Source organism: Nesoenas mayeri, assembly GCF_963082525.1.
Source record: "Nesoenas mayeri genome assembly, chromosome: 1".
NCBI classification, from domain to species: domain Eukaryota; kingdom Metazoa; phylum Chordata; class Aves; order Columbiformes; family Columbidae; genus Nesoenas; species Nesoenas mayeri.
In genome coordinates, this window is record NC_137541.1 from 213862685 (window position 1) to 214134194 (window position 271510).

Below are 271510 nucleotides of genomic sequence, written 5' to 3' on the forward strand. Positions count from 1 at the left end.
ACACCTCGACCTCTCTGGACAGCCCAACCTGTCAACCCAGCGGGCAACCAAGGTTCACCCATATTGTCATCAAAAACGTTAAGGAGTCAACATAGTTCTCCTTCATCTCCCAAAGCTCCCCAGACCCCAGGCGAGCAGCAGGTCCTGCACATCTGGACTGGCCACAGCGATTTGCGCAGCAGCGGCAGAAGTGTCCGCGGGGAGCAGAAGAATGCACATAAAAAGCTATCCCAGCGTGTTTTCATCAGTAGCGATATAAGCAGGGGAAGGCAGAGCACCGCCAGCCCCACACCTGCTCCGCCGTGACACATCTCAGCATCATCTCCGAGGATCCGTAGCTCCAGATCCTTGGCTTACAGTTATTTGGTGAGAAAGAGCAATACCACATTTTAGGGCTCCTGGAGCAGCACATAATCCTGCGTGAAACTACGAGACAAGACGAGTTACGTGTTGGAAACGAATGTCTGAGCTTTCCGTACAGCAGAAGCTGTTGATTCCCCTCACGCGTGCACTGGGGCTCGTCCCCGGCTCCTGCCCCTCCGTGCTGCCCCGACTGCGGTCGCCGGTCTGCCCGGGGGCCCCTCCATTAACGAACAATAAATGTGCAATATGTTGTCTCTGTGGTATTTGGTACCTGAGTTTGGGGTAAATGCAAACAACTTCTGAGCAAAGCTACATTTACGAACCTGAAATTGGATTGTTGGGCTGTTGGCACAAACAGCAGCGTCTTTTTTAAGAGCTTCAGGAACCTTCCAGGGAGACGCAATTTGTGGCTCTGAAGATCTCCAGACAGCCCCTCATTTCCTCAGCCTTCCGGAGCAGCGTCGCTGCCGCCGTGCCCGCGCTGACGTGAGGCGCAGCAGACAGACGGATGGCGGAGCCAAGGGCCGCGGGCAGCCTGCCCACGGCACGGCCATGGGAGACCCGCAGGTGCGCTGAAACGGGGCGCGTGAGAGGACAAACCGCAAGGACCGGCGGCAATGAACAGCGGACAACGGGAAAGGAGAAGGGGAGAGCAGAGCACGGCGCGGCTGGGCGTGCTGCTGGAGCCCGGGAGAGCACATCACCCACGGATCACAGAACCACAGACAGAACCAGAGACACAGACACACAGACACACAGACACACAGACACAGAGACACAGAGACACAGAGACACAGAGATAGACACACAGAGACACAGAGACACAGAGACACAGAGACAGACACACAGAGACACAGAGACACAGAGACAGAGACACAGAGACACAGAACCACAGAGACACAGAGAGACACAGAGACACAGACACAGAGACACAGACACACAGACACACAGAACCACAGAGACACAGACACACAGAGACACAGAGACACAGACACAGAACCACAGAGACACAGAACCACAGAGACACACAGACACAGAGACAGACACAGACACAGAGACACAGACACAGAGACACAGAACCACAGAGACAGAGACACAGAGACAGAGACACAGACACACAGACACAGAACCACAGAGACACAGACACACAGAGACACAGACACACACACACAGAACCACAGAGACACACAGACACAGACACAGACACACAGACACAGAACCTGCTGTGATTCTGTGACTTCAAGATGCCACCAAGGCCAACCCTGCACACTGGGAAAGGACCAACCTGCCCAAACGGGCCACGTTCCGTCGCTGCAAGTCTATGTTTTAAAACATCAGTGAAAGTAGCTCCATAATCCATGGTCACTTTAGTTTGGACAAGAGGACACTGAGGGGGGACTCATTGCTGGGGATCAATATGGAAAGGGGCAGTGTCAGGAGGATGGAGCCAGGCTCTGCTGGTGACAACCAGGGACAGGACAAGGGGCAATGGGTGCAAACTGGAACACAGGAGGTTCCACTGAAAGAGGAGAAGCAACTTGTTGGGGTGAGGGTGTCAGAGCCTGGCCCAGGCTGCCCAGGGGGGTTGTGGAGTCTCCTTCTGTGCAGACATTCCAACCCGCCTGGACACCTTCCTGTGTAACCTCATCTGGGTGTTCCTGCTCCATGGGGGGATTGCACTGGATGAGCTTTCCAGGGCCCTCCAACCCCTGACACTCTGGGATCTGTGATAATCCCTCATTGTAACCTCACCCTGCTGGTCGCAGAACAAGAGCACAGTTTTCTGGTTTCTTCCTGTATCATTTTGAAATAATTCAGCACTTTGCAGCTGCAGAAGAAACATCCTGACGGGTCGTCACCGTTTTCTGGGCTCAGCCTCTGAAGGTTCCTTGAGTCTCCTCTGGAACGCAATACGGATTGGGCGCATTTCCTCCCCACAAAGGCTCCGCGGTACCTGGTGCAGCCAGAACGCCCGGAGGAAACCCCCTCCCTGCAAACAGTGTGTGTGCTTCACCTCTGCTGCTTCCCCCCACACACACTGTTCTCAGGTGTTTCCTGCTGAGGCCACGGGCAGAAATGCCCATTTGGCCTCAGCAGCGGCTGCTGCGGGGTCAGGGGACGTGTCGTGGTGGGACCAGAGCACCAGCGACTCCTCACCCCCCGCCTGGATGGCGCCTAGCTATGGAAGAGCCTTCTTGGCTTCCAGCGCCCGCCGCGGCGCTGCGCTCTGCCCACCATCAACCAGGGGTTAACAGGGACCCCCGACTGAGCCACGGGCTGAACTCCCTTTTGCTCTGCTCACCAGGATGAAGCTCAGGGTCTGGCACCCTCCGTGGACCCTCGTTCCGCTCCCCAGCCAGACCTCTCCCCGGCCACGGCGCCAGCTGAGCGGCCACCAGCCGCCCACAGGCTCTGCCCACCCGAAGACACGGCTCTCACTCTCCATCCCCAGCTCATGAGAATGCCTGGCAAGTTAAAGGCCGCCGATGACTCAGTTTCATTTTCAGCGTCAAAGAGATGAGTAAAGAAATGGTTTTTTCTTTATTTATTCATGAGCGTGCGGATAACTTGGGCAGAAGGATGGTCATTTCCAAAATAACCTAGTTGTGCATCTCCATCTCGTGCTGCATCCCCTGAGAGTTCAAAAGGACTTTGAAGACAATCAATGTAAAAATCCTTGAGCTTTTCCTACCGACCACCTGCCCGCTCCCCCCTTTCTGCGCTGGAATCGCCCCCATGGTGTGCTCCACCGCCACGGTGTGCTCCGCCGCCACGGTGTGCTCCGCCGCCACGGTGTGCTCCACCGCCACGGCACCAGCCACGCTTCATGGACACACATTGCCTCCAGCTGCAGAACTTGCCCCTGGCGAGGAGGACAATGACTAAGAGAGAACACAACACCTTCCAGCACAAGAGCTCTAAGGAGCCCTTAATTCTCCCGTTAACCCCCAACGAATTGCTTAATGTTGTGACACGCAGTAAACAAGGCACCACACGCGGCTGGTTCGATGTGTGTTCACTTGCATGGCGGTAACGCTGGATTATACTGCTGCCTGTACGTAAGCCTGAGTGAAGATAAACGTGCCGCCTTTCCCGAGGCGCTCGCTGCGCGTGACGCGCTCGTCAAGACGCCAAAGTCACCGAAACCTCCCAACCCCGGTAACATCACCAACGGGCTCTGAAAAAGGCCTTGAAGGAACACACACTCCTGTCCGGGTGCGGAGGGACCACGCGGAGGGCGCCCCGTTTTCTGGAGGCCACGCAGCACAGGTACGGCCAGAGTCCCGTCAGTGACCCACAGCTGGGGCAGCCAGAAACACCCGCCTCAGGAAAGCTCGGCTCAGGAAATCCCAAAATCAAGAAAACAGAGATCAGAGATCAGGAAAACCCGGCTCAGCAAAACAGAGATCAAGAAAACCCGGCTCAGCAAAACCCAGCTCAGGAAAAGCCAGCCCAGCCAGGGCTGCTCTCCAGATCTCCCTCGCTGCAGAGCCCCACGGGAGCTGCTCTCCCATCCTGAAGAAGTCCATGTTCTCCTGGGCAGGAGATCCCGCCCGGGAGCTGCTCTCCCATGTTCTCCTGGGCAGGAGATCCCGCCCGTCAGCTCCCGAGTCCCTCGCCTGGCCGATGAACACGGGAACACCACCTGCGGCTGCCTTAGGAAGACCCGAACGTTTTTGGGTCACGGAATCACAGCATGAGTGGGTTGGAAAAGCCCTCAGAGATCACCCAGCCCAGCCCTTGGTCCAACTCCAGCCCATTGACCAGATCACGGCACTAAGTGCCATGTCCAATCTCAGTCTAAAACCCTCCAGGGCCGGTGAGTCCAGCACCTCCCTGGGCAGCCATTCCAATGCCTGACCACTCTCTGCAAAGAATTGCTTTCTTATCTCCAGTCTAAACTGAAGTTTAAGCCGCCTTGTCCTATTGCTGATGCCTGGAGAAGAGCCCAATCCCCTCCTGGCCAGAATTTCCTGTGAGAAATGCAGTTGTGATTCGTGCTGAGATGTTTAACGTTTACAGCTATAACCAAATGAGGCATGGACTCTGAACTTGGAAAAGGGAAAGGTGGTTCAGTTCTATGTAAAAAGTTAGGAAACTTGTTTAGGAAGTTATATTGATAGAGCAAACTAACATTTTAAGGGTCAAGCAACTATATAATAAGGGCCTACTAACAAGCTAACATTATAAACCACATTATTAATATCTAGTTTAGAGCTGTATGTAACTAATTGTGCTAAAAAAACCCAACAGGACTTCATTAAATGCCGAGATCAGAAGTTTTACAGCACCAGCTGCAACCTTGAGGAGACAGGACAGCCAAAATTTACAGCAAAAGGGGGGTCAGTCTGGTTCCAGTCGGTTTGGCAGCATAGAAAAAAAGTAAGTTATTTATTTCATTCCCTTCAGGCAGTTCTAGAGAGTGCTGAGCTCAGCTCTAAGCTCAGCTCAGCTCTAAGCCCCTTCTCCAGACTAAACAAGCCCAGCTCCCTCGGCCTCTCCACGTGTTGGCACAGGTGTCATTTTTTATCCCTCACAGCTTGGGACGAGGAGCAAATTCCCAGCAGAACCCCGTTGTGTCCACAGTGAGGTAAATAACTTACGCTTTTTCTATGGATAAACAACATTTAATCCAATTCCTTGTATTCCGTAAAAACGCGTTCATTAGAGCACAAGCAAAACAGCGCTGGGCGCGCGGGGGATTTGCTCTGCCCAACACGCACACTTTAAACAATAAGAAGTGTGCTTAAATATAGTATGGTATTACATATTCATAATGACCCCAGGAACGCTGTACATATTCATGACCTTCCCGCTTTTGATTAAAATGAGTCTCAGAGAACCATTCCCATAGCCCCTCCCCTGTTGGCCTGCGCAGTGCCACTTGGTGAATTTGGGGAGGGGTCTTTGGGGTCTTTGGATGAAGGCTCCTTCAGCTTCGTCACAGTGAACTTGTACCTTTGGCTCATTAGGAGGAACTGGCTGGAACCCGAGCTGCCAAACCGACTGCAACCAGACTGGTGCCCCTTTTTGCTGTAACTCTTGGCTATCTTGTCTCCTCAAGGTTGCAGCTGGGGCTGTAAAACTTCTGATCTCGGCATTTAATGAAGTCCTGTTGGGTTTTTTTAGCACAATTAGTTACATACAGCTCTAAACTAGATATTAATTATGTGGTTTAAAATGCTAGCTTGTTAGTAGGCCCTTATTATATAGCTATATTATATATACAGTTATATAACCCTTAAAGTGTTAGTTTGCTCTATCAATATAACTTCCTAAACAAGTTTCATAACTTTTTACACAGAACTTACCCACCTTTCCCTTTTCCAAGTTCAGAGTCCGTGCCCCATTTGGTTATAGCTGTAAACATTAAACACCTCAGCACGAATCACAGCTGCATTTTTCACAGTAGGCCCTTATTATATAGCTGCTTAACCCTTAAAATGTTAGTTTGCTCTATCAATATAACTTCCTAAACAAGTTTCATAACTTTTTACATAGAACTGAACCACCTTTCCCTTTTCCAAGTTCAGAGTCCGTGCCCCATTTGGTTATAGCTGTAAACATTAAACATCTCAGCACAAATCACAACTGCATTTCTCACAGTAGGCCCTTATTATATAGTTGCTTGACCCTTAAAGTGTTAGTTCTCTCTATCAATATAACTTCCTAAAACAGTCTCATAACTTTTTACATAGAACTGAACCACCTTTCCCTTTTCCAAGTTCAGAGTCTGTGCCTCATTTGGTTATACCTGTAAACATTAAACACCTCAGCACGAATCACAACTGCATTTTTCACAGTAGGCCCTTATTATATAGCTGCTTAACCCTTAAATGTTAGTTCCCTCTATCAATATAACTTCCTAAACAAGTTTCATAACTTTTTACATAGAGCTGAACCACCTTTCCCTTTTCCAAGTTCAGAGTCTGTGCCCCATTTGGCTATACCTGTAAACATTAAACATGTCATATTCTTTTCCTGGTTTATTTAGACAGATTTTTAAATGATTCTGCTTATGATTCTCATTTTCTGGGACATATTGGGTCACCACATTCATATGTGTTTATTTACATGTTTATGATCTTATATGCTCCTTCATTAGACTTGGTATAATCCCCTTGGTAGTGATATATTGCTCTATCTTTTAAATTGATGCAACCTTCTTCCCTTCTTTGTGCCTACATAGTCCTGTATCTCATTAAGATTTTTGCAGTTACTGTCTCCTCTCTCAAATGAGGTGGAATCAGCACGAATCAAGCTGCATTTCTCACAACAGCTTGTGCAGCCAAAGGTTGTGACAGACACCCAACAACCCCCAGGTCTATATATCAATAAATAACGCCCTTCTGTGGGCTCCCCTCCCCGCAAAGAACCAACAACCGACTGGAGCGCAGCTTCCCCAGCGCTTTACAACCCTCCACATCTCACATTAGACCCTGGATTAATAAAACGGCGCAACAATTAATCCCTATCTGAAGCTCTCAACGCCCGCCCGCCCGCCATCTTCCCTTCCCCTCAGCGCGCCGCCGGAAGTGACGCGCCGCCGAAGCCCCGCCCCTTGGCATAAGGGGAGCGGCGGGCGGGCTGCGCTTCCTTTTCCGGCAGGCGGTTCAAGATGGCGGACACGCAGGTGGGCGCTGCGCGGGGTTTAGGCCGCGACCACGGGGATGCCCCCAAAAAACCGCCCTCGCCGGGCCGGGCCGACCCCCCCGCGTCCCCCATCGCCCCGGAGGGGCGATGGGGGACGCGGGGGGGCCGGCCCGGCCCGGCGAGGGCGGCAACGAGCGACCTGTGGCGCGGCAGCGTGGCTGGGGCGGGGGGGGGGGGGGGGGGCGCCTCTATCTGAGGTACCAACTCCCGCGATTTCTGGTAATATTCCCTTCTCTTCCCCTCTACAGACCGAGCGGGCCTACCAGAAGCAGCCCACCATCTTCCAGAATAAGAAGCGGGTGCTGCTGGGGGAGGGCGGCAAGGAGAAGCTGCCCCGTTACTATAGGAATATTGGACTGGGATTCAAGACTCCCAAGGAGGTAAGAGGTTTAGATGGGGGGTGGTTGGAGGGGCCTCCCAGGGCTCTCACCACCCTCAGGGCAACAATTTCTTCCTCATGTCCAGCCTGAATCTCCCTCCTTTAGTTTAAACCATCACCCCTTGTCCTAACACAACAGGCGCTGCTCAAACTCTGTCCCCATCTTACGAGCCCCTATTGAGCGGAAAAAGACGCAGAATTTCGTGGGTGTTCACCCCGAGGTGTTTTTGTCAGTGCGCGCAAATCAAGAGGATTTTGAGCCCCTGTTAAGTACAGAAAGACCGTAATAATTTGCACTTGTAGCTGTGGGTCCTCTGAGCTTCGGTGCTGTTTGTCCGTCTGGATGCTGACAAATCGCAGAACGTCCTGAGGCCGTTTCCTCTGGTCCTGGCGCTTTGTAGGGAACGTTTAATGTTGTTGTTTTTACAAAACTGGGGAGGTGGTGCCTGATCCCAGTCGGGGAAGGGCCAAGAGACATCAGACTATGAATCCTTAATGGAAAACACAGTCTCTTTGAACTGATCCCAGAATACAGACGGATACCTACCTCTATTTTAAAATTGCGTCTACGGGGAAGATCAGCCAAAGAGCCAGGAACCCATATTTTCAATAAATCAATAAGGGGAGAGGGTTATTAGAACGAGACAGGTAAAGTGAGGCAGATTGGGTGAGCCCTGCAGCGCCCCAAACTGACCCCAGGATTCGGGTCATAGAGTCACAGAATATATAAGATGCAAAATGAACAGTAGCACATGTGGGAATGAGAATTAAAAAGGCAGCTTAAGAGGGCAAGTAGTGTAAATAAGCGTTTAGGCATATCTAATTTCCCGGATATACAAAGCGCAGGAGGTTAATAACTGTTGGAGAGGAACAGGAAAAAAATAATGGTTATACTGGTTTATTTATGAGGGTCTGCTCATGAGCAGTAGAACAAGGCAGGATAATTCCCTTTTAATGTCAGATGTGGAGGGTTGTAAAGTGCCGGACCAGCTGCACTCGAGTCGGTTGTTGGTTCTTTGCCTGGAGAGCAGGGAGAGGAATCCTCAGAAGGGCGTTACTTGTTGATATATAGACGTGGGGGTTGTAGCGTGTCTGCCGCAGCCTTGGGGTGCAGGAACCTGTGGACACAATGGGGTTCTGCTGGGAATTTGCTCCTGCACTGAGGGGCCCAAAACTGACCCCAGGATTTGAGTCACAGAATCACAGAGTGTCCTGAGCTGGAGGGACCCACAGATCACGGGGTCCAGCTCCTGTCCCCGCACAGGACACCCCGCAGGTCACCCCGTGTGTCTGAGGACGGTGTCCAGTCTCTTGTTGAACACTGTCAGGTTGGGCCGTGACACCTCCCTGGGAGCCTGTTCAGTGTCCAGCACCTCTGGGGAAGAACCTTTTCCCCATGTCCCACTGCCCCCCTGGCACATCTGCTGCCGCTCCCTGGGCTCTGATGTGGTTTGTCTCCGCAGGCGATCGAGGGCACGTACATCGACAAGAAATGTCCCTTCACCGGTAACGTCTCCATCCGGGGCCGCATCCTCTCGGGTGAGTCGTGGGGTGGTGGCGGAGCCACGAGCCCACGCGCCGCGCTGGTCCTGCAGCCGCAGATGATGGTTTGTCTCACGATGGTCTGCCGAGCCCGCGCTGACGGCTCTGACGACACTGCCACACGGCTTCGCTGATGCCCGGCGGCAGGACCAGCAGCTGGCAGCGCTCCCTCCAGATGTGCTGGGCGGGTGCAAATGTTGATGTGATACAGCAGCAGGTAGAGCAGGGAGCGTTGGTTCTAGGGAAGGGGGCACCGTGTGCTTAGAAACCTTCAAAAAATGGGAAAAATAATTTGTTTGGTAGCAGAAATTGGAGTGTTGTAGCCTGGCAGTAATAGAGCTCATTCGCCTGGTAGCACAGGGTCTCCCAGTGTCCCTCAGGGTGTGTTGGGGCTGATTTTGGGGGCAAAAAAGGAAAAATTAGTGGAACTGAAGGTGCTGCTGCCCTGATGTGTCAGGTGCCACTTGTCCCTGCCGATCCTCTTGGGTCACTCCGTCAAATCCCTGTTCTCTGTGGGTTAACCCCAAATCTCCAGCCTGGTTTGCCGCTGCTCAGTGTGTGTTTCCTCGTCCTCATGGCTGTCGCGTCCCCGCTTTGTCCCCAGGCGTGGTGACCAAGATGAAGATGCAGCGCACCATCGTCATCCGCCGCGACTACCTGCACTACATCCGCAAGTACAACCGCTTCGAGAAGCGCCACAAGAACATGTCCGTGCACCTCTCCCCGTGCTTCAGGTGCGTACCCTGCGGTGACAGGGACAGTGCTCCGAGTGCCTCGTGTGGTTATACAGGTATTGATACTGCTGAGCTCGGCCCGTCGCGGTGGTGATGTCCAGTCTCACGATGGTCTGCAGAGCCCCGGCTGCGCGGGGGCTGCTGACAGTGCCAACGGCACCTGCTGAACCGCGGCAGGGGCCACACAGCAGGGCAGGGCTGGAGAAACGGTACAAAAGGGCTGTTTCTGAGTCAGCTCTGAGGCGGAAGGCAGCAGGTTCGAAGGGCGGCGGGTTTTTGTTTCCTAAGCCTGCGTTTGCTGTGCATCTTAGCAGAAAAGCCAGGACTAGCACCGCAGCCCAGCAGATGTGCGTTGAGAAGCGCTTTGAGCCGGCGTGTGGCTGGAGCGGGCGCTCCCCGGTTCCCTTCACGCTCAGCTCACCCGCTCAAGAAGCTGCTGCTGAGCCTCGAGTCCGAGCTCAGTGCGGGTGACGGACCCCACAGCTCTGAAAATGAGACCTTGTGTGGCATTGGCACACGCGAGGTCGCTCTCGGTGGCACCAAGCGGCTGCGCCGCGACACACGCGGCTACAGGCGCAGAGACATTGCCGCGCGGGGGTGTCGTTGCAGGGATGTGCAGATCGGCGACATCGTCACGGTGGGAGAGTGCCGGCCCCTCAGCAAGACCGTCCGCTTCAACGTCCTCAAGGTCACCAAGGCCGCGGGCACCAAGAAGCAGTTCCAGAAGTTTTAGAAGCAACCAGCGCAAGATCCGCAGGACAAATAAAACTTTTGTAAAAAGGTGCCTGGCGTGTGTGAGCCGCAGTGATGCAGCGTGTGCACACACCACGGCACGGGGAGGGGCGGGAGCAGCGCCGCTCGGGGGAAAACGTGACATTTACACACCCGACCCCATCCGCCGGGTTTCTGTTCAGAAATGGGGAGTTTGGGTGCGGGCTAGGGGAGCGCGCGCTCAGGTCCTGTTCACGGAGCCCTTTTAATGTGGGAGCTGGGGCACAGCAGAATCACGGGAGGGGACACGCTCTGCTGGATTGGGTCACTTTGTGCGGTGTGACAAGTGCCCAGCACAGCACGGGGTCCTGGTTCGGTGTCTCGCCCTCCCGGCGCTGACGGGAGATCCCGGCACAGTTTGGGTCGGAACCTGAAGCCTCTTAGCGGTAACAGACACAGACAGAGGTGGTTTCAAAGATAATTCCTCTGGGAGCTTGAATCTGTATGTAACGAGGAATCCGCCCTGTGTTTTCACACACAAAGTGTCCAAGCGTGTTGTCACGGGCTGGTGACCCAGGACATGGGAATGAGTGCTGAACAAGTGGCCTTTTCTGCAGCATTTTATAGAGGTGCTGGTTCCAACACTGAGCTGCCGTGGGACGCAGTGGGAGGGACAGAGGGACAGAGGGACAGGGAGTGGGTGACGTGCTGGTCCAGAAGCAGCGGGGGGGGCTGTTGGGTGAGGAACACGGTCGGAACAACCCAAATCTGTGTTGTAAACCATCTGGCCCGGGCGGCAGCATCACCCCCCCCAGGTCGGCGCTGGCAGCGGGTCCCGGGGAGGATTCCGCACTAACGAGCGCCCAGCTCTGACGACTTGTGTGGGGTCAGAGCTGCTGGTTCCTGCTGCCACGGGCCGGGCTGTCGCGGTTCATCCGGGTGGAATTTGGTGGGATCTGGGCAAAGTGCTCACGCTCTGGAGGTGTCACCTGTACAGCCCCTTTCTGGTCGGTCCCAGAGTGAATCTCAGAACGGTTTGTGTTGAGGGACCTGTCCAGCCTGGCCTGGGATGTCTCGGGGATGGTTCATCCACCACCTCTCTGCCCAACCTGGGCCAGGCTCTCACCACCCTCAGGGCAACAATTCCTCATATCCAGCCTGAATCTCCCTCCTTTAGTTTAACCCATCACCCCTTGTCCTGTCACAACAGGCCCTGCTCAAAAGTCTGTCCCATCTTTCTTATGGGCCCTTTCTAAGCACCCAGGAGAGCCCAGGATCCTGTGGATCTTCCCACTGATCAGGAGGGTTCTGAGCCCCAGTTAGTTTGCACCGGGACACGGGTGAAGGTTCCTGACAGCAGCCGGGTCAGAGGTGTTTCCCCGCACAGGAGGGACCCTCAGCCCGGTGTTCCCGCTGCCACCTCTCACCGCCGGGCCCAGCCCGAGCCTGGCGGGGCTGTGACGGGGTGAACCGGCCTTTCTGGTGTCTGCGGGGGGTTGTGCTGGGGCTGTGGCCTGGGGGGCCCCGGGAAGAGGCTGCTGGGGGTGTCAGAATCACTTCGGTGGGAAAAGCCCCTCAAGGTCACCGAGTCCAACCACAACCCACCCTGTCCCTGCCCCATGTCCTGAGAACCTCATGTCCGTCTGTCCAACCCTCCAGGGCTGGTGACTCCAGCACTGCCCTGGGCAGCCTGTTCCAATCCCCCACAGCCCTTTGGGGAAGAAATTGTTCCCACATCCAACCTCAACCTCCCCTGGCGCAACTTGAGGCCGTTTCCTCTGCTCCTGGCGCTTGTTCCTGGGGAGCAGAGCCCGACCCCCCTGGCTCCAAGCTCCTTTCAGGCAGGTCAGAGATCAGAAGGTCTCCCCTCAGCTCCTGTTCTCCAGCTGAACCCCCAGGTCCCTCAGTCTCCATCACATTGTGCTCCAGCCCCTCACCAGCTCCGTTCCCTTCTCTCCACTCGCTCCAGCACCTCAAGGCCTTTCTTGGCGTGAGGGGCCCAGAGCTGCCCCAGGGTTGGCGGTTTGGCCCCAGTGTGCCCAGCACAGGAGGTTTGGTGCTGGAGGTGTCTCTGCTAAAACCCGATGGACAGTGGGGATTGGGGTCAGGACTGGGGAGGAGGAGCAGGATCCCTGATCTGGGGGTGCAGGGTCCCCAGGCTGGGGTGCAGGGTCCCAGCAGATCTCCAGAGCTGATGTTCCTGCCGGGGCTGCGTCTTCACGCAGGAGCCCCGTCCTGCCGGGACCTCAGCCCAGGACACCTCTGTCACCCCTTTGCACCCGGCAGAGCTGGGCCGAGCGCTGATTCTTCCCCCGGCAGAGCTGGGCAAAGCGCTGGTTATTCGTGACTTGGCCGAACAGCCAGACAACCTCCGGCGGGTCCCTGTCCAGCTGACGCAGGGTCCCCAGTGCTCTCGGGATCTGACGTTCATCGTAGATCCACTGCTGGATCCCACCTGAGCCCGTCAGGGTCTGCGGGAGGGTTCAGTCTGCCCGGAGCAGAGACATGGATCCAGCTGCTCCCGCTCGCTCAGGCGCTGCTGGAGGAGCCGCGACCGGAGCAGCGACCGGAGCAGCAACTGGAGCAGCGACCAGAGCAGCAACCAGAGCAGCGACCGGAGCAGCGACCGGAGCAGCAACCAGAGCAGCGACCAGAGCATCAACCAGAGCAGCGACCAGAGTGGTAACTGGAGCAGCAACTGGAGCAGCAACCAGAGCAGTGACTGGAGCAGCGACCAGAGCAGTGACTGGAGCAGTGACCAGAGCATCAACCGGAGCAGCGACCAGAGCAGCAACCGGAGCAGCAACTGGAGCAGCAACCAGAGCAGCAACCAGAGCAGTGACTGGAGCAGCGATCAGAGCAGCAACCGGAGCAGTGACCAGAGCATCAACCGGAGCAGCGACTGGAGCAGCGACCGGAGCAGTGACTGGAGCCGTGACCGGAGCAGCGACCGGAGCAGCAACTGGAGCTGTGACCGGAGCAGCATCCAGAGCGGCAACTGGAGCAGCAACCGAAGCAGCATCCAGAGCAGTGACCGGAGCAGCAACTGGAGCCATGACCAGAGCAGCATCCGGAGCAGCAACTGGAGCAGCAACCGGAGCATTGACCGGAGCAGCATCCAGAGCAGCGACCGGCGCAGCAGCAGGACGGTGGCCGAGCGGTGCCCAGCGGAGCGGGCGTCTCCCCGCCCTCCATCTCCCTCCCAGCAGGTTTGGGGGCAGAAAACGGCTTTTCTGCTCTCCAGGCCCTTTTCCAATGGTTCTGTGAGCTGAACCAGCTCCCAGAGCAGCGAGAGGAGAGGGAGGGGAACAAGTGGCCTCCCTGCTAATTAAACCCGGTCCTTCCCTTCGTTAGCATCACCGTGTTTGACGAGGCGGCAGCTTCGCCGCCCGACCAGCAGCTCCAGGATCCAGAAACCTGTTCCTCCTCCTTTCTGCCGGCCTGGGAGCCACGGGCCCCGGCACCGAGCCGGCCAGGGACAGAGCTGCTCTGCCGGCGTTCCCAAACCGCCCCTGGAAGTGCCGATGACACCGTGATCCCCATAGCCCTGCAGGGCGCCGGTTCTGAGCGCGGGCGCCGGTTCTGAGCGCCAGTGCCGGTTCTGAGCGTGGGTGCCGGTTCTGAGTGTGGATGCCGGTTCTGAGCACGGGCACCAGTTCTGAGCGTGGGTGCCGGTTCTGAGCATGGGTGCCAGTTCTGAGCACGGGCACCGGTTCTGAGCGTGGGCGCCGGTTCTGAGCGCGGGCGCCGGTTCTGAGCACAGGCACCAGTTCTGAGCGTGGGCGCCGGTTCTGAGCGCGGGTGCCGGTTCTGAGCGTGGGCGCCGGTTCTGAGCGCGGGTGCCGGTTCTGAGCGCCAGTGCCGGTTCTGAGCGCGGGCGCCAGTTCTGAGCGCGGGCGCCAGTTCTGAGCGTGGGCGCCGGTTCTGAGCGCGGGTGCCGGTTCTGAGCACGGGCACCAGTTCTGAGCGCGGGCGCCAGTTCTGAGCGTGGGCGCCGGTTCTGAGCGCCAGTGCCGGTTCTGAGCGCGGGCGCCGGTTCTGAGCGTGGGCGCCTGTTCTGAGGGCGGGCGCCGGTTCTGAGCACGGGCGCCGGTTCTGAGCGCGGGCACCAGTTCTGAGGGCGGGCGCCGGTTCTGAGGGTGGGCGCCGGTTCTGAGCGCCAGCGCCGCTTCTGAGCACGGGCGCCAGTTCTGAGGGTGGGTGCCGGTTCTGAGCGCCAGCGCCGGTTCTGAGCACGGGCGCCGGTTCTGAGCGTGGGTGCCGGTTCTGAGGGCGGGCGCCGGTTCTGAGCGCCAGCGCCGGTTCTGAGCACGGGCGCCGGTTCTGAGCGTGGGTGCCGGTTCTGAGGGCGGGCGCCGGTTCTGAGGGCGGGCGCCGGTTCTGAGCGCCAGCGCCGGTTCTGAGCACGGGCGCCGGTTCTGAGCGTGGGCGCCGGTTCTGAGGGCGGGCACCGGTTCTGAGCGCGGGCACTGGGCTGCGCTCGGCTCTGGGGGATCTTCAAACCAGCGGAGACACGAGGGCAAACTCCGCTGTGTTCGCTGTGCCGGACTGAGAGCCAAAGCTGCACCAGCGCGGACGGTTAAGGGCTCCAGGCGGGAGCTTGGCTGAGCGGCTCCAGGAGCCTCATCATCTCTGCTGCTTGGAGACAAACGGCCCCTTTTGCTTCCAGAAATCACGAATATTAGAAAACTGCATGGGCCGTGTCTCGTGTCACGTTCTCGTTCGCTGGACACGGCGCTGGGGATCAAACCCCGTTCACCGGACAGGCGCCGTTGGTGTTTGCCCCGGCGCCTCGGGGCCGTTCGGGCTCATTGGTGAGCTGGGTCTGTCCTGATCCCGCGGGGGCGCAGAAACCCCCCCGCGGGTCGGCAACGCGGCGCTGTCGGTCGGCGACGGGAACCGGCGCTCCAGCCCGTTTTAATGGGAAATAGACCCTGCCCAATTAACTTCTGAAGGCGTTTTATTCAGCCGTTGCATAACACTCTCATTAAAAATTTATCGGCAAATCATAAAGTAAGTAGGTTAGGAAGTGAATAGGTTTCCAAATATATCTGCTAATTGATTTACAATACTAAATAGGGCTGGACTGACCCTTAGTTCCAAACCAACAGGAGCCGCCCGGCTGGGGGAAGATCCCGGGCTGAACCCGCGCCAATGGGAGCCGCAGTTCCCAGACGGATGTCTGTGTGTCCGGCTGCTCCTCAGCCCGCTCGTGGCCGTGCTTTGCCATGGAGAGCTCGGGGAAACCTGCTGTGATTGTGGGAAACCAAGAGCGGGGAGAAAACACCGTCTGAGCAGCTTCCCGGGGCAGCCTCGCGCGGCACAAACTCCAGCGCCATTTCCAGTCCCAAAGCAGCGCCGGGGTCCCGCGCCGGGGCGCTGGGGGTGTCCCCGCCCGGGCACACGGGGGTGACGGGGTCCTGAGGTCACACCGTCCTGCACCCGCTCTGGTCACCGCCTGCGCCCCTGCTGCTCAAACCTCCCGGCAGCGCCCGCAGGACCGGGACCGGTCACTGCACAGTCACACAGCCAGGAGACGGGTCACAGTGCAGGGACCAGACGGCGTGCTGCTCCAAGATCACGGGGGTTGTGGTGAAAGGGTGGTCAGAGCCCATCCAGTGCCCCCCCTGCCATGAGCAGGGACATCGTCACAGCTCAGGTTGCTCAGACCCCGTCCAGCCTGGCCTGGGGTGTCTCAGGGATGGTTCATCCACCACCTCTCTGCCCAACCTGGGCCAGGCTCTCACCACCCTCAGGGCAACAATTCCTCATATCCAGCCTGAATCTCCCTCCTTTAGTTTAACCCATCACCCCTTGTCCTGTCACAACAGGCCCTGCTCAAAAGTCTGTCCCCATCTTTCTCATCAGCCCCTTTCAAGTCCGGAAAGGCCGCACTAAGGTCTCCTGGAGCTTCTGTTCCCCAGCTGAACAGCCCAGCTCTCTCCCCTGTCCCCAGCAGAGCTGTTCCAGCCTCGGGTCATTGCTGGGGCTCCTCTGGCCCCTCTCCAGCAGCTCCATGTGTGTCTGTGCTGAGGACCAGCACAAGCACTGTCCCCATGTTGCTCCTTCCCAGCACACACAGATGTGGACCCCGGGCTCTCTGCCGCTCCACTTTGTTACCGAACACGCTGCGAAATCCTTCCCATCTTCCCAAAAGCAGCTTTGAGATATTTGCAAACAGCCTGTTTTTGCAGCAGCTCCCACACACCCATGGGGCTGAGCCCTCGGCCGGGGTTATCGGCCTCGGTGCAGCTCCTGCTGAACCAGGATCTGCAGATTGGCAAAAGATGCTGTTCTGAGCACCGGGAGCTGGTGGGCTGGATGTGACTCGGCTGCAGGAGCCGGGCAGCGGCTTCCCCGGGGCGCTGGGAAGCGCTGGAGCCGCTGCGGGACGCGCCTGAACAGCACCCGCGGTGCCAGCACCCGGGACCGCGGCGGGTGACACAGACCCCAGCGGTCACAGGGACACCCCCACGGGGGATCCACGGCCGCCTCGGGGGCGGCGACTCCACGGCTCTGGGTCTCCGTGGCCACCGCGGAGGGAAACGGGGCGAGGAAGGGGGAACGGGAGCGCCCGGCGCCGCTCGGCTGGGGACGGTCGGTCACAAATCCAGCTCAGCTGCAAAGCAGAAATAAAGCCCTGGGATCAGGGGTGCGACATCGGCGGCGGGCACAGAACCCCCAGCATTCCAGCCCGGGCGGGATGGAGGTGGCAGGGAAACGGCCTCAAGTTGCCCAGGGCAGGTTGAGGTTGGATGTGGGAACAATTTCTTCCCCAAAGGGCTGTGGGGCATTGGAACAGGCTGCCCAGGGCAGTGCTGGAGTCACCAGCCCTGGAGGGCTGGACAGACGGACAGGAGGTTCTCAGGACACGGGGCAGGGACAGGGGTGGGGAATGGTTGCACTCGGTGATCTGGAGGGGCTTTTCCAACCAGAATGACTCTGTGGTTCTGTGACCCAGCGAAGGGCGATGCACTCGAGGTCACTGGTCTCCGCCGCGGTGACAGCACAGCTGGTGAACACCCGGGCTGGGGAGGTGACACCTCCGGCCGGAGCAGGAGGTGCAGGGCACATCCCCGGTGCTCCCGCAGTGCCCGCGGGACGGGGTTCCCGGGAAGCGGTGACGTCCCCGCGGAACGTCCTCGGTCCTGGGAGCCGTGGTGCAGCCAGACCCCGCCGGGCCCGGGCACGGCGCGGGGCGAAGAGCCGGTTCCGCGCCGGGATCTCATGGGGATGGGGCAGCAAAGGCTTCCCCAGGCGGTTCGGAGGAACGGGGAGCGAAGCGGTCCCGCAGTACGGGTGTGTCAACACTGCGATGGAAACGGCTGCTGGAGTCACAGCTGGATTGTGTGGCAGGGACCGTCCCACCCCCAGTGCCCCTGCCATGACAGGGACATCGTCACAGCTCAGGGTGCTCAGAGCCCGTCCAGCCTGGCCTGGGGTGTCTCAGGGATGGTTCAGCCGCCACTGCTCTGGGAACCTGCCCGGGCTCCCACCACCCTCAGCACTGGGTCCACAGCCCCAGAGCTTCCCCAGCGCTCCGGTTTGGTCTCTGGGCTCCGTCTCGGTGGAAAACCCGGGATAAGCCCATCTGAACATGTCCCGGGTGGAAATCCCGGTCTGCCCAGCGTGTCTCAAGACTAGCGCTGGAAGCCCGGGCTGGTGATCAATGGTTGTGCCGTGCCGGGCGCCCGGCGGAGCCGAGAGCACAGAGCAGTCAAACGGGGCTCAGCGCGCCCCATGGAGGGTTTGCCATGCTGTGTCTGTCTGTCTGTCCAGCCCCAGCGGACGGGAATTATTGGTGGGGATAGCTGGGGTAACACACTTTGTTATCTGCCTCTCGTGATCGTCACCAAATACCCCGGTACCATTGGAGACTGGGCAGGGGGAGAGGGACCCTGGACACAGAGCTGTCCCCACTGTCCCTTGGGCACAGGGCTGTCCCTGCTGTCCTCTGGGTGCAGGACTGTCCCCTCTGTCCCCTTGGTGTAGGTAGTTAAGGTCTGGCGACCGGAAGATCTTGCGCTGTACGAAAAGGTAGTAGCCCTCCCTAGACAGGTAGAAGTGTGATATAAGCAAACGGAAGTGACGTTGTAACCTCAAGGTATATAAACCTGTGTTACCTGCCAATAAAGGCCATTTGCCGTCCACCACATTGGTGTCTGTGTGCTGATGGACCGAGCGACCTGAGCGTGGTCGCCGTGCTGTCTCTGAACCAGGTCGTCACTACCTTCGTAGAAGGCAACACCTTGGGCAGAGCTGTTCTTGCTGTCCCCTGAGCATAGGACAGTCCAGTCCCTATTGTCCCCTGGGCACAGAGCTGTTCCCACTGTCCCCTGGGCACAGGACAGTCCCCACTGTCCCTTGGGGAGGACATTCCCCACTGTCCCCTGGGCACAGGGGGTGCTGGCTGCGGGGATCCCAGGGCAATGCGGAGGTTTGAACCCCCTCCCCTGTGAGCACACGCGGGTTCTGCAGCGTGTCCTGTTCTCGTGCCGCGTGTCCTCTTCTTGTGCCGCGTGTCCCCTTCTCATGCTGCGTGTCCCCTTCTTGTGCAGTGTGTACCCTTCTCGTGCCGTGTGTCCCCTTGTCATACCACATGTCCCCTTCTCATGCAGTGTGTCCCCTTCTCATGCTGCGTGTCCCCTTCTCGTGCTGCGTGTCCCCGCAGTCACTCGTCCCCACTGCCCATGTCCCCCCTGCCCGTGTGCACCGAGCTGCTCTGCTCTCGTTGGCTCTGCTCCCTGCGCCGTGGGGTCCCCACCCGCCCGTCCCACCGAGTCCCTCCCTTGGGACAGAGAAGAAGGAGAACCAGCTGTTCCCCGCAGCCCAGCGGCTCCGGTTCAACAGGGGCCGTTCCCGCGGTGCAGACCCCCCGCCCCGCGCCTAGCAGCCCCGCAGCCCCGCAGCCCCGCAGCCCCGCAGCCCCGCAGCCCCGCAGCCCCGCAGCCCCGCAGCCCCGCAGCCCCGCAGCCCCGCAGCCCCGCAGCCCCGCAGCCCCGCGCCGCTCGCGGCTGCAGCTGCCGCCTCCTCCTCCTCCTCTTCCTCCTCCTCCTCCTCGTCCCGGGCAGCGCTGGCCCAGCGGGGCCGCTCCCGCACCCGAGTGCGGGGCTGGGGCGGGGGGGCCGGGCGGGGGGCGGGAGCGGCGCTCGGAGTCTCTGCTCCAAACCCTGTCCCGAGCGGCCGCACCACGAACCGGGGGGGCCCTGAGCTGCGCGTTCCCCCCAGCGCGTCCCGCAGCCCCGGGGCGGCTCCCGGTGCAGCCCGGGCCTGTGCGGGCTGAGGGTCCCAGCCCCGCGCCCCGCCTCCCGCAGCCCCAGGAACCCGAGATGGGGCCGGGGTCTCCATGGGCCCCACCCACCCTGGGGGGGCAGCCCGGCCCCCACCGATCCACCCGCCGTCCCGGCGTGCACAGGGTCCCACAGCCCCCGGCACGGACACGCGTGGGCACACGTGGGCATGCACAGACACACATGAACACACATGTACGCACACAGGCATGCATGGACGCGTACAGGCACAGACACACATGGACACATGTATACACATGTATACATATGTATACACGTGTACATGGACGCACATGTATACATATGTATGCATGGACACACATGCACGGACACACATGCACATACATGTACATGCACATGCACAGACACACATGCACACTCGTACACACACATGTGCACGCACACACGCACACACGTGTACGCACACACGCACACACGTGTACATGGACACACATGCACACACATGTACATGCACATGCACAGACACACATGCACACTCGTACACAAACATGTGCACGCACACACGCACACACGTGTACATGGACACACATGCACACACATGTACATGCACATGCACAGACACACATGCACACACGTACACACACATGTGCACGCACACACACGTGTACATGGACACACATGCACACACATGCACATGGACACACACAGATGCACGGGGTCCTGGCCCAGCACCCGGGAGGGGTCTCAGGTGACCCCACGGCACAGGCACCCAGGGTAGAGGGGGGGCCGGGGGCGCGCACGGTGCAGGATGTGTCCCCAGCCCCTGAATGACGGGACACCCGCCCGGTACGGTGGGGACGAGCTGCCCCCACCCCGGGGACCCCCCAGGGCTGCCCCCCCGTGTCTGACACCGCGGCCGCGCAGCACCACGCACCCCCCGAACCGGCAGCGCAGGCGGATGCCGCCGGGCACACCGGGACCCCCCACACCCCGAACCCGCAGCGCAGGCGGATGCCGCCGGGCACACCGGGAACCCCCACACCCTGAACCGGCAGCGCAGGCGGACACTGCCGGGCTCACACCGGGACCCCTGCACCCCGAACCGGCAGCGCTGCCGGGCGCACACCGGGACCCCCCGCACCCCGAACCGGCAGCACAGGCGGATCCCTCGACCAGACCGTTTATTTGCGACGGGCGTTACACAGCACAGACACAGCCCCCCCGCCCCGGCCCCCCCGCCGCGCCGTTGCATAGAGAGGGGCCGGGACACAGCGGGACCCCCGCACCCCCCGGCGCGGCGGGGCCAAGGGGGGCAGAGCCAGCCCGCCCCGCAGCCCCGCCGGGCCGCGCAGGGTCCTGCCCTGCCGCCCCACGGACCGGGCGCCCCCGGCCCGTCCCCAATAAGTTAAAAAGGTCCGTGTCCCGGGGCTTGGGGGGGGGGGGGGGGTCACTCCTCGGGGGGCTCGCACAGGAAGGGCGACGTGACGGCGTGGGCCTGCGCGATGGCCGCCAGCTCCTTGAGGAACTCGCAGAAGATGACGGCGCAGTACACGGCGTTCTTGACGCGCAGCGCGGGCGGCGCGGGCGGCACCGGCCCGTCCCGGGACAGCGGCACCGGCACCGGCGCGGGGGGGCCCGCCCGCGCGCGCGTGGGGCTGTGCGCGTGCCGCAGCAGCAGCTCCCCCAGGGACGGCTTCCGGGGCCGCGCTGCAACGGGACCGCGGTCACGGAACGGAGCGGGAACCGGGACCCCACCGGGACCCCACCGGGACCCCACCGGGACCCGACCGGGAACCGACCGGGACCCGAACCGGAACCCGACCGGGAACCGAACCGGGACCCAGCCGGGACCCGACCGGGAACCGAACCGGGACCCAACCGGGAACCGAACCGGAACCGGGAACCGACCGGGACCCGAACCGAGACCCCAACTAGGAACTGAACCAGAACCGAACCGGGAACCGAACCGGAACCCAACTGGGACCCAACTTGGAACCGAACAGGGAACCGAACCGGGACCAAACCAGGGACCAAACCGGAACCCAACCAGAACCCAACCGGGAACTGAACCGGGAACCGAACTGGAACCCAACCGGAACCGAACCGGGACACAACTGGGAACCCAACCAGAACCCAACCGGGACCCAACCAGGAACCAAACCAGGACCCAACCGGGAACCGAACTGGAACCCAACCGGAACCCAACCGGGACACAACTGGGAACCAAACCAGAACCCAACCGGGACCCAACCAGGAACTGAACTGGAACCCAACCGGGAACTGAACCAGAACCCAACTGGGAACTGAACCAGAACCCAACCAGAACCCAACTGGGACCAAACCGGGAACCCAACCGGGAACCCAACCGCGACCCAACTGGGAACTGAATAGGGACCCCAACCGGGACCCCAACTGGGAACTGAACAGGAACCAAATAGGGACCCCAACTGGGACCGGGGGTCAGCGACTGGAACTGGGACCCCACCCAGGACCAGAACCAGGACCGGGACCCAAACTGGGAAGGGGGAACAGAGACCCGAACCGGGACCCAAAACACGACACGAACAGGGACAGGGGGTCAGGGACCAGGGGGCAGGGACTGGGACCCAAACCAGGACAAGGGGCAGGGACTGGGACAGGGGGTGAGGAACTGGTTTGGGGGATCTGGGACCTGCACCGGGATGGGGATACAGCCCCCCACCCCCTGCACAGCCCCCTCCCCAGGCCCTCTGCACAGCCCCCTCCCCAGGCCCTCTGCACAGCCCCCACTCCCTGCACAGCCCCCTCCCCAGGCCCTCTGCACAGCCCCCACCCCCTGCACAGCCCCCACCCCCTGCACAGCACCAAATGCAGCACCCCCACCCCCTGTGCAGCCCTCCATGCGACACAACCTGCAGCCCCCACCCCCTGCACAACCCCCTGCAGCCCCAGCCCTCTGCTCAGCACCACGTGCAGCCCCAGCCCTCTGCCCAGCACCACCTGCAGCCCCAGCCCTGTGCCCAGCACCACCTGCAGCCCCAGCCCTCTGCTCAGCACCACGTGCAGCCCCAGCCCTCTGCCCAGCACCACCTGCAGCCCCAGCCCTGTGCCCAGCACCACCTGCAGCCCCAGCCCTCTGCCCAGCACCACGTGCAGCCCCAGCCCTCTGCCCAGCACCACGTGCAGCCCCAGCCCTCTGCCCAGCACCACGTGCCGCCCCAGCCCTCTGCCCAGCACCACGTGCAGCCCCAGCCCTCTGCCCAGCACCACGTGCCGCCCCAGCCCTCTGCTCAGCACCACGTGCAGCCCCAGCCCTCTGCTCAGCACCACGTGCAGCCCCAGCCCTCTGCCCAGCACCACCTGCAGCCCCAGCCCTCTGCCCAGCACCACCTGCAGCCCCAGCCCTCTGCTCAGCACCACGTGCAGCCCCAGCCCTCTGCCCAGCACCACGTGCCGCCCCAGCCCTCTGCTCAGCACCATGTGCAGTCCCATCCCTCTGCTCAGCACCACGTGCAGCCCCAGCCCTCTGCCCAGCACCACGTGCCGCCCCAGCCCTCTGCTCAGCACCATGTGCAGCCCCAGCCCTCTGCCCAGCACCACGTGCAGCCCCAGCCCTCTGCCCAGCACCACATGCCGCCCCAGCCCCCTGTCCCCTCACCCAGCGAGTCGCTGCGGCGCAGCGCCGGCACCGCGCCCGGCACGTCCGCCCAGTCCAGCTTCCCCCGTGCGATCAGGTACTTCTTGGCCTTGAAGAGCAGCGCCGGGAAGTCCTCCTGGCTGGCCGCAAAGCTCTCGATCTTGTTCTTCACCGAGCCCAGCACCTGCGGGCGAGGGGACAGTGACAGCCGGGCAGCGCGGGGCCCCGAAACACAGCGGCGACGTTGGAAACACCCCCGAGATCATGGAGTCCAACCACAACCCGCCCGGCACTGCCCTGTGTCCTGAGAACCTCAGTCCGTCTGTCCAGCCCTCCAGGGCTGGTGACTCCAGCACTGCCCTGGGCAGCCTGTTCCAATGCCCCACAGCCCTTTGGGGAAGAAACTGTTCCCACATCCAACCTCAACCTCCCCTGGGCAACTTGAGGCCGTTTCCTCTGCTCCTGGCGCTTGTTCCTGGGGAGCAGAGCCCGACCCCCCTGGCTCCAAGCTCCTTTCAGGCAGGTCAGAGATCAGAAGGTCTCCCCTCAGCTCCTGTTCTCCAGCTGAACCCCCAGGTCCCTCAGTCTCCATCACATTGTGCTCCAGCCCCTCACCAGCTCCGTTCCCTTCTCTCCACTTGCTCCAGCACCTCAAGCCCTTTCTTGGCACGAGGGGCCAAAACTGCCCCCAGGGTTTGGGTTTGGCCTCCCCAGGTCCCAGCACAGGGACGGTCGCTGCCCTGGCCCCGCTGGCCACCCCAGTGCTGGTACCAGCCGGGATGCTGGTGGCCTCTCGGCCACAGGCCGGCCCGAGTGCCGCCGCCATCACCACCGCCCGTGCGCCGCGGTACCTGCAGCAGGGACTTGACGCTGGGCTGGAAGACCATGTTGGTGTTGAGCAGGAAGGAGCGCAGCAGCGGCTGCGGGTAACAGGCCAGCTGGGCCACCAGCCCGGTCAGCAGGAAGTTCACGTAGAGCGAGTTGTGCAGCATGTTCTCCAGCTTGCCGAACAGCGCCGACACGAAGGGGCCTGCGGGGGGAGCGCGTCAGCGGGCGGCGGGCGCGGGAGCCCCCAGCCCCGGCCGCGGCCCCACCTGTGAAGGGCTGGCCGTGCGGCGGCGCCAGGGCCCGCGGCGGGCTGGCCACCGCCTGCACCAGCGGGTCCGGCGCCCGCGCCATCGCCCGGCCCGCGGCGTCCCCCTCGGGCGGCGCGGCGAAGCTGGCGAAGGCCTCCTCCTCCTCCTCCTCGCGGGACGGCTCGGGGGGCTCCGGGGGGGCGGGCGGGGCGCCCCCGCCGCCGTTCCGCATCTCGGCCTCGATCTCCCGCAGCTCCTCGGTGAACGCCTCGATGCTGACGCCGGCGCCGTTGGGCTCGGCCGGCGCCCGGGCCAGCAGCTCCTCGATCAGCGAGTCCACCGAGGGCAGCGGCTCCCAGCCCGGGGGGGCCCCGTTCTGCGCCGGGACCGGCCGGTGCTCCCGCTCGGGGGGGGGCCCCGCGCCGCCGCCCTGGGGGCTGCGCCGAACCTTCTTCACCGCCACGTCCCCCTCGGGCCGCCCCGGCTCCGCCGGCCCGTGCGCCCCGTTCACCAGGCTCCCCGCGTCCTGCTCCCCGGGGCCGGCCCCCCCCACGCCGGGGTCAGCGCCCCGCGGGGGCCCCCCCGGCCCCTCCCCGGCCCCCTCCTCCGGCAGCCCCCGTTTCTTAGTCCGCGGGGTGGGGGGCCCCGGGGGGCCGCCGGGCTCCTCGCCGTCGTAGGGCGCGGACCAGACGCGGCAGGCCCAGGCGCAGCGGTCGATGCTGCGCCGCGCGTCCCGCAGGTACTCCAGGTAGTTCCTGTCCAGCTCCGACACCTCGTCCCAGCGGCCGCGGTGGCCGGGGCTGCCGGACGGCGTGCCGGGGGAGCGCGGCGCGGGGGCGGCCGCCTCGGGGGCCGCGCTGGCCTGTCGCATGAAGAAGGAGAGGCGGGACGGCGTGGAGGGCTTGGGCACCGTCACCACCGAGGAGGCGTCCACGCCGGGGCTGCCATGGCCTGCGGGACAGCGCGGGGTCAGAACCACAGTCACGGCCTGGAAAGCTCACCCAGTGCAATCCCCCCATGGAGCAGGAACACCCAGATGAGGTTACACAGGAAGGTGTCCAGGCGGGTTGGAATGTCTGCACAGAAGGAGACTCCACAACCCCCTGGGCAGCCTGGGCCAGGCTCTGACACCCTCACCCCAACAAGTTGCTTCTCCTCTTTCAGTGGAACCTCTTATGTTCCAGCTTAAACCCATTGCCCCTTGTCCTGTCCCTGGTTGTCACCAGCAGAGCCTGGCTCCATCCTCCTGACACTCCCCCTTTCCATATGGATCCCCAGGAATGAGTCCCCCCTCAGTGTCCTCTTGTCCAGCTCCAGAGCCCCAGCTCCCTCAGCCTTTCCTCACACGGGAGATGCTCCACTCCCTGCAGCATCTTGGTGGCTGCGCTGGACTCTCTGCAGCAGTTCCCTGTCCTGCTGGAACTGAGGGGCCACAGCTGGACACAAGATTCCAGGTGTGGTCTCCCCAGGGCAGAGCAGAGGGGCAGGAGAACCTCTCTGACCTACTGACCACCCCCTTCTAACCCACCCCAGGTCCCATTGGCTTCCTGGCCACAAGGGCCCAGTGCTGGCTCAGCCCACAGCACCCGCTATTCCCAGCTGGTCTCCCATCCAAGTACTGACCGGGCTCGACCCTGCTTAGCTTCCCAGATCAGCCATTCTCAGGGTGTTATGATTATATGTATTATATAAATGTAAATGTAAATGTAAATGTAAATGTAAATATAAATATAAATATAAATATAAATATAAATATAAATATAAATATAAATATAAATATAAATATAAATATAAATATAAATATATATGTGAGGGGCAGGAGAACCTCTCTGACCTACTGACCACCCCCTTCTAACCCCGCCAGGTACCACTGGCTTCCTGGCCACAAGGGCCAGTGCTGGCTCACGCTCACCCCGCTGTCCCCAGGACCCCAGGCCCCCAGCCCTGCTCCCGGGACACGTACCCCTGGACCAGGCCGCGTGCTCCTCCTCGCGCTCAGGGGGCCCCGGGCCCTCGGGGCGGCAGCAGCGCGGGACCAGGGACAGGAACTTGGCGGCCGTCTTGCCATAGATGTCCAGGTCCCGCACCGCCCGCTTCTGGCTCAGCATGACGTGGCTGCAGGGCAGCAGGTACCTGGGGGGCAGCGGCCGCAGGTGGGGACGCGGGACGGGGGACCCGTGGGACCCCAACGCCTTCGGCAGTGAGGCAGGAGACGCGGCTGCCCCCCGCGCTTGGCTGGGGTGACACCCCGGCCCGAAGGAGCCCCGGGCGTGGGGACCCCCAGCAGTGGCGCAGGGACCCCTCAGCGGCGCGTGGGGCCACTCACCTGAGCACCAGCTGCAGCATCACGTCCTCGCAGTTGAGGCTGAGCAGCGTCCGGAAGAGGCTCAGGGACACCATGCAGAGCTGGGGACGGGACGGGGGTCAGGGCGCCACGAGGCGGGAGGGCAGCGCCATGGGGCAGCAGTGGGGCAGGAGGGCAGTGCCGTGAGGCAGAACAGTGTGACAGCAAGGCAGCACCATGGGGCAGCAGGGGAGCAGGAGGGCAGCCCCTTGGGGCAGCAGGGGGGCAGGAGGGCAGTGCCATGGGGCAGCAGCGGGGCAGGAGGGCAGTGCCATGGAGCAGCAGGGGAGCAGGAGGGCAGCCCCTTGGGGCAGCAGGGGAGCAGGAGGGCAGTGCCATGGGGCAGCAGCGGGGCAGGAGGGCAGTGCCATGGGGCTGCAGTGGGGCAGGAGGACCACACCATGGCTGGGCAGTGGCTCAGGGATCCATGGGGGCCATGGGGCAGTGCCACAGCCAGACAGCATCTCAGGGGGCTGTGGAGGTCCATGGGGGTCTGGCGGGGGGGGGCCAGGGGGGTCCGTGGGGGGGTCTGTGGGGTCAGTGTGGGGATGTGGGGGTCAAGGGGGTCCATGGGCGTCAGGGTGTTCTGTGGGGGTCCGGTAGGGTCAGTGGGGGTCAGGGGGGTCCATGAGGGCCAGGAGGTTCTGGGGGATCCATGGGGGTCAGTGGGGTCCTGTGGGGCTCCGTGAGGTCAGTGGGGGTCTGTGGGGGGCGGGGGTTCTGTGGGGTCAGGGGGAGTCTGTGGGGGCCAGGGGGTTCTGGAGGGGTCCATGGGGGCCAGTGGGGGTCAGTGGGGGTCAGTGGGGGTCTGTGGGGGTCTGTGGGGGTTCTGTGGGGGTCCAGCAGGGGTCAGGGGGTCAGGGGGCCCGCGGGGTGGCTGTACGCGGTCCCCGCGCTCACCCGGGAGTTGCTGTTGATGCGCGCCACCAGCGTGTCCAGGATGGTGCTGTTGTCGTGGCGGTGCAGCAGCACGAAGCGCAGGAAGGTCTTGAGCAGCGCCGTCTCGCTCACGCTGCGCAGGAACAGGTCCAGGTAGGCCGTGCTGGCGATCATCTCCTCGATGGACGTCTGGGGGGGCAGAGCTGGGCAGGGGCCGGGGGGCACCCGGGGCCGCCCCGCGGGCGGGAGCGCGAGCCCGGGGGGACGCCCCTCACCTTGTGCAGCGCCGGCCCCATCACCGGCACCAGGAACCCGTTGTGCACGTAATCCACCAGCTGCTTCTGCACCAGCGGGTGGGCGACCTGCGGGGGGCGGCCATGGCGGTCAGGGTCACGGGGGGGCAGGGTCACGGGGGGTCAGGGTCATGGGGGGGTCAGGATCATGGGGAGGTCAGGGTCACGGGGGGTCAGGGTCATGGGGGGGGTCAGGGCTGTGAGGGGGTCAGGGCTGCAGAGGTGTCAGGGTCATGGGGGGTCAGGGTCACGGGGGGTCAGGGTCCCGGGGGTCAGGGTCCCGGGGGGTCAGGGCTGGGGTGACCTGTATGACGGCGTTGCAGAACTCCAGCGAGTTCATGAAGAGCACGAGGGAGGAGACGCCGATCCAGTCCTCGCGGCGCAGGCAGTGCCAGTCGTCCCCTCGCGCCTCGATCTTGCGCGGCAGCGACGAGTACAGCGCGCTCAGCCCCGTGGCCAGGACCTGACAAGCGGCACTCAGCGCCCGCGCACCGCACGGGGCCCCTCAGCACACCACCGTGTCCCCTCAGCACACCACTCCTGTCCCCTCAGCACACCGCCGTGTCCCCTCAGCACACCTGCCCACCCATGTTCCCTCATCACACCACCCGTGTCCCCTCATCACACCGCCCGTGTCCCCTCATCGCACCACCCATGTTCCGTCATCACACCACCCGTGTCCCCTCATCACACCACCTGTGTCCCCTCAGCACACCGCCCGTGTCTCCTCACAGCCCTGCCCATGTCCCCTCATCACACCGCCCATGTCCCCTCACACCCTGCCCGTGTCCCCTGTCCCCTCACCGCCCGCCCGTGTCCCCTGTCCCCCAGCGCTGCTCCTGCCTCCCAGACGCTGGAGTCTCCGTGCGTGCAGCCCCTGCCCCAGACCCCCTCCCAGCACCCGTCCCATGGGAGAGGCGCCCCCAGCCCAGTTCAGAGCCGGGGGGCGCTGTGTCCCTGTGTCCCCAACAAGCCCCCCGCCCCACCTTCCTCCTGCCCCCGGTCACACCCGGGGACACGGGGACACAGCGCAGGGACACGGGGGCGCAGTGCGGGGACACGGGGGCGCAGCGCGGGGACACGGGGACACAGCGCGGCCCCGGCTGCCCGCCGTACCGGGCAGAAGTAGGAGTTGTCGGTGATGGACTTGGCCACGGCCGGGTTGCCGGCGGACATGGCCATGATGAGCAGCAGCGCGTCGCGCGCCTGCTGGCCCAGGACGCCCTCGTGGTGGATGAAGGGGATGAGCAGGGAGAAGATGATGAGGTTGGCGGGGCCCTGGTCGGCGGGGCTGTGGAAGAACAGCTCCAGGACGGCGGGCTCCTGCGCCACGGAGGCGCAGAGCTGGCTGAGCAGCAGCACCAGGCTGTTCTCCAGCGCGGCCGAGCCGGGCTCGGCGCACAGGCCCAGCAGCCGCAGCAGCGGCGTCAGCACCGCGCGGTGCCGGAGCAGCGGCTGCCGCGCCTGGCTGATGAGCATCTCGTAGAGCTTGAGCTGCTCCACCTTGCGCTCCTCGCACGGCTCGCCCTGCAGCTGCCAGCCCAGCAGCCGCTCCAGCACGTCCTCGGCAGCCACCAGCTCCAGGATGGGGCCCCGCGGCGCCTCCCCCCGCGGCCGGTCCTGCGCCAGCAGGTTCAGCATCTGGTAGGTGTGGTTGCGCACGGCGCTCAGGTCGTCGGGGGCCGGGCTGCAGCCGCGGCGCTCCAGGATGCGCAGGACCTGGGGGACGCGCGGTGAGCGCCGGGGTGCCCAGCCGGGGTGCCCAGCCGGGGTGCCCAGCCAGGGTGCCCAGCCGGGGTGCCCAGCCAGGGTGCCCAGCCGAGGTGCCCAGCCGAGGTGCCCAGCCGGGGTGCCCAGCCACGCTCCCCGGCTTAGTTATAGACACGTTTGTCTCTTGGTGAATTTGCCTGTCAGCTAAAACCTTCTCATTAGCTGCACTTTCCTGAAAACCAGCTCCATGTTTGGCAGACACAGCCATGGGACATGAGGTGAGTGGTGAGGATGGACGGACGGACATCCCGCCAGAGGGGCAGTGAGAAACAGGGACCTAGAACTGGCCAACTGCCCATCCCACCCCACTCGTGTGAGACTTCATACAACAGCGGGAGATCACGAGGATCTCGGCCCTTTTCCTTATGGCGACATTAGGAGAGGACCTTGCGAGTCATCCCTGCGAACTGAGGCCAGTGCCAGACTGAATCCAGCTCCGCTGGCTGCAGAGTCCAGTCCAGGACTTCGGGTGCCGGCTCTGCAGCTGCCGGGACTTTCAACATTGGTTTTGTATGTTTTGTATTATTTTCTCTATTTTTATGGGCAGCATTAGTAAAACACCTTTGATTTTCCCAGCTCCCTTCTCCCCGACCCTCTGTCCCCCGGTGGCCTGTCCTGAGCGGGAAGGGGCAGGGCAGGGCTGAAGGGGGTCGGGGTGAACCACACGCCCGCGGTTTACTGCCACCCGCCCCACGGGCGTCCCGCGCCGCCTCACCTGCGCCCAGTGGTTCTTGAACACCATGAGGCAGGTCTCGGGGTCGGCGGTGACCGGGCTCTGCAGGCTGGCGCTGCGGGGGGCCCGCTGCCCGCCGCCCCGCGGGTTCAGCTTGCTCAGCCAGCTCATCCTGTCCATGGACACACGGTCACGGGCGGCGCGGGGTCCCGCGGGGGGGCGCGGCTCCCACTGCGGGCTGGCGGCGCCAGGGGGGCCGCGCGGCCCCTCTCTCCATCCTGCTGCCCGGCCGGGCTGCGGGAGAGCGGCGGCTCAGGGACCGGGCACTGGGCACTGGGCACCCAGACAGTCCCGGGGCCGCTCACACCGCGCTGGGCACGAGTCCCCATGGCGGGAACGGGTCACAGCGCCACTTGGGTGGGAAAAGCCCCCCAGGATCATGGAGACCAACCACAACCCACCCCTGTCCTGAGAACCTCCTGTCCGTCTGTCCAGCCCTCCAGGGCTGGTGACTCCAGCACTGCCCTGGGCAGCCTGTTCCAATGCCCCACAGCCCTTTGGGGAAGAAATTGTTCCCACATCCAACCTCAACCTCCCCTGGCGCAACTTGAGGCCGTTTCCTCTGCTCCTGGCGCTTGTTCCTGGGGAGCAGAGCCCGACCCCCCTGGCTCCAAGCTCCTTTCAGGCAGTTCAGAGATCAGAAGGTCTCCCCTCAGCTCCTGTTCTGCAGCTGAACCCCCAGGTCCCTCAGTCTCCATCACATTGTGCTCCAGCCCCTCACCAGCTCCGTTCCCTTCTCTCCACTCGCTCCAGCACCTCAAGACCTTTCCTGGCATGAGGGGCCCAGAGCTGCCCCCCCGGTGCCCGAGGCGGCGGCAGCGCCGGGAAGGCCGGGCTGCTGGGTGGCACAGCTCACGGCTCCAGCTGCCGGCGCCGCCCCCGCGCCCAGCGCCGCACTTTGTACCCGCGAGCCGCCACAGCCCAGGGTGTGGGGACACCCAGCAGGGACACCCGGGACAGCGGGGACACCCGGGACAGCGGGGACACCGAGCTGCCGGCCACACTAGCGCCGTGCTGGGACACCCAGCAGGCCGGGCCAGCCCCGGGCAGGGACAGGGACCAGAACGGAGCCCCTCGGGGAGCGGTGACCCCGGGGAACACGGGTGGGGACACGGGGGAGGCTGCAGGTCCTCAAACCCAAATCCTCGGTGTCAAAACCGCGAGCTCACCCGGCACGAGGGCCGCAGGACGGGGATACCAGCAGCACCGCTGCCATGGGGACGGAGACACCGGCAGCCCCAGCGCCGCGGGGACGGGGACACCGGCAGCACCGGCTGCGGAGCGGGGGGGACAGCCCAGCGCGGGGCTGCGGCAGCACCGGCGCCCACGGGCGCTGCGGCACGAATCCAGGGATATTTATAGGGCCCCGGCACCGCGGTGTGGGGACGGGCACGCGCTGCCCGGGGGGGCCACGCAGCCCCACGGCGCCCGGCCCAGAGCCCCCGGGGACCCGCCAGCCCCTCGGCAGCGTGTGCGGTGACGGCACCGGCAGCCCCCGCGCCACAGCCCCCGCCTGCCAGAAATAACCTCCCGGGCAGCGCGTGCCGCGGGACCGTGCCGCGGGGGCGGTGGAGCAGGGCCAGCCCGGGGGACAGCTGGAGCAGGGACAGCCGGCGCAGGGCCGGGTGCCGCGCGTGCCGAGCGCGGCAGGCATGCCGGAGCGCGCCGGCGTGGCGGGGCAGGCACGGGGCCCTCCGCGGGGACACAGCCGGGAGCAGCCGCTGTGCGCGGCCCGGCCCGCACCGGCCACGGCTCCGGCCTCCGCCGCGGTCCCGCCGGCAGCACGTGCACGGGGGGCTCGGCGAGGGGCCGGTACAGGCCACCTGCGGGGCCAGCGAGGGCCGGCGGGGACACGGCCCCGCGGCACTGGGGACACAGCAGCTGCCCCGGCCGGGGGAAACCGGAGGGGCCGTCACCGCGAAGCCACACACGCGGCCGGAGCGGGGCAGGCGGGACCCGGCGCCAAAGCCCCGGGCACGCGGCGCTGGCGGCAGGGACGGGCGCACCCTCCCGCGGCTCAGGGACATTTGTACCGCGGCACAGCCGGTGTCCCGTTCCAGCGCGGCGAGGGCTGACCGCGGTTCTAAACTTAGCCCCTGCCTAAGGCCGGCGTGCCAGGCCAGCCCCGCAGACCGGCCCGGGGGCAGCACCGGCGCAGCGGCACCACGGCCCACGTCGGCTGTGCCCTTGCCCCACACCGCGTCACCGTGTCACCGCACAAGGGGACAAGCCGGGCAGGGCGGGGCGGGCACCGAGGCAGGACGCGAAGGCCAAGGCCAAGGCGCTGGGGTGTCACACGCAGGTGCGAGGGCCGGCAGCCCCACGGCCGGGCTGGTGTGGGACCCGTGTGCCATGGGGACACCGGATGCCACTGAGACAGCCCCAAGAGCCGGGAGCTGCCAGCACCGGCTCCCTCCCGACCTGGCAGTTCCCGGAGGGACCCAGCGCCAGCCAAGAGCTGCCGGCGCACGGCACGGTGCCCCGAGCCCAGCCGTGCACCGGGAGCGCGTCCCTCCCCCGCCAGCACCGGCCTCCGGGCCGCTCTGCGGGGACACGTCCTGCCCGCGGGGACACGGGGACAGCCAGGGTGCCACCGCAGCCGGGGCAGGGTCACCGGGGCACAGCGCCCACCCGCGCCCCCGCCCGCACACCAGAGACCGAGCAGAGCGCGGGGAGCTGCCGGCACAGCGCCCGTGGGACAGGGACAGGGACACAGCCCAGCGCACGCACAGGGGGACAAGGGGGACAAGGGGCTCCCGGCAGCTGCTCCCGGGGTCCTGTTCTGCACCCGGTGGTCACTGGACCCTCCTTTGCACCCCGGAGCTGGGGACACGGCGCAGGGTCACCTGCTCACCGCAGGGAACCGTGTCACTGCTCACAGCCGTGCCTGCGGCTCCGGGCGTGCACCCAAACCAACCCCCTGGAGCCGCGGCGGGTGCCAAGCGCCAGGTGTCCCAGCGCCAGGTGTCCCATTTCCGGGTGTCCCAGCACGGGGTGTCCCAGTGCCGGGTGTCCTAGTGCCGGGTGTCCCAGTCCCGGGTGTCCCAGCGCCAGGTGTCCCAGTCCCGGGTGTCCCAGTCCCGGGTGTCCCAGTGCCAGGTGTCCCAGTCCCGGGTGTCCCAACACGGGGTGTCCCAGTGACGGGTGTCCCAGTGACGGGTGTCCCAGTCCCGGGTGTCCCAACACGGGGTGTCCCAGTCCTGGGTGTCCCGGTCCCGGTTCCCCAGTCCCGGGTGTCCCAGCGCTGGGTGTCCCAACATGGGGTGTCCCAGTCCCGGGTGTCCCGGTCCCGGTTCCCCAGTCCCGGGTGTCCCAGCGCTGGGTGTCCCAACATGGGGTGTCCCAGTGCCGGGTGTCCCGGTCCCGGGTGTCCCAGCGCTGGGTGCCCCGGGGGTCAGCGACAGCAGCCGTGCGGGGGCGCAGGGACACCCCAGGGTGGCACATCCCGCAGCTGGGGACACCGCACGTCGGCGCCCCCGGCAGCACCGGCGCCCCCCGGGCCCGAGGCCGAGCCGCCTACCCGGGGTCAAGGTCGCGGCGGGTCCCGTCCCATCAGCGCCGCACCTGCAGGGGACAGAGGGGACAGGACGCGTCGGGCGCGGGACCGACCCCGGGCAGGGCCGCCCCCGGCCCCGCCGGCCCCCGGCAGCGCGGCCCGGCCCAGGCCCGGCCCCGCCGCTCCGCGCCGCGGGCACCCCGGGGACAGCGCCCGGCCCGGCCCCGCGCGGGGACACCCGGGGCCGCGCAGCCCCGCTCGGCCAAGGGCAGCACAACGGCCCCGCGGCACCCAGCACAACGGCCCCGCCGGGCCCCGCCGAGCGAGCCCAGCGCGTCCCGCCGCCCCCGCCCGAGCCCCCGCCCCGCCCCGCCCCGCCCCGTCCCGTCCCGTCCCGTCCCGTCCCGTGCCGTGCCGTGCCGTGCCGTGCCGCCGCTCCCGTGCCGCCGCTCACCGGCCGCCCCCGCTGCGGGCCCCGCACGCCCGCCGCCATCTTCCCGCCGCCGCCCGACGCACCGGCCGCGGAAGCCCCGCCCACGGGCCCGCCCGCCGCGCCCGCGGCCCCGCCCCCCCGCCGCGGTAGGCGGGGCCGACAGAGGGGACTGGGCGGGGCCAGGACACCGGAGCGCTCATTGGCTGCTCTGCGCACAGGGCGGGGCTCGGGGCGGGGCCGCGCGGGAACCACGCAACCCCCACCGGGCACCACGTGTGCCGGGTGACCCCTGCACCGGCTGACCCCTGCACCGGGCACTCTGCACCGGGTGACCCCTGCACCGAGTGACCCCTGCACCGGGCACTCTGCACCGGGTGACCCCTGCACCGGGTAACCCCTGCACCGGGTGACCCCTGCACCGGGCACTCTGCACCGGGTGACCCCTGCACCGGGTGACCCCTGCACCAGGCACTCTGCACTGGGCACTCTGCACCGGGTAACCCCTGCACCGGGTGACCCCTGCACCGGCTGACCCCTGCACCGGGCACTCTGCACCGGTTGACCCCTGCACCTGGTGACCCCTGCACCGGGTGACCCCTGCACCGGGCACTCTGCACCGGGCACTCTGCACCGGGTGACCCCTGCACCGGCTGACCCCTGCACCGGGCACTCTGCACCGGGTGACCCCTGCACCGGCTGACCCCTGCACCGGCTGACCCCTGCACTGGGCACTCTGCACCGGGTGACCCCTGCACCTGGTGACCCCTGCACCGGCTGACCCCTGCACCGGGCACTCTGCACCGGGTGACCTCTGCACCGGGTGACCCCTGCACCTGGTGACCCCTGCACCGGGCACTCTGCACCGGGCACTCTGCACCGGGTGACCCCTGCACCGGGTGACCCCTGCACCGGGTGACCCCTGCACCGGGCACTCTGCACCGGGCACTCTGCACCGGGTAACCCCTGCACCGGGTAATCCCTGCACCGGGTAACCCCTGCACCGGGTGACCCCTGCACCGGCTGACCCCTGCACCGGGCACTCTGCACCGGGCACTCTGCACCGGGTGACCCCTGCACCGGGCACTCTGCACCGGGCACTCTGCACCGGGTGTTCCCTGCACCGGGCACACCGCATCGGGCACCACGCGTGCCGGGTGACCCCTGCACCGGCTGACCCCTGCACCGGGCACTCTGCACGGGCTGACCCCTGCACCGGGCACTCTGCACCGGCTGACCCCTGCACCGGGCACTCTGCACCGGGCACTCTGCACCGGGTAACCCCTGCACCGGGCACACCGCATCGGGCACCACGCGTGCCGGGTGACCCCTGCACTGGGTGACCCCTGCACCGGGCACTCTGCACCGGGCACTCTGCACCGGGTGACCCCTGCACCGGGCACACCGCATCGGGCACCACGCGTGCCGGGTGACCCCTGCACCGGCTGACCCCTGCACCGGGCACTCTGCACCGGGCACTCTGCACCGGGTGACCCCTGCACCGGGCACACCGCATCGGGCACCACGCGTGCCGGGTAACCCCTACACCCGGTAATGTCTGCACCGGGCACCACGTGTGCCGGGTGACCCCTGCACCGGGCACCACGCGTGCCGGGTAACCCCTGTACCGGGCACACCGCACCGGGCACCACGTGTGCCGGACGACCCCTGCACCGAGTAACCCCTGCACCGGGTAACCCCTGCACCGGGTGACCCCAGCACCGGGCACTCTGCACTGCGTAACCCCTGCACCGGGCACCCTGTGTACCGGGTAACCCCTCCACCGGAAACGTCTGCACCGGGCACACCGCACCGGGCACCCCATGTACCGAGTACACCTGCACCGGGCACCCCGGGTAACCCCCGCAGCGGGTACCCATGTATCGAGCCCACCTGCACCGGCTAACCCGTGTACCGGGTACTCCTGAACCGGGCACCCCGTGCACCGGGCACCCCGTGTACCGGGTACTCCTGAACCGGGCACCCCGTGCACCGGGCACCCCGTGTACCGGGTACTCCTGAACCGGGTGACCCCCAATTGCAGCGGGCACCGCCTGGCACCGGCCACCAGGCACGTACCTGCCCCCGGGCACCAGGGAGGTCCGCGGCTGTCCGGGTCCCTGCCCCGCACCGGCAACCGGGCACGGCCCCGGCAGCGGCCCCGGGCACCGCACCGGGGACCGGGCTCTGTCCTGCTCCCGAGCAACCGGGCTGCAAGGGGCAGCGTGACCCTGCTGTGCCACCCGCACCGAGAACCGGGACCCCCGCACCGGGCACCATCCGCGGCACCTGCACGGTGCCCCCGGCGCCGCTCCCACCTCCCCACGGCCGCAGTGACCCCGCCAGGCACCCGCGCCCGTGCGTGCCCCTGCCCCGCGGACCCGGCTCCCCCCGCGCCGCCCCGGGGGTGCCCCGGGGTCCCCCAGCAGCCCCCGGCCCGGCGCTGGCACTGAGCCCCCGGCGCTGCCCCCGCACACGCCCCCCGGCGCTGGCTGTTCCGGGGGGACCACACGTGCCCCGCCAGCAGCACGGCCGGGATCGGGCCCGCACCCGGCGCGGGGGCTCCCGCAGCGCCCGGAGCCGCGGCTGCCGCCGCCCCGCCGCCCCGGGGGGCCGGGGACTCCCCGGGGAGCCCCGCGTTGCCAGGACGCGCCCGGCGCTGGCGGAGCCGGGCGGCCATTCCCGCTGCGCGATGCTGGGAGCCGGCTCCAGGCTGGCCCGCCGCTGGGCTCGGCCCCGGGAACGCGGCTCCACCGGGGCCGCCGCCGCGCCCGGCACCGGGAGCGCCCGGGGGTGAGCGGGGAGCGCGGGGCGCGGCCCTCCCTCGGCGCCGCGGGGCCGGGCGGGGTCACAGCGCTGGGGTCCCTCCGTCCCCGCAGCGCCCCCCGGGACTGGACCCTGGACCCCTCCGGAGACTGGTACTACTGGTGGATCAGCATCGTGGCGCTGCCCGTGCTCTACAACTGCATCGTCCTGGTCTGCAGGTGCCGGGGGCGCTGAGGGGGCCTGGGGGGGGTATGGGGTGTCCTGGCGTCCCGGGCACCGTCCCCGGCACCGTCCCCGCCGCGGTGACGCCGCCCGCACCGCCAGGTCCTGCTTCCCCGCGCTGCAGGAGCGGCACGCGCGGCTGTGGCTGAGCCTGGACTGCGCCTGCGACGGCATCTACCTGCTGGACATCGGCGTGCGGCTGCACACCGGTCAGTGCCGCGCCGCGCGCCCTGCCACGCCCGCCATGCCCTGCCACGCCTGCCATGCCCTGCCACGCCCTGCCACGCCTGCCATGCCTGCCACGCCCTGCCACGCCTGCTATGCCCACCACGCCCTGCCACACCCTGCTATACCTGCCACGCCTGCCACGCCCTGCCAAGCCCTGCCACGCCCCCCGCGTGCCCACGCACACTCAGTGGTGTGCACAGCTGTGTTCCTGTGCACACAGGTGCACGTGTGCACTCGCAGCTACAGGGAAACAGCCCCACACCGTGTGCACATGCGTGTGCGTGCCCGTGTCTGCACACACACACAGACACACACCCACACAGACACAGAGACACACACAGACACACATACACACACAGACACACACACACACACAGACACACACACACACACACATACACACACAGACACACACACACACACAGACACACACACACACAGACACACACACACACACACAGACACACACATACACACACAGACACACACACACACACACAGACACACACACACACAGACACACACACACACACACACGCACACACACACACACAGACACACACACACACACACGCACACACACACACATACACACGCACACACACGTGTGGGCACAGCCGTCACCCACCAGCCAGCCCGGCACAGGGTGGGCACTCCAGGGTTCCAGCACCCACTGCCCAGCCCCTCCCCCAGCCCCATGGGCAGCCCAGGGGATCCCCAATAACACCCCACGGGACACCCGTAGGGTCCCTTCCAGGAGACCCAGGCCCGGGGACACCCCACACCCCGTCCCAGGGACCCCCGTCCTGCACCACCAACCTCCTCCCGGCACGGGGAAACCCGGGCACCCCGAGCCCCTCCCTTGGAGGCCCCTCTCGCTGGGACCCCCACGCTAGCGTGTCCCCACCCCTGCGCTGGCCCCCGGCTCCCCGCGGCGCGGGGCGGGTGCTGATGCGCTCCCCCAGCCTTTGTGGAGGACGGCATCCTGGTGCGGGACCGCGGCCGCATCCGGCGGCGCTACCTGCGCTCCTCGGCCTTCCCCTGGGACGTGGCTTCGGTGCTGCCCACCGACCTGCTGTGGCTGCGCCTGGGCGCGGCGGCGCCGGCGGTGCGCGCCAACCGCTGCCTTCGGGCACCGCGCCTCTTCGAGGCCTTCGACCGGCGGGAGACGCGCACGGCGCACCCCAATGCCTTCCGCGTGGCCAAGCTGATGCTCTACGTCTTCATCGCCATCCACTGGTACGGCTGCCTCTACTTCGCCCTCTCGTCGCGGCTGGGGCTCGGCGCCGACGCCTGGGTCTGCCCCAACGCCAGCCGCCCCGGCTTCGCCCGCCCGCTGCGCCAGTACCTGCACAGCTTCTACTTCTCCACGCTCATCCTGGCCACGGTGGGCGACACGCCGGAGCCGCGGCGCGAGGAGGAGTTCCTCTTCATCATCGCCGGCTTCCTCCTGGCCGTGCTGGGCTTCGCCACCATCACGGGCAGCATCAGCTCCGTCATCTCCAACGTGAACGCGGCCGACGCCGCCTTCTACCCCGACCCCGAGCCGGTGCGGCGCTACCTGCGGGCGCAGGGCGCGGGCGGGCGGCTGGCGCGCCGCGTGTCCCGCTGGCACCAGCACCTGCGGGCGCAGCGCAAGCTGCCGGCGGAGCGGGCGGTGCTGCGGCACCTGTCGCGGGGGCTGCGTGCCGAGGTGGCGGCCGCCGTGCACCTCCCGGCGCTGCGCCGCGTCGGCCTCTTCCAGAGCTGGGAGCCCGGCGTGCTGCGGCAGCTGGTGCTGCGCCTGCGCCCGCAGGTCTTCGGCCCCGGCGAGTTCGTGTGCCGCCGCGGGGACGTGGGCCACGAGATGTACTTCATCCGCGAGGGCCGCCTGGCCGTGGTGGCCGAGGACGGCGTCACGCAGCTCGCCGTGCTGGGCGAGGGGCTCTACTTCGGGGAGATCAGCCTCATCAACATCAAGGGTGAGCCCCCAGCCCATGGCAGCCCAGCGCAGCCCCCCGATCCTCAGCCTCACCCAGCCCCTCCATCCCCCAGCCCCACCGCAGCCCCTCCATCCCCAGCCTCACCCAGCCCCTCAATCCCCCATCCTCACCCAGCCCCTCCATCCCCATCCTCACCCAGCCCCTCCATCCTCAGCCTCACCCAGCCCCTCCATCCCCATCCTCACCCAGCCCCTCCATCCCCATCCTCACCCAGCCCCTCCATCCCCATCCTCACCCAGCCCCTCCATCCCCATCCTCACCCAGCCCCTCCATCCCCAGCCTCACCCAGCCCCTCCATCCCCATCCTCACCCAGCCCCTCCATCCCCCATCCTCACCCAGCCCCTCCATCCCCCATCCTCACCCAGCCCCTCCATCCCCATCCTCACCCAGCCCCTCCATCCCCAGCCCCACCGCAGCCCCTCGATCCCCCATCCTCACCCAGCCCCTCAATCCCCCATCCTCACCCAGCCCCTCCACCCCCATCCTCACCCAGCCCCTCCATCCCCATCCTCACCCAGCCCCTCCATCCCCCATCCTCACCCAGCCCCTCCATCCCCATCCTCACCCAGCCCCTCCATCCCCAGCCTCACCCAGCCCCTCCATCCCCAGCCTCACCCAGCCCCTCCATCCCCATCCTCACCCAGCCCCTCCATCCCCATCCTCACCCAGCCCCTCCATCCCCATCCTCACCCAGCCCCTCCATCCCCATCCTCACCCAGCCCCTCCATCCCCATCCTCACCCAGCCCCTCCATCCCCAGCCTCACCCAGCCCCTCCATCCCCATCCTCACCCAGCCCCTCCATCCCCATCCTCACCCAGCCCCTCCATCCCCATCCTCACCCAGCCCCTCCATCCCCAGCCTCACCCAGCCCCTCGATCCCCAGGGAATACCTCGGGGAACCGGCGCACGGCCAACATCATGAGCATCGGCTACTCCGACCTGTTCTGCCTGTCCAAGGAGGACCTGGCGGAGGTGCTGGTGGAGTTCCCCAGCGCCCGGGCCGCGCTGGAGGCCAAGGGCCGCGAGCTGCTGCTGCGCATGGGCAAGCTGGATGTGCGCGCCGAGGCGGCGGCGGCGGCGGCTGAGGAGGAGGCCGAGCGCCGCGTGCAGGCGCTGGAGACGGAGCTGGAGGGGCTGCAGACCCGGGCGGCCCGGCTGCTGGCCCAGCTGGAGTCCAGCGCCTTCAAACTGGCGCTGCGCGTCCAGCGCCTCGAGGGCCGGCTCCGGCGGCGGCGTGCCAGGGCAGAGGGTCCTGCCGGGGCACAAGGTCCTGCCATGCCGGAGCATCCTGCTGGGGCTCAGGGTCCTGCTGGGGAACCAAATCCCACCAGGGCACAGGGTCTCACAGGGGTGGAGGGTCCTAGTGGGGCTCAGGGTCTTCCCAGGTCACAGGGTCCCAGTGGGGCTCAGGGTCCCCCCATGTCACAGGGTACCAGTGGGGCTCAGGGTCCCACCAAGCCACAGGGTCCCAAAGGGGTGCAGGGTCCTCCCACATCACAGAGTCCTAAAGAGGTGCAGGGTCCCAACGAGGCACAGGGTTCCCCGAGGGCGCAGGGTCCCACTGGGGCTCAGGGTCCCCCCAGGGCTCAGGGGTCCCCCAGGGCTCAGGGTCCCCCCAGGGCTCAGGGCCCCAGTGGGGTACAGGGTCCCTTTAGGGCAAAGGGTCCCTCCAGGGCTCAGGGTCCCCCCGGGGCTCAGGGCCCCCCCGGGGTTCCAGATCCCCCGAGGCCACAGGGTCCCCCCAGGGCTCAGGGTCCCAGTGGGGTACAGGGTCCCCCGAGGTCACAGGGTCCCCCCAGGGCTCAGGGTCCCACGTGGGGCCGGGACACGAGGAGGACGGGCCCCCGTCGCTGAGTTACTCGGGGCTGGGACAGCAGCGACAACCGCTGCTGGGTGACCGTGACAACCGCTGCTGGGTAGCCGTGACAACCGTTGCTAGGTAACCGTGACAACTGTTGCTAGGTAACCGTGACAACTGTCGCTAGGTAACACTGATAACTGTTGCTAAGTAACGGTGAGTTGTTCGTGAACCGGGACAGCGCTGGAACCGCGGCGAGACGAGATAGGAACGGGAACAGGGACAGGGCAGGGACAGGGACAGGGACAGGGATGGGAACAGGGACAGGGATCGGGGTCAGGATGGGAACAGGGATCGGGATGGGAACAGGGACAGGACAGGGACAGGGATCGGGATGGGAACAGGGACAGGGATCGCAATCGGGAACAGGATGGGGACGGGGAAGGGATAGGGGCAGAACAGAAACAGGACAATGACAGCGACGAGGCAGGATAGGGCTAGAAACAGGCATAAGGACAGGAACAGTGATAGGGACTGGGATAGCACTGGGATGGGGATGGGGATAGGAACAGAAATGGGGTAGGGTAGGGACTGGAGAAGGAAGAGGACAAAGAAGAAGGAGAAGGGAAGGAGAAGAGAAGGAGAAGGATGCGGGCAGGACCCGGGCAGGGTGCGGGTAACAGGGGCGGGTGCCGGTGCGGGGTGCCCGGGGGCTCCCGGAAAAGCGGCGGCGGCGGCAGCCGAGCGAGGACCCGGAGCGGGGCGGTCCGGGGCGGGGGCGAGCGGGGGCCGGGGCTGGGGTCGGGGCAGCTCGGGTCCCCCAGCCCCGGGCGCACACACAGGGGCAGCGGCCAGGGCACCGGCACCGCCGCCCGGTGACCGCCGGTGGAGACACCACCACGGTGACCACCGCCCGGTGACAACCACCACGGCGGCCGCCGCCGCTGACAACCACCACGGTGAGCGCCGCCGGTGCCAGCCACCACGGTGACAGCCACCACGGTGACCACGGCCGCCGCCTCCCGGTGCCCCCGGAGCGCTCCAGAGGGCGCCGTGCGAGCGGTCCCGGCGACCACCGTGCGAGCCCCCCGAGCCCACCGTCCCAGGGCGCCGCCGCTCCCGCTGTCCGCTGTCCGCTGTCCCCTGCCCCCTGCCCAACCCCGCACCCCCCGCCCCGCCGCGTCCCCCCGCCAGCTCCCCGGCGTCCCCGCGCTCCCTGGGGCCGCCGCCGCCCCCGGGCTCCCCCCGCTCCCGCTGCCGCCCCCCGCCCCCGGCCCGCCCCGCGCCCCCGCCCCGGCCCGCGCCGGGCGCCGCCCCCGCTCACTCTCCCGGCGGCTCCGGAGCGGAGCGGAGCGTCCTCCCTCCCTCCCGGTGCCGGCGCGATGGGCGCGGGGCGGCTCTGAGGGCGCCATGGACCCGCGGCGCCTCAACGAGTCGCTGCAGGAGCTGCTCTGCCGGCCCGGGAACGGCTCCGGCTCCGGCTCCGCCACCGGCCCCGGGAACGGCTCCGCCGGGAACGGCTCCGCCTGCGACCTCCTCCGCAGGGGCCTCCGCGGGCCCCCGGCCCCCAAAGGTGAGACCGACTCGGGACGGGAGGGGACGGGAGGGAACCCCCATCCCGCCCTGCGCCTCCGTGCCCCCGCCCGCCCGCCCATCTCGGTGGGTCCCGCCGCACATCCCGGTGCTTCCCGGTGCTTCCCGGTGCATCCCGGTGCCTCCCGGTGCACGCCGCTGTCCCTCCCGGTGCATCTGCCTGTTCGGTGCAGCCCGGTGCCCGTCGTCCCCTGCCCGGTCCATCCCGGCGCACCCCGCGCCGTGCGCCCCATCGCCCCGGTTCATCCCGCTCTGCACCCCGGTGCTCCCTGTCTGCATCCCCGGTGCAGCCCCCGCCAGCCGCCGCGCCGGGCCCGCCCCGCCAGCCGCTCCCCCAGCCCCGGTCCCGGTCCCGGTCCCAGTCCCGGTCGGGATGCGCTCCCGGCTGGGGGCTCGGCGGGACGGGCGCTGCCCGGCGCTCCCGGTACCGGCTCCCGGGGCGGTTCGGCGGGGCTGCCCGGGCTCCGGGCGCCGCTCAGCCGGGGGCAGCAGGAAGGTGAAGGAGCCCCCGGCAGGGGCCTCACAGGGGGCACCCGCCGCCCTGCACCCCCACCAGGACCCCAACCCGCCCCCCCGCGCCGGCACCGGCTGCCGTTCCGCTCCCGGGGATGAGCAGCCCCGGTCACGTCCCCCGAGCCGGGCAGCGGGGGTTCGGTGCGGGACCCGCTGCGCTGCCAGAGGCCCAGGGTGGCCACGGGCAGACCCGTCCCGCGTGGCGCTGGGGCCGGGCAGGACACGGGCGGCACCGCGGCTGCCACCCGCCGGCTCGGGTGTCCCGGCGCTGGCACCTGGCCCGAGCAGCGGCGCCTGCAGAGCCAGCGCGGGGCGCGCGGGGCATCCCCCCGCACAACCGCTGCGGCCACAGCCGCCCGGCTCCCCACGGAGCCCACTGGCCGCGGCGGGAGCCAGCTGGAGCACAGGTGCCGGCACCGCGCTCGCCCCCGCCGCCCGCCGTGCCGGGTACCGCATGGCAGCCACGGCCCTGCCGCCCGCAGACCTGGACCTGACGGTGCGCGTCCTGCTCTACACGCTGATCTTCGTGCTGAGCGTCTGCGGGAACGCGCTGGTGGTGGCCGTGCTGCTCCTGAACCGCCGCCTGCGCACCGTCACCAACTCCTTCCTGCTGTCCCTGGCCGTCAGCGACCTGATGCTGGCCCTGTGCTGCATGCCCTTCACTCTCGTCCCCAACCTCATGGGCACCTTCATCTTCGGAGAGGCCATCTGCAAGCTCATGGCCTACCTCATGGGTACGAGGGGCGGCGGGCGCCGGGGCGGGCTGTGCCGCGGCGCCGCGGGCGCTGACCCCCGCTGCCCGCAGGCGTCTCCGTCTCGGTGTCCACGTTCAGCCTGGTGGCCATCGCCATCGAGCGGTACAGCGCCATCTGCAACCCGCTGCAGTCTCGCGTGTGGCAGACGCGCTCGCACGCCTGCCGGGTCATCGCCGGCACCTGGCTCTTCTCGGCGCTGCTCATGCTGCCCTACGCCGTGTACAGCACCACGCGCGCCGTGCCCGCCCGCGGCGCCCGCCCGCCCGTCAGCCAGTGCACCCACGACTGGCCCAGCGAGCACGTCCGGCAGGCCTGGTGAGCCCCGGCGCGCGGGGACACGGCGCGGCCGCCGGCCCCGCTGCCGCAGCCGGGCTGGCGAGGGGCTGGTGAGCGACGGAGCCTCGTTCTCCAGGTACGTCCTGCTGCTCCTCGTCCTCTTCTTCATCCCGGGCGTGGTGATGATCGTGGCTTACGGGCTCATCTCCCGCGAGCTCTACCGAGGGATCCGCTTCGAGCTGGACATCAAGGGGGACGGCGCAGGTGAGGGGCCGGGCTGGCACGGGGCGGGGGGCAGCGCTTCGCTCCGAGCCCCACACGGGCAGAGCCCCAGGGTGCTGCGGGTCCCCGTGGTGACACAGCCATGACCATGGCCTCAGGGTGACACGGGTCCCCGTGGTGACACAGCCATGACCATGGCCTCAGGGTGACACGGGTCCCCATGGTGACACGACCGTGACCACGGCCTCAGGGTGCTGCGGGTCCCCATGGTGACACAGCCGTGACCATGGCCTCAGGGTGACACGGGTCCCCATGGTGACACGACCGTGACCACGGCCTCAGGGTGACACGGGTCCCCATGGTGACACAGCCGTGACCACGGCCTCAGGGTGACACGGGTCCCCGTGGTGACACAGCCATGACCATGGCCTCAGGGTGACACGGGTCCCCATGGTGACACGACCGTGACCACGGCCTCAGGGTGCTGCGGGTCCCCATGGTGACACAGCCGTGACCATGGCCTCAGGGTGATGTGGGTCCTCATGGTGACACCACCATGCCCACGATCTCAGGGTGCTGTGGGTGCCCGCGGTGCCAGGGCCGTGACCGTGTCCCCTCCGCCCCACAGCGCAGCGCGGCCGGGACCCGGCGCCCGCGTGTGACGAGGGGGACGGGTGCTACCTGCAGCTGTCACGGCCGGGCGGCGCGCTGGAGCTGCGGGCGCTGGGCGCGGCGGGCGCGCAGCAGGAGCGCGCGCGCATCAACAGCTCGGAGGCGAAGCTGGTGGCCAAGCGGCGCGTGATCCGCATGCTGGTGGTCATCGTGGCCATGTTCTTCCTGTGCTGGCTGCCCATCTTCACCGCCAACACGTGGCGCGCGTTCGCCCCGCGCGCGGCGCAGCGGGCGCTCTCGGGGACGCCCATCTCCTTCATCCACCTGCTGTCCTACACGTCGGCCTGCGCCAACCCGCTCATCTACTGCTTCATGAACCGCCGCTTCCGCAAGGCCTTCCTGGCCACCTGCGCCGGCTGCCGCCGCGCCTGCCCGCGCCGCGCGCCTGACGACGAGGCGGCCGCCGCCACCGCCTCGCTCTCCAAGTTCAGCTACACCACCGTCAGCAGCCTCGGGCCCCCCTGAACCCGGCCTGTGGCCCCGAGCACCTCTGGCCCCGAGCACCTCCTGCCCTGGCACCCCCGTGCCCCCCTGCCCTGGCACCCCCGTGCCCCCCTGCCCTGGCACCCCCAAGCACCCCCTGCCCTGGCAACCCCATGTCCCCTTGCTCTGGTACCACCTGTGTCCCCCTGCCCTGGCACCCCCGTGTCCCCTGCCCTGGTACCACCTGTGCCCCCTCGTCCTGGCACCCCCATGTCCCCCTACCCTGGCACTGCCGGTGTCCCCCTGTCTTGGTACTGCAGTGTCCCCCTGCCCTGGTACCACCTTGTCCTGGCACCCCCGTGTCCCCCTGCCCTGGCACCCCCGTGTCCCCCTACCCTGGCACCCCCATGCCCCCCTGCCCTGGCACGCCCATGCCCCCCTGCCCTGGCACCACCTGTGTCCCCCTGCCATGGGACCCCCATGCCCCCCTGCCCTGGTACCACCTGTGCCCCCTCGTCCTGGCCCCCCCGTGTCCCCTGCCCCGGCCCCCATGCCCCCCTGCCCTGGCACAGCCCCCTGCACCCCCAGGCTCCAGGACGTCCGTGCCCCGGGGCGCCCCAGCCCGGGGCCCCGCAGCCGCAGCGCCCCCGGCACATAGCGGGTCAGCGGGGCCGGGCCGCAGGCAGGGCTCCCAGCGACCCCCGGGGGCGTGGGGAGCGGCGCCCCCAGCCCAGGGCTCCCAGCGACCCCCGGGGGCGTGGGGAGCGGCGCCCCCAGCCCAGGGCTCCCAGTGACCCCCGGGGGCGTGGGGAGCGGCACCCCCAGCCCAGGGCTCCCAGCGACCCCCGGGGGCGTGGGGAGCGGCGCCCCCAGCCCAGGGCTCCCAGCGACCCCCGGGGGTGTGGGGAGCGGCACCCCCAGCCCAGGGCTCCCAGTGACCCCCGGGGGCGTGGGGAGCGGCACCCCCAGCCCAGCGCTCCCAGCGCTCCCGCTCTGCCACAATAAACTCGCCCTCGCCCGCCTGCGCCGCTGCGTCCAGCGCTGCCGCCCGCCGGGACGGGGCACCGCCGGGTGACGGGGGCACCGCCGGGTGACAGAGCACCGCTGGGTGACGGGGGCACCGCCGGGTGACGGGTGACGGAGGTCGGGTCACAGGGGGCAGAGCCAGGTGACGGGTGACGGAGGTCAGGTGACGGGGGGCAGAGCGGGATGATGGGGGCAGAGCGGGGTGACGGGCTGATGGGGTCCGGGTGACAGGGGCCAGACCCCCCACTGCACAACCCCAGACCCCGGGCATGAGCCGGTGCAGCTGTTGGGAGCAGCGGGGACAGCCCAACAGGGACAGCCCAACAGGGACAGCCGGGACGGCACAGGAACACACGGACACGGGTGTGACACGGCCCGACATGGCACACACACACAGCTGCACATGCGGCTGACACCCGCGCATGGAGACACACACACACACAGCTGCACACGCGGGTGATACCTGCGCATGGAGACACACGCACATACAGCTGCACTCGGGTGACGCCCATGTGTGAAATCGCACACACAGCTGCACACGTGGGTGACAAGCATGCGTGGACACGCGCACACAGCTGCACACACAGGTGACAACCACGTGTGGAATCGCACACACAGCTGCATACATGGGTGACACCGGCGCGTGGACTCGCGCACACAGCTGCACACACAGGTGACACCGGCGTGTGGAATCGCACACACAGCTGCACACACAGGTGACAACCACGTGTGGAATCGCACACACAGCTGCACACACGGGTGACACCGGCATGTGGAATCGCACACACAGCTGCACACACGGGTGACAACCACGCATGGACACACACGCTCAGCTGCACACACGGGTGACACCCCCATGTGGACAAGCAAGCACAGCTACACAAGCGGGTGATGCCCACACATGGACATGCACACACAGCCGCACACACAGGTGACGCCCACGCATGGACACGCACACACAGCTGCACACACAGGTGACACCAGCATGTGGACATGCACATACAGCTGCACACACAGGTGACACCGGAGAGTGGACACGCACACACGGGTGACACCCACGCGTGAACAAGCACGCACAGCTACATAAGCGGGTGATGCCCACGCGTGGACACACACACACAGCCGCACACACGGGTGATGCCCACGCGTGGACACGCACATACAGCTGCACACACAGGTGACACCGGAGAGTGGACACGCACACACGGGTGACACCCACGCGTGGACACGCATGCACAGCCACACACACAGGTGACGCCCACGCATGGATACGCACACACAGCTGCACACACGGGTGACATCTGAGCGTGGAATCGTACACACGGCTGCACACACGGGTGACACCAGTGCATGGACACGCACGCACAGCTGCACAAGCAGGTGATACCCACGCATGGACACACACACACAGCTGCACACACGGGTGACTCCTCCAATGCGTGAGCAAGTGTCACACACGTGAGCACACACACACACCTGTGCACACACACAGACACGTGAACACACACAGACACAGGTGAATGCACACAGACAAGTGAACATGCACAGACACACGTGAACACGCACAGACACACGTGAACACAAACACGTGAACACACAGACACAAGTGAACACCCACAGACACACGTGAACACACAGACACACGTGAACACACAGACACACGTGAACACGCACAGACACACGTGAACGCGCACAGACACGTGAACACGCACACACGCACCCTGCACGCGCTCACCCCGCAGGTCCCGCACAGACACACGCGGCACCCGCAGCAGCTCCACACGGGCACAGCGTGCGGGGACACAACCGGGCAGGGACCGACAGGGCAGGAGCCGGGGACACGGCGTCCACAGCCAAGGACTGCATGTCCCACAGCAGAGACTGCATGTCCCACAGCCGAGACTGCATGTCCCACAGTCCAGAGACTGCATGTCCCACAGCAGAGACTGCATGTCCCACAGCCCCAGAGACTGCATGTCCCACAGCCCAGAGACTGCATGTCCCACAGCCCAGAGACTCCATGTCCCACAGCAGAGACTGCATGTCCCACAGCCCCAGAGACTGCATGTCCCACAGCAGAGACTGCATGTCCCACAGCCCCAGAGACTGCATGTCCCACAGCCCCAGAGACTGCATGTCCCACAGCCCAGAGACTGCATGTCCCACAGCAGAGACTGCATGTCCCACAGCAGAGACTCCATGTCCCACAGCCCCAGAGACTGCATGTCCCACAGCAGAGACTCCATGTCCCACAGCAGAGACTGCATGTCCCACAGCAGAGACTCCATGTCCCACAGCAGAGACTGCATGTCCCACAGCCCAGAGACTCCATGTCCCACAGCCCAGAGACTGCATGTCCCACAGCCCAGAGACTCCATGTCCCACAGCCCCAGAGACTGCATGTCCCACAGCCCCAGAGACTGCATGTCCCACAGCCCAGAGACTCCATGTCCCACAGCCCAGAGACTCCATGTCCCACAGCAGAGACTCCATGTCCCACAGCCCAGAGACTGCATGTCCCACAGCCCAGAGACTGCATGTCCCACAGCAGAGACTGCATGTCCCACAGCAGAGACTGCATGTCCCACAGCCCCAGAGACTGCATGTCCCACAGCCCAGAGACTGCATGTCCCACAGCAGAGACTGCATGTCCCACAGCCCCAGAGACTGCATGTCCCACAGCAGAGACTGCATGTCCCACAGCAGAGACTGCATGTCCCACAGCCCAGAGACTGCATGTCCCACAGCAGAGACTGCATGTCCCACAGCCCAGAGACTCCATGTCCCACAGCCCAGAGACTGCATGTCCCACAGCAGAGACTGCATGTCCCACAGCCCCAGAGACTGCATGTCCCACAGCAGAGACTGCATGTCCCACAGCAGAGACTGCATGTCCCACAGCCCAGAGACTCCATGTCCCACAGCCCCAGAGACTGCATGTCCCACAGCCCAGAGACTGCATGTCCCACAGCAGAGACTGCATGTCCCACAGCCCCAGAGACTGCATGTCCCACAGCAGAGACTGCATGTCCCACAGCCCAGAGACTGCATGTCCCACAGCCCCAGAGACTGCATGTCCCACAGCAGAGACTGCATGTCCCACAGCAGAGACTGCATGTCCCACAGCCCAGAGACTGCATGTCCCACAGCAGAGACTGCATGTCCCACAGCCCAGAGACTGCATGTCCCACAGCCCAGAGACTGCATGTCCCACAGCAGAGACTGCATGTCCCACAGCCCAGAGACTGCATGTCCCACAGCAGAGACTGCATGTCCCACAGCAGAGACTGCATGTCCCACAGCCCAGAGACTGCATGTCCCACAGCAGAGACTGCATGTCCCACAGCCCAGAGACTCCATGTCCCACACAAACTCAGCATCCTGGGCTGGTTGGTCCCTCTGTAGATCCCTAGCCCCACCTGCTCACACAGGGTCACAGAGCAGATCACACGGGGTCACAGAGCAGATCACACGGGGTCACAGGGCAGATCACACAGGGTCACAGAGCAGATCACGCAGGGTCACAGGGCAGATCACACAGGGTCACAGAGCAGATCACGCAGGGTCACAGGGCAGATCACGCAGGGTCACTGAGCAGATCACGCAGGGTCACAGGGCAGATCACACAGGGTCACAGAGCAGATCACGCAGGGTCACAGGGCAGATCACGCAGGGTCACTGAGCAGATCACGCAGGGTCACAGGGCAGATCACACAGGGTCACAGAGCAGATCACACAGGGTCACAGAATAGATCGCACAGGGTCACAGGGTAGATCACGCAGGGTCACAGGGCAGATCACGCAGGGTCACAGGGCAGATCACACAGGGTCACAGAACAGATCACACAGGGTCACAGAGCAGATCACACAGGGTCACAGAACAGATCGCACAGGGTCACAGGGCAGATCACACAGGGTCACAGAACAGATCGCACAGGGTCACAGGGCAGATCACACAGGGTCACAGGGCAGATCGCACAGGGTCACAGGGCAGATCACGCAGGGTCACAGAGCAGATCACGCAGGGTCACAGGGCAGATCACACAGGGTCACAGAACAGATCGCACAGGGTCACAGGGCAGATCACACAGGGTCACAGAGCAGATCACACAGGATCACAGAGCAGATCACGCAGGGTCACAGAGCAGATCACACAGGGTCACACAGCAGCTCACGCAGGGTCACAGAGCAGATCACGCAGGGTCACAGAGCAGATCACACAGGGTCACAGGGCAGATCACGCAGGGTCACAGAGCAGATCACACAGGGTCACAGAGCAGATCACGCAGGGTCACCGAGCAGATCACGCAGGGTCACAGGGCAGATCACACAGGGTCACAGGGCAGATCACACAGGGTCACAGGGCAGATCGCACAGGGTCACAGGGCAGATCACGCAGGGTCACAGAGCAGATCACGCAGGGTCACAGGGCAGATCACACAGGGTCACAGAACAGATCGCACAGGGTCACAGGGCAGATCACACAGGGTCACAGAGCAGATCACACAGGATCACAGAGCAGATCACGCAGGGTCACAGAGCAGATCACGCAGGATCACCGAGCAGATCACACAGGGTCACACAGCAGCTCACGCAGGGTCACAGAGCAGATCACGCAGGGTCACAGAGCAGATCACGCAGGGTCACCGAGCAGATCACGCGGGGTCACAGGGCAGATCACACGGGGTCACAGGGCAGATCACACGGGGTCACAGGGCAGATCACACAGGGTCACAGAGCAGATCACACAGGGTCACAGGGCAGATCACACAGGGTCACAGAACAGATCACACAGGGTCACAGGGCAGATCACACAGGGTCACAGAACAGATCGCACAGGGTCACAGAACAGATCACACAGGGTCACAGGGCAGATCACACAGGGTCACAGGGCAGATCACACAGGGTCACAGGGCAGATCACGCAGGATCACACAGAGCAGATCACACAGGGTCACAGAGCAGATCACACAGGGTCACAGAGCAGATCACGCAGGGTCACAGAGCAGATCACGCAGGGTCACAGAGCAGATCACGCAGGATCACCGAGCAGATCACACAGGGTCACACAGCAGCTCACGCAGGGTCACAGAGCAGATCACGCAGGGTCACAGAGCAGATCACGCAGGGTCACCGAGCAGATCACGCGGGGTCACAGGGCAGATCACACGGGGTCACAGGGCAGATCACACGGGGTCACAGGGCAGATCACACAGGGTCACAGAGCAGATCACACAGGGTCACAGGGCAGATCACACAGGGTCACAGAACAGATCACACAGGGTCACAGGGCAGATCACACAGGGTCACAGAACAGATCGCACAGGGTCACAGAACAGATCACACAGGGTCACAGGGCAGATCACACAGGGTCACAGGGCAGATCACACAGGGTCACAGGGCAGATCACGCAGGATCACACAGAGCAGATCACACAGGGTCACAGAGCAGATCACACAGGGTCACAGAGCAGATCACACGGCCACGGCTGCTGCGGGGACAGACCCCCCGCCCGGGATCGGGGACCCCGCCTGTGCCGCGGAGCCGCAGCCTCGCCGGGCGGCAGTGCCGGAGCAGCCGGAGCCGCGGGAGAGCCCCGAGCTGTGCGGGACCTGAACAGGAGCTGGAGCCGCGGGAGAGCCCCGAGCTGTGCGGGACCTGGAGCAGGATCTGGAGCCGCGGGAGAGCCCCGAGCTGTGCGGGACCTGAACAGGAGCCGGAGCCGCGGGAGAGCCCCGAGCTGTGCGGGACCTGAACAGGAGCCGGAGCCACAGGAGAGCCCCGAGCTGTGCGGGACCTGAACAGGAGCTGGAGCCGCGGGAGAGCCCCGAGCTGTGCGGGACCTGAACAGGAGCTGGAGCCGCGGGAGAGCCCCGAGCTGTGCGGGACCTGAACAGGAGCCGGAGCCACAGGAGAGCCTCGAGCTGTGCGGGACCTGAACAGGAGCTGGAGCCGCGGGAGAGCCCCGAGCTGTGCGGGACCTGAACAGGAGCTGGAGCCGCGGGAGAGCCCCGAGCTGTGCGGGACCTGAACAGGAGCTGGAGCCGCGGGAGAGCCCCGAGCTGTGCGGGACCTGAACAGGAGCTGGAGCCGCGGGAGAGCCCCGAGCTGTGCGGGACCTGAACAGGAGCTGGAGCCGCGGGAGAGTCCCGAGCTGTGCGGGACCTGAACAGGAGCTGGAGCCGCGGGAGAGCCCCGAGCTGTGCAGGACCTGAACAGGAGCTGGAGCCGCGGGAGAGCCCCGAGCTGTGCAGGACCTGAACAGGAGCTGGAGCCGCGGGAGAGCCTCGAGCTGTGCGGGACCTGAGCAGGAGCTGGAGCCGCGGGAGAGCCCCAAGCTGTGCGGGACCTGAACAGGAGCTGGAGCCGCGGGAGAGCCCCGAGCTGTGCGGGACCTGGAGCAGGAGCCGCCACCGTGGGGCCTTAAACGCCAGTGGACGTGTCTTTCATCCCCCGTGTTTCCAGTGGACGTGCCCATCAAGTCCCGCGCTCGCAGCGGCCGCCCCTCGCCCTCGCTGGCCGCCCGTGTCCCTCGGGTCACGCTGCCCCCCCTCCGCCAGCCCCACAGATGTGGGGCCGGGGCACAGCAGGGTTTGCGCTGTTCGGAAACACGAGCCGGCTTCTGAACGCAGTGCCAACCCAGGCTTCAGGTGAAACAGCTCGCACCTCTGCGGCCGCCGTGTCGGGGAGGAGACGGACGCCTGTCCCGGGAACGTCCTCGTGTCACCTACACACTCACCGTTGTTCCCCGTCTCCTGCGACGGCACAAAGCGGCTGCGCTGGTCTGGTCCCCTCTGGGCGCCCCCGTCCCGCAGCCCCCGCGGCCCGGCCGGCGGGGGTCACATCCGGCTCCGCTGCAGCACCCGCGGGTGGAATCCACACACTGCGAGTGATACGGACAGTGGGGATTGGGCTCTTCTCCCAGGCATCAGCAATAGGACAAGGGGCCATGGGCTTCAACTCTGCCAGGGGAAATTGAGGCTGGAGATGAGAAAGCAATTCTGTGCAGAGAGTGGTCAGGCACTGGAATGGCTGCCCAGGGAGGTGCTGGACCCACCGGCCATGGAGGTTTTTAAGCTGAGATTGGCCATGGCACTTAGTGCCATGATCTGGTCAATGGGCTGGAGTTGGACCAAGGGCTGGACTGGATGATCTCTGAGGGCTTTTCCAACCCAGTCCATTCTGTGATTCTGTGATTCTGTGACAGACGGCACCGCGCACACACAGCGTGTGAACAGCGACTGCTCACCACGCACATGTGTGCACACATACACACACACACACGTGCACACGCACGCACCCACACGCGCACCCGCGCACACGCACGCGCACAGGCACACAAACACGCACTCGTGCGCACACGCACACATGCGCGCTCGTGCACACCGCTTACGCCTCACGGGAGCTCCGAGCAGCCGCGGCGGCACAACATCCACCCCCAGGGAGCAAAGCGCCTTCTGGCCCCTTCACCGGTTCACTGGTTCACCCCGACTCACGTTCAGCGGGACGCTGCTGCGCTGCAGGTGTGAGCGTCGTGACAGGGAGCTGGTACCAAACCGGGGCAGCTCCCGGCAGAGCACCAGCACCAGCACTGGCACCGGCATTGACACAGGCACCGGCACAGGCATCAACACTGGCACAGGCACCAACACTGGCACAGGCACTGACACAGGCACCAACACTGGCATTGACACAGGCACCAACACTGGCATTGACACAGGCACCAAGAGCAATTCAGGCACCAGCACTGGCACAGGCACTGGCACAGGCAGCAGTACAGGCATTGAGAGCAAAACAGGCAGCAGCACCAGCACAGGCACCAGCACAGGCACTGGCAGCACCGACAGCGAGAAAGAACCAGAGCGGCAGCCTGTGCCGGGTGGTTGCACTGTCCTCAGCAGCGGTGACCGTGCCTGGCAGAGGTGACCGTGCCCGGCAGCGGTGACCGTCCCTGGCACTGCCCACACACCGTGTGCCGCCCAGGAACACACTCGGCCTCGGTATCTGGACCTGGTGAGTCCCGAGTGCTGTGAGCTGGTGTGTCATAGAGCCACGAGGAACCGGCCCCTCTCCAGAGCCCCCCGGGTGCGGAGCCCCCCAGGCCACCCTGTGCCCGGGCAGCCCCGGCCGCGCTGCCACAGGACGGATCTGCTGCCTCGGGGGGCGCTTGGACCCACAGAGTGGAACCCGGACCCCCAGAGCCGGGACCCGCGGAACCAGGACCTGTGGAACTGCGACCTGCGGAACCGGGACCTGTGGAACTGCGACCTGCGGAACCGGGACCCACGGCCGGTGCTGACGCCGACAGCCACAGCAGCGCAATCGCTCCCAGCAGGAGCGGCAGCCCCTGCCCGGTGGGCCGCGCGCTCCGCACGGCGCGTCAGCAGCGAGGCGTTAACCAAGATCTTTATTGGCACCGCGACACCGTCTGCCACAAGCAGGAGCAGCCCCGGCACGGAGCGGGAGCACCCAGCGCCGGAGCCGTCAGCACAGAGCGCGGGGGAACCGTCCCGGCGAGGGGCTGGCACAGCCGGTTCCCTCCGGTGTGCCGGCACCGCGGCACAGAACGGCTGCGGGGGCTCCCGGTGCCGCGGGAGGACGCGGATCCGCGGGGCGCACGGAGCCCGGACCGCGCCGAACGTCACCCCGCGCGGGGCCGTCCCGCAGCCCCGGCCGCGCCGCTGTCGGAACCACCGCCCGGGTGGCTGCTGCGCTACGTGCCCGGAGCTGCCTGCTGTGGTCCCGGAGCCTCCCGCTGCGGTCCCGGAGCCTCCTGCTGCGGTGCCGGAGCCTCCCGCTGCGGTGCCGGAGCCTCCCGCTGCGGTGCCGGAGCCGCCGCGCTGGCCTCGTAGTCGGCGGCGCGGCGCTGCAGCACGGCCGGGATCAGCGCCACGTAGGCGGCCATCAGGCGGTGGTTGGAGTGAACCAGCTTCCCCGCACAGCGGTCCAGGCACGACTCCTGCGGGACCCCGGGCCGCGGGGCAGGGCGGGGGGCGGGGGGAGCGGGACGGGGGTGAGACACGGGGGATGAGGGGGTGGGAACGACAGGCAAGAGACGTTGGGGTGAAGGGGACGGGGGACCTGCCGCCGGTACGGGCTCCCTGTCCCCAGTTTCCCCACCCCCGGTTCCCCGTCCCCGGTTCCCCCCATCCTCATTCCGCCCGTCCCCGGTTCCCCTGTCCCCGGTTCCCCCCGTCCCCGTTCCGCCGTCCCTGGTTCACCCCAACCCGGGTTCCCCCGTCCCCGGTTCCCCCATCCCCATTCCCCATCCCCATTCCCCTGTCCCCGGTTCCCCGTTCATCATCCTCCGTTCCCCCGTCCCCGGTTCCCCATCCTCCGTTCCCGGTCCCCGCCCCGCTGACCTCGCGGCCGGTGAGCAGCCGGTAGTTGAGGTTGCAGACGCAGTGGCGGAAGCAGAGCTCGGTCATGCGGTTGTACACCAGCAGGAAGTCCCGCAGCTGCGGGGGCGGCACCGCACGCTCAGCCCGCGCACCGGGACCCCCGGGCCCCGCCCCCGCCGCCCCGCCCCCCGCCCCGCTCACGCTGCGCAGCTGCTGCCGGTGCTCCCCTCCCGGGTCCATCGGGCCCGCCCGCGGCGCCGCTTCCGCCCGGGAAGGCGCTTCCGGGAAAGACGCCGCTTCCGCCCGGCGCCGCCGGTGACGCCACGTCCGGGACCCCGGCGGCCCTCGCTCGCGCCGCGCCGCGACTTCCGGCGTGTCCCGGGCCGAGCGGAGCGGGGGGGCCCGGCCGGGCCGCGCGGCGCAGGTGGGCGGGACCGGAACCGGAACCGGAACCGGAACCGGAGCGGAGAGCCGGGGGGCGGGGAACGGGAACGGGGGACGGGAGCGGCGGGGAACCGAGGCCGCCAGGAGCCGAGGCCGCCGGGGCAGCGGGGCCCGGCAGGTGAGTCCGCGGCGGCGCTGCCGGTGCGGCCGGTCCGGGTCCCCGTGCGGGGCGGCGGGCGGGACGGGCCGCGGGGAGCCCGCGGTGCGGGACCCGCTCCAGGGGCTTCCCCGGGAACGGGAGGGGCCGGGGAGCGGGGCTGGGGCGCAGCGGCCCCCCCGGGCTGTCCCGTGTGTGTGTGTGTGTGTGTGTGTGTGTGTGTGTGTGTCCCCCGGGCTGTCCCGTGTGTGTGTGTGTCCCCCGGGCTGTCCCGTGTGTGTATGTGTGTGTCCCCCCCGGGGCTGTCCCGTGTGTGTGTGTGTGTCCCGGGCTGTCCCGTGTGTGTGTGTGTGTGTCCCCGGGCTGTCCCGTGTGTGTGTGTGTGTCCCCCGGGGCTGTCCCGTGTGTGTGTGTGTGTCCCCGGGCTGTCCCGTGTGTGTGTGTGTGTCCCCGAGCTGTCCCGTGTGTGTGTGTGTCCCCGGGCTGTCCCGCGTGTGTGTGTGTGTCCCCGGGCTGTCCCGTGTGTGTGTGTCCCCGGGCTGTCCCGTGTGTGTGTGTCCCGGGCTGTCCCGTGTGTGTGTGTGTGTGTCCCCCGGGCTGTCCCGTGTGTGTCCCCCCCGGGCTGTCCCGTGTGTGTGTGTGTGTGTCCCCTGGGCTGTCCCGTGTGTGTGTGTGTGTCCCCCGGGCTGTCCCGTGTTTGTGTGTGTGTGTGTCCCGGGCTGTCCCGTGTTTGTGTGTGTGTGTGTCCCGGGCTGTCCCGTGTGTGTGTGTGTGTCCCGGGCTGTCCCGTGTGTGTCCCCCCCCCAGGCTGTCCCGTGTGTGTGTCCCCCGGGCTGTCCCGTGTGTGTCCCCCCGGGCTGTCCCGTGTGTGTGTGTGTGTGTGTGTGTCCCAGGCTGTCCCGTGTGTGTCCCCCCGGGCTGTCCCGGGTGCGGTCCCAGCCGTGTCCCTGCGGGGCCGGGGCCGCTAACGGAGCGGGAGGAGCAGCCACCTGCTCTGGAATGTGCCCGGGCCGGTCTGGGCACCGCGGGGCCGCTGCTACGTGGCGCTGAGTCCTGTGGCGCTGAGTCCCGTGGCGCTGGGTCCCGGCAGCGCGCCAGCTCCCGCCGTGCAGACAGACGGACGGACGCTGCGGGGCCCCGGGCTCACGAGGGACGGGGCAGCGCGGCCCCGCGCCCAAACGCGTGAGCTGAGGGGTGATGGGGCTGCGCCGGGGCCGGTGGGGGCAGCTGGGGACGGCCGCACCGCGGTGAACGGAGCGGGGCCGCCGCGGCTCCAGCCAGCTCTGGGAGCTGTGGCCGTGCCCGCTGTCCCCGGGGAACCCCCCTGTCCCCTGCCCCCCCGCTGTCCCCAGGGAGCCCCCGCTGTCCCCAGGGAACCCCGCTGTCCCCTGCCCCCCCGTTGTCCCCTCCCCCCCCTGCTGTCCCCTCCCCCCGCTGTCCCCTGCCCCCCCGCTGTCCCCTGTCCCCATCCTGCGCCATGGGGAGCCCAGCCGAGGCCTCGGCCCCTCGGTTCCCCGGCGCTGGAGCCGGTCCCGTGGGCGCCAGTCCCCAGCCGCGGTGACGGCTCCGTGTCCCCGCAGGCGCTGCCATGTCGGACGGGATGATGAGCAAGGCGGCCACCATGGAGATCCCCATCAGCAGCAACGGGGACACGGGCAGCCTGCCCGAGGACGACAGCCTGGAGCAGGTTGGTGCGCGGGTGCCGCCGTGCCCTCCGCGGCCGGGCTGCCCCGTCCCCCCGCGCCTCAGCTGCCGTGTCCCCCGCACCCAGGACCTGCAGCAGGTGATGGTGTCGGGGCCCAACCTCAACGAGACCAGCATCGTGTCCGGCGGCTACGGCGGCACGGCCGAGGGCATCATCCCCACCGGCGCCATCAAAGGTGGGACGGGCTGCGCCGTGCTGGGGCGCTGGGGGGCGCCCTCCCCTGCGCTCCCCGCGGGAGGTGACCCCCAGGGGCTGTGGGGCACCCCGGGCCCCGGTTGTGGTTGTGCCAGCCGGCTCCGCGCTGTGCGGAGGGGTGGCCGGAGAGACGCTGGTGCCACCGCTCCGCTCCAGGATGCGCCAGTGCCGCGGCTGTGCCGAGAGGAGCGGGCTGGGCTGCGCAGGGGACAGGGCAGGTGGCTGTGAGCCTCCTGGGAGCTGTGCTGGTCCCGGCGTTTCTCCCCGGGAGCTGTGCCGGTCCCAGTGTCCGTGGGAGCTGTGCCAGTCCCGGTGTGTCCCCCCACGGCAGCTCTGCCGGTCCCGGTGTGTCCCCGCACGGCAGCTCTGCCGGTCCCCGTGTCCCCAGGCGCTGTGCTGATCCCCGTGTCCCCGGCAGCTGTGGCGGGGCGCGGGGGCAGCCGTGGCTCTGCGGCGAGTGCCGCTGGTGCTGGGCTGGACGCCGCCAGCAGTGCCAGGGCAGGTGTGTCCCAGCCGTGTCACCCTCTGCCCCTCGGGGTCCTGTCACACGTTCGGTTCTGTCCGTCCCGTGGGTGCGCGGGTTTCCCGGCGCGGGGACGCTGCGTTCCCTCCCGTTCCCTGTGCCGAGGAGGAGCTGCGGCTGCCATCCAGTGTCCGTCTGTCCCGCTCCGTGGCTCGGTGACCGCGGCCGAGGCGCCGGGGGGCGCGGGAGGGAGTGGTGTCCGCCTGCAGCCCCCGTGGCCTCGGCTGTCACCTCACGCTCGTCTCCCCGCTGCTGTCCCGCTGCCGTCCCGCCCGCACGCTCGTCCCGCGTCCCGGCCATCCCCGTGCCCTGTGCGCACCCGTCCCCGGTCCCTCCGCTCCCCGCCCGCCGCCCCCCGTTTCCAGGGTGTCTTGTCCAACCTCACCCACCCCGAGGAGCACCCGTGTCCCCCAGCGCGGCTGCCGCCAGCAGGATGGCCCACCCGCCCGCTGCCTCAGGTACCGGGGACGGGAGCGTGGGGTCCCTCGGGCCCCTCGCAGCGACTGGGCTGCAGCCGCGGCAGCGCCACGGTGCCGGCAGCGAGGCCGCGGGGCAGAGCTTCCCAGCACCCACCGGCCTCGTGGCTGTGGCAGAGACCTGGTGCCGGGGCAGAGACGGGCTGCCGGAGCCGCGGCTGGCTCAGAGCTGGGACCTGGCAGTGCCGGCTGCACGAGAGGGTTCTGTGGTGCGGAGCCCACCCGTGTGCCAGGTCCTGCAGCATGGAGCCCACCCGTGTGCCCGTTCCCATGGCACAGAGCCCACCCGTGTGCCCGTTCCCATGGCACAGAGCCCACCCATGTGCCAGTTCCTGTGGCACGGAGCCCACCCGTGTGCCCATTCCCGTGGCACGGAGCCCACCTGTGTGCCCATTCCCATGACGTGGAGCCCACCCGTGTGCCGGCTCCCGTGGCACGGAGCCCACCCGTGTGCCCGTTCCCGTGGCGCGGAGCCCACCCGTGTGCCTGTTCCCATGGCACAGAGCCCACCCGTGCGCTGCCCAGGCACTGCCGGTGGGGCAGGACGCAGCTGGGGCTGCCGGGATCACGGTGCAGCACGGGAGGTGCCGGGGTCACCTGGCGAGGGGCAGCCCTGGCGCTGCGGCGCCTTCTGCGGTGCCACCGCTTGGCCCCGCCAGGACCCCAAAGGGCTGGCGAGCAGCTTTCCCACAGCGCGCGCCGGGCGTCGGGTCCCAGTGCCCACCGGCCGGGCAGTGTGTGCACAGCACCCGAGAGCGGCCCGAGCACCGTAACGCCTGGCTTGTGCGCTCGCCGCTGGTGCGGAACGTCTGCTCCGGCGCGGGGCCACGCGGGGCCGGTAGCCGGCGAGGGGCGGCTCCCACAGCGCCGGCGCTGCCGGACCCCGCTCTGCCGTGTCGGGTGTTTTGGCGCTCCCGGCAGTCCCCACGCGGCGCCCCCAGCCCCCCCGCCCCACACGTGTGGGTGGGTTTGGCGCCGGTGCCAGGCGCTGTGTCTGCCCCAGGCTCCGCGCTGCACCAGCCCCACGCCGGCCCCGCCGCGGGAGAGGAGATCGTGCGCGGCATCGCCGTGGAGAAGTTTGACATCGTCAAGAAGTGGGGGATCAACACGTACAAGGTGAGCGGGCGCCGGGGAGCGCGGGGGCGGGGGCCCGCGTGGCTCTGCTGACGCGCCCGGCCCGCAGTGCACCAAGCAGCTGATCTCGGAGCGGTTCGGCCGCGGCTCGCGCACCGTGGACCTGGAGCTGGAGACGCAGATCGAGCTGCTGCGCGAGACCAAGCGCAAGTACGAGTGCGTGCTGCAGCTGGCGCGCGCGCTCACCAACCACTTCTACAGCCTGGTGCAGACGCAGCACGCGCTGGGCGACGCCTTCGCCGACCTCAGCCAGAAGTCCCCGGAGCTGCAGGTTTGACCGGGGGGTGTCCACAGCCCCTCACGCCGGGAGGGCACCCGGGGACCCAGCCTGGTCCTGCAGCACCTGCAAGGCTGCGAGAGCACGAGGAGCTCGGGGGCACCTGGGGAGGAGCTCGGGGGCACCTGGGGAGGAGCTCGGGGGCACCTGGGGAGGAGTGAGGAGCTCAGGGACACCTGGGGAGGAGCTCAGGGACACCTGGGGAGGAGCGAGGAGGTTGGGGACACCTGGGGAGGAGCAGGAGGAGCTCGGGGACACCTGGGGAGGAGTGAGGAGCTCGGGGACACCTGGGCATGAGTGAGGAGGTTGGGGACACCTGGGGAGGAGCAAGGACGAGGTCGGGGACACCTGGGGAGGAGCAGGAGGAGCTTGGGGACACCTGGGGAGGAGCAGGAGGAGGTTGGGGACACCTGGGGATGAGTGAGGAGCTCGGGGACATGTGGGAAGGAGCTCAAGGGTATCTGGGGAGGAGCAGGAGGAGCTCAAGGACATCTGTGGAGGAGCAGGAGGAGGTTGGGGACACCTGGGGAGGAGCTCGGGGACAACCGTGCTCAGCAGCGGCCAGGGGCCATGGGGCCGTGTCCCCGCACCCGGCTGGCCCCGGGGGCCGGCACGGAGCCTGACCCGTCCTGCCCTCCCAGGAGGAGTTCGGTTACAACGCGGAGACGCAGAAGCTGCTGTGCAAGAACGGGGAGACGCTGCTGGGCGCCGTCAACTTCTTCGTCTCCAGCATCAACACGCTGGTGAACAAGACCATGGAGGACACGCTCATGACGGTCAAGCAGTACGAGACGGCCAGGTAGGGCCGCGGGCGGGCGCGCGCGGCGGCTGTGCCGGCGCCGCGGGGCTGAGACGCCGTCCCCGCAGGCTGGAGTACGACGCGTACCGCACGGACCTGGAGGAGCTGAGCATGGGCCCGCGCGACGCTGGCACGCTGTGCCGCCTGGACGCCGCGCAGAGCCAGTTCCAGAGCCACAAGGACAAGTACGAGAAGCTGCGGGCGGACGTGGCCATCAAGCTCAAGTTCCTGGAGGAGAACAAGGTGGGGAGCGCTGAGGGCTGGAGTGTGGTCGGCCCCAATCCTGCCCGCCGGGGGGGCAGCGGGTGCTGGGCTCCTCCCCCTTGCGCTGCCATGGCTCGTGGAGCTGAGCCCCTGTCCTGGGCTGAGTGGGGTCCTGCCCCTACCCTGCTGCAGCTCTGACCCGTCCCAGTCCCTGTCCCTGTCCTGCTGCAGCTCTGACCCGTCCCAGTCCCTGTCCCTGTCCCTGCTGCACCTCTGACCCGTCCCTGTCCCTGCTGCACCTCTGACCCGTCCCTGTCCCTGCTGCAGCTCTGACCCATCTCTGTCCCTGTCCCTGCGGCAGCTCTGACCCGTCCCTGTCCTGCTGCAGCTCTGACCCGTCCCTGTCCCTGCTGCAGCTCTGACCCCGTCCCTGTCCCTGTCCCTGCTGCAGCTCTGACCCGTCCCTGTCCCTGCTGCAGCTCTGACCCGTCCCAGTCCCTGTCCCTGTCCCTGCTGCAGCTCTGACCCATCCCTGTCCCTGTCCCTGCTGCAGCTCTGACCCATCCTTGTCCCTGTCCCTGCTGCAGCTCTGACCCATCCCTGTCCCTGTCCCTGCTGCAGCTCTGACCCCGTCCCTGTCCCTGCCCTGCGGCAGCTCTGACCCGTCCCTGTCCCTGCTGCAGCTCTGACCCATCCCTCTCCCTGTCCCTGTCTCTGTCCCTGCTGCAGCTCTGACCCCGTCCCTGTCCCTGTCCCTGTCCGTGCTGCAGCTCTGACCCGTCCCTATCCCTGTCCCTGTCCCTGCTGCAGCTCTGATCCGTCCCTGTCCCTGCTGCAGCTCTGATCCGTCTCTGTCCCTGCGGCAGCTCTGACCCATCCCTGTCCCTGTCCCTGTCCCTGCGGCAGCTCTGACCCATCCCTGTCCCTGTCCCTGCGGCAGCTCTGACCCATCCCTGTCCCTGTCCCTGCTGCAGCTCTGACCCATCCCTGTCCCTGTCCCTGTCCCTGCTGCAGCTCTGATCCGTCCCTGTCCCTGTCCCTGCTGCAGCTCTGACCCATCCCTGTCCCTGTCCCTGTCCCTGCTGCAGCTCTGACCCATCCCTGTCCCTGTCCCTGTCCCTGCTGCAGCTCTGACCCGTCCCTGTCCCTGTCCCTGCTGCAGCTCTGACCCATCCCTGTCCCTGTCCCTGTCCTGCTGCAGCTCTGACCCATCCCTGTCCCTGTTCCTGCGGCAGCTCTGACCCGTCCCTGTCCCTGTCCCTGCGGCAGCTCTGACCCGTCCCTGTCCCTGTCCCTGTCCCTGCTGCAGCTCTGATCCGTCCCTGTCCCTGTCCCTGCTGCAGCTCTGATCCGTCCCCGTCCCTGTCCCTGCTGCAGCTCTGACCCATCCCTGTCCCTGTCCCTGCGGCAGCTCTGACCCGTCCCTGCCCCGTGTGTCTTTGGTGCTGTGGCCCTGACCCCCCTGTCCCTGTCCCTCTGTGGTGCTACGGCTCTGACCCCCTGTGCGGTGTCTCTGACCCCTGTCCCTGACCCTGTGTGGTGTCTCTAACTCCTGTCCCCATCCCCATGTGGTGTCTCTGACCCCGTCCCCACTCGATGTCTTTGACCCCCCTCCCTGTCCCCGCACGGTGTCCCTGTCCCCGCGCGGTGTCCCTGACCCGTGCGTTGTCCCTGACCCTGTCCCCGCGCGGTGTCCCTGTCCCCGCGCGGTGTCCCTGTCCCCGCGCGGTGACCCTGTCCCCGCGCGGTGTCCCTGACCCGTGCGTTGTCCCTGACCCTGTCCCCGCGCGGTGTCCCTGTCCCCGCGCGGTGACCCTGTCCCCTGCGGTGTCCCTGACCCTGTCCCCCGCGGTGTCCCTGCAGATCAAGGTGATGCACAAGCAGCTGCTGCTGTTCCACAACGCCATCTCCGCGTACTTCGCGGGGAACCAGCAGCAGCTGGAGCAGACGCTCAAGCAGTTCAACATCAAGCTCAAGACGCCCGGCGCCGAGAAGCCGTCGTGGCTGGAGGAGCAGTGAGCGGCCGCGGGGCACGGACCTCAGCCCGGCCCCCCACCGCGCACGGCCCGGCACGCGGCCGGAGCCCCCGGCACCCGGGCAGCGACCCCCCCGGCTGCGCCCCAGCCCCGCACCTTGGGCTGGGGGGACGCTCCGGCTCTCCCTGCGCCCCCAGCCCTGGGCGGGGCGCTCCTTCCCAAACGAAGATGGAGCTGCACAGGAGCAGCACCGGGGCTGCGGGTGCCCCCCCCATCCTGGGGGCTGCGGGTCCCCCCCCCCCCCATCCTGGGGTCTCTGGGTGCTCCCCCCCTCATCCTGGGGTCTCTGGGTGCCCCCCCCCCAATCCTGGGGTCTCTGGGTGCCCCCCCTGCACCGGCATCCATGGTCCTGCCATCTCCCTGGCGCTGGGGCTGCGCCCCCTCCCTCCCCGCAGCCCCTCCAGTGTTCCCAGCTGATCCCTGGGGTTCCCAGCTGATCCCCGGGGTTCCCAGCTGATCCCCGGTGCTCCCCGTCGATCTCTGGGGTTCCCAGCTGATCCCCCATGTTCCCAGCTGATCCCCCGAGTTCCCAGCTGATCCCCGGTGCTCCCGGTCGATCCCTGGTGCTCTCAGTTGATCCCAGGGTTCCCAGCTGATCCCCGGTGCTCCCGGTCGATCCCCAGGGTTCCTGGGCAGCTGCTCTCACACTCCCCCCCGAGCCGGCCTCACACTACACTCCCCCCAGGACGGGCTGTCCCACCTGTTCCCGGGCTGCACGTGTCCCCCATTGATCGCTGCTCTGGGGGCCCTGTGCCCTGTCCCCGGGCTGCACGTGTCCCCCATTGATCGCTGCTCTGGGGGGCCCTGTGCCCTGTCCCCGGGCTGTGCGTGTCCCCCATGGATCGCTGCTCTGGGGGCCCTGTGCCCTGTCCCCGGGCTGTGCGTGTCCCCCATGGATCGCTGCTCTGGGGGCCCTGTGCCCTGTCCCCGGGCTGTGCGTGTCCCCCATGGATCGCTGCTCTGGGGGCCCTGTGCCCTGTCCCCGGGCTGTGCGTGTCCCCCATGGATCACTGCTCTGGGGGCCCTGTGCCCTGTCCCCGGGCTGCGCGTGTCCCCCATTGATCGCTGCTCTGGGGGGCCCTGTGCCCTGTCCCCGGGCTGCACGTGTCCCTGCGGATCTCGGGTCTGGGGGGCCCTGTGCCCTGTCCCCGGGCTGCACGTGTCCCCCATGGATCGCTGCTCTGGGGGCCCTGTGCCCTGTCCCCAGGCTGTGCGTGTCCCCCATGGATCGCTGCTCTGGGGGCCCTGTGCCCTGTCCCCAGGCTGTGCGTGTCCCCCATGGATCGCTGCTCTGGGGGCCCTGTGCCCTGTCCCCGGGCTGTGCGTGTCCCCCATGGATCACTGCTCTGGGGGCCCTGTGCCCTGTCCCCGGGCTGCGCGTGTCCCTGCGGATCTCGGGTCTGGGGGGCTCTGTGCGCTGCTGCTGGTGAGGGGGGTGGGTTGGACCCCAGGAGCCGTGGGACCCCCCAAGGACCAAACGTGCCCGTCGCGGGGGTGCGCGTGGGTGTGCGGGCACGGCCGGGGCCCCGCGCCCAGCGCCGCCCGCAGCCCCACCCGCAGCACTGGGCACTTTCTCCTGAGACAAGACAGTTCGTTTCCGTTGCTAATTTAATCCTGGGTAATTTAACGTCTGGATCTGACACCCCCGCCCTGGTGAAGGTCTGACACCCCCCCCCCCCCCATACGACTCCAGAATAAACGGTACGATCATGGCCCCGCGCTGGGGGTGATGGGGACGCGGAGACGGACGGGGGTGACGGGGACGTGAGGACAGCCGGGGGCGATGGGGATGTGGGCATGGCCGGGGGTGATGGGGACACAGGGATGGCCAGGGTGGGGCTGTGGGCTCGGGGCTCCCCCCGAGGACCTGGGGGCACCGGGAGCCCCCACTGCCCCGTGTTCCCCAGCGCCGCTGGTGCTGAACACAGCCCGGGGGTCCTGGGCTCTGTCCCCTCATCGCCTGCCCGCCTTGTCCCCTGTCCCCTCATCCCCTCGGTTCTGCCCCCTTGTCACTGCCTGCTCTGTCCCCTCATCCCCTGTCCCCTTTGTCTCTTCAATCCCTGCCCACTCTGCCCCTTGTCTCCTGTCCCCTCATCCCCTGCCCGTTCTATCCCCCCTGTCCCCTCATCCCCTGCCCGTTCTATCCCCCCTGTCCCCTCGTCCCCTGCCCACTCTGTCCTCTCTGTCCCCTCGTCCCTGCCCATTCTATTTCCTCTGTCCACTCATCCCGTGCCCCCTCTGTCCCCCCGTGCCCCTTCTGTCCCCCTGTGCCCCCTCTGTCCCCCCGTGCCCCTTCTGTCCCCCCGTGTCCCCACTGTCCCCCCGTGCCCCTTCTGTCCCCCCGTGTCCCCTCTGTCCCCCCGTGCCCGCGGCGCACGCGCGGCTGTGGGGTCGCGGGGCGGCCGTCGCTGCCCGTGGGGCGCAGCCTCAGCGCGGTCGGGGGACAGGGGGCCGTGTCCCGGCGCTCGGGGTCCCGCCCCGCGGCGGGAACGGGGCTGCCCGGGGACAGCGGAGACAACGAGCCCAGACCCGCCCCCGCAGCAGCGGGGACACGCGTGACAGGGCTCACGCACCCGCGGCCACCGGGTGCGCGGGCCCGGCGCGGGAACCGGGCGAGCTGCGGGTGCCGGCCCCGGCTCGGGGGGACGGGGCGCTGGGGGCCCCCGCGCACCCCAGACACTCCCTGGGCACCCGCTGCCGCCTGTGCTGGGGCGAGGGGCCTCTGATCCGCCCCCAGCCGCCCTGACCTCCCCGGAGCCCCCGCGGGAACCGGTACCGGCTGCGGGGCGATCCCGACGGCCCGGGAGGGGAACAGGAGACACGGGGAGCGACCCCAGGGAGGGCGCTGGGGGGGACCCGGACAGGGGCCCGGGGTCGTTCCTCGGGGACAGACGGGACATCGGCCGCTCCCGGGGGTCTCGGCACTGCCGGTCGCCGCCGTCCTGCTGGCAGCACCGCGGCCGGGCCGGTTCCGTTCCCTGCGCTGGCTGCCTTCCCGGGGCCGGTTCCCTTCCCCGTGCGCGGCTCCAACCGGGCGCCGCAGCCCCGAGGGAGCACCGAGCCGTGCAGGGGGCACCGAGCGGGACAGGGGGCACCGAGCAGGATAGGGGGCACCGAGCCGTGCAGGGGGCACCGAGCGGGACAGGAGGCACCGAGCGGGACAGGGAACACCGAGCGGGACAGGGAACACCGAGCGGGACAGGGGGCACCGAGCCGGGCAGGGGACACCGAGCCGGGCAGGGGACACCGAGCGGGACAGGGAACACCGAGCGGGACAGGGGGCACCGAGCGGGACAGGGGACACCGAGCGGGGCAGGGGACACCGAGCGGGACAGGGAACACCGAGCGGGACAGGGGGCACCGAGCGGGACAGGGGACACTGAGCGGGGCAGGGGACACCGAGCGGGGCAGGGGACACCGAGCGGGACAGGGGGCACCGAGCGGGACAGGGGGCACCGAGCGGGACAGGGGACACCGAGCGGGGCAGGGGGCACCGAGCGGGACGGGGGTCCGAGCGGGACGGGGGGCACGGAGCGGGACGGGGGGCACCGAGCGGAGCCGGGCTCCCAACGCTGCACCGCGGCCCCGGCGCTCCCTCCGCCGCCAGCGCGGAGCGACCGGGGCACCGGGGCGGGGCCGGGGCGGGCGGAGCCGCAGCAGCCGCGGGGCGGCCGTCGTCCCCCTGCCCGTCCGGTCCGGCCATGGGCTCCCCCCGCCGCCCGGCGCCGCCGCCCCCCCCCGGGCCGCCTCCCCCGCCGCCGCCGCCCCCCCCCGGGCCGCCCCCCCCGGCGCTGCCCCCCCCGGGGCCGCCCCCCCCGCCGGGCGAGCGGCTGCGGGCGCTGCACTGGGAGCCGGTGTCCCCGGCGCGGGTGCGCGGCCGCCGCTCGGTCTGGGCTCCGCGGCCCCCGCCGCCGCTGGACCTGCCGCGGCTCCGCCTGCTCTTCCGAGAGCCCCGCGGGGCCGCCCCGGGGCAGCGCCCGGCGCCCGCGGTGAGACCCCCGCCCCCCGCGCTCCCCCCCCGAACCCCGCGCTCCCCCCGCGCTCCCCGGCCGCACTGACCCCCCGGCCCCCCCAGACCGCGCTGCTGGAGCCCAAGCGGAGCCTCGCCCTCGGCGTCTTCCTCAAGCAAGTCAAGCGGTGAGCGGAGCTGCCCCCCCGGGACACCCCCCCAGGGACACTCCCCCGGGACACCCCCCAGGGACAACCCCCCAGGGACACCCCCCCGGGACACCCTCCAGGGACAACCCCCCGGGACACCACCCAGGGACACCCCCCCGGGACACCACCCCCGGGACACCCCCCAGGGACACCCCCCAGGGACACCCCCCCGGGACACCCCCCAGGGACAACCCCCCAGGGACACCCCCCCGGGACACCCCCCAGGGACAACCTCCCGGGACACCCCCCAGGGACACCCCCCCCGGGACACCCCCCCCGGGACACCCCCCAGGGACACCCCCCAGGGACACCCCCCCCCGGGACAACCCCCCGGGACACCCCCCAGGGACACCCCCCAGGGACACCCCCTCGGGACAACCCCCAGGGACAACCCCTCCCGGGAGACCCATCCCCCCCCAACACTCTGCACCCCCGGTGCTGCACACAAGGGGTGGGGGAGATGCCCACGTCCACGTCCAGCCCGTGGGTGCAGAACGAGGCCTGTCCCCAGGGCTCCCGGCGTGGGGGACATCGCAGGCACCTGCTCCCCGCCGGGGTCCCGCACACGGGTGGGGAACAGGGGGGTCCTGCTGCCCCGGGCATGGCGGGGGTCCCTGCCCGCCGCAGGGGCTCGGGTGGGCTCTGCCCCGCGGGCTGTGGGGTCTGTGGGGCAGAGCGCCGCCCGCGGGCGGGCCGGGCTCAGCCGCGCGTGGCGCGTCCCCAGGCCCGTCCGCCAGGTCGTGCAGGACATCCGCGACGGCGTCGGCGCTCCGTACGGGGCCGAGAAGCTGCGGGAGCTCTCCCGGCTGCTGCCCGGCGCCGCAGAGGTGAGCGCTGGGGTGGGGGGGTCCCCGGCGGCCGGCCCTGACCCGCGCTCTGCCCGCAGGTGGCCCGGCTGCGCTCCTTCCCCGGCAGCGCCCAGCAGCTCCCCGAGCCCGAGCTCTTCATGCTGCTGCTCACCGAGGTGCCCAGGTGGGGGCCGGGGGCCCGGCGGTCCCGTGTGCCGGGGGGGGTCTCATGTGCCGGGGGGTCCCTTGTCCCGGGCTCCCATGTCCCAGGCTCCCGTGTACCGGGGGGTCCCGTGTGCCGGGGGGTCCCTTGTGACGGGGTCCCGTGTGCCGGGTCCCGGACCCCCGCTTACCCCTCGCCCCCCAGCTACGCGCGGCGCCTGGAGCTGCTGGTGCTGCAGGAGGAGTTCTGGCCCCGGCTCAGCGCGCTGCGCGGCTCCATGCAGACGCTGACGGACGCCGCCGGGGGTGAGCGGCCCCGGGGGCGCGGGGGCGGCGGGCGCGGGCCGGTCCCGCTCACCCCTCGGCCGCTCCGCAGAGCTGCTGCAGTGCGAGGAGCTGCACACCATCCTGCACCTGGTCCTGAGCGCCGGCAACCACCTCAACTCGGTGAGCCCGCGGGAACCGCTCCCGCGGTGACCCCCCCCCGGTGACCCCCGCGGTGACCCCCGGTGACCCCCCAGTGAGCCCCCCGGTGACCCCCGGTGACCCCGCTCGCTCCCAGGGCGGCTACGCCGGCAGCGCCGCCGGGTTCCGCGTGTCCTCGCTGCTGAAGCTGCCGGACACCAAGGGCAACGAGCCGGGCGTGGACCTGCTGCACTTCGTGGCCATGGTGAGCGCGGGCCTGCGCGGGGCTGTGCCCGGCTGTCCCCGCACCGCTGGGCTGTCCCTGCACCTCTGGGCTGTCCCCTGCTGTCCCCCGCTGTCCCCGCACCGCTGGGCTGTCCCCTGCTGTCCCCACACGGCTGGGCTGTCCCCTGCTGTCCCCCGCTGTCCCCACACCGCTGGGCTGTCCCCGCACCGCTGGGCTGTCCCCGCAGCGGCTCACAGGGCGCCCTTGGGGACGCGCTCCCTCGTCCCGCTCAAGGCCGCTCCGGGGGCCGCGCCCGCCCCCGCGCCCGGGGCTGTTTTCCCGGCACACGGGATCCAGAGCGCGGTTCCCACGCTGGGCGGGAGCCGGGACTGCCACCCCCGTCCCGCCTGCCCCCTGTCCCCCTGTGCCCCCGTCCCGCCTGCCCCCTGTCCCCCCGTCCCGCCTGCCCCCTGTCCCCCTGGTCCCCCTGTCCCGCCTGCCACCCTGTCCCCCCGTCCCGCCTGTCCCCCCGTGCCGCCTGCCCTCTGTCCCCCTGTCCCCCTGTCCCCCCGTCCCGCCTGTCCCCCCGTGCCGCCTGCCCTCTGTCCCCCTGTCCCCCTGTCCCCCTGTCCCCCCGTCCCGCCTGTCCCCCCGTGCCGCCTGCCCTCTGTCCCCCTGTCCCCCCGTCCCGCCTGTCCCCCCGTGCCGCCTGCCCTCTGTCCCCCTGTCCCCCTGTCCCCCCGTCCCGCCTGTCCCCCCGTGCCGCCTGCCCTCTGTCCCCCTATTCCCCTGCACCCCCGTCCCTCCTGCACCTCTGTCCCCCGTCCCTCCTGTCCCCTTGTCCCTCCTACACCCCTGTCCCCCTGTGCCCCTGTCCCTCCTGTGCCCCTGTCCCTCCTGTCCCCCTGTCCTCCTGTCCTCGCCCCTGGCTTATCCCCCCCGGCTGGGTCCGGTCCCTCCTGTCCCCGCCGCCACAGCCCGTCCCAGAGCCCCGGGGGCCTTCGGGGACACTTCTGTCCCCCTGCTCAGCGCGGCCCTTGTTTCAGGGCACCGGCAGCGTCCCCGCAGCACGGCTGGCCGGGGACACGGGACCGCCCCCCGGGCTGCCCCCGGCCCCTCTGCTCTCACTGTCCCTCTGCTGTCCCTGTCCCCTCTGCTGTCCCTGTCCCTCTGCTGCCCCTGTCCCTCTGCTGTCCGTGTCCCCTCTGCTGTCACTGTCCCCTCTGCTGCCCCTGTCCCTCTGCTGTCCGTGTCCCCTCTGCTGTCCGTGTCCCCTCTGCTGTCCCTGTCCCTCTGCTGTCCCTGTCCCCTCTGCTGTCCGTGTCCCTCTGCTGTCCGTGTCCCCTCTGCTGTCCCTGTCCCCTCTGCTGTCCCTGTCCCTCTGCTGTCCCCGTCCCCTCTGCTGTCCGTGTCCCCTCTGCTGTCCCTGTCCCCTCTGCTGTCCCTGTCCCTCTGCTGTCACTGTCCCTCTGCTGTCACTGTCCCTCTGCTGTCACTGTCCCCTCTGCTGTCACTGTCCCTCTGCTGTCCGTGTCCCCTCTGCTGTCCCCGGCCCCTCTGCTGTCCGTGTCCCCTCTGCTGTCTCCATCCCCCCTGCTGTCCCCATCCCCTCTGCTGTCTCTGTCTCCGTCCCCTGTGCTGTCCCTGTCTCTCTGTTGTCCCCGTCCCCTCTGCTGTCCCTGTCCCCTCTGCTGTCCCTGTCCCTCTGCTGTCCGTGTCCCCTCTGCTGTCCCTGTCCCTCTGCTGTCCCTGTCCCCTCTGCTGTCCCTGTCCCTCTGCTGCCCCTGTCCCCTCTGCTGTCCGTGTCCCCTCTGCTGTCCCTGTCCCCTCTGCTGTCCGTGTCCCCTCTGCTGTCCCTGTCCCCTTCTGTCCCTGTCCCCGTCCCCTGTGCTGTCCCCGCTCCCGCGGGCGGCTCTAGGGGCCGGAGCCGCTCCCCGCCACTCTCTGTCCGTGTGTCCCGCAGGAGGCGGCCAGGGCGGACCCGAACCTGCTGGAGTTCCCCGCCAAGCTGCCGCACGTGGGCCCGGCCGCGCGGTGAGGGGCGCGGGGGGGGCGCGGTCCCGGGGGGCGGGCGGCGCGGTCCCACGGCGGGCGCGGGGCGGGCGGGGCGGGCCGGTGACCGCGCGTCCCCGCAGCATCGAGGTGTCGGAGCTGGAGGCGGAGCTGCGGCGGCTGGCGGGGCGGCTGGAGGGGGCGCGCGGCGCGGGGGGCCCGCAGCTGCAGCCGTTCCTGAGCGCGGCCGACGAGCAGCTGCGCGGGGCGCGGGACGCGCTGCAGCGGATGCAGCGGGCGGCGGCGGCCGCGCTCGAGTTCTACTGCGAGGAAGAGGCGCCCGGCGGGCTGCGGGAGCTCTGCGCCGTGCTCAGCGCCTTCGCGGGACGGCTGCGGGCGGCCGCGCAGGTACCGCCCCGCGTGGGCACCGACCCCGTGCGGGCACCGCCCCGCGTGGGTACCGACCCGCGTGGGCACCGACCCCGTGCGGGTACCGCCCCGTGCGGGTACCGACCCCGTGCGGGCACCGCCCCGCGTGGGCACCGACCCCGTGCGGGTACCGCCCCGTGCGGGTACCGCCCCTCGGGGCACACAGACACGCGCGGTACCGCCCCGCGTGGGCAACGGCCCTGCGTGGGTACCGACCCGCGTGGCACCGAAACACGCGCGGGCACCGCCCTGTGCGGGTATCGACCCCGCGTGGGTACCAACCTGTGTGGGTACTGACCCCGCGTGGGCACCGCCGCGTGCGGATACCGACCCCGAGGGGGTACCGACCCGTGCGGGTACCGACCCCGCGCAGACACCACCCCGGGGTGGGTACCGCCCCATGTGGGTACCGAAACCCGCGTGGGCACCGCCTCGTGTGGGTACCGAAACTCGCGCAGGCACCGCCCCGCGCGGGTACCGGCGCTGCGCCCTGTCACCCGTGGGACCGGCAGCAGCTCCGGCAGCCCGTGGGGCCGGTGCGGGTTGGGGCTCCCCCGGCCCGTGGCCGGTGCGGGTTGGCCCGCAGCCCGCTCCGCTCCGCTCCGCTCCGCTCCGCAGGAGAACCGCGCCCGGGAGCAGGCGCAGCAGCGGCGGCAGCAGCTGGAGCAGGAGCGGCTGAAGCGCCGCTCCATCGCCACGTGCTCGGCGCGGGACGCGTCCCCCCGGCCCCGCGCGCCCTTCCCGCTGACCCCCCAGCCCGGCCGGCACGGGCTCCGCGCCCCCGGGCCCGGCCCCGCGCCCCCCGGCAGCGCCCCCCGCCCGCCCGGCGCCCCCGCGGCGCTGCAGCGGCGGCACACGGCCCCGGAGCTGCCCGAGGCGCGGGGCTGCGCGCAGGGGGCGCCCCGCGGCCCCGCCCCCCCCGAGCCGCCCCCCTCGGCCGCTGCCGCCCCCCCCGCCGGCCCCGCGCGCCCCTTCAGCCTGGCCGCCCTGTTCCCGGGCAGGGGGCCCCGCGGGGACCCGGAGCCGCCCCCGCCGCCCCCGGCCGCGCCCCCCGGCGGCTCGGCGCTGCTCGGCTTCCTCCGGCGCCTGGCGGGCGGGAGGGGGCGCGGGCCCCCCCCCAGCTGAGGGGCGCGGGCGCCGTTTTACCCCCGTGTCCCCATCCCCTCCGCTTCCTTGTGACAATAAACGCTGACAATTCCCACGGCTTCCTTCCCCCCGGGGGGGCCCACGCCCCGCGCCGCTGTCACGCAGGGCCGTGGGGGCGCCTCCGCCGGGCACGCGCAGCGCGCTGCTGGCCCCGTGGCTCCTGCGTGGCCACCGTGTCCCCCGCGCTGGCCCGCGCCGGCTCGTGACCCGTCCCCCCGTCACTGCGCCCTTTGTTGTCACCCGGTGCCGCCCGTGCCAGGCGCGCGGAGGCGGCTGGAGCGCGAGCCCGCCCGCCCCGGCCTGCGGGACCCGGGCCCCCCCGGGCACCCCGGACACCCCCGGGCACCCCCGGACATCCCCAGACACCCCCAGGCAACCCCAGGCACCCATAGGCACCCTCGAACATCCCCAGGCACCGCAGGCACCCCCGGACACTCCCAGACACCCCCAGGCACCTCCAGACACCCCCAGAAAGCCCCAGACACCCCCAGACATGCCCAGGCACCCCCAGACTCCCCCAGGCACCCCTGGGCACCCCCGGGCACCCCCGGACACTCCCGGACACCCCCTGGCCCGTGTCCCGTGTCCCGTGTCCCGTGTCCCACGTCCCCGCACGGTGCCGTGCCGTCCCTGCACTCGGCAGCTCTGCCCCTGCCGGGGGTCGTGCACTGAGGTGGGGGCTGCAGGATGATGGACGGGGTGCTGTACCCGGGGGGGGGGCTGGGCTGCTGGAGTGCTGGGTGCTGGGGTGCTGGGTGCTGGGGTGCCGGGGTGCTGGGTGCTGGGGTGCTGGGGTGCTGGGTGCCGGGGTGCTGGAGTGCTGGGTGCCGGGGTGCTGGGTGCTGGGGTGCTGGGGTGCTGGGTGCCGGGGTGCTGGAGTGCTGGGTGCCGGGGTGCTGGGGTGCTGAGGTGCCGGGGTGCTGGGGTGCCGGGGTGCTGGGTGCTGGGGTGCTGGGGTGTTGGGGTGCCGGGGTGCCGGGGTGCTGGGTGCTGGGGTGCCGAGGTGCCGGGGTGCTGGGGTGCCGGGGTGCTGGGGTGCTGGGTGCCGGGGTGCTGGGGTGCTGGGTGCTGGGTGCTGGGGTGCCGGGGTGCTGGGGTGTCGGGGTGTCGGGGTGCCGGGGTGCTGGGGTACTGGGTGCTGGGTGCCGGGGTGCCAGGGTGCTGGGTGCTGGGGTGTTGGGGTGCTGGGGTGCCGGGGTGCTGGGTGCTGGGGTGCTGGGGTGCTGGGTGCCGGGGTGCTGGGGTGCTGGGTGCTGGGTGCTGGGGTGCCGGGGTGCTGGGGTGCTGGGTGCTGGGGTGCTGGGGTGCTGGGTGCTGGGTGCTGGGGTGCTGGGGTGTTGGGGTGCTGGGGTGCCGGGGTGCTGGGTGCTGGGGTGCTGGGGTGCCGGGGTGCTGGGGTGCTGGGTGCTGGGTGCTGGGGTGCCGGGGTGCTGGGGTGTCGGGGTGTCGGGGTGCTGGGGTGCTGTAGCCTTGGGCTCGGTGTGGGCTCCTGCCTTCTCGCGCGGACACGAGCGCGTGGGGAGCAGCCGGACGGTCACCAATCAGTCCCGGCATGGAGTGGGTTGGAAAAGCCCTCAGAGATCACCCAGTCCAAGCCTTGGTCCAACTCCAGCCCATTGACCAGATCATGGCACTAAGTGCCATGGCCAATCTCAGTTTAAAACCCTCCAGGCCGGTGAGTCCAGCACCTCCCTGGGCAGCCATTCCAATGCCTGACCACTCTCTGCACAGAATTGCTTTCTAATACCCAGCCTAAATTGAAGTTTAAGCCGCCTTGTCCTATTGCTGATGCCTGGGAGAAGAGCCCAATCCCCACCTGGCTAGAACTGCCCTTCAGGTAGTTCAGAGAGTGCTGAGCTCAGCTCTGAGCCTCCTCTTCTCCAGACTGAACAAGCCCAGCTCCCCCAGCCTCTCCCCATAGGGCTTGTGCTCAAGTCCCTTCCCCAGTCTCGTTGCTCTTCTTTGGACCCACTCCAGCACCTCAATATCGTTCCGGAGCTGGGGGGTCCTGCTGCCTCAGCCTGTGGGTGAACAGGGGTTTGGGGGGGCTGGAGCCCCCCAAGTGTTTCCCGTGGGCACAGGAAGGAGCGCGTGGGGCCAGAGAATTGGGAGCTGGCCCGGACTGCAGGGACCTTGTGAGTCTGGAGCAACATTCTGCTCGGAGATGTGGGGTGAGACCCCACAGCCCATCACCGACCCCACGGCCCATCACGGACCCCACGGCTCATCACGGACCCCACGGCTCATCATACACCCCACGGCTCATCACACACCCCACGGCTCATCACACCCCCCACAGCTCATCACGGACCCCACGGCCCATCACACACCCCACGGCTCATCCACCAGCACCCTAAAGCCCCCCAAGAACCAGCCCCTTGCCCCAATATTGTGGGGTCCAAAACTTCCCCCCGTGTCACCCCAAAGTTCCCACCCCCCCCCCATGGGCTCTTGTTCTCGTCCCCCTCGCTAAACCCCATCGCGATCCCCATTGAAGGACAGACACACCCCCCCCCGCCCCGCGCCCCATATATATTTTGGGGGGGGTCTCCCAGCCGGCATCCCCCTCCCCATTTCGAAGCGGATGCGGGATGCGGTTGCCGTGGCGACAGGCGGGTACCCCGGGGATGCGGAGTGGGCGCGCCCGGAGCCCCCCCCACTGCAGAGCCACAGCCCGGACGCGACCATTCGTGCCGGGGGGGGAGGCGGTGTGGTCTCCGATGTCCCACGGGCCCCCCACGCGGGTCCCACGGCTGGGGGTGCGCAACGCGTCGCGGAGCGACGCGTTGCGCACCCCCAGCCGTGGGACCCGCGTTGGGGGCCCGTGCAATATGTGTGTGTGTCCCCCCACTCGTGTCCCCCCCCCATCTTCCACCGTGGTGCGCTCCGGGCTGGCAGCGCCGTCCCCCCCCCGCCCCTGGCGCAGTCCCCGCCGCCGGCCCGGGGCCGAGGATGCGGGGAAGGGGCCCGCGGAGAGGAGGGGGCTGCGTGGGGGGTGAGTGGGGTGTCACGCGTGGGGGGGCGGCGTGCGGAAGGGGGTGTGTGTGGAGAGTTGGGTGGGGATTTATAGGGTGGCGGGACGGGGTGGGGATGGGGGTGATAGGGATAATGGGGGGGAAGGGACAAGAAGGGGGGTGGGTGCGTGGGTGCGGGGACAGTGCGGGGTGGGGGGTGCCACGGGCAGGACGCGCACAGGGACGTGGGGGGCGGGATGCGGAGCCCGCAGCATCACGTCGGGGACCCGCAGCGGCTCCGCGGGCCGGGCTGGCGCTGCCCCCCGTGTGCCCCGGTCACCCCCGTGTCCGCGTCCTCCCGTGTCCCCCCGTGTCCCCCGTGTCCGGGCGGCGCTGCGGCGGGCGGTGCCGCACAATGGCGGCCGGGGCGGGGCCGGGCCTGGAGCGCGGGGGCCGCCGCAGCGCCGTGAGCGGGGCCGGGAACGGGACCGGGAACGAGGGTCCGGGCGGCTCTGGGACCGCTGTGGGGTGGGCGGGGTGTCCCGGGGCTGCGGGGGATTTGGGGGTCAGCGGGGGCCGGGGAGCAGGGGGTGCCGTGGGACAGGGGGTGATGTGGGGCAGGGGGTGATGTGGGGCAGGGGATGCTGTGAGGCAGGGGTGCCGTGGGTGCTGTGGGGCAGGGGGTGACTGGGGCAGGGGTGCTGTGGGTGCCGTGGGGCAGGGGTGCTGTGGGTGCTGTGGAGCAGGGGTGCTGTGGGTGCCGTGGGGCAGGGGTGTTGTGGGTGCCGTGGGTGCCGTGGGGCAGGGATGCTGTGGGTGCTGTGGGTGCTGTGGGGCAGGGATGCTGTGGGTGCCGTGGGTCTGGCAGGGGTGCCGTGGGTGCCGTGGGGCAGGGATGCTGTGGGTGCCGTGGGTGCTGTGGGGCAGGGGTCTTGTGGGTGCCGTGGGTGCCATGGGGCAGGGATGCTGTGGGTGCCGTGGGTGCCGTGGGGCAGGGCTGCTGTGGGTGCCGTGGGGCTGGCAGGGGCTCTGTGCTGGGCCCACTGCTATGGGGTGAGGAGCCACTCGTGGGGCAGAGCTGTGGGTCCTGTGGAGCTGGGCAGGGTGTCCGGGTGCTGTGGGTCCTCCCTGTGCCCCCCAGAGCATGTGGGGCTGAGGGCTGTGGGGCTGATGCTGAGGGACTGTGGGGCTGATGCTGAGGGACTGTGGGGCCGGTTGTTCAGGGCCATGGGGCTCTGGGGTTGATGCTATGGGGCTCTGGGGTTGATGCTGTGGGGCTGATGCTGTGGGGCTCTGGGGTTGATGCTGTGGGGCTGTGGGGCTGATGCTATGGGCGTGTGGGTCTGGTCGTGCGGGGCTGTGGGGCTGCGAGACTGCTCCTGTGGGGCTGTGGGGTTGATGCTGCGGGGCTCTGGGGACTGATGCCGTGGGGCCGTGGGGTTGGTGCCGTGGGGTTGGTGCCGTGGTCCGTGGGGCGCACTGACGGGCCGCCGCAGGCTGACGGGGACGCCGCCATGGCGCGGCACGAGGCCGGCGCCAGCCCGGTGGTGCGGCAGATCGACCAGCAGTTCCTGGTGTGCAGCATCTGCCTGGACCGCTACCGCAACCCCAAGGTGCTGCCGTGCCTGCACACCTTCTGCGAGAGGTGGGACCCCGCACCCCTGCACCCCTGTACCCCCGCACCCCTGTACCCCCATACACAACCCCAAGGTGCTGCCGTGCCTGCACACCTTCTGCGAGAGGTGGGACCCCGCACCCCTGCACCCCTGTACCCCCACATCCCCATACACAACCCCAAGGTGCTGCCGTGCCTGCACACCTTCTGCGAGAGGTGGGACCCCGTACCCCCGCAGCCGTGTACCCCCGCACCCCTGTACCCCCATACACAACCCCAAGGTGCTGCCGTGCCTGCACACCTTCTGCGAGAGGTGGGACCCCGTACCCCTGCACCCCTGTACCCCCACATCCCCATACACAACCCCAAGGTGCTGCCGTGCCTGCACACCTTCTGCGAGAGGTGGGACCTCGTACCCCTGCACCCCTGTACCCCCACATCCCCATACACAACCCCAAGGTGCTGCCGTGCCTGCACACCTTCTGCGAGAGGTGGGACCTCGTACCCCTGCACCCCTGTACCCCCACATCCCCATACACAACCCCAAGGTGCTGCCGTGCCTGCACACCTTCTGCGAGAGGTGGGACCCCTGCACCCCGCACACAGCCCCACACCCCTGTGCCCCTGCAGCCCCGTACTCCCGCACACAGCCCTGCACCCCTTGCAGCCCCGCATCCCTATACCCCCGCATCCCTATACCCCTGCATCCCCTGCACATACCCCCGCATCCCCTGCACATACCCCTGCACCCCCACACACAGCCTTGCATCCCCTGCATCCCCTGCATCCCCTGCATCCCCTGCATCCTCTGCACCCTCTGCATCCCCTGCACCTGCTGCATCCCCTGCACCTGCTGCATCTACTGCATCCACTGCGTCCCTGCACCCCCTGCACCTGCTGCATCCCTGCACCCCTGCAGCTGCACATCCACGCTGTGTCCCTGCACCTGCTGCACCCCTGCAGCCCCACATCCGCGCTGTGTCCCTGCACCTCCTGCACCTGCTGCATCCCTGCACCCCTGCAGCCGCACATCCGCGCTGTGTCCCTGCACCTGCTGCATCCCTGCACCCCTGCAGCCGCACATCCGCGCTGTGTCCCCTCGTGCCTGTATCGCCGCTGCATCCCCGCTGTGTCCCTGCCGTGACCTGCTGTGTCCCCAGCACCACTGCATCCCCACTGCACCCCTGCAGTGCCCATGGCCTCCCTGTGTCCCCAGTGTGTCCCCACTGTCCCATGGCCTCCCTGTGTCCCCATGGCCTCCCTGTGTCCCCATGGCCTCCCTGTGTCCCCAGTGTGTCCCCACTGTCCCATGGGCTCCCTGTGTCCCCATGGCCTCTCTGTGCCCCCAGAGTGTCCCCACTGTGCCCATGGCCCCCCTGCGTCCCCAGTGAGCCCCGTGGCGCTGTGTCTGTCCCCACAGCGCTGTGTCTGTCCCCGCGGTGCTGTGTCCCCGTGGCGCGGTGGCGCTGTGTGTGTGCTGCTGCTCCTGCCGCCCGGCTCGGGCTGTTGGTTGGGGGCGTGGGGTGTGTTTGGGGTTTGGGGCTGGGGGGCCGCAGCGCACCCCCGGGCTCTGGGCTCTGCTGGTGCGTGTTCTCTGTGCCCACAGCCCCGACCCCCAATGCGCCCCCGCTCCCCTCGGTCCGTCCATCCCTCTGTCTGTCCGTCCCTCTGTCCGTCCGCCCCCCGGGCCCTGGCAGCGGCTGCTCGGTCACCGCGGCGCAGCCTCCTGTCCATCTGTCCCGCCGTCTGTCCGCCCTGACCCCCGCGCCCCGGTGTGCCACAGCGCAGCCCTCCCGTCCGTCTGTCCGTCCCGCTGTCTGTCTGCCCCTCCAGCCCCCGCCCTCTGCTGCCGCCCCACACCCTGAGGCGTTGCCCTCCGGTCTGTCCGTCCTGCTGTCCGTCTGTCCCGCCAGCCCTGTCCTGCTGCTCCTGCCCCGCACCCCAGTGTGCCCCAGCGCAGCCCTGCTGTCCGTCTGTCCATCCATCCTGCCATCTGTCTGCCCCTCCAGCACCGGCCCTCTGCTCCCGCCCCACGCACCCTGATGCCTCCTGTCCGTCTGTCCTGTGGCCAGTCTGTCCTGCCAGCCCTGGCCCTCGCTCACACACCCGTGTGCCGTGGTGCAGCCCTCCTGTCCGTCTGTCCTGCTGCCTGTCCCGTCCCTCCCTCTGCTGCTGTCCTGCACCCCTGTCCCTCCCGTCCGTGTGTCTGTCCTGAGCCCCGTCCCTCTGCTCCTGCCTGCACCCCTGTCCCTCCCGTCCGTCTGTTTGTCCCTCTGCTCCTGCCCGCTGCCCATCCCGTCAATGTGTCCATCCCGTCCGTGTGTCCATCCCGTCCGTGCGTCTGTCCCATGGCTGAGCCATGCTTGTCCCGTCTGTGCGTCTGTCCTGTCCGTGCGTCCATCCCGTCCATGCGTCCATCCCATCCGTGTGTCTGTCCCATGGCTGAGCCATGCCTGTCCCGTCCGTGCGTCTGTCCCGTCCGTGCGTCCGTCCCGCGGTGAGCCGTGTCCATCCCATCTGTGCATCCATCCCGTCTGTGTGCCCGTCCCGCGCTGAGCCGTGCGTCCATCCTGTCCGTGCGTCCATCCTGTCCATGCGTCCGTCCCGTCTGTGTGTCCATCCCGTCTGTTTGCCCGTCCCATCCGTGCGTCCGTCCCGTGCTGAGCTGCGTCCATCCTGTCCGTGCGTCCATCCCATCTGTGCGTCCATCCCGTCTGTTTGCCCGTCCCGTCTGTGTGTCCATCCCGTGCTGAGCTGCGTCCATCCCGTCCGTACATCCATCCCGTCCGTGCGTCCATCCCGTCCGTGCGTCCATCCCGTCCGTGTGTCTGTCCCGTCCGTGCGTCCGTCCCGTCCGTGCGTCTGTGCCGCGCTGAGCCGCGTGCGCCCGCAGGTGCCTGCAGAACTACATCCCGGCGCAGAGCCTGTCGCTGTCGTGCCCCGTGTGCCGCCAGACGTCCATCCTGCCCGAGCGCGGCGTGGCCGCGCTGCAGAACAACTTCTTCATCACCAACCTCATGGAGGTGCTGCAGCGCCAGCCCGACGGGCCCCATCCTGCGCGCGGCGGCGACCCGCTCAGCGCTGTCACCGGCCAGCCCCTCTGCTGCCCCAACCACGAGGGCAAGGTGCGCGGGACGGGCACTGCGGGCGCGGGGGGCTGGGGGATCGGGGGGCTGGGGGGCTGGGGGGTCCAGGGGGCTGCAGGGCTCTGTGTGGGCTGCAAGGATCTGGGGGAGCTGCGGGGCTCTGGGGGCCTGGGGGGGTCCAGAGGCGTTTGGGAGCTCCAGGGTTAGGGGGATCTGGGGGCTGCAGGGCTCCAGGTGAACTGGGCTCCTGTGGTCCTGGGGGTCCTGATGGCACTGGAGGGTCCCGTGGTCCTGGGGGGTCTCAGGTGCACAGGGGTCCCAGGTGCGTGGGGTCCCGGGTGCACGGGGTCCCAGAGGCACGAGGTCCCAGGGGCACAGGGTCCTGGGAGTCCCGGGGGCACAGGGTCCTGGGGGTCCCAGGGGCACAGGGTCCCGGGTGCACAGGGTCCTGGGGGTCCCGGGGGCACAGGGTCCTGGGGGTCCCGGGTACACAGGGTCCTGGGGGTCCCGGGTGCACGGGGTCCCGGGTGCACAGGGTCCTGGGGGTCCCGGGTGCACGGGGTCCCGGGTGCACAGGGTCCTGGGGGTCCCGGGGGCACAGGGTCCTGGGGGTCCCGGGTGCACAGGGTTCTGGGGGTCCCGGGGGCACAGGGTGCACAGGGTCCCGGGTGCACAGGGTTCTGGGGGTCGCGGGGGCACAGGGTGCAGAGGGCCCAGGGTGCACGGGGTCCCGGGGTCGCGGGGGCGTGTGTGCGGGTCCCGGCAGCCGCTGCCCGGCGCAGGTGATGGAGTTCTACTGCGAGCCGTGCGAGACCGCGATGTGCCGCGAGTGCACGGCCGGGGAGCACCGCGAGCACCGCACCGTGCCGCTGCGCGACGTGCTGGAGCAGCACAAGGCGGCGCTGCAGCAGCAGCTGGACGCGGTGCGCAGCAGGTAGGCAGCGGGGCCCCGGGGCGCCCCCCGCGCCCGCCCCGCGCCCACCCGCGTGCCCCGCAGGCTCCCGCAGCTGGCGGCCGCCGTGGCGCTGGTGTCGGAGATCAGCCGGCAGCTGGGCGAGCGCAAGGACGAGGCCGTGGCCGAGATCGGCAGCACCTTCGAGGAGCTGGAGGCGGCGCTGCGGCAGCGCCGGGGGCTGCTGGTGCGCGACCTGGAGGCCGCCTGCGCCGCCAAGCAGAAGGTGACGGCCCCGCCACGCGGGTCCCCTGTCCCCGTGCTCCGTGTCCCTGTGCTCCGTGTCCCATGCCACCATGCACTGTGTCCCATGTCCCCATGTCCCCGTGCACCATGTCCCCTTGTCCCCATGCACCGTGTCCCATGCCACCATGCCTGCATGTTGCCGTGCCCAGTGCAGCCCTGCGGGGTCTGACGGGGCTGGGCTGGGCTGGACAGTCAGGGTCCCATCCCCGAGGTCAGGGTCTCGTCCCCACGATGAGAGTCCCATCCCAGCAGTGAGGGTCCCACACCTGTGGTGGGGTCCTGTCCCCAGGGTCCCGTCCCCACAACCAGGGCCCCATCCTGGTTTTCAGGGTTCTAACCCCATGATCAGGGTCCCATCCCAGTGATGAAGGTCCCATCCCCATGATCAGGGTCCCGTCCCCGCGGTGCGCTCTGTCCCACGATTGGGTCCTGTCCCCACAATCTGGTCCTGTCCCCGCAGTGGCCCTGTCCTTGCGGCAAGGTGCCGTGTCCCGGCGGTGGCTCTGTCCCCGCGACAGCTGTGTCCCCAAGGTGGCTGTGTCCCTGCAGTGGCCGTGTCCCCGTGTCCCTGCGGTGGCCGTGACCCCATGTTGAGGCGCCATGTCCCTGCAGTGGCCGTGTCCCCGTGTCCCTGTGGTGGCCATGTCCCCGTGTCGAGGCGCCGTGTCCCTGCAGTGGCCGTGTCCCCGTGTCCCTGTGGTGGCCATGTCCCCGTGTCGAGGCACCGTGTCCCTGCGGTGGCCGTGTCCCCGTGTCCCTGCGGTGGCCGTGTCCCCGTGTCGAGGCGTCGTGTCCCCGCAGGTGCTGCAGGCGCAGCTGGAGGCGCTGCGGCAGGGCCAGGAGAGCATCCTGAGCAGCTGCGCGTTCGCGGAGCAGGCGCTGCGGCACGGCACGGCCGGCGAGGTGCTGCTGGTGCAGAAGCAGATGGGCGAGCGGCTGGGCGAGCTGGCGGCGCGCGCCTTCCCCGAGCACCCGCACGAGAACGCGCAGCTCGACCTGGCCGTGGAGACCGACGCCGTGCGCCGCTCCATCCTCAACCTGGGCGCGCTGGTCACCACCAGCGCCACGGCGTACCAGACGGTGGCCACGGGCGAGGGGCTGCGGCACGCCGTGGTGGGGCAGCCGGCCTCGCTCAGCGTCACCACCAAGGACAAGGACGGCGAGCTGGTGCGCAGCGGCGGCGCCTGCCTGCGCTTCCAGGTGAGGCGAGCGGCTGGCGCTCTGCGCGTGAGCCGCGCTTCACCCGTTCCCTGATTGCGTTCCCTAAACGCGGGCCCGCTAGAGCAGCCGCCGAACAGCGCTGGGTGCCGGGGTCCGCTCCGCCCAGCACGCACCCTTCCAACAGCAGCTGTGCTGAACGCAGCGAGGTGTTGCACGTTCACAGTGACCCCAGAGCGCCTGTCCGTACCCATGACCTTCCCCGCTGCGCGTTAAAATGAGTCTCGGAGAACCATTTCCATGGGCTCCTCCTCGACCCGCCCCTGTTCCCCTGCGCAGTGGCGCTTGGTGGCTTTGAGGAGGCGTCTCTATGGGTCTCCATGGCACTCTGTGGTCTTTATGGTCTCTATGGCTCTTTATGGGTCTCTGTGGGTCTCTATTGGACTCTGTGGTCTCTGTGGTCTTTATGGGTCTCTGTGGTCTCTATGGGTCTCTATGGATCTCAATGGTCTCTGTGGTCTCTATGGGACTCTGTGGTCTCTATAGTCTCTATGGGTCTCTATGGGTCTGTAGGGTCTCTATGGGACCCTACAGTCTCTGTGGTCTCTATGGGTCTCTATGGATCTCTGTGGTCTTTATGGGTCTTTATGGGTCTCTATGGTCTCTATGGGTGTCTATGGATCTCTATGGTCTCTGTGGTCTCTATGGGACCTTATGGTCTCTATGGGTCTCTAGGGCCTCTATGGGACTCTGTGGTCTCTGTGGTCTCTATGGGTCTCTATGGATCCCTATGGTCTCTATGGGTCTCTATAGTCTCTAAGGGTCTCTATGGGACTCTATGGTCTCTGTGGTCTCTATGGGTCTCTATGGATCCCTATGGTCTCTGTGGGTCTCTGTGGGTCTCTGTGGGTCTCTGTGGGTCTCTAGGGTCTCTATGGGACTCTATGGTCTTTGTGATCTCTGTGGTCTCTATGGGTCTCTATGGATCTTTCTGGTCTCTATGGGTCTCTATGGGTCTCCCAAGCTGCCAAGCCGACCCAAACCATAGCGGCGCCCCTTTTGCTGTAACTCTTGGTACCTTGTGTGCTCAAGGCTCCAGCTGGTGCAGCAAAGCTGCTGATCTCGGCACTCGGTGGGTTCTGTTGTTCCCAACACAAAGCTCTAACAGCGCTCATGGTGTGGCTGAGCCTGAGGGTGCCCGTTCGTGAGCAGCGCAGCGCCCGCCGCGTGTTCGGTTAACGCTGCAAACGCGCTCCCCCTGCCAGCACAACGTCCTGCACGGGTTTCACGGCTCTGCACGCGGCGCTCGAGCAGCTGTTCCTCGCGCGGGCGCAGAGCGACCCCGTGGCTGCGGTGGGCGCTCACGGCCGCGTCTCGCGCAGGTGACGGGGCCGGACGGCGCCGCGGCCGAGGCCGAGGTGCAGGACAACCGCAACGGCACCTACGAGCTGCAGTACACGCCGCGCGCCGAGGGCGACTTCCAGCTGTCGGTGCTGCTGTACGGGCAGCCCCTGCGCGGCAGCCCCTTCCGCGCGCGCGCCGTGCGGCCCTGCGACGTGCCGCCCTCGCCCGACGACGCCAAGCGCCGCGTCAAGTCCCCCAGCGGCGCGCACATCCGGCAGAAGGCCGTGCGGCGCCCGTCCAGCATGTACGGCAGCGGCAAGAAGAAGGAGAACCCCATCGAGGACGAGCTCATCTTCCGCGTGGGTGAGCGGCCACGGGCGCCGGCGCCGGGCGGGTCGGGGGGCAGCCCGGCCTCCCTGGGGCTCCTGGGGCTCCCCCAGGGCTGTGGGGGCGCCCGGGGGTGCTGGGAGCTCCCGGGGCTCCTTGTGGCTGCCCAGTCTGGGGGTTCCCTGGGGCTCCCTGAGGTTGTGGGGGCTCCCTGAGGGTGGGGGGGCTCCCTGAGGTTGTGGGGGCTCCCTGAGGGTGGGGGGGCTCCCTGGGGCTCCCTGGGGCAGTGGGGGCTCCCCAGGGCAAGGGGTTCCCTGGGGCTCCCTGGGGCTCTGTGCAGCACTGGGTGTCCCCGCTGTCCCGGTGTCCCCAGCCCCACTATCTCTGTGTCCCCGTGCACCGGTGTCCCCAGCCCCGCTGTCCCCGTGTCCCCGTGTCCCGGTGTCCCCGTGTCCCGGTGTCCCCGTATCCCGCTGTCCCCGTGTCCCTGTGTCCCGGTGCACCAGTGCCCCAGCGCCGCTGTCCCCGTGTCCCCGTGTCCCTGTGTCCCGGTGTGCTGGTGTCCCGGTGCGCCGGTGCCCCAGCGCCGCTGTGCCGCAGGAAGCCGTGGCCGTGAGAAGGGCGAGTTCACCAACCTGCAGGGCATCTCCACGTCCAGCAGCGGCCGCATCGTGGTGGCCGACAGCAACAACCAGTGCGTGCAGGTACGGCCCCGGCCCGGCACGGCACAGCACAGCCCGGCACAGCGCAGTGCAGCCCATCCCAGTCTGCCCCATCCCGTCCCAGTCTGCCCCATCCCGTCCCAGTCTGCCCCATCCCGTCCCAATCTGCCCCATCCCGTCCCTGGCCTGTGCCCATCCCTGTCTCATCCCATCCTGTTCCCATCCCTGTCCCATCCCCATCCGGTCCCCATCCCTGTCCCCGTCCTGTCCCTTCCTGTCCCTGTCTCTGTCCCCATCCCGTCCCTGTCCCTATCCCATCTCATCCCTGTCCTTTCCCCATCCCTGTCCCCGTCCTATCCCATCCCGTCCCTGTCTCTGTCCCATTCTGTCCCCATCCCCGTCCCCATCCCCATCCCCGTCCCCATCCCCATCCCCGTCCCCATCCCCATCCTGTCCCCATCCCGGTCCTGTCCCCATCCCTGTCCCATCCTGTCTTGTCCTGTCTCCATCCCTGTCCTCATCCCATCCCTGTCCTCATCCCATCCCTGTCCCCATCCCATCCCATCCCATCCCCATCCTGTCCCATCCCGTTCTGTCCTTGTCCCTGTGCTGTCCCCATCCCTGTCCCATCCCATGCTGTCCCCGTCCTGTCTCCATCCCTGTCCCCATCCCCATCCCCCTCCCCTCCCCTCCCCTCCCGTCCCTGTCCCTCCCATCCCGTCCCGTCCCCATCCCTGTCCCCTCCCCTCCCCTCCCCTCCCCTCCCGTCCCCTCCCCGTCCCCGTCCCTCCCGTCCTCCCGCCCGGTGCGCTGTCCGTGCTGTCCGCAGGTGTTCTCCAGCGAGGGGCAGTTCCGGCTGCGGTTCGGGGTGCGCGGCCGCTCCCCGGGGCAGCTGCAGCGCCCCACGGGCGTCACGGTGGACACCAACGGGGACATCATCGTGGCCGACTACGACAACCGCTGGGTCAGCATCTTCTCCCCCGAGGGCAAGTTCAAGGTGAGGGGGGTTGGGCGGGGGCGGGGCGGCGGCCGCGCGCGGCGCTGACCCCTCCCCCGCAGAGCAAGATCGGGGCGGGGCGGCTGCTGGGCCCCAAGGGCGTGGCCGTGGACCGCAACGGGCACATCATCGTGGTGGACAACAAGGCCTGCTGCGTCTTCATCTTCCAGCCCAGCGGCAAGATGGTGGCCAAGTTCGGCAGCCGCGGCACGGCCGAGCGCCAGTTCGCAGGTACCGCCGCGCCCGGCGCTGGGGATGGGCCTGGGCCGGCTCCGCGCCTGGGTCTGGCTCTGGCGCTGGCGCTGGGGCCGGCTCTGGCTCTGGGTCCTGCTCTGGGTCTGGCTCTGGGTCCGGCTCTGGCTCTGAGGCCGGCTCTGGGTCTGGGTTTGGGCCGACTCCGCACCTGGGTCTGGGTCCGGCTCTGCGCCTGCTCCTGGCTCTGGCTCTGGCTCTGGGTCCGGCTCTGGCTCTGGTCCTGGGTCCAGCTCTGGTCCTGGGTCCAGCTCTGGTCCTGGGTCCGGCTCTGGCTCTGGTCCTGGCACTGGGTCTGGGTCTGGGCTCTGTGCCTGGTTTCGGACTCAGGTTCTGCGCTCTGTGCCTGAGTCTGGCTCAGGTTCCACGCTCTGCAGCTGGTTCCAGGCTCAGGTCCTGGCGTCTGGGTCTCGTTCTGGGTCTGGGTCTGGACTCAGGTTCTGGGCTGTGGTTCTAGTTCTCGGCTTGGGTTCTGGGCTCTGGGTCTGGGTCTGGTTCCAGGCTCTGGTTCTGGTTCTGGGCTCAGGTTCTGGGCTCCAGGTCTGGGTCTGGTTTCAGGCTCAGGTTCTGGGCTCTGGGTCTGGTTCTGTGCTTGGCTTTTGGGTTCTGCGCTCCAGGTCTGGTTCTGGGCTCTGGGTCTGGTTCTGTGCTTGGCTTTTGGGTTCTGCGCTCCAGGTCTGGTTCTGGGCTCTGGGTCTGGCTCTGCATCTGGTTCTAGGCTCAGGTTCTGGGCTCCGACTCTGGTTCTGGGTTCTGGGCTCTGGCTCTGGTTCTGGTTCCGCACTCCTGGTCTGGGTCTGGCTCTGGGTCTGGTTCCGGGCTGAGGTTCTGGGCTCTGGGTCTGGTCCTGGGCTGAGGTTCTGGGCTGTGGTTCTAGTTCTGGGCTTGGGTTCTGGGTTCTGGGCTCTGCGTTTGGCTCTGGTTGTAGTTGTGGGGTCTGATTCCAGTTCTGGTTTCTAGGCCCTGGTGTTGGCTCGAGGTTCTGGGTTCAGGTTCTGGATTCAGGGTCTGGGTTCTGGGCTGCTGGTTTAGTTCCAGGTTTGGGTCATGGATTTGTGTTCTGGGCTGTGGTTCTGGGTTCCAGGTTCTAGCTCTGGTTTGGGGTGTGGGCTGGTTCTGGTTCCGGGCTGTGGTTCCGGGTTCTAGGCTCAGGTTCTAGCTCTGGTTTGGGGTGTGGGCTGGTTCTGGTTCCGGGCTGTGGTTCCGGGTTCTAGGCTCAGGTTCTAGCTCTGGTTTGGGGTGTGGGCTGGTTCTGGTTCCGGGCTGTGGTTCCGGGTTCTAGGCTCAGGTTCCAGCTCCGGGTCCTGGCTCGGGCCCAGCGCTGCCCCTCCCCCAGGGCCCCACTTTGTCGCCGTCAACAACAAGAACGAGATCGTGGTCACCGATTTCCACAACCACTCCGTCAAGGTGCGTGGGGGCGACCCCTGACCCCGCTGACCCCACGCTGACCCCATGGTGACCCCGCTGACCCCACGCTGACCCCCTGACCCCACTGACCCCACGCTGACCCCCCACTGACCCCACTGACCCCACTGACCCCATGGTGACCCCGCTGACCCCATGGTGACCCCCCCTGACCCTGCTGACCCCACGGTGACCCCCCCACGGTGACCTCGCTGACCCCACGGTGACCCCGCTGACCCTGCGCTGACCCCACTGACCCCATGGTGACCCCGCTGACCCCATGGTGACCCCACTGACCCTGCTGACACCATGGTGCCCCCGCTGCCGCCATGCTGACCCCATGCTGACCCCTCTGACCCCATGGTGACCCCTCTGACCCTGCTGACCCTATGGTGACACCATGGTGACCCCACTGACCTCATGGTGCCCCCGCTGACCCCATGGTGCCCCCGCTGCCCCCATGCTGACCCTATGGTGACCCACCTGACCCTGCTGACCCCATGGTGACCCTGCTGACCCCACACTGACCCCATGGTGACCCCCCTGACCCTGCTGACCCCATGGTGACCCTGCTGACCCCACACTGACCCCATGGTGACCCCCCTGACCCTGCTGACCCCATGGTGACCCCGCTGCCCCCGCTGTCCTGTGGTGCCCCTGGTGCCCCCGGGTGCCCCGCTGACCCCCCGGTGCCCCCGCTGACCCCACTGTCCCCGCTGCCCCCATGGTGACCCTACTGACCCCATGGTGCCCTGCTGACCCCCCGGTGCCCCACTGACCCCACTGTCCCCGCTGCCCCCATGGTGACCCTACTGACCCCATGGTGCCCCCGCTGACCCCCCAGTGCCCCGCTGACCCCCGTGCCCCGCTGACCCCCCGTGCCCCGCTGACCCCCCGGTGCCCCGCTGACCCCCCGTGCCCCGCTGACCCCCCGGTGCCCCGCTGACCGCCGTGCCCCGCTGACCCCCCGGTGCCCCGCTGACCCCCCGGTGCCCCGCTGACCGCCGTGCCGCGGTGCCCGCGGCGCTGCGCAGGTGTACAGCGCGGACGGGGAGTTCCTGTTCAAGTTCGGGTCGCACGGGGAGGGCAACGGGCAGTTCAACGCGCCCACCGGCGTGGCCGTGGACGCCAACGGCAACATCATCGTGGCCGACTGGGGCAACAGCCGCATCCAGGTGAGACGGGGACAGGGGACGGGGGACGGGGACACCGGGACGTGGGGACATGGGGACAGGGGGACAGGGGGACAGGGGGACAGAGGGACACTGGGGACAGGGGGACATGGGGACAGGGGAACAGGGGGACACCGGGGACAGGGGAACAGGGGGACATGGGGACAGGGGAACAGGGGGACATGGGGACAGGGGAACAGGGGGACAGGGGGACACTGGGGACAGGGGGACATGGGGACAGGGGAACAGGGGGACATGGGGACAGGGGGACACCGGGGACAGGGGGACAGGGGGACAGGGGAACAGGGGGACATGGGGACAGGGGGACATGGGGACAGGGGGACACCGGGGACAGGGGGACAGGGGGACAGGGGAACAGGGGGACATGGGGACAGGGGGACATGGGGACAGGGGGACAGGGGGACAGGGGAACAGGGGGACATGGGGACACTGGGGACAGGGGGACACCGGGGACAGGGGGACATGGGGACAGGGGAACAGGGGGACATGGGGACAGGGGAACATGGGGACAGGGGGACACGGGGACAGGGGGGCATGGGAACAGGGAACAGGGGGACATGGGGACAGGGGGACATGGGGACACAGGGGGCAGAGGGACAACAGGGACACTGGGGACACCAGGGACAGCAGCACATGGGACCCATCTGCTCCCCGCTCTGCCACCCCCCTGCCCCCTCCCCGTGCTGCCCAGCCCTGGGTGCTGAGCTGTCCCAGCACCCTCCCCGTGCTGTCCCCGTCCTGTCCCTGTCCCCGTCCTGCCCGTGTCCCCATCCTGTCCCTGTTCCCATCCCGTCCCTGTCCCCATCCTGCCCGTGTCCCCGTCCGTGTCCCGCGGGGAGCGTGTCCCCAGCAGCCCGGGTGTGCACAGGGACAGGAGGGAGGGGGCTCAGCACCCCGGGAACAGGGTCCTGGTCCTGTCACCCCGGGGCCATCGGGGCAGGGGACCTGGGGACACAGGGACCTGGGGACACGGGGACCTACCTGGGCAGGGGCAGCGGGCGGTGGCTGCGGGACCATGGGGACAATGGGACCTGGAGCCATGGGGCCATGGGGACACAGGGCCATAGGGACACAAGAACATGAGAACACAGGGCCATGGGGACACAGGGACATGGGGACCTGGGCAAGGGCAGTGGGTGGTGGCTGCGGGGCCATGGGGACCCGGAGCCATGGGGACACGGGGCCAATGGGACTCGGAGCCTGGGGAGCTTGGCCATGGGGACATGGGGCCAATGGGACCCGGAGCCTGGGGAGCTTGGCCATGGGGACACGGGGCCAACGGGACCCAGAGCCATGGGGAGCTGGGCCATGGGGACACGGGGCCAACGGGACCCGGAGCCTGGGGAGCTGGGCCATGGGGACATGGGGCCAATGGGACCCGGAGCCTGGGGAGCTGGGGACATGGGGACATGAGGCCAATGGGACCCAGAGCCATGGGGAGCTGGGGACATGGGGACATGGGGCCAATGGGACCCAGAGCCATGGGGAGCTGGGCCATGGGGACACGGGGCCAATGGGACCCGGAGCCGGGGGAGCTGGGCCATGGGGACATGGGGCCAATGGGACCCGGAGCCTGGGGAGCTGGGCCATGGGGACACGGGGCCAATGGGACCCAGAGCCTGGGGAGCTGGGCCATGGGGACACCGGACCCCGGAGCCAGGGGAGCTGGGCCATGGGGACATGGGGCCAATGGGACCCGGAGCTGGGGGAGCTGGGCCATGGGGACACGGGGCCAATGGGGACATGGGGTCCCGGAGCCAGGAGAGCTGGGGCCATGGGGACATGGGGCCATAGGGACACGGGTCCCGGAGCCGGGGGCGCTGGCCCACGTGCCGCCGTGCCCCCCGCAGGTGTTTGACGGCGCGGGCTCGTTCCTGTCGTACATCAACACGGCGGCCGAGCCGCTGTACGGGCCGCAGGGGCTGGCGCTCAGCGCCGACGGACACGTGCTGGTGGCCGACTCGGGCAACCACTGCTTCAAGGCGTACCGCTACCTGCAGTAGGGCTGCCCCACGGCTGCCCCACGGCGCCGGACCCACCGCTACCTGCAGTAGGGCTGCCCCGCGGCTGCCCCACGGCGCTGGACCCACCGCTACCTGCAGTAGGGCTGCCCCGCGGCTGCCCCACGGCGCTGGACCCACCGCTACCTGCAGTAGGGCTGCCCCACGGCTGCCCCACGGCGCTGGACCCACCGCTGCCTGCAGTAGGGCTGCCCCACGGCTGCCCCACGGCGCCGGACCCACTGCTACCTGCAGTAGGGCTGCCCCGCGGCTGCCCCACGGCGCTGGACCCACCGCTACCTGCAGTAGGGCTGCCCCACGGCTGCCCCACGGCGCCTGACCCACGGCTGACCGCCTGACCCATGGCTGCCCCACCGCTACCTGCAGTAGGGCTGCCCCACAGCGCCTGACCCACAGCAGCCTACCCCATGGTATCCTGCCCCACGGCAGCTGCCCCACGGTGCCTGCCCCACGGCGCCTGCCCCAGAGCCGCCCCGGCCTTCACGTGCACTTTATCCGGGGGCGGCCGGGCCGGCGCGGGGCGATGACGGGCACGGGCACGGCGGGAGCGGTGCCGGGGGTCCTGCCCCCTCCTGCCCCACGGACGGGGGTCCCGGCGGCACATGGGAGCGCGTGGGGCCGGGGGAGCGTCAGGCAGGGCTGGGCTGTGGGGCGGTGGGTCCTGGAGCCCCCAGCTGTGGGGCCACCGCGTGTGCCTGCCCCATGCTGGGGGTGTGGGGCTGCCTGCCCCACGGCGGGTGTGGGGTGTGGGTCCCAGCCCCACGGCGGCTGTGGGTCCCTGCCCCATGGTGGGTGTGGGGTGTGGGTCCCAGCCCCACGGCGGCTGTGGGTCCCTGCCCCATGGTGGGTGTGGGGTGTGGGTCCCAGCCCCACGGCGGCTGTGGGTCCCTGCCCCATGGTGGGTGTGGGGTGTGGGTCCCAGCCCCACGGCGGCTGTGGGGCCGCACGCTGACAAACAGTCTGTACAAAATAAAATATTCTGGAAGAATCGGCCCTCGCAGCTCCAGCCCCACAGCGGGGGGGCAGCAGCGCCCCACGGCACCAGCACCGCCCCACAGCACCGCCCCACAGCACCGCCTCCCAGCACCGCCCCTCAGCACCGCTCCCCAGCATCGCCCTGCCCCACAGCACCAGCACCGCCCCACAGCGGGGATGTGTCCCCGGTACGGGATGTGTCCCTGTCCCCGTGTCCCCGTGTCCCTGTCCCCGTGTCCCCGTGTCCCCGTGTTCCGCCGCCGGTTCCAGATCAAACACCCGCACGGGTCCCGGGAACACGCGGGACCGGTGCCGGGGGGTCTGACCCCCACCCTGTCCCGTGTCCCTGTCCCATGTCCCTGTCCTGTCCCTGTCCCGTGTCCCAGTCCCCGTCCCCAGCGCCGTCCCAGGTCGCGGTTTGGGCCCCGTGTGGTGACCCCGGTGACCGGCGCAGCGAGAGCCCGACCCGGCCCTGCCCGGTGACACCGGGCGCGTGTGGGGCTTCAGCACCCCGGCTGGGGTGACACGGACACTGACACTGCCAGGTGACACTGACACTGCCGGGTGACAGGGACACTGCCGAGTGACAGGGACACTGACACTGACACTGACACTGCTGGGGTGACACTGACACTGCCGGGTGACAGGGACACTGCCGGGTGACAGGGACACTGACACTGACACTGCTGGGGTGACACGGACACTGCCGGGTGACAGGGACACTACCGGGTGACACTGACACTGCTGGGTGACAGGGACACTGACACTGACACTGACACTGCTGGGGTGACACGGACACTGCCGGGTGACAGGGACACTACCGGGTGACAGGGACACTGCCGGCTGACAGGGACACTGCCGGGTGACACTGACACTGCTGGGGTGACATGGACACTGCCGGGTGACAGGGACACTACCGGGTGACACTGACACTGACACTGCCAGGTGACAGGGACACTGCCCGGTGACACTGACACTGCTGGGGTGACACGGACACTGCCGGGTGACAGGGACACTACCGGGTGACACTGACACTGCTGGGTGACAGGGACACTGACACTGACACTGACACTGCTGGGGTGACACGGACACTGCCGGGTGACAGGGACACTACCGGGTGACAGGGACACTGCCGGCTGACAGGGACACTGCCGGGTGACACTGACACTGCTGGGGTGACATGGACACTGCCGGGTGACAGGGACACTACCGGGTGACACTGACACTGACACTGCCAGGTGACAGGGACACTGCCCGGTGACACTGACACTGCTGGGGTGACACGGACACTGCCGGGTGACAGGGACACTACCGGGTGACACTGACATTGCTGAGGTGACACTGACACTGGCACTGACACTGACACTGCTGGGTGACAGGGACACTGCTGGGGTGACACTGACACTGCCGGGTGACAGGGACACTGCCGAGTGACACGGACACTGACACTGCCGGGTGACAGGGACACTGACACGGACACTGACACTGCCGGGTGACAGGGACACTGTCGGGTGACACTGACACTGACACTGCCGGGTGACAGAGACACTGCCGGGTGACACTGACACTGCTGGGGTGACATGGACACTGCCGGGTGACAGGGACACTACTGGGTGACACTGACACTGCTGGGGTGACACTGACACTGGCACTGGCACTGACACTGCCGGGTGACAGGGACACTGCCGGGGTGACACTGACACTGCTGGGTCCGTGGGTCAGATCCATGGGGCGGGTCCGTGGGTCAGGTCCGTGGGCGGGTCCGTGGGCGGGTCCGTGGGTCCCGGCCGCCGCTGCCGCGCGGGGAGCCCGCGGTCCCGCAGGGCTCTCGGCAGGACGGGCAGCAGCCCCGGCCCGCGGGACAGACGTGGCCGGGCTGGACGGACCTACCTGAGCCACGCGTGACCCGCATCCCCGTCCCTGTCCCCACCCAGGTCCCTGTGCCCATCCCCATCCCCACCCATGTCCCTGTCCCCTCCCCGTCCCTGTCCCTGCGGGTCCCGCCCCTCTCCCCGTCTCGCTGCCCCCCCCGGTCAGACCCCCCAGGGCAGTTCGGGCACCCGGGACCTGGCACCGGGACACAGGTGTGACACGTCCCCGCGCGGGGCAGCCGGGCTGTGGGGCTGTGGGGCTGTGGGGCTGTGGGGCCGTGTCCCCAGGGCCGTGCTGTCCTTGTCTCGAACCCCCGTGGGATCCCCTCGGCCCTCCCCCCCGCCCGGAGCCCCCGGGAAGCCCCAAACCGCTCCCCTGCCCCTCCCCGTCCCCGCCCGTCCCGCCCCCGTCCCGCCCCTGACCCGCGTGGCTGTGCCGGGTGGGACACGGTGGGACCCGCGTGGCTGTGCCGGGTGTGTGCCGGGTGTGTGCCGGGGGCGCCAGTCCCGCCCGCCCCGCCCGGTCGCGCGTGTGACCGCATCCAGCTCGTGGACCTGCCGCACACCCCCCGGCGCGCGGGGCCGCCGCTGCCGCTGCCCCGCGACCGCGTGGACGGCGCCATGTGCACGCGCGACGGCGTGTTCGTGCTCGGCGGGCCCGCGCTGCACCGCTACCCGCGCCCGTGCAGCTGCTGGCGGCCCCGCAGCCCGCGGCCCCGAGCCCGGCGGACGGACACGGACACGGACACGGACACGGACACGGGCACGGGGACGGGCACGGACACGGACACGGACACGGGCACGGGCACGGACACGGACACGGACACGGACACGGGCACGGGGACGGGCACGGACACGGACACGGGCACGGACACGGGCACGGGGACGGGCACGGGCACGGGCACGGACACGGACACGGGCACGGGCACGGACACGGACACGGACACGGGCACGGGCACGGACACGGACACGGACACGGACACGGACACGGGCACGGGGACGGGCACGGGCACGGGCACGGGCACGGGGACGGGCACGGACACGGACACGGACACGGGCACGGGCACGGGGACGGGCACGGGCACGGACACGGGCACGGACACGGACACGGACACGGACACGGACACGGGCACGGGGACGGGCACGGACACGGACACGGGCACGGACACGGACACGGACACGGACACGGACACGCACTGACACAAACTAACAAACACGGCGGAAGCCGAGACACCCGAGACGGCCCCGAGCTGTGGGGTGCGGAGGTGGCCGCGGTGACATGGTGCCGTCTCCGTCCCTGCCCTGTCCCCGTCCCCATCCCTGCGCCGTCCCCATCCCATCCCTGCGCTGTCCCCATCCCTGTCCCTGTGCTGTACCCGTCCCCTGCCTGTCCCTGTCTCCATTCCCTGCCTGTCCCTGTCCCCATCCCTGCCTGTCCCTGTCCCCATCCCTGCCTGTCCCTGTCCCCATCCCTGCCTGTCCCCGTGTCACCACCCAGGTGCACAGGGACAGCGGCGCAGGGCTGCCGGGTGCAGGTGCCCGGGGTCCTGGGGAGGGGACACCGTTTGTGACACCAGGGGACGTGGTACTGGGGAATGGGGGCTGTGTCAGGCTGCACTGGGCTCTACTGGGCTGCACTGGGCTCAACTGGGCTGCACTGGGCTGGACGGGGCTGAACTGGGCTGACAGGGCTGAACTGGGCTGGACTGGGCTGAGTTGGGCTGGACTGGACCGGACTGAGCTGAACTGGGCTAGACTGGGCTGAGTTGGGCTGGACTGGGCTGAATAGGGCTGGACTGAGCTGAATAGGGCTGGACTGAGCTGAACTCGGCCGGACTGGGCTGAGTTGGGCTGGACTGGGCTGAATAGGGCTGGACTGAGCTGAACTGGGCCGGACTGGACTGGACTGAGCTGCACTGGGCTGAGCTGGGCTGCACTGGTCAGTTCTGGTCCGTTCTGATCTGCACTGGTCCGTTCTAGTCTGTACTGGTCTGTACTGGTCCGTTCTGGTCTGTACTGGTCTGTTCTGGTCCGTTCTGGTCCGCACTGGTCTGTACTGGTCTGTACTGGTCTGTTCTGGTCTGTGCTGGTCCATTCTGGTCTGTACTGGTCTGTTCTGGTCCGCACTGGTCTGTACTGGTCTGTTCTGGTCCGCACTGGTCTGTTCTGGTCCGTTCTAGTCTGTACTGGTCCGTTCTGGTCTGTACTGGTCTGTTCTGGTCCGCACTGGTCTGTTCTGGTCCGTTCTGGTCTGTACTGGTCCGTTCTGGTCTGTACTGCTCCATTCTGGTCCGCACTGGTCTGTACTGGTCTGTTCTGGTCCGCACTGGTCTGTTCTGGTCTGTTCTGGTCCGCACTGGTCTGTACTGGTCTGTTCTGGTCTGTACTGGTCCGTTCTGGTCTGTACTGGTCTGTTCTGGTCTGTACTGGTCCGTTCTGGTCTGTACTGGTCTGTTCTGGTCCATTCTGGTCCGCACTGGTCTGTACTGGTCTGTTCTGGTCTGTACTGGTCCGTTCTGGTCTGTACTGGTCTGTTCTGGTCCATTCTGGTCCGCACTGGTCTGTACTGGTCTGTTCTGGTCCGCACTGGTCTGTACTGGTCTGTTCTGGTCTGTACTGGTCCGTTCTGGTCTGTACTGGTCTGTTCTGGTCCATTCTGGTCCGCACTGGTCCGCACTGGTCTGTTCTGGTCCGTTCTGGTCTGTACTGGTCTGTACTGGTCAGTTCTGGTCCATTCCGGTCCGCACTGGTCGCGGTGCCGGTCCGGGCGGGTTCACGGTGTCCCCGGGTCACTGTGGTCACTCGGACCCGCGGGGCCCGGGCTGCCCGGTCACTGCTCCCGGTGGACGCGTCCCGCGCCGGAGCGGGGAGCGGGACCGGAGCGGGGAGCGGGACCGGAGCGGGGAGCGGCATCGGACCGGGGGGAGCGGGGGGAGCGGGACCGGAGCGGGGAGCGGCATCGGACCGGGGGGAGCGGGGGGAGCGGGACCGGAGCGGGGAGCGGGATCGGACCGGGGGGAGCGGGACTGGAGCGGGGAGCGAGATCGGACCGGGGAGCGGGACCGGAGCGGGGAGCGGGACCGGAGCGGGGAGCGGCATCGGACCGGGGGGAGCGGGGGGAGCGGGACCGGAGCGGGGAGTGGGATCGGACCGGGGAGCGGGATCGGACCGGGGGGAGCGGGACCGGTGAGGGGAGCGGGACTGGAGCGGGGAGCGGGATCGGAGCGGGGGGAGCGGGACCGGTGAGGGGAGCGGGACCGGAGCGGGGAGCGGGACCGGAGCGGGGAGCGGGATCGGAGCGGGGAGCGGGATCGGACCGGGGGGAGCGGGACCGGAGCGGGGAGCGGGACCGGACCGGGGAGCGGGATCGGAGCGGGGAGCGGGATCGGAGCGGGGAGCGGGACCGGACCGGGGAGCGGGATCGGAGCGGGGAGAGCGGGACCGGAGCGGGAAGCGGGATCGGACCGGGGAGTGGGACCGGAGCGGGGAGCGGGATCGGAGCGGAGAGCGGGATCGGAGCGGGGAGAGCGGGACCGGAGCGGGGAGCGGGACCGGAGCGGGGAGCGGGATCGGAGCGGAGAGCGGGACCGGAGCGGGGAGCGGGACCGGAGCGGGGAGCGGGATCGGAGCGGGGAGCGGGATCGGAGCGGAGAGCGGGACCGGAGCGGGGAGCGGGATCGGAGCGGGGAGCGGGACCGGAGCGGGGAGCGGGATCGGAGCGGGGAGCGGGATCGGAGCGGAGAGCGGGACCGGAGCGGGGAGCGGGATCGGAGCGGGGAGAGCGGGACCGGAGCGGGGAGCGGGATCGGAGCGGGGAGCGGGACCGGAGCGGGGAGCGGGACCGGAGCGGGGAGCGGGATCGGAGCGGGGAGCGGGACCGGAGCGGGGAGCGGGATCGGAGCGGGGAGAGCGGGACCGGAGCGGGGAGCGGGACCGCAGGGTCCCCGCGGCGGCTGTGATGCGGGTCCGCAGCCCGCCGGGCCGGGGCCGGTGCTGGTGCCGCTGTGGGGCCGGTTCCGGTGTGGGGCCGGTTCCGGTGTCCGTATGTGCCGGTTCCGGTGCCGGTCGGTACCGGGGGGGCGCTGTCTCCGCCCCGCCCCCGGAAGCGGAAGCAGAGCCCCCCCGTGCCCCCCAGCGGAGCCGCCGCAGGTACCGGCTGGGCCGAGCGGGGCCGCTGCGGCCGGGGGCGGGGGGGCCGGGGGCCCCGGTGCGGGTCCCGGTGCGGAGTCCGGGGGTCCCGGTGCGGGGGTCCGGGCGGTCCCGGTGCGGGGTCCGGGGTTCCCGGTGCGGGATCCGGGGGTCCCGGTGCGGGATCCGGGGGTCCCTGTGCGGGGTCCGGGGGTCCCGGTGCGGGGGTCCCGGTGCGGGGTCTGGGGGTCCCGGTGCGGGGTCCGGGGGGTCCCGGTGCGGGGTCCGAGGTTCCCGGTGCGGGGTCCGAGGTTCCCGGTGCGGGGTCCGGGGGGTCCCGGTGCGGGGTCCGAGGTTCCCGGTGCGGGGTCCGGGGTTCCCGGTGCGGGGTCCGGGGGTCCCGGTGCGGGCGGCCGAGCCGGGCGGTGTGATGGGGGAACCGGGGAGCCGCCCGGGCCGCTCCGCGCTGCGGGGCCGGGGTGCCGGGCCGGGTTCGGGGGGCTGGGGCCGGGGTCCCGGGGCCGGTGCGGGGCTCCTCGGGGCCCCTCGGGTGCGGGGTCCCGGGGCGGCGCGGGGGCCGGGGCTCCTGGGGCCCCGCGGGCCCGGCTCCCGGTCCGTGCCGCCGCCCCCCGCAGGCCCGATGGACGCGGAGCTGCCGCCGCCGTAGGAGCCGCGGTGCCGCCGGTATAGGAGCCGCGGTGCCGCCGCCGTAGGAGCCGCGGTGCCGCCGCCATGTCGGGCGCCGTGAGCAAGCGCAGCGACCTGGCCAACGACAACCGCTGCGCGGCGCCCAGCGCGGCCCCGGGCGCGGCCCCGGGCGGGACGGCGCTGCGGGCCGGGGGCGCGCCCGCCGAGCCCCGCACGGCCAAGTGGCTGAAGGACGGGCAGAACCAGCAGCGCCGCGCCGAGCGCGACCAGAACCGCAACGAGCTGGCGCCCCCGCGCCCCGCCGAGCTGCCGCTCAACGCGCGCAACGCCCGCGACGCCCGCGGCGACCGGCCGCCGCTCATCCCGCTGCGCGACGAGGACGACGACGACGACGAGGACGACGAGGAGGGCGACGGGGACTCGACGCCGGTGCAGAGCGACCCGGCCACCGGCGAGTCGGAGCCCGGCGGGGAGCGGGGCCCGCGCGAGCCCCCCCGCAGCGCCAGCCGCCTCTTCGGGGCGCGCAGCGGCACGGCCAGCGACGAGGACTCCAGCTGGGCCACGCTCAGCCAGGGCAGCGCCGGCAGCTCCCCCGACGACGCAGGTGCGCCCCGCCGTGACCCCCACTGCCCCACGGTGACCCACGGTGACCCCTGACTGCCCCATGGTGACCCACAGTGACCCACAGCTGCACCATGGCTGCCCCACAGTGACCCTGACTGCCCCACAGTGACCCACAGCTGCACCATGGCTGCCCCACAGTGACCTATGGTGACCCCTGACTGTCTCGGTGGCCCCACGGCAGGCTGTGACTACCCCATGGCAGCCCCAGCAGTGTCCCCTCCCTGCCCCATGGCCGTCCCTGCCCGTGACCCCCTGACAAGCCCATGGTGTCCCCATGGTGTCCCCACGGTGTCCCCAGCCTGGCCTCACGTCTCCCTCCCCTGGCTGTGTGCCCACAGCTGCTCCCCAGCCCTGCCCCCGCTGTGCCCCACGGCACCCCCGCTGTGCCCCCCGCCCCCTCACTGCCCGTGTCCCCATGCTGTTGGTGCTGCTGTCCCTGCTGTCCCCACGGCGCTGTCCCTGCTGTGCCCCACAGTGCTGTCCCCACAGCGCTGTCCATGCTGTGCCCCACGGTGCTGTCCCCACAGTGCTGTCCCCACGGTGCTGTCCATGCTGCACCCCATAGCACTGTCCATGCTGTGCCCCACGGTGCTGTCCCCACGGCACTGTCCATGCTGTGCCCCACATTGCTGTCCCCACAGTGCTGTCCATGCTGCACCCCATAGCACTGTCCATGCTGTGCCCCACGGTGCTGTCCCCACGGCACTGTCCATGCTGTGCCCCACATTGCTGTCCCCACAGTGCTGTCCATGCTGCACCCCATAGCACTGTCCATGCTGTGCCCCACGGTGCTGTCCCCACGGCACTGTCCATGCTGTGCCCCACAGTGCTGTCCCCACAGTGCTGTCCATGCTGCACCCCATAGCACTGTCCATGCTGTGCCCCACGGTGCTGTCCCCACGGCACTGTCCCCATGGCACTGTCCATGCTGCGCCCCATAGCACTGTCCATGCTGTGCCCCACGGTGCTGTCCCCATGGTGCTGTCCATGCTGTGCCCCACGGCTCTGTCCCTGCTGTCCCCGCTGTGCCCGCTGTCCGCACTGCTCAGGGTGCAGCCCCTGTGCCCCACGGCGCTGTCCTCGCTGTCCGCACTGCTCAGGGTGCAGCTCCTGTGCCCCACGGCTCTGTCCCCGCTGTCCCCGCCGCTCGGGTGCAGCCCCTGTGCCGCACGGCGCTGTCCCCGCTGTCCCCGCCGCTCGGGTGCACCCCTGTGCCCCATGGCGCTGTCCCCGCTGTCCCCGCTGTCCCCGCCGCTCGGGTGCAGCCCCTGTGCCCCATGGCTCTGTCCCCGCTGTCCCCGCTGTCCCCGCCGCTCGGGTGCAGCCCCTGTGCCCCATGGCTCTGTCCCCGCTGTCCCCGCTGTCCCCGCCGCTCGGGTGCAGCCCCTGTGCCCCATGGCTCTGTCCCCGCTGTCCCCGCTGTCCCCGCCGCTCGGGTGCACCCCTGTGCCCCATGGCTCTGTCCCCGCTGTCCCCGCTGTCCCCGCCGCTCGGGTGCACCCCTGTGCCGTCGCTGCGGGGCGCAGCTCATCCCGTGTCCCCAGCTCCGCTCGCTGTGCCTGGCAGCGCCACCTCCGTGTCCCACGTGTCCCCTGGCCCCACAGCTGGCGCCATCCCCCCCTCCCCGCTCCCCGCGTCCCTCCCTGTGCTCCCGCCGGCCCTGCCCCCGGCCCTGTGTCCCCCCATCCTGCGCCCCTTTCTCTGCTCCCCACATCCCCCATCTCTGCCCTACCCCCGTCCTGCCCCCCGTCCCTGCAGCCCATCCCGTCCCTGTGTCCCCGTCCCTGTGTCCCCGTCCCTGTGTCCCCATCGCTGTCCCCATCGCTGTCCCCATCGCTGTCCCCATCGCTGTCCCCACCCCACCCCAGCCCCACCCCAGCCCCGCCCCCGGTGCTGCCGTCAGCCGTTGCCGGGGAAACGCCCGCTCTGGCCGCAGGTGAGCGAGACCGGGACCGGGACCGGGATGGGGATGGGGACAGGGACGGGGATGGGGACACAGATGGGGACACCGCGGGCTGGGTCCGGGCGGGCTGGGAGCAGCGTCGGTACCGGCCCCTCGGTCCCCGGCTGCCCCAGCGGCCCCAGCTGCAGCCTGGGCTGGGGACCGACCCTGGGGACCAACCCTGGGGACCAGCCCTGGGGACCAGCCCTGGGGACCGACCCTGGGGACCGACCCTGGGGACCAGCCCTGGGGACCGACCCTGGGGACCAGCCCTGGGGACCAGCCCTGGGGACCGACCCTGGGGACCAACCCTGGGGACCGACCCTGGGGACCGACCCTGGGGACCAGCCCTGGGGACCAGCCCTGGGGACCGACCCTGGGGACCGACCCTGGGGACCAACCCTGGGGACCGACCCTGGGGACCAGCCCTGGGGACCAGCCCTGGGGACCGACCCTGGGGACCGACCCTGGGGACCAGCCCTGGGGACCGACCCTGGGGACCGACCCTGGGGACCGACCCTGGGGACCAACCCTGGGGACCAGCCCTGGGGACCGACCCTGGGGACCGACCCTGGGGACCAGCCCTGGGGACCAGCCCTGGGGACCGACCCTGGGGACCGGCCCTGGGGACCAGCCCTGGGGACCGACCCTGGGGACCGACCCTGGGGACCAGCCCTGGGGACTAACCCTGGGGACCGGCCCTGGGGACCAACCCTGGGGACCAACCATGGCACTGGCCGTGGGGACCGGCCCTGGGGACCAGCTGTGGCACTGGCCGTGGGGAGCGGTGCCTGCCTGGCTGTGAAGCCCCATTCCCCTGGGCCGCAGCCGGGTCCCCGTCCCCACTGATGCGCCCCCGCCTCGGGCAGGGCGTCCTTGGCCCCGCAGCCACAGCTCCTGTGCTCATGGGGACGGGCGCCACACCTCGCTGCGGCGGGCACCGGCTCCCAGGGGCAGTGGGGTCCATGGGTCCCATGGGGCAGTGGGGCTCCGTGGGTCCCATGGGGCAGGTGCCGGCTCCCAGGGGCAGTGGGCTCCGTGGGTCCCATGAGGCAGTGGGGCGCAGTGGGTCTGTGCCATGACGTGCTGCGCCGTGCTGCGCCGTGCTGTGCCGTGCCGTGCCATGCCGTGCTGTACCATGCTGTGCTATACTGTGCGATGCCGTGCCATGCTGTGTTGTGCTGTGCCATGCCATCCCGTGCCGTGCTGTGCCATACTGTACCATGCCGCACCGTGCGGTGCCATGCTGTGCCGGGCCGGGCCCAGCCCCCGGCCCCGTGCGAGCGTCCCCGTTGCGCAGAGTCGTTGTGGAGCCGGAGCGCGTTGGAGACAGACGCGGACCTGCCGGCGGGATGGCTGCGGGTGCAGGACACCTCGGGCACCTACTACTGGCACGTCCCCACCGGCACCACGCAGTGGCAGCCGCCCCCGGGGCTGCCCCGCGGCTCGGCGCCCGGCTCCCCGGAGACCGCCCACTGCCCGCAGCCCCCGGTGCGCGGGACACGGGGGGGACACGGCGGGGGACGTGGCAGGGCGGGGGGACCTGGGCTGTGGGACTGTGGGGACCCCCGGGGTGCAGGGTTGTGGGGACTGCGGGGACCCCCAGCGTGTGGGGCTGCAGCAACCCCTGTGAGCACAGGGCAGTGGGGACCCCGGGGTGCAGGGCTGTGGAGACCCCGGAGTGCACTGCGGTGGGGACCCCGGGGCGTGGGGCTGTGGGGTGGTGGGGATCCCATGGTGTGGGGCTGTGAGGTGGTGTGGAACCCCAGGGTGTGGGGTGGTGGGGAGTGGGGCTGTGGGGCCCCCGGGGTGTAGGATGGTGTGGACCCTGGGGTGCAGTGCAGTGGGGACTCCGGGGTGTGGGGCTATGGGGACCCCATGGTGTGGGGCTGTGTGGACCCCGGGGTGCGGGGCTGTGGGGACCCTGGGCAGTGTGGACCCCGGGGTGCGGGGCTGCGGGGACCCCGGGGTGCAGGGCTGTGTGGACCTCGGGGTGCGGGGCTGTGGGGACCCCGGGGTGCAGGGCTGTGTGGACCTCGGGGTGCGGGGCTGTGCGGACCCCGGGGTGCGGGGCTGCCTGGGTGCGCAGCCGAACCGGAGCCCCTCTCCCCAGCCGGCCTGGCCCGGCTTCGCCCCGGCCGAGAGCTTCGGAGACGGGGACTTCTGGAAGGTGAGCAATGGGGTGCGGGGTTGGAATGGGGGTCGGGGGGCTCTGGAGGGTGAGCAGTGGGGGGCACAAGGGGTGTGGAAAGGGGATCAGGGGGCTCTGGAGGGTGAGCAATGGGGGGCACGGGGGGTGGAATGGGGGTCGGGGGGCTCTGGAGGGTGAGGGGGCGGGGCAGCCCCCCCAGCCCCCCCAGCCCGTCCCTCCCCAGGACCCCACGGAGGACGAGGACGAGGACGACGACCCCGGGGCGCAGGACACGGAGCCACCGTCCCCACGCCCGGCCTCGCCACCCGGGGGGTGCGTGGGGTCCACCCTGGGGGGTGTGGGTGCGCAGGGTCTGGGCTGGGACCCCCTGGGGGGTGGGGGTGCGTGGGGTGTGGGCTGGGACCCCCGGGGGTGGGGGGTGTGTGGGGTCCACCCCCGGGGGGAGGGGGTGCGCAGGGTCCAGGCTGAGACCCCCTTGGGGGGTGGGGGTGGGGTGGGGGTGCGTGGGGAGCAGCCATGACGTCCTGTCCCCTCTCAGGACCGCGCTGGCCGAGGAGGACAAGCCGGGCTCTAAGGTAAGCCTGGCCCAGCCAGACCCGCGGGGCCCTTGTGTTCCCCTGCCCATGGGGCCGCGCTCTGTCCTGCTGCCGGGGGCCTGGGACCCCCGTGGGTGCAGCCTGGGACTCCCTGGGTACACCTGGGACCCCTGTGGGCACACCTGGGATCCCCGTGGGCACACCTGGGATCCCCGTGGGCACACGTGGGACCCCCATGGGCACACCTGGGATCCCTGTGGGCACACCTGGAACCCCCATGGGTGCAGCCTGGGAACCCCTGGGTACACCTGGGACCCCCGTGGGCACACCTGGGACCCCCGTGGGCACACCTGGGATCCCTGTGGGTACACCTGGGATCCCCGTGGGCACACGTGGGACCCCCGTGGGCACACCTGGGATCCCTGTGGGCACACCTGGGACCCCCATGGGCACACCTGGGATCCCTGTGGGTACACGTGGGACCCCCGTGGTGCTTCCAGCAGCACCGTGGCGGGTCAGCCCTGTCCCCAGGAGCAGGGACGTGTGGGGCAGGCAGCTGCGGGGGGTCCCTGCGGGGGGGCTGTGTGTGCCCTCCCCGTGACCCCTGTGCCCCCCGTGTGCCCCCTGCCCCACGCATGCCCCCCGTGTCCCCCCGTGCCCCACGTATGCCCCGTGCCCCGCGTGCCCCCTGTGCCCCCCGTGCCTCCCCGTGCCCCGCCATGCCCCACCGTGCCCCATGCCCACGTGTGCCCCGTGCCCCACGTGTGCCCTCCGTGCCCCCCGGTGCCCCCCGTGCCCCATGCCGCGTGCCCCCCCGTGCCCCCTGTGCCCTCCGTGCCGCGTGCCCCCCCGTGTCCTGTGCCCACGCGTGCCCCGTGCCCCCCGTGCCGCGTGCCCACGCGTGGCCGTGCCGCAGCGCTTCGCCGTGCGCTCGCTGGGCTGGGTGGAGATGAGCGAGGCCGAGCTGGCCCCGGGCCGCAGCAGCGCCGCCGTCAACAACTGCATCCGGCAGCTCTCGCTGCACCAGCGCGGCCCCCCCCGGCTCCTGGGGGGAGGTGAGTGCCCCTGCCCCCACAGCCCCTGATGCCCCCGCTGCCCCCACAGCCCCCGCTGCCCCCGCTGCCCCCGCTGCCCCCACAGCCCCCCGCTGCCCCCACAGCCCCCACAGCCCCCGCTGCCCCCACAGCCCCCGCTGCCCCCGCTGCCCCCACAGCCCCCGCTGCCCCCGCTGCCCCCGCTGCCCCCACAGCCCCCGCTGCCCCCGCTGTCCCCACAGCCCCCGCTGTCCCCACAGCCCCCACTGCCCCCGCTGTCCCCACAGCCCCCGCTGCCCCCACTGTCCCCACTGCCCCCACCATCCCTGCTGCCCCCACTGCCCCCAGTGCCCCACAGCCCCCACTGCCCCCGCCCCCCGCCCCTGCCACTCCGCAGGGCCGCGCGATGCTGCTGCTGCTGGAGAACCGGACGCTGAAGCTGCTGGAGCCGCAGGAGCAGGCGCTGCTGCACGCGCAGCCCGTGGCCGCCATCCGCGTCTGGGGCGTGGGGCGCGACAGCGGCAGGTGGGGCCGCGGGGCACCGGGCGCGTGGGGCGCGGGGCCGTGGGGTCCCTGCACGTGGGGCTCTGGGGTCCCTGCACGTGGGGCTCTGGGGGTCCCTGCACGTGGGGCTCTGGGGTCCCTGCACGTGGGGCCGTGGGGTCCCTGCACGTGGGGCCGTGGGGTCCCTGCACGTGGGGCTCAGGGGACCCTGCACGTGGGGCTCTGGGGGTCCCTGCACGTGGGGCTCTGGGGTCCCTGCACGTGGGGCTCTGGGGTCCCTGCACGTGGGGCTCTGGGGTCCCTGCACGTGGGGCTCTGGGGGTCCCCTGCACGTGGGGCTCTGGGGTCCCTGCACGTGGGGCTCTGGGGTCCCTGCACGTGGGGCTCTGGGGGTCCCTGCACGTGGGGCTCTGGGGGTCCCCTGCACGTGGGGCCGTGGGGTCCCTGCACGTGGGGCTCTGGGGTCCCTGCACGTGGGGCCGTGGGTCCCTGCACGTGGGGCTCTGGGTGCCCTGCACGTGGGGCTCGGGGGGTCCCTGCACGTGGGGCTCGGGGGTCCCTGCACGTGGGCTCTGGGGGTCTCTGCGCGTGGGGCTCTGGGGGTCCCTGCACGTGGGGTGGGGACGTGTGGGTGCACGTGGGGTGTGGGGATCCTGAGCCCCATTGGAACGGGGTGTGTGGGACGTGGGGTGCTTGTGGGGTGTGGTGTGGGGGTCCCGTGCACCCGCCTGTGGCTGAGCCCCCCAGCAGTGCTGGGGCAGGGGGTCTCATGGGCTCAGTCCTGCCTGTGGGGCTGTGGTCTGTGGAGTTTTTGGGGTCTGTGGGGTCTGTAGCACTGGGGTCTGTGAGGCCTGTGGGTCTGTGATCTGTGGGGTCTGTGGGGTCTGTGGGTCTGGGGGTCTGTGGTCTGTGGGTCTGTGGTCCGTGGGTCACACCGTCCCCTCTAACCGGGTCTCTGGTCTCTCTGCCGCGCTGCCGGATGCAGGGAGAGGTAGGGCAGCCCGCCCCGGTGCTGCCGGTGCTGCCGGCGCTCCTGGTGCTCCCGGCGCTGGGTGGCGCTGGGTGTGCCGGGTGGCACTGGGTGGCGCTGGGTGCGCTGGGTGTGCCGGGTGGCGCTGGGTGGCACTGGGTGTGCTGGGTGGCGTGGGGGCTGGGGGGTCCTGAGCGCTGCCCCCGCAGGGACTTTGCGTTCGTGGCGCGGGACCCGCTGACGCAGATGCTCAAGTGCCACGTGTTCCGCTGCGAGAGCCCGGCCCGCGACATCGCCAGCTGCCTGCACGAGGGTGTGCGCGCAGGTGAGACCCCCCAGTGCGCCCCGAGACCCCCAGTGCCCCCCCAGTGCCCCCCTGAGACCCCTAGTGCCAGCTGCCTGCACGAGGTGTGCGCGCAGGTGAGACCCCCAGTGCCCCCCGAGACCCCCAGTGACCCCCCAGTGCCCCCTGAGACCCCTAGTGCCAGCTGCCTGCACGAGGTGTGCGCGCAGGTGAGACCCCCAGTGCCCCCCGAGACCCCCAGTGACCCCCCAGTGCCCCCTGAGACCCCTAGTGCCAGCTGCCTGCACGAGGTGTGCGCCCAGGTGAGACCCCCGGACCCCCCAGTGACCCCCCAAACCCCCAGTGCCCCCTGAGACCCCTAGTGCCAGCTGCCTGCACGAGGTGTGCGTGCAGGTGAGACCTCCGACCCCCCCAAACCCCCCAGACCCCCAGTGCCAGCTGCCTGCACGAGGTGTGCGCCCAGGTGAGACCCCCGACCCCCCAGTGACCCCTCAGTGCCAGCTGCCTGCACAAGGTGTGTGTGCAGGTGAGACCCCCGAGACCCCCCTAAAACCACAGTGACCCTAGTGACCCCCCAGTGCCCCCCGAGACCCCCAGTGCCAGCTGCCTGCACAAGGTGTGCACGCAGGTGAGAACCCGGACCCCCAATGACCCCCCAAACCCCCAGTGCCAGCTGCCTGCATGAGGTGTGCGTGCAGGTGAGACCCCCCGAGAACCCCAGTGAACCCCGAGACCCCCAGTGCCCCCTGAGACCCCCATTGCCAGCTGCTTACATGAGGTGTGCATGTAGGTGAGACCCCCGGACCCCACAGTGTCCCCCACAGTGTCCCCAGCTGCCCGCGTTGCCCACTGTGCTCCTGTCCCCCCCCCCAGCTCCAAGCGCTGTCCCGGGTTCCCCCCCGTCCCCCCCAGGTCCGAGCCCTGTCCTGGAGTCCCCCCGTCCCCCCCAGCTCCGAGCGCTGTCCCGGGGTCCCCCCGCGCCGTGGGTGTGGGGGCTGGGGCCATGTGTGATGGCCGGGGGGGCTGGTGCCCCCGCGCTCCCCCCAGATCATGGTGGAGCGGAGAAACGCCCGGGGGGGGGCCCAACGGGCTGAGCACAGACCCGGCGCGGCTGGTGGAGATCCCCTTCCAGGGTAGGGAATGGGGGGTCCCCTTCCAGGGTAGGGGGATTGGGGTCCCCTTCCAGGGTAGGGAATGGGGGGTCCCCCTTCCAGGGTAGGGGGATTGGGGTCCCCTTCCAGGGTAGGGAATGGGGGTCCCCTTCTAGGATAGGGGGATTGGGGTCCCCTTCCAGGGTAGGGAATGGGGGGTCCCCTTCCAGGGTAGGGGGATTGGGGTCCCCTTCCAGGGTAGGGGGATTGGGGTCCCCTTCCAGGGTAGGGAATGGGGGGTCCCATTCCAGGGTAGGGGATTGGGGTCCCCTTCCAGGGTAGGAAACGGGGGGTCCCCTTCCAGGGTAGGGGGTGGGGTCCCCTTCCAAGGTAGGGGATAGGGGGGGTCCCGTTCCAGGGTAGGGGTACAGGGTTTGGGGGGGCTGGGGGAACCCCCTTCCAGGGCACGGGGTGGGGATCTGGGGTGCTGGGGCTTGCGGTGCTGGCGCGGTGTTGGGTGCAGAGGCAGCGCGGGGTGCGGTGGGACGCGGTGACGCCGACGTGCGGGAACGCGGTGCCGGGTGCGGGGAACACGGTGCCGGGTGCGGGGAGCACAGTGCAAGGTGTGGGGAACATGGTGCCGTGCGCCGGTGGCTGCGGTGCCGGGTGTGGGGAACACGGTGGCCGGGTGCCGGCGGCCGCTGTGCTGGGTGCGGGGAACACGGTGCCGGGTGTGGGGAACACGGTGCCGGGTGCGGCGGCCGCTGTGCTGGGTGCGGGGAACACGGTGCCGGGTATGGAACACGGTGCCGGGTGCTGGCGGCCGCTGTGCCGGGTGCGGGGAACACGGTGCCGGGTGTGGGAACACGGTGCCGGGTGCTGGCGGCCGCTGTGCCGGGTGCGGGGAACACGGTGCCGGGTATGGGAACACGGTGCCGGGTGCTGGCGGCCGCTGTGCCGGGTGCGGGGAACACGGTGCCGGGTGTGGGAACACGGGTGCCGGGTGCTGGCGGCCGCTGTGCCAGGTGCGGGGAACACGGTGCCGGGTATGGGAACACGGTGCCGGGTGCTGGCGGCCGCGGGTGCCGGCGCAGCCCCGACGCCGCCGCGTGCCGCAGTGGAGTTCCCGGCGCCCAAGAGCGAGGTGGTGCAGAAGTTCCCGGTGTGTGTTACCTGGGCTGCGTGCCCGTGGCCAAGCCCGTGGGTGAGTGCGGGGACGGAGCCCGGCGGGGGTCCCAGTGGGGGGGTGGCAGTCCTGACCCCCTGTGTCCCTGACCCCCCAGTGTCCCTGACCCCCTGTGTCCCTGACCCCCTGTGTCCCTGACCGCTGTCCCCAGGCATGGACGTCATCAACGCGGCGCTGGAGGCGGCGCTGGCGAGCGGCAGCCGGGACCACTGGACGCCCATCGTGGTCAACGTGGCGCCCGCCACGCTCACCCTCACGCACCAGCAGGTGGGCGCCACGCACGCCCCCGTGTCCCCATCCCACAGCCGTGACTGCGTCCCCGTGTCCCCCGTCCCTGTCCCCGTGCTGTGACCGTCCCTGTGCCCCCCTGTCCCGTCCTGCTGCGGTGACCGTGTCCCCCCGCCCCCGTCCTGCGGCTGTCAGCGCGTCCCCACACCTGTGTCCCCATCCCGTGGTCGTGACCACGTCCCCATGTCCTTGTCCTGTGGTCGTGACTGTGTCCCCATGTCCCCCCGTCCCGTCCCATCCTGTGACCATGTCCCCCCATCCCATGCTGCGGAGGTAACGGTGCTGTCCCCGTGTCCCCTGTCCCGCAGGGGTGACGTTGCCCGTCCCCGCGTTTGTCCCGTCCCGTGGTGGTGACGGTGCCGTCCCCGTGTCCCCCGTGCCGCGGGGTGACGATGCCGTCCCGTGTCCCCCATCCTGTCCGCGGGCTGACGGTGCCGTCCCCCGTGTCCCCCGTCCCGTCCCGTGGTGGTGACGGTTGCTGTCCCTGTGTCCCCGTGCCGCGGGGTGACGGTGCCGTTCCGTGCCGCGGGGTGACGGTGCGCCCCGCGCCGCAGAGCGAGGCCGTGCTGTGCGAGTGCCGCGTGCGCTTCCTGTCGTTCATTGGGCGTGGGCCGCGACGTGCGCTCCTTCGCCTTCATCATGGCCGGCGCGCCCGGCGCCTTCCGCTGCCACATGGTCTGGTGCGAGCCCAACGCCGCGGGGCTCAGCGAGGCGCTGCAGGCGGCCTGCATGGTGAGCCCCATGGAGACCCTGCCCCATAGAGACCCTGCCCCCATAGAGACCCTGCCCCATAGACCTGCATGGTGAGCCCCGCGGACCCTGCCCCATAGAGACCCTGCCCCATAGACCCTGCCCCATAGATCCTGCTCCATAGACCTGCATGGTGAGCGGCAGGGAGCCTGCCCTGCAGACCCTGCCCCAGAGACCCTGCCCCATAGAGCCCCTCTGCCCCATAGACCTGCACAGTGAGCCACCCCACAGAGCCTCTCCTGCCCCACAGAGCCCCTCCTGCCCTATAGACCCTGCATGGTGAATGACTGCCCCATGGACCCTGCCCAGCCCCACACGTGTCCCAGCCCCACACGTGTCCCGGCACTGTCCCCCTCCGCAGCTGCGCTACCAGAAGTGCCTGGACGCGCGCCCCCAGGCCTCCAGCTCCTGCCTCCCCGCGGCCCCCGCCGACTCGGTGGCGCGGCGAGTGGGCTCCTCGGTGCGCCGAGGGGTGCAGACCCTGCTGGGCACCCTGAAGCCCAAGCGCCTGGGGGCCCAGACGCCGTGAGCCCCGCGGGAGCAGCGGCCGAGACCCCTCCCCACCTGCTGCCCCCGGGATGCGCGGGGGCACGCGACGGAGGGGACGGGACGGAGGGAACGCGCGGGGCGCCGGGGGGGCCCCGGGGTGCGGGTGTCCCTGTGTGCAGGCGGGCCCCAGTGGCAGGGGTGTCCCCGTGCACAGGTGTCCCCGTGTGTGGGTGACCCCGTCTGTGGGTGACCCCATGTGCGGGTGTCCATGTGTGCGAGTGTCCCCGTGTCTGGGTGTCCCCATGTGCGGGTGTCCCCATGTGCGGGTGGCCCCGTGCGCGGGTGTCCCCGTGTCTGGGTGTCCCCATGCGCGAGGGGCCGTGGGGCTCGTCCCGCACCGGGCTGCTCAGCCCTAGCGCGGCTGTGCCCCGGGCGGTGCCGCGGGCCGGGGTCCTGTCCCCCGCGGGCGCCCAGCGGCGGGGGCGCGGGTGTCCCCCATGCATGTGGTGTAACCCGGGGCTGCCGGGGCCGCCGCTCTCGCTGTAACGAGGATCGTGTCGTACTAAACGTTAATAAACCCAATTCCAGCAGCGCGGGGGACGCGAGTGGTGCTGGGGGGGCTGAGCTTGGTGTGGGAACAGCGTCGTCCCCAAAGGGCTGTGGGGCATTGGAACAGGCTGCCCAGGGCAGCGCTGGAGTCACCAGCCCTGGGGGGCTGGACAGACGGACGCGCGGTTCCCAGGACTCGGGCAGGGCCGGGCGGGTTGTGGTTGGTCTCCGCGATCCCGCGGTCTCCTCCAGCCGAACCAGCTCTGCAAGCAGGACCCAGCGCACCCATCACACGTTTATTGTGCCGGGGGGAGCACAGGGACACACAGGGACCCCCAGCCCTGGCGCTGGGCCCGGCTCAGCACAGCCGGCGCTGATCCGGCTCAGTGCAATCACCGTGGATCCCGGCTCAGCAGAGTCAGCGGTGATCCTGGCCAAACAGAGCTGGTGCTGATCCTGGCTCAGCAGAGCCAGCACTGATCTAGCTCAGCAGAGCCGGCGCTGATCCGGCTCAGCGGACCCAGCACCGATGCCGCTCAGCAGAGCTGGCGCCGTCCCAGCTCAGCGGACCCGGCACCAATCCGGCTCAGCAGAGCCGGCGCGGTCCCAGCTCAGCGGATCCAGCACCGATCCGGCTCAGCAGAGCCGGCGCGGTCTCAGCTCAGTGGATCCAGCGCCAATCCGGCTCAGCAGAGCCGGCGCCGGTCCCAGCTCAGCGGATCCAGCACCAATCCGGCTCAGCAGAACCAGCACCGATCCGGCTCAGCGGACCAGCACCGATCCGTCTCGGCGGACCCAGCACGGATCCGTCTCAGCAGAACCAGCACCAATCCGGCTCAGCGGACCAGCACCGATCCGGCTCAGCAGACCTAGCATGGATCCGGCTCAGCGAACCAGCACGGATCCGGCTCAGCGGACCAGCACGGGTCCGGCTCAGCAGAACCAGCACGGGTCCGGCTCAGCAGAACCGGCACCGATCCGGCTCAGCAGAACCAGCACGGGTCCGGCTCAGCAGAACCAGCACCGATCCGGCTCAGCAGAACCAGCACGGGTCCGGCTCAGCAGAACCGGCACCGATCCGGCTCAGTAGAACAAGCACCGATCCGGCTCAGCAGAACCAGCACGGGTCCGGCTCAGCAGAACCGGCACCGATCCGGCTCAGCCGAACCAGCACGGGTCCGTCTCAGCAGAACAAGCACCGATCCGGCTCAGCAGAGGCGGCGCTGGCGCCAGAGCCGCAGCACGCGCGGGAAGGGCAGCGCGGGGCGCAGCGGGCGGCAGAGCGCGGGGTCGGCGGAGCGGCCGGTGCGCAGCGCGCAGAGCAGCGCGGCCTTGCAGGCGGCCCCGCAGGGCTCGCGCGGCGGGTGCCCCTTGTGCAGGTGGAACCAGAAGCGCTGGAACAGCCGCTCGTCGTCCTGCAGGCGGCGCAGCAGCCGGTCCCAGTCCGCGGGCAGCGCGCCGGGCAGCCCGTAGGCGGCGCGCGCGCGGTACAGGCTCCGCCAGCGCGGGGCCGCGCCGGGCGCGTTGGCCTCGGTCAGGTTCAGGATGAAGGTCTCGTGGTCCAGCACGGCCCCCGAGCTGCCGGGGTACGGCCCGTCCACCTCGTACACGCGGTACCCTGCGGGGGAGGGGCGGTCAGGCGGCGGCACCGCGGTCGGGGGGCGGAGGGAGGGGGGCCGGGGAGGGGGCGGGGCGCACCGGGGTTGAGGTTGATGTAGGTGGTGACGCTCGGGGCCACGAAGGCGACGGAGACCGGACGGGTCAGCGTCTCCTCGTCGTAGAACATCTCGAACTCGTCCACGTGCGTGTGCCCGAAGAACTGAGCCGCGATGGTGCCCTCAAACCTGCGGGACACGGACGTCGGCACCGGCACCCCCATCCCGTCCCCGCGGTGCTGCCCCGTCCCGTCCCCGCGGTGCTGCCCCGTCCCCGTGCTGCCCCATCCTGGTGTTGCCCCACACCTCGGTCCTGCCTCATCCCGGTGCTGCCCCATCCCGGTGCTGCCGGTCCCATCCCCCCCGTACTGCGGCCGCACATCCCGGCCGTGCCCACCAGCGCCAGCGCCACCCTCCCGCGCCCCCGCTCCGGCACAGCCCGGCACAGCAGTTTTGGATCCAGCCCCTCCGGCACAGAACTGTCCCCCGTCCTCTCTGCTGCGCCTGCGGCCCTGGCAGCGCGGCGGGGCCGGTGGGCGCGGGGCCGGTGGGTGCGGGGCCGGTGGGCGCGGGGCCGGCGGGCGCGGGGGCCGGTGGGCGCGGGGCCGGCGGGTGCGGGGCCGGTGGGTGCGGAGCTGGCGGGCGCGGGGCCGGTGGGCGCGGGGCCGGTGGGTGCGGAGCCGGCGCGTGGCGGCGCCCGGCACTGACCTGTTGACGATCCTGTAGTAGTTCCAGCTCCAGCTGCGCAGGCAGTGCGCGGGGGGGATGTGCCCGATGATGTGCACCTGCGGAGCGCAGGCCGGGCGGCTGTGGGTGGCGGGACCCCCGGGACCCCCGAGCCGGGACCCCGAGCCGGCACCCCCGAGCCCCCTCGCTCACCTTGTCCCCCGCGCGCTCGGCGGCCGCCAGGACCCCCACGAGCCACTGCAGCTGCCCCGCGGGGTCCGTGGCGTTGATGAGCAGCCAGAAGTTGGCCTGGGAGCAGAAGTTCATGTTGAGGGACACGACGCGCAGCCCCGGCCACACCTGCGCCGTGTAGAACCCGCCGGCCCTGCGGGGACGGGCCGTGAGCGCTGCCCCGCGGCACCCACCCCACCCACAGCACCCACCCCACAGCACCCACCCCACCCCACAGCACCCACAGCAACCACCCCATAGCACCCACCCCACAGCACACACCCCCCACAGCACCCACACTCCACCTCCCACTCCCCCCCACAGCACCTCCACGCCCTGAGCACCCCACCCACTGCACCTCCCACCCCCAACACATCCCTGCCCCCCACAGCACCCCCCGCGCCCCGAGCCCACCACCCCCAGCACCCTGCACCCCCCGCCCTGCGCCCCCTGCGCCTCGCAGTGCGGAGCCCCCGCCCCCCCTGAGCTGGGGCGCCTGAGCCGCAGCCCCAGCCCCCCTGACCCCCCATACAGAAACTGCCCCGCGCCCCCCGCTCTGCCCCCCCGGGCCCTGCGAGCCCAAGCCCAGCCCCGAGCCCCCCGCTCTGAGCCCCGGGCCCTGCGAGCCCAAGCCGAGCCCCCGCGCCCCCCGCCCCCCAGCGCCGTGGCCCCATCCGCACCGGAGGGTGTCCAGCGCCGGGGCGGGCAGCCAGTCCCGCCAGGCCTCGGCCATGGCGTCGTACAGCCAGGCGGCGGACTGGTTGCCGTGCACGTATGGCGGCGGGAAGGCGTTGACCGGGGTGGCCTCGTGGTTGCCCACGGCCGGGTAGACGGGCAGCGGCCCCAGGTGCCGGCGCAGCAGCGCGGTGACGGTGCGCAGCGCCAGCAGCTGGTCCTGCCGGCTCTGCTGCCACACGTCGTGCGCCGGGATGTCGCCCGTCCAGTACGCGGCGGCGAAGGCGCCGGGCAGCTGCGCCAGCAGCAGCTCGATGGTGTGCAGCGGCAGGTCGCACTTGCCGTACTCGCCCCAGAAGCCGGCGCCGCCGGGGCCGGGCAGCGCGGCGCCGCGGCAGCACAGCGGGTCGGGGCAGGCGGCGGCGCTGCCCGGCGTGTAGCGCCGGTCCCAGTGCAGGTCGGTGAGGAACAGCACGCGGGCGACGGGCGCGCCGGGCGGCGGCGGCGCCGGGGGCCGCACCGGCGGCTTGGGGGTGTCGGGCAGCGTGACGTTCCAGTCGCCGAAGATGTCCCAGCGGCCGCAGCGCGGGCCCAGCAGCAGCCCGCAGGCCTCGGCCGGCCGCAGCACCGAGCGCGCCCACGCCGCCACCACGTCGCGCTGGAACAGCCGCACGGCGTCCTGGCACACCTCGGGGCGCGCCAGCCGCAGCGCCTGGCACAGCCGCGACGCCACGCGCCCCACGCGCGCCACGTTGGGCTCCATCTGCAGGACATGGCGGGACGGGGCTCAGACGGGACCCCGGGACGGCCCCCGACCCCCCCCGGGTTCTGTGCCCCAGGGAGCCCGTTCCAGCCCCTGCCCCAGGTCCCGTCTAGGGGAGGAAGCCGGGCCCAGCCTGACCCTGTGCAGATCTGTCTTGTCCCTGTCCTGTCCCTGGCCTGACCATGAGCCAGCACGGGGCCCTTGTGGCCAGGAAGCCAATGGTACCTGGGGTGGGTTAGAAGGGGTGGTCAGTAGGTCAGAGAGGTTCTCCTGCCCCTCTGCTCTGCCCTGGGGAGACCACACCTGGAATCTTGTGTCCAGCTGTGGCCCCTCAGTTCCAGCAGGACAGGGAACTGCTGCAGAGAGTCCAGCGCAGCCACCAAGATGCTGCAGGGAGTGGAGCATCTCCCGTGTGAGGAAAGGCTGAGGGAGCTGGGGCTCTGGAGCTGGACAAGAGGACGCTGAGGGGGGACTCATTGCTGGGGATCAATATGGAAAGGGGCAGTGTCAGGAGGATGGAGCCAGGCTCTGCTGGTGACAACCAGGGACAGGACAAGGGGCAATGGGTGCAAACTGGAACACAGGAGGTTCCACTTAAATATGAGAAGAAACTTGTTCCCGGGGAGGGTGTCAGAGCCTGGCCCAGGCTGCCCAGGGGGTTGTGGAGTCTCCTTCTGTGCAGACATTCCAACCCGCCTGGACACCTTCCTGTGTAACCTCATCTGGGTGTTCCTGCTCCATGGGGGGATTGCACTGGATGAGCTTTCCAGGGCCCTTCAGCCCCTGACACTCTGGGATCTGTGAGTCTGTGATCTGTCCTGTCCCTGTTCTGTCCTGTCCTGTCCTGTCCCTGTCTCGTCCCTCACAGCGCAGCCGCTGGTGCGTCCCAGCGTGTCCCGTCCTGGTCCCGTGCCTGTCACAAGCCAGACGTGCCCCAGCCTGTCCCGCCCCGGCGCTGTCACAAGGTCCCGGCCCAGCTCCTGCTCCGGCCCCGGCGCCGGCCCTGTCCCGGTCCTGTCCCGCGGCAGCGCCCCGTCCCGTGTCCCTGTCCCGTGTCCCCGTCCCGTGTCCCGTGTCCCGTGTCCCTGTCCCGTGTCCCCGTCCCGTGTCCCGTGTCCCGTGTCCCTGTCCCCTCCCCCGCCTGTCTCTGTCCTCTCCTGACCCCGCTCGGCTCCCGGCCCCGCGGTGCCCGCCCCGCCCGCCCCGCCCGGTGCCGCTGTCCCCTGGGTCCCCCCGCCCCAGTGTCCCCTGGGTCGCCCCGTCCCGGTGTCCCCTGGGTCCCCCCGCCCCGCTGTCCCCTGGGTCCCCCCGCCCCAGTGTCCCCTGGGTCCCCCGTCCCGGTGCCCCCGGCCCCACCTGCAGCGCCAGGTCCAGCGCCCCGAACAGCAGCCGGCACGCCGGGCACGACACGTTCCGCCAGCCCCAGCGCGGAGCGGCCTCCAGCAGCGGCTCCGGCCCGGCCGGGGGCAGCGGCGGCGACAGCGACAGGGACAGCGACAGCAGCAGGGACAGCGACAGCGGCACGGACAGGGACAGCGACAGGGACAGCGGCAGCGGCAGCGGCGGGCCCGGCCCGCAGCCCCGACCCCGCGCAGCCATGGCCGCTGGAGCCTCCGCCGGGCGGGGCGGGGGCGGGGACGACCGCGGGAGCATCGGAACTGCGCGGGAGGCGGACGGGAGGGGGAGCCCGAGAGGGACCGCGGGAGATGATGGAGCCCGAGAGGGACCGCGGGAGATGATGGAGCCCGAGAGGGACCGCGGGAGATGGAGCCCGAGAGGGACCACGGGAGATGGAGCCCGAGAGGGACCGCGGGAGATGGAGCCCGAGAGGGACCGCGGGAGATGGAGCCCGAGAGGGACCGTGGGAGATGGAGCCCGAGAGGAACTGCAGGAGATGGAGCCCGAGAGGGACACATGGGAGATGAAGTCCTGTGGGAGGTGATGGAGCCCCGTGGGAGGGGGAGCCCCGTGGGTGAGCTCGGGCAGCACGTGCAGTGAGCGTGCGGTGAGCTGGGTCCTGCGCTGAGCGGCCGCCAGAGCTCAGGAGCTGCGGCCAGCGGCGCACAGTCCGGTTTAGGCCTCAGCCAGCGCTTTCCCCAGCGCTCAGCACCGGGTCCTGTCCTGCTCAGCCTGTTCATCGATGACCTCAATGCAGGGACCGAGTGCACCCTCAGCCAGTTTGCTGGTGACAGCAAACCGGGAGGAAGGGCTGACACAGCAGAGGCTGTGCTGCCATCCAGCCAGACCTGGACAGGCTGCAGCCCTGGGCACACAAGACCCTGCTGAGGTTTCACCAGGCCGGTGCGGGGTCCTTTACCCGGGGAGGAACGGCCCCCGGCCCCGGCACAGGTTGGGTGACCTGCTGGAAAGCGGCTCTGTGGAGAAAGACCTGGGAGTCCTGGGGACGGCAGGGTGACCGTGAGCCAGCACTGTGCCCTGTGCCCAAGAGGCCAAGGGGACCGGGGGTGTGTGAGGAAGAGTGTGGGCAGCAGGTCAGGGAGGTTGTTCCTCCCGCTCTGCTCGGCCCTGGGACGCCCCATCTGCACAACTGGGGCCAGTTTGGGGCCAGTTGCTCCCGTACACAGGAACCCCGTACACACAGAGAGCGGCCCCACCAGCACGCCTCGCCGGCCTGTCTTTCCTGAAGAGGGCGTAGCCATCCATGGCCACATTCCAGCCATGTGAGCTGTCCCACCGTGTCTCTGTAATTGCCACCAGCTCACAATCTCCCGACCGAGCACAGGATTCCAGCTCCTCCTGCTCATTCCCCATGCTGCGCATGGGTGTGCAGGCATTTCAGGGGCGAGCAGAGCACTCCCATTTCTCCGTGGGGGCACAGGAGGCCACCCGGCCCTCATCGGTTCTAGAATGCTGCCCCACTGGTGCAAGCCCAGCTACAACCCCGTCCCCCTTCGAGCCCAGTTTAAAGCTCTCCAGATGAGCCCAGCTCATTCCTGCCCCAGCATCCTTTTGCCCCTACGAGATAAACCTTTCCCGCTGACACTGTCCGGACTGGTGTCTTATAGAACCAACCATTATCAGAAATCCAAAGCCCTGCCTGTAGCACCAGTCCTGGAGCCAATCATTTAGAGAACGAATTTTCCTGTTCCATCCCACATGGTCACTTGAAGATGGAAGGAGTGAAGAGAAGATCACTTGAGCCCCAGACTCTTTCTCCATCCTTCCCAAGGCCTTGAAATCGTTCTCATTCCCCTCAGACTGCGGGAAGCAGCTTCCTCCCGTCTGCCTGGAGGACCAGCAGCGGGTAGCAGTCTGTGGGGTGCACCAGTCTGGGGAGCGCTCCAGCGATATCCTTGATCCGGGCTCCAGGTAGGCTACAAACGCCCCTAAGATGAGGGTCAGCTCTGCATATTGGGCGCTCTGTTCCTGTCAGAAGGGCATTTCCTGTTACAACCGCCCTCCTTTCTTTCTCAGAGGCAGCCTGGAGGTGTGAACCCCACCGCCTCTCCCTGTGCGATCTGTAGGCAGGCTGGGCACCGCCTCCTCGCCCACCTCCTCTTCAGGACCCGGGGCCTCAAACCTGTCACGGAGGGGCCCCTGGGGAGGCAAAGCAGGAGGGAGGGGGCTGCCCGTGACGCCGAACCGGAACGCGCTTCAACCCCCGTCGTCTTTTAGGTCACAGAATCACAGAATCGACTGGGCTGGAAAAGCCCTCAGAGATCATCCAGTCCAACCCTTGGTCCAACTCTAGTCCGTTTATTAGATCATGGCACTAAGTGCCATGTCCAACCTCACTTTAAAACCCTCCAGGCCGGTGGGTCCAGCACCTCCCTGGGCAGCCATTCCAATGCCTGACCACTCTCTGCACAGAATTGCTTTCTCATCTCCAGCCTCAGTTTCCCCGGCAGAGTTGAAGCCCATGGCCCCTTGTCCTATTGCTGACTGCCCCACCTAAGGTCCCCGACCTCTGCCCGACAGCAGCAACGCTGGGGCCGTCTCAGCACTTTTGCCGCTGTCCGAGAGGGCGGGGGGTCCATCTCCTTTTGGGGGGTGCCCCCCCGGGGCCTTTCCGGCGGGCACGTCAGGGTGTTCCTCCACCAGTCGGTCTCCCTTTCGCACTCCCTGATGGTCCCCAGCGTCTCAGCCCCCTCCATGGTTTCACCACCACGTGGAGCAGACCCTGCACCTGCCCACAGCTCACACGGGTGCAGTGCTGGCCTCAGCCGGACACCCGAACAGGCCTGCCCCCGCAGCGGGCTCCGCGCTCCCTGCAGCCGGACACCCGAACAGGCCTCCCCCCCGCAGCGGGCTCTGCGCTCCCTGCAGCCGGACACCCGAACAGGCCTCCCCCCGCAGCGGGCTCTGCGCTCCCTGCAGCCGGACACCCGAACAGGCCTCCCCCCCGCAGCGGGCTCTGCGCTCCCTGCAGCCGGACACCCGAACAGGCCTCCCCCCGCAGCGGGCTCTGCGCTCCCTGCAGCCGGACACCCGAACAGGCCTCCCCCCCGCAGCGGGCTCCGCGCTCCCTGCAGCCGGACACCCGAACAGGCCTCCCCCCGCAGCGGGCTCCGCGCTCCCTGCAGCCGGACACCCGAACAGGCCTCCCCCCGCAGCGGGCTCTGCGCTCCCTGCAGCCGGACACCCGAACAGGCCTCCCCCCCGCAGCGGGCTCTGCGCTCCCTGCAGCCGGACACCCGAACAGGCCTGCCCCCGCAGCGGGCTCTGCGCTCCCTGCAGCCGGACACCCGAACAGGCCTCCCCCCGCAGCGGGCTCTGCGCTCCCTGCAGCCGGACACCCGAACAGGCCTGCCCCCGCAGCGGGCTCTGCGCTCCCTGCAGCCGGACACCCGAACAGCCCCCGTTCGGGACAGAACCTCCGCCTGCGCTGCCACCGTCTGTTTGGGACGAGCTCTCCTCCCGGAGGCGACCGTGCTCGCCGGCTGCCTGGGGCGCTGGCAGTAAGTGAGGGGGGCTGACAAGCAGCAGGCGCTCTCCGCACCCTGCTGCAGAGCCACCGCACCCGCGGGTGGGACCCGCGGGTGGGACGCGCGGGTGGAACCCACCCGCGGCACAACCGGCTGCTCCTCCTGTCGGCCCAAAGGCCTTTCCAAGGGGGGAGGGGCGTGGTCTCCGCGGGAACGCCCCCGCACGTCACCCGCGCTCCCGCGATGGCCGCCGGGGCTGCGGGGGCGGGGCCGCCGGAGTCACGCGGTCCGCGCACGTTCCCTCCGCGCTTCCCAGTCCCGGCGGAACCTCGCGGCCGCTGGGCCCGCCGGACCCGCGCTGTCCCAGTGCTGTGTCCCTGCACCGTCCCCACGCTGTCCCCGCGCTGTCCCCGCACTGTTCCCGCGCTGTCCCCACACCATCCCCATGCTGTCCCCGCACTGTCCCCGCGCTGTCCCCGCACCACCCCCATGCTGTCCCCGCGCTGTCCCCACACCATCCCCGTGCTGTCCCTGCGCTGTCCCCGCACTGTCCCCGCGCGGCCGCAGCTCCCAGGGAAGCAGCCGGAGCCGCCGCAGGGGCCGCTGCTCACCCGCCCGGGGGCGCCGGTGCCCCCTGCCCCGCTCCGCCGTCCCCCGTCCCCCCCGCGGCCCTGGGGCACGAGCGCACGGCCCGGCTGCCCACGGCCGCGCGACCTGCGGCGCTGCCCGCGAGACAGGGACACAGCATCATCCAGTCCACCCACAGCCCCCCCGGCACTGCCCCTGTCCTGAGAACCTCCTGTCCGTCTGTCCAGCCCTCCAGGGCTGGTGACTCCAGCACTGCCCTGGGCAGCCTGTTCCAATGCCCCACAGCCCTTTGGGGAAGAAATTGTTCCCATATCCAACCTCAGCCTCCTCTGGTGCAACTTGAGGCCGTTTCCTCTGCTCCTGGCGCTTGTTCCTGGGGAGCAGAGCCCGACCTCCCTGGCTCCAAGCTCCTTTCAGACAGGTCAGAGATCAGAAGGTCTCCCCTCAGCTCCTGTTCTCCAGCTGAACCCCCAGGTCCCTCAGTCTCCATCACATTGTGCTCCAGCCCCTCACCAGCTCCGCTCCCTTCTCTCCACTCTCTAGTCCTTCAATGCCCTGATGACGATGATGATGATGATGATGATGAGGGGCTCAAACCTGACCCCAGGACTTGAGGTTTGGCCTCAGCAGTGCCGAGTACAGCGGCACAATCACTTCTCTAGTCCCGCTGGCCACCCCAGTGCTGGTACCAGCCAGGAAGCTGGTGGCCTCTTGGCCACCTGGGCACGTGCTGGCGCACGTTCTGCTCTGTTGTGATCCACGTGCAGGACCTGGCACTTGGCCTCGTTCAACCTTGTAAAAATGGCCTCGGCCCCTTGATCCATCCCGCCCAGAACCCTCTGTACGTCCATCCTGCCCAGCCCCCTCTGTACGCCCTTCCTGCCCAGACCCCTCTGTACGTCCTTCCCACCCAGACCCCTCTGTGCGTCCATCCCGCCCAGACCCCTCTGTGCGTCCATCCCGCCCCCAGCAGCTCAGCACTCCCACCCGACCCGCTGTCACCTGCCGCCTCATTCAGGGTGAGTTGTCCCTGCGCTCGCACTCGGCCCCTCGCGCCATGGCCAGTGTGCTGCGCCGCCCGAAACGCAGAGCGGGGGCACGGCCGCGGGACGGCGGGCAGGGGGCACCCCAGATCGGGACACGAGTGCGCGGGACGAGCGGGTCCCGGGGCCGGAGGTTCTGGGGACGGCTGCGCGCTCCCCCCTCTGCCTGCAGCCCATGGGCTGCACCGCGCCGCAGCGGCTCCCACGGGGGCAGCGCAGGGACTGCGGGGGGCAGCTCAGGCACTGCAGAGGTGCAGCTCAGGGACTGCGGGGGCAGCTCAGGCACTGCAGAGGTGCAGCTCAGGGACTGCGGGGGCAGCTCAGGGACTGCGGGGGGGCAGCTCAGGGACTGTGGAGGGCAGTGCAGGGACTGTGGAGGGCAGTGCAGGGACTGCAGGGGCAGCTCAGGGACTGCAGGGGCAGCTCAGGGACTGCGGGGGGCAGCTCAGGGACTGCGGGGGCAGCTCAGGGACTGCGAGGGGCAGCTCAGGAACTGCAGGGGCAGCTCAGGGACTGCGGGGGGGCAGCTCAGGGACTGCAGGGGCAGCTCAGGGACTGCGGAGGGGCAGCTCAGGGACTGCGGGGGGGCAGCTCAGGGACTGCGGGGGCAGCTCAGGGACTGCGGGGGTACAGTGCATGGACTGCGGGGGTGCAGCTCGGGGACCGCAGAAGCAGGCCCCAGGTACAGAAATAAATGTCTCTATTAGTGTACAAAACATGCTCAGCAGCGCCGGCCGGCGCCTCCCCGCGGGGAGCCCACACGTATATAAATAAGGCCCGGACAGCCGCAAGCGGTATTTACAGCCGGGGGCGGCTGCGGGGCCAGCCCCACACGCGCAGCCGCCCGCCCGGCCCGCGGGACCCGCGCCCGGCCCCGCCGGGCTCACTTCAGGTCCACGTCGAAGTCCAGCACCAGCAGCTTGGTCTCCTCCGTGCCGTTGCGGCTGCCCACGGCGCACACCAGCTTGGTGTTGGAGGCGCGGATGCGCCACACGACGCCCCCGCTGCCCCCGCTCTCCAGCGCCACCAGGTTGCGCACAAACTCGCCCGTCTTGAGGTCCCAGAGCTTGACGGTGCCGTCGTCGGAGCTGGTCACCACGAACTTGGAGCTGAACTGCAGGCAGGTCACGGCGCTCTGGTGCTTGCTGGGCCCTGCAAGGGGGGCTCCGTCAGCCCCGCGCCCCCGCAGCCCGCTCAGGAGCGCCCACCGCGGGGAACACCTGCCCCGCGACAGCACATCTGTCCCACACCGCCACATCTGGTGGCAGCGACCAGCCCTGCTCCGGCCCCGCCACATCTGCCCCGCGACCCCATTTCTGCCCTGCGCTCCCACATCTGGCTGCAGCAACCAGCCCTGCTCTGGCACCGCCACATCTGCCCTGCGACCCCACATCTGCACCGCACCCCCACATCTGCACCACACCAACCCATCTGCCCCACGCTGCCACATCTGCCCTGCGTCCCCACATGTGGCTGCAGCGACCAGCCCCGCTCCGGCGCCGCCCCGCGCTCACCCTGCAGCGTCTGCAGGCACTGCCCCGTCTTGATGTCCCAGATCTTGACGGTGGAGTCGGCGTTGCCGGACACGAGGATGTTGTCCCGCAGCTCCATGCCGCTGGTGAGCGACTGGTGCCCCATGAGCGTGTGCAGGCAGTTCCCGCTCTCCACGTCCCACACGCGGATCGACGTGTCCAGGGAGCCGCTCACGATGTGGGTCCCGTCGAACTGCGGAGACACGGACCAGCGCCCGCGGCACGTGAGAGATCACCGAACCACCACAGAGCAGCGCCCGCGGCACGTGAGAGACCAAACTGGTATGGACCAGCGCCCATGGCACATGTGAGACCACCGAACCACCGCAGACCAGCGCCCATGGCACATGTGAGACCACCGAACCACCACAGAGCAGCACCCATGGCACATGAGAGACCACTGAATGGCCACAGCCGCTGCACAGCCCCGATGAGATCCGTCATTCTCAACGGGCAGCTGGTGGCTCGTGGCACCGGCCGTGCCCGCTGTCCCTGTCCCACGTGCACGCGGGGCAGACAGTCGCATCCTGCCCACGCGGGGCGGTGAGCTCATCCCCCCGGCGATGCAGGAAACAGGGTCCTGAACACACAGAACCTTCTGGGCCGGGTTGTGACGCCCAGAGCCCGGCCGGCCGGGCTGCAAACGGGGACCCCGAGAGTGGGGTGAGCTGGAGCAGCGCGACGGCGAGCGGAGCCGCCGCACACACCGCGGCCAGAGCGACCCGGCCTAACCCGGGGAGAGGGACCTGGCCTAACCCGGGGAGAGGGAGCCCAGCCTAACCCGGGGAGAGGGAGCCGGCCTAACCCGGGGAGAGGGACCCGGCCTAACCCAGGGACAGGGAGCCCAGCCTAACACTGGGCAGAGGGAGCCCAGCCTAACCTGGGGGACAGGGAGCCCGGCCTAACCCGGGGACAGGGAGCCCGGCCTAACACAGGGGAGAGGGAGCCCGGCCTAACCCGGGGGACAGGGACCCGGCCTAACCTGGGGAGAGGGAGCCCGGCCTAACCCGGGGGACAGGGAGCCTGGCCTAACCCGGGGAGAGGGAACCCGGCCTAACCCAGGGGAGAGGGAGCCCGGCCTAACCTGGGGGAGACTGAGTCCCGGCCTCAGCCGGGTGTGTGTTCCTCCACTGCGTGTGCGTGTCCCTGCGATGTGCGCGCGGGTCCCAGACAGTCTGTGTGTCCCACCCGGTCTGTGTCCCCTGCATGGTCCGTGTGTCCCCCACATGGTCAGTGTGTCCTCGTGGTGCGTGTGTCCCCTGTGCAGTCCATGTGTCCCCGTGATCCGTGTGTCCCCTGTGTGGTCCGTGTGTCCCTGTGGTCCATGTGTCCCCTGTGTGGTCCGTGTGTCCCCACGGTCCGTGTGTCCCCTGTGTGGTCCGTGTGTCCCCTGTGCGGTCCATGTGTCCCCTGTGCGGGCGGGCGGAAGGGCAGCCGGGCCTCACCTGCAGGGAGTAGACGCGGTTCGTGTGCCCCTGCAGCGTGTGCGTGCAGCTCTCGCTCTCGGGGTCCCACACCTTCACCGTGTAGTCGTAGGCGCCGCTCACCACCTTGTGCCCGTCGTACTGCACGCAGCGCACGGCGGCCACGTGCCCCATCAGCACGTGCAGGCACTGCCCCGTCTCGATGTCCCAGAGGCGCAGGGTGGCGTCCCGGGAGCCGCTCACGACCCTGCGGGCGAGGACGCGCTCGGAGCCCGTCGCGCGACCGCGGACACGCGAGCTGCCCGGGGCGGCCCCGGCCCGTTGTCCCGGGTCACCGTCCCACACAGCATCGCACACGTCACCCACACAGCGCGGAGCCCGAGCGCCGGCAGCGCTGCGCCGTCACCCGCCCCGACCACAGAACCACAGGTTGTGCTGAGGGACCGTCCCAGCCCCCAGCCCCCCTGCCATGGCAGCGACCGTCACAGCTCAGGGTGCTCAGACCCCATCCAGCCTGGCCTGGGATGTCTCAGGGATGGTTCAGCCACCACCTCTCTGGGAACCTGGGCCAGGCTCTCACCACCCTCAGGGCAACAATTCCTTATATCCAGCCTGAATCTCCCTCCTTTAGTTTAACCCATCACCCCTTGTCCTGTCACAACAGGCCCTGCTCAAAATCTGTCCCCATCTTTCTTATTGCCCCTTTTAAATCCCGCCACAGACAGGCCAGGCCCCCAACCCTTCGACACCCCCCGTGCCCGCTGCGGGACCGGAGCACCCCGGCCCGCGCCCGTACCTGTTCCCGTGCAGGTGCATGCAGCGCACCGTGGACGTGTGCCCGTACAGCGTGTGCACGCACTCGCCCGTGTCCGCGTTCCACACTTTGAGCGTCCGGTCCGTGGAGCCGCTGATGACGACGCTGTCCCTCATCTGGGACGACCACACGCCGCCCGTGTGTCCCACCAGCGTCTGCACGCACTGCGCGGACAGGGCCGAGACGCTGGCTCGGGAGGGGCCGGCGCGGACGGGGACGAGGACGAGCCCGCGCGGGACCCGCGAGGGTCGCCAGCCCATCCCCCCGGGACAGACGCAGCCCCAGCAGCGCCCCCGTCACCATGAGCACCTGCTCTTCCGAGCCCTGTGGAGCTTCTGCCCTCCCGCAGCGTGAAAACACTCGTGGCAGAGCCCCGCTTGCCTGTCACCGCACACCCGCAGCGCCTCCCACCCTCCCGCAGCCACGGCCCGCCGGGCCCCCCGGCGCCAGCACCACCCCCGGCGCCAGCACCACCCCCGGCCGCGGACGGACGGCGGCCCCTCACCTCGCCGGTGACCGCCGACCACACCTTGAGCGTGTTGTCGTCGGAGCCGCTGACGATGCGGTTGCCGCAGAACTGCAGGCAGGTGATGACGTGGTCGTCGTGCCCCTTCAGCACCTGCGCGGGACAACAGGAGCGCGGAGGGAGGCGGCGGCGCCCAGAGCCCCGGAGCCGCGGGGAGGCAGAGGCACGGACAGACGGTCCCTGTCACCCTGTCACCTCCTTGCTGCTTCTCCGCGGGGCCGCAGCTGCCGGGGGAGCTGCTGGGGGACAGTGCACTGCACGGGGCCCCGGAACACGGACGGACCCTTGTGGCGGTTAAGGCCGCTCAAGCTGTCGAGCTCAGGGGCCGGGACCCGCCGAGCGTGCGCGGCCCCCACGGAGCAGGCGGGGCCGGGATCCGCTCACCTGCCCCGCGCGGCCCCCGCGGCCCCAGGCGGGACAGACCCGACCCGGGACTCTGCACCGGGACTCTGCACCGGGACTCTGCACCGGGACTCTGCACCGGGACTCCGCACCTGTCCGGCCGGGCTGAGCCCGCGGGGCCCGCTCCTGGGGCCACGGCCGCTGCGGGACGAGCTGCAGGGACAGACCCCCCGCACGGGACCCGGGACCCCGCCTGTGCCGCGGAGCCGCAGCCTCGCTGGGCGGCAGCACCGGAGCCGTGGGAGAGCCCCGAGCTGTGCGGAACCAGAACAGGAGCTGGAGCCGCAGGAGAGTCCCGAGCTGTGCGGAACCAGAACAGGAGCTGGAGCCGCGGGAGAGCCCCGAGCTGTGCGGGACCTGAACAGGAGCTGGAGCTGCGGGAGAGCCCCGAGCTGTGCAGGACCTGAACAGGAGCTGGAGCCGCGGGAGAGCCCCGAGCTGTGCGGGACCTGAACAGGAGCTGGAGCCGCGGGAGAGCCCCGAGCTGTGCGGAACCAGAACAGGAGCTGGAGCTGCGGGAGAGCCCCGAGCTGTGCGGGACCTGAACAGGAGCTGGAGCCGCGGGAGAGCCCCGAGCTGTGCGGGACCTGAACAGGAGCCGGAGCCACAGGAGAGCCCCGAGCAGGAGCTGGAGCCGCGGGAGAGCCCCGAGCTGTGCGGGACCTGAACAGGAGCTGGAGCCACAGGAGAGCCCCGAGCTGTGCGGGACCTGAACAGGAGCTGGAGCCGCGGGAGAGCCCCGAGCTGTGCGGGACCTGAACAGGAGCCGGAGCCGCGGGAGAGCCCCGAGCTGTGCGGGACCTGAACAGGAGCTGGAGCCGCGGGAGAGCCCCGAGCTGCGCGGGACCTGGAGCAGGAGCCGCAGGAGCACAGCTGCAGGGCCTCGAACTCCCGTGTTGCCGGTGGCCGTGCCTGGCCTGTGCTCCTGCAGAGGGGCCACACGCGCCAGGCTCTTCCTGAGGCTCTTCCAGAATTCTCGGTGGCCGTGGGTATTCTCTGCCACCCTCCCTGCCCAGCCGCCTCCCCGCCGCAGCGCCCGAGCGCGTCCCCACGGGGACTCCTCAAGCACCCACCTTGGGGGCCTTGAGCTCCCCGCTGCGCCAGTTCATGTCGATCTTGTGCTGCCGCATGAAGGCGAACTTCCAGGGGCTGTACATGAAGCCGGGGCTCAGCAGGCGCCGCTTCCGCAGGTTCAAGGGCTCCTCGATGCCTGCGGGAGGGGACGCAGCGGGTGCCCAGCAGCACACAGCGGCGCGTGCCCGTGCGCACCGGCTGCGCGGTGCCGCCGCCGCCCCGGCCGCAGCGCGCCGCAGGCAGGGTCTTACCCTCCTCGCGGCACTTCTCCCGCCACAGCAGGTTGTCCTCGGCCAGCACGCGCCAGTAGCGGCAGGTCTGCGCCGCGCGCAGCAGGTCCCGCGGCTCCAGGAACGACAGCACGTAGAGCGCGAGCTGCGGGAGGGGCGCAGTCGCACGGGCACGGCGGCTCGAGGCGGGTCCCCGGAGCCGGTGCCGGCCCGTCCCCAGCCCGCTCACCTCCTTGGGCAGCAGGGAGATGAAATCCCGCTGGAACTGCGGCTCAATGACCTGCATCATGTACTTGATCTGCGAGGGCTCGCAGCGATCAATGAGCTCGTCCAGAGCCAGCAGCTTCTCCGGGCCGCTCCACCGCTGGGGATGGGGACAGGGACACGTCACGACACTCACACACGCGACGGGCCCGCGCAGGCTCCCGCTGCTCCGCACAGCGCCCGGCCCCCACCCCAGCTCCCGGCCCTTGTCCCAGCCCCTGTCCCCCACTCCGGCCCTTGTCTTCTGTCCCCTATCCTGGCCCTTGTCCCCCACCCCAGCCTCTGTCCCTTGTCCAGCCCCTGTCCCCTGTCCCAGCCCATGTCTCCTGTCCCAGCCCCTGTCCCCTGTCCCAGCCCGGCCCTCAGACACCAGCCAGCCCAGCTCGACGCGCTGGCCGGGCCCCGATGGCCCCGGATCTGCACAGAGCAGCCATGGGGCACAGCTGGGAGCTCCGTGAGTCACCCGGAGGGGACACGGTGCCGTGCGGCGGGACACAACGCAGCGCCCCTCTGGGCCCAGGGCCAGCGCCCACCCGTGCTCCCGGCCCGGGGCCGGGCACCCACCGGAACCCCACGCAGGACCCAACCCTGCCCGCCCGGCCCCGCGCCCCGTGAACCCCGCGAGGCGGCCAAGCCCACCTGGAAGGTGCGGAGCCAGTCCTGCAGCTCGGGTGGCGGCAGCACCGCGGGGATGCGGCGCCGGCGCGCCGGCCCGGCCTTGGCGTTGCGCAGGTCCCCGAAGGTGGTGGTGGGGCTGGGCGTGCAGGGACCCAGTGTCCTGGACGGGCACACACACAACGCCGAGGTGAGACGCTCCGGCGCCGCGGCCGGGCAGCGCAGGGACCCGAGTCCCCGCGAGCCACCCGCCGCCGGGCTCCCAGCGCACCGCCCGTCCCATCCCCGCGGGACGCGTCACCCCCCGCCCCTCCGCACACACGGGCTGGCGGAGGCTGGAGGCACCGCCGGAGCTCGGCTGGTCCCACCCCCCGCAGGGTCACCCAGACGGCGTTGGAGATGCCCAGGGACGGGGCTGGCGGGAAGGGTCCGGCCCCGCGGCTCCTCGGCTCAGCACCCGGCTCACCTGCTGAACTCGGAGCCCTTGCACAGCTTCTTCCCCGGGGACAGGGCCCGGCCGTCCGGGCCGTTCTCCGACTTGCGCTTCATCTGCGAGACAGGCGGTGACGGCAGCGGGAGCGCGGCCCGGTGCCCCCGCCGCCTCTGCCGGAGCCGCAGCGGCAGCGCCGGCCCCGCAGGGACCCGCACGGCGAGCTGCAGCCCCCAGAGCCCCAGCACCGCAGCTTGAGACCCTCAGGATCGCTGGATCCAACCATGGCCCACCCTGCCCCCAGCGCTGAACCGTGCCCCTAAGGGAAAGGGAACTGGGTCCTTCAAGGGGAACGTCAGACCTGACGAGAGAACGGCAGCAACGGCTGCACCCGGACCAAAGCGGGGCTGAGCAAACCCACGGAACGTGAGCTCACACTGAACCCTTGTCACACAGACCCACGGGAGCAGGGACCCCAGGGAACAGCGGACCCCAGCCCACATGGGGATCCCGGCACAAAGTTCTGCAGCTGGGCGCTGGAGCTGCCAGCACGGAGAGCTGTGCCAGGACACGTGGCCGTGCGGACCGTCCCCACGGGGCTGCACCGCAGGACCTGCATCCCCGGCCCGTGCAGAGCCGCGGGGCTGCCAGCAGCGCAGGGTGGCTGCTGGAGCCGGGGCGGCTGCTGGAGCCGGGGCTCCTTCCCCCAGCCCCGTGCAGAGCCGCGGGGCTGCCGGCAGCACGGGGCGGCTGATGGAGCCGGGGCTCCTTCCCCCAGCCCCGTGCAGAGCCGCGGGGCTGCCAGCAGCGCGGGGCAGCTGATGGAGCCAGGGCGGCTGATGGAGCCAGGGCTCCTTCCCTCAGCCCCGCGCGCAGCACCCGCAGCACCCGCCGCAGCCCATGCTCAGGGCTCCTCGCGCAGCGCTCACGAACACCCCAGCCCCTGCCCGGCCCCGGCGCTGCTGCCGCTGCAGCTCAGGCTCCGCAGGACACGGGGACCCCGGTGGCGCACGGGGCGGCTCCGTGGGGATGGGGACAGCCAGCGGTGCTGGGACAGGCTGTGGCGGTGCCTCCTTCCCGGCAGCCGGGCAGGCCCAGGGCTGCCCAGCACCGCCTGCAGCGCGGAGCCCGCGGCGCCCGGCCCGCGCCCCCCGGCAGGCCCTGGAGGGTCTGCAGCAGCAGCCGCAGCCCGGCACGCCCCGCCCGCCTGCCCTGGCGCTGCAGCGGGTGCCGGAAGGCTCTGAGGCCGCCAGGCACCAGGACGGGCCCGCAGGACGTGTGCCCGCGTCGGCTACCGCAACGTGGCCCCCCCGGGACGCAGCGCTCGCGTCGCTCACCTTGGGCCGCACATGGCGGAGCAGCGCCCCGTCCTCCGTGCGCTGCAGGTAGTCGATCCAGCGCTCCCCGATGGTGTAGTAGAAGTAGACGTTGCTGCTGTCCTCCCCGTCCTCGCTGCACCAGCTCTCCTCTTCCTCCTCGTCGTCCTCCTCCTCCTGCTCCCCGCAGACCGTGGAGCTGACGGGCTCCGGCGCCCCTCGCCCGCCGGAGCCATCGCCCCCCGGGCCCGGGCTGCCCTTCCCGGGGCGCTCCGGCTCCCAGGGGCCCGGCGTGTCCTGCTCGGCCACCGCCTGCGACACAGCGAGAGGCGGGTCAGGGCCGTCTGTCCGTCTGTCTGTCCGTTTGTCTGTCTGTCCATCTGTCTGCTGCCACCCTGTGCCTGGCTCTCGGGGTGCTCCCGGCTGGGGGACACGCTGGGGACCGGAGGGGACACACTGGGGAGCTGGAGGAACACATGGGGGAGCTGGGGGGACACACTGGGGGACACACAGGGGAGTTGGGGGGACACGCTGGGGGACACGCTGGGGAGTTGGGGGGACGCGCTGGGGACACGCTGGGGCTGCCAGGCAGAGCAGTGGCCCAGGAGCAGACGGGCTCGTCTGTGCAGCATGGGGGTGACGAGCTACAGACGGGCAGGGGCGCCAGGTCACCAAGAGCGGGGCTCTCTGGGGTCACCAAGAGCGGGGCTGTCTGGGGTCACCAAGAGCAGGGCTGTCTGGGGTCACCAAGAGCGGGGCTGTCTGGGGTCACCAAGGCCGGGGCTCCCTGGGGTCACCAAGGCCGGGGCTCTCTGGGGTCACCAAGGCCGGGGCTGTCCGGGGTCACCAAGAGCGGGGCTCTCTGGGGTCACCAAGAGCGGGGCTCTCTGGGGTCACCAAGAGCGGGGCTCTCTGGGGTCACCAAGAGCAGGGCTGTCCGGGGTCACCAAGAGCGGGACTGTCTGGGGTCACCAAGAGCGGGGCTCTCTGGGGTCACCAAGAGCGGCGCTCTCTGGGGTCACCAAGAGCAGGGCTGTCCGGGGTCACCAAGAGCGGGGCTCGCTGGGGTCACCAAGAGCGGGGCTCTCTGGGGTCACCAAGAGCAGGGCTGTCCGGGGTCACCAAGAGCAGGGCTCCCTGGGGTCACCAAGAGCGGGGCTCTCTGGGGTCACCAAGAGCAGGGCTGTCCGGGGTCACCAAGAGCGGGGCTCTCTGGGGTCACCAAGAGCGGGGCTCTCTGGGGTCACCAAGAGCAGGGGTCTCTGGGGTCACCAAGAGCGGGGCTCGCTGGGGTCACCAAGAGCGGGGCTCGCTGGGGTCACCAAGAGCGGGACTGTCTGGGGTCACCAAGAGCGGGGCTGTCTGGGGTCACCAAGGCCGGGGCTCCCTGGGGTCACCAAGGCCGGGGCTCCCTGGGGTCACCAAGGCCGGGGCTCTCTGGGGTCACCAAGGCCGGGGCTCTCTGGGGTCACCAAGGCCGGGGCTCTCTGGGGTCACCAAGAGCGAGGCTCTCTGGGGTCACCAAGAGCAGGGCTCTCTGGAGTCATCAAGAGCAGGGCTCCCTGGGGTCACCAAGGCCGGGGCTCCCTGGGGTCACCAAGGCCGGGGCTCCCTGGGGTCACCAAGAGCAGGGCTGTCTGGGGTCACCAAGAGCAGGGGTCTCTGGGGTCACCAAGAGCGGGGCTCTCTGGGGTCACCAAGAGCAGGGCTGTCTGGGGTCACCAAGGCCGGGGCTCGCTGGGGTCACCAAGAGCGGGGCTCTCTGGGGTCACCAAGAGCGGGGCTCTCTGGGGTCACCAAGAGCAGGGCTGTCTGGGGTCACCAAGAGCAGGGGTCTCTGGGGTCACCAAGAGCGGGGCTCTCTGGGGTCACCGGCAGCCACGCTTGGCATCACGTGGTGACGCGTGACTTCCCAGCCCCGCTGCACGGCTCCGGCGCGGCCTCGGGCGGCTCCGCACCCAGCAGGAGCAGCGGCCACACGAGCAGCACCAGCTGCAGCGCCACGTCCCGGCGCAGGGACACCCCGGGCCGGCTGTCCCCCTGCGGGTGGCTGTGCTGGGCAGGACCCCGTGCCGGAGCGGGGGCGCCGGCCGCGCTCCAACCAGCGCCCAGCCAGCACCACCCGGTCACGGCTCCAGGGCTTGTCCCACACGCCCCCACGGTCCCTCCCCGGGAACAGCACGGCGAGCGACACCGGGAAACGATTTAAAGCAGCAGCAGCACGCAGTGATCGCCCGGAGGAAGCAGGAGCAGCAGCAGGAGCAGGAGCAGCAGCAGCCGCCACCCTGCGCCACACCAGGAGCCGTGTCCAACGCGCCGCGCGCGGCCCCGCCAGCAGCGCAGCGTCACCCGCGCTCAGCGCCCGCAGGGCAGCAGGGCAGCACGGCTCGGGCTGCGGGAGACACCGCGGGAACAAGGGGAGTGCGGTGGGTGCGTGAAACTGGGGAGGTGGCAGAAGCCTCTTCAGGCGGCCCGACGCGCGGCCGCGGCGCAGGACGGCGGGTCCGTGGCGGGCGGCGGGTCCGTGGCAGATGGCGGAGTCGTGGTTCAGGACGGCGGGGCCGTGGTGCAGGACGGCGGGGCCGTGGTGCAGGACAGCAGGGCCGTGGTGCAGGACGGCGGGGCCGTGCCCCGCGCCCGCTGACGAGACCCGCTGCCAACGGCCCTTTCAAAAGAGCTGCGTTTGCTCCCCGAAGCGCCGCAGTCAGAGCGCAGACACGCAGCAGACTGACCCACACGGCCGTGCTCGCACCGCTCAGCACCGCTCAGCACCACGGGCTCGGGTCCGCACCCAGCGGTCCCGGCCGCAGCGCCGGGGACGCCGCGGGGGTGCTGCTGGCCTTGTGCGCACCCAAACGCGCGTGCCAAAGGCGGCACTCGGCGCTTGCCTTATCCGCGGTGCGGAAGCAGACGGAACCTTTCCCGGTTACACCCTCAGGCTGACCCTCGGGCAGGTTGAAGAACAGGACAGGCGCCCGGCGTGACATGCGTCACTCGCTGCACTGGACACACACAGGCCAGGTGCGTTCAGCACAGGCGGAGCGGAGCTCAGCACCAGCGGGCAGAGCAGCGCCCGCCGGCACGGGGCTGCACCAGAGCAACCGCTGCACAGCCTGGAGCGGGCTCCGCGCTCGGACCTGGACGAACCGCGAGCAGGGAGGCAACACGACCCTGCGCTGATACTGCGACCCCCGCGACGACACCACGACCATGCGCTGATACCGCGACCCCCGCGCTGATTCCCCACACTGATACTGTGATCCCTGTGCTGATACTGTGATCCCTGTGCTGATACTGCGACCCCCGCGCTGATGCGTTCGGGTCTTGCAGAGCCCGACCCGCACTTGCGGCAGAACGGCTCAGCCCTGGGGATCCGCTCAACCTCCTCCCTCAAACGACCCAGCCGCGCAGGAACGCTCTGCGGCAGAAGCAGAGGGAGAGGGGCTGGTCACAGCGCGGCCAGGGCCGGGTTCATCTGCGCTCGGAAACCAGCACGCGCTCGGAAACCAGCTGAGCACCGGCCCGGGACCCCCAGCACAGCAGAATGGTCACCCCGTCACAGCACCCAGTGAGACTGGTCACCCAGTCAACGCCGGTCACCCAGTCACACCGGTCACCCCGTCACAGCATCTGGTCAGTCACACTGGTCACCCTGTCACACTGCACAGTCAGTCATGCTGGTCACCCTGTTACATTACTCAGTCACACTGGACACCCCTTCACATCACCCAGTGAGAGCAGTCACCCCGTTGCACCACCCAGTCAGTCACACTGGTCACCCCATCACACCGCACAGTCAGTCACACGGGTCACCCCATTACATTACCCAGTCACGCTGGTCCCCGTGTCACAGCGCACAGTCAGTCACGCCGGTCACCCCGTTACACCACACGGTCAGTCAGTCACGCTGGTCCCCGTGTCACAGCGCACAGTCAGTCACGTCGGTCACCCCGTTACACCACACAGTCAGTCAGTCACGCTGGTCCCCGTGTCACAGCACACAGTCAGCCACATCGGTCACCCCGTTACACCGCACGGTCAGTCCGTCACGCTGGTCCCTGTGTCACAGCGCACAGTCAGTCACACCGGTCACTCCGTTACACCGCACGGTCAGTCCGTCACGCTGGTCCCCGTGTCACAGCGCACAGTCAGTCACACCGGTCACTCCGTTACACCGCACGGTCAGTCCGTCACGCTGGTCCCCGTGTCACAGCGCACAGTTAGTCGCACCGGTCACCCCGTTACACTGCACGGTCAGTCCGTCACGCTGGTCCCTGTGTCACAGCGCACAGTCAGTCGCACCGGTCACCCTGTTACACTGCACGGTCAGTCAGTCACGCTGGTCACCCTGTCACAGCGCATGGACACCCGGCTCGGGGTGCTGAGCCCTTCCCAGGCACCCCCCCGGCAGCCCGAACAGAAGCGGGCCAGGCGGCTCTGGTGGCAGCGAACGCGGGACGCGCTGCCGGGCGGGGGCAGCGCAGGCGCCGACACCCCCGTGGTGAAACTCTTCCCGCGCCAACCCCGCCCGCAGCCCTGTCCGCCCCCGCGCCGCCGCGGGACACGCTGGCCAGGGCCAAGCAGCACCGGCAGCGTCACGGCACTGTGTCCCGCAGCCGGGCAGGAGCGCGGCAGGACGCACGGACGTGCCCGCCGTGCTGCCGCCCCGGGGGAAGACGCTCTCTCCACGCCCCGTCCCGGTGGCAGTGACGAGCGAGTGGGACCTCCCCGCGGCCCCTGGAGCCCCACGCACCGGCACTGCCCCCGTCGGCACCGTCCCTGTCAGGGACGCCGGGGCAGAGGTGTCACAGAGCCAGGGAGTGCCAGGCCGGGCTCTGTGCTCGGGGACCCTGCAGCCCCGCGGGACACGGCAGCGCCGGCTCCGCGCTCGGGGACACCGCAGCCCCGCGGGACACGGCAGCGCCGGCTCTGTGCTCGGGGACACCGCGGGACACGGCAGCGTCAACGGGGCCGCACTGTCCCAGGCTCCCCCGCAGGACGGTCCCCGATGCGAGCTGCCACCGCCCAGGGACAGCAGGCAGGCCGCTGGCTGCGCGACCGGACACGGCGCTGCTGCGGCTGCGGTGGCAAAGCAGACGTGTCTCTGCCCCACAGAGCTCCTGCCCCTGCGCTGGCCACCGCCTGTCCCAGCGCACACCCTGCCCCTGTCCCTGCACAGACCCTGCCCCTGTCCCAGTGCAGACCCAGACCCTGTCCTTGCCCCTGTCCCTGTCCCAGCGCACACCCTGCCCCTGTCCCTGCACAGACCCAGACCCTGTCCCTGTCCCTGTCCCAGCACAGACCCAGACCCTGTCCCTGTCCCAGTGCAGACCCTGTCCCTGCCCCTGTTCCTGTCCCTGTCCCAGCGCAGACCCCCACCCCGCGCTGTCCCCCTGGCAGGGCAGCCGCCGTTCCCACCTGGGGCGCCGCAGCTTTGCCGTCCTGCGGAGCCGGGCTGGCCCTCGCAGCCTCCTCGCCGCTCGGCCTCCTCCTGCACGTCATGCGCTGGCTGTTCAGCTCCAGGATGCGGGTGGTGATGCCTTTGACGTGCAGAAGATCATCGAGCGAGCTGAAGCCCTTCAGTTCCTGCGGGAGGAGAAGCGAGAGTGGCCGTGCAGCCGGGACACCCGCGAGCAGCCCCGAAGCGGGACCGGGCGCAGTCCCTCCCGGGTCCTTCCTGGCCGCGGACCCACCCGCTCACAGCCCTCAGCTCCTCGGGGCCGGAGCTGCGCCAGACCTGTGTACAGCGAGTCCTGATCGCTCCCGTCCCGGGGACGGGGGTGCCTCCTGCCCAAAAAGCCCTTCCCACGCAATCGCTCCTGTGCCCACACTGCCCTGCCCTGAGCGAAACTGCGACGTCTGCGAGGAACAGCAACAGAGCTGCTCCGCACGCCGGCGGCAGCACCAGGCACAGGCGAGAGCTCAGAAAGGGAAAATGGCTCAGCTGAGCTGAGCTGAGACCTGGAGCTGAGACCCAGAGCCAAGTGGAGCTGAGACCCAGAGCCGAGGTGCAGAGCTAAGACCTGGAGCCGAGGTGCAGAGCTAAGACCTGGAGCCAAGACCTGGAGCCAAGCGGAGCTGAGACCCGGAGCCGACCTGAGACCCGGGACCCAGAGCTGAGCCGAGACCCGGAGCCAAGACCCAGAGCTGAGACCCAGAGCCGAGCTGAGACCTGGAGCCAAGACCCAGAGCTGAGACCCAGAGCCGAGCTGAGACCTGGAGCCAAGACCCGGAGCCGAGTCCCGGAGCCCAGCCGAGCCCTGGAGCGTTCCCTGCCCACGCGGTCGATCGGCCCCGTCTGCAGCTCGGGGATGGGAACAGCCCCGTGTCCTGCAGACACACGTGCGCGTGCAGGGCCCCCGCGGTCCTGCGAACAGGGGCCGGGCGCTGCCTGGAGCCGCAGTGGGACCCGCACGCACCCCGGGCGGCTCCCGCCACCCGCCCAAGGGGCCTCAACCCCACCGGGGGCACGATCCGGGAAAGCATCCCCCTTGTCCGGTCACGCAGGCGCCAGCGCCCAGACAAGGTTCCGACCGTTCTCCCAAATTCACCTGCGCTGTTTCAGGGCGCTCCTGCCGCTCCTCCCCTGCAAGCGGGTTTACCAAGCACAGCCCTACCGACAGGCCCCGTTTCCATGAGCCCGTCCTCACCTGTTCTGGGACCAGCAGTCTTTTGTTTAAACGGCTTTTACTCTTCCGGCCCACGGTGTTTACATTCCCGCTGTATTTATAGCGGTGACCCTGCCCCTCAGCCTCCTTTTCCAGGCCAAAAAAAGCCAAGCTCTCCTGGCCCGGCCTTGTCAAACCAGCCGTTCCCCGACTCCTCTGCGTCCCGCGCCCAACGCTGGAGCCCAGCCGGGACCTCACCAGCCCTCTGTGGCGCCAACGGCAGAAAGGTGGCACCAACACCCCTGTCGCTGCTAAAGCGCCACAGCAGACGCGGCCCGGATCGCGCTCACCTCCCTGGCCGGGTCACCCGGTGATGCAGACACGGCCGGGATCGCGCTCACCTCCCTGGCCGGGTCACCCGGTGATGCAGACACGGCCGGGATCGCGCTCACCTCCCTGGCCGGGTCACCCGGTGATGCAGACACATCCCGGGATCGCGCTCACCTCCCCGGCCGTGCCACCCGGTGATGCACACACATCCCGGGATCGCGCTCACCTCCCTGGCCGTGCCACCCGGTGATGCACACACATCCCGGGATTGCGCTCACCTCCCCGGCCGTGCCACCCAGTGATGCACACACATCCCGAGATCGCGCTCACCTCCCCGGCCGGGTCACCCGGTGATGCACACACATCCCGGGATCGCGCTCACCTCCCTGGCCGTGCCACCCGGTGATGCACACACATCCCGGGATCGCGCTCACCTCCCCGGCCGTGCCACCCGGTGATGCACACACATCCCAGGATTGCGCTCACCTCCCCGGCCGTGCCACCCGGTGATGCACACACATCCCGGGATCGCGCTCACCTCCCCGGCCGTGCCACCCGGTGATGCACACACATCCCGGGATCGCGCTCACCTCCTCGGCCGGGTCACCCGGTGATGCACACACATCCCAGGATTGCGCTCACCTCCCCGGCCGTGCCACCCGGTGATGCACACACATCCCGAGATCGCGCTCACCTCCCCGGCCGGGTCACCCGGTGACTACCGCACACCGGCCTCTCCGGCTGTCACGTCCCGATGACAGCTCGTCACCCAGCCCGGGAGCGGCGGCGTTCCAGCCCGCGGTGACCGCACCGGCTGCTCCTTCCTGCCCCACCGGGAACTCCTTTTCCTGCTCCCGGCAGCGCCCTCAGCCCGGGACTCGGGAGCCCGGGACTCGGGAGCCCGGGACTCGGGAGCCCGGGACTCGGGAGCCCGGGACTCGGCGGCCCGGGACACGGCGGCCCGGGAGCGCTGAGCCGCCGCAGAGCGCAGCCCCGACCGCCCGGCGGATCCCGGCGGGCCCGCCCCCGGCACCGCGGGAGGGCAAGCGGCTCCTCGGCCCGGCGCAGCGCCGGTGCCGGCGGGACAGCCCGGCTGCGGGACCCGAGGCGGCCGGCGCTGCCGGTGCCAGCCGGCCCGACCCCGCCCGCGGGGCCCGCGGGGCCCGCAGCGCAGGCCGCGGCCGCCCCAGGCGCGGCAGCACAGGCCGGCCCCGGGCACGGCGCCTCCCGCCCGGCGCCGCGCTCCCCCGGCCCCGCCGGGACCGCTCCCGCAGCGCCCCGCCGCCCCGCCCGGCGGCGCCGCCGCCCGCACCTCTCTCTTGCGCACGATGCCGCGGGCCCGGCGGCGGCCGATGCCGCTGAGCGCGCCCTCCAGCTCGGCCACGCCGGCGCGGTTGATGTCCAGCTTCCCCGCGCCGGGGCCCGGCCCGCCCGGCCCCGACATCCCGGCACGACCGCAGCAGGCCCGCGCGCACTGCGCACGCGCCGCCGGCCCCGCCCCGCGCCCCGCCCCAGGCCCCGCCCCCCGACACCGCAGCCGTGAGGAAACCGCCGCTTTATTGGGAACCGCGCCTGCGCGAGGCGGGGCCGAGGGGCGGGCCTGGCGCTCAGCCCCGCCCCCAGCGGCGCTTGTACAAACACGGCCGCAGGCGCGGCGCGGGGCCGAGGCCCGGCTGGGGGCGGGGCCGAGGGAGGGGCCTGGCGCTCAGCCCCGCCCCCAGCGGCGCTTGTACAAACACGGCCGCAGGCGCGGCGCGGGGCCGAGGCCCGGCTGGGGGCGGGGCCGAGGGAGGGGCCTGGCGCTCCGCCCCGCCCCCAGCGGCGCTTGTACAAACACAGCCGCAGGCGGGGCCGAGGCCAAGGGGCGGGGCCTGGCGCTCAGCCCCGCCCCCAGCAGCGCTTGTACAGGCAGGGCCGCAGGCGCGGGGCGGGGCCGAGGCCCGGCTGTGGGCGGGTCCCAGGGGCGGGGCCTGGCGCTCAGCCCCGCCCTCAGCGGCGCTTGTACAGGCAGGGCCGCAGGCGCAGCCCGGGCGCGGGGCGGCCCCGGGGGGCTCCGGTCTTGGCGAACTCCAGCAGGTAGAAGAAGGCGCTGGAGAGGTCCTGCGGAAGCACCGCCAGGGAGCTCCGGCCCCAGCACCACTGCCAACCCCAACCCTCCCACCTTCCCGGGGGCTCCAGGATCACTGACCCCCCCCAAACTCCAGCACCATGTCCCCTGGGTGGCCCCTGCTCCCCTACCCCAACTCATGCTCCTCATCTCCTGTGTGCTCTGAGTCCCAGAACCCAGATGGTCCCAGGTCCCCCAAAACCACACTTTCAAACCCCAGTACCACATACCCCACAGAGCCCAGTTCCCCCAGGCTCCATAAGAAATAAGTACCACAGCCCCATTGGCCCCAGGCCCCTCAGACCTCCCCCCAGACCTCAGCCCCACATCCCCGTGTGCCCCCACACACTGCCACCACCCCTGGGCGCAGTCCCCGCCAGCGCCCGGCCGCGCTGCCCGAGCCTCAGGGGCGCTCTGCGGACCAGGGGCTCCTAGGGCCCCCCAGCTCCGAGCAGGCTTGGGGACGCACCTTGGAGACGCTCTTGAAGCCCAGCTGAGCCATGGCGTTCACAAAGGTTCGGATGTCCTCAAAGCGGCTGGCCACCTCAGCCACCAGCAGCGTGCCCCTGCGGAACAGCGCAGCCCTGAGCGGCGGCACGGGCAGCTCCGGCGGCACAGCCCGGCAGCTCCGGCGGCACAGCCCACCGAGGCCGGCTCACCCCTCCCTGTGCACCCTGACATCTCCTGAACCCCCACCCAAAGGCCAGCCCGCCCCTCCCCGCGCACCCCGACACCTCCTGAACCCCCGCCCAAAGGCCAGCCCGCCCCTCCCCGCGCACCCCGACACCTCCTGAACCCCCGCCCAAAGGCCAGCCCGCCCCTCCCCGCACACCCCGACACCTCCTGAACCCCCGCCCAAAGGCCAGCCCGCCCCTCCCCGCATACCCCGACACCTCCTGAACCCCCACCCAAAGGCCAGCCCGCCCCTCCCTGCACACCCCGACACCTCCTGAACCCCCACCCAAAGGCCAGCCCGCCCCTCCCTGCGCACCCCAACACCTCCTGAACCCCCACCCAAAGGCCAGCCCGCCCCTCCTCGCGCACCCCGACACCTCCCGGCCCCCGCCCAGCACAGCCGGCCACATGTCTGTGCCTACCCGGGCTTCAGCACACGGTTGGCCTCTTCCAGGATCTCCTGCAGGTTGGTGCCCATCAGCGCCAGGCAGAACACCGCGACATCCACCGACTCGGCTGCCAAAGGCACCTGTCACACGCCAACCAGGACGCCCGCCCAGGAGCGGGAGGAGGATGGTGACGGGGCCAAGCGGCCCTTCCGCGTTCCCGCTCCCCAGGCCCTCGGGCTCAATGGCGCACCTTGTCCGGAGCCCACGGGTGGAGGTGCCCCAGTTCCCCAAACACACGCGTGCTCCCTCTGGCGCCCGGGATCCCCGACCGCACTCTCCTGTCCCCACGTTCAGCTCCCAGCCCGCAGCCTCGCAGCCTCGTCCCCCAGCCCCACCTTGGCCATGTCGCAGACGGTGACCAGCGGGCTGAGAGGCACCAGGTCGAAGCAGTGAACCTTGTTCTTGATGCTGCTCGCAATCTTGCAGTCACCGCACCCAAAATCTGCCACCACGAGCGAGGCCGGCCTGGCCGGGGGAGGGGAGCTCAGGACACCCCGCCGCTCACCCGCCGCGGCTGTCCCGGCCCGCCCGCTCACCGGCGCCGCAGGCAGCGGATGATGCGGCGCACGGGGTTCTCCGGCCAGCGCTCCACTTGCCGGGCGAAGCCGCGGTGGTAGATCTCGAAGGCCTCGGGGTCGCTCTGGAAGAGCCGCGCTGCGTCCCGGCTGCTGGACGTGTAGAGCTGCTGGTTGATGTAGCGGAACCGCGCGCCCAGCAGCCGCTCCTCCATCCGCGCCCGCAGCGCCGCCGACCGGCCCGAGCCCGCGCCGGGCAGCTCCGGCCCCGCGCGCCGCGCCCCGCCGGGTCCCGCCCGGGGCTGGGGCTCGTGCTGCGCCCGCCGCTTGTTCCCGCGCTGCCTCCTGCCCGGGCCCCGCGCCGGCTCCCCGGGCCGCAGCGCCGCGGGCTCCGCGCTCGGCCGGGGCGGCTCAGCCGGCGCGCCTGGGGGGGCCGAGAGGGACGTCAGGGCGGCCGGTCCGGCTCCCGCCGCGGCCCCAGCAGCCCCGGCCGGCCCCGCCGCAGGGCGGCAGCGGTACCTGCGTCCGGGCGCTGCCCGCTCCGCGGCGGCTCCCCGGGCCCGGCCGGGCGCCCCTCCGCCGCCGCCCGCTGCGCGCCGGCCCGCCTCCGCTTCCCGGGCCGCTTGCCGGGCTCGGCCGCGCTGTCTCCCGGCGGCCGCCGACGCCGCCTCCCCGCTGCCGCCGCGGGGCCCTGCGGAGGGCGGGGGGCCGGTCACCTCCGCCGCGCCCCGGAACCGGCCCGGCGCCCCGCGGCCCCGCGCGCACTCCTTACCGGCCGGCCCGGGCCCTGCGCCCCGGCGTTCCGCTGCCGTTCCGCGAACATGGCGCGGCGGCCGCGGGGCTGCCCGGGCCGGGAGCCGCAACGACGGCCGGCCCCGCCGCTACCCACGTGCGTCCCCCGGGCGCCCAGAGCGGCCGCGGCAGCACCCGCGGAAATAACGCCCCCTGCGGCCCGGAGGCCGAGCAGCCCGGCGCGGTTCGCCCCGCCCCCTGCCCGGTTCGCCCCACCCCCGGTTCGCCCCGCCCACCCCCGGTTCGCCCCTCCCAGCCCCGCTTCGCTCCGCCCACACCCGGTGCGCCCCGGCCGGTGTCCCCGCTCCCCGCCCAGGGCTCGTGCCGGTGCCGCCGCTGCCCGCGCGCCCCCGTCCCCCGCCCGCGGCGCGGAGCCGGTGCGGAGCCGGAGCCGGAGCCAGAGCCGGTGCGGAGCCGGAGCCGGAGCCGGAGCCAGAGCCGGTGCGGCGCGGAGCAGGAGCCGGTGCGGCGCGGAGCCGGAGCCGGTGCGGAGCCGGTGCGGCGCGGCGGGCGGCCGGCAGGGGGCGCTGGCGCGGACGGCCCGGGGCGGAGCCCACGCGCTGCCCGCTCCCCGAGCCGCCGCCCTGCGCCGCCGCCGGAGCCGGTAAGGGCGGCCGGGCCGGGCCGCGCCGCGCTGGGCTGGGCTGGGCTGGGCGGGAGGAAGCGGGACCGGGCTGCGCGCTGGCGCGGACAAGGCCGGGCGGGGTCGGGCCAGGACGCGGTGGGAGGGACGGGTCCGGTCGCGGTCAGCCCGGGCTGGGCCGGGCCGGGGGCTGAGGGGCCGCGGCCGGGGCCGGGCCGGGCTGCGACAGGCTGCGAACGGGGGCGGGATTGGGGCGGCAGGGCTGGGTTCGAGCAGGCTGGGCTGGGCCCAGGTGTGGCGGGAGCTGGGCAGGGGCTGGGCCGGGCCTTAGGCCAGGCCTTAGGCCAGGCCTGGCCTTGGGCTGGGCGGTGGGGTCTTGGGCCAGAGCTCCTGAGGACCGGGGCGGGCACGCGGGGTGGCCCGGGGCTCCGCATCGTGGGGACCGGGGCCAGCGCGGGCTCAGTGGGGCCAGCGCGGCCACTTGGCCGGGGGGGTGGAAGCCCCTCGGTTCGGGCCACTGTCAGCCTGGCCGGGCCAGGGCCGGTGCGGGGGCAGCGCGGCACCCCGGGCCGGGCCGGGACGCGGCGGCAGGGCAGGCAGCGCTGGCAGCGGGGCACGAGTCCCTCGGGGCTGGGCAGGATGGGGTGTCGCTGGGGTCCCGTCCCCTGGTCCTGTCCCCGCTGGCGGGTGACAGATCTGGTCTGGGGGCAGCGCTGCCTGCCCTGGGGCGCTGGCGGGACCCGCAGCCCGTCGGCCGGGGCCCAGGGCAGGGCTGCTCCGTTCTCCGCAGCGGGTGAGCGGGAGCGTGGCCGGCGCTGCCCGGCGGTGCCAGAGCTGCTCCGGGTGCCTGTGGGGCTCCCCGGGGCTCCAGCCCATGAGGCGGGTGTCCTGGGTTCCCCGCCCCGCGGAGCCGGCCGGGGCATGCGGGGCCAGCCAGCCTGGCGGAGCGGGCGGGGGTCCCGCTGCAGCGGGGCGAGCGCCAGCCGGGGGCAGCGCGCTTGGTCTGTCCCTGCACTACGGGACCCTCGGAGGGCAGCCCCGCGTCCCTGCCCAGTGCCACAGCACCATGTCCCTGCCCGGTGCCACAGCACCATGTCCCTGCCCGGTGCCGCAGCCCCGCGTCCCTGCCCGGTGCCGCAGCCCCGCGTCCCTGCCCGGTGCCGCAGCACCATGTCCCTGCCCGGTGCCACAGCACCATGTCCCTGCCCGGTGCCGCAGCCCCGCGTCCCTGCCCGGTGCCGCAGCCCCGCGTCCCTGCCCGGTGCCACAGCCCCGCGTCCCTGCCCGGTGCCACAGCACCATGTCCCTGCCCGGTGCCGCAGCCCCGCGTCCCTGCCCGGTGCCGCAGCCCGGTGTCCCTGCCCGGTGCCGCAGCCCCGCGTCCCTGCCCGGTGCCGCAGCCCCGCGTCCCTGCCCGGTGCCACAGCACCATGTCCCTGCCCGGTGCCGCAGCCCCGCGTCCCTGCCCGGTGCCGCAGCCCCGCGTCCCTGCCCGGTGCCGCAGCACCATGTTCCTGCCCGGTGCCGCAGCCCCGCGTCCCTGCCCAATGCCACAGCACCATGTTCCTGCCCGGTGCCACAGCACCATGTCTCTGCCCGGTACCGCAGCCCCGCATCCCTGCCCAGTGCTGCAGCCGCACGTCCCTGCCCGGTGCCACAGCCCTGCATCCCGCATCCCTTCCCGGTGCCACAGCACCATGTCCCTGCCCGGAGCCGCAGCCCCGTGTCCCTGCCCGGTGCCGCTGCCCCGTGTCCCTGCCCGGTGCCGCAGCCCCCGGGCAGGAACGTTCGTGCCGGGCGCAGGCGGGCGCTCGGGGCGGTGCAGCCCTGGCTCTCGGTGGCACTGCTGCTGTCAGCGCGGCAGATGAGCCAGCACGAGTGCTCCGGCCCGGCTCTGGGCTGGGCTGTCTGTTGGTTACAGTGGAGAGAGGGGGAGCCTCTGGGCCTTTGGGGTCCCAGTGTCTCGAGTGGGACGCCGTGCTGAGCTCAGCTGGGTCAGAGCTGGGACCGGGCGGGTCTGCGGAGCTGTGGGTGCCGTGCAGGGTGGTGCTGGGGCTCCCCCCGCCCGCTCCCCCGGGCGATGCGGGCGCACGGGCCTGGCTGGGCCTGCAGATAAGCCCGGGGATGCCAGATCTGCTTCCTGCGGGCTGATGGAGGCGGCCGGGAGCTTCCCCTCCATCCCCAGCCCAGTCCCGTCCCCAGCCCGGCCCCGTTCCTGCCCGGCTCCGTCCCCAGCCCCGCTCCGTCCTCAGCCCAGTCCCGTCCCCAGCCCAGTCCCGTCCCCAGCCCGGCTCCGTCCCCAGCCCGGCTCCGTCCCCAGCCCAGTCCCGTCCTCAGCCCGGCTCCGTCCCCAGCCCAGTCCCGTCCCCAGCCCAGTCCCGTCCCCAGCCCGGCTCCGTCCCCAGCCCGGCCCCGTCCCCGCGGGTTTCCGCAGGGCTCCGAGGGGGGCACTCAAGGCTCCCGACCCGCTCCCCAGGAGCCGCCCCAGCAGAGGGGCTGCGGGAGGCGACGTCCCGGCCCCAGCGCCGCGCGTGGACAGGGGGCAGGAGCGCCGCGCGTGGACAGGGGGCAGGAGCGCCGCGCCGCAGCGGGACCCGCGTCCTCACACCCCCCCCCGCAGCGAGAGCCGCTATGGACGACATCTTCACGCAGTGCCGGGAGGGCAACGCGGTGGCCGTGCGGCTCTGGCTGGACAACACCGAGAACGACCTGAACCAGGGGTGAGCGGGACGGGCCCGCCGGGGCCGGGAGCGCTGGCGGGGCCGGGGGCGCTGGATGGGGCCGGGGGCGCTGGCGGGGCCGGGGGCGCTGGATGGGGCCGGGGGCGCTGGGGGGGCCGGGGGCGCTGGATGGGGCCGGGGGCGCTGGATGGGGCCGGGGGCGCTGGGGGGGCCGGGGGCGCTGGAGGGGCCGGAGGCGCTGGCGGGGCCGGGGACGCTGGGGGGGCCGGGGGCGCTGGCCGGGCCGGGTCTGGTTTCCGCTGCGTGCCCGGGCGGGGTGCACCGCGCCCCTCCCGCCGGAGGAAGTTACCGCATCGCTGAGGCACGAGCGCGGCGCGTCCTGCAGCCGCTTCCTCGGCCGCTCAGCGCGCGGGTGGCGGGGGCGGCTCCGGTGGCACTGACCCCGCCCCCCGGGGAGCGGAGCTGCTCCCGGTCCCGCGGGAGCCGGGCTTGGCAGGGCTGACCCGCGCCCGCCCCACATCTGCCCCACGGCACATCCCTGCCCCACATCTGCCCCACGGCACATCCGCCGCCCCACATCTGCCCCACGGCACATCCCCTGCCCCACATCTGCCCCACGGCACATCCCCGCCCCACATCTGCCCCGCGACGCATCCCCTGCCCCACATCTGCCCCACAGCACATCCCCTGCCCCACATCTACCCCACAGCACATCCCCTGCCCTACATCTCCCCCCACAGCACATCCCCTGCCCCACATCTGCCCCACGGTGCATCCCCTGCCCCACATCTGCCCTGCGGCACATCCCCTGCCCCACATCTGCCCCACAGCGCATCCCGTGCCCCGGGAGCTCCTGCGGGACCTCGGCCGCGTGCCCAGGCCGGGCACGGGGTCCGGCGGAGCTGCCCGCACCGACGGCCCTCCAGGGCCACGGCAGCGGCTCCCGCGCTCGTGTCTGCCGGTCCCTCCGTGGCTCCGGTCACGCCGGGCCGGCCCGTCCGCGGGTGGTGCCTGAGGACAGGGGCTGCTGGCGCTCGCTGGGCGCCTGGCCCAGGGCACCTGCCTGGGGGGCAGCTGGCCCGCCTGTCCTCCTGTCCTGCCTGTCCTCCTGTCCTGCCTGTCCCACCTGTCCTACCCTCCTGTCTGTCCCGCCTGTCCTGCCCTCCTGTCTGTCCTGCCCTCCTGTCTGTCCTGCCCTCCTGTCTGTCCTGCCCTCCCGCCTGTCCTGCCCTCCTGTCTGTCCCGCCCTCCTGTCTGTCCCGCCCTCCTGTCTGTCCCGCCCTCCTGTCTGTCCTGCCCTCCCGCCTGTCTGCCCTCCCCGACCTGGGGAGCAGGTCGGTCACCCCGCGGAGCTGCAGGCCGGGGCGCACCCCCCGCCGGGCCTGGGTCTCCTTTTAAGGCCGGGCCGGTCTCCTCCTCCCTTACTTGGGCAGGAGCAGCCGAGCGGGGCCGGGGGAGGATCCGGCTCTGCCAGCGCTGGTCCAGCGCGGGGAACACGGTCTGGTGGGCGCTGTGCGGCCCTGCTGGGACAGCACAGCGGGAGAGACACCCAGCCTGGCCCTGGCCCTGGCCCCGCTCAGCCTGGCCCTGGCCCTGCTCAGCCTGTCCCTGTCCCTGCTCAGCCTGTCCCTGTCCCTGTCCCTGTCCCTGTCCCCGCTCAGCCTGTCCCTGTCCCTGCTCAGCCTGTCCCTGTCCCTGCTCAGCCTGTCCCCTTGGCCCCACTCAGCCTGTCTGGGTCCCCTTGGCCCTGCTCAGCCTGTCCCTGTCCCTGTCTCCGCTCAGCCTGTCCCCGCTCAGCCTGTCCCTGTCCCTTGGCCCCAGTCCCCTGGGCTCGCAGCCGGTGTGTTGGTGTGTGGGCACAGGGTGACACGTCCCGCCGCGGCGCCACGGGCAGCCCTGGGCAGGGCAGGAGGCGGCGGGCAGGCGGCTGAGCCGTCCCCGTCACCGCAGGGATGACCACGGGTTCAGCCCCCTGCACTGGGCCTGCCGCGAGGGCCGCTCCAACGTGGTGGACATGCTCATCATGCGGGGGGCGCGCATCAACGTGATGAACCGCGGTGACGACACGCCGCTGCACCTGGCGGCCAGCCACGGCCACCGCGACATCGTGCAGAAGGTGCGCGCGTCCTCGTCCCCGTTCCGGTCCCAGCCGAAGGGACCTGCAGCCCTCGTCCCGCGCCCCGGGCTCGGTGCTGGGGACAGCACCTGCTCTGGCTCACCGGGCGCGTCCCTGCAGCTGATCCAGTTCAAGGCAGACATCAACGCGGTGAACGAGCACGGCAACGCGCCGCTGCACTACGCCTGCTTCTGGGGACACGACCAGCTGGCAGAGGTGAGGGGCCGCGGGCAGCAGGCGGGGGGCGCGGGGCCCGCAGGAGCTGGGCGTGCGTGGGAGGCTGGGACACAGGAGCTGGGTGTGCGTGGGGGGCTGGGACACAGGAGCTGGGTGTGCGTGGGGAGGGGGGGAGGCTGGGACACAGGAGCTGGGTGTGTGTGGGGAGGGGGGAGGGGGGGACACAGGAGCTGGGTGTGCGTGGGGAGGGGGGGAGGCTGGGACACAGGAGCTGGGTGTGCGTGGGGAGGGGGGGAGGCTGGGACACAGGAGCTGGGTGTGCGTGGGGAGGGGGGAGGGGGGGACACAGGAGCTGGGTGTGCGTGGGGAGGGGGGAGGCTGGGACACAGGAGCTGGGTGTGCGTGGGGAGGGGGGGAGGCTGGGACACAGGAGCTGGGTGTGCGTGGGGAGGGGGGAGGCTGGGACACAGGAGCTGGGTGTGCGTGGGGGGCTGGGACACAGGAGCTGGGTGTGCGTGGGGGGCTGGGACACAGGAGCTGGGTGTGCGTGGGGAGGGGGGGAGGCTGGGACACAGGAGCTGGGTGTGCGTGGGGGGCTGGGACACAGGAGCTGGGTGTGCGTGGGGAGGGGGGGAGGCTGGGACACAGGAGCTGGGTGTGTGTGGGGAGGGGGGAGGGGGGGACACAGGAGCTGGGTGTGCGTGGGGAGGGGGTGGCTGGGACACAGGAGCTGGGTGTGCGTGGGGAGGGGGGAGGGGGGGACACAGGAGCTGGGTGTGCGTGGGGAGGGGGTGGCTGGGACACAGGAGCTGGGTGTGTGTGGGAAGGGGGGAGGGGGGGACACAGGAGCTGGGTGTGTGTGGGGAGGGGGGAGGGGGGGACACAGGAGCTGGGTGTGTGTGGGGAGGGGGGGACACAGGAGCTGGGTGTGCGTGGGGAGGGGGGAGGGGGGGACACAGGAGCTGGGTGTGTGTGGGGAGGGGGGAGGGGGGGACACAGGAGCTGGGTGTGCGTGGGGAGGGGGGAGGGGGGGACACAGGAGCTGGGTGTGTGTGGGGAGGGGGGAGGCTGGGACAGACCCCTCGGCTGCGTTCTGCTCCCTCAGGACCTGGTGGGCAACGGCGCCCTGGTCAGCATTGCCAACAAATACGGCGAGACGCCCATCGACAAAGCCAAGACCCCTCTGAGAGAGGTGCTGAGAGGTAGGAGGGTCCCATCCTGACCCACAGCCCGGCTCCCCCTGCGGCCCTGCGCTCCTCAGCGAGCTCCCTGTGCCCACCCCCCTGTGCCCACCCCCATGCCCCCCTCCCCGTGCCCCCTCCCACGTCCGTGTGTCCGCAGAGCGCGCCGAGAAGCTGGGCCAGAGCCTCACCAAGATCCCCTACAAGGACACGTTCTGGAAGGGCACGACCCGCACGCGGCCCCGTAAGCGCTGAGCCGCGGCGGGAGCGGTTGGGAGCGCGGCCGGGCGGGCTCGGGGACCCGTCTGCAGGGAAACGGCCCCTCCGGGCGGCGCAGACCCCTCCCCAGGGCTCCTGGCGGGAGCGGGTCCCGCTGGAACCGCCTCCCGCGCGGGCTCCGGAGCAGGGTCTGGGAGCCACACGCGTCTCCTTCTCTGACAGGGAACGGGACTCTCAACAAACTGGCTGGAATAGACTTCAAGCAGCTGAGCCTGAGCCAGAGGCTGAACGAGAACCAGTCAGGCGAGGTGCGCGGGCCCGTGCGGCGACGGGAAACCGCGGCCGCGAGCGGAACCGGGACCTGGCGCTCGGAGGCTCCGGCGTCCCGGCGCGGCCGGCCCGCGGGGCAAGCGCTGCCCGGCGCCGGGGGCCACGGCTCGCTCCCGCGACTTGCCGTGGACCCCCATGTCCCGCGGGGCCGGGAGCGGCTCGGGGACACGTGCCTGCCGCGGTGACGGGCTCCGTGTCCCCGCAGCTGTGGAAAGGGCGCTGGCAAGGCAACGACATCGTCGTCAAAGTGCTGAAAATCCGGGACTGGACGACGCGGAAGAGCCGCGACTTCAACGAGGAGTACCCGAAGCTGCGGTGAGCGCCGCACGCCCCCGCGGCACCGCGGGCCGAGGCGCAGGACGCGGGACGCCCCGCAGGGCGCGGCGGCGCCAGGAGGGGTGCGCAGCGCCCCCTGCTCAGGGCTGCGCTTTCCCTTGCAGGATCTTCTCTCACCCCAACGTGCTCCCGGTGCTGGGCGCCTGCCAGTCCCCCCCGGCCCCCCACCCCACCGTCATCAGCCACTGGATGCCCTACGGCTCCCTCTACAACGTGCTGCACGAGGGGACAAGTGAGCGCTGGCGGCGGCAGCGGGGCCGAGGCTGTCCCCCCCCCACCCCAGCCTGCTTCGCGTGTGCTGGGGGAGCGGGGACCCCCCCGCAGCAGCAGGCTGGGCCGGGACTGCGCCCCGCTGCCCTCTGCACGCCTTCCCGCACCCGCGGGCGGAGCCCGCCACTGCCACCCGCCACTGCCACCCGCCACTGCCACCCGCCACTGCCACCCGCCACTGCTGCCCCGCCACTGCCACCCGCCACTGCCACTGCCGCCCCGCCACTGCCACTGCCACCCGCCACTGCCACCCGCCACTGCTGCCCCCGCCACTGCCACCCGCCACTGCCACTGCCACCCGCCACTGCTGCCCCGCCACTGCCACTGCCACTGCCACCCCACCACTGCCACTGCCACCCGCCACTGCCACTGCCGCCCGCCACTGCCACTGCCACCCGCCACTGCCACCCGCCACTGCCACTGCCACCCGCCACTGCTGCCCCGCCACTGCCACTGCCACTGCCACCCCGCCACTGCCACCCGCCACTGCCACCCCGCCACTGCCACTGCCACCCCGCCACTGCCACTGCCGCCCCGCCACTGCCGCCCGCCACTGCCGCCCGCCACTGCCACCCCGCCACTGCCACTGCCGCCCGCCACTGCCACTCTGCCACTGCCACTCCGCCACTGCCACTGCCGCCCGCCACTGCCACCCCGCCACTGCCACTGCCACTGCCGCCCGCCACTGCCATTGCCGCCCGCCACTGCCACTCTGCCACTGCCACCCCGCCACTGCCACTGCCGCCCGCCACTGCCACTCTGCCACTGCCACTCCGCCACTGCCACTGCCGCCCGCCACTGCCACTCTGCCACTGCCACTCCGCCACTGCCACTGCCACCCGCCACTGCCACTCTGCCACTGCCACCCGCCACTGCCGCCCCGCCCGGCATCGCCCCCACGTGGGCCCCCCACCCTCGTGTCGCCCCCTCACGTCAGCCCCTCACGTCCCCGCCTCAACCTCACGTCACCCCCTCACTCCCGTGTGTCCCCCCCCTCACCCTTGTGTCATCCTCTCACCCTCGTCACCCCCGTGTTGCCCCCTCACCTCCATGTCGCCCCTCACCCCTGTGCCGCCCCCTCACCCCCTGCCGCCCCTCACCCCCATGTCACCCCTCACCCCCCTGCCGCCCCTCAGCCCCTGCCGCCCCTCACCCCTCTGCTGCCCTTCACCCCCCTGCTGCCCCCTCACCCCCTGCCGCCCCTCACCCCTCTGCCGCCCCCTCACCCCCATGCCGCCCCCTCACCCCCCTGCCGCCCCTCACCCCCTGCCGCCCCTCACCCCTCTGCTGCCCCTCACCCCCTGCCGCCCCTCACCCCGTGCCCCTGCCCTGCAGACTTCGTGGTGGACCAGATGCAGGCGGTGAAGTTCGCGTTCGACATCGCGCGGGGCATGGCGTTCCTGCACACGCTGGAGCCGCTCATCCCGCGCCACCACCTCAACAGCCGCAGCGTCATGGTGAGTGCGGCGCCGGGCGCGTCCCGCGGCCGGGCAGGGCCGGCTCCGAACCCCGCTCTCCGCAGATCGACGAGGACATGACGGCGCGGATCAGCATGGCGGACGCGAAGTTCTCCTTCCAGTGCCCGGGCAGGATGTACGCGCCCGCCTGGGTGGCGCCAGAAGGTGAGTGCCCGGGAGCCGGTCCCCGCGCCCTGGGCCCGGCCCGGCGCCGCTCAGCCCCGCTCAGCCCCGCGCCGCTCCCCGCAGCCCTGCAGAAGAAGCCGGAGGAGATCAACCGGCGCTCGGCCGACATGTGGAGCTTCGCGGTGCTGCTGTGGGAGCTGGTGACGCGCGAGGTGCCCTTTGCAGACTTGTCCAACATGGAGATCGGCATGAAGGTGAGGAGAGGGCCGGGAACGCCAGCCCGGCGTGACGGGCGCAGCTGCGGAGCCGGGGGGCCGGAGGGGAGCCCCCGCTGCTGCTCCGCGCTGGGCTGGCGTCGGACTCCTGATCCCGTCCTGCTCCGCACTGGGCTGGGGCTCCTGATCCCATCCTGCTCCTGCACTGGGCTGGGGCTCCTGATCCCATCCTGCTCCTGCACTGGGCTGGGGCTCCTGATCCCGTCCTGCTCCTGCACTGGGCTGGGGCTCCTGATCCCATCCTGCTCCTGCACTGAGCTGGGTTCCTGATCCCGTCCTGCTCCTGCACTGGGCTGGGGCTCCTGATCCCATCCTGCTCCTGCACTGAGCTGGGCTCCTGATCCCATCCTGCTCCTGCACTGGGCTGGGGCTGGGTTCCTGATCCCGTCCTGCTCCCAGGTGGCACTGGAGGGGCTGCGCCCCACCATCCCGCCCGGCATCTCCCCACACATCTGCAAGCTGATGAAGATCTGCATGAACGAGGACCCGGCCAAGCGCCCCAAGTTCGACATGATCGTGCCCATCCTGGAGAAGATGCAGGAGAAGTAGGCGGGGAGGCGCCTCCCGCCACCCGACGCTGCCACGCTTCCCTGCCCGCCCCCAAGTGCCTTCTCACCCCAGTGCCAAGGGGAGCCGGGAGCGCCCCCCACCCTGAGCCGGCCACGGACACGGTACAGACACCGCTGCCCTCCCGGAGCTGCCCCGCAGCCCTCGGGCCGCAGCGCCCGGCTGGCAGCACCAGCGCCAACAGCTGGCAGCACCAGCGCCCGGCTGGCAGCACCAGCGCCCCCAGCTGGCAGCACCAGCGCCAACAGCTGGCAGCACCAGCGTCAACAGCTGGCAGCGCCAGCCCCCCTGGCTGGCAGCACCAGCGCCAACAGCTGGCAGCACCAGCGTCAACAGCTGGCAGCGCCAGCCCCCCCAGCTGGCAGCACCAGCGCCCGGCAGCTGCGGGCCCTGACTGAGGAGCCCCAGCCCCGCGCGGCTGGCGGGGCTGCGCCCGCCCCTCCCCAGCGCGGCTCCCCCAGTGCCGGCCCCGGTCCCCCCGGGCAGCGCGCCCGCCGCGCCCCGCACCGCCCCAGCTTCGCGCCTCACCGTCACTGCTCCCATCCGGGCCACGTGCAACAGCCGCGGCACCTCAAATAAACGTTTGTTATGAGAACCGGCTGCTGGGGGGTCTACGGGACGGGAGGGCCGAGGGGGGCTGCTGGCGGGCTGCCCTGTCCCGGGCTCCGGGCCTGCGCCGCCCCCGGTGCCCGAGCAATGGAGCCGGGGGACGGAGCCGGGTCTGTGTGCGCAGGGCCCAGCGCTGCCCTGCAGAGGCAGCAGGACGCGGGGCGGGAGGAAGAGGGACGGGCAGTCCCGGTGCCCTGCGCTCCCTGCACCCCGGGGTGGGAAATGCCCTCCTGGAGCTGCAGACGGTGCACCCAGAGCCCTGGGCTGGGAATCCAACACCCGCTCTGCACCCGTTCCCCGCGCTGGTGCAGCCAGCGGAGCCCGGCGGCGCAGCCCCGCGCCGCGGCACACCGGGACACACGGAGACCTGCCGGCTGTTTAATGGCACCGAAGCAACCCGAGAAAAGCGCCCAGTGACAACCCCTCAGTCTTTATGTGAAGTAATGCGGCTTTTTCACGTTGATGCCGTATTCCGCAAGTGCTGGCGTCAGGTCTTCCATGGTCAGCGTGTATTTCTTATCCTGCGGGGACAGGGAGAAGCGTCAGACACGGCGAGGCCGACCGACGCCGCCGTGCGTTCCTGCAGACCGCGCGGGTCCTGCGTTTCCCCTACGAGCCGCGGTGACCGGCGCGTCTCCACTCCCACACGCAGCCGCACGCCAGCCGGGGCCGCTCACCGGCTCCCGAGCACCGTTCACCGGCTCCCGAGCACCGTTCACCGGCTCCCGAGCACCGTGTGTGTCTGCTCTGTGCCCTTGGCTGCTCCGCGCACAGAAACGCACCGAGCGCTGCTCAATGCCATGAATCACATCACCCCCGTGAGGCCCCGGAACACAGACAATGACCGGGAGAACTTCCAGGAACTATCAGAGTCCCAGAGTGTCAGGGGTTGAAGGGCCCTGGAAAGCTCATCCAGTGCAATCCCCCCATGGAGCAGGAACACCCAGATGAGGTTACACAGGAAGGTGTCCAGGCGGGTTGGAATGTCTGCACAGAAGGAGACTCCACAACCCCCCTGGGCAGCCTGGGCCAGGCTCTGACACCATCACCCCAACAAGTTGCTTCTCAAATTTAAGTGGAACCTCCTGTGTTCCAGTTTGCACCCATTGCCCCTTGTCCTGTCCCTGGTTGTCACCAGCAGAGCCTGGCTCCATCCTCCTGACACTGCCCCTTTCCATATTGATCCCCAGCAATGAGTCCCCCCTCAGTGTCCTCTTGTCCAGCTCCAGAGCCCCAGCTCCCTCAGCCTTTCCTCACACGGGAGATGCTCCACTCCCTGCAGCATCTTGGTGGCTGCGCTGGACTCTCTCCAGCAGTTCCCTGTCCTGCTGGAGCTGAGGGGCCACAACTGGACACAAGATTCCAGGTGTATCGCTACACTTGTGCTCCCCGTTTGTTCCTCTCCAAGCAGCAGTCTGGTTCACGGCCGGAGGGAGCAGGCAGCGCTGCAGAGCCCTGCTCTGGCGAGTGCACGTAAGCACACGTTCTGTGAGCCCATCAAAGCATTTCCACCAGTTCCACTGCCCGCCTCACTTTCCCCAGCCTGCCTTTCACACCCCGCGACCTATCACTGAGCACGCCGGCCCTGCAGCAGCACAACGGGTCCGAGACCGTCTCCAGCGCAGCCACTGGCCGCAGCTCCGCGCGGCCCCGGGAGGCCGCTCCCCCGCAGCCGCGCTCCCCTCACCTTGCTCTTGTTGCGGGAGCTGCCCGAGGCCGTGCCCTTCATCTTGCAGTGCTGCAGCGCGTCGTTGGCGATGTCAGAAATGAACTTCTGTGCGGCCAGGGAGATCACGCGGATGCTGCCGGGCAGAGAAGGGACCGTTCGGACAGAGCACGGAGCACCGCCAGACCCAGAACTCCCATCGGAGCCCGATCGGACCTGCACAGGGTCCTTGCGGCCACGCCCTGCCCCACCCGCTGTCACTTACATGCGTGGGTCAGAGGCCTCGAATCCTGCTCTGTTGAGGTAATAGCCCGTGACAGCGTCTGGGATCTGCACAAGAGAAAAGCTGGAGCTCAGCTTCCCTGTACACAGCCTGTCCCTGTACACAGCCTGTCCCTGTACACAGTCTGTCCCTGTACGCAGCCTGTCTCCATGGCAGCCTGTCCCTGTACGCAGCCTGTCCCTGTACACAGCCTGTCCCTGTACGCAGCCTGTCCCCACGGCAGCTTGTCCCTGTACACAGCCTGTCCCTGTACGCAGCCTGTCCCTGTACGCAGCCTGTCCCTGTACGCAGCCTGTCCCTGTACACAGCCTGTCCCTGTACACAGCCTGTCCCTGTACGCAGCCTGTCCCCATGGCAGCCTGTCCCTGTACGCAGCCTGTCCCTGTACACAGCCTGTCCCTGTACACAGCCTGTCCCTGTACGCAGCCTGTCCCTGTACATAGCCTGTCCCTGTACGCAGCCTGTCCCCACACAGACCTCTGTGCTCAGTCCATCCCCATGGGAGCCTGTCCCGGTGAGCAGCCCGTTCCCTGTGAGCAGCCCGTCCCCAGTGCTCAGTGTGTCCCCAGTGCTCAGTGTGTCCCCAGTGCTCAGCGTGTCCCCAGCGCTCAGCGTGTCCCCAGCGCTCAGTGTGTCCCCAGCGCTCAGCCCGTCCCCAGCTCCCAGCCCGTCCCCAGTGCTCAGTGTGTCCCCAGTGCTCAGTGTGTCCCCAGCTCCCAGCCCGTCCCCAGTGCTCAGCGTGTCCCCAGTGCTCAGTGTGTCCCCAGCGCTCAGCCCGTCCCCAGTGCTCAGCGTGTCCCCAGCGCTCAGCGTGTCCCCAGCTCCCAGCCCGTTCCCAGTGCTCAGTGTCCCCAGTGTGTCCCCAGCTCCCAGCCCATTCCCCGTGCTCAGTGTCCCCAGTGTCTCCCCAGCTCCCAGCCCGTTCCCAGTGCTCAGTGTCCCCAGTGTCTCCCCAGCTCCCAGCCCGTTCCCCGTGCTCAGTGTCCCCAGTGTGTCCCCAGCTCCCAGCCCGTCCCCCGTGCTCAGTGTCCCCAGTGTCTCCCCAGCTCCCAGCCCGTTCCCCGTGCTCAGTGTCCCCAGTGTGTCCCCAGCTCCCAGCCCGTCCCTCGTGCTCAGTGTCCCCAGTGTGTCCCCAGCTCCCAGCCCGTCCCCCGTGCTCAGTGTCCCCAGTGTGTCCCCAGCTCCCAGCCCGTCCCCAGTGCTCAGTGTCCCCAGTGTGTCCCCAGCTCCCAGCCCGTCCCCAGTGCTCAGTGTCCCCAGTGTGTCCCCAGCTCCCAGCCCGTCCCCCGTGCTCAGTGTCCCCAGTGTGTCCCCAGCTCCCAGCCTGTTCCCCGTGCTCAGTGTCCCCAGTGTGTCCCCAGCTCCCAGCCCGTCCCCCGTGCTCAGTGTCCCCAGTGTGTCCCCAGCTCCCAGCCCGTCCCCCGTGCTCAGTGTCCCCAGTGTGTCCCCAGCTCCCAGCCCGTCCCCCGTGCTCAGTGTCCCCAGTGTCTCCCCAGCTCCCAGCCCATTCCCCGTGTTCAGTGTCCCCAGTGTGTCCCCAGCTCCCAGCCCGTCCCCCGTGCTCAGTGTCCCCAGTGTGTCCCCAGCTCCCAGCCCGTCCCCCGTGCTCAGTGTCCCCAGCTCCCAGCCCGTTCCCTGTGCTCAGTGTCCCCAGTGTGTCCCCAGCTCCCTGCGCGTCCCCAGCGCCCCCGCACCGTGGGTGTGTAATCCTCCAGCTGCATCAGGAAGTCGACAAGCGGCGTCGTGGACACCACCGGCTTCACGTCCCCGTTGGCCGCGCCGGGTGGCACGTAGACCCCGTTGGACATGGCTCCTTCGGGGGGCGCCGCGGCCACTGCGGCTGAGACGGGCGCTGCGGGCACAGGGCTCAGCGGGCGCCTGTCCCCAGGGGCTGTCCCGAGCGGCTGTCCCGAGCGGCTGTCCCCAGCGCCTGTCCCCAGTGCCTGTCCCCAGCGCCTGTCCCCAGCGCCTGTCCCCAGCGCCTGTCCCGAGCGGCTGTCCCCAGTGCCTGTCCCCAGCGCCTGTCCCCAGCGCCTGTCCCGAGCGGCTGTCCCCAGCGCCTGTCCCCAGCGCCTGTCTCGAGCGGCTGTCCCGAGCGGCTGTCCCCAGCGCCTGTCCCCAGTGCCTGTCCCCAGCGCCTGTCCCCAGCGCCTGTCCCGAGCGGCTGTCCCCAGTGCCTGTCCCCAGCGCCTGTCCCGAGCGCCGGTCCCCAGCGGCTGTCCCCAGCGGCTGTCCCCAGCGCCTGTCCCGAGCGGCTGTCCCGAGCGGCTGTCCCGAGCGGCTGTCCCCAGCGCCTGTCCCGAGCGGCTGTCCCGAGCGGCTGTCCCGAGCGCCGGTCCCCAGCGGCTGTCCCCAGCGGCTGTCCCCAGCGCCTGTCCCGAGCGGCTGTCCCCAGTGCCTGTCCCCAGCGGCTGTCCCGAGCGCCGGTCCCCAGCGGCTGTCCCCAGCGCCTGTCCCCCGTCCCCAGGTCCCGGCCCCGGCGCTCCCGAGGCCCCGGACGGTGGCGCTCGCTGCCCGGGCTCGGTCGCGCTCATGGGCCGCGCGCCCCGCGGAACCGTCGGCGCGCGGGTCCCGTCCCCGGGCCCCGCCCCGCGCACGCGCCGCCCCCGCCCACCCCCGCGCGCCCCGCAGCCCGTCACCCCGCGCGCTTACCGGGCCCCCTCGCGCCGGCCGCTCCGCCCTCGGCCCCGCGCGCCGCGCCGCCCCCCGCGCCCGGGGGCGCCCCGGGGACGCCGCTGCCGCCCGCGGCCGGGCTGGGCTTGTTGTCGGCGGCGGGCGCGGGGGCCGGCGGCGCGGGGGCGGCCGGGGCCGGGGCCGCGGGATCGGGATCCGCGCTGCCGCTCATCGCCCGACACCGCCCGCGCGGGCCCGCGCCTGCGCGCAGCCCCGGTGCCCCGCTGGCCCCGCCCCGCTGGCCCCGCTGGCCCCGCCCCGCTGGCCCCGCTGGCCCCGCTGGCCCCGCCCCGCTGGCCCCGCGCGCCCCCCAGCGGCGCCGCGCGGTAACGACAGAGACGGGACGGGCGGGACCGGCGGCTTTATTGACAGCGCGGTGGCCCCGCCCCCGGTGCCCCGCCCCCCCGGTGCCCCGCCCCCCGGTGGCCGCGCGGGCGCGTCACGGCGGCGGCAGCAGCGCCCGCAGCAGCAGCGGGAAGTTGGGGGTTCCCCAGCCCGTGACCGGGTCCCAGGCCGGGCCGGCGCAGAAGCCCTGACCCTGCACCGTGCCGTCCAGGCAGGACAGGTGACAGCCCTGCGTGACCTGCGGGGACACAGGTGACAGCCCTGCCTGACCTGCAGGGACAGAGGGGACAGCCCTGCCTGCCTGTGGGGACAGAGGTTACAGCCCTGCAGGGACAGAGGTGACAGCCCTGCCTGCCTGTGGGGAGCAGCGCCCAGCCCGCTGAGAACAGGCTGCCCCTGCCCACCCCCCAGGAGGGCACCGGGACCCCTCGCAGCCCCTGGTGGGACAGGGGCCCCTGGGAACTTGCCCCGTGGGGGGCGCAGGACCCCAGGACACCCCCGGGACAAGGGCGACCCCAGGACACCCCCGGGACAAGGGCCACCCCCTCCCAGGCAGCAAGAGATCTGCCCCAGGACACTCGTCCCTGCACAGCACAGGGACCCCCAACACCCCCCGCCCTGCCAGGGGACCCCGCCTCACGCAGCCCGCGGGGCAGCCGCGGGGACCCCCAGGACGCACCTCCCGTGGGACGGCAGCGTCACCCGGCCCCAGGACACCCAGCCTGCCCCAGCACCCACCCCCTCCGGAGCCCCCGGCCCCCCGTGCCGCTCCCTGCCCCGCTCACGTCGTAGAGCGCAGCGCCGTGGCCCTGCTCCTGCAGCTGGTACAGCGCGGGGTTGAGGAAGCCCAGGGGCGGCAGCCCCCGCTGCAGCCGCCGGTCGTTGACCAGCGCCACCATGCCGGCCACCACCGGCGTGGACGCCTGCGGAGACACGGCCTCAGCGCCGGGGCGCTCGGTGCCGCGCACCGGGAGAGCTCCTTGGCGCGCTCCTTACCGACGTGCCCGACACCCAGGGCAGCGGGATGCGGTTCGTCACCACCCAGTAGTTGTCGGAGAGGGCGGACAGGTCGGGGTAGGCGCGGCCGCTGCTGTTGTAGTAGGAGCCGGGCGGCAGCTTCGCGGCCGAGCGCAAGAAACGCCCCACGGCAGCAGCCTGGAGAGCGCCGGCAGCGGCAGGTCAGCGCCGGCAGCGGCGGGTCAGCGCCGGCAGCGGCGGGTCAGCGCCGGCAGCGCGGGTCAGCGCCGGCAGCGCGGGTCAGCACCGGCAGCGGCGGGTCAGCGCCGGCAGCGGCGGGTCACCGCCGGCAGCGCGGGTCAGCACCGGCAGCGGCGGGTCAGCACCGGCAGCGCGGGTCAGCACCGGCAGCGCGGGTCACCGCCGGCAGCGCGGGTCAGCACCGGCAGCGGCGGGTCAGCACCGGCAGCGCGGGTCACCGCCGGCAGCGCGGGTCAGCACCGGCAGCGCGGGTCAGCACCGGCAGCGCGGGTCACCGCCGGCAGCGCGGGTCAGCACCGGCAGCGCGGGTCACCGCCGGCAGCGCGGGTCAGCACCGGCAGCGGCGGGTCAGCGCGCCCGCTCACGCCCTCAGCCCGCACCGGCCCCCGCGGCCCCGCGCCCCCTCACCTGGTAGCTGGGCATGGGGAAGACGTTGCTGAAGCCGCCCCCGCTGATGTAGTCTGTCACCTCCGCGGTCACCAGGAACGGGTTCTTGAACGATGTTCCGCCCACGGTGGTGACGTACGGGCTGCGGGGACACATGGGCACATGGCTGCTGGGGGCCTCAGCAGCACCCCACACCACAGACACCCCACGGAGCTGCACAGGTCACCCCACACCACAGACACTCCATGGAGCTGCACAGGTCACCCCGCACTGCAGCCCCCCACGGAGCTGCACAGGTCACCCCGCACTGCAGCCCCCCACGGAGCTGCACAGGTCACCCCACACTGCAGCCCCCCACGGAGCTGCACAGGTCACCCCACACTGCAGACACCCCATGGAGCTGCACAGGTCACCCCGCACTGCAGCCCCCCACGGAGCTGCACAGGTCACCCCACACCATAGACACCCCCACGGAGCTGCACAGGTCACCCCACACCGCAGACACCCCATGGAGCTGCACAGGTCACCCCACGCTGCAGCCCCCCATGGAGCTGCACAGGTCACCCCACACCACAGACACCCCATGGAGCTGCACCCGTCCCCCAGCTCTGAGACGTGCAGGTGCCCAGGCGCGCTGCGGGGTCTCACCCTCAGAGTCCCCCAAAGGGGCTCAGAAGCCCCTGAGGCAGCAGCTGCCCAGGGCCGGGGCTCGAAGCGCCAGCAGCAGCTCTCGCGGCGGGCGAGCCGCAGCCCCAGCCCTGCGCAGAGCTCCACAGAGCCCGGGTTCACCTCCCACATCTACCTCGAGGCTGGAAAGCTGGGCCGGAACGTGTGGTTGCCCCCAGACAGCCTCCTGCAGCCAGCGCCGTCGTCACCTGCCGACAGACGGACGGGTAATCCAGCAGCCCCGAGCTGCCCCGAGCACCCCGCACAGAGCGGTGCCCGGGGGGACGGGCTCTCTCCAGCCCCGGGCTGGCACCGCAGGCAGTGCCCCGCGCCCCGGGACCCTCGCCGCCCGCGCCCTGGGACCCTTGCCACCCTGCACCCCGGGACCCTCACCGCCCGCGCCCCGGGACCCTCGCCGCCCGCGCCTCAGCAGCAGCACGCACCGGAGGCGAACAGGACGGTCAAGCCGCGGGCAGCCGCCTTCATGAACTCCACGTTGACGCGCTCCATGTAGGCCAGCGAGAGGCTGTCCTCGTCATCCCCGTAGCTGACCGAGTGCACCCAGGGCAGCGACGACATGTTGCTGAGCAGCAGCAGCCAGGCCAGGAAGGGCTCCTGGCTCTCGTGCCTCCCTGCGCAGACAGGGCCGGGTCAGCTCCTCCGGGACACGGGCTGGGGGAGCGGGGCGGGGGCACCATCCCCAACGGCCCCAGTAGCACCAGCAGCTGAGGTCCTGCCGGCCACTGTGCTCCCCACAGATCCAGCCGGCAGCACAGCTGCTTTGGAGCTCTCCCGCGGGCTCCGCTGGCAGCACCGTCACCAGGCTCCGGTACACGGCCCCCCTGAACCCCAGGGCAGGGGCCTCTGCTCACCCACTCCTTCTCCCCCAGCCTGCGGTGGGGCCGTGGCCGCCCCGGCACCCACACAGCCCTCCGGAGCCTCAGCCCCTACCCCGCTATCGACAGCGGGTCCAGGGCAGCCCGGTGCACGTTCCACCTCCAGCTGCCAAGGCCCCTTCCTGCCCCTCGTGCCCCTCTGCGATGGGACAGCAGAGCCGCAGCCAGAGCTGCGCCGCCTCCACCAGGAGGCGAGTTAACGCGGAGCTGTGCCAAGTTAACGCGGAGCTGTGCCGAGTTAACGCGGAGCTGCGCCGCCTCCATCAGGAGGCGAGTTAACGCGGAGCTGCGCCGAGTTAATGCAGAGCTGTGCCAAGTTAACGCGGAGCTGTGCCGCCTCCATCAGGAGGCGACTTAACGCGGAGCTGTGCCGAGTTAATGCAGAGCTGTGCTGAGTTAACGCGGAGCTGCGCCGAGTTAATGCAGAGCTGTGCCGAGTTAACGCGGAGCTGTGCCGCCTCCATCAGGGCGCGAGTTAATGCAGAGCTGTGCCGAGTTAACGCGGAGCTGTGCCGCCTCCATCAGGGCGCTGTGTCCCGTTCAGCCGGTTTCTGATCTGGGACAGACAACAGCTTGTCCTGCACCGTGTCTGTGCAGCCTGCTTTGCAACCTTGTTTTCTCAGACCGCCCTACTCTCCTTCACTCACTCTACTGGTGGACTCATGGGTGACAGATCAGGTTCAACCCAAAGAGGCAGAAAAAACCCAAGAGGACAGTTGCTGCTCTGCCCCTCCATGGAAAGGCAGCAGAGCAGGCGACTGCTTTACATTGTGCAGTCGAGGCATCCGAGTCCCTGTGACAGGATTCTCTGGGTGCTCAAAGTTCACATGGGTCCAAGAGCAACTACACAAATCCAGGGGAGATGATTTCCCTGCGAGTCGCCAGAAACGCCAGCTCCGGGTTTTAAGCCCACCAGCCGCGGGCAGCCGGGGAGGCGTTCTGGGACGCGGCACGGCCGTGCTGCCGCGGCGCGCCGGGCGCTCCCCCTTGAGAGACGCCGGACGGGCCCCGCGCAGAGCTGCTCTGCGCACGGGGCAGGACCGCCCTGCACTGCGGGCGCGCGCGGGCGCCACAGCCAGGGCCGCTCGGGAGCAGCCCCGGGGCAGCGCGGGGGCAGCAGTACCTGCGTTGCTGAAGACCCATGTGGAGATGTTGGCGCCCGAGCTCATGAGGTACTCCACGTCCAGACTGGCCTCCAGCCCGGCCTTGCCCGCGCCTTGGTGCCCAACCACGCGGTCCACCTGGGAGCGGTGCGCGAAGCTGCTGCCGAAGAGCCGCATGAACTCCGCCACGTCGGCCTGGTGGAAGTACTGCTCCAGGAACTGCGGGGACACGAGCGCACGCGTCTTGCTCTCGTTTGCTCTTGAAAAAACAAGGCAAAGCTGCTTCTCCTGACCCAGCGAGTTGGCCGAGCGCGGGTCAGTACAACGCGAGCTCACCGGCTGCTGCAGCCCCACAGCTGCCCTGGGGCCACAGGAGCAGCAAAGTCTCGGGGAAACAGCAACATGAGGAATTCCCACAGCCCACGGGGCTCTGCCCTGCTCCGGCTCCGCCGGTTACCTGGGCGCAGGCCTGGCTGTTGTTGGGCAGCAGCCCGACGTCTCCTCCCGTCATGTTGTATCTCTTGCGAATGATGGAGGGCATCACGCCCAGGTGGAAAGCTGCTCCCGCTCCGCGGTGCCGCCCCGACCCGCCGTCCTTCTTGGCCCAGGCCCTGCTGACCGCCGTCCTGTCCGCGGGGAAGCGGTGCAGACCGCCCACTGCGCGCAGGAAGCAGAGGAGCAGCGGCTGTCACGGCCAGAGCTCCGGCGCTGTCACAGCCCCTCGGCTCCCGCCCGCGGGCTCCGTCTGAGCGCTCGGGAGCTGCAGCGCCTGCCCGAGCGCGGCACAGCGGGGAGGGCTGCCTCGCTCCCCCGCAGACACCCGCTCTGCACCCCCTGCTCTCCCGTGGAGCGGCCCCACGCAGAACGGACCCACAGAAGAGTTTTCCACCCAGCAGCAGCTGGACACGCAGGCGGCTGCACCGGAGCTCTGCCTGAGCAGCCGTGCCCGGGGGCGCCAGCAGGAACCGCTCTGGATGCTGCCTGTCCGCACCACAGAGCGGTCTGGGCTGGAAAGGACGGTCCAAGCCATCCAGTGCCCCCCCGCCATGACAGGGACAGCTTCACAGCTCAGGGTGCTCAGAGCCCCGTCCAGCCCGGCCTGGGGTGTCTCCAGGGATGGGGCACGCACATCCCACACACAGAAGCTCTTGTGGGGCAGCTGGGGCCACGGTGCAGGCCCTGCCACACTGTCCTCCGGGGCAGCGAGACACAACGCTCAACCCCCACAGCGCAGGCAGCGGGAGCTCCGGCCCCTCCGCTCCCCCGCGGGACGTACCGAAGTCCACGTGCCCGGCCAGCTCCTCGGGGACGGCGTAGGGCCGCGGGGAGCGCACGACGCTGCGCTGGCCCTTCACGTACCGGTGGAACTCGGCCCCGGGCAGGAGGCGCTCGGCCGTGCTGCAACACAGGGACGGCCACGCGCCAGGAGTCGCACCACGGGGACAGCGCCAGCGCGCCCGGCGGCGTGCCCGCCCCGGCCCTGCCTCCCGCACCCCCGGCCCCCGCTGGCACGGGTCGGGGAGCTGCACTGCCCAGCAGCGCGGCTGACGCGTAAAGCAAAGAGCACCTTCCGCTCCCGACCAGCTCCGTCCCAACGCGCCGGAGCTCTGACGCTGCAGCGTCGCCTGCAGCTCTGCCCCAGCACTGCAGTGGGGACCCTGCGGCCCACAGGCGGCCAGAGGTGTGGGGCTGGACCGAACGGATACGTGTGCCCTGTCCCGGTGCTTCAGATCACCGGCTGTGCCTGCCCCAGCGCCGGGCATGGCAGCCAGCACAGGGCGCACGGCAGCCAGCACTGGGGACGGCAGCCAGCACAGGGCGCACGGCAGCGCCGGGCATGGCAGCCAGCGCCGGGCACGGCAGCCAGCGCCGGGCTCCGGAGCGCTCGCAGCCCCGGCAGAAATCAGCTCAGCCTTGGTCACCTGGCCAGCCCTGCAGAGCCCTGGGGACAGGGACGTCACAGGCTTCTCCTGTCTTTGTGGGAATGGCACGGCCACCACAGGGGGGCACGGCCACCACAGTGGAGCACGGCGGCCACAGCGGGGCACGGCCGCCACAGGGGGACACGGCCACCACAGGGGGGCACGGCCGCCAGCGCTCACCTCGCCGGCATGCGGCACTCCAGGAAGTCAAGAGTGGTGACGCTACTGCAGTTCTGGACGCCGTGGCCTTGCAGCCACTTCAGCACCGTCATGAGCGTGGCCGAGGACGGCTGGACCAGGTCCCGCAGCTGCTCCAGGGACAGGTGCTGGCCTGCGGGGCACAGCGCGGGTCAGGGCACGCTGCCCGGGGGCCCAGCAGGCCCGGCAGCGCTCGGGCGCAGCCGTTACCGTATCGCGGCGAGCGGGGGTCCGAGACGGCACGGACGAGCTGCGCCAGGCGCGCGGTGCCTCGCTGCCGCAGCGCGAAGGTCAGCTGCAGGTCGTGGCCGGGGCTGACGCGGCCGGCGTGGGTCCATCCGGGCGGCACGCTGCGGGCAGCCGTGAGCCGGGCGGCACGGCCCCGGCCCCGCCCCCGCCCCGGCCCGGCACCTACCGGAACGGCTGGTCCCGCTCCAGGGCCAGGCCCGCGGCGCAGCTCCAGGCGGCCACGCACAGCGCCAGCGCCACGGGGACCCCCCGGCACCTGCGACAGCCCGTCAGGGCACGGCCGGCACCGGCGCGGCCCGCGGATACCGGACACACCGGGGGAAACCGCGGACTGCAAGGTGCCCGCCCGCCCCCAGCCCCCTCACCCCCGGGGCACAGAGCCCCCCGGTCCCCCAAAACCCCGTCACTCTCAGGCCGGGGAGCCCCCTGGTCCCCCAAACCCCGTCACCCCCGGGACAGAGAGCCCCCTCGTCCCCCAAAACCGTCACCCATGGGGCGGAGAGCCCCCCGGTCCCCCAAACCCCCTCACCCCCGGGCCGGGGAGCCCCGCCTGACCCCCCAAACCCCATCACCCCCGGGGCACAGAGCCCCCCAGTCCCCAAACCCGTGACCCCCGGCCGGGGAGCCCCCAAGTCCCCTCAAACCCCGTCACCCCCGGGGCACAGACCCCCCGGTGCCCGAACCCCGTGACCCCGGAGCACAGACCCCCCGGGGCTCAGACCCCCCGGTGCCCGAACCCGTGACCCCGGGGCAGAGACCCCCCGGGGCTCAGACCCCCCGGTGCCCGAACCCGTGACCCCGGGGCTCAGACCCCCCGGGGCTCAGAGCCCCCGGTGCCCAAACCCGTGACCCCGGGGCACAGACCCCCTCGGGGCACAGACCCCCCGGTCCCCGAACCCGTGACCCCGGAGCACAGAGCCCCTCGGTCCCCAAACCCCATGACCCCCGGGGCTCAGACCCCCCGGTGCCCGAACCCGTGACCCCGGAGCACAGACCCCCCGGGGCTCAGAGCCCCCGGTGCCCGAACCCGTGACCCCGGAGCACAGACCCCCCGGGGCTCAGAGCCCCCGGTGCCCGAACCCGTGACCCCGGGGCACAGACCCCCCGGGGCTCAGACCCCCCGGTGCCCGAACCCGTGACCCCGGGGCTCAGACCCCCCGGGGCTCAGAGCCCCCGGTGCCCAAACCCGTGACCCCGGGGCTCAGACCCCCCGGGGCTCAGAGCCCCCGGTGCCCGAACCCGTGACCCCGGGGCTCAGACCCCCCGGGGCTCAGAGCCCCCGGTGCCCGAACCCATGACCCCGGGGCTCAGACCCCCCGGGGCTCAGAGCCCCCGGCCCCGCTACCCGCGCGCCATCCCGCCGCTCCGGCCGCAGCGCCGATCACGTGAGGGCGCGCCCGAGTCCCTGTCACGTGAGGAGGCCGAAGCCGCGGTCACGTGGGGGGCGAGGCCGAAGCCGCGGTCACGTGGGGGGCGGGGCCGGCCGAGGCGCGGGCTGCGGGCGCAGAGCTCCGGGGCCACCGGGACGCCCGGAGCGGGGCCGGCCCGGCCCGGAACTCGCCGGTGGGGCCTCACCGCCGGGCCCGCGCAGGAGCCCGGGAGAGGCGGCCGGGGCACGGCACGGGCACCTCCCGGCGCGGTCCGGTCCGGTCCGCTCCGGTCCGGTCCGCCCAGCCCCATCTTGCCCGGCCGCTCCCCGGAGCGCAGCGGAGCCGTTCCGCGGAGCCGTTCCGCGGCAGCCCCGTGAGACGGGCCGGGCAGGAGCTGCAGCTGCGGGCTGCCCCGGGCTGGCGGTGCCGAGCCGGGGGAGGCGGGGGGAGCACGGACCCCATGGGGGCGCGGGGGTGGCAGCGCGGGTCTGCGCGCGGCGCCGTGCCCGGTGCTGCCCGCACGGGATGGCAGCGCTGGAAGGGCCGGGAGAGCCCACCCCGTGCAGCCCCCCGGAGCGGGAACACCCAGATGAGGTTACACAGGAAGGTGTCCAGGCGGGTTGGAATGTCTGCACAGAAGGAGACTCCACAGCCTCCTGGGCAGCCTGGGCCAGGCTCTGACACCCTCACCCCCAACAAGTTTCTTCTCATCTTTCAGTGGAACCTCCTGTGTTCCAGTTTGCACCCATTGCCCCTTGTCCTGTCACTGGTTGTCACCAGCAGAGCCTGGCTCCATCCTCCTGACACTCCCCATATTGATCTCAGGAATGAGTCCCCCTCAGTCTCCTCATGGGGTCTGCTTCCGAGCGCCGCACTGGCTCATGGTCACCCTGCAGTCCCCAGGACGCCTGGCCCCGCCGGGTTCACACCGCAGGCAGCTGGGCACCGTGGGCACCGTGGGCACCGTGGGCGCTGGGTCAGCCCGGAGCAGGAGCTCGGGGTGCGGGGCAGCCGGGGCTGTGGGCGCGTGTTCTCCCGTGGGAGGGGGCACGCGGCCGGGCGGGCCGGGCCGTGCGCAGGAGCCGTGTCCGTGCCGCGGCGCCGCGGTCGTGTCCAGCTGGCACCGCCACAGCAGCCGCTTGGCTCCCGAAGCTGCAGCCCTCGGCTTCCTGTGCTTGTTCTCTCAGAGCCGTGTTCCCACGCCAGGAGCTCTCCTAATTAGGATCACCAAAGTGGCATTATGGCACTTGCAGATCTCAGGGTGCTGGAAGGTTCAAGCAATTTTTGCAAGGGAGCTCTGGAATTGGCACCTTGGTCACCATGGAGCTCGTCCCCCAGGGGCAGTGCCGGAGCGGCGTTTGGAGGTGGCTGGTGCGGCAGAGGGTCCTGTGACCCCACCTGCCCGGGCCGGCTTGGCTCAGCCGGCCTGGTCGCGGTCCCAGCCCCGGTCACATGCAGATACCCTGCACACCGCGGCTCCAGCGCTTCCCGGTTGCTTTCCTGCTTCTGCAGAGCACGGTCGAGCCAGGAAGAGACCGACAATGGGAAAACCACCTGCCTGCCCCGGGCTGCCCTGTCTCCCACGCCGGAGCCGCGCTGGCCGCGCGGAGCAGCAGCTGCGGGCCGGGCGCCCGAGGGCCCTCTGGGCTCGGCAGCCGCGCTCGAGAAGCGGCGGGTGCTCGGGCTGCGGCGGGGCGGGTGCGGGCGGGTGCGGGTCTGTTCCCCGGCACGGGCAGCGCTGCAGCGTCCCGGCGGGCAGCGCGTGAGCAGCTCGCCGCGTGTGCCCGGGCAGCGGCGGCCGCAGACCGCGCTCCTCGGGGTGGAGGGAGGCAGCCGGGAGACCCGGGGGCCTCAACCGGCGCTCCCTGCTCGCAGAGCACCGCTCGGTGTCCCAGTGACGCTGGGACCTCAGCCCGCGCTCCTCAGGCCCACCCGAGCCCTGCTCGCCCTCCGAGGTGCTTCACGTGGCACCTCGAGGCCGGTTCTGTGTCCCCTAGGGAGCCCGCGCTCCATCCCGCTCCCGTGGGCCGCCAGCGCGCTCCGTGGGTGCTGCCCATAGCGTGAGCGCCCGTGCGAGCCTCGGGCACTTCTGGTCCCTGCGATGGGAAGCACATGCGGAGCTGCCGTGCACGCGCGTGTGGCTGCAGCAGCCGCAGCCGCTGGCCCGCCCGCAGCCGAGCGGTCGCGCCCCGCGGGGCCGGGGTGCCAGCGGAGCTCACCCAGGGAACGCAGGGACGGGCCGGGCACGGCATGCAGGCGGCCGTTCGGGCTGGGGCCGGGGACACGGGGCGCAGCGCAGCAGAGAAGGTTTGGAGGGAGGGGCCCAGCAGCGCGTCCCCCCGGCCGAGCCCTGGCCCCAGCCGCGCCGGGATTGTGCTGTGACACAGGAAGGGTCCTGAGCCGCACGGACACAGCCCGTCAGGGCACCTGTCCTGCACGCGGACGGTGTCTCAGCGCGGGTCTGCCCGGCTGGATGCGGCCCTGGGCGCGGTCCCCTCCCAGGACCCTGTGAGGACACAACGACTCGGGATGTGATGTGCGGGGATGGCACCAGAACGAGCGGCTGCCGGGCGGAGCGGCCCCGTTCCCGGCCGCAGCCGCGCAGCCCGCGCTGCTCTGCCGCCCCGCGCCCGGGACCGCAGCCCGCCCGCGCCCCGCCGCCCGCCCGCGCCCCCGCCGCCCGCGCCCCCGCAGCCCGCCCGCGGCCCCGCCGCCCGCCCGCGCCCCCGCCGCCCGCGCCCCCGCCGCCCGCCCGCCCGCGCCCCGCAGCCCGCCCGCGCCCCGCCCGCCGCCCGCGCCCCGCAGCCCGCCCGCGCCCCGCAGCCCGCCCGCGGCCCCGCAGCCCGCCCGCGCCCCGCCCGCCGCCCGCGCCCCCGCCGCCCGCCCGCGCCCCGCCCGCCGCCCGCGGTGACGCGCCGCCCGCGGCGCCGCCCGGGGCCGCAGCGGCAGGGCTCGCGCGGCGCGGAGCCGCAGCCCCCGGGTGCTCACAGCCTCGCGCGGCGCTGAGCGGGGGCAGGTTTGCCGGAGATTATTTCCCGGATCCGTCCGGCCAGCAAAGACGAGGGTGCCCTGACAGAGCTGATCACTCTGACGAGCATCTGCCGCCAGTCCGAGCTGCTGGCCGGCAGGCAGCGGACACGGGAGCCCGAGCGCCCAGCGGAGCTCACGCAAGAGCCTGTCTGGAGCTCTGCTCGCCCCGGGGACCCTTCTGCGCTGGTCCTGCAGGTGGAGGCAAACGTGCCCTCTGGAATATTGTGCCACCTGGAGTACTGTGTCCAGTTGTGGCCCCTCAGCTCCAGCAGGACAGGGAACTGCTGGAGAGAGTCCAGCGCAGCCACCAAGATGCTGCAGGGAGTGGAGCATCTCCCGTGTGAGGAAAGGCTGAGGGAGCTGGGGCTCTGGAGCTGGACAAGAGGACACTGAGGGGGGACTCATTCATGGGATCAATATGGAAAGGGGCAGTGTCAGGAGGATGGAGCCAGGCTCTGCTGGTGACAACCAGCGACAGGAAAAGGGGCAATGGGTGCAAACTGGAACACAGGAGGTTCCACTTGAATTTGAGAAGCAACTTGTTGGGGTGATGGTGTCAGAGCCTGGCCCAGGCTGCCCAGGGGGTTGTGGAGTCTCCTTCTGTGCAGACATTCCAACCCGCCTGGACACCTTCCTGTGTAACCTCAGCTGGGTGTTCCTGCTCCGGAATAGATGATATTTCCAGGTCCCTCCCAACCCCCGACATCCTGGGATTCTGTCCTCTGGACAGCCTGGGCAGAGCTGGGGAGGCGCGTCCCCTTCTCCAGCTGGGTCACTTGGGTTCCTCTGCCCATCACTGTTTCTCTGTGCTACTTTCTCACATAACCAAACACCTTCTGGCTCCCTGAGCGGTAGCAACAGCAATGCCAGGGCACGCCAGGCGTGTTCGCTGTTGGTTGGACCTGGGCCATGGCACTGTCGCAGCCTCACCTGCCAGGCTCTGCAGCTTCTCACAGAAGGGACTCGCACAGCGTTGTCCTGCACGTGGGAACCAGTGGCCCTGCCAGGGCAGCAGCCGAGGCAGAGCAACAAACGAGGCAGAGCAGCAGCCGAGGCAGGGCAGCAGCCGAGGCAGGGCAGCAAATGAGGCAGGGCCACGCGTGCAGCGATGCTGGGACGCGCAGCCACACCGTGCATCACTGCTGGGGTCAGGGGCATCCGTGCCAGCCCCCCGGGCTGTGCTCAGGCTCTTGGTTTCCTCTGCTGTGCTGAAGGCTGAAATACCTGCAACTTGCCTGCTGACCTGACCTATCGCTGTGGCCAGGGGGCAGGCAGCTGTGGCCGGGCGGCCAGTCTGTCCCAGGGGCCGGAGCCAGCACAGCGCAGCCCATAGCCCCGGCTGTCCCAGCTCTGCCGCCCGGGAGCTGCGCAGACCGGGCGCGGGGCGCAGGTTGTGCCGGGCGCCTGTTCCCGCGGCACGCTGCTGGCAGCCAAGCCACGCGCTGAGCCCCCGCGCCCCGCGTCTGCCTCCTGCCCCCGGCCCTGCTGGTGCTGCGCCCAGCACCCACGGGCCACGGTGCCGGCACAGCGTGAGCCTCGAGCAGCTCTGCTGGTGTCCGTCTCTGTACAAACAAGTGTGGTTTATTAAGGCATTTCTTTGAGAGGTTGGCACTTGGGTCCAGGCTGTGCTGGAACGGCCCGGTGTGCAGGCCGATGAGCAGCGCCCAATACATGCAGCTCAGCAAGACACGATACAAAAGGTACAAACAAAGTAGAAAACAGGAATCGTAGTACAATGTGTAAAAATAAATAACTGGAGGCTCGGCTCCTGGTTGGGCTTAGCAGCCTGTGGTTGTGCCACCCGCACCAAAGTGGGGCTGCCGTGTGTCTGACCCTTCCGTGTGGCGTGCAGTGGGGTGACCCGTCTGTGTCTCCGTCCAGACATGCAGGGGAGCAGGGCGGCTTGGCCACCCCCGCCTGCACAGGGCTCGGGGGCAGCGCGCCCCGGCTGCTCCGGCGGGAGAGCAGGGATGAGGGGTGCCCGCCCCAAGGGCCTCCCTGGGCTGCCCTGTGCCGAGGGGGCAGAGCCATCCCCATGGCCCTGGTGCCACCACTGCTGCTGCAGATCCCCGTCCTGCGTCACTGCCTGTGCCCGGGACAGCGCCCAGGGCTGCTGGCACCGGGGACCCCCTCGCCTGTGCATTGTGGGGACCGGGGCGCAGCCCTGTGCCGCGCCGCCGGGACACCCACCGTGCGCGCCGGGCTGGGACCGTGGCACCCGCTGCGGGTTTAGGGCTGAGACAGTGACAGAGGGGGGGCTGCAGCCACACGTGGTTCCAGTGGGACACGGGGACAGAGTGGGCAAAAGTGGTGGGTTCTGGCTGCTGTGATAAAACATTTGCGCTGGCTTGCAGCGCGGTGCTGACATGCTTCAGGCTGAGGATACAGTGGTATAGGAAAAGTGTGATAGGCAGGAAATCCCCTCCCAGAACCCCTCTCAGATGTCTGGGTGTCCTCCCTGAGGCCACAGACACGCTCACGCCCAGGCGGCGTGTGTGCAGCCGCCACGGGGCAACGCGCCCGCTCCAGCCGCGGCTCTGCGCCCCGGCCGAGCACCGGCCACAGCGACCGCGCGCCCGGGGCTGCAGCGGCCGGCCCGGGACGGCACCCCCAGGGCCACACGGCGCCCGCCGGCTCCACCGGGAGCAGCCCCGGGCTGTGCGGCTGTCCCCAGCAGGAGTGTGACACCGGCGGTGCGGCAGTGATGGGGACCAGCCCCATTGAAGCGTGGCTCTGCCCCATGTTCACAAGGCGGCATGAAGGAGGGGTGCAGAGCAGCCCCTGCACAGAGGGCTGGGCCAGGGCTGGGGGTTCTGGCACCTGCCCCCATCATGTTGGAAGTGTCCTTGGCGGTCCCCGCTGTCCTGGTGAGCGTGCCACACTGCGGGGCCCTGCAGGAGGCCAGCCGCCCAGCTCCTCAGCCTGTGGCTGTAAGGTAATGTGCTGGCTGCCCCCGTGCAGCTTTAGGCCACGTGGCTTTTTGGGGTAGCACGCCCCCTGCTCCCCGCAGCTGCAGGCGGGCGCCCCGGCCACGCAGGTGGAGCGGGACAGGGTCACTGGCTTGTGCTGCTGAGCGGCGACTTGGCCGCCTGTCCCGGGCCAGGCTGCGCCGGGTCAGCTCTGCTGCCGCTGCCACTGCTGCTGCCGCTCCCGCTGCCGCTGCCGCTGCTGCTCCCACTGCCACTGCTGCTCCCGCTGCCGCTGCCGCGCCGCACAGCCCCCGGCCCACCCGTGCCTGACCCTGGAGCGGCTCCCGCGGGAGAGCGGCTCCCGCGCTAGGTGGGGCACCCGTCCCCCAGCGCAGGCTCCGAGGAGCGGGGCCCAGCAGCTCTGCGAGGGACATCCCTTCAGAGGGTCCCGTGCGGAGGTGCCGGGTGCAAGGGCTCGAGAGACCCAGAGGATGCGCTGCCCCCGCCAGCCATGGAGAGTCGAGCAGAGCGCGGGCGCTGCCTTCTCCCCCCTCTCACCCTGGCCTGGGGTGGGCGTCCCCTGGCCCTCAGGAAGCAGGTTCAGCCATCCCCATCCCCATCCCCATCCCCATCCCCATCCCTATCCCCATCCCCATCCCCATCCCCATCCCCGCAGGCAGTGTGGGACGCCCGCCAGGCTGCCGGGGCTGTGCCTGCGGAGCTGGCGGGGATGGCGCTGCGTGCTGCCGCACCGGCTGCTGCGGCACGGGGCTGCAGGATGCCGCGGCAGGGCACAGGGCTGCAAGATGCCGCGGCAGGGCACGGCTCTGCAGGATGCCGCGGCAGGGCACGGCTCTGCAGGTTGCTGTGTCAGGGCACGGCTCTGCAGGATGCCATGGCAGGGCACAGCTCTGCAGGATGCTGCGGCAGGGCACGGGGCTGCAGGATGCCATGGCAGGGCACGGCTCTGCAGGATGCTGTGCCAGGGCACGGCTCTGCAGGATGCCATGGCAGGGCACGGCTCTGCAGGATGCCGCGGCAGGGCACAGCTCTGCAGGATGCTGCGGCAGGGCACGGGGCTGCAGGATGCCGCAGCAGGGCACGGCTCTGCAGGATGCTGTGTCAGGGCACGGCTCTGCAGGATGCCATGGCAGGGCACGGCTCTGCAGGATGCCATGGCAGGGCACGGGGCTGCAGGATGCCACGGCAGGGCACGGGGCTGCAGGATGCCGCGGCAGGGCACGGCTCTGCAGGATGCTGTGTCAGGGCACGGCTCTGCAGGATGCCGCGGCAGGGCACGGCTCTGCAGGATGCCACGGCAGGGCACGGCTCTGCAGGATGCCGCGGCAGGGCACGGCTCTGCAGGATGCCGTGGCAGGGCGCGGGGCTGCAGGATGCCGCGGCAGGGCACGGCTCTGCAGGACGCCGCGGCAGGGCACGGCTCTGCAGGATGCCGTGGCAGGGCACGGGGCTGCAGGATGCCATGGCAGGGCACGGCTCTGCAGGATGCCATGGCAGGGCACGGGGCTGCAGGATGCCATGGCAGGGCACGGCTCTGCAGGATGCCGTGGCAGGGCACAGCTCTGCAGGATGCCATGGCAGGGCACGGGGCTGCCGGCTGCCGAGCCCCGGCCCAGCAGGGCAGGAGCACCCGCCGGGTCCCGGCCTCCCTCCAAGCGGAGAGCACCATGAAGCACTGTCCTGCCAGGCACTGATCTGAGACACCACGAACAGTACAAGGACCACGGCCCGCGGTGCTGGCACAAGGACCAGCGGTCCACTGGGCATCAACCCCAGCGCTGAATCTGCCAGACTGCAGTGACGGGAGGCAGCAGCCCCAGAGGACACAGAACTCAGCCCAAGGGGCCCCGGGCCAGGCAGGGTGCTGGGAGCAGGATGAGCACCTCCGCAGAGCAGCCCTGGGCTTGGCCCCGCTCCTGACCCACGGCTGTGGGCCGGGGCGCGGGAGTCCACGGCCCAGGTCTAAATCCTGAGCTCGGCCTCCTCGGGGGGCTCCAGCGAGTGCTCGGCACTGATGGTGGAGGCAGAAGGCCCCTGTGAGATGCCAAAGGGCGAGACCACGGGGGAGCGGGCGGCCAGCGGGGACAGCGAGGGGGAGAAGCTGGGCGACATGGCGGAGGACGAGATGGAGCCCTCGTGGCTGATGGGCGAGCGGCGCAGGGAGGACGGGTGCGGGAAGGTCCTGCCCGCTGGCGGCTTGGGCGGCACGGACTTGGCACCCGGGTGGGCCACCGAGGTGATGAGGGGCGGGGGGTCGATGCGGGGCTTGGGTTCCGCCTTGGGCTTGGTCGGGAAGGGCTTACGCAGGGAGCTCTCATCCTTGAGGCGGGCAATCTCCGTGAAGACGCTGGCCAGCGGCTGGAACTGGGGGCACCAGTTCAGCAGGTAATCCCAGTTGTAGCTGCCACGGAGCTCCTCATCGCTGGCCACAATGGCGGTGAGCGAGCCCTCCACAGAGGGCTTGCCGTCCTCCGGGAACGCGTAGTCCTGGGGCTGGGAGGAGACGCTGAGGCCGCAGCGCACGCCGAGGAAGGCGCTGCCTCCCCCGTCCTCGCGGTACAGCTGCGGGGGCGGCCCCGGCAGCAGCAGCCCGGAGCCCTTCTTGCTCTTGAACCACTGCGCGCCCTCCAGGGCGGTCGGCTCGCAGGAGATGTCGGAGAGCTGGTCGGCGTCTTGCTGGATGCCGGAGTCGGGGCCGCGGGCGGAGATGTGCTCCTGCATGGAAGCCGTGATGCTGGCCACGCGTGGGTACTCGTTGATCATCCGGATCTCATCGTCCTCGGCGGCCTCGGCAGAGCCGCGGCCGCTGGAGTGCGAGGGGTCCAGCGAGCCGCCCCGCGTGTAGGGCCCCGCCGGCTCGCCGCCGTAGCCCGGCAGCGCCTGGTGGTAGATGTGCTCTCCCCCGGGAAGGGCCGGCTCCTCGCGGCCCAGCTTCTGCAGCGACCCGCTCTGCACGTGGCGCAGCGGCCCCTCGCCCTCCGGCTTCTCGTGGCCCCGGCGGTGCCGAGAGCGGACCAGCGCCAGCACGATGGCCACGGCGGCCAGCACCACCACCACCCCCAGCGAGGCGGCCACGGCCACCAGCAGCAGGTTGAGGTCCGGGGCCAGGCCGAAGGAGGTGTGCGTGACGTCGATGGTGACCTGCGCCGAGGCCGAGCGGGAGGCGGGCAGGGGGCTGCGTGCCTGCACCTCCAGGCTCATCTCGCGCGGCTCCCGCTTGGCGCGCCCGGCCCCCGCCTGCGGCTGGCTGTCCACGCGCAGGTAGATGGTGCCGGTGGTCTGGTTGATGGCAAAGTACGGTGAGGGCTTTGCCAGGGAGTACAGTACGACGCCGTCAGCCCCCTCGTCCTCATCTGTCGCCAGCACCCGCCCAATGCTCTGTCCTCTGCGGGCGCCCTCAGGGACCTCGAAGTTGAAGGAGGGGCTCAGGAAGATGGGATCGTATTCGTCCTCCCCTGTCACCAGCACCCGCACGGTCACCGTGGCAGAGGCGTTGCCAGCATCGGTGGCCCTGACTAAGAGCTGGAAGGCTTTGGCTCGCTCGTAGTCGAAGGTGAGTCGGGAGCGCAGCTCCCCAGAGCTGCTGTTGACAGTGAAGGCGTCCCGACCCTCTGCCACGCTGGGCTCCCCGACTGGCTGCTCCAGCACCGCGTACCGCAGCTCCCCAAAGACCCCGGTGTCCGCATCGACAGCACGCAGCGTGGTGACCAGCGTGCCAGGAGGCAGGTTCTCCCGCATGCTGGCACTCAGCACCTCCACTGGAAAGTACGGCTTGTTATCATTGACATCCTTCACCTCGATGGCTACAGGTACCAGCGCGAAGTGCCCGCCTGGCACGTCTGTGGCCTGCACCACAAGCGCGTGCAGCGCCTGTGCCTCCCGGTCCAGGGGCCGCGCCAGGCACAGAGCGCCTGTGCTCTCGTGAAGCTGGAAGAGACCGTGCTGGTCACCTGAGCTGATGGTGTAGCGAACGCGGCCGTGGGGCCCCGAGTCGGCGTCGTGGGCCACCACGCGCAGCAGCTCTGTGCCGGGGGGCGCGCTCTCGCTCACCGCCGTGCGGTACTCGGCGCGGGTGAACACGGGTGGGTTGTCGTTGACGTCCCGCACGGTGATGAGCACGGGCACCGTGGCACTGCGCTGTGGCAGGCCCCGGTCCGAGGCTGCCACCGTGAGGTTGTAGAACGGGATGGCCTCAAAGTCCAAGGGCTCCACGAGCACCAAGGCGCCCTGTGTGCGGAGGTGCCCCCCTGCCCAGGCCACGCGGCTCTCCACCTGGAAGGCGTTGCCACCGTTGCCACTGACGATGGTGTAGTCGAAGCCAGCGTTCTCCCGGGAGAGGTCGGCGTCGCCTGCCTCTAGCGTCAGCACGGTGGTTCCTGGCCGCAGGTCCTCGGGGACACTGGCGTTGTAGCGTGGCACCTGGAAGCTGGGGCTGTGGTCATTCACATCCAGAACCTGGAGCTGCACTGTGGCCCAGGATGAGAGGCTGGGAGAGCCATGGTCGCGGGCTTCCACCACCAGCTCCAGGGTGGGCTGGCTGGCGTCGAATTCCACCTGCCGGATGGTGAAGAGGGTCCCTGCAAGGGAACAAAGCCAGAGTCAGTATGGGGGCCAACGGGGAGCCGGGAAGGGTGTCGGGTTATTGGCTGGAGGAACAGGCGTCTGGGACGCTACAGTAGGAGTGCTCGATGGCCACCACCGTGTCTGCCCCACCAGCCACCCCCCAGAGCGACCTGGTGAGGGCTGAGCCTGGGCCGGCGTGGGGGCGCCTCCCCCTGCAGGCACTGCCGAGCGGCCCAGCAGATGGGCCCGCACCGCGCCCGGCGCCACGCACCGTTGCTGGGGTCGATGGCGATGTCAGGGCTGGGCACGGCCAGGTGGAAGGTGACGTCCCCATTGCTCCCCGAGTCTGGGTCGGTTGCGCTCACGGTGAGAATGGTGCTGCCTGCAGGCGTGTGCTCCGGCAGCGCCACCTGCGAGAGAAGGAAGGTCTGGTCAGCACCGGGTGCCCCACGCAGGCGCCTGTGCCCCCTTGCCTGGAGCCTGCAGGGCTGGGAGGAGGTCTGGGGCTGGCCAGGGCAGCAATAGCCAGGGTGGCCCAGCTCGGCGCTGGCCAGGTCCTTCCCACCGCTGCAACAGGGCCGCGGCTGGCACAGCGAGGGCTGTCCCACGTGGCAGCAGCTAAGCCCCGTCACTGTGACCCCAACCAGCTGCAGCACCCAGCTCCCGATTCTTTGCTCTGCTATTCTGAAGAACTCTTTAATAGCTGGTATTTTCCACACAAAAAGGTATTTACACCAATCAAAACAGCCTTTGTCTTTTTGGTGCGCCAAAGAGCACGTACAGACAGTTCCACTGGTCTGTGCTCTCGTGAGCTTGAAACCTTTCTGTGGGGTCCCAGCTTCCCGCATCTCTGCTCAGGGACGCAGCAGCAGGCGCAGGTCAGCTCTGATCCAGGGATCTGCCTGCGGGGCCCCGGACCCGGCGCTGCCAGCAGCACGCGTTGCGATGCCTCTGCCACCACTCCCGGCACCTCCCCTGTCCCCACCTATTGCAGCCCGTACCGCCGCACGCAGCCGCGCAGGCCCGCAGCTGCCCCCGCGCCGGAGCTGGCTGCAGGCTCCTGCCCGCGCCGGTGACGGCACAACTGGTGCCAGGATGTGGATGGGGGCCCGGGCGGAGGGGCCGGGATGGGCTCAGGCCCACGCCGCGGGATCTCTGTGCCTCGCCGGGCGCAGAGAGGGCGCTGCGGGGCGGCCCGCGCTGCCCGGCGCGCTGGTGCGCACGGTACCTGGTAGAAGCCCTGGCTGAAGGTGGGTGCGTTGTCGTTCACGTCCTCCACGACGATGGTGAGGTTGGCCTCGGTCTCGTGGCGGCTGTCGGAGGCGCGCAGGGTGAGGGTGTAGCGGCTGCGCTGTTCGTAGTCCAGCGGCGCCGTCAGGGCGATGCGGCCCCCGTAGCGCAGCACGCTGAAAGTGCCCGCGGCATCGCCGTCCAGTGCGAGCGTGTAGGAGAGCGCGGGGCCCGAGTCCACGTCGTTCCCGGTCAGCTGGGCTATCTGGGTGCCCAGCAGCGTGTCTGTGGAGAGGCGAGGCGTAAGCAAGCAGCCCCGTCTCCTCGGAGACCTGGCTCATGGGGTGGAAAAGCAGCTCAGTCCAGAGCCACCAGGGGCTGGGAGGCGCGGGGGGGAAGGGGCAGAGCTCGGGAGGGCAGGCGACCGCTGGCGCGGGGCCCACAGGCCGAGGACAGAGAGCAGCCGGGAGGTGTGCGCAGGCAGAGCCCCCCAGCGCGGGCAGGGCTGGGGACGAGCGGGGCGCCCAGCTGGGCGTCTCGGGGCGCAGCGGCAGCACGGGGGCTGTACGACCCCCAGCCCGTCACAGAGCCGGCAGTGCCGAACAGCTCGGGGGGCTCAGCCGGTGGGTCAGCACGAGCCAGCCCTCGGCAAGGACACCAACGGGCCCCTCTGGGGGCTCCTCGGTGACCCACAGGTGTCCATCGCGCCCTGACCCCCCCCGTCAGTGACGAGTTACCTCAGGGGCTGCGGTGCACTTACTCTCTGGGACCCGCACCTCCCAGGGAAACGGGATGGTAGGGCTGTTGTCATTGATATCCATCACCACAACAGTCAGCGTGGCAGAGCCCACGAGAGGCGGCGTCCCTCTGTCCATTGCCGTTACCACCAAACTGCGGGCAAGCAAAAGGGCAACACATGGTTCACAGACATGTGGCCATATGTGCGAGGTAGCAATGCATGCATGCACAGCACCTGCAGCATGTTGGGGTCACTGCATGTGTGCACAGGGGTGGAGTGTGCACATGTGGTACGGAACTGCGCTGAGCATCTGGCGTGTGTGGGACAACGGCTGCGTGCGGGGCATCTGGCGCGCACGTGTGGGGCAGCGGATGCGTGTGCACGCGGGGTCTGGCGGGGCAGACGGACGCACATCCGAGGCGCCTGCTCGGAGGGCACTAGGCCTGTGTCCAGCACCTGGAACGTATGAGCCAGCAGCGGATGTGGGCACGGGAGTTTGGAGCACGTGGTGGGCAGCGGATTCACACACGGCCCTGGCACACTCGGAGGCTTTTGCAAGGGAGCGTGGCGGGTGCGCCCATAGCATCTCCAGCCCGTGCAGAGGGCAGGTGTCTGGAACGCGTGGGGGGACAATGCAGGCAGAACACACTGCGAGGTGCAGGGAGCAGACATCTGGAGCATATCTGGGTGCTGGGGAATGCGTGGAGCCTCTTCAAGGAATGGCGGTGGGAATGCGAACGGAATGAGTGCCCAGGCGTGCCCGTGCCTGGAAGAGGGAGACGCAGCCAACGGAGCACGGGCGCTGAGCAGAGAACACAGCCTGGGGGGGCAGAAGCCATTCCTTGCATCTGAACCATGCACGTGTAGAGGGGCAGGGAAAGACCGAAATTCATTGTGTGTAGTGTTTGCTGTCACTGACGCCTCTAGCCAGCGCTTTCCCCAGCGCTCAGCACCGGGTCCTGTCCTGTTCAGCCTGTTCATCAATGACCTCAATGCAGGGACCGAGTGCACCCTCAGCCAGTTTGCTGGTGACAGCAAACCGGGAGGAAGGGCTGACACAGCAGAGGCTGTGCTGCCATCCAGCCAGACCTGGACAGGCTGCAGCCCTGGGCACACAAGACCCTGCTGAGGTTTCACCAGGCCGGTGCGGGGTCCTTTACCCGGGCAGGAACGGCCCCCGGCCCCGGCACAGGTTGGGTGACCTGCTGGAAAGCGGCTCTGTGGAGAAAGACCTGGGAGTCCTGGGGACGGCAGGGTGACCGTGAGCCAGCACTGTGCCCTGTGCCCAAGAGGCCAAGGGGACCGGGGGTGTGTGAGGAAGAGTGTGGGCAGCAGGTCAGGGAGGTTGTTCCTCCCGCTCTGCTCGGCCCTGGGACGCCCCATCTGCACAACTGGGGCCAGTTTGGGCTCCCCAGTCCAAGAAGGACAAGGAACCACTGGAGAGAGTCCAGGGAGGGACACGGAGATGCTGAGGGGTCCGGAGCATCTTTGTGCCAAGGAAAGGCTGAGAGAGCTGGGGCTGCTGAGTGGAGAAGCTGAGAGGGATCTAATAAATGCTGATAAATATGTCCAGGGCAGGTGCCCACAATAGAATGAGGGGCAACGGGCACACGCTGAAGCACAGGAGGTTCCATCTGAACATGAGCAGAAACCTCTTTGCTGGGAGGTGTCAGAGCCTGGCCCAGGCTGCCCAGGGGGCTGTGGAGTCTCCTTCTCTGCAGACATTCCAACCCGCCTGGACACCTTCCTGTGTAACCTCATCTGGGTGTTCCTGCTCCATGGGGGGATTGCACTGGATGAGCTTTCCAGGGCCCTTCAACCCCTGACATCCCGTGACTCTGGGATTCGGTGATGCCCGGGGTGTGTGCTCACGGTGAGGGGCCCACAGGACCTGAGCTGAACGCAGGAGGGCTTGCAGGGGGTTCAGGGCAGCGTACAGCACCTGGAGCACGTGTGCAGGGCAGCAGGGTGCCATGTGTGGGAGTGGGAAGGGACTGAGCATATGTGGTCTGGATTAGGCAGGCAGGAAAGGGCATGGATGCAGCCACTGAAGAGTCCATTCCCCCTCTCACGACCTTCTCAGCTTTGCACAGACCGGGCTGAACAGAGCTCTGGCTCATCTCATGGCCACCTGTCATGCCTTCAATACCATTTGCTCCCCATGGTAACACTAAGCCTAAGTTCCTCTCACAGAGAGGGCTGAGACAGCTTTGGGTGGCAGCAAGCAGAGCATCCCCTGCAGCCCTGGGGACGCGGCTCTGCAGCCGTGCCCATCACAGCCGCGGCACCGGCTGCACTCACCGCGTCTGGGACCAGATCTCCCTGTCCAGGATGGCAGCAGTCGTGATCGTGCCAGTCTGAGGGTCGATGTGGAACAATCCTGTCATTGGCAGGGACTGGTTGATGGCGTATGTTACCTGTCCATTTGCTCCCTGGTCCAGGTCATCTGCTAGGACCTGCAAAGCCACGGGAGACATTCAGCAGGGCAGTTGTGGAGCCGTGCAAAGCACAGCCCTCCAAGGCCGGGCCTCTCCGTAGGCGCCAGCCCCGGGCCCGTGGCACAGCCCGCAGCGCCTCGTCCGGCAGGGGGGCAGGGCAGGGTCCGCGTCGTCCCTGCCTGTGCCCTGGCGATACCTGGATGACTGGCGAGTCATAGCTCTGCGACTCCCAGATGAACGCCACATAGTTCTGCAGCTGGAAGCGTGGCAAGTTGTCATTCACGTCTTGCAGGTTAAGGTTGATGGCCATAAAGCTGAAAGAAGCTGCTGTCTCCGCCTGGACCACGAGGCGCAGCCGGGGACTGGCCTCGAAATCCAGGCTGCTGGAGTCCTGAACCGAGATGGTACCTGCGAGCAGGGACACAGCGGGGGTGGAGAGGGAGTGAGCGATGCGCCAGCATCCACCCTCGTCATTGCACTCAGCCCGTCCCTCTGCTCATCCACCCATCCTCAAACAGACGGAACACACAGAGCTCTTCTGAGCCCTCTCCAAACCGACGGCCCTCTCGTCAGTCCCAGCGAGCCGCCCTGGGCGAACCCCTATGGAGACGCCGTCTGAGGTGTGGCCAGTCTGAAAAGGAGCGGCTGCATGCCGAGCCCCATGCTGCTACAGAGCCCGTCAAGCTCCAAGCCACAGCCACCCAGCTGCAGCTGCTGGTGCAGGACGAGTGCGTGCGGAGGCACCGCGGGAGCCGGCAGCAGCTCTGCCGCGCCCTGAGGACAGCATCCAGCCCACCCTCCCGAGCCGCTGCGCACCGGGGTTTCACAGTGAAGTGCTATGTCCAGCACTGCTGTGTCCAGCACCACTATGTCCAGCACCACTGTGTCCAGAACACTATGTCCAGCACTGCTGCTCTGTCCAGCACCGCTATGTCCAGCACCGCTATGTCCAGCACTGCTGCTCTGTCCAGCACCACTATGTCCAGCATCGCTATGTCCAGCACCACTGGTCTGTCCAGCACCACTGGTCTGTCCAGCACCACTATGTCCAGCACCACTATGTCCAGCACAGCTGTTCTGTCCAGCACCACTATGTCCAGCACCGCTGCTGTGTCCAGCACCACCGCTGTGTCCAGCACCGCCGCTGTGTCCAGCACCGCCGCTGCGTCCAGCACCACCACTATGTCCAGCACCGCTATGTCCAGCACCGCCGCTGCGTCCAGCACCACCACTATGTCCAGCACCGCCGCTGTGCCCAGCACCGCCGCTGCATCCAGCACCACCACTATGTCCAGCACCACCACTATGTCCAGCACCGCTGCTGTGTCCAGCACCACTATGCCCAGCACCGCCGCTGTGCCCAGCACCGCCGTGCCCAGCACGTGCTGGCCGCAGGAGCAGCCGGCCGCGGAGCGGGGGCTCCCTCAGGACGCCCGCCGGCCAGCGAGCAGCCCCGGTTTGGGGCCGCCAGGGACAGGCGTGAACCCACGGCAGAGCGGCAGTGGCAGCAGCTTCACGCGCACCAGAGGATAAAGCGTGGCCGTCCAGGTGTCTGGCGCTGAGGCCCCAACACAGGACGTGTCATCTGGCTGAACTGGCCGCCTGAGGCAGGGGCTACACCCGGGTTACCTCTCGGTGCTGGTCCTGGCCTCTGCTAAGGCCGGAACTGGGCCTGGGAGGCTCTGGGGGGAGGTCCAGTTAGGAGGGACCAAAATTGTGCTGCAAAATTCCCTAACAGCCTCTGGACAACGAGAGGTTAGTGTCCATGTCCAAACACTAGCGCTATTTAATTTATCGGTATGGAGGTGCGGACCGTGTTCCTGTGCTCTGGGGGACTCTGGGCCTCGTGGCAGCTGCACAGAGCACAGCGGGGCTCCCACCCGCTGCGTCCCTCGGTGCCGTACCTGAGCTGGGCTGGATGAGGAAAGCGTTCTTCTCGTTGCCGCTGACGATGCTGTAGGTGATGCGCCCGGAAGAGCCGCCCGTGTGCAGCGCCTGGACGCTCGCCACAGCCGTGCCTGGAGAGCAAACAGCGTGAGGGGCAGCGAGGGTCGGGGTGCTGTGGGCACACTGCAGTACCACAGGGCAGCGGTTCTGCCTGGGGACGCGAGGTCTTACGGTAACTTTGGGCTGCGAGCCAGGGTTCGTGGGGCCTGTCCACGGCCCCTCGGTGGCCCCGCTGTGATCCCCGGAGACCCCCCAGGAGCCCCTGGGCACCTGTGGCCACGTACAGGGATCAAACACCCCAAGGCAAACCCACGGGGACTGTGGCCCTGAACAGCCCGGGCACCCGGCAGGCCCCGTAGTCCCTTGGGTCTACCCGAAGCATAAAGGCGCTTCCCAAGGCCCCGCCAGCGCTCCCTGCTCTGAGGTCCCCACAGCTCTGCCAGCCCAGCACCCGCCTCCCCTCCGTCCTGCCCCGTGTCACCCCAGCGCTCTGCCGGTCGCGCTGCCCAGCTGTACCTGGGGCAGCGTTTTCTGGCAGGGCCACGTCGCTGGTGCTCCGGGGAAAGCGCAGCCCCCAGTACGGCTCCTCCTGCAGATGGATCACCACCACCCCGGTCGAGGACAGCGCGGGTTGCCCCAGGTCTGTGGCCAGGACGAAGAGCGTCCGCTGGCGCGGGCCAAGCGAGCCCAGCGGCTGCAGCAGCTGGATATCCCCTGTGTAGGAGTTGATTGCGAAGGCAGAGTTGGGGGTGGCAAGGCGATACAGGATGGAGGCATTGGCACCTGCGTCCCTGTCCTCTGCCCTCATGGTGGCCACAACCTGCTTGAGCGGCGTGTGGCGGGACAAGTTGACAGTGAGTGGGCTGTGCAGGAAGGCAGGGGCATGGTCGTTGACATCTCGCACCGTGACCGTGACACGCACAGCTGCGTTCTTGGGCTCCCATGGCGCCGAGTCCACGGCCTTGGCCAGGAAGCTGTAACTGGGGTGGCGCTCCCGGTCCAGCGCCTGGGCGCTCCTGATGCGCCCGCTCTGCGGCTCGATCTGGAACGTGCCAAGCGACTCGTTGCCGAGGTAGTAGGAGACCTGCCCGTTGGTGCCCTCGTCAGGGTCCTCGGCCACCAGCTGCAGCACCAGGGCACCAACAGGCAAGTCCTCTGGCACCTCCACCACATAGCTGGCCTGAGCAAAACTGGGTGCGTTGTCATTCAGGTCCAACACCCGCACGTTCACTGACATGGTGGCGCTGCGGGGGGGGGTCCCGTGGTCCTGCACCACCACCGTGAGGCTGTAGGAAGCAACTTGCTCCCGGTCAAGGGCGCGTGCAGTGGAGAGGACACCGGAGACTGGGTCAAGGCTGAAATCCTGCGCAGGGTCTCCATCTGGAAGAGAGGGAACAGGAAGGCAGCATGACTACAACCGGTGAAAGGAAGGAGAGGACAGCGCGGAGTCCCTCCCAGCGTGGCCTGGCAGCAGGGCAGAGCGAGCTGCTCTTACAGGCTCCGGTTGGACTGAATCTTCTTGGTCCAGCTCTGTGTGTGTGTAAGAACTGGCTGGAACAGCTGCCAGACCAGTGCTGCTGCCACAGGAGCCCCAGACAATGCATGGGGGGCACAGGGGTCTCACTTAGCAACCTGTAAATTCAACAGGTCAGAGTAGCCAAAAGAGGCAGGGAACTAGTCCAAGCTTGGGGAACCAGACAAGAGCCTGGAGAATGAAGAAGTGTAGCATGTCCAGATCTTGGGATGCTCTTTACTGGAGGCAAAGAAACTAGGCAGCTGAGAGGCAGCAGCAGCTACGTGTGGTTTGGAGCAGCAGAGAATGAAGTGGAACAGGAACTGGCACAGGTGACGGTTCCTGGAGCAACCGAGGGTGCAGAGCCGTTCCTGATCCCCCGGGAAGAGGCTCCAGCGCCCCCCGTGCGCCTCACCTGCCACGCGGTACTCCAAGCGCCCGTTCTCGCCTCCGTCGGGATCGGTGGCCCGCAGGGTGTAGAGTGCCACGCGGCTTTGGTTCTCGGGGACCTCCACGGAGCAGGACTCGCTCTCCAGGTGCGGTGCATGGTCATTCTCGTCCTCCACGGTTATCCGCACGGTTGCCCTGGCGAGGCTGGGGGGCAGGCCGCCGTCCCGCGCGTACACTGCAGGAACACGGCAAGAGAGCTGCATGCGCCCGCTGACCGGAGCTGCAGCCCAGGCTGCCACGTGCGAACGCCCAGACAAGCACAAGGGCAGCCAGGCACGGGACCACGGGCAACCCTGTGCGCCCAAACCACCCGAGAGCCCCGCGTGCCACACGAGCCCCACGAGCCACACGAGCCCCACGAGCCACACGAGCCTCACGAGCCCCACGAGCCCCACGAGCCACACGAGCCCCACATGCCACACGAGCCCCACGAGCCCCACCACCTGCCATGGCCTGCCCCCCGCAGCACTGCCAGCCCCGGCGGTGGGGAGCACCCAGCCCCTCTCCTGCTGCACCCTCGCGCACCAGCACAGCCCTACCCATCAGCACGTGCTGCTCCTGCTCCTCGCGGTCCAGGACACGTGTGGTGACAATAAGCCCCGTCTGTGGGTCGATGGAGAACGGACCCCCAGACAAACCCCCATAGGACACCTGCCCGTTGGCACCTGCAGGGAGGAACACGGCTTGAGGGCAGCCCAGCAGCAACCCCGGACACCCACTTGGCTCACGGCCCTGCACTCCCCTCCCCAGGCGTCCCACCCCGGGCTCCAGGGCTGCGGGAGCGGATGAGCTCACTCCCTGGCAGGCAAAGCTGGGGCAGGGCTGTGTGGCGGAGGGAGGTCCCAGCCCAGCCCAGCCTGTGGAAGGGAACATGGGCCCAAGAACCTCCAAGGAACAACGGCCATTGTCTTGGGGAGCAGAAGGAGTTAGAGGCCCTGTTCTCATTGTCAGCTTTTCCCAGGATTTGGCCCGTCTCTCATCTCCAGGCCAGAGGATCCTTCAGCCATGCTCTCCAAACCAGGTGGGAGGGAGCGGAGCGCACCCAGTCCTGGGTGCTGCATCTCCAGAAGGGTCCCTGACCGAACTGGGCAGCTCACCCCGACCCTGCGTCCTCACCCAGGTCCCGGTCCACGGCCAGCACCTGCAGCACAGGGCTACCAGCTGGCAGGTTCTCCATGATGTGCGCTTCATACTCAGGTTTCTCGAAAGCGGGAGCCTCGTCGTTGACGTCCAGCACCAGCACGGACAGCAGCTGCGTGGCGGAGCGGCGCGGGAAGCCGTGATCCGTGGCCACCACGGTCAGGTTGTGCTGTGCCACCTCCTCGCGGTTCAGGGACCGCACGATGGAGAGCGCGCCTGCAGACACGGAGAGGGCGAGCTGGCGCGGCGCCAGCGCGGACGGTCCCCAGGACACAACGACCGCGAGCCGGCGGGTGCCGGGCGAGCCAGGGACAGCCAGGTCAAGAGACAGCAGTACCACTGACCAGGGGCTAAGCCTGGGGCTCTCTGCACCTCACATCTCCCTGCTCTGGTTTCCCAGCCCATGCCCTCCCGTGCACCACACTGCATCCCCAGGCAGCCCCGCACCCTCCTCAGCCTCCACGCTCCCACCCTGCAGCTCCCTCACCGGTGCTGGGGTTAAGGTGGAAGCGGCTGTCACTGTTGCCTGCTCGCAATGAGTAGCTCACACGTCCGTTCTCTCCCAGGTCGTTGTCCTGGGCCACCACATGCAGCGCCACGAAGCCCGTCGGCTGATCCTCCATGACGCTGACAGCAGCAGGCGAGAGGAACACGGGCGCGTTGTCGTTCTCGTCCGTCACAAACACGCGGGCCGTGACGGCCGCCGAGCGGCGCTGGCTCACGTTGCGCGCCTGGTCCGTGGCCTCCACCACCAGGAGGAAGGAGGCAGCGGCCTCCCGGTCCAGGCCCTGGCGGAGGCTCAGCAGCCCCGAGCGGCCGTCCAGCTGGAAGGGAGCCCCGGCGGGCTCCTGGTGCAGCAGCGCGTAGCGCACCTGGCTGTTGGGACCCACACCGTCCCCGTCCAGCGCCTGGAAGGTGAAGACGGACGAGCCAGCCTGGGTGTTCTCGGGCACCACGATGGTGATGGGGTCTTCGGGGAAGGTGGGCGCCTGGTCGTTGCAGTCCTGCACGTGGATCTGTACCAGCACCAGCCGGCTGGAGGGATAGCCGTGCTGTGTGTCCTCAGCACTCACCTGAAGCACGTGCCGTGCCCCAGCCTCATAGTCCAACTCCTGGGCAGCATAAATCTCTCCTGTCACACTGTCGACCACAAAGGTGCCGTCCCCACCACCTCCTACCACCGTGTAGGTCAGCTGTCCTCGTGCAGGGGCATCTGCGGGTGCCACTGAGCCGATCACGGACCCCGGCTTGACCCCCTCGAGGGGCTGCAGGGTCAGCACGGTGGCGTCGGGCCGTGGCAGCACCCGAGAGGACGGCAGCACCTGCGGGAGAGGAGCAGTGAGGGGCAGGCGCCGTGCGTCAGGAGGTCCTGTTGGGCAGCCAGGGGACAGGAGGACACGGCGCCTGCAGAGAGCAGGCGTCAGGAGCCAAGATCTCAGCTCTTGTGGCCTAACAAACGAATAGCAACCCGAAAAACATACTAGGAATGAGCACAGATTTGACAGGGTGAAAGACGAGCCTCACCTGGGGAGCCAGGGCGAGTAAGGACAGACAGAGCTGCTGACCGGGCAGAGGCTCAAGGGGATCTTATGAAAGTTCATCAGTGCCTGCAGGGAGGGTGCAGGAGGACAGAGCCGGGCTGCTCCCAGCGGGTCCAGTGCCGGGGCAGAGGCCACGGGCACCAGCTGGAACGCAGGAGGTTCCCTCTGAACATCAGAGAAATGTTTTCGGTGCGAGGGTGACTGAGGGCTGGCACGGATTCCCCAGAGAGGTGGTGGGGTCTCCGTCCTCGGAGACCCTCAAAAGCCACCTAGACATGGGCCACGGGCTCTGGGTGGCCCTGCTTGGGCAGCGTCGCTGGACAGGACGAGCACCTCGGCCTCCGCGAGCCTGTGATGGCGGTGCGCGCCGCAGGGGCAACAGGCGCCAGCAGAAACAGCTCTGTACAACGTGAGCAAGAGTGGGCGAGAAGCGAGGTAACGCTCGCCCAGACGAGAGGTACCGAGAAGGAAGATAACCCAGTACGACTCGAAGATAAGGAAATACTATCACTGCTTTTATTAAAGGTACTGAAGTTAATGTGGGGATGAGGTGTACCTGCGGGTGCAAGACAGGATGCATGAGAAGCAATAGTGTTATCTGAAGGGAAAATGTATTGAAGAACCCAGTGCAAGTCAAGGAGCTGGGGGAAAGAGAATACAGCAAATCTGCCAGCCCAGAGAGGGACCAAAACTGGTGACTGTCAAGTAAATCGCTGCATTATAGCGATGCAAACAAACCCCTCGGGGACAACCAGCCTGACACCCTGGCCTCAACGCTTTGAAGGCCACAGGACAACTGCGATGACAAGAACAGTTACAGACATGGCATAAAAAGGAAACGGCATAAAACATATTGTGGCAGGGCTAAAGGCAGATGTGCCGGCTAACGCAGCGCTTGTCCCCGCAAGAGCAGAGGAAACACGGTGCGTCAGCTGGCCCGGGCTTCAGCTGGGCTTTGATGCACGTGGGAGATCGCTCGTCAAGCTGGGGAAGGCACAGCGTGAACGCCACTGTATGACAGGACGGACAGACAGACTGGCTGGCTCTGGCGCAGTGATCAGCAGGTCTCCGCAGAGGTGGCTCTTGGTGCTGACATTTACTTTCGATAGGTGCAAGGGCAAAAGAAAGCCGAGCACGTTGTGAACGTGCTGCTGATGGTAGAGGGCACTGCCAGCAGAGAGAAGCGGCAGAACACCGAACAAGGAGTCAGCTGGCCTTGGGAACCGCATGAACAGGGACGGGAAGATGTGAACCAGGTACTGTGACAGTGCCCTGACTGGGGGAAACCGCGGTCTCTGCTGTAAAAGGAAGCTCATTACTAACGGCAGAGAAAAGCCTTGGCTGCCCGGGCCAATAACCAGGCAGTGAGTGCCGAAGTCACACAGCGCAGGGCGCCCTGCGTGCCAGGAGCGCCGCCTTCAGCAGGTGCTGGAAGAACGGGTGAGACCCCCTGCAGTGCTGGTCCAGCTCTGGGTCCTCAGCACAGACACACATGGAGCTGTGGAGAGGGGCCAGAGCAGCCCCAGCAATGACCCGAGGCTGGAACAGCTCTGCTGGGGACAGGTGAGAGAGCTGGGGTGTTCAGCTGGGGAACAGAAGCTCCAGGAGACCTTAGTGCGGCCTTTCCGGACTGAAAAGGGGCCGATGAGAAAGATGGGGACAGACTTTTGAGCAGGGCCTGTTGTGACAGGACAAGGGGTGATGGGTTAAACTAAAGGAGGGAGATTCAGGCTGGATATAAGGAATTGTTGCCCTGAGGGTGGTGAGAGCCTGGCCCAGGTTGGCCAGAGAGGTGGTGGATGAACCATCCCTGAGACATCCCAGGCCAGGCTGGACGGGCTCTGAGCACCCTGAGCTGTGACCGTGTCCCTGCTATGGCAGGGGGAACTGAGGAAGCTTTGAAGGTTCCTTCCCATCCAAATGATTCTATGATCCTAATTAATGCCTCCGTGCAGGGAATCTCTGCAGCAGCGTATCTAGGACAGGGCTGACTGTTCAAGTCTGGAAACGACAGCAGTGCTTACTATTAACGCTGTTGACCTCTTTACAAATGAGAACATGCCCAGGGCAGATGGACGCGCCCTGTCCCGTCCCAGGTTCTCCACAGAGGTTTTAGGGCTGGATCAACAGCTGAGCAGGGGCAGCGGGTGCCCCGGGACAAAGGTGCTGGAGGGTGAGAAGGAGGGGAGGAAGGCTTCAGGTAGCTGGACGGTGACCTCCAAGAGGCGAGTGAGCGGTAGATGGTGCAGGGACGAGAGGAGCTGGGGTGCTGCGTACCTGAACGCGAATGATGGCCGACGTGCTGCGAGGCGCCGCGCCCCGGTCACTGGCTGTCACGGTGAAGAGGTACTCAGCACGGTCAGCCCGCCGCAGAACCGCGGCCGTGCGCAGCTCTCCAGTAGCCACGTGCAGCGTGAAACGCTCTGCCCAGGCTCCTGCAGGAAGAGGGTGAGGTGCTGCGGCAGCGGCAGAGAGCAGGGAGCGCAGGGCAGGGTGGGACGGAGGGAGCGCACGGCAGGGTGGGACGGAGGGAGCGCACGGCAGGGTAGGACGGAGGGAGCGCACGGCAGGGTGGGATGGAGGGAGCGCAGGGCAGGGTGGGATGGAGGGAGCGCACGGCAGGGTGGGATGGAGGGAGCGCAGGGCAGGGTGGGATGGAGGGAGCGCACGGCAGGGTGGGATGGAGGGAGCGCACGGCAGGGTGGGATAGAGGGAGCGCACGGCAGGGTGGGACAGAGGAGGGAGCGCAGGGCAGGGTGGGATGGAGGGAGTGCAGGGCAGGGTGGGATGGAGGGAGCGCAGGGCAGGGTGGGACAGAGGAGGGAGCGCAGGGCAGGGTGGGATGGAGGGAGTGCAGGGCAGGGTGGGATGGAGGGAGCGCAGGGCAGGGTGGGATGGAGGAGGGAGCGCGGTGTGGCAGGGTTTGGGCGGTGGGCACCCACATGCCCACAGGGATGATGGCTGTGAGGCAGAGAACAGCGGCGATTAGTTCTGATTAGTTCTGATTAGTTCTCAGCTCATACCTATCAGCGAGTAGACGATGGTCCCGTTCTCGCCCTCGTCGGGGTCCTTGGCCTGCAGGGAGGCGACTAGCAGTCCCGATGGCTTCTCTTCCAGCACCTGCGGCACAGCGCGGAGCAGCTCAGTGGCACAGGGCACCCTTCAGACCGCCCCGCGCCCCTGGGCACGGCGCAGCAGCCGCACCTTCCTGCAGCAGCCCCACGCCTCGCCCGCGGCACAGACCGCCCGGCATGGCCCGCGGGCTGTGCCTGGGCTGGACAACACGGACACGTCCACAGCAAAGCTGGCGAAGGGCGTTTCTGCCTGGCCAGCCTTCCCCCCATCCTGCCCTGTTCAACAACCAGTCAGCAGCACCGGGGCCCGCAGCAGCAGCGACCCGCGGGTGACGGGAGGACACGGCTTCACCCATGTTACGTCTCTGCAGCTACAAAAATCCAGGGCTCTGTGACAGCCCTGTCTCTCTCTGCCCAAACAGATCCCCTCAGCTGCAAATGCAAAGGTGCGAGCACTGACAGGCTGGGGGGCCAGTCACCCCGCAACACGGGTGATCTGCTCTCCTCGGGTCCCACCAGCCACCCCGCAATGCGGGTGATCTGCTCTCCTCGGGTCCCACCAGCCACCCACGAGGTCTGCGATCTCTGGAGATGCAGCCGGCAGCTCTTCCTGGGCTCGGACACTTGGACTCCCGTGGCCTGTCCCTTCTGGCGTTGGTTTCTGGTCAGCGCTGCTGACCGCCGGTCCGTTGGCTCTCAAGGCCACCATTTAACCAGCAGCACCGTCAAGACATCAGCTACCCGCGTGCTCAGCTAACCCCGCGTTCCGCGGCGAGGTTCCGGCTCCCCGACAGAGCCCACGCGCACCAGCGCTGCCTGCAGCGCCTCTCCGGGACAGGTACAGAACACAACCGCGCTCCGCGCTGCCCGGCGGTTTTCGGGAGCACCCCCAGAGCCGCCGCAGCCCGCGGCACAGCCGCTTGTCCCGCAGCGCCCCGCGGGCAGCGTCGCGCTCCGCACGCGCTCTGCGGCCTCTTCCACCCCAGAGGACATCGGATTCACTTCCCGAGGTCTCAGACCTCACGCTCCCGTCCCTCCCGCACACCCCGCGGCACCACTCATCCTCGCAGCTGCGCTGGGTGATCTCTGTGCGGCACCGCCTCAGTGCATCTACGAAAAGGACAAACGGAATCCGAGCGAGAGCGGAGGGAAGGGCCGCGAGTGCTGGCGCTGCTGCACAAGCCGCTGGCACCGCGCTGCGGCGCCGGGGGAGGCCGGCGGAGCCGCGCATTCAGCCAGGCCGAGCGCAATGTGACTGCGCTCTGTAAACACTGCGCAGCGCAGGGAAATTCCAAGGACAGAGAAGAGCTATTTAAGCAAAAACACAATATTGGCACAAGAACAAATAAGTATAAAGTGGTCAGAAATTAGTTTAGGCTGGAAATGGAGAGACGGTTTCAAACTACCAGATCAAGGAATCTGGAACAGCATTTCGAAGCAGTGATGGAGGCAGAAGACCTAAATATAGCTTGTCTGTTTGTGAAAAGGAGTGTCTGCGTGGACACCTCCACGTGGGGCCGCGCTCAGGAGGCCGCTTCGACCCCCGCCCCGTAACAGGCTAACCATCCTCACCCCCAACCACCCTGATCACCCTCCTCCCTAACCATCCTCATCCCTCCTCCCTAACCACCCTCATCCCCCTCCTCCCTAACCACCCTCATCCCCCTCCTCCCTAACCACCCTCATCACCCTCATCCCTAACCACCCTCACCCCCAACCACCCTGATCACCCTCACTCCTAACCACCCTCATCCCTAACCACCCTCATCTCCAACCACCGTCATCCCTCACCCCTAACCATGCTCATCCCCCTCATCCAGGACACGAGGGGCTCCTGCTTCGCGTGTGTGGCCACGCTCCCCGTCCACAGGGAACGAACCCATCTGAGGACAGCGGTGACTCAGCAGAGGAGTCAGATGAGCAGCATCCACAAAGGCTCCATGTCCAGATGCCATTTCAGACGCATAAACAGAGCGATAAACAGCAATAGAGGCGGTCTTGCCTCTGCAAAGCCTCAGTAAAGGGCCACCAGGCGGGCTCGCTCCGGGTCAGACGCCCGCCCTCAGGAGGGCTGCTGCAAACCGCCCGGCCCGAGGCCGCAGCGCCGTCTGGGGCGCTGGCACAGCGCTGGCACAGCTCTGGCACAGCGCTGGCACAGCGCTGGCACAGCTCTGGCACAGCGCTGGCACAGCGCTGGCACAGCTCTGGCACAGCGCTGGCACAGCGCTGGCACAGCTCTGGCACAGCTCTGGCACAGCGCTGGCACAGCGCTGGCACAGCTCTGGCACAGCGCTGGCACAGCGCTGGCACAGCTCTGGCACAGCGCTGGCACAGCGCTGGCACAGCTCTGGCACAGCTCTGGCACAGCGCTGGCACAGCTCTGGCACAGCGCTGGCAGCAGCTGGCAGCGGATCCCCAGGAGAGAAAAGAGCCAGGTGCACGTGGGGCAGCCCCGCGGACCCCAGCAGCCTGGGAACGGCGCGTCGTGAGACACACATCGCGGTTTCGTTCAGCAGCCTTTGACGGGTCTTCTTCTTTCCATGAATTCATCTAATTTTGAACCCATGCAACTCCTGACAACAATTTCACAATTTAATTATGTTCTGCATGAAAAAGCGCTGCCATTGTCTATTTTAAACCTGCTGCCTGGTCCTTTCTTACGAAGCCGCCCAGGTTTGGTACTGTGAAGAAAGAGCAGTTCACAAAACCGCCCGTTCCCCGGGCGCTCTCGGTGCCGCTCCCTGCACGCCTCGGTTACATCCCGCAGCGCCTCCCGTGCCACGGAACGTTCAGGTACTTCTTTCTTCACAGAAACCGTTATCTACAGGAGATCACGCGGAGGCAGGAGCGCGTGCAGAATCTGAGGTGCAGGGTAACGACCTTTTCTTTCATTCTCTGCTCCTTTCCCACTAAAACTCAGCACTGGATTTGCCTTCAGCCCGCGGCCGAGCCCCGGGCGGCGTCTTCACAACACATCCATGGCAATGCCCCGGTCTTCTCCCCGAGCGTAAGCAGCCAGGCCAGAGCCCACCACCGTGTGAAACTCAGGCTGCTGTTTGCCACGTGCATCACCTTCCATCTAGAAACAGCAAACTTGTCTCCCGTCTTCTTTCCTGACTGAGCACTACAACAAGATCCTTCTACAGTTTTTCACAGGGACCCCTCACCTTTACCACTGTAAACAGACCAGTAACATCAACCAGCCGTCGCCTCTCTGGAGGAGACATGAAAATGCCAGCTCGCAAGGACAGCAGCTGCAGGCCCCAGCAGTGACAGCCCCGCTCTCTGAAAACAAACGCTGCTCCCTTTCCCAGGGACCATTCCCTGGCAGGACCCACTGCTGGAGCAGCCCCGGTGCTGCCCGTGTCAGCAGCGCGCCGGACCAGCCGTCCTGCAGCCCCGTGCCCGGGGCGCCCGCGAGCTGGTGCGGAAAGCTGCTGGCACAGAAGCTCCCTCTGCTTTGCCTAATGAGCGTTGAGATGAACTCTTCACGGAGCAAGTCCGCAATAAACCACTGAGCTTTGCATTGACCATTCCATTTCTACTTTTCCCTCCAAGCCTTTCTTCTACATCTCATGATTAACAGTGGCTTCTTCCCGTGCTTCGTCCTTCTCTGCCAGTGTTTCGAGCAGGAGAGCTTCAAACCCAAGTGCTCAAATATTGGTTTAGTTCAAAACTCCCACAGCTGCCCCAGGACTCCAGATCTGTCCCAGCCTTGCTCTGTCCCCCGAGGGCCACGGACGCTATGTGGTGCGTTTGTACGAGACAAGCCCTCCTGAGCTCTATCGGGGCACTCCCGGCACCTCCGCCCCGAGCTCTGGGATCGCCGGCGGAGGCTGCTGTGCGAGCGCGGGCGGGTGTCCCTGCGCGGGACACGGGACGCAGCACGCACGGTGCCAGCAGCGCCATTCTGCAGAGCCTGTTCAGCCTCGGCAATGCCACTGCTGGCTGGCCCCTGGCTGCAGGGTGACAGCAGCCAGAGCCCTGCTCCGACAGAGGACAAGGCCAACTCTGCCTTCCTCTGCCTCCACCAGCCCGGGAGGTGCCTTCACCCAGGCCAGCACCTGCCAGGCAGGTTTGCGAGCAGAAAGCACCAGCTGGACGTGCAGGAAGGGGCTGGCCAAGGGACGGCTGTGACCTGTGATGGGAAGGTTGTAAGTAATGAACAGGGAAGGCCTGATCGAGCTGTGGCATCCCCAGAGTCCTGTGCTGGTGGCCACCCAGATGTGGCGGCGGCCCGCCGGTACAGCCTTGTCTGCTCCGACCCGCCCCTGCGGCGCGCGGCCCCGGCACAACCCGCGGCAGACACGGGCGGCCGCCACCGCCATGGATGGAACCCAGCACAGTGCAGGTGGCTTTGGGCACGCTGCCTGGAGCAAAGCAACATGCAGAGCCAGCACATCCTTCCAGCTGCAGGTCCTGCCCACTCCGCAGAGGAGGCGAGGCCAGGGCCTCGGCTGCCCGTCCTGCTCGCTGCTGCCAGCGCTGCTTGGCCAGCTCCAGCGAGCCCCCGCGTGTGCCACTGCCCAGGGGACACCGCGGAGAGAGCCCCCGCCACGTGTGCCACTGCCCGGGGAACACCGCGGAGAGAGCCCCCGCCACGTGTGCCACTGCCCAGGGAACACCGCGGAGAGAGCCCCCGCCACGTGTGCCACTGCACAGGGAACACCGCGGAGAGAGCCCCCGCCACGTGTGCCACTGCCCAGGGAACACCGCGGAGAGAGCCTCCGCCACGTGTGCCACCCCACAGGGGACACGGCGGAGCGAGCCCCCGCCACGTGTGCCACTGCACAGGGGACACCGCGGAGAGAGCCCCGGCGTGTGCCAGTGCACAGGGGACACTGCGGAGATCCCCCGCCACGTGTGCCACCGCACAGGGGACACGGCGGAGCGAGCCCCTGCCACGTGTGCCACTGCACAGGGGACACCGCGGAGAGAGCCCCCACGTGTGCCACTCCCTGGGGGACACCACGGAGCAAGCCCCCGCCACGTGTGCCACTCCCTGGGGGACACCACGGAGCAAGCCCCCGCCACGTGTGCCACTGCCCAGGGGACACCGCGGAGCGAGCCCCCGCCACGTGTGCCACTGCCCAGGGGACACCGTGGAGCGAGCCCCCGCCACGTGTGCCACTGCCCAGGGGACACCGTGGAGCGAGCCCCCGCCACGTGTGCCACTGCCCGGGGGATACCGCGGGGCAGATGCAGCAGCTGAGACGGGGGTGGAGGGTCAGTCCTCACCCCCTTTGTTGAGCAGCACAGACACGGCCGGGTCTGCAGCGCGCTGTGCCCGGTGACCGCTGCCCCCACACAGCCGGGGGGAAAGCTGGGCTAAGAACAGCTGGGCAGCACTTTCTCGACCTCTCAGAAAGCCGAGTGCCTATAACAAAAGTCCTGAGACCTGGAAGTCAATGGCACCCCGAGCCTCCCTGCTCACAAGCGTTTTAGCCCTGTCTCTGCTGTCTCGTTAGGGCTCCCTTGCAGGCGTGTGTGAGCCGCGAGCTCCTGCCCGCTGCCCAGCCCTACCGGTTCCGGAGCCCTCCGCAGTCCCCACTTGCTCTGTGCACAGGGACGTCCGCATTTCCCGAGGACACGGCTGTCGTACCAGATCTCGATCAGATTCACCAGACTGCCCTGGCTGCCGCGGAGATGCAACTCGTGCCTGCTTACCTCCCACCCCAAAACTCTCCTGGGTGCCCCTGCCCCCTCCCTTTGGCCCTGCAGAAGCACCTGCCCCCGCAGCAGAGGCTATCACCGCCCCGCGCCACCAGCCTGCTGCCCCTACCTGCACCGGCAGCTCCTGACCGCTGGCCACGTGCAGGAAAGCGGGAGAGTTGTCGTTCTCATCCAGCACGGTGACATAGATGGTTCCCGTGGCACTGCGGGGTGGTGCTCCCCCATCCTGCACGATCACCAAGAGCTGGTAGCTGGACTGCTGCTCCCGGTCCAGGCTATGCTTGGTGCTGAGCTCCCCTGTGAACAAGAAGTGCGGACACAGCTCAGCCCAAAAACCTCTTTAGAGAAGAGCTTGTGCTCAGGTACGTTGCTGGGGAGCCCAGCAGGGAGGGTGAATATTCTGTTGTGGCACTGGCCTGGCCCGTGTGGCTTTTGGTGGCTTTCCAGCCAGTGCCAGCCCAGGCCAGGACGCCTCTCACCTGTCTGTGTGTGGATAAGAAAGTTGGGGTCGTGCTGGAGCAGGCGGTAGCTGAGCCGGCTGTTCTGCCCAGCATCGCGGTCACTTGCCATCACTCTCCCCACGCTGCTGCCGGGAGCCTGATTCTCAGCAACAGTGAAGAAGTAACGCTCCTCGCTCAGCCGGGGGCTGTTGTCGTTCTCGTCGGTGATGCTGATCCGCACGGTGCTGGTACCCGTTTTCCGGGCTTCCGCCCCCGCAGCGCCGCCGCCCGCCGAGGCCAGCACCGTGAGCACGTACAGGTCCCGCGTCTCCCGGTCCAGCACGCTTTTCACGTACAGCCAGCCGCTGTCGGGCATGATGCCGAAGCTGGCGGCATCCCCGTCCGCGCGCAGGTGGTAGGTGAGGGTCGCGGACTCCGCATCGCGCGCCAGGGCCCGCACCTGCAGGAAGTGCGTGGAGACAGGCACCCCCTCCCGCACCTCCACGCGGTACGTGAGCGTGTCGAAGATGGGCCCGTTGTCGTGCTCGGCTTGCACATGCACCAGCAGCGTGAACGTGGAGCTGAGCTGGGGAACGCCACTGTCTCGGGCCACAATGGCCAGCGTGTAGGCTGAGCTGGCTTCATACTGCAGGGCGCCGACCAGCCGCACCGCCCCCGACGAGCGCTCCACGCTGAAGGTGCCGTCACCTCCTGACACCAGCTCAAAATTCACCTGCGCGTTGGCGCCGCTGTCGCGGTCCTCGGCCTGCAGAGAGTACACTGTAGTCCCGGGCTCCGTGGCCTCCGGCAGCAGAATTGAGTCCGAGGGGGCCGGGAACAGTGGCGCGTTGTCGTTCACGTCTGACACAGAGATTTTCACGCGTGTGTTGCTGTAGGCAGGAGGCGAACCGCTTCGGGCCTGCACGTCCAGAACGAGGACGGGCTGGGACTCGTGGTCGAGAGGCAGGTTGGTGCGGAGCTGCCCGGAGGCAGAGTCAATGGAAAAGTAGCCATGAGGATCCCCCGAGGAGATGGAATAAAAGATGTCATCAGCATGACCTGCGGACAAGGAAATGGAGACAGGAAGAATGATCGGTGCACCTGGGTCCCCCCGTCAGAGCCCCGGGCAGCGCCGCGCCGGGAGCAGCGTCCGGCAGGCGCCGGCCGGGGGTGCGCAGCAGCACTGTGTACAGGTGCTTCTGTGCACAGATTACGCACAAGTGTGTGTGTACACACATCCGTAAGCACGTCAGAGCATGCACCGAACTGAGCGACGATCGCGCGGGTGCACGTTTGGATGCACGTGCCCCCGTGCGGGCGTGAAGCTCCAGACAGGGCTGTTCTGTGGGCAGCCTGGTGCTGGACCTTCAGGATGACTCTGAGACAGGGAAGGTGGCTGTTTGCAAAAGGGACTGGCCCGTACCTGGAGGGTTCTGGGCCCGGACAGCCCCCACGCTGGCTCCCTGCAGCACGTCCTCGGGCACTGTGAAGAAGTACTGAGCTTGCTCAAAGACAGGGGGAGAGACCGTGCCCTCCACGATGCTGATGTTCACCCGCGCGTTGGGCTGCGCCTGCAGGCCCCCGCCGTCCTGCGCGGAGATCACCAGCTGCACCAAGGTGTTGGCTTTGCCACTCAGGGACCACGAGAGGGAGATGACACCTAGGGAAGAAAGCAGCCCAGAGGTCACTGCTGCCACCCGGCACCAAGGGAACAGGCCAGACCACAAGCTTGAAAGACAGACCAAAGGGGCAACAACATGCGCTGCAGGAGGGAGCTCACCATGAAGAGCAGGAGTAAAGAGCAACCCTCCTTGGCAAGTCTCCTCACACTCTCCTTTCCAACCTCAAGGCCAGCCCCAAGCTAAGCGGTGGTGAGGGAGGGGGGAAATGGCCCAGAGGGCAGGTCTTGGGAGAGGTAAAGGGGGGAAACGAGCTTCCAGTGTGGCGGGGGCCGCAGCACAGCAGGTGGGATCCGGGCTGTCGGTGAGGCCCCTGGGGGAAATGTAGGACCGAAGAGCTATCCTGGACACCTCCATAAAGGAGGGCCCTGCGTCAGGACGGCTGTTCGGCCTGTCTCACCCCAGTCACGTTCTGGGAACTTGGGAACCACTGTGGAGAGACACCGGCGCCTGTGCTGAGCACAGGACACCTTCCTGTCCTCCCGAGAGCCCCGGCACCACGTGCTCCCGCACCCACCGCCCGCAGGCACCGCTCTGGCCTTGGTGGCCAAAGCAAGGCAGACCCGGCGCAGCCACGGGAAAGGCGAGCGCCACAGAGGGCTACAGGGAAGGAGAGCAAACCGAGCGGGGCAGAGAAGGGAGCTGCGCAGAGACAAGAAACGAGGCAGGACACAGCCTGATGGGGCGAAGCAAGCAGCACGCGGTGAGTCAGGGATGAGGAGTGAGGGAGAGGTAGGGAGGCGGCACAAATAAATGAGGAATAGAGCAGGGTGCAGAAACGAGAGGTCAAGGGCTGAGACGGGGAAGGGGCTACCAGAGGCTCAAGACGCCGAGACAGGGCAGACGCGGCAGGGGGAAGTGCGGACGTGTCCAGGCGGCAGGGTGCACTGCTGAGGTGGCCAAGCAGTGACCTGCGGGCTGGCCCTGCCCTGCCCGCGTCCCTGCTCTGACTGCTGCCTTGTCTGGCTGCCCCGAGCTCGCTCACCTGTGTCCTTGTTGAGCGAGAAGAGCGGGGGCGAGTTTCCCAGGACAATGCGGTAGGTCACCTTTCCGTGCAGGCCCTCGTCCTTGTCGTGGGCAGTCACGCGCAGCACGGCCGTGCCCGGCATGCTCTGCGTGCTGATGCTGGCAGCGTACTCCAGCGGGTAAAACACCGGGCGGTTGTCGTTTATGTCCTCCAGGAAAACCTTCACATACACCATGGAGTTCAGGCCACCCTGTGGAGGGACCAGATCAGAGATGGTGCAAAGAACAGGGGCAAGGACAACAGCATCTCTACAGTATTGGTGATAGGACAAGAGGAAACGGCCTCAAGCTGTGTCAGGGGAGGTTTAGATTGGGTATGAGGAAAAACATTCTTCACGGAAAGGGCTGTGGGGCACTGGAACAGGCTGCCCAGGGCAGCGCTGGAGTCACCACTTTAAAAGGCGTTTAGACGAGGTTCTCAGGGACACGGGTCAGTGCCGGAGTCAGGTTATGGTTGGACTTGATGCTGAGGGTCTCTTCCAACCGCAAGGATTCTATGACTCTATCTCCTGCGCGGTGCTGACTCAGCAGCACGGCCTCCCTGCCGCCTGTCCAGCGCTCACCCCATCCACCGCAGTGACGGTGAAGTCGTATGCAGACGTGCCCTCATCGCGGTCCAGAGGCTGCACGGTGCACAGCTGCCCCGTGTGCTTGTCGACGCTGAACTGCGTGGGGACAATGCTGACGATGCCAGAGCCAATGGAGTAGGAAAGGGAGCCAAACGTGCCGCTGTCTGCGTCTGTGGCTGTCACCTGGATGAGGGAAGACACCACATGAACAGGGCGACCGTCACAAGACCACCAGCCCGACACAGCCCATCACCACGTCCACAGCCCAGTGCTGTCTCTGTCCTCCTCTTGCGCCCCCGGGGCCACATCCACGACCCAGGTCAACAGACCTGACTCAGCAAAGGAAAGGGCCACATGGGGAGGGGGTGCAGAAAGGCCAGGCCAAGGATGCAGCAGCCAAGCCGCATGGCAGCCAGCGGATGGCCAGCCGGGGACAACCCACGCGGTCACAGCAGCTGCCCTGGCCCCCTGCTCCTTTTCTGCAAAGACACTTAGGGTGCGAAGGAAAACAGCCCCTTTTCACCATGGCCCTGGCGCCGTCCTGCTCTGCCAGCTCCGTGCCCGGTAGCCCTGGACTCAGAGGATGACTGAGGCGGCGCCCAGGGACAGCCAGGGCCACACGAATTGCATTAGCAGTTACAGACGCAGCGGGAGGACTGGAACTGCTCCCTGCTTGCAAGGCCCCGGGTCCTCCCCGCGCTCCTCGCGGAGCTCAGGTCAGCAGAAAGCAGCTCCTTCCCCGGCCGCAGCACCGCGGCCCGCGGCCCGTCCACCAGCTGGGAGCTGCGCGGAGAACAAAGCCGGAGGACGGAGCCAGCAGCGAGGCAGCTGGGCCAGGCCGGGTGAAGTGGAGTTCAGGCCTCGTCAGCCACAGCTCCTCCCAGCAGCAGCGCTGGGGCCGCGGCTCCCGCGAGCGAGCGGCGCAGGAACGCTGCTCGCGCGCCAAGGAAGGGCCCGGCTGGGGGCTCCAACGGCGCTTTCCTCCGGGCCGGGCCCCCAGCCCCAACCGCCCCCCGCCGTCAGACGGGGAGGAACAGCGAGAGCGCAGAGAACAGCTGGGGCGGGAGAAAAGAGTAAATCAGGTAGAGCTGGGACCTCCCTCTCTACGCACTGTATGCTCTGCACCCAGGAGGGCAGGCGGAGCCCCAGAGCCCCAGGGGTTCTGCACCCAGGAGGGCAGGCGGAGCCCCGGAGCCCCGGTGGGTTCTGCACCCAGGAGGGCAGGCGGAGCCCCGGAGCCCCAGTGGGTCCTGCACCCAGGAGGGCAGGCGGAGCCCCGGAGCCCCGGTGGGTCCTGCACCCAGGAGGGCAGGCGGTGCCCCGGAGCCCCGGGGGTCCTGCACCCAGGAGGGCAGGCGGTTCCCCAGAGCCCCGGTGGGTCCTGCACCCAGGAGGGCAGGCGGTGCCCCAGAGCCCCAGTGGGTTCTGCACCCAGGGAGGGCAGGCGGTGCCCCGGAGCCCCGGTGGGTCCTGCACCCAGGGAGGGCAGGCGGTGCCCCGGAGCCCCGGTGGGTCCTGCACCCAGGAGGGCAGGCGGAGCCCCGGAGCCCCAGTGGGTCCTGCACCCAGGAGGGCAGGCGGAGCCCCGGAGCCCCGGTGGGTTCTGCACCCAGGGAGGGCAGGCGGTGCCCCGGAGCCCCGGTGGGTCCTGCACCCAGGAGGGCAGGCGGAGCCCCGGAGCCCCAGGGGTTCTGCACCCAGGAGGGCAGGCGGTGCCCCAGAGCCCCGGTGAGTCCTGCACCCAGGAGGGCAGGCGGCGCCTGCAACACACCCTCACCAGCCATCCTGCCCTGCCGCCCGTGGTCTGGGGGGAAGCCCGAGGGGAGAAGCTGAGAGCACATCTGCAATGAGCACCATGCTCCTGTACAGAGAACCTGCTCCTCAACCCCGCCGCAGCTGCCAGAAGAAGCGCCATGAAACAGGATCCCCCTTCCCTGCTCCAGCTGCAGAGCTCAGAGCCGCAGGTGCCATGGCAGCAGCCCGGCCCAAGGCGCTTTGGGAGATTGGACCCACCTGCCTCCCCCAGTGCAACATCCGCCCCCCCCGCCCCAGCCCCTGCACTGCGGTCATTTCGGAGCACAAATCTGACCTCACTGACGTTGCTGAAACCTGTATTCAGGTTACCTGTGTTCTGACTCCACGCTGGGTGTTATTACTGGGTAACAGCCCTGCACCAACACTAGAGTCGTGGGCTCTGTCTGGCTTTCAGCTGGTAGCATTCACTGCTGCTGCAGATGGAAATGCGCCTGAAACTGGTACGCTACCACGGTGACTGCAACAGGCACTGCGTGCCAAATTAATAACTTGTTTCCTTCAAAATGGACGGGAGGTGCTCTCAAACGCACGTCAGCTGCTTTAACACACCGCACAGCAACGAGCCCTGCAGCAGAGGAAGATGTTCTCTCTAGGCGCCTCAGGCCAGGGGCTCTGGGGCTTCTGGGACAGCCCCACGTCCCCACCCCAACCGCCTCTGATGCAGCCGTGCTGCGACACCCCGGCGGATGCTATCTGGAGATCCAGCTTCCGCCGCAGGCGCCGCCTCAGGATTTGGGAACGGGGAGAATCAGATGAGCTCTCACCGCTGAGCAGCACAGCACCACCTCTCTGGCACCAGAGGCATCTCCCCGCCACACTGCTTCAGGGCGCCGGCGGCGCTGCTGGCTGCGCAGCCAGGGCAAGGCACCCCAGAGGGGTTCCCCTGCTCATCTGGGGCACTCCACCTCCCCATCCCGCTGTGGGACTGTGATCAACGTCTAACACAAATCCTGCCTGTACAAGCCCGCGCAGGGCCCAAGGGAGGTCACGTCGCTGCTACACCAGCACAGGTGCACCCGCTGCTGGAGACCTGTGTCTGGTCCTAGTGTCACTGCAGGGTGGTGCTGAACTGGTGCCCAGAGAACAGCCACAGGGACAACAACCCCCTGAAGGAGCAGTGAACTGTGTCAGCTCAGCGTGGGGCAGCCGCACAGCCCAGTGGCTGCGGCTGCGGCTGCGGCTGTGGCAGTGGCTGTGGCTGTGGCTGCGGCTGCGGCTGCGGCTGCGGCTGTGGCAGTGGCTGTGGCTGTGGCTGTGGCTGTGGCTGCGGCTGCGGCTGCGGCTGTGGCAGTGGCTGTGGCTGTGGCTGTGGCTGCGTCTGCGGCTGTGGCAGTGGCTGTGGCTGTGGCTGTGGCTGTGGCTGCGGCTGCGGCTGCGGCTGTGGCAGTGGCTGTGGCTGTGGCAGTGGCTGCGTCTGCGGCTGTGGCAGTGGCAGTGGCTGTGGCTGTGGCTGTGGCTGCGGCTGCGGCTGCGTCTGCGGCTGTGGCTGTGGCTGTGGCTGTGGCAGTGGCTGTGGCTGTGGCTGTGGCAGTGGCTGTGGCTGTGACTGCGGCTGTGGCTGTGGCTGTGGCTGTGGCTGTGGCAGTGGCTGTGGCTGTGGCTGTGGCTGTGGCAGTGGCTGTGGCTGTGGCTGTGGCTGTGGCTGTGGCTGTGGCTGCGGCTGCGGCTGCGGCTGTGGCAGTGGCTGTGGCTGTGGCTGTGGCTGTGGCTGTGGCAGTGGCTGTGGCTGTGGCTGTGGCTGTGGCAGTGGCTGTGGCTGTGGCTGCGGCTGCGGCTGTGGCTGTGGCTGTGGCTGTGGCTGTGGCAGTGGCTGTGGCTGTGGATGTGGCTGTGGCAGTGGCAGTGGCTGTGGCTGTGGCTGTGGCTGTGGCTGTGGCTGTGGCTGTGGCAGTGGCTATGGCTGCGGCTGTGGATGTGGCTGTGGCAGTGGCAGTGGCTGTGGCTGTGGCTGCGGCTGTGGCTGTGGCTGTGGCAGTGGCTAGGGCTGCGGCTGTGGCTGTGGCTGTGGCTGTGGCAGTGGCTGTGGCAGTGGCTGTGGCTGCGGCTGTGGCTGTGGCTGCGGCTGCGGCTGTGGCGCCCCGGCCAGGCCCTCCTGCCCGCAGACTCCTGTGTGCTCCGTGGCACCGGGCTGGCGCCGGCGCCCAGCGCCGCAGCGCCCGACACCACCCCAGGCAGCACAGCCCCCGACGCGGGGGGCGATGGCTCCTGGGGAGGGTCTGAGCAGCCCCTGGGCATGGCAGACGCCTCTGTCCAGACGGACCCGCGGCCGCAGAGCGCGGGGCACACGCAGCCTGGGACGTGCTGCACATTTTCAGCTGTGGGGGTAATTAACCACCAAAAGGGCTCATCACAGCCTGTGGTGAGTTCACCACTCCTGGAAATTTTAAAACCGAGTCTGGATATTTCTCCAGGAACTTCGCTAGAAGCTAAAGCAGGGCAGCCCAGGCTCTCCATCCAGCGCCCACCCAAACCTTGGATCAGCAGCTGGTTTCACTGTTGCTTGCTTATGAGGCTCCTGATGTTTGCCTGAGAAGTACGAGGGAAATGGGGTCGAGCCGTCTATGGAGCAGCCCAGGAAACACCCCATTGGGCTGTGCAGGGCCCGCTGATGGATCTGTGGGAGCAGGGGGTCAGAGCTCTGAGCCCGAATGGAGCTCCTGCGGCACCCCCAGCTCTGCCCCTTCGCCCGTGGGCAAGGCTGGCTGCTCCCCCGAGGAGCCACAGGAGACGCGGGAGGCTGCGGAATCAGACACTTGCATGAGCTCGCAGGTCAGCATGCGGATACGAGGAGTGCACAAAGTTGCGGGGTCACCTCATCTGCACAGGGCACCTGCGAGCCTGCAGGGTCCCCACAGGCAGACCAGGCACAGTGGTTAGAGCTGAAGTGCTCGCTGTTTTCTGCCCAAGACCACAGCATGTGCAGCTGCAACCCCACGTACCGAGAGCAGAGACGCCCCCAAAGCACGGGTGCAGTGAGACCTCCCATTTGGTGACAACGTTCTGTGCCATGCTGACCGCGACGCCGGGGCTCCGGGGCCCCGCACCCGCCGGTGTCGGGGCTCCAGAGGGCGCTCCCTGAGGCACGGAGCGGCCGCCCTGCAGCTCTGACATCGCGGCTCCAGGCGTTCCCATTCACAGACCGGCCAGACCAGCAGTGAGAGGGAGGCACGGTTAATTGTTTCTACAGTTCATTACATTCTCCGCTGAACACCCACTTCTAATCACTGCTGCTACCCCAGAGTCTGATTCTCCCCCTGTAAGACCAAGGTTGTTCTCAGAACCCCTGTGCACTGGCATTGGCAGGTGGACCAGGCAGCCCACCCCCTTCCTGGATAAACCAGCTGCAGAGGCAGAGGGTTTTCTGACCTTCCCGTTCTATCTTGTAGGAGCCCACTCTGCAAAGGGAAATCCTTTGCTGTCAGGAGACGAGAGCTGCACCAGTGCATCTTGATACTGCACAAGGGTTGTGTTTCTGACAGCAGCCAGATCTTGGTCTTGAAGAGAAAGGAGGCTGAGTCAGGGTCCTGCAGAGCATCCTGCTCGAGTGCAGAATGAGGCCAGGGTTTCTGAGAAGCACGGGCCGGTGCTCCTGCTGCCGTTTGGCCTTGTTAAGGCGGCATTGGCTGCGAGCGCGGGATTTCTCTGGAACCCGCTGCAGCTGTGCACAGCACCGGCAGCGTTACTCTCCCTGCTTGCCTTGTCCTCTCGTTCTGCTCCTGGGATAGCCCGGCCCTCATCCAGCCTCTCCGAGCCCACTCAGCCCGGGCAGCGCTGGTGACCCAGCACTGCGCGCTGTGCCGGCCGTGGCCAGACCCAGCACTGCACTCTGCGCGCTGTGCGCTGTGCCAGCCATGGCCAGACCCAGCACTGCACCCTGCGCGCTGTGCCCTGTGCCAGACATGGCCAGACCCAGCACTGCGCCCTGCGCGCTGTGCCCTGTGCCAGCCATGGCCAGACCCAGCACTGCACTCTGCACCCTGTGCCCTGTGCCGGCCGTGGCCAGACCCAGCATTGCGTGGTCCATCGGGACAGCACACCCAGCACAGGAACGGCCCATCGGGACAGCACACCCCGCACAGGAACGGTCCATGGGGACAGCACACCCCGCACGGGAACGGTCCATGGGGACAGCACACCCCGCACGGGAACGGTCCAGGGGGACAGCACACCCCGCACAGGAACGGCCCATCAGGACAGCACACCTGGCACAGGAACGGCCCATCGGGACAGCACACCCCGCACGGGAACGGCCCATCGGGACAGCACACCCAGCACAGGAACGGCCCATCGGGACAGCACACCCCGCACGGGAACGGTCCATCAGGACAGCACACCCCGCACGGGAACGGCCCATCGGGACAGCACACCCCGCACGGGAACGGCCCATCGGGACAGCACACCCGGCACAGGAACGGCCCATCGGGACAGCACACCCCGCACAGGAACGGTCCATCAGGACAGCACACCCCGCACGGGAACGGTCCATCGGGACAGCACACCCGGCACAGGAACGGTCCATGGGGACAGCACACCCCGCACAGGAACGGCCCATCGGGACAGCACACCCCGCACGGGAACGGTCCATGGGGACAGCACACCCGGCACAGGAATGGCCCATCGGGACAGCACACCCGGCACAGGAACGGCCCATCGGGACAGCACACCCGGCACAGGAACGGCCCATCGGGACAGCACACCCAGCACAGGAACGGCCCATCGGGACAGCACACCTGGCACAGGAACGGCCCATCGGGACAGCACACCCGGCACAGGAACGGTCCATGGGGACAGCACACCCCGCACAGGAACGGCCCATCGGGACAGCACACCCCGCACAGGAACGGTCCATGGGGACAGCACACCCGGCACAGGAACGGTCCATCGGGACAGCACACACAGGCACAGGAACGGCCCATCGGGACAGCACACCCAGCACAGGAACGGTCCATGGGGACAGCACACCCCGCACAGGAACGGCCCATCGGGACAGCACACCCGGCACAGGAACGGCCCATCGGGACAGCACACCTGGTACAGGAACGGTCCATCGAGACAGCACACCTGGCACAGGAACGGTCCATGGAGACAGCACACCCCGCACAGGAACGGTCCATGGGGACAGCACACCCCGCACAGGAACGGCCCATCGGGACAGCACACCTGGCACAGGAACGGTACATGGGGACAGCACACACAGGCACAGGAACGGTCCATGGGGACAGCACACCCGGCACAGGAACGGTCCATCAAGACAGCACACCCCGCACAGGAACGGTCCATGGAGACAGCACACCCCGCACAGGAACGGCCCATCGGGACAGCACACCCAGCACAGGAACGGCCCATCGGGACAGCACACCCCGCACAGGAACGGTACATGGGGACAGCACACACAGGCACAGGAACGGTCCATGGGGACAGCACACCCCGCACGGGAACGGTCCATCGAGACAGCACACCCCGCACGGGAACGGTCCAGCCCGGTGCTCAGCAAAACAAGGAGGCGCATCAGCAGATGGCCTCGGCCAAGCAGCGACCTTGGGGCTAAGCTGCAACGCAAAAAGGCAGCATATGGGAGGTGGGTGCGGGTCAAGCTGCAGAAGAGGGCTTGATTAACACTGCCCAGACACGGAGGGATGGTGTCAGGAATTAAAACTTCAATGGGATTGAGACTCACAGGGAAAACTGAGGCTGCTGAGAAGACCCTCTACCACTGCATTGGTAGCAAAAGACCGAATAAAGGCGCATTCATGAATGCGGTGGGTGACTTAGCGGCAGCAGACACAGACACGACTGCGACACTCAATGCCTCCTCCACCTCAGCCGTCACCAACAAGGTGTCTCAGGCCTCCATGCTTTTTGGAAGGGCTCAGGGAGTTACGAGACAGGGATAAACACTAAGTCAGGGTTCTTCAGTGAACCTGATCAATAGAAATCCATGGGGTCTCACAGGCTGCATCGATAGGTGCTGACAGGGCTGCTCTTTTAAACGTGGTGGAGATCAGGGGAGACCCCTGACAATCGGAGGAAAGAGAATATCGCACTGCACCTTTAGAAAAGGCCAGAAGGATGATCCGAGGGCCTCTGTCCTGCCCGCCACGCCCCGGTCCCTGGGACAACCATGGGGCAGCCCCCGAGCACGTTTGCAGCCACAGGGAGCAGCGGGGGGCACAGCGTGGGCTGACTGTCCTGCTGCTTTCCGCGGTGCAGTGACGGAGCTGCGGCTGACGGGACAACGATCGCCCTGACTTCAGGAGGGATTTCGGCATCCTGTCCCACCGTCCTCATGCCCAGGGCAGGATGCCATGTCTGGGGGGCTGGACCAGCGGGTGGGTCACAAACGGGTTGGAAGGCTGGGCTCAGAGCGGGGTGGGTCACCAGCTGTTCCGCCTGGAGGTGGGTGACAAGTGTCCCCAGGACCAGCCCCGGGACCTCTCCTGCCGAACACCCTCAGCAATGACCCTCACGCTGTGCAGGCACAGAGCGCTCGCTCGTCAGGGTGACAAGTGCCCCGGCCCGGGTTGGGGGACACAGCTGGTGCAGGCGCGGGCACCCGTGGGCCCCGGGCAGGCGGGAGGAGGGGCTGGCGGGGACCGCGTGCGCCTCGGTGAGTACCAGCGCCCAGCGCCGCTCCAGCCCCGCGCCAGCGCTCCCCGGGACGGCCAGGCTGCGGATCAGCCGCGGGGACAGCGTCCTGGGGTGCGGGGGGTGCTGAGCGGGACACGAGCCCCGGCGACCAGGAGAGCCTAGCGGCAGCACCCGGGGTGCAAGCAGCGGCACAGCCCGGAGCTGGAGCGCCGGGACTGTCCTCCCCTCTCCTCGGCCCTGACAAACCACACCCAGACACCGCACGGCCCTGGGGCCCCCGGGACGGGAGAGACCTCAACAGGCTGCAGCGAGTTCGGGGGAATCCACGACGCAGCCCTGGCTAACTGGGGCGTCCCAGGTGGCTGGAGGTCAGCAGACGTGGTGCCCGTCCACAGGGGATGGGTGGGGGATCTGCAGAGCTGCAGGACCGACAGTCTGACCCCAGCGCCAGGGAAGACTGCGGAGAAGGTCATCCTGAGGGCCACCACACGGCAGCACAGGGCAGGCGGGAGACGGGGCTCCGTCAGCGCGGGGCTGTGAAAGGCAGCGCCTGCTTGACCAGCTCGATCTTCTGTGACAAGGTGACCCACCCCGTGGATGAGGGAAGAGCTGTGGATGTTGTGTAGAGTTCAGTAAAGCCTTAGATACTGTTTCCCACAGCATTCTCCTGAAAAACTGGCAGCTCGTGGCTCGGAGAGCTGTACTCTTTGCTGGGTAAAATACTGTCTGGATGGCTGGGCCCAAAGAGCTGTGGTGATGGAGCCAAATCAGTCCAGCTGGTGGCCGGTCAGGAGCGGCGTCCCAGGGCTCAGTGCTGGCGCCAGTTCGGTTCGATCTCTTCACAGTGACCTGGAGGAGGGGATCCAGGGCACCCTCACTAAGTGTGCAGATGACACCACGTTGGGGGGCAGTGTTGGTCTTTGTGAGGGCAGGAAGGCCGCACAGAGGGTCTGGAACAGCTGGATCAAGGGGCTGAGGCCATTTTTACAAGGTTCACCAAGGCCAAATGCCGGGTCACACCAACCCCATGGACGCTGCAGCTGGGAACAGCGGCTGGAAAAGGCCCCGGGGTGTTGGTGCCAGTGGCTGAACATGAGGCAGCGTGTGCTCCGGTGGCCAAGAGGCCACCAGCATCTTGGCTGGTACCAGCACTGGGGTGGCCAGCGGGCCCAGGGCAGTGACCGTCCCTGTGCTGGGACCTGGGGGGACAAACTGCCAACCCTGGGGCAGTTCTGGGACCCTCACACCAATAAAACCCTTGAGGTGCTGGAGCGAGTGCAGAGAAGGGAACGGAGCTGGTGAGGGGCTGGAGCACAATGTGATGGAGACTGAGGGACCTGGGGGTTCAGCTGGAGAACAGGAGCTGAGGGGAGACCTTCTGATCTCTGACCTGCCTGAAAGGAGCTTGGGCCATGGAGGACGTTGATCTCTTCTCCCAAGTAACAAGTGATAGACGAGAGGAAATGGCCTCAAGTTGTACCAGGGGATGTTTACATTGGATATTAGGAAAAAAGTATTCACAGAAATGGTTATCCAACATTGGAACAGGCTGCCCAGGGCGGTGGTTGAGCCACCATCCCCGGAGGTATCTAAAATACAGGTAGATGTGGTGCTAAGGGACATGGTTTAGTGGTGGACTTGGCAATGATGGGTTTGCAGTTGGACTTGATGATCTTAAGGGTCTTTTACAACCCAAATTATGCCATGATCCTATGATTCTAATATTTAGAGATGCGATCATCCAGATCCTGTGAGCTCAGACTTAGGAGGACCACGCAGTTTGGGGAAGCTGGCACGCACAGGGCAGGCCAGCAGAGCCGTGCGAACCGAAAAACAACCCAACGTGCAAAATGTTAACGTAAAATAGCTACAGTTCGGCACAACCACCACCTGCGTGCCAGGGAGAGCGGCGAGGGCCCAGGGCATGGGCCCGCAAACGCGAGAGCAGCTGCGCAGCGCCGGCGTGGGCTGCGATACGCTGCTGCTGCTCCTGCGTTAGGTACCGACCCGCGGAACCGCAGAACAGCTCGCGCTGGAGGCGGCGCTCAGAGGTCGTCCAGCCCGGTCCTCTGCGGCCAGCAGAGGCGTCTTCAGCTACAGCAGGTTGCTGATGCCAAGTTAGGAAAAGAAACTGGGTGAAAGTGGCAGACAAAATATATTATTCCTTTTATTAATATATAATGGATGCAAATGAAATGGCATATGCCCCCTGGGACCCAAAAATGTGTTAAAGAACCCAGGGGATGAACCTGACACTGTGTTTTGAAGACTTTTCTTTGATGGGTATAGAAGAGGTTGTCCATGGAGGGGCTCAGGGAATACATTCGGGCATCTTCTGCTGAAATCACTGTAATCATTGTAATTACATGAAAATGTAGCTGTTTGCACTCAGTTTGCAGCTGGGGTTGAATCTGGCGGGGATGTCAAAGTCAAGAAGGGCTCTGTGAGCGCGCCGGTGACGAGAGGCCTGGGGAGACGCGGGCCCACAGCGGCAGGAGACGGGACCTGGTGGGACAGGACACACACAGGTCTGCGGCACTAACGCCTTCTTTACCAGTCAGACCTGTCTCCAGGGGTCCCATGTCCCCGAAACCGGAGGGGAGCTGGAACAAAGAAGAGGTACCCTTTTTTGAAGAGGACCAGGTCAGTGAGGTCTTAAGCAAACTGGACATACGTAAGTCCTTGGGCGCTGTTGGGATGCACCCACAGTGCTAAGATGGCAGATGCCGTTGAGGCCACTCTCAATAATCGTTGCTCATAGTGTTTGGGAGAAGTGCCTGAAGACTGCGGGGAAGTAAACGTCACTCCTGCCTTCAAGAAGGGCGAGCGGGAGGACCCAGGTCGCTGCAGACAGTCAGTCCGACCTCGATCCCTGGGAAGGTGACGGGGCAGCTAATCCTGGAAACCATTTCCATGCACATGAAGGACAAGGAAATCATCAGGAGTAGTCAGCATGGCTTCAAGCAAATGGAAGTCGTGCTTGACCAACCTGATAAATGAGCGGCCTGGCAGATGAAGGAAAAGCAGTGGATATGGTCCACCTGGACTTCTGTAAGGCCTTTGCCACTGTCTCCCATAAGATCCTACAGACAAGCTGTTGAAGGACGGCTGGGCTAGCAGACCGTGAGGTGGGTTGAAACCGGGCCCAAGGGCTCAGCCCAGAGGGTGCTGGTCCGCAGTAAAACGTGTGCCTGCAGGCCAGCGGCTGGCAGCGCACCGCACGGTCAGCGCGGCGCCCGCCCCTGCAGCACCCTCACCGGGGCCCGCGTGGTGCAGCACAGTGCACCCCGGGACACGTGCTGACCGCACCGGGCCGGAAGGAACGGCTGACGCGCCAGGCTGCGCTGCCATCCAGAGCGGCCTCGAGAGGCGGGAGAGCTGGGCTGACGGGCACCGCGCGAAGTTCAGCAAGGGCAGCGTCCCCCGCCTCGAGAGGGACAGCTTGTGGGAACCGCGCTGGGACACCCAGCCGCAGAGCCAGAGGGACCCGGGCTCCTGCTGACGCCGAGCTGAGGCGAGACAGCAACGTGTCCTCGCTGCAAAGAAGGCGAACAGTACCCTGCGCTGCATCAGGCGCGCTGTCAGCAGGCTGAGGGAGGCGATCCTGCCCTCTGCTCAGCACCGCTGAGGCCACAGCCGCAGTGCTGGGCCCGGTGCTGGGCTCCCCAGTAGAGGAGAGAGATGGACGTACGGGACAGAGCCCAGCGAAAGGCCACGGAGGCGAAGAAGGGAGCGGAACATCTCTCCTATGGGGAAAGGCCGAGAGCTGGGACTGTTCAGCCTGGAGAAGAGAACGGCCAGGGGAGATACGTCCATACGGAAGAGAACACGGAGAGGAGAGAGCCGGGCTCCTCCCAGCGGGGCCAGTGCTAGGACCAGAGGCAAAGGGCACAGGCTGTTCCCGCTGAACAGCAGGAGGCACCTTTTCACTGCAGGGTGACCACAGGCTGGCACAAGTTGCCCAGGTAGGTGGCGGAGGTTCCCTGCCTGGAGGTATTGAACAGCCGTCTGGACACGGTCCCTGGAAACCAACCCGGGATGGCCCTGCTTGAGCATGAGGGGGCTGCACTGGATTATCTCAAGAGGTCACCTCCTCCCTTCCCGCCTCAGCCATCCTGTGACCTCCAGCCAAAGGCCTCCTTGGACCCCCACTCAGTTCCCCATTCAGCTCCAGTCCTTCTGAGCGCCGATCTGCTCCACCAGTCCCGCACCACAGCCCTGACGGCACCGTCGGCCACGTCTGCCTGCCCCTCCGTCCCTGAGCGCTCGGCGAGGAGACGGCGCTGGGCAGAAGAGCGTCTCACGGAGCGCTTGGCCAAAGCGACGCGGAGCTGGATGACAGAGCAGCGAGATGGCTCAGGGTTAGGCAGAAAGGAAGCAAAGCACCCATCTTAGGGAGCTGTGCGTGTTGTGAGGACACGTGTGCCTCTCCCCTCTGCATGGAGAACTGTGAGGACAAAGAGGCCTTATTTCATGCCCTTCTCCTAGTCCCCAGGCAAGACAGGAGGTACGAGTGGAGCCACGACACCACAAAGCTCCTACGTTTCGCAGTCGGGGGTGGATGGAGAAGCACAGCCTCACACATCACCTGTCAGAGTCAAAGCCTCTCCGTCACAGGCCCATGCAGAGGGAACGCAGGGCCCCTCGGACACAGCCGTTCCCTGCCCTCCCAGCCCCACTGCTCACCCTGTGCCCCCTACGCGGCCCGCAGCGCTGGGGAGGGACGGAGCGCTCCTCAGCGCCCGGGGCTCCATTCTCTGGCTGTGCTCCCCATCTCCAGCGAGCGCAGTCAGCAGGCAGGGAGCGCATCTGGAGCCCTGCCCTGGCTGGATCTCTGCTACGCACATGTTACGCTGTGGCTTTGGCAAACATCTGGCTCTGGGCTCCCGCCCCTCCGAGTGACGGCTCTTGGTGGGAGAGGAGGAGAGGCTGGCGCCAGTGTGGTCAGCGATCCCACGCACGACTCCCTCTGCCTGAGTGTGTGCCAGGCGTGCTGCCCTCCCAGCCCTGGCACAGCTGCTGACCGGCTACAGGCAGCCAGGGAGCGGCCACGGCTGCTATTTCAGGAGCTGCCGCTGGCGGGGGCTGGGTCCAGCCTCCAGCACGCCCAGGCCTCGGGGGAGACAGCGGGGTCAGGGTCCGGCCCCAGTGACGGCGCGGCACGCGTGGCCGAGCCGAGGGTCAGCCCGCGGCGGCAGGAGCGCCGCGGCCGGGGAGCCCCGCGCAGCTGCTCGCGCGCCGGCGCCCGCCGCCCCACAGCCGTGGGGCACGGCAAGGGCGCTGCGCGGTGGCCCCACAGCCCAGGCGTGGACAGGCCCAGGGCTGCCAGAGCCACGCACGGCAAGGTGTGGACAACGGGGCAGCCCGCGGCTCCAGCGCGGCTCTGGGACGGGGTAAAGCCCTCGGGTTTGAGCGGGAGGGGAAGCAGCTTAATCACAGATGCTGGCAAGGAGGTAGAATCATAGAAACACAGAATGTCCTGAGTTGGGAGGGACACACAAGGATCCTCAAGTCCAACTGCTGTCCCCGAGTATGACAACCCCAAAATTCACACCGTGTGTCTGAGGGTGTTGTCCAAACGCTTCTTGGGGCCGTGACACCTCCCTGGGGGGCCTGTTCCAGTGTCCAGAACCCTCTGGGTGAAGAACCTTTTCCTCATGGCCAGCCTGAACCTCCCCTGGAACATCTTGAAGGGTGTTGGTCTCTTCTCCCAAGGAACAAGCGACAGGACAAGAGGAAATGGCCTCAAGTTGTGCCAGGAGAGGTTTGGATTGGATTAGGAAAAAATTCTTCATGGAAAGGGTTGTCAGGCACTGGAACAGGCTGCCCAGGGCGGCGGTGGAGCCACCACTTCAAAAGGCGTTTAGACGAGGTTCTCAGGACGTGGGTTAGTGCTGGAGTCAGGTTATGGTTGGACTCGATGACCCTGAGGTCTCTTCCAACAGAAATGATTCTGTGATCTTACTGCATTCCCTCGGGCTCTATCATGGCAGGACGGCGGAGGCAGAGGCTGCGTGACAGGTTTCAGGAGCCCGGGAGTGGACACGGCTCTGCCGGGAGCCCCGGTGCCTCAGCTCGGGGGAAGAGTGAGGCACGGGAGGAGGAGAAGCAGGGCTCACGTACACCAGGGTGGCCCCTCTGGCGGAGCAGCCCGGAGGTGAAACGGGAGCTGCAGCAGCGAGGAACGGGGCACCGGGAGCCCAGCAGAACGCGCAGGGGCCCGGGAGCTGAGCGGGGCGCGGGCCCCGGCCCTCAGTAGAGGAGGAGGGCCCGAGGCGTGGGATCGCGTGGGGCAGCAGCGGTGCAGGGTGGAAGCGGCAGGGTCTGGGCACAGCCTCCTGGGCAGCACCCAGGGGCTCCAAACCCGGCTGCTGCGCTGGGTTTGCGCTCACAAAGCCGGTCTGCACCGTGAGACGGGACACGGCTGGGCAGGACACGCGGGTGAGACCGCGGCTCAGGGCGGCGCGAGGTGGAGCACCCCGAGCTGGGTGCCCATGGGGAATGGGGCGGCGGTGGGGAGCAGGAGGAGGCTGGGGTGTCCCCAGGGCCATGCAGGTGACAGCACTGCCCGCGGGAGCAGCGACGGCCCGGGGGCGCAGGCAACGGCAGCTGCCGAGGGGAGTGGGGAGCAGAGGGAGCAGAGCCCGAGCGCGCAGAGGGGACACGGGTGCGCTGGGGCTCCGGGACGGCAGGCGCGGGGACTGGCACTCGGGGGCACAGGTGTGGGGCTGTGGGGACGTGGGGACGGAGGTGTGAGCAAGCGCTGCGGCGGAAGGTGCGCTGAGGGGCCTGGGCTGAGGCAGAGGTGAGGGAGAGGGGCAGCCGGGGGCTGGGATGGCGTGGAGGAAGGAGGGAGCCGAGCGAGGGGCCGGGGGAGGAGCGGAGCACGGGGGGAGCGGAGCGAGGGGCTGGGGCCTCTCGGCTGCAGTGGAAAAGCTGCTGCAGCTCCAGGGGAAATGCTACTTGAATTAATCATGGCGCTGGCTGCTGTGCCAAGCCCAGGAGGAGGCTGCTGGCAGCGCGAGGAAATAACTTTCACAGGAATTTGGAACAAATGCAGCTCTTCTGGCGGTAACAACAGCACTCACCTCCCCCACAACCTCCCCGTGTACCAGCATCTCCCTCGCGTCCCCGCTCCCGCGCACCCCGGACTCTCCGCGTTGCTGCCGACGCGGGACGCGCGCCCGCCCCCACGCTGCTCCCCGCGCGCTCCCCCACGCCTCGGGAAGCTCGCGGTCTTGTTCCCGAGGAGGGGAGGCCTGTTCTATGTCGTGCAAGGGTCTGAAAATAGGTTAATGCTAAATCCCTTGTCCCAAGAAAATGAATGCACGTAGTAATGTCCTCCCAACCTCCTGCCACTCTCTCTGGCAGCAAAGTCGGTGAGCGTTATTCCTCCTGATGTTCCAGTCCCCGTGCACACCTTCCCCTTTGTCCCCTCACAGCTGCCCCTTCAGTAGCACAACCAATGCATCAGGATTACCCGTCAAGACGCTCAGTAACACGGGATACACAGCCTGGCCTATCCCACTGCACTTCACGCAGGTCCTATCTGGGGCACAACCCAAGCGGCTGTGCTGGTGCTGGTGCTGGTGCTGGTGCTGGTGCTGTGCATGCAGCACAGCCACTCCACAGAACCGCAAACCAGTACTCAGACTTCAAAACTCATCAGGCTTGTCCTCAAAATGGCAACGTAAGGCTATACGTTAGGTGTGTGCTGGTCAGCCTTTGATCTCTGATGTTCTTGTTCCCCAGCAATTGTGTGTGCGAATGCAAAGGAATTATGTAAACCTTGGTTCCAACATCATTAGTACTGGATCTGTGCAAGAATCAGTAATCCACCACCTCGCCTCCTCGTGTTGCTGTCAGTCAGACCGTGCCCAACGCGGGGCTCAACCAGCCCGTGCCCAACACGGGGCTCAACCAGCCCGTGCCCAACGCGGGGCTCTCACAGCCCAACCAGCCCGTGCTCATCGCGGGGCTCTCACAGCCCAACCAGCCCGTGTTTAACGCGGGGCTCTCACAGCCCAACCAGCCCGTGTTTAACGCGGGGCTCTCACAGCCCAACCAGCCCGTGTTTAACATGGGGCTCTCACAGCCCAACCAGCCCGTGTTTAACGCGGGGCTCTCACAGCCCAACCAGCCCGTGCCCAACGCGGGGCTCTCACAGCCCAACCAGCCCGTGCTCATCGCGGGGCTCTCACAGCCCAACCAGCCCGTGCCCAACGCGGGGCTCTCACAGCCCAACCAGCCCGTGTTTAACGCGGGGCTCTCACAGCCCAACCAGCCCGTGTTTAACATGGGGCTCTCGCAGCCCTGTGCTCCGTGCTCATCGCGGGGCTCTCACAGCCCAACCAGCCCGTGCCCAACGCGGGGCTCTCACAGCCCAACCAGCCCGTGTTTAACACGGGGCTCTCACAGCCCAACCAGCCCATGTTTAACGCGGGGCTCTCACAGCCCAACCAGCCCGTGTTTAACGCGGGGCTCTCACAGCCCAACCAGCCCGTGTTTAACGTGGGGCTCTCACAGCCCAACCAGCCCGTGTTTAACGTGGGGCTCTCACAGCCCAACCAGCCCGTGTTTAACGTGGGGCTCTCACAGCCCAACCAGCCCGTGTTTAACGTGGGGCTCTCACAGCCCAACCAGCCCGTGTTTAACGCGGGGCTCTCACAGCCCAACCAGCCCGTGTTTAACGTGGGGCTCTCACAGCCCAACCAGCCCGTGTTTAACGCGGGGCTCTCACAGCCCAACCAGCCCGTGTTTAACGTGGGGCTCTCACAGCCCAACCAGCCCGTGTTTAACATGGGGCTCTCGCAGCCCTGTGCTCCGTGCTCATCGCGGGGCTCTCACAGCCCAACCAGCCCGTGTTTAACGCGGGGCTCCCACAGCCCAACCAGCCCGTGTTTAACGCGGGGCTCTCACAGCCCAACCAGCCCGTGCCCAACGCGGGGCTCTCACAGCCCAACCAGCCCGTGCTCATCGCGGGGCTCTCACAGCCCAACCAGCCCGTGTTTAACATGGGGCTCCCACAGCCCAACCAGCCCGTGTTTAACGTGGGGCTCTCACAGCCCAACCAGCCCGTGCTCATCGCGGGGCTCTCACAGCCCAACCAGCCCGTGTTTAACGCGGGGCTCTCACAGCCCAACCAGCCCGTGTTTAACATGGGGCTCTCACAGCCCAACCAGCCCGTGTTTAACGCGGGGCTCCCACAGCCCAACCAGCCCGTGTTTAACGCGGGGCTCTCATAGCCCCGTTCTCCGCGCTGGCTGCCAGGGGACAGACAATACTTGATTTAGCATGGAGAGTCAGAAAGGTCCACGAAGACAATATCTGATCGTGCATGCAGCTCGCTGGGACCAAGTCAAATGTTTTAAAAAATGTAAGCCAGCAGGGTGAATTTATAACAGAACAGGGCTTCACATCATGTAACCAGAGCATTTGAATGTAGTCTGATGAGCCTTAAAACTTGTATATTATCAACTCATGGCGACGGAGAGAAACTGAGACAACCCGTCAGTGACCACCCCTTGCTCTGTCTTGTGCTGCTGTCACGATCGCTGATTCCCTGGGTCCTTTTCCACCGGTGCTTCTCTCACCTCAGACTCGAGCTGTGAGTTCGTTGTTTCCCTTGCTTGGTGCTCGTGCAGAGTCTGCTGCCGTCAGACGTGGCCCATGGTAAACACGAGGCAGAAATAAAGATGCGAGATGTTACGAGATCCTTTTTCTTTCTCAGGAGCTCAGGCCAGCAACCGCTCCGCCCGCCCTGCTCATGCACCAACACGGAGACAACCTGGCGGAGGACGCGCGCAGGGGAGCAGGAGGCTGCAGCCCTTCTTCGGTCTCTCCTGGCCGCCCACGTGCACTCCCCACGTCCCCATCGTTCTGTCCTGCCCACCAAGAGCCGGTGTCACCGTCTGCAAGTAGACCCGGTCCTCTCGGGGTTTGCTTGGAAACATGGAGAATCAAACCCATTCGGTTCTGTGCTGGCCTTGGAGTCTGTCCTGTGTGCTGCCCATCACGCTGGCTGGTCCTGCCCATGGGCTCAGCTCTCATGATCATTATGTGGCTCTGGACCAAATCTTGACAGGGACCCTTTAGCCTCCCAAGGCAGGATGAGCCCCGACGCCTGGAAGCTGCAGACAGATGGAGTCGGGCAGGAGCAGCTGCACGCAGGGGCTGTGGGGCAGCACGTCTGACACGGGCGGCGCGGCGGGGCGCGGCGCTGGCTGCCGCGGACCCTGGCCGCCTCTGAGCCCTCCCGGCCGGGGCAGCGGGGGCGTCGTGGCTCGGCGGCCGCGCCGGGCAGCTGCGCCGTGGGCCGCGGGCTCACCGCGGCTCTGCCCGGCTCCCCGGGCTGGCTCGCTGCTGCTGCGGCCCAGCGCCGAGCCGGCAGCCTGGCCGGCCTCCTTTCCCATCCTCTCACGTTTCCCGGCTCAGAGGAAGCAGCAGCAGATGTGTGAGCTGTTTGCTTTGTGCCGAGGCCACGCGGGAGTTACCTGCGCTCAGCCCAGACGCGCAGTTTCCAAACGAAACACGAAGGCTGAGCCAAGACCATCGAAACCTGGCCAAACCCTCCGCTGCTGCCGGCCGCCGGGCCAGCGCCAGGGCGGAGCTGGCCGGCCCCTTGCCCACCGGCCTCACCGGGGCCCGGCAGCCACGCGGGACCCGCTTCCTCGTGCCGCCCACGGCCCCGCAGCACCAGCTGCTCCAAGGTCCCGCTGTCCCGCCCGCCCGCCCCGCGCTCGCAGTCGGGAGCTCAGCCGCCATCTCCGATTGCATTTCCAGAACGTCTTCCCACACGGCAAGCGGCACCGAGCAGCGCGGCACGGCGGAGAGGGGCCTCCCTTCAGGGGCCGCCGCAGCCCCTGCACACGCCTGGGCCTCCATGTTCACCCGGGGACACGTGGCCGCTCCACTGCGACCCTGCCCCGAGCCCACCCTGCACCTTCCCATCTCTGCCCCCAGCCCTGGTCCTGTCCCCACAGTGCGCAGTGTTGCCCTGCACAGACCCAACCTACAGATTCCCCCACCCACATCTTCCTCATTTCCCACTCACTTCTGCACAAACTTCCCCCAAATCCCACCTGACCATTCCCTACCCCCCAGACCTGCCCCATCCTAAACTTGCTCCCGCCCCATGTCCCTTCTCTAGTCCGTGCCCGCCCTCGCTCCCACGCAGCTGCTCCTTGCCCCCGCTCTCCCCTCGTGCCCTGCCCCCCGCAGCGCCCCATCCCGCGCTGCCGTCTCCCGCGGGCGCACATCCTGCGCGGCCGCACGCTCCTGCCCCGCGCCCGCCTGTGCACCCACGGCACGCACAGCCTCGTCCTTCTCTCCAGACCAGGGCCCATCTGGAGCCCCTTTTCCCTGGCCGGGCCGCAGAACCCCGTCCTGCCCTGTCCCACGGGCCCAGCATTCCTGCTGCCCCTCGCCCCCTCCTCCTGCCCGCGGGCACTGCTCTCCACCTGGCCCCAGAGTGACCCACAGCTGCAGCGCAGAAGGGCCCCACACCTCACGGGTTCCTGTCCTGATGGCCAGTGTGGGCGCTGCCTTGCTTGCCACTGCGTTGCTGCACCATCGCACCAGATCCCCACTGTCAGCCCCAATGCCGCCGTGTCCCCATCACCTGTCCCCAGCAACCAGGGCTCCGGGGCCAGAGATGCGACTGAAAGTGCAAAGGCAAACCATACAAAATACAAACGGCGTGGCTGACGCGCCTCGGGGTGCGCGGGGCCGGCCAGCGGGGCAGCACCTCTCCAGGCCCCACCGCACAAAGGCTGATGCAGCACATCGCTCAGCTCAAGTCCCACAGCTGCTGTTTCCAAGGTAATATAACAATACCAATGGTGCAAATTAATGCTAAAGTTCACAACCAGCCTTACTGACGAACTTAGGCGAATGACCGCACAGGGGGAGAGCAAAGTTAACAGCTTAGCTCCATGTAGCTTCCTGGAGTCTCACCCGTGTTCCTGGGCACCATTTTGAGTGTCCTGGCCCGAAAGGCAGCTCCACGCTTGTGCAAGAGCAGCTTGGCACGGTGGGCCCCAGGCTTAGCTGAGCTCAGCGCCAGGCCTTGCACAAACGACATCCTCGAGGTGTGCCTACACCATCAGTGATATCACCTGGTACCCGCACGCAAAAGGGGTGTGACAGAGGTCTGCCCCATTTCCTGCTCACACGGAGCACGGGGACCTCTGCTCCAGCGTTCCCGCTGCGGCCGCTGCCACCCGCCCCATGACGGCCGCACCGAACGGGCTGCAGCGGCCGGGCTGCCGCCCCAAGCCCCGCGCAGCCCCGTCCATGCCCTCAAGCTACAGCTCCTGGCAGTTGTACCCACCTGTAGGAAGCAGGTCCCAACAGGAGTGTTCTCCTTCAGCGACACGTTGTAGAAATTACTCCTGAACACTGGCTCGTTGTCATTGACGTCCTGCAGGGCCACACGCACCACGGCAGAAGAAGAGAGCGGGGGGGTTCCCCTGTCGGTGGCCAGCACGGTCAGCTGAGGCTGAGGGTCCTTCTCATAATCCAGCGGGGCGGCGGTGGTGATGATACCCGTGGCAGGGTCAATGGCAAACCAGCTCGAGTGGGTGTCACGGCCGTGCACGATACTGTACCGCACCTCCCCATTGAGACCCTGGTCCTTGTCACGAGCTGTCACCTGCAGGACAAAGCTGCCCGGGTACACAACCTCGGGGATGCTCTGTTTGTACTCCTGCTGGTCAAAGAGTGGAGGGTTGTCGTTGACATCCACCACCTGCAGCACAAAGGCCGACTCCGCCCGGAGCGGGGGTGTTCCCGAGTCTGTCGCTGTCACTCGCAAATCGTAGGAGTCTCTTTCTTCCCGGTCGAGAAGCTGGTCCACACAAATCAGGTAGATGATGTTGTCCTTGGTGGTGAGGGCGAACTTGCCATCCCCTCCCTCCAGCGTGACATTGACGTTGGAGTACTCGCCGTAGTCTGGGTCAGAAACAGAGATGCGTGCCACATACTGGCCAGGCTGGGCTCCCTCGGAGATCTGGGGGGAGCCATCTTCACTCAGGAAGATGATGGTCATGGTGGGCTGGTTGTCATTGTAGTCACGCACGTGAATAGTGACAAAGGCTGTGGTGACCTCAGGGTGGACAGCCTTGTCCCTCGCCTGCACCACCAGCTCGTGCACCTTCCTGACTTCATAGTCCAGACCCTTGTTGAGCTTGATGACTCCAGTCCTGGAGTCAATGGTGAAGTACTGGTCAGGATCGCTCTGCCGCCGGTTGATCTCGTAAGTCACATCCCCATTGTCACCTTCATCCGCATCAGAGGCAAAGACCTGCAGGATGCTGCTGCCAGGTTTCAGATTCTCCGAGATGAGAGTATGATAGCGGCTCTGGTTGAAGCTAGGAGCATTGTCATTGATGTCCTGGATGGACACATCCAGTGTCATCTGGGTGCTCCGGGGAGGAGAGCCACCATCATAGGCTTCCAACACCAGCGAGTATGACGAACGATTCTCCCGATCCAAGACGTTGCTGACCACTAGGTCCAAATACAGGACCCCGTTGGGTCCCCGACGCGTTTCCAGGCGGAAGGCCTGCCCCACGTTCTCTCCCTTAATCACATAGCCTTGCGTGTTGAGCAGCCCGCTGTCAGCGTCGAAGGCTGGGTCCAAGGGAAACCTGCTGCCAATGGGCGTGTGCTCCGGGATCTGGAAGGTGCTGTGCTGCTTGGGGAAGGCTGGAGCATGGTCATTGATGTCATTCACCTGGATGTTCACTTCTACTGTGATGCCCTCGGGGGTAACAGCAATGAAGCTGTAGTGGTCTCGAGTCTCTCGGTCCAGGACACGAGCCGTTTTGATGATACCGGTGTTCTCGTCTATCCCCAGGTCAGTGGTAACGCCGCTGCCCTCCTGTGCTGAGATGAAATACATGTAGGCACTCGTTCCAGGGGGCAGGCCAGCACTGATGTCCCCAATGATGGTGCCAGCTGGCTGCTCCTCATCTATCTGTAGGTCCAGGGTGCCCAGCACGGCAGAGCCCTTCCCCGCTCTCAGGCCCCCCAGGATCAGCAGCTCCAGCAGAAGCACGGCTGACCCCTTCATCTGCTCCATGGCAGGGACTTGCAGAGCAGAGCGTGGCTCGATCTCCTTCGCAGAGTGCGCTCTAATCCTGCACGGAATGCAGACCAGAGGATGCTGGTTAGGAGGGAGCAGCAAAGGAAGGACAGAAAAAAACACAGAGAGGGAAGGCCCACCGCACACCTGCTGTCCAGCTGCCCTGTGTTACCTGTCCCCCACAGGAGTGAAGGTGACAATGTGCCAGAGCAGGGGGTGGCGGGACAGTACCTAAAGCCAGCCAAGCAGGCCGCACCTGGCAATGCCAGAGGCCAGCAGCTCCTGTCCTGTCACACAGGCCTTTTCCTACACAGCCAAACATTCCCCCAGTCACCGGCCCTCCCAGCAACAGGAGCCAGCTGCCCTAGGGCAGAGCGTTCCTGTGCCTTTGACACCTGGATGCTTCAGCCAGGCTGAGAGGGGCCGTCTGCAAGAGGAGAGACCTTCAGACCAACAGCAGCCCAGCCCCTCCCCACCCTGAAGAAAGCTGGTCTGCAACTGGGACAGGGCTCGGCCCCCGCCCCATGGCATGCCTTGCGGGACAGCAGGGATGAGGTGCTACACAATCCCATGAAGGGCAAACCTGACGTCCCTGGGAGGGCACAGCAGAACCGGAGCAGGCTTACATCCAGTGAACAATAAATCAGAATGGCCGTGTTGCAAAGGATGCACCCACAGCTGGGGATGCCCAGGATAAAATCAGACTGGGCCCGTTGTTTGGCGCGGTACAGAAATCTGCGGATGCCCCACGCTGGTACCACGGAGGGCGGTGTCAGCACAGCAGGAACGCAGCAGCTCCCTCTGAACTGCCAGCTGCTCTGGCTCGCTCGCAGTCCCACACCCTCCACTGCTCGCTCTCCTTTGTCTCCTCGCTGCTCCGGCTGGCTCCTCCGCGGCGCTCCCCCGCCGCAGCTCCGACCCACTGCAGCGCCGGGGGAGGAGCAGCTCCCCGCAGCGGCAGCGCCGCTGGAGCCGGACCCGCTGCCCGGGGCTGCCCGCCCGCGGGGCTCGGTCCGCCCGCAGGGCTCGGTCCGCCCGCGGGGCTCGGTCCGCCCGCGGGGCTCTGCCCGCCGCCCCGGCCCTGCGCACCCGGCACCGGAGGAGCCGCGGGGGCAGCGGAGGAGCCGCAGGGGCAGCGGAGGAGCCGCAGGGGCAGCGGCCCAGAGCGGCTCCAGCCCGGCCAGCGGCGCCCAGTGCTCTGCAGGGATGGCGGCAGCATGAGCTCACACTTGGACTCTCTTGAAAGCATTTGCTGCTGGTCCCATAACCGCTCTCAGGAGCCACTCACGACAGAGCAGGATGGCAGGAACCTCCCTGTCCTGGGGGATGGAGGTGGCTGACACTGCCTAGTTTGGGGACTCAGAATGTCAACCCTCTCTACAGCAGTGTTAACCCTTTCCAGGGCACACGGGGTGATTATTCCTGGGTCATCTTTCCCACATTGGTTCAGCTGTTTAGATTGGTTTTCCCTGTGGAAATCCTGGGCTAGTGACAGAAGGAAAAATATTAAAAAGTGTTTTCTGCATATAAAGAAGTGTTTGTCTACTTTAGTGGACATGCAGTGTGTGAGGTCTGTGGCAAGCAAATCCACACTCTCTTCTTGCCCCCAGCAAGTATAAATCATTATCTCTCAGGAGCAGGGATCAAGAGAAGTCACTGTCACCCCTGTGGGCTCTCGCGGGGATCTGCTCGGACTCGGGGGTCCTGGACAGGTCTGTCTCTCTGTCGGAGCTGCTACATTTCCCCAGCTGGAGGGGTGGCTGCGTACACCCCAAACACGCGGTGCTGGGTGAACGGGGTCCACGTTTGCTCCTGTGCTGAAACTCACCATCCTGTGACCCAGCTGCTCAGGCCATGGGAAGGCACAGGGAAGAGGGTTTAAAGTCAGAAACCAAAAAGGAGGGTGGAAAACCACATAGAGGAACAAAGCTCCCTGGGGCGATCCCAGTGGCTGAGGACACGATGGAGCTGAAGGGTCTCGGGTAAGGCTGGAACAGACCGGGGCACAGATAGAGGGAAAAACACCTGGTTTGGTTAGTGACGTGGCTCTTGGGAAGCAGACGGGAGTGCAGCGAGGTTCTGTAGGCTGCTGGCGGGGAGCAGAGACGTTGGAAAAGCAGATCTGGGGAGTGTGAAGGGCGGCCGAGAGCACTGGGGCAACGAGGGAACGGAAACGAGGGTCCTCGAGGTGGGGAGCTGTGATGAAAGCCTGTGATGAAACTTCTCCTCTTCCATCCTCCCTGGAGACAAGTGGGCAGTTTCAGAGCCCAGACACCTTTTGGGTACGGGACGCGGCCGCCAGGCTGCCCAGGCTGGGCAGAAGGCCGCCCACGGGGCCAGCAGCGCTCTGTCCCCACGAAGGCTGCGGGCCTGGGTCGCGGGGGAGACAGCAGTGACCTCAGCTGATGCAGAGTCACCAAATCCGAACAGCTGCTTCCAATTAGCAGATAGCTCAGCGCTGGGGGCTGGCTCGCCTGGTCCAGGCCCAGCCTGTGTAATGTGAGCCAGGCTGCCCTGCTCCCTCTCTGTCCCTCCCACCATCAGGCACCGAGTTCTCTAGTAAAAAATGGCAGGAGAAGCCTCTGAAGAAAAGCGTCAGCATGAGAACCTGTCCAGAGAGGTGTTCGGGGTCCTGAGCCACAGTAAGGAGGCTGACAGGGTGGGCGGCTAAAATGGAGTCAGCTGCAATACACATAAGCGTCTCTAAGCCTCGGGCTGATAGGCCAGGGCACCAGGAGAGCCCAGCCTACGCTTCAGATAAGTCACATTTAGAAAAATAAGATAGGGGATTACAGAGGGACTGCTGCAAAGATCCTTGCACGCCAGCGGTACCTCGTGTCAGCCACGAGGAAGGGCCCAGCCCGGGCCCAGCAGAGAGCCGGGGAGGCAGCACCCACTGCGCACGCCGCAAACACATGTCAGAGAGCTCGCCGTGCAAAAGCTCCATCAAAGCTGCAGATGCTGCTGATGCCATACCCAGCGTCTCACATGAGGGGCCATGACTCATGTAATGATGTTTTTGAGACTCCGGTCAGATGAGGAAGGATTCAGAAGCCTGTTTAATCTTTGCTGAGCACCATCGCTGACCTGGAATACGCTTTTCTTTTCTGCATTCACATATCTCTCAAGAGTTTCAGATTAGACGCCCTCAGAACCAGTCGCAGCCCAGGCGTGTCTGTGGTGCAGCCTTCGGCTAACAACTCGCTTCATCCTCTACTTAGTCTGCCGCTACCTCCAGTAATCTCCATGCCTCCTGGCCTCCTACCACCTCCCATCTGGCCTTCAGCACTGTACTGCCCGCTCCCCAGCCACACAGCCTCAGCTCCCCCTGACACCCCTCTGAGCAGTGACCAGCACTGTACTGCCCGCTCCCCAGCCACACAGCCTCAGCTCCCCCTGACACCCCTCTGAGCAGTGACCAGCACTGTACTGCCCGCTCCCCAGCCACACAGCCTCAGCTCCCCCTGACACCAGCTCTGAGCAGTGACCCGCACTGTACTGCCTGCTCCCCAGCCACATAGCCTCAGCTCCCGCTGACACCCCTCTGAGCAGTGACCAGCACTGTACTGCCCGCTCCCCAGCCACACAGCCCCACGTCCCCCTGACACCCCTCTGAGCAGTGACCCGCACTGTACTGCCCGCTCCCCAGCCACACAGCCTCAGCTCCCCCTGACACCAGCTCTGAGCAGTGACCAGCACTGTACTGCCCGCTCCCCAGCCACACAGCCTCAGCTCCCCCTGACACCAGCTCTGAGCAGTGACCGCAGTGGCGACCATCATCTCCTGAGGATGCAGTCCAGCTCCACTGCACCCCGTGCATCCCATTTCTGTGCCACACCAGGGCTTCCTGCAGGCTGTCGTGTCTCGGAAAACACTTCCCCCACAAAGGAAGCTCTAATAAAATTTCCTCACACATTATCCAGTTCCCACAATCCCAGTCCACATGCATCCCAGCACTGGCCTGGGCCCTGCCATGCTGTCTGCTCATCACAGAGGTGCTGCAGAGCCTTTCTGCTCCCTGTCCACCGCTGCTCCCAGGCTGCCAGGGTTTCTAACACCCTCAGATCTCCTGGGCATGCCGGACCCTCCGGCTCCCGGGGCTCCCTGCCCCCCCTGGGGCTTCTGCTGCTGCTCCCAGTCCCCGCGCACAGCTCGGTGCCCGGGCGCTCCTGGACGTCCCGCACGGCGCGCCCTCCGTGCCGGAGCTCTGCCAGCGCCGGCCCCGCTCCGCTCGGGACCGCAGCCCCCGCCCGGCGCCTCCGCGGCTCCTCCGCCGCGCCCGCTGCGCGCCCGCCCCGCGGCGGGTCTGCCCTGCGGCGGCATCGCGGCCCCGCGCCCGCCCCGTCCCGCTCGTCCCCTGCCAGCCCGGCCCCGCTGCCGTCGCGCCGCGGACGAGGCCGCTCCGGCCCTGGTCCGTGGAGACGCTCCGGCCGCGGATCCGCGGAGCTGCGCCGCCGCGGGCGCGCCCCCCCTCCCCGCCCCATTGTCTGCGCGGCGGAGGCAGAACAAAGCGACCGGTCCCGGTTCGAGTCCCGGTCCCGGTCCCGGTCCTGGTCCCGCCCGGCCCGGCCCACCGTGCGGCGATGCCGACGTGCGGAGCAGCGGGCGAGGGCGGCGGGGCAGCAGGAGGGGGTCGGTCCCGGCGCTGGCACTTACACCGTGCGTCCCGCGCTGGCGGCGCTCACATCCCGCAGGATCCGGCCCCGCCAAGACGTCCCGCAGCCGCTCTGGTGCCCCGGTGCTCCGGTGCCGCGCTCGCTTCGGTAGCGCTGGCCGCTCCGATTCCCCCCGCGCTCCGACGCCCTCCTGTGCCGCGGCCGCCCCGGTGCTCCGGCGAGCCGGCCTCCCGGTGCCGCGGCTGCCCCGGTGCCGCGGTGGCCCCGCGGAGCGCTCGGCGGCAGGCGGCGGGTCGGCGCTGGCTCGGCGCGGAGGCTCCTGCTGAAACCCGACCCAGCGCCGCCCTCAGCCCCCCGCTCCCCCCGCCGCCCCCATCCCCGCCCCGCCACCGGAGCGCGCCGGCAGAGCGCGGCCCCCGAGTGGCCTCGGGCGGGGGACCGGAGCGGTGGGACGGCGTGGCGGGCACGGGGCACGACGGGACCGGGAGCGGTGTCCGGGAGAGGCCGGCACGGAGGGCGAGGAACGGCTGGAGCCGGGGTACAGAGAGATGCGGAGGAAGCAATGGGCGCCGGGAGCCCGGGAAATGGGAAGGGGTGGGCAGGAGCAAGAGGCAGAGCAGTGCTGGGATGGGACAGGGCAGGACAGGGCTGCGCAGGACATGCAGGTAGGCTGTGGGTGACATCGAGGTGATGTGGGGACATGGTCACAGAAGCACAGCTCTGTGTTCTTCGCTCTACCACAGTTCCTTCCTGAGCCCAGAGTCCAAGAACCTGCCGACACCTTGATTCACATCAGGGCTTCTGATGTCCAGGCTGGAAGGTACTTGTCTGCGAGTTACTGGGGCCCCACCAATCTGTTCTGAGAGACAAAGCAGGACTCCGGTGAGCGACTGTCCGGGGTTCACCAGCAGCGGCTGTTGTCTGACTGTTCTCTGCTCCAGACTGGCCAGGTCACAACAGCACTGGTGTGCCTGAGAGGGCCACTCAGGGCCGGGGCCAATAGCCACTATGGTGGCCTTTTATTTCTTAGCAGAGAAACTGCCATTCTTCTGGCTGTGGCGCTGCACTGCTCATACCATGTGCTGTGGAGGTGACGGGTCAGCCTGCTCCAGCAGGAGAACGTCTAGGTGTTTCCATCAGTGACAATCAATTCAAACAGAGAATATGGACCAACACCCTAATTTCATGGAGGAGGAACCACTCAAGATCTGCATGTCTGCATCCCTTCCTGAATAGCACATAGTCTGAGCTCACTGAGAAATAAAATGCAACTCTGGATTACTTCTACTTCTGGTCTAAAGGTACGCTGGAGAAACTGAATCCTTTTGACCCTGAACAGCCTATCTTATAATTTTTATCATATATTCACCAATATGTAATATATTCAGTTATTTCCCCCACATCTATCTCCAGAAGGCCACGAGAAGGCAGGAAAAAGTTTAGATGTGAGGATGATAACGGTCTAGATCAGTTCCAACGCACGGAACAATTCAGTCTCCATTCTGGAAAGGAGACAAATGAGGGGATATGGAAGAGGACGATGAAATCACAGGCGGTCTGTGGAGACTGGTTTTGTTCAGCCCTGTGAAGCTCATTTTGTTCCCTGTGTCTTCCAATGTAAAAGAGGCGTGCAATGAGGCTAATAAAGCCAACATCAAACCAAAGTCAGGTAGCACCTCAGGTGAGGGGCTGTGCACCAGGGGAACTTTGTGCCATAGAACGCTGTGGATGCTCAGAATTTACATTGGCCAAGAGATCACAGAATGTCAGGGGTTGAAGGGCCCTGGAAAGCTCATCCAGTGCAATCCCCCCATGGAGCAGGAACACCCAGATGAGGTTACACAGGAAGGTGTCCAGGCGGGTTGGAATGTCTGCACAGAAGGAGACTCCACAACCCCCCTGGGCAGCCTGGGCCAGGCTCTGCCACCCTCACCCCCAACAAGTTGCTTCTCCTCTTTCAGTGGAACCTCCTGTGTTCCAGTTTGCACCCATTGCCCCTTGTCCTGTCCCTGGTTGTCACCAGCAGAGCCTGGCTCCATCCTCCTGACACTGCCCCTTTCCATATTGATCCCCAGCAATGAGTCCCCCCTCAGTGTCCTCTTGTCCAGCTCCAGAGCCCCAGCTCCCTCAGCCTTTCCTCACACGGGAGATGCTCCACTCCCTGCAGCATCTTGGTGGCTGCGCTGGACTCTCTCCAGCAGTTCCCTGTCCTGCTGGAACTGAGGGGCCACAGCTGGACACAAGATTCCAGGTGTGGTCTCCCCAGGGCAGAGCAGAGGGGCAGGAGAACCTCTCTGACCTACTGACCACCCCCTTCTAACCCACCCCAGGTCCCATTGGCTTCCTGGCCACAAGGGCCAGTGCTGGCTCATGGTCACCCTGCTGTCCCCAGGACCCCAGGTCCCTTTCCCCTGTGCTGCTCTCTAATCTCTGTCTTCTCCATTTGAATCAGTTTCTCCCGTGTTCCTGTAGCGCTGCAGTTCAGACAGTCTGATCAACCTTCTTTCCTGCCCACCCTCAAAAATCACAAATCAGGGTGTCTTATGTGCTGGTCTGGCACGATTTGGCAGGCTTGCTGCATTTGTTCACATTTGCCATTTATTGTAATGTTTTCAAATGATCGTTTACATTTAAAATCTGCTTTCAGTCCCTTACACTACCCCAAGCAATCTGCATGTTCCTGGTCACTCGCTGCATTCTTCCTCCCTTCAGCATCTGCGGTGTTTGTGCACACAAGTGATGTTGTACACGAGAGCTGCCGCTACTTAGAGCCTGACAATCGTGTATTCCTTCTGGTCTTCTAGTAAATTCTAATTTACTATATATTCTTGCAGCCCCTTGGCAAGAGAGGGGAGAACAGATCCATATCACGTGCCTGGACATTCAGAGAGACCTTGCACAGTCTTCCTGACATTCTGTATCTTTGCAACTGTGTGTAGACTGGTAGAACAATCTGAGTCAAACCATGTCGTGTAAGAGCAACTAGACACAGAAATAAGAGTAGAAATACGCTATTCAGCTACTCAGGGCAGAAGGCTACTGGTAGTAGTACAGGTTGGGACAGGACTGCCTTTTGATAGAATTATTAATGATGTAAACACCAGGATACAGAGACGGGAGCAAGAGTTGAAGATGACAGAGTTCTTTGGGTTAATCACTGCTTGGGTGAACTTCAGAAGTTGAAATAGCATAGGAGCTGCTGAAACACGGCAAACTGGAGTCAGTAGTGACCAGAGCGCGGCTGGAAAGCAGCACAGAACACACCCCCTCCGCATGCTTTGTGTTTCCCTAGACCTACAGGCAGACACTGCGCTGTGATGGGACGCCACGCTCGCTCCCACGCTGCTGCCCTGCCTCCACCACGAGTGGTGCACATCCCCACCCTGACCAGATGTGTGCTCCCACGCTTGTGTACAGCAGGTGGGAGCTGGTCTGCCCGCTTAGCACCTTCCTGCTGGAGGGCACGTTGCCCCTGGCCAGGCGGCATGTTGTCCCTGGTCAGACAGCACATTGCCCCTGGCCGGGCGGCACATTGTACCTGGTCGGACGGCACATTGTACCTGGTCGGACGGCACGTTGTCCCTGGTCAGACAGCACGTTGTCCCTGGTCGGACGGCACATTGCCCCTGGCCGGATGGCACGTTGTCCCTGGTCGGACAGCACATTGCCCCTGGTTGGGCAGCACGTTGCCCCTGGCCGGGCGGCACATTGTACCTGGTCGGACGGCACATTGTACCTGGTCGGACAGCATGTTGTCCCTGGTCAGACAGCACGTTGCCCCTGGCCGGGCGGCACGTTGCCCCTGGCCGGGCGGGAGCCGCGGGCGGCCAGCAGGGCTGTCAGCTGCGCGGGGGCTCCCGCTCGCACAGGCCGGGTCTGGCTCGGAAGCGCCAACAGGAAATCCTTCTGGATGTGCTGAGGCTCCGGTCCCGGACGCTCGCAGCGAGCAGGGGCTTCCTGCCCTCAGAGCGCGGGTGAGAAACACCAGCAGGCACCTGCCGGGCTCACCTGCGGCCGGGCGAGGGGACGGCGGGGAGGTCAGGGACAGCCCTCCCAGCGCGGGAGCGCGTCTTCTGGTGAGATCCCAAGTCTGGCTCTGCCGTTTGGAGCGCCCTTGAGATCCATGAAATGTAAAGAGCTGCAAGATCATTTCACCTGGCAAATGGAGCTGGTACCTCAGCTTTACAGCTCTCCATCCATTCACAGCTCGGTCAAAGGAAACGCTGCCCAGCGCGCTGCTGCTGGGCGTAACCTGAGCAGACAGTTTGGGACCTTACAGCGTACGGGTTCTTCCGCATCTCCTGCGTGCCCAGCTGGATGCACGGTCCTGTCACACGAAGTTCTTGCCATAGGATTTGATCATGAGGAGCCTCAAGCCCTGAATGTAATGCCCTGGGCTGCATGTGCTGGATGGTTTTAGGGTAAAGCTGGTAAAGCTCACAGCTTCTGCTAATTTTTTATGGGAATGTTTACAATCTCGGCAATCTGCTGAAGCTCTGGCCGTGTTGGAAGCAGCCGGACCGAGCGGTGGTTTAATGTCACACACTGCACCGTGCTGGAAGAAGGCTGCCCAGCAACCTCCTCCCCTGCTTCCCACCTTTCTCGTGGCAGCCTGGTAAGGACTCCTAGGGCTGCTCTGCAGGGCTCTATCTGACACCGTCCTAAACGCCCTGAACAATTATTGTCAGCCTTGCCTACTTTCAGAGAAATGCTCTAGCACAGCAAACCTGTGAGCTAGTTGGGCTCATCGTGCTGGTCATTGCTACCTGCTTGTCCTGAGCGCGCATGGCACCGTGCGTCCTGCAGACCGGGAGACCCACCGGCCGTCGTTTCATCTGTCCAAGCCCCGGGCTTGTTCTTAGTTTTGCCAGTTCCCGTATTCCCAGCTGGCACCCCTCTTGTAATCCAGATGGGGACTTTCCAAACAGCTCACTTGGTACCATTTTAAGTTATAGCAGCATCTAAAGGTTAAGACTTAAGTGGAGCAATAAGACAATTCAGGCCCAGAAGACAAAATAATCAAAGGTGAAGACAAGTAGGCAGCTACAAGAAGAAGCACGGAAGGACAAGATTACCAGTGAGATGGCAGTTACACTCTCTGCAGATGCTTTCTGGACAGCATAGCACAGGTAGGTTTCAAACAGCAGCAGACCCAGGCTGGCAGCTGCTTCGCTCCTGCGCCTCGCAGGGGTTCGGCCGGACCGCAGCCGCTGCTAACGCGCCCCGCCAGGGCGGCTCCGCGAACCTGCCGGTCGGCCGTTCACTGATACGTCTTCTTTGCTATTATCTAAACCCACTGTTTTTTGTTCCATCTGTCATGAACACTGGAAATAGATTGTTCTCTGCAACTGTCTTTTAGAAATCAAGGCAGTTATCGTATTTTCTTACTCTTTGTTAAGCTGAACGGCCCCAGAGCATTTAATCTTTCCAAACTGTATTTTCTCCACCTCTGATCGTTTCTTCCGGACTGGCTGAGATCTGTCTGTGTTCTCCGGAGTGCACCAGGACTGGACGGGGCGCTGAGGCTAAGGGCCTTATCGCAGCAACGCAGACCAGAAACGTCACTTCACGCATCCTGCGAGACACATTCCTGTTTATACCATTTCATATCATGTTATTTAGTTTTTGCAATAACATGCCCTCAGCTGATTCATATTCAACCAACAGGTCACTATAAACTAAACACAGAGACCTACTGTATAGACCATTGTTTCTCAGTCTCTATCTGCACACCTCGTTATTCCTGCCAAGCAGATGATCTTCCTGCCAAGGAACCAAATTATTTTAATATCTCTATCAATGTTGTTTAGTACCTTGATCAATAATCTGCAAGGAAGTATGGACTGACTAAACAGAAGCACAGAGAGCAATAGGGACATTATATGGGGTGGCACTTGGCCTTGGTGACCCTCAGACAACTGTCCTCAGCCCATGGATCCAGCTGGGCCGTTCCCTCTGTACGGCCCTCCTGCCCTCGAGCAGACCAGCCCACCCGCGCACCTCGCTGTCACCTGCAGGCTTACTGAGGGGGCACTTGATCCCCACATCGTCCAGATCATTGATAAAGAGATTAAACAGAACAGATGATATGTCATCAATGTACGGCAGGTGTCCCAGAGCTTCACCCTGTTCCAGTTCAGTCTGATCGGTCCATGGCAAACGGTAGGGCAGTGTTTCCGCTCCCGGGGCAGTCGATTCCAGGTGTACCGGACACCCCTGCAAGCGAGAGCAAACCGTGGCTAGCACTCTGCTACCGAAGGGATCGAGAAAAACACCTTAGCGATATCAGCTGTGGCACTGCAGCTGGCTGCCTTTGAATGCAGCTCACATCGAAGTTCCAGCATGGCCAGCATGGCAGCGGGTAGCAGCAGTGTGACCCCGTTCAGATTCAGGCCACGATCGTCTACTGTTAGTCTCCACTCTCCATCAGATGTTTGCACTGACCATATGGGACCCTTGAAAGGTGAGCGAGTCTTGTTGATCACCCCTTGGCTCTCCAGCCCCGTCAGCTGACGGATGGGCATCGGGGCTCTCGGTCGGTGTGACATTGCCACCAGTGCGCAGCTGTGGTAGCGACTGCACCTGTTGTTCTTTGACCCTTCGCAGCCCCACAACAGAAAGGTCCCTGAAGAGACCAGGCAAAGCAGAACTGTTTCATTTCCTCTGTCTCCAAGGCAGCTACACCAAAAGCCCATCAGCACCCCTTTGGTCCTCGAAACGCCTGCTCCTGAGGTGGTCTGTGCCACCCAGGACGCACCTCTGGGGCAGCCACAGCGGGCGCGTTTGCCGCACATTCCCCGTGGGGCTCACTGCAGCCTCCAACACAGTCGTCTGTTGGGATCCTCCTGTCACTTCAGAAATAGAGATGGGTTCTGTGCCTCTACAGTTTGATTGCATTAGGGCACACTGTCCACCAGTGTACCCTGGAGCCTTATACAGTTTGATGTGTCAGGCTACCGAACCCACACGGTCCAATAAACCCGGCTGTCCCTTTCCTCCACCTGGCTGGAGGCAGGGCCCCTCTAGTCCTGGTCATAGTATTTGTTACCAACAAATGGGTTCGTGTAGTACACATGGGTTTGTATCGCACCCTTGTTACTCACTTCTTATAAACATAAATCAGAAGTTCCTTCCGTGGGACACTGCCTGGGGAACAGCCCACCGGAGACTGGAGCAGCAGTTTTCCTGGAAGAACCTGCGTTTGTGACGGTTTTCCTTGCAACTCAGGTACCTGTGTTGAGGTAGGTTTTCCATCCCACTTCCTCACATCCTCTCCCACGGTCATACAAGTAAAACCACAGGATGGCCTGTGGTGTGTACCCTCTGTATGCTCTGCTCCTAGCAGCTGAGATACTGGTTTGTACAGGCGCGGACTAGGGGATATGTTCTTTGAATCGCTGGAGCTCCCAGGACAGTTTCTCAGCCATCACATCCGGTAATTTCTGCACAGTTGAGATGAGGGAGTAAGAGAGATTTTCCTCGTATTGCTGGAGTTGACAGCCACGCCATCCACCATTGGCACCTCTCCATCTTTCCAGTTCAGTACAGCTAATGAACTGGAACACGATGACGGTGTGCTCTGTACAACCTTCTGCCGCATGGGTTGTGTGCATGGGACTTCATCTGGATCTTTGGATAACTGCACATTGTCTGGGTCAGTATAAATTACTTCTAAAACAGCTGATTCCCTCAGTTACGGGACACATGTCTCCACAGGAGTCCACTTGCCTGGGCTACTTCAAACATCTCCCTTGGAGGGATGCCTTTCCTTTACGTCTGACGGGAGTCGCCTCCAGCGGCTGAGGGATTGTGCCCCTGTTCCAACCACACTGCTAATACCTCCTTCCCTAGAAAGGGCTCCCAGCTGCTTGTCTTCCTTACCCACTAATTCCAGGCTATTGGCCCCTTATTCCGGCCGCGGAGCAGCCAGGTGACGGTGTGCTTGCCTGGATGACAGCCAAAACCGTTTTGCATACCTTGGGGCTCACCCAGGGTCAGGCATGGGGTGGTTTACCATCTCACCATCTTCTTCTTCCCCCCCTCCTCGTGACGGCCCTGCTTTCTGGTCACTCCTCACTAAACAAGCTGACGTTCACTTCCAAGCTTTCTTCTTTCGTATAGGGGCGACCGGTACCAGCACGGGTTGGTCCTCCGGCATCGGCAGCGCCTGTCGCTGGGCTGTGAGTAGCAGCGGTGCCCGTTGTGGGGGCTGGAGCAGCTGCAGTGCCCGTCACAGCGGCTGGAGTGGCCACAGTGTTGTCGCGTTGCTGTCAGATCCGGAGACCGGCTCTTCCCTGGAGGGCGCTGAGCGGCGCTGCGCGGGGCTGGGCGGGCCGGGCCGCGGCCATCGCGGCGACCCGCGTCTCCCTGGAGCGCCGGGACGTGGCACGCTTCCTCCGGACATTCCACTGCTGCTGCAGGGCTCTGCGCGTGCTCAGGGGTGCAGGCCCAAAACACTGGGTGCCCACCGATGGCACTCGCCTGTGCCATGGCACACGCCCTGTCGCTTACAACTATCCAGCCTCAGGACAGATCTCTGCGTGATATTCTTAAATTGTTTGCTAACCTTGGACAAAAGCAAAATGATATTTCCAAGAAATACCAATAGAAGTATTTTAACTGCCCAAGGATGTTCAAGAGACTGACAAGTTATTGTAATAAAGGAGGAAACATCACAGAAGAAGGTAGCAAAGGTGCCACTCCGCATTTCCTCCACAAAAAGCCTCTCAGAGGAAGAAGTGTGATTACTAATTGTCTCAGCGAGACGGTACCCAAATTACAGTAGTGGCTTCAGTACCAAGTTCTAAAACCAGATGAAGCTCAAGGTTATTGCTTTATTACGAAGTTTCCCAGGCAAAGCATCAGTAATCAACGCAGAGCACAGCAAACTGCGAAACTAACACGTACCGCAAACCAAGAGCATGGTGCAGATCGAACAAACTGGGATTGAGAACAGGTGAATCAATATCATAACTGTTAACAGATGTAAATCCCTTATTATGTTCTAGTTAGTCTGGTATTATTTCAAAAGCTTTGAGGCCCATGTTGGACACCAAAAAGGGCTGTTGCGGTTTAATCCCACCTGGCCACCAGGCCCACGCAGCGGCTTGCTCTCCCTCACCCTGAAATGGGATGGAGAGAATTGAAAGGGAAAGAAAATAGCCCACAGCTTTGTGGGTTGAAATAAGAACAGTTTAATAGTACAGCAAATGAAGAGCAAATAATAATAGAATATACAAAACAAGTGATGCACAATGCAACTGCTCACCGCTCATGACACCAACAGCCAATCCGGCCCCGAGCAGTGGTGTCTGCCCCTGGCCAACTGCAGTTTGTACAGCGAGCACGATGCCGTACGGTGAGGAACACCCTCGGTCCAGCACGATGCCGTACGGTGAGGAACACCCTCGGTCCAGCTCGATGCCGTACGGTGAGGAACACCCTCGGTCCAGCACGATGCCGTACGGTGAGGAACACCCTCTGTCCAGCACGAAGCCGTACAGTGAGGAACACCCTCGGTCCAGCACGATGCCGTACGGTGAGGAACACCCTCGGTCCAGCACGATGCCGTATGGAAACGAACACTCTCGGTCCAGCACGAAGCCGTACGGTGAGGAACACCCTCTGTCCAGCACGATGCCGTACGGTGAGGAACACCCTCGGTCCAGCACGATGTCGTACGGTGAGGAACACCCTCTGTCCAGCACGATGTCGTACGGTGAGGAACACCCTCTGTCCAGCACGATGCCGTACGGTGAGGAACACCCTCTGTCCAGCACGAAGCCGTACGGTGAGGAACACCCTCGGGCCAGCACGATGCCGTACGGTGAGGAACACCCTCTGCCCAGCACGATGCCGTACGGTGAGGAACACCCTCGGTCCAGCACGATGCCATACGGTGAGGAACACCCTCTGTCCAGCACGATGCCATACGGTGAGGAACACCCTCGGTCCAGCACGATGCCGTATGGAAACGAACACTCTCTGTCCAGCACGATGCCGTACGGTGAGGAACACCCTCGGTCCAGCACGATGCCGTACGGTGAGGAACACCCTCTGTCCAGCACGATGCCGTACGGTGAGGAACACCCTCGGTCCAGCTCGATGCCGTACGGTGAGGAACACCCTCGGTCCAGCACGAAGCCGTACGGTGAGGAACACCCTCTGTCCAGCATGAAGCCGTACGGTGAAGAACACCCTCGGTCCAGCACGATGCCGTACGGTGAGGAACACCCTCGGTCCAGCACGATGCCGTATGGAAACGAACACCCTCTGTCCAGCACGATGCCGTACGGTGAGGAACACCCTCTGTCCAGCACGATGCCGTACGGTGAGGAACACCCTCGGTCTAGCTCGATGCCGTACGGTGAGGAACACCCTCGGTCCAGCACGAAGCCGTACGGTGAGGAACACCCTCGGTCCAGCACGATGCCGTACGGTGAGGAACACCCTCGGTCCAGCACGAAGCCGTACGGTGAGGAACACCCTCGGTCCAGCACGATGCCGTACGGTGAGGAACACCTTCTGTCCAGCATGAAGCCGTACGGTGAGGAACACCCTCTGTCCAGCACGATGCCGTACGGTGAGGAACACCCTCTGTCCAGCACGATGCCGTACGGTGAGGAACACCCTCGGTCCAGCTCGATGCCGTACGGTGAGGAACACCCTCTGTCCAGCACGATGCCGTACGGTGAGGAACACCCTCGGTCCAGCACGATGCCGTACGGTGAGGAACACCCTCGGGCCAGCTCGGGCCAGCCGGCCCGGCTCTGCGCCCTCCCAGCACCTGGCAGACTATGGGATGCTGGAAACATCAGTGTTTTACCAGCAATCGTCTCGTACTAAATCCAAACCACAGCACTATACCAGCTACCCGAAGGAAAATAACATCTATCCCAGCCGAGTCCGGGACACTGCAGAAAACTCAGAGTGGTCAGAGAAGAGACATAAGAATGAGTCAAGATCCGCGGAACAAGTTTCCACACGGAGAGCTTCAGAAAGATCAAAAAAGATAGCTGATTTCTAAGGATGTGTAAGAAATAGCATTTTGTCTTGTGCATAATGTTTCAATCTGGCACATGAATTCAGAACAGGAGCAACGGGGCACACCTGCAGTTACACAAAAGTAAAGAGCAACAGTTCCATGGAAGGAGGAATTAATCACTCAAGTAACTAAGAAAAAGGCATAACAGATTCCTAGGAATCAAGGCTGTCCACCGTCGGATGGACACGGTGCCGAGCTGCCCTGCCTAGACCGTGCTTTTGCCAGGAAAAGTTGGACCGGAGGATCACTGAGGTCCCTTCCAGCCTGGTATTCTATGAATCTGTGACTACAGGACCTTTCTCAAGAGATGTGCTGGCTCAGCTCTGTTCTGCGAGCTTTGATTCCACAGTCACGGACAGTGCCACTCAGCCCCGGTGTCCCAGCCACCCTCGGAATCTGCGTCGCCTGCACCATTAAACATCCCAAAGAGACGGCTGAACTGTGTCAGACAAAGAAGGATTTTTATGATGAGAAAAGGGAATGAGCGAACGATGAGAAGGAAAACATCTAATCCATTTTAGTCTGTGCGCCAAGACAAAACTGAAATCAACATTTCCAGAGCGGGAGCTGAGTGAGCTGCGCTGCGACTGCTGCGCTTCCTGCCGGCCTCTCCCACCCTCCTCCGCGGTGCCTCCAGCGCTGCGGCAGGGTGACCTCACTTGGCAGCGGCCCCTGCGAGCGCGCGGACACCGCGCACCGTTCTCACCGGTGCCTCTGCAAACGCGCTCGCCAAGGCCTGGACTTCCTCCCTGGTAGCAAACAAGTCTCCTTCTGTTCCCCCGAAAATCAGCTGGGAGGAAGTGAGATGGGGAGGTGGTTTCCGAAACACGGCGGATTGTGATTACAAACGCGGCCTCGGAACCCGTGGGGCGGGGGCAGGAGCGCAGGGCCGGCACGGGGAACCCAGGCTGCTGTCGTGGGAGCTGAACACGTGCCTCTGATCAGCAGTGTTCGCAAACACAGGGCTCGTGGCAAAGGGCCTGGCAGTGTTTGGCAAGAGGAAGAAAATAATCTGAGGAAGATCCCTTCCCAGAGAACATGGCTTTTGCTTTAGAGGCGTTTGCTATATATAGTGAGGTGGTTATTTCAGAATGGAAAATGTTCGTTCCGGAAGGAAAGGCTGTGAGATCAGCAGAGGAGTCGCACCCGCTCGCTGCCGACTCCGCTGCCTCCGCCCGGCCGGGAACCGGGAGGGCGCGCGGGGCGACGCGGCTGCCCAGGAGCCGGCACAGCGCGGCTCACGCGGCGCGCCCCGCCGTCACACACCGGCACGTCACGCACCGGCACGTCACGCACCGGCAGGTCACGCACCAGCACGTCACGCACCGGCACGTCACGCACCGGCAGATCACACACCGGCAGATCACACACCGGCAGGTCACGCACCGGCAGGTCACGCACCGGCAGGTCACACACCGGCAGGTCACACACCGGCACGTCACGCACCGGCAGGTCACATATCGGCACGTCACACACCAGCACGTCACACACCGGCAGGTCACACACCGGCAGGTCATGCACCGGCAGGTCACACACCGGCAGGTCACACACCGGCAGGTCACGCACCGGCACGTCACGCACTGGCACGTCACGCACCGGCACGTCACGCACCGGCAGGTCACACACCGGCACGTCACGCACCGGCAGGTCACACACCGGCAGGTCACGCACCGGCAGGTCACACACCAGCAGGTCACGCACCGGCAGGTCACACACCGGCAGGTCACACATCGGCAGGTCACACACCAGCAGGTCACGCACCGGCAGGTCACACACCGGCAGGTCACACATCGGCAGGTCACACACCGGCAGGTCACACACCGGCAGGTCACACACCAGCAGGTCACGCACCGGCAGGTCACACACCGGCAGGTCACGCACCGGCAGGTCACACACCAGCAGGTCACACACCAGCAGGTCACAAATCGGCAGGTCACGCACCGGCAGGTCACACACCGGCAGGTCACACATCGGCAGGTCACGCATCGGCAGGTCACACACCGGCACGTCACGCACCGGCAGGTCACACACCGGCAGGTCACACACCGGGTCTGCTGGTTCCTCCGGGAGCGCGGGAAGCGCAGGCGGCCTGACCTTCTTTCTGCCTTCACAAATTTAGTTTATCACCCACAACTGAGATGCAACAAGAGATCCCACATACATTACGCTCCTGTACAAGCCAGCAGGTAAATTAGCAACAGTGTGCACACTGACCAAACAGCCTGCGCTAAACTTGCTGCGTGCACACCTAAGACCTGAACTGAACACACCTGCCACACAGAAACACAGGACCCGTGGGTATCGCACGGAGGATGACGAACACACGAACACACGAACACGCGAACACACGAACACGCGAACACGCGAACACACGAACACGCGAACACCTCTGCTCTCTGCGCCCCACACCGCGGGGAAGGAAGGAACGAACTGGGATGGCACATCTCCATCTAGTGGAAGTTTATGTATTATACAATCTTAACCTCATTAATATTACTTCTTTGTGTTGTAGCATTGCTTATGAGCTCCAGACACAGACCAGAATTTGTGCTACACTTAACGTGTTTAAATTATTTTTAAAAAAGAAAAAAGGAAAATGATTAATTTGCAGTTTAAGCTGCTGTGATACACATAATTTAACAAAGTGTTACCACTAGGTACCACGGAGCGCTCTGATCCAAGTCGCAATCCAGCCCGTCCCGGAGGCCGACAACGCACACATACGCCGCCCACACTTTGGAAGGGGCTCAGACCCCCGGGTAACTCGCAGCCCTGCGGCTCCTCCAGAGGCAGAATCGGGCTGCAAACAGCCGCTCCGCTGACCCTGCTCCACACAGCCCCCAAGGGCCACCACTGACCCAGCAGGAGGAAGAAAGCAATTTTGGTTTATGAGTCAACCTACTGATTCCTGAGTATCTAAAAATACCTCGGGCCACGGTGAGGCACTGTGGGGTGGAACAGGGACAGGTAACCCAGAAGGAATACAGAGCAGTTATCCAAGCCAGCGGGTATGGGGGAGCAAAACCAAAGCTCACGTGGAGTCACAGCCGGGAGGAGACGTGAAGCGCCACGAGAGGCGTCGGCAGGTGTCCCAGCGGCGGCAGGACCAGGAAAACGGGGCTCCGCCGCTAAGGGGGCAGGAACACCGGTGACAAAGGACACAGGGAAGCAGCAGGACCAGGAAAACGGGGCTCCGCCGCTAAGGGGGCAGGAACACCGGTGACAAAGGACACAGGGAAGCAGCCTTCAAGAATCCCAGGCCCCCAGGACCAAGGGAAGCTCTGGAGCAAGGCAGACTGACCCTGGAGGAGGGTCGGGTCAGGGCCCCTTTAGCAGCCCGGGCCGGCACGCGTCCATGGCGGAGGGCTGGCTCAGGATCACTTTGCAGCCCGGGCCGGCACGAGTCCATGGCGGAGGGTCGGCTCAGGATCACTTTGCAGCCCAGGCCGGCACGAGTCCATGGCGGAGGGCTGGCTCAGGATCACTTTGCAGCCCGGGCCGGCACGAGTCCATGGCGGAGGGCTGGCTCAGGATCACTTTGCAGCCCGGGCCGGCACGAGTCCATGGCGGAGGGCTGGCTCAGGATCACTTTGCAGCCCGGGCCGGCACGAGTCCATGGCGGAGGGTCGGCTCAGGATCACTTTGCAGCCCGGGCCGGCACGAGTCCATGGCGGAGGGTCGGCTCAGGATCACTTTGCAGCCCGGGCCGGCACGAGTCCATGGGCCCCGGGGAAACGCGCCACGGGTGGCCAGGCAGCTGGTGACCGCTGCAGGGCCACCCGCCATGGCTTGGACAGGTCCCAGTGACCGGGGGAGGCTGCTGAGGACGGGAAGAAAGCAAATATCATTCCTGTCTTCAGGAGGGGCAAAAAGGAAGCTCCATGGAGCCACGGGGAAGTCAGCCTCACCGCACTTTATTACAGGTCGAGAATTACGTGGACATGACCGATTTTATCCATCTCCCCCTACTGTATCCCGCACCTCGTGGGCACTGTCTGTAGAGCACATCAGACAGGTTTTACAGCATTGTCTGATGAACTTCTGGAAGGTGTTCAGGTTTTGTAAGGAGGGCAGTTAAAAACCCTATAGACTGGAAGTTGTGCCTTGTCTGCTTCCTGCGCCCGCAGCCCCAGGCAGTTCAGAGTAACAGGATCATAGAGCCATTTTGGTTGGAAAAGACCTTTAAGATAATTGAGTCCAAGCGTTAATCTAACACTACCAAGTCCAGCACCATGTCCCTAGGAACCTGATCTCCGTGTCTTTCAAACACCTCCGGGTGGTGACCCCACCACTCCCTGCGGAGCCTGTTCCAATGCCCCACAGCCCTTTCAGTGAATAAATTTTTCCTGATCATAGAATCATAGAATACTCTGGTTTGAAAGGGACCTTCAAAGGTCTAATATCCAATGTAAACATCCCCTGGTACAACTTGAGGCCATTTCCTCTCGTCTATCACTTGTTGCTTGTGAGAAGAGATCAACGTCCTCCATGGCCCAAGCTCCTTTCAGGCAGTTCAGAGATCAGAAGGTCTCCCCTCAGCTCCTGTTCTCCAGCTGAACCCCCAGGTCCCTCAGTCTCCATCACATTGTGCTCCAGCCCCTCACCAGCTCCGTTCCCTTCTCTCCACTCGCTCCAGCACCTCAAGGCCTTTCTTGAGCCCTGAGGTGATTTTGGTGCCCCTGGTGCCATCATTTTGTGCACTGAGGTGATTTTGGTGCCGCCATTTTGAGCCCTGAGCTGAGGGGCCCAGAACTGCCCCAGGGTTTGGGTTTGTCCTCCCCAGGTCCCAGCACAGGGACGGTCGCTGCCCTGGGCCTGCTGGCCACCCCAGTGCTGGTACCAGCCGGGATGCTGGTGGCCTCTTGGCCACCGGGGCACACGCTGGCTCATGTTCATTCAGCCAGACGTCAGCCAACACCCCCAGGGCCTTTACGCTGGGCAGCTTTCCAGTCTCTCTTCCCCAAGCCCGTGGCGTTGCCTGGGGCTGTTGTGACCCAAGCGCAGGACCTGAACTTGGCCTCATTGAACCTCATGCAATTTGCACCAGCCCATCCAGTCGAACCCCATTGCCCCTTTCACTGGATCAGGTTGCTCAAAGCCCCATCAAACTCACCTTGAACACTTCCAGGGGTGGGACACCCATAATTTCTCAGGGCAATCTGTTCCATTGTCTCACAACTCTTCCAGTAAATAATTTCTTCCTCGTGTCCAATCTAAATCTACGCTTTAGTTTGGAGCCATTACCCATTGTCCTGTCACTACCGGCCTTGGTACAAAGTCTCTCTGTCTTTCTGGTAAGCCCTTGAAGTACCGAAAGGCCACGGTAAGGTGTCCTGGGAGCCTCCTCTTCTCCAGGTTGAACAGCCCTGGCCAGAGGTGACCCAGCCCTCCAGCCGCGGTGTCCTCGGGCGCGGAGCCGGCGCGGCGCTGCGGGTGGGCTCCCGGCAGGCAGGGGGACCCCGCTCCCCCCGCCCACATCTCGTGTCCTCAGCCGGGACACGATGCGTTTTCTGGGCTGCACATCGCCAAGTCATCCAATTTGTCACCACGAGTGCCCCCACGTCCCTTTGCCGGACCTCTCAACCCACTCGTGCCCCGGTCTGCGCTGACACTGCGGATTCCCAGCCCAGGTTCCGCGGTTCTTTAGTGAAGGCAAAACACGATTTTAAGTAACTTCAGAATTCACCATTCGCTACAGGTCTGACAAACCTGATGAAGCGTTCAAAGCAAAATCGCGTGAGCAGGGGCCACAATAGCAGAGGCATCAGAAAAGTCCAGGTTTGTTTTACTCCGATGACTCACCCTGTCATTCCACCGGCAGTTTGGTATCATTTCCAGCTCCTCACAAGTGCATTGCCGTAGCCAGGGCAACCCAGCGGAGCCGCACTGCTTCCATTGAAACGAACACGTTGTCCAAGCAACAGCTGAAACGGAACTTTCGGGGGTTCTTTCTCCCCCACTCACCCCAAAACTCAGCATTATTTCAACAGTGTAGGTCTCTATTTACACACTAAGCAGCGTTCTGTGAGTCAATACAGACTCGTTTTTCCTGGAAGACGAGATGTCTTACAGACGAACTCCACAGTGTTTCTCAGGAGATCGTGTGTGTTATAGCGAACGGAGGGCTGGCAAACTCCTGGAGAGCTGCACGTTGTCATATCTATCTACTCAGTTCTAAAATTGCGAGCAAAACCCCTGCAGAAAGCCAACGATGGCCCCAGAGAGCTGCCACGTCCCGCATCAGCGTCCAAGAGAAGAAATGCCTCCTTTTCTTGCTTTGTGAGAAAGTGAAATAACAATTTGTTCTGTCTTAATTTTCGAAACGACCAAGTTACTGAGGTTTGGCACATAAATCTTCTCACATTAAGAAATTGTCGTTCCTTACTTTCACCAGTTTAAGAAATGCCCCCCACATGTACATAGAGTGGTGTGAAATGTGCACGTTACAAACGAAGACACGGGTCCCAAGGGTGGGACGTCCAAGGCGCCCGTTCTCGGTGCGGAGGCTCTGGGCTGGCGCTGTGCAGGGGGAGGGCAGCGTTCACCTCGTGGCTGTGTCCCGGTCATCCCCGAGGGACATGCAGCTCAGTTCTGGTGCTGCCGCAGGTGTCACGGTGGCTCCTCTGCAGCAGTTTACAGAAACCTTTGCCAGGGACAGAGCAATGCCCGCCAGCCCGTGCGTGAAGTCACTGCTAGCGCAGGGCTCTCCGCCGCTGGCAGTCCAGCTGCCTTTCAGCTGCAGCACAGAACCCGGTAGCAAGTCAACTTCTTCTCCACAGTCCTCGCCTTTGCCAAAGACTATTCTCTAACAGTCCTTGATTCTCTCCCTATTCCTGTGACATAATTCCTCTTGTTATAATTCCTCTGTGAACCTTAAATGTGTGTTTTTCCTGGGACAGGAGCTCTCCCGGCCGCCCGTCAGCAGGCCGACGGCACGGCTGCTCTGCCCGCGCTGGGACGGAGCCGCGGCGGGCAGGGCCCGCGGGAGCGCTCCCGCCTCCCCGTCGCGGGGCTCGCGCGGCCGGCCGGGACGTTACGTGCCACTGGTCTGACGAGAGCGCGGCCGGGAACGCGGGCGGTGGCGAGGGCGCAGAGCAGTGGGTGGCCGCCACTGTTCATTCGGGAACGTTTCTGCACGAGGCATCTCTCTCCGGGCTCAGACATGCAGGGAGACAGTTTGCTTACGCTTTTGCTCCCTGAAGTATGCTGTGTGAGCTGGATGCTGCCTGACTTCATCTGCCCCGGCATCCTCCAGTTATTTCTTCCATGCACACTGAAAGATGAGACCAGACTTGAGTGCTGAGCACTCTTCTTTGCTATCCCAGATGGGCACGGTTGCTGCACCAGTTAACTAATGCTCAAACAGGACTCGTGGGATGCTTTCAATGGTGCTTTTGCCTCAGTCTTTAATGGTAATGATAGACCTTGGGCTGCCCGGTCCTCCGAGTTGGAGGACCAGGACTGCGGGAACAGTGACCTTCAATTTGCGGATACTGACATTGCAAGAGCAGTTTTATTAGCTGGGTGTTTGTGAGTCCATGAGGCCTGACGGGACCAACCCCGGAGTATTCAAGGAGCCAGCGAAATGTTACGAGCACCCTTCTTGATCCTCTGGCAAAGGCCGGGGAGCCTGGGAAGCCCCGCTCCTGGACGGCCTGGGACACCCGGACCTCTCGGTCCAACCTCCGTGTCTGCAGAACTGACGGAGAAAATCACACTGGGTGCTTCCGAAAGGCGTTTAAAGGACAATGCAACTATCGGGCACAGTCAAACGGGTTCACAAAGCACAAGTCCTAACTAATCTGAGGTCCTTCTATAAAGTCACCCACCTAGTGGATGCGGGGAAGGCAGTGGGTGTAGTTCTTCTGGATTTTAGTAAGGCTTTAGATCCTGCGCTTCGCAGCACCCTTCTGTTGGGGTTGTCCAGCAAGCACCCCGTGCGCGGGGTGAGGCAGCGGCCGGCGGGCAGGGCTCGAAGCGCGGCAGTGAATGGGGCCGGTCACCAGCGCTGCTGTCGGGGCTCAGTCCTGGGGCCAGTTCTGTTCAACGCTTTGTGAATGAGCCAGAACGTGCCACTTGCAAGTCTGCTGTTGATACTAAACTGCGAGGAGCTGTTGACTGTCGAGGGACACGAGGCCTTGCAGAAGGATCTGGATTGACTGGAGCACTGGGCAGTCACCAATGGCATGAAACCAGCAAATCCAAGAGCTGGATTCTGCCCTGGGATGGAGTAACGCTGGACACAGTAAAACCCGCAGAGGAACGGCTTGGAGCAGACCTGCAGAAGGGACCTCGGGCGCTGGTTGCTCAGCGTGAGCCCGCAGCGTGGCCCGGCGGCTGGACGGACAAACCGCGTCCTGCGGGGCACCAGACCCCGACAAGCGGCCAGGAGCGGCGGTCGTGCGCTGTGCCGAGCCGTGCGGCGGCCTCGCCTCGGGCGCTGCGTGCAGCGCCGGCCCCGCAACCAGGAAGGACGTGAAAGCACTCGAATGTGCCGCCAGCGAAAGCTGATGAAGGAGCTGCAAGGCAGCTCCCAGCAGCGGCTGAAGACTCCAGGTCTGTCTCGTTTGGAGGAAAAGAGACTGAGGGGCGACTTGTTTGCTCCCCACGGCTTCCTCAGGGGGGGACGCGGAGAGGGGGTGCTGAGCTCTTCTCCCTCGTATCCGGGGACAGGACGCACGGGAAGGGTTCCAAGCTGCAGCACGAGTAGTTTAGACTGGACATGAGGAAGCGTTTATTTACTGAAAAGGTGGTCAGACACTGGAACAGGGTCCTGGAGGTGTGATCCATGCCCCTGTCTGTCAGTGTTTCAGAGGCATTTGCCTTAATGCTTTAACTTCTGGTCAGCCCTGAAGTGGTCAGGCAGTTGGACTAGATGGTCATTGTAGTCCCTTCCAAGCAGATCTGTTCTATTCTAATACAGAATACTACTTTCTGGTTTCATTACTGTCAAAGGTGAAAGACTCTTCTTAGCACTTTCCTGCTGTCCCACCAAGTGTCCCCGTCTGCACCCAGAGAAACGACAAATCCAACAGCCCTCGCCCGGGAAACACGGGGACGTGAGCGGCTCCGGCGTCCCCTGCCACAGCCCACGGACACCGTGCTGCTTCTGGAGCTCCGCGATTGCGAGAAACAGCTACGGCTGTTCTGGTTTAGTCTTACTGTTCATTATTTCCTCAAAGGAAATGTAATTTACTGAAAATTAACCCATCTGCGGCACTTGCTTTGTGCCTCAGTAACCCTGTGCGTGACAGGTTTTGTGCCTCACTCACGCTGTATCCGGCACCTTTGGAGGCTGGAGCCCAGAGCCCCTGTGCCACAGACACGCTGTTTGCTGCAAAATACCATCGACAAACTTTGTCTTCCCTTCTGGAACAAATGATCAAGGAGTCACATAAACTCTTTGAAATGCTGCACTTGAAATCTCAGCACATGTTACCTGGGACCACAGTAACAGGATAAAGTAGGTAAGAGATTTCTGCATTTGTGAGGCACAGAAGGAAGAGCAGAGTGAAAGCCAGGCAGAGAAAGACGTTATTCCTTGTTCTTTTCCCGGGGGAGGAAGCAGGGAGCTCTTACAAAGAGTCGAAAGCAAGGGAGGAAGAGTGTGAGGAATGAGCCGAAACAGGCTGCAGGAACCTGAAACCGAGGACAGGGGAGGAAGCAGAACGCCGGCGCTCCCATTTTAAACTAGGACGGCAAAACGCGAGCGAGAGGAAAGCATGAAGCGGCAGAGCTCAGGCTGTTCCTGGCAGTCTGCTGACGCCGGCGCAGGAGGTGAACGAGATGCCGGGCTGTGTACGCGGCGAGGACTCCCAGCGTCGAGTTGAATGGAACCAAGGGGAAATGAATCAAGGGCGAGACAACAGAGCACGAAAGAACCAGACGGTGGGGAAGTGCGAGCGGTAACTGAGCAGAGAGAGGGACAGAAACTGGGGGGCAGGATGGACGCGGTGACACTGAAAAGCTGAAGAGGAAAAGAGAGAAGGAAGCAGGGCAGGGAGGAGGGACAACGGGAAACGGCGGCGCAGCGTCCCCGCAGCCCGGCCTGCTTCACGCAACACGATCCGCCAGTCGGGACCCTGAGAAATGTCACGTAAAGGCACCAGCGCCTCTGAAGGACACAAGACAAGGACAGGGAGCCCACGGAAACGCCAGGGACGGGGCGTTTTTAGAGGGCATTTCAGAAACAGCAGCAGAAGGCAAAGTGATGGTGAAACCAACAACGTCACCTGTGAGTGAGCAGAAGAGACGGAAGGAAATATTACTCAAACTCAGGGTGAGGGAAGGATGTAGCAGCTCTTGCAAGAGGGATGCAGGATTTAGATTTATCCTTACAATGGGAAAGCAAAAACTAGGCAGAGATCCAGCAAAAGTGACCGGACCCACTCACAGATGGGGCAGCAAGACGGAGAATCAGGATCAGCAGGACAGGAGGAACGCTAAAGTATGAAGGACACACAAAAACCCTCCCCCAGAGCGTGTGAAAAGTGCCGAGCAGATGATTTTCACAGCAGGACTCCAAAGTGCTGCACTGTACCGAGCGCCTCTGCAGGAAAAGGGTGATCGCGAGGCAAAGCACAAACGTGAAGACAGAACATCTCTCCCACGCGCCCGCAGCGTTCTCTGCCAGGCTGCGAACAGCGGCAGCCCAAGCTCCACGTGAGCCGTCAGGAAGGCTCAGGAGGACGAGCCCAGAGCACGTTCTCCACAGCACAGCGTCACCTCGAGCAGAGCTGAGACACGGGGCAAAGCCGAGCAAAGCCCGTAGCGCTTCCCTTCCGCTTCGACTCGGCACTTGCTTTACCCTGCTGCTCCGAGCCCGGCAGAGCGATTCCCCTGCTCTTCGGAAGAGCTCTGTTCTGGGTCTCACTAACAGCCGGTCTCGTTCTCCACAAGGACCGCTCTCCCGCAGGGTGAAGCGCACTGCGCCCCTGCAGCACCGCGGCTGGGCCGGGCGGCACCGCTCACCGGCACCGTCACAGCCGGCAGCACCACGACTGGGCCGGGCGGCACCGCTCACCGGCCCCGTCACCGCTGGCGGCACCGCGGCTGGGCCGGGCGGCACCGCTCACCGGCCCCGTCACCGCCGGCGGCACCGCGACTGGGCCGGGCGGCACCGCTCACCGGCCCCGTCACCGCTGGCAGCACCGCGGCTGGGCCGGGCGGCACCGCTCACCGGCCCCGTCACCGCCGGCGGCACCGCGACTGGGCCGGGCGGCACCGCTCACCGGCCCCCGTCAACGCCGGCAGCACTGTGGCTGGGCCAGGCAGCACTGCTCACCGGCCACGCTGCACCGCTCACCGTCCCCGTCACTGTCGGCAGCACCGCGGGCTGGGCCGCGCTGCACCGCTCACCGGCCCCGTCACCACTGGCAGCACCGCGACTGGGCTGCGCTGCACCGCTCACCGGCCCCGTCACTGCCGGCAGCACCGCAGGCTGGGCCGCGCTGCACCACTCACCGTCCCCGTCACTGCCGGCAGCACCGCGGGCTGGGCCGCGCTGCACGACTCACCGTCCCCGTCACTGCCGGCAGCCCGGCGGCACCGTGCTGGTGGGGATAATTAAAACCTTCTTTGGTGCCGCTTTCTCCGCTCAGAATAGAAAGTGCCTCCCTCTCCCTTATGAAACCCATTCCCAGCCCAGAACAAAGGCTGGAAGTTTCTGGCAAGTACAGATCTCACCACAAGAAAGCGGGGGCCAGCATAATTTATATTGTTTCTTCCTTTGCCATCTACGTGTGGGGCCCCAGAACGATGACGTGGCGGCTCAGATGCCATAAACAAGGCCAGATTACGGACCAAGACTCCCGCAGCCTGGGTGGGTGCCTGTGTGACGCGCTCCTGGGCGCAGAGCTAACGCAGGATGACGCTGAGCGCACGGGACGGGGCAGAGCGGGGAGGGAGGACACTAGACATGTTTTCCTCTTGCTACTCTTGCTCATCTGAGTCCCCGAGGAGGAAGCTGCTGGATGTGGCTCTGGATTTAACATCACGTGGACAGTGGAGTCTCGCCTGGGGATGCAGCACTGTGTCCGCTGGCAAACACGACAGCAGCGATCCCTGAAACCCCAGGAAGCTGGTGAGAAATGGTGCCGCCGCCAGAGGAACGCAGAGGGCAGCACGCACCTGGGGCCTCAGCACTGACGGACGGCCCAAACGCGGGTTGGGCTTCACTTGCTGAAAGTCCTGTTGTCATTCCACACTGGTTAATTTTGTAACTGTTTTAAAGCGAGAGACTGTGCCTTCAATCTCCGAATGTAGGGGAGACCCCAAACCAGAATTCCTTTTAACTTGTAACCAGAATGGGTCTGAAATGCTGGTTCCAGGACACTGACATCACGTCAGTGATCATTACACTAATGTGATACACGGGTGTAATACTAGTCCTTGTTTGCAGCTGGACTAGATGGTTGTTGTAGGTCCCTCCCAACTGAACCTATTCTATTCTATTCTACTCTATTCTATTCTATTCTATTCTATTCTATTCTATTCTATTCTATTCTATTCTATTCTATTCTATTCTATTCTACATTGTCCTTTTCACACACTCTTCAAAATACCTTCTGGGCTAGCTGTTTCATCAAACTGAGAACTCATATTCTATTGGCCATCTAATGCAACCAAATCCTTTAATTCCCGCTCAGAATTCCTCTAAACAACCCTGCTGGCAGGGTTAAACTGAGTTTAAGTCCAAAGTTAATGAATTACTGCTCAGTGTTTAATCAGCTCTTCATGCACTACTGAAAAACGCCTTACAGAAATCCCTTATCCATCCCCGATGTGCTAAAATTGCCTTTTTTCCGCTCATGCATCTCCCCTTGGAGGTTTGAAATCTGGTCTTATCCCCATTTTACAGAGAGCGACTTTCAATGAAGATTTGAGGAGGAAACAACGTAAGAGGCAGATTTTTTAAGGCTTTCAAGTCACCAGAGAAACTATGAAACAGCCAGTGTGCGCTTTCTGCATTTGCAGCGAAGAACGAGGCGAGGTCTGTACCTCTGAAGCGCAGAGGAGCTCTGTAAGTTCGGGGTGCTTACCAACGCAAGGCGCTGAGCAGCACCCACGAGCGGGCCCGGCACACGGCACGCGGCACCTTTGGAAACCTCCCTCGAGGGAAGCTGGAGGCTCCTACCTTGCTCAGCCCTCTGAAACGTTCCACGCCGGACAGTGACTCAGGCGGGAGTTCGACCTGTTCAGAGAGAAACACAAACTGAGGTGGTGCCATAAGGTCTCTGGACAGCACGAACACAGATGTAATACAGCACAAAGTGTCAGATCATTTTACTGGAAGGATCCTGTGTGCTCTACCCCAACCCATGTTTATTCACACAACGTAGAGAATCACCAAAAGTAAACACAACAGATATATTGGGCAACGTGTTAGTTAAAATGGGGACAGCAGCGGGTAGTGCAGCGACGCCAGTGGGTAAGGAGATAAGTGTCCCAGCAGGCAGCCGAAGGGCCCAGCAGGGTCAGTGTGGCTTATGTGAAGTGTGTGAGCATCCTCCAGCACGGAGAGACCTCGAGCCATTTCTGTGAAAGCTTTAGTGGTTTTCGGGAAGAGCTGATCACAGCAGTCGCACAGCACAAGCTCTTGTCCTTCAACATGGAATGGACAACATGATTTAATGAAGTTCTGACTTATTAACAAGGAGATTTTTAAAAGACCACAATATTATGTCAGAATCATAGAGTGTCCTGAGCTGGAGGGACCCACAGATCACGGGGTCCAGCTCCTGTCCCCGCACAGGACACCCCGCAGGTCACCCCGTGTGTCTGAGGACGGTGTCCAGTCTCTTGTTGAACACTGTCAGTGGGGCCGTGACCCCTCCCTGGGAGCCTGTTCAGTGTCCAGCACCTCTGGGAAGAACCTTCTCCTCATGTCCCACTGCCCCCCCGGCACATCTGCTGCCGCTCCCTGGGCTCTGTTGTTGGTCGCTGAAGGGCTCAGCGCCCACCCTTCCTCCTCCCCCTGTGAGGAACCTGCGGACCATGACCAGGTTTCCTTTCAGCCTCCTCTGCTCCAGCCGAACACACCCAGGGACTGCAGCCGCTGCTCACGCGGCTTCCCCGCCAACCTCCACCAGCGGCGTGGCCTTTCCAGGCACGCTCCAGCAGCTTTATCTCCTTCACCCCGTGCCCCCGCCCCGCACACAGCGACTGCTGCGGGCGAGGCCGAGCGGAGCGGGACATCCCCCGCGCGGCCATGCTGTGCTGTGCGGTGCTGTGCCGTGCTGTGCCGTGCTGTGCCGTGCCGTGCCGTGCTGTGCTGTGCCGTGCTGTGCTGTGCCGTGCTGTGCTGTGCAGTGCCGTGCTGTGCCGCGCCATGCTGTGCCGTGCTGTGCCGTGCTGTGCTGTGCTGTGCTGTGCTGTGCCGTGCAGTGCCGTGCTGTGCTGTGCAGTGCCGTGCTGTGCCGTGCTGTGCTGTGCAGTGCCGTGCTGTGCCGCGCCATGCTGTGCCGTGCTGTGCCGTGCTGTGCCGTGCTGTGCTGTGCCGTGCTGTGCCGTGCTGTGCTGTGCAGTGCCGTGCTGTGCTGTGCCGTGCCGTGCTGCGCCGTGCTGCGCCGTGCTGTGCTGTGCCGTGCTGTGCCCTGAGGTGGATCTCTGCGGAACCCCGACATGACCCCATGTACCAGAACGCATCAGCCAAAGCTCACGCACTGCGCTGTGTGTCTGCCCGGCTGTGCGGGACATCTTGTGCAGGAGGAGACCGTGAGAGACGCTGCCCAAGGCTGTGCTGGAACCCGAAAGGATGGCGCCGACGGGCTTCCCTTGGCCAAGCAGCGGGCAACGCTGCTGCAGAGCGGAACTGGGCCTGTCAGACCCCCCCGAGTCGGGGTGGCTGGGCAGCGATCGCGCTGCTGCTCGGAGGGACCATCTCCCCACGACTCGCCAGGCAGAGCTGTGGCTGACAGGCCTGTCTGCGCGAGCAGAACAGAAACAAACCTTCTAGGACGTCAAAATATACCCAGTGGTGGTATTTCAAACAGACATGATTGTCTGGCTCAGAAACGTGTATCAGTTGAACAGTTAGTGGCAAACGTCACTCCCTCTTACAATGTGCGGTCAACCCTTCCACTATTTTGCTCAGGGCTGACACTGTATTAAATGACCAACAATTTCACAAGACGTCATTCTCATCCTATGAACACCAGTGCACTGCTGATTCCCCAAGCTCCTTGGGTCCCAGATCTCTGCAAAATAAAGACAACCGAAAAACAAAACCCCACCTTAACATTCTTTGTTCTCACACCTCCTCAGCCGGTTCTCTGACTCTCCTCGTTGATTCACAGATCTAAGTCTATGATGATACCGGTGCAAATGTTCCCTCCGGTCTAGTATTTTAGTCATATCATTTCCCCATTTCCCCCTTCTCTGCTGCACAGTCTCTACAAGGCAATGGAACAAACTACTTATTGTATCTTTTGAAAGTCCTCACACCACTTGCTGCACTTCCTGCACTTCTCTCCACTTCCAGCATCATTGCCGTTAGTATCTAACAGTATTTTCTAAACTTCCTTTCCATCACTCTTTTTGAAGGACAAAAGATTCCACTGAACATCAAAGACTGAGAAAATCACAGTATGTTCCTTGACAATGATGGATTTTTTGAGATGTTTACATTCCTAACAATTGCTAGAAAGCTGGTTCCTCTGATTGTGTTCAAATGGACAAAGTCAGGCTGGACGAGGCTCTAAGCGACCCGATCCAGTGAGAGACGTTCCTGCCCATGTCGGAGGGTGGGCTCCTCCAACCCAAACCATTACATGATTCTGTCATTGCATCTTGTTTTGCTAATCACACACTCTTTGATGACAGATGAAGTATTTGGGTTGTACACTCCGGACTTCCATATGCATTTCGGACTTACAGGTTATGCCGTTCATCTCTAAGCTTTGCTGCACTGGCCTTAGCCTGACTGGGCCTTGCCCTGTCACTGAGGTCTCTCTGTGGTGCTCCATTACAATAAAATGATTGAGATCTGAGACTCATGTGTTCTCCTGGATCCAATTCCAACCACACTGTCCTAGATGGGCAGATGAATTCCGCCCTCCACTTCTGCAGTGACCGGGAGCAACAGGACAATCTCGGTAGCATTAGAACCAAATATTTTGGGTAGCAGAATGTTTGAGGCACTGCCCTAGTGCTTCGCACAACACAGACCTGTAACCTTGTTGTCATTCTCAGAACTGTTTCCCAGGTGCAAGCGAATACAGAGACTGTGCTGTAACTGGTAACCTTCAGTCTGCATCCAAGTGGTGAAGAAAGCAGAGCAGGGAAGGGAAAATGCTTGTTGTAGAGGAGAAGCATGAATTTTGTGTTGTTGAGTCACACCATAGAAAGACCCAAACTTCTTTGGCCCAGCTTGAATTGAGGCCAGAGCCTTGAAAATGTGGACAGAGTGCCCTTCTGTGGGAAGCAATAGCTCCCACTTCACCTCTTGTGTCTTCCAGCAGTGCCGCTGTCACCCCTCCGCGCCAGGCGCCGCTGTCACCGGGCGCTGCTGTCACCGGGCGCTGCTGTCACCGGGCGCTGCTGTCACCCCTCCGCGCCGGGCGCCGCTGTCACCGGGCGCTGCTGTCACCGGGCACTGCTGTCACCCCTCCGCGCCGGGCGCTGCTGTCACCGGGCGCCGCTGTCACCGGGCGCTGCTGTCACCCCTCCGCGCCGGGCGCTGCTGTCACCGGGCGCTGCTGTCACCCCTCCGCGCCGGGCGCCGCTGCCGCCGGGCGCCGCTGTCGCCCCCCCGCGCCGGCGCTGGGCGGGGGGCTGCGCACCCCTCTCTGCAGCACCCCCTGCTGTTCACTCGGCCGTCTGACGCCAGCGCTGAGGTCAGTCCACGCCCGTCCCGCCGCGCTCCCGCACGCAGGGCCATAGGCAGCTGCTGCAGCGAGCGCTTCTCGTTACGCGCCCCCCAGCCCCAGCCCGCCCGGCCGGGGGCGGGAGCCGCGTGGGCCCGGGCCGCCTGCGCCGCGTTTCTGTTACTCGGGGCGAGCGGTGCATTCCTCACGAGCTCCGCGTGTCGTGCAGGGCCCCGGGGACCCTCGCAGGGGGGGGGCGAGGCGGGGCGGGAAGGCTGCCCACGCACCCCTCCCCACGTCAGCCCGTGGGGACGTCAGCCGGGGACGTCAGCCCGGGACGCGCGGGGCCCGTGGCAGCGTGCCCTGCACACGCAGCTCCCGGCCCCGCTCTGAAGGAGCAGCGCTTGCTTAGCTGCCCCGGTCTGGCAAAGCAGAGCAAGAGGTGATAAATCTGTCTGCTTGTGCACTTGGAGTCAGCGCCAGAGCGGCAAAGGAGCAATTTCAGATTAAAACTAACTGTGAATCAAGAACAAATGGATGCAAATTGGCCATTAACACATGCAACAAGAAATCTGGAGATTTTTAGCTATCACAGCAATCAGGCTCCAAAACATCCTTCCAGACTAAGGAGGACAAGTCCCATCTGCTTCTAAACTAGAGCCTGATAAAATGATGAGTGACCACAGGACCTGTGACACCCAGGAACAGGACGGGCAGCCCAAGAATGGCTGCGCGCCCCCTCCCCACCTTTACCGAGGAAATCTGAGGTAGAGACTCCCGCCCTGGAGCACACACGTGGTGCCTTGTGCTAAAGGCAGGACACCAACCGCCCAGCCCCCTGCCCACCCCCACAACTATTTAGGTCTGTGTTTTTGTGTTAAACCCAAGAGGCCCAGTTCATGTTTCAAGTCATAGAGTTTGCACAGAAGATTGTTATGGATATAGAAATGCAGGAAAGGAAAGACTTCCTGGGATGGCTGAATGCAGCGAGTTCAGTGGTCACTGCATGACTTGCTGCCACGCGTTTTGCTCCATCATAATTTGCAGGACACTGGTGTAACTGCAAATACTGCAGGACCTGACTTGCCAGCAGGACTGGCTAGCGTTCCCTGTAAGTTAACCTCCAGGACTGGCTAGCGTTCCCTGTAAGTTAACCTCCAGGACTGGCTAGCATTTCCTGTAAGTGAACCTCCAGGGCTGGCTAGCATTCCCTGTAAGTGAACCTCCAGGACTGGCTAGCATTCCCTGTAAGTTAACCTCCAGGACTGGCTAGCATTTCCTGTAAGTGAACCTTCAGGGCTGGCTAGCATTCCCTGTAAGTTAACCTCCAGGACTGGCTAGCGTTCCCTGTAAGTTAACCTCCAGGACTGGCTAGCGTTCCCTGTAAGTTAAGCTCCAGGACTGGCTAGCATTCCCTGTAAGTTAACCTCCAGGACTGGCTAGCATTCCCTGTAAGTGAACCTCCAGGACTGGGTAGCGTTCCCTGTAAGTTAAGCTCCAGGACTGGCTAGCGTTCCCTGTAAGTTAAGCTCCAGGACTGGCTAGCGTTCCCTGTAAGTTAACCTCCAGGACTGGCTAGCATTCCCTGTAAGTTAAGCTCCAGGACTGGCTAGCGTTCCCTGTAAGTTAACCTCCAGGACTGGCTAGCATTCCCTGTAAGTGAACCTCCAGGACTGGCTAGCATTCCCTGTAAGTGAACCTCCAGGACTGGCTGGCGTTCCCCGTAAGTTAACCTCTAACTGACTCAAAACATCATTTCCAGAACCCGGCGATGTGACAAGATTGACAAAATGATGAACAGCCAGGAAAAGAGAACCTGGAGGAAAACGAAGACTTGGTCTCTGCAGAAACGGTGCACACATCTAGGGTGTGAACAGCAGTGCGGGAGCTGCCGTGAGGTGTTCTATCGCACCCTGCGGCTGCAGCACCCAGGACTAGTCACTCCAAGGCTGCCAGGAACCACCTAAAAGGCAACACCAACAAAATACATCCCAGAAAAGAAATTTCATGTTGCTGCTGACAAAACGCTGTCACTGTCTAAGGACTGAGATTTGTGGGTCCCAGTTAGAAATATGCATACTGGCCACTCTCGGTAAGACCGACATTTTGAGACTGTAGCTTATTGAATGTACAATGTACTAATTATTGGAGTGCAAGATGTGCAGAGACACTGAATATGAGTATGCATAGTACTTGTGACATCTTACACAGCTCAGGCCACCAGAGTTCCGCTAACACTCCCAGTGCAGATCCTGAGGAGCAGTAACACGGCAGAGTCACCTCCTGTGCCAGACAGCGCCACGGCCCGGCCCCTGGTCCTCCAGAGCACCAGCTCGGGAACCCCCAGCAGCCACGTCCGAACAGCCCAGGCACCAACTGCAGCCCAGGGAACAGCACGGGCACGGCTACCGTGGGTCCTGCTCACCGGGTCCTGCACCGTCCACGGAGCTCTGCACCCTCCACGGAGCTCTGCACCCTCCACGGAGCTCTGCACCATCCATGGAGCGCTGCACTGTCCATGGAGCTCTGCACCCCCCATGGAGCTCTGCACCCTCCATGGAGCTCTGCACCCCAACACTGAGCTCTGCACCCTCCATGGAGCTCCGCACCCCCCACGGAGCTCTGCACCCTCCATGGAGCTCTGCACCCCGACACTGAGCTCTGCACCCTCCATGGAGCTCCGCACCCCCCAGGGAGCTCTGCACCCTCCATGGAGCTCTGCACCCCGACACCCCCCACGGAGCTCTGCACCCCGACACTGAGCTCTGCACTCTCCATGGAGCTCTGCACCCCAACACTGAGCTCTGCACCCCGACACTGAGCTCTGCACCCCCCACGGAGCTCTGCACCCCGACACTGAGCTCTGCACCCTCCATGGAGCTCTGCACCCTCCAGGGAGCTCTGCACCCCGACACTGAGCTCTGCACCCCCCACAGAGCTCTGCACCCTCCAGGGAGCTCTGCACCCTCCAGGGAGCTCTGCACCCCGACACTGAGCTCTGCACCCTCCAGGGAGCTCTGCACCCCGACACTGAGCTCTGCACCCTCCAGGGAGCTCTGCACCCTCCATGGAGCTCTGCACCCCAACACTGAGCTCTGCACCCTCCACGGAGCTCTGCACGCCAACACTGAGCTCTGCACCCCAACACTGAGCTCCGCACCCCCCAGGGAGCTCTGCACCCCAACACTGAGCTCTGCACCCCGACAGGGAGCTCTGCACCCTCCATGGAGCTCTGCACCCCAACACTGAGCTCTGCACCCCGACAGGGAGCTCTGCACCCTCCATGGAGCTCTGCACCCCAACACTGAGCTCTGCACCCCAACACTGAGCTCTGCACTCCGTCCCGGGGAACCTCCACCCCCCGGGGGGGCACCCTGCCCGGGCAGGTCCTCCCGGGGCACGGACACTGTTCCCCGAGAGCCGCCGGGCTCGGGGCAGCTCCGCTCCCGCTGCTGGCGGCGCCGCTCCCCGCTCACCGCGCGCAGGCTGCTCGTTGCCATGGCGACGTGCTCCCGGCTCTCCCTCACTGCCGGGCCCGGGCCCGGGACGGCGCTCGCGGGTCCGCCAGGTGCCGCGGCGGCCTCTCTGGGAGTGGGACGGCCGGGCCGAGACCCCGGGACCGGGAGCCCATTGGCGGCCAGGCCGGGCCGGGACCCCGGGACCGGCATTGGGGCGCGCCCGGGCCGGCCCCGCTAGGGGGCGCGCTCCGCGGTGGCGCTCCAGCCCGGACACCGCCCTGCCGGGAGTCGCGCGCGGTGCGTCACTTCCTGCGTCCGGCAGAGCGCGCGCGCGCTTCCGGTCGCTGCGGCGCGGCGTCCCGGGGCGGGCAGGATGGGCCGCGGCCGCACGGGCGACCCGCGCCCCGCCGCCGTGAGTGGGCCCGCGGGCAGCGCGCGGGTGGGCCCGGCGGGCAGCGCGCGGGTGGGCCCGGGGGCAGCGCGCGAGTGGGCCCGGCGGGCAGCGCGCGGGTGGGCCCGGCGGGCAGCGCGCGGGTGTCCCGCCGCCCCTCCGCGCGGGGAGCGCACCGGGTGCCTGCGCAGGCGGCGCCCGCGCGGACGGGTTCGGGGCCGCGGGAGGCCAACGCCGGGCGGAGGCCGGGCCGTGGGCGGCGATGGGCGGCGATGGGCGGCGATGGGCGGCCCCGCCCGGCCCGCAGGCCCGAGCGCCGCTTGTCCCGCGGTGCCGGTCGGCAGAGCCGGCGCGGCGGGCTCGGCCAGCGCTGTGTCCTTGTCCCGCAGGTCCAGAGCACCGGCGGCAGCAGCGCCGTCAGCAAGGGCTCGGCGGCGGCGCGGGGCTACATCCAGGACCGGTTCCTGCGGCTCCTGGCGGGGCGGCAGCGGCAGCGAGCGCCGCTCGTCCACCGGTGAGGAGCGGGCGCTGCGCGGGAGTCCCGGTGCCGCGGGGCCGGCGGGTGGGTCTGGCCGCTCTGCTCGGGGGTGCCCAACCCCTTGGGTTGTCCCTGCGGTTTAAGGCACAGCTTGTTGAAATGCATCTTGAGGAAAACGTGCGTAACGGCAGCTTGCAGAGAACTGCCAGTGATAGAACCTTTCAAAAACGTTAGTGTGGTTTTACATGCCTTATGGGCACAAGTTGACAGCTTTGTAAAATACGACACTGAAGGAGAAACTTCTTTCCTTGGAGGGCACCAGAGCCTGGCCCAGGCTGCCCAGAGCGGGTGCGGAGTCCCTCTGAGGCATTCAGACCCGCCTGCGATCCTGCGTGATCTACTCTGTGACCCTGTGTGATCTGCTCTGTGACCCTGCGTGATCTGCTCTGTGACCCTGCGTGATCTGCTCTGTGACCCTGTGTGACCTGCTCTGTGACCCTGCGTGATCTGCTCTGTGACCCTGCGTGATCTGCTCTGTGACCCTGCGTGATCTGCTTGGTGACCCTGCGTGATCTGCTCGGTGACCCTGCGCGATCTGCTCTGTGACCCTGTGTGATCTGCCCTGGTGACCCTGCGTGATCTGCCCTGGTGACCCTGCGTGATCTGCTCGGTGATCCTGTGTGATCTGCTCGGTGACCCTGTGTGATCTGCTCGGTGACCCTGCGTGATCTGCTCTGTGACCCTGCGTGATCTGCTCTGGTGACCCTGCGTGATCTGCTCTGGTGACCCTGTACGATCTGCTCTGTGACCCTGCGTGATCTGCTCTGGTGACCCTGTGCGATCTGCTCTGTGACCCTGTGTGATCTGCTCGGTGACCCTGTGTGATCTGCTCGGTGACCCTGCGTGATCTGCTCGGTGACCCTGCGTGATCTGCGCGGTTACCCTGTGTGATCTGCTCTGTGACTCTGCGTGAGCTGCTGTGTGACCCTGTGTGATCTGCTCTGTGACCCTGCGTGATCTGCTCTGTGACCCTGCGTGATCTGCTCTGTGACCCTGTGTGATCTGCGCGGTGACCCTGCGTGAGCTGCTGTGTGACCCTGTGCAATCTGCTCTGTGACCCTGTGCAATCTGCTCTGTGACCCTGTGCGATCTGCTCTGTGACCCTGCATGATCTGCTCTGTGACCCTGCGTGATCTGCTCTCTGACCCTGCGTGATCTGCTCTGTGACCCCGCGTGATCTGCTGTGTGACCCTTCGTGATCTCTCGGTGACCCTGCGTGATCTGCTCGGTGACCCTGCGTGATCTGCTCGGTGACCCTGCATTGGCAGGGGTTGGATGGGGTGATCTCCAGAGGTCCCTTCCAGCCCCAGCCATCCTGTGGTTCTGTGACTGGTTCTCAACTCCAGTATTCAGTGCTCCTGGAAACTAACTCATACCAGTCTGGAAAACTAACCTGCTGAAAATATTGGCAAGTCAGTAGTTTTCTCATTAGTTTTCAAGGACATTAAAGTTCAGTACCTGATTTGCTGGCTCGGGGATAACATGCTCGTTGAAGGGGTGCAGGAGCTGTGAGCCTGTCGGGGACACGATGAAAGCAGCTAAAAGAGAATGCCGAGGACAAAGAGGCGCCGGTGCCCGCCAGGCTGGGTAAATGGTCCCTGGTCCAGGAGTCAGACGTAGTTCTCGTCATTCAGAACAGGCGGTGAAATTCCTGTTGTTGCTTCTCTTCCGTTTTTTGTTCCTGCTCACTGCATTTGCACACACTGTCAGTCATTTGTTACACCCCATAGTCCACTGTGAGTGAAGGAGTTAATATTGATATGGCAGGTGACGTGGGGCAAGAACCCGGGTATTGGCCACTCATTGCAGGGAGCATTCTGACTGTCTGAATTGATACTGGTTTATTCAGTGAATATTTAGGCAAAATGGAACAGGTCAGGCGAGGTTATCTATATGTTTTCTGGGTTATCTGTAGTCTCATTGGTTAACACTGAATACAGGAGATCTGTATTTCTTACCAAGCTGTAGATGTGACACAATCAGACGTGTTGGGTAGAAGCTGAGGGAGAAGAGCCCAGTTTTTGAAATGGAGAATGGCGGTGCTGGAGAAGGGGGTTCCTGGCGGTGACTGCGACTGACTGTCGTTCGCAGGGGTTATTACATCCGTGCCCGTGCTGTAGATCACTGTGTCCGAGACTTCCTGCTGAAGACCCAAGGCCAGCCCAGAACACAGGTGCGTTTCCTTTGGCTGATTGTACGGGTGGTTTCCATGTGTGTGGAACGTGCATGTGCTGTGGTCCTTCCCCAGAGGAGCGCGGGGAGTCTGGCGCTGCTGTGCTGGCCACCTGCCGCTTTAGCAGAAATACCTCGGAGGGAGCAGTAACTACACAAAGTCCTTCTACCTCTTGCAGACGATTGCCTGATCTTGTTGCTCTACAAAGTATGTTGTTGAGTATTTCTCACACCTAGATGCCCAGGACGCTGCTAGAGTTGTGTATAACTTTGTTCTGGTGCTTTCTCTGCAGATCGTGTCTCTGGGCGCTGGCTTCGACTCGTTATTCTTCCGTTTGAAGGACATGGGCCTTCTGCACGGCGCTGTGGTGTACGAGGTGGATTTCCCAAGTGTGGCACGCCAGAAAGCCGCTCTGATCAACACAACCAAAGAGCTGTCGGCGCTGGTGGGAGAGGCTGGAGGGGAAGAGCTGGGTATGGTATTTGTGGAACGTTTTCTAGATACTATTTAGAAAAAGCAAATGCAGTTTCAGCTTTTAACAAGTGAGATATGATGGTAGAGGAACTACAGAGTGGTAGATGAAAAGCATGTTCATTTTCTGAAAAAAATAGGAAAAAAGAAATGATTGGTAAGCTCTGGGAGATAACAAATGCAAGGCTGGCAGAACGGGTTTGTTGGGAGCAGGTCGCATCAGGCCCGGCTCGGTGTCTGTCTGTGCCAGCGCCGGGTCCCTGGTGGCCGGGAGCCTGCCCGGGGGTGCTGCCCGTGGCACCCGGGAGCCTGCCCGGGGGTGCTGCCTGTGGTGCCCGGCACCCAGGAGCCTGCCCGGGGGTGCTGCCCGTGGCACTCGGGAGCCTGCCCGGGGTGCTGCCCGTGGCACCCGGGAGCCTGCCCGGGGGTGCTGCCCGTGGTGCCCGGCAGCCGGGAGCCTGCCCGGGGGTGCTGCCCGTGGTGCCCGGGAGCCTGCCCGGGGGTGCTGCCCGCGGTGCCTGGTGGCTGGGAGCCTGCCCGGGGGTGCTGTCCGGGGGTGCTGCCCGTGGTGCCCGGGAGCCTGCCCGGGGGTGCTGCCTGGGGGTGCTGCCCGGGGGTGCTGCCCGTGGTGCCCGGGAGCCGGGAGCCTGCCCGGGGGTGCTGCCTGGGGGTGCTGCCCGTGGTGCCCGGCAGCCGGGAGCCTGCCCGGGGGTGCTGCCCGGGGGTGCTGCCCGTGGTGCCCGGCAGCCGGGAGCCTGCCCGGGGGTGCTGCCTGGGGGTGCTGCCCGTGGTGCCCAGCAGCCGGGAGCCTGCCCGAGAGTGCTGCGGCCTTGGGCACCCGGTGGCGCGTGCGGAGGAGCCGGGCCGGCTCCCGGTCGCAGGGCCCGCCTTCAGCGGGCAGCGGCTGCTCGTTGCCATACGGGCAGTTCAGCTCCGTATGATGAAAATGCTCAGGTGTTGCGCTGTTTGGTGGTTTGATTTGTTTTCCTGCCATGTGAGTAGTTAGAAACGGTAACAGATTTCCCAGAAAGGCGGCGGAGTCTCCCGCCTTGGAGACAGTCAGAGCTCGGCTGGACAGAGCCTTGAGCAGCCTGGTACAGGTGGCCCTGCTGTGAGCAAGGGGCTGGGCTGGAGGACCTCCAAACGCTCCTCCCAGCCTAAACTACACTGCGGTTCATGTGGATTTGAGTAGGAGAGGAGGCGCGACTCTGAGCTGTCTTGACTGTAATAAAACATCAGGTGTTATGTTACCTGACGGCTTTTCCTCTCTCCAAGGAAGGAAAAGATGAGCCTTATGAAACTGCTATAGAATATAAGCAGAGCTGAAAGGATTATTATGCTAGGTACTAAGGGGCAGTTCAGTGGCAAAATGGAAGGTACGGGGTTTACTAGAGGCGCCTCCTGCATGCGGTTTCCCTCGAGGTTTCCATTCATCTTCCAGGTGATGTGCTATAGAAGGTTAAAGTGCAATAAAGCAGCGGGAACCTGGGGGAGTTGCAGTGGTGGACGAGAGCAGGATTTTGACAAAGTACACGAATGGTCTGGAAGATGTGGAATGAAATACAACAGGGACATATGTAAGCCCTGCATTTAGACTGTAATAATCAATTTAGAGATGGAACACAGCCACAGAGCACGAGTCCCTGACTCCGGTGAGTAACTGAACAAGTCTCAGTGAGCAGCTTTGCCATGAGCTTGTTCAGTTTCCTCTTGAATCCATGCACATTTTTAATATCAGCAGCAAAGAGTTCTGTCCCTACCAATCTTCTTCAGTTACTCAGACTAAAAGAGTTGGGAATGTCAAAAGAGTCGGGAATACCCTGTTATCTGTGTCCAGAGGGCAGGAAGTGAGGGACAGACAAGTTAGCTGTTACAGAAATGATCGTCTGAAGGAGGCTGTTCTGCCTCCAGTAACGGGCGCCTTTGGGAGCAGCAGAGATTGACAGTTCTCAAGACAGGTACAACTGTTGGATTGCACTAATACAGAGCTATAGAGTAGGTGATTTCTAAAGGTACTTTGCAGTTTGCTTTGTTCGTTATTTGGTTTTGGTTGAAATGGACCGACAAGCTATAGCTTATGGTATTTTTATGGAATACAGAAATATGCCATGACAGCGCTCGCAAATAATGCGCTGGAACTTATTTCCGAGAACGGCACCTGTGAGGCTGGTCATGGGGACTCGCACGTGCGCGGTCAGGATTCAGCGCCGGGTTACACAGGTGAAATCCGTTCAAAAGCCGAACAAACCATGAAAACATGAGAACGGCTTCATGGTTGTGGGGCAAACCATTCAGATCCTGCCCGAGCAGCGGTACTTTCTTAGCCTGAGCTGAAAGGTCTATGAATGAGGGCACTTGAGATTTGATTCTGAATTGTAGTGGTTCTATAAAAATGTTTTTAAAGGAAATAGGATAAAGTTTTGTTGTTATAGTAAATGTGATAGTTCTGTGGGTGAAGTTTACATTGGGAATAATGGAGTTTAATATCTGCATTTAATGGGTTGCTCCTTCACGTTATCCTGTAATGGTTCGTTTAACGATGGGGATTGTCGTGTACTTGTCCTGGGGATGGAGTCGGTGTGCACGGTCTCGGGAGCGCTTGCCTGTGTGACTGGCTCTTCAGTTGCCCTTTTCGGCCCCAGTACTGCATCGGCTCTGTAGGGACACGGTGCCGTTTCTGTCTCCCAGGAGTCATTGCCTTTTCCGGAGAGGATTATAAGTTGCTGGGAGTGGATTTGTCAGAGCTGTGTGAGCTGGAGAGAGCCCTGGAGGGAGCAGGACTGGACAGCGAAACCCCCACCCTCTTCCTAGCAGAGGTGGTGCTCACCTACATGGAGAACAGCAGGTTAGTGGAGGCGTCGTCTGTTACCCAAGTGAGAACAAGCTGCTTTGTGTGTGTCTCCTGGGGACTTCCCGTCTTATACCTGGGACCTCAGGAAATCCCTGCCAGTCCCAGTCAGCTCCTGGTAATGCAATCAGCACCACTTGGCGTCCTGAGAGGGAGGAGGAAGCAGCAGCAAAACCTCCAAGGAAGGGTTTGAGTTTTTGTTCTTCTCATCCCCTGAGTTCTCTGCACGGATGGGGAAGGATGTTCATGGGTCTCCAGCATAGGGTTCTCTTGTGTATTGCCTGTGCCAGGGCGCCTTAATAACGTGTTTAATGGTGTTGCAAGAAGCTGTGTTGCGTTTGCCATGTGACTGGTGGGCCCTCGGTTGTTTCATGTCTTGTGCTTGCTTTGCCCCGCAGGTCGGACGCCTTGATCCGGTGGGCAGCGGGGCGTTTCCCCCGGGCGTGCTTTGTGCTGTACGAGCAGGCGTGCCCGCGGGACCCCTTCGGGCGCGTAATGCAGCGGCACTTCGGCCAGCGGAGCTCCGCGCTCCGCTCCCTGGCGCGGTACCCGGACTGCGGGGCGCAGCGCCGGCGCTTCCTTGAACAGGCAGGTTCCTGCTGCTCCGGGGCACACGGCGCGCGTGGTGGATCGGGAAAGGGGGTGACGCTGCAGGACTTCGGAGGCCGTTGGCTGTGTCAGTTACGAGTCGAAGTGAGCAGGGCCAAGGCTGGGGCGCTGCCTTTTCTAGCAGCGTGAGCAGTCATTCAGAGGTCGTTCCAGCCAGCGTGCAGTGTGCTTTGTGGCATGGGTGTGAGGCAAGGGCGGTTTCTCCGAGACTTTTGATATAATAAAATAAGTTCTTAAGAGCTTTACAGGTAAAAGATCCATCCTCACCAGGTTCTGGGCTGCTGTTGATCCAGATAGACAATCCTGAGGGATCACACAGGTGTTTAATTCAGGGGTTTTCTTTTCTTGCGGGAGGTGAGTCTCTGTCCTTCCAGGAGTGATGATTGCGAGGGATTTCTCTTTCCAGGGCTGGACCGAGTGCAGTGTCATGGATATGAATGAGTTTTTCACCCGCTGTACTCCACAAGAAGAGCAGCAGAGAGTGCAGGCTCTGGAGCCTTTTGATGAATACGAGGTAACGTTCCTTTATTCTGAATGCCAGTGGCTTGGCTTTGATTTGGTGAGGTTTCTGCAATTTCTTGTAGCCAGGATCCTGTACAGCAGCTGCTGGGGCGCAGATGTTCATACGGGCGGGAAGATCTGGGACCAGACGGGGTGGGTGCGGAGCCTGCGGGAAGCTGCGTGGAAGCTGGGCGGGCATGGGGAGAGGCTCTGCGGTGCTCACAGCGCTGCTGTTCCTCCCCTGCCAGCGGCCTCTCAGGGTTACGGTCTCAGCGTGGAAAACCCGCTGCCGGTGCAGAAGATCTGGTGGATGCTGTGAGTGTGCGTGGCCTCGAGGGGCAATTGTTTTAATCAAAGAGAAATCCGTTGAGGATTAATCAATGCACAAAAATACACCTGATGCGAGGTTCCTGACTGCAAATGCTTGGCAGCATTGCTGGGGGAAGTACATGCACTTGTCCTGCCTTTTGCATTTCTGTAGGCTGTTCCCGTTCCTCATTGTTGGGGATAGGTTAGTAGTTTCAGATATTTTTTGGTCTGCCTTTGTACAGCCTTTCCTGTATTAATGATTGAAATTTAACTATGACTCTATTATTTGCAATTTTGATCTTAAATGCTGGCAAAGTTTGTGACTGTTTGAAGCCTGGATGAGAAGTCAAAAATGCTGTGTAACTTTGAGATAAATATCCTGTAGGACACTTATGGGAAGTTTCTGTTTTGACTTTGTGGTTCTCTGTAATTCTCTCTGGGAATGTAAAGCCTGCAGTGTGAGAACCATTTAACGCGCCTGCGTGTGTTTCGCCAGCATGTGCTGCGTGAGCACAAAGGCGATGACTGAAGGACGCCGGCCAGTTGGAAGTGATGAGGAAAGAAATGTGCACAAGAGTTGTTGTAGATCAGGACAACTGCTTGTACGTGAGAAAGTGAAAACTCTTTATTGCTCTCCTTATAGACGAGGTTAATGTGTGCACACCTGTAAGCTGAAAGATTTGCATAGAAGTAAGATATGTGGTAACAGAGAGCTCTACAATTAGCCTGGGAGATAAAGTAAGATCCAGGTCTTACTGGAAAGATTGATTGAATTAGATAAGAAATGTAAAATACACACTTAGTGCTGAGAGCGACTCATTTTTAGAATAATTTGCCCAACGATGAACAGCGGATTCTTCCATTTTCAGTATTTCCACTAATTTTTGGGTATTGCTTTTCAAAAGATCACAGAATCCCAGAGTGTCAGGGGCTGAAGGGCCCTGTAAAGCCCATCCAGTGCAATCCCCCATGGAGCAGGAACACCCAGATGAGGTTACACAGGAAGGTGTCCAGGCGGGTTGGAATGTCTGCACAGAAGGAGACTCCACAACCCCCTGGGCAGCCTGGGCCAGGCTCTGACACCCTCACCCCAACAAGTTGCTTCTCAAATTCAAGTGGAACCTCCTGTGTTCCAGTTTGCACCCATTGCCCCTTGTCCTGTCCCTGGTTGTCACCAGCAGAGCCTGGCTCCATCCTCCTGACACTGCCCCTTTCCATATTGATCCCCAGCAATGAGTCCCCCCTCAGCGTCCTCTTGTCCAGCTCCAGAGCCCCAGCTCCCTCAGCCTTTCCTCACACGGGAGATGCTCCACTCCCTGCAGCATCTTGGTGGCTGCGCTGGACTCTCTGCAGCAGTTCCCTGTCCTGCTGGAACTGAGGGGCCACAGCTGGACACAAGATTCCAGGTGTGGTCTCCCCAGGGCAGAGCAGAGGGGCAGGAGAACCTCTCTGACCTACTGACCACCCCCTTCTAACCCACCCCAGGTCCCATTGGCTTCCTGGCCACAAGGGCCAGTGCTGGCTCATGGTCACCCTGCTGTCCCCAGGACCCCCAGGTCCCTTTCCCCTACGCTGCTCAAGGCTTTTTGCTTCTGGTAGAAGTCGGGATGATTATGCTAATATTGTGCCTTTTAAATTCATGTTTATGCTTTCTGTTCATGTAGCTGTCGGAATACATCCGCCCCATGGGAAGGGACATACTCAGTTCCCTGATGTCCATAAGAGCCAGGCTGGACTGTGGTCTTGCTATGGACTTCCTCTCCTGTTGCTTGTGCTTCTGCGTCTAGAGAGGTCCCAAGGCCACACTGGGGTCACATTTATGTGTTGTCAGCCAGCAGAGACCATGTTGCACCTTGGAACATTTTTGGTTTCTCTGGGATCACTTGTATTCCATGACTTTAAGAGCCCCGTGCCTGCGGTACACAGCCCTCACTCTCTCTGTGCCCAGCTCGGGCAGCACGAAGGAAAGCTGACTCAAAAGAAAGAGAGATTCCTCTTGTAAGGTGCAGTTACGCTGTGGAACTCTTCGCCACAATATGTTGCGGATGGTGACAGTTTATGTGAGTTCAAAGAGCGGCTGGATAGGTTCGTGGATGAGAAGCCATCGAGGAAGGACACAGCTCCTTGCTCAGAAAACGCCCGAGCTGTGAGCTCTGGGAGGAGGGTGAGGAGGGTGTCCACGCGCTGTCCAGGTTGACTGCAGCGTTCTGGCTGTAGCAGCGGCGCGGGCTGGTCTGTGCTCGCCGCCCGGCGTCCGGAGGTCTCGCTGCCGCTCGCTCGCGGTTTGGAGGGGGACGCGTCACGGTCCCTTTGGCGATGGACTCGTGGTGGTTCTTTTACCTTGATCTCAGAGCGCAAATTAAGGTGACCAAAATGCCAAGGGGTTATAATTCAATCAAGCAGTGTTACTTTATTAATTTGCCCGTAAAGCGGCACGTGATAGAGAGAGAGAGTAAGAAAGGGGAAAGAAACGGGGAAAAGCAAAAGTAAAGATGAGAAGGAGGTTGCGTTTGTCACCAGTCCGGTTCCCTGGTCCTGCGGAGTCCGGCCAGTCCTCCGCCGTGGTTCGGGATCCTCTGCTGGGAAGGTCGTCACTGGTGTCCATTCTGGAGTCACCGTTTATGCTTCTTCCCCCCTCGCTCCCGTTGTTTCAGCCCAGTCTCCATCTTGATTTCGCAGCCCAGGCTCGTACCGCGCAGGCTCGACAGATCCACGCTTTCTTTTGCCAGCGCTTGCGTGCCCAGCACTCGGGTCTTTCTCTGGTCCCCTGGGTGAGCTCAGGCCCCTTGGCGAGCTGCTGGGCGTGCTCCTTGCCGCTGGCCGTTGTTTGGGGGAGCAGTTGGGGACACGTGTGACTGCGGCTGCAGATGAGAACACATCTGGACGGCAGCGATTGTCCTTGGGTCGAAGAGACCCTCCTGACAACAGCCTTCAGGAGGCTGGGGCTCTGGCTGAAGCAGCAGCAGAAGCCACACAACAGCCGTTGTTAGCAGGAGCCCCCCGGGTCGGAGAAACAGTGCAACACAATGCTGCTCCTCAGGCCTCTCTCCACGTCATTGTCCATCTGTCCTTTCGGTCAGGGCTTCAGTTCTCTAGGTTCTTGATGGCGATGTTCGGGCAAATACTGCTCCGGCTGCAGACCCGCTCTCACGGGATGTTTGTTTCCTTTTTGTGCCTGCTGCAGGAATGGCACCTGAAGTGTTCTCATTACTTTGTGTTGGCTGCGTCGAAGGGGATGGAGCCTTCCTGGACGCCGCTGTTACCCAGCGTGGCAGGTACGCACTGACTGGTTCTCATACTATTGTGTTAACCATGGAGGCTTCTCTGGGAGATTTCGGGAAACGGTAAAAGCCGGGGAGGAACAGATGGCATGCTGATCCGAGGAGCTTTCCCCATCCCCATAGCAATGGTGCTGCTGCCTGTAGAGAGGCCAGGGCCTCATCCTGACTCTGGTGGTTCTCATCAGTTTCACTCTTCCCGTTTACTGACCCTGAACAGCTCTCACTTGTGTTTGTACGTGGGACCGCAGTGGCTGCAGTGCGGGTCTGCCTGCTCCTCCTCCTGTGTGGGTCCTGCAGGCCCTCCCTCTGCAGTTATTCCCCCTTGGCTCCACACGTGTCGTTCTGAGCCATCTGCTCTTGTATTTTGTGACCGCGCTATCACAGTGTTGTCCCGCAGAGCACTTGGGAGCATGTCGTGAAGTTTGTGCGTTGTGGTGTTGTCCCCTGTGAGTGGAACTGTATGTGTAGTGTTTCTGTTTCTGAAATGCGTTTAGGTCTGTATGTGCCCTTTTTGAGATGTAGGAAAGCGGTGCAGCTGCGGAGCAGCCAGGACCGAGCCTGCGTGTCCGTGATAACATGGCCGGGCAGCAGCTGCGGTCCAGGACGTTCCTGCTTTTGGCTGCTGGTGCCTTTCTCAGGGCGGAAAGCAGAGCTGTGTGACCTGTTCCACGTCACCGGTGTTGTCTGCAGTGTAGCAGCGCCCGTAGTTCTCTCTGCAGCTGTAAATGTGTGTCCAGGAGCAGGAGGGGCAGCTGGAGGGCGCTGAGGCAGGATGGCGTTCCTCAGGCCAGCACGGCGCTCATTGCGGTGTGTTGTCTTATTAGAACTGGAAACGTGTGGTGACACTGAAGCTGAATAAACGTGCGTGTGGTCACATACACCGTGCGAGTGTCACTCATCCTGATGTTCAAACCTTAAAGGCCCCTATACGTACAGGATCTGTCCTTAAGTTTAAAGGAAAACAAATCTGACCTTTGCTCAGACACTTGATTCATTGGAGAAAGGAGTAGGATCTTTCTGCTGCTGCTTCTGTTGTATTCAAAACTGATAGCAAAAGCCTTCAAAGTCTGACATATCACCCATGCTCAGGTGTTTTTCACTGGGAACGTCCAAAGGTTTGTCCCAGATACCAGTGTGTGCCCCCAGCTCTCCTCTCCTGTAGACGTGGGTCCCTGGTCCCAAGAGCAGGGACCGAGGCTTCCAAACAGAGCGTGGTGGGTGTATTTCCTGAGGTGAAGGAATCCCTCAGTCTAGAAAGATCCAGCTGCAGGAAGACGTTGGCGCCCCAGGAGATGAGATACAAATCAAACAATACAAAGAGGTTCTTTTACTAAACATCGTTCAGTACGGGCGGTTTTTCTGGGTATGGCATGCAAGAAGCACACTGAGACCCGCTGCCCTCCGCCTCACCATCCGTATAACACAAGAATAAGGCACTTGTTTGAAACAAGATGCAAAATCACTTAAAACCATTAAAATAAAACCATTTGTACAGTGCATGGGTGAGCTAGAGTCCCGTGTTCAAAGCTGGTTTCATACTAAGGGGTATAGCATTTAGAGAGAAGATCTTTAGATAACTGAGAATGTTCTGCTGTAGTAAGATCATTGGAGTTAACAGAGGTGATTCATCATGCTTTGGAACTTGATTTTGATGCTTTTGTGAAGGTAGCGTCAAAATCTAGCAAGAAACTTGGAAATCCAGCTTGCAGGTGTTTGTTCTTTCGCTGCTGCTCTGCTGTTGAAGTGGCCGAATGCTGCATTGTCAGGAAGGTGAAGTGGTGCTGTGTCGCTGCAGCAGCTCAGGACACTGTTCTCAGCGGTCCCAGCTGCCCCCGTTAAAGAGCCTCAGAACTATCGGGAGCTGAGGGAGCGGAAGCTGGAAGTTGGCACAGGGTAGTTTAGCCATTGCAGGTTGATTTCTGGGTCACATCCAGTTGTCTCTGTG

General features: G+C 66.6%; 15 protein-coding genes across 30 annotated transcripts in view; 8 read left to right on the top strand and 7 right to left on the bottom strand.

The window, feature by feature from the left end:
- The first annotated feature begins 6968 nt into the window (after positions 1 to 6968).
- RPS11 (ribosomal protein S11) lies at positions 6969 to 10456 on the top strand. The gene is made up of 5 exons (XM_080363817.1): positions 6969 to 6997; positions 7266 to 7397; positions 8860 to 8935; positions 9543 to 9672; positions 10282 to 10456. The coding sequence occupies exons 1-5, from the start codon at positions 6983 to 6985 to the stop codon at positions 10403 to 10405; spliced, it is 477 nt and encodes a 158-aa protein (XP_080219943.1). The 5' UTR covers positions 6969 to 6982; the 3' UTR covers positions 10406 to 10456.
- A 10377-nt stretch (positions 10457 to 20833) lies between these two features.
- Positions 20834 to 34361, bottom strand: FHIP1B (FHF complex subunit HOOK interacting protein 1B). Its single transcript, XM_080363729.1, has 13 exons — positions 34296 to 34361; positions 33866 to 33909; positions 30328 to 30579; positions 28959 to 29561; positions 28147 to 28305; positions 27825 to 27911; positions 27571 to 27738; positions 26653 to 26732; positions 26290 to 26459; positions 24345 to 25277; positions 24102 to 24280; positions 23272 to 23434; positions 20834 to 21341 (listed from the first exon to the last, which is right to left on the bottom strand). The coding sequence occupies exons 3-13, from the start codon at positions 30463 to 30465 to the stop codon at positions 21082 to 21084; spliced, it is 2940 nt and encodes a 979-aa protein (XP_080219855.1). The 5' UTR covers positions 30466 to 30579; positions 33866 to 33909; positions 34296 to 34361; the 3' UTR covers positions 20834 to 21081.
- A 1788-nt stretch (positions 34362 to 36149) lies between these two features.
- CNGA4 (cyclic nucleotide gated channel subunit alpha 4) lies at positions 36150 to 41414 on the top strand (the record flags this gene model as incomplete). Its single annotated transcript, XM_080338940.1, is given in 8 exon segments — positions 36150 to 36236; positions 36316 to 37064; positions 37151 to 37255; positions 37362 to 37468; positions 38453 to 39448; positions 40355 to 40689; positions 40691 to 40738; positions 41271 to 41414. Coding segments are annotated over 8 exon segments (2571 nt in total).
- Positions 41415 to 42679: 1265 nt separating this feature from the next.
- On the top strand, positions 42680 to 45765 carry CCKBR (cholecystokinin B receptor; the record flags this gene model as incomplete). The annotated part of the gene is made up of 5 exons (XM_080363765.1): positions 42680 to 42842; positions 43858 to 44109; positions 44181 to 44445; positions 44543 to 44670; positions 45257 to 45765. 5 exons carry the CDS (start codon positions 42680 to 42682, stop codon positions 45763 to 45765), a joined length of 1317 nt encoding a protein of 438 aa, XP_080219891.1.
- Positions 45766 to 55147: 9382 nt separating this feature from the next.
- On the bottom strand, positions 55148 to 56506 carry TIMM10B (translocase of inner mitochondrial membrane 10B). Of its 2 annotated transcripts, XM_080345190.1 has the most exons (4): positions 56291 to 56506; positions 56111 to 56206; positions 55540 to 55707; positions 55148 to 55497 (listed from the first exon to the last, which is right to left on the bottom strand). In XM_080345190.1, the coding sequence occupies exons 1-4, from the start codon at positions 56327 to 56329 to the stop codon at positions 55462 to 55464; spliced, it is 339 nt and encodes a 112-aa protein (XP_080201316.1). In that variant the 5' UTR covers positions 56330 to 56506; the 3' UTR covers positions 55148 to 55461. The 2 variants fall into 2 exon arrangements, with proteins under 2 accessions (XP_080201316.1, XP_080201315.1); XM_080345189.1 differs by having other exon boundaries at positions 55148 to 55707.
- A 105-nt stretch (positions 56507 to 56611) lies between these two features.
- ARFIP2 (ARF interacting protein 2) lies at positions 56612 to 65028 on the top strand. 2 transcript variants are annotated; one of them, XM_080350126.1, is made up of 8 exons: positions 56612 to 56651; positions 58211 to 58317; positions 58402 to 58510; positions 60533 to 60645; positions 60713 to 60934; positions 61582 to 61739; positions 61808 to 61982; positions 63807 to 65028. In XM_080350126.1, the coding sequence occupies exons 2-8, from the start codon at positions 58219 to 58221 to the stop codon at positions 63960 to 63962; spliced, it is 1032 nt and encodes a 343-aa protein (XP_080206252.1). In that variant the 5' UTR covers positions 56612 to 56651; positions 58211 to 58218; the 3' UTR covers positions 63963 to 65028. The 2 variants fall into 2 exon arrangements, with proteins under 2 accessions (XP_080206252.1, XP_080206253.1); XM_080350127.1 differs by having other exon boundaries at positions 60833 to 60934.
- A 12725-nt stretch (positions 65029 to 77753) lies between these two features.
- On the top strand, positions 77754 to 91478 carry TRIM3 (tripartite motif containing 3; the record flags this gene model as incomplete). The annotated part of the gene is made up of 12 exons (XM_080339086.1): positions 77754 to 77884; positions 80748 to 80979; positions 81723 to 81874; positions 81938 to 82118; positions 82940 to 83338; positions 84679 to 85003; positions 85568 to 85671; positions 86459 to 86626; positions 86689 to 86857; positions 88215 to 88285; positions 89317 to 89457; positions 91326 to 91478. 12 exons carry the CDS (start codon positions 77754 to 77756, stop codon positions 91476 to 91478), a joined length of 2226 nt encoding a protein of 741 aa, XP_080195212.1.
- Positions 91479 to 99105: 7627 nt separating this feature from the next.
- APBB1 (amyloid beta precursor protein binding family B member 1) lies at positions 99106 to 111028 on the top strand (the record flags this gene model as incomplete). The annotated part of the gene is given in 18 exon segments (XM_080338950.1): positions 99106 to 99722; positions 102985 to 103175; positions 103798 to 103854; positions 104060 to 104148; positions 104375 to 104411; positions 105289 to 105405; positions 105407 to 105427; positions 105804 to 105931; positions 107090 to 107189; positions 107191 to 107205; positions 108232 to 108267; positions 108269 to 108317; positions 109394 to 109437; positions 109440 to 109479; positions 109613 to 109728; positions 110304 to 110348; positions 110350 to 110481; positions 110861 to 111028. Coding segments are annotated over 18 exon segments (1905 nt in total). The 5' UTR covers positions 99106 to 99202.
- A 1630-nt stretch (positions 111029 to 112658) lies between these two features.
- On the bottom strand, positions 112659 to 117297 carry SMPD1 (sphingomyelin phosphodiesterase 1). The gene is made up of 6 exons (XM_080362761.1): positions 116884 to 117297; positions 114770 to 115527; positions 114072 to 114243; positions 113901 to 113977; positions 113236 to 113381; positions 112659 to 113155 (listed from the first exon to the last, which is right to left on the bottom strand). The coding sequence occupies exons 1-6, from the start codon at positions 117178 to 117180 to the stop codon at positions 112746 to 112748; spliced, it is 1860 nt and encodes a 619-aa protein (XP_080218887.1). The 5' UTR covers positions 117181 to 117297; the 3' UTR covers positions 112659 to 112745.
- A 5375-nt stretch (positions 117298 to 122672) lies between these two features.
- On the bottom strand, positions 122673 to 141685 carry RRP8 (ribosomal RNA processing 8). Of its 4 annotated transcripts, XM_080362729.1 has the most exons (16): positions 141377 to 141685; positions 141176 to 141305; positions 140814 to 140920; positions 140186 to 140282; positions 136090 to 136257; positions 130693 to 130983; positions 129392 to 129474; positions 128950 to 129088; positions 128276 to 128410; positions 128068 to 128191; positions 127816 to 127952; positions 126320 to 126433; positions 125797 to 125978; positions 125022 to 125247; positions 123559 to 123769; positions 122673 to 123196 (listed from the first exon to the last, which is right to left on the bottom strand). In XM_080362729.1, the coding sequence occupies exons 1-16, from the start codon at positions 141568 to 141570 to the stop codon at positions 122928 to 122930; spliced, it is 2607 nt and encodes an 868-aa protein (XP_080218855.1). In that variant the 5' UTR covers positions 141571 to 141685; the 3' UTR covers positions 122673 to 122927. The 4 variants fall into 4 exon arrangements, with proteins under 4 accessions (XP_080218855.1, XP_080218856.1, XP_080218857.1 ...); XM_080362730.1 differs by lacking the exon at positions 141377 to 141685 and having other exon boundaries at positions 140814 to 140907; positions 141176 to 141297; XM_080362731.1 differs by lacking the exons at positions 140186 to 140282; positions 140814 to 140920; positions 141176 to 141305; positions 141377 to 141685 and adding an exon at positions 138922 to 139064.
- Positions 141686 to 142452: 767 nt separating this feature from the next.
- Positions 142453 to 152580, top strand: ILK (integrin linked kinase). Of its 2 annotated transcripts, none has more exons than XM_080362775.1 (13): positions 142453 to 142751; positions 145351 to 145450; positions 147362 to 147527; positions 147648 to 147743; positions 148810 to 148906; positions 149046 to 149129; positions 149327 to 149412; positions 149640 to 149749; positions 149875 to 150002; positions 151376 to 151497; positions 151563 to 151662; positions 151747 to 151877; positions 152298 to 152580. In XM_080362775.1, exons 2-13 carry the CDS (start codon positions 145362 to 145364, stop codon positions 152445 to 152447), a joined length of 1359 nt encoding a protein of 452 aa, XP_080218901.1. In that variant the 5' UTR covers positions 142453 to 142751; positions 145351 to 145361; the 3' UTR covers positions 152448 to 152580. The 2 variants fall into 2 exon arrangements, with proteins under 2 accessions (XP_080218901.1, XP_080218900.1); XM_080362774.1 differs by having other exon boundaries at positions 142454 to 142751; positions 145207 to 145450.
- An 858-nt stretch (positions 152581 to 153438) lies between these two features.
- Positions 153439 to 157916, bottom strand: TAF10 (TATA-box binding protein associated factor 10). Its single transcript, XM_080362793.1, has 5 exons — positions 157676 to 157916; positions 156718 to 156875; positions 155006 to 155070; positions 154762 to 154876; positions 153439 to 153595 (listed from the first exon to the last, which is right to left on the bottom strand). The coding sequence occupies exons 1-5, from the start codon at positions 157866 to 157868 to the stop codon at positions 153506 to 153508; spliced, it is 621 nt and encodes a 206-aa protein (XP_080218919.1). The 5' UTR covers positions 157869 to 157916; the 3' UTR covers positions 153439 to 153505.
- Positions 157917 to 158135: 219 nt separating this feature from the next.
- TPP1 (tripeptidyl peptidase 1) lies at positions 158136 to 166061 on the bottom strand (the record flags this gene model as incomplete). The annotated part of the gene is made up of 13 exons (XM_080338962.1): positions 166026 to 166061; positions 164847 to 164936; positions 164642 to 164781; positions 164414 to 164564; positions 163588 to 163709; positions 162769 to 162968; positions 162332 to 162530; positions 160756 to 160944; positions 160449 to 160521; positions 159668 to 159788; positions 159038 to 159196; positions 158827 to 158964; positions 158136 to 158279 (listed from the first exon to the last, which is right to left on the bottom strand). Exons 1-13 carry the CDS (start codon positions 166034 to 166036, stop codon positions 158136 to 158138), a joined length of 1737 nt encoding a protein of 578 aa, XP_080195088.1. The 5' UTR covers positions 166037 to 166061.
- A 7911-nt stretch (positions 166062 to 173972) lies between these two features.
- On the bottom strand, positions 173973 to 222518 carry DCHS1 (dachsous cadherin-related 1; the record flags this gene model as incomplete). The annotated part of the gene is made up of 20 exons (XM_080358188.1): positions 173973 to 176587; positions 176845 to 176983; positions 177802 to 178088; positions 178564 to 178694; positions 180844 to 180998; positions 181177 to 181388; positions 182885 to 182998; positions 183444 to 184307; positions 184856 to 185065; positions 185430 to 185555; positions 186007 to 186246; positions 186518 to 187352; positions 189849 to 190006; positions 190595 to 190691; positions 196428 to 196615; positions 196798 to 197817; positions 198182 to 198418; positions 199423 to 199654; positions 200027 to 200215; positions 220767 to 222518. 20 exons carry the CDS (start codon positions 222516 to 222518, stop codon positions 173973 to 173975), a joined length of 9801 nt encoding a protein of 3266 aa, XP_080214314.1.
- Positions 222519 to 258771: 36253 nt separating this feature from the next.
- LCMT2 (leucine carboxyl methyltransferase 2) overlaps positions 258772 to 271510 on the top strand; it is a 24305-nt gene continuing 11566 nt past the window's right edge. For 2 of the 10 annotated variants that reach the window (XM_080363213.1, XM_080363218.1), the window contains exons 1-8: positions 258772 to 258856; positions 259225 to 259349; positions 261465 to 261546; positions 261839 to 262019; positions 264706 to 264862; positions 265264 to 265453; positions 265881 to 265988; positions 269469 to 269559. In XM_080363213.1, the coding sequence (XP_080219339.1) occupies positions 258818 to 258856; positions 259225 to 259349; positions 261465 to 261546; positions 261839 to 262019; positions 264706 to 264862; positions 265264 to 265453; positions 265881 to 265988; positions 269469 to 269559 (973 nt within the window). In that variant the 5' untranslated portion in view covers positions 258772 to 258817. The other 8 variants (XM_080363215.1, XM_080363222.1, XM_080363216.1 and 5 more) reach the window with 8 other exon arrangements.

What these genes read in the sequence shown, in the direction of transcription:
- RRP8 (XM_080362729.1), bottom strand. Translation starts at nt 141,570, where the DNA reads ATGGAGGAGCGGCTGCTGGGCGCGCGGTTCCGCTACATCAACCAGCAG. An exon ending in GGGAGCTCAAGGCCCCCAAG is followed by an intron (nt 126,434 to 127,815) that starts GTGGGTGCTTGA and finishes TGTCCCGCGCAG; the next exon opens with GTGCTGAAGGGGCACGACGA. An exon ending in ATGCACCTGCACGGGAACAG is followed by an intron (nt 125,248 to 125,796) that starts GTACGGGCGCGG and finishes CCTCGCCCGCAG; the next exon opens with GGTCGTGAGCGGCTCCCGGG.
- RPS11 (XM_080363817.1), top strand. An exon ending in GATTCAAGACTCCCAAGGAG is followed by an intron (nt 7,398 to 8,859) that starts GTAAGAGGTTTA and finishes TTGTCTCCGCAG; the next exon opens with GCGATCGAGGGCACGTACAT. An exon ending in CCGGGGCCGCATCCTCTCGG is followed by an intron (nt 8,936 to 9,542) that starts GTGAGTCGTGGG and finishes CTTTGTCCCCAG; the next exon opens with GCGTGGTGACCAAGATGAAG.
- TIMM10B (XM_080345189.1), bottom strand. Translation starts at nt 56,329, where the DNA reads ATGGACCCGGGAGGGGAGCACCGGCAGCAGCTGCGCAGC. An exon ending in ACCGGCAGCAGCTGCGCAGC is followed by an intron (nt 56,207 to 56,290) that starts GTGAGCGGGGCG and finishes CCGCCCCCGCAG; the next exon opens with CTGCGGGACTTCCTGCTGGT. An exon ending in GGCTGCTCACCGGCCGCGAG is followed by an intron (nt 55,708 to 56,110) that starts GTCAGCGGGGCG and finishes GGGGTCCCGCAG; the next exon opens with GAGTCGTGCCTGGACCGCTG.
- SMPD1 (XM_080362761.1), bottom strand. Translation starts at nt 117,180, where the DNA reads ATGCTCCCGCGGTCGTCCCCGCCCCCGCCCCGCCCGGCGGAGGCTCCA. An exon ending in CGCTGGACCTGGCGCTGCAG is followed by an intron (nt 115,528 to 116,883) that starts GTGGGGCCGGGG and finishes CATGTCCTGCAG; the next exon opens with ATGGAGCCCAACGTGGCGCG. An exon ending in CCGAGCGCGCGGGGGACAAG is followed by an intron (nt 113,978 to 114,071) that starts GTGAGCGAGGGG and finishes TGCGCTCCGCAG; the next exon opens with GTGCACATCATCGGGCACAT.
- ARFIP2 (XM_080350126.1), top strand. Translation starts at nt 58,219, where the DNA reads ATGTCGGACGGGATGATGAGCAAGGCGGCCACCATGGAGATCCCCATC. An exon ending in AGAAGTCCCCGGAGCTGCAG is followed by an intron (nt 60,935 to 61,581) that starts GTTTGACCGGGG and finishes CTGCCCTCCCAG; the next exon opens with GAGGAGTTCGGTTACAACGC. An exon ending in AAGCAGTACGAGACGGCCAG is followed by an intron (nt 61,740 to 61,807) that starts GTAGGGCCGCGG and finishes CCGTCCCCGCAG; the next exon opens with GCTGGAGTACGACGCGTACC.
- ILK (XM_080362775.1), top strand. Translation starts at nt 145,362, where the DNA reads ATGGACGACATCTTCACGCAGTGCCGGGAGGGCAACGCGGTGGCCGTG. An exon ending in CGTGCTGCACGAGGGGACAA is followed by an intron (nt 150,003 to 151,375) that starts GTGAGCGCTGGC and finishes CCTGCCCTGCAG; the next exon opens with ACTTCGTGGTGGACCAGATG. An exon ending in ACATGGAGATCGGCATGAAG is followed by an intron (nt 151,878 to 152,297) that starts GTGAGGAGAGGG and finishes TCCTGCTCCCAG; the next exon opens with GTGGCACTGGAGGGGCTGCG.
- TAF10 (XM_080362793.1), bottom strand. Translation starts at nt 157,868, where the DNA reads ATGAGCGGCAGCGCGGATCCCGATCCCGCGGCCCCGGCCCCGGCCGCC. An exon ending in GAGGCCTCTGACCCACGCAT is followed by an intron (nt 154,877 to 155,005) that starts GTAAGTGACAGC and finishes TCTGCCCGGCAG; the next exon opens with CATCCGCGTGATCTCCCTGG. An exon ending in GCTCCCGCAACAAGAGCAAG is followed by an intron (nt 153,596 to 154,761) that starts GTGAGGGGAGCG and finishes CTGTCCCCGCAG; the next exon opens with GATAAGAAATACACGCTGAC.
- FHIP1B (XM_080363729.1), bottom strand. Translation starts at nt 30,465, where the DNA reads ATGGACAGGATGAGCTGGCTGAGCAAGCTGAACCCGCGGGGCGGCGGG. An exon ending in ATGCTGCAGCTGGTGCTCAG is followed by an intron (nt 26,460 to 26,652) that starts GTGAGTGGCCCC and finishes GCTGCCCCCCAG; the next exon opens with GTACCTGCTGCCCTGCAGCC. An exon ending in GCGTCAAGTCCCTGCTGCAG is followed by an intron (nt 23,435 to 24,101) that starts GTACCGCGGCGC and finishes CCTCGCCCGCAG; the next exon opens with GTGCTGGGCTCGGTGAAGAA.